General features: G+C 44.0%; 2 protein-coding genes across 2 annotated transcripts; both read left to right on the plus strand.

Annotated features, from left to right (window-relative positions):
- Positions 1-293: 293 nt before the first annotated feature.
- Positions 294-190303, plus strand: LOC139758520 (CD151 antigen-like). The gene is made up of 6 exons (XM_071680039.1): positions 294-448; positions 117712-117809; positions 172966-173157; positions 176538-176711; positions 177225-177380; positions 185102-190303. Exons 1-6 carry the CDS (start codon positions 436-438, stop codon positions 185252-185254), a joined length of 786 nt encoding a protein of 261 aa, XP_071536140.1. The 5' UTR covers positions 294-435; the 3' UTR covers positions 185255-190303.
- Positions 190304-273752: 83449 nt separating this feature from the next.
- Positions 273753-278689, plus strand: LOC139758542 (RYamide receptor-like). The gene is made up of 2 exons (XM_071680065.1): positions 273753-274579; positions 278492-278689. Exons 1-2 carry the CDS (start codon positions 274064-274066, stop codon positions 278687-278689), a joined length of 714 nt encoding a protein of 237 aa, XP_071536166.1. The 5' UTR covers positions 273753-274063.
- Positions 278690-288358: the final 9669 nt, after the last annotated feature.

A 288358-nucleotide genomic window follows, 5' to 3' on the forward strand; every position in this document is an offset into this window, starting at 1 on the left:
AGACTAGATGTCTCATGTCATACGTCATGGTATCATGGTATCATCCCTGGGCAACCCGGACTTCCTTCACTTGAACAGATGAGTGAGCCAACATGCATTTTGTTACTGGCAAATATCTTTATTTTTCCTATATTATGAAGACCAAAACTCACTAAAATCTAAAGTAATCTTTTACAAAGTAGTTGTGGATCAATTATTTAATCTGTCGACGAGTAAAAGACACGACTCCGACTCGTGCGTCGGTTCCTCGCCCAACACATACATACATACAGCCAGCTGCTGGGCCGGGCAGGGAGAACAGTTAGTGTGGCAGTGACTGTGGGTGAGGAAGGTTGTACTCGTCCCGGAACACAGTGACCCTCATGTGTGCGTCGTTTTATAACTAGGTGTACAAGCCACTGAAAGGACACTGGTCCCACACCTAGGCTACGAAAAATGGCCGGACAAGGTAAATGGCTAAGTGTCGTTTGTGAGAACATTGTTCAAACGTATATATTACTATCTCTATGTAAACGTATATATTACTATCTCTATGTATGCTTCTCGTCTAGTTGCGCTGGTGGCGGCAGCTCTGGATGGAATATATGATTTTCCAATAGATTATTCTTCTGCATGCCAATGACTTTGAGTCACGCTTGGTAACGGCTTGTTAATTACCATACGGTCGTTTGGTTGCCTCGTTAGGCTAATTTAGACCTGTCATGTCAATGTCAACATATAATCAGACAGAAAAAAAAGGACTACATTCTTCAGGTGATAAAAATAATTGTGATACCATTATAATCTTAGTTTATGGTCCATGCTCCTTCCATATTTGGTGTAGTAGAGAGAATAGATTCATCTTGTTAACTGAGCCATTGATGTAGCCTGATTGATGAGTGTAAATCACTCGATTTTATGATATACAAAGATTATATCAGGTTTGGGTAATAGGTTTATGATATACAAAGATTATATCAGGTTTGGGTAATAGGTTTATGTTAGGATACTTTTTTCTACGTAGTAACTTTCTGATATTGTTTTATAACGAGAGCAGATCTCCATCAACGCTACGCCTTCGTTAAACCTCACCTGTGTCGTGTTAAACCTCACCTGTGTCGTGTTGAACCTCACCTGTGTCGTGTTAAACCTCACCTGTGTCTTGTTAAACCTCACCTGTGTCCTGTTAAACCTCACCTTTGTCTTACTAAACTTCACCTGTGTCGTGTTGAACCTCACCTGTGTCGTGTTGAACCTCACCTGTGTCGTGTTGAACCTCACCTGTGTCGTGTTGAACCTCACCTGTGTCGTGTTGAACCTCACCATTTTCTGTGAATTTTGCCATGTTAGGAAGGGTAGGTTAGAGCCAGAGAAGGACGCTTATCTGAGCCTCGGTAGTGATGTAGCCCCGGGCCCAGGATGGCTGGCCCACGGTAAAGGTATCTCTCATCCTTATTTACCAAATGGGCAGAACTCGGTAGGTGAGGGGGGGGGGGGGGGGTTACAGGGTTGTTACGGGTGGGTTACAGGGTTGTTACGGGTGGGTTACAGGGTTGTTACGGGGGGGGTTACAGGGTTGTTACGGGGGGGGTTACAGGGTTGTTACGGGGGGGTTACAGGGTTGTTACGGGGGGGTTACAGGGTTGTTACGGGGGGTTACAGGGTGTTACGGGTGGGTTACAGGGTTGTTACGGGTGGGTTACAGGGTTGTTACGAGTGTGTTAGAGGGTTGTTCCGGGTGTGTTAGAGGGTCATTACAGGTGTTAGAGGGTTGTAAAGGGTGTGTTATAGGGTCATTAAACTGTGTTAGAGGGTTGTTATGGGTGTGTTAGAGGAACGTTACGGGTGTTAATAGGGTTGTTGAAGGTGTGTTAGAGGGTTGTTAAGGGTGTGTTAGAGGGTCATTACGGATGTGTTAGAGGGTTGTTAAGGGTGTGAGAGGGTTGTTAAGGATGTGGTAAAGGGTCGTTGCGGGTGTGTTAAAGGGTCGTTACGAGTGTGTTAGAGGGACGTTACGGGTGTGTTAAAGGGTTGATAAGGGTGTGATGAATGGTTGTTAAGGGTGTGTTAGAGGGGTTGTCAAGGGTGCGTTGAGGTAGACCAAAAACAGAATTAAGAACAGAGGAAAATGAAGTTTGAGATGAATTAAGGGTGATCCCTTGTCAATGAAGTAGTTTGCACCATAAGCGTGTCGGCCTGATAAAGAATCGTGGAAAACGAAACTCAACGTAAACTGTTGTCAAATGATTTTGGCGGCGAAGCCAGAGCATGCAAGTACAAGATGTTTGGAGAAGCGCTTGCGTAGCAGCAAGAAGAGAACGGCTTTGGTATTATCATCAGTAATGACTTAAAAATCTGCTGGACTGCCTCCGCTTGCCGTTCTAAAACTGGTGTTTTTAAGACTGACTATAATAGAAACTCTCGTCACCAAACATAAGACGATCATTTGATTATAATAGAAACTCTCGTCACCAAACATAAGACGATCCATTTAGTCACCATCTTCGAAGCTTCCATATATGAAAACAAGATTAATGACAATAACATACGAGGGAATTTTTTCAAAGGATCTGATGCTCTTCTTTCTACAACAACGAAAATTCTCTCGGTAACACAGCATAGATTTTTTAGGGTACTAGAAAATAACGATTTCAATGTAAATAATAACTGATTTGAATGTTACGCGCCATTTCACAACAGCTGTGAGCATTTGTATTTGTAAGTTTTTTTTTTATAAGACCATGCAAATATATCAGAACTGCGACCTTAAAATGACACAAAAGTATACAAACCTTGGTATCTTCAGGAGGCCGACGTATAAGTTCTTATAAAGATAATAAAATGAGCGAATGTTTAATATTTAACATGATAATGTAAACAAAAGCCCTGGCTGTGCTTGAGACAATGAATGCTGACGTCACTGTAGTGCAGCTCTTCACACAACAACAACTCCTACAACAACAACAACAACAACAGCTGTAGGCGGCAGGATCGTCTGACATACATACTCGTAGCAGGAGTTAAAGACATAATAATGGACAGTAGTTCGACAGGGTTCGAACCCTGACCATGGCGGTACACACCTCTTCACTATTAACCCTCCGAAGGAAGTGTTCTGTGGTTTATATGTTGTAACGATGATGCCCATCTGAACCGTGGGGAGGGGGGAGGTATGTCCGCAGCATCATGAATGTATGGGAGTGACAAGGTGAGAACAATGGAAGTAAGGGGAGTGGGGGAGGAATGGGATGCATTTAGGGAATCAGTGATGGATTGCGCAAAAGATGCTTGTGGCATGAGAAGAGTGGGAGGTAGGTTGATTAGAAAGGGTAGTGAGTGGTGGGATGAAGATGTAAGATTATTAGTGAAAGAGAAGAGAGAGGCATTTGGACGATTTTTGCAGGGAAAAAATGCAAATGAGTGGGAGATGTATAAAAGAAAGAGACAGGAGGTCAAGCGAAAGGTGCAAGAGGTGAAAAAGAGGGCAAATGAGAGTTGGGGTGAGAGAGTATCATTAAATTCTAGGGAGAATAAAAAGATGTTCTGGAAGGAGGTAAATAAAGTGCGTAAGACAAGGGAGCAAATGGGAACTTCAGTGAAGGGGGCTAATGGGGAGGTGATAACAAGTAGTGGTGATGTGAGAAGGAGATGGAGTGAGTATTTTGAAGGTTTGTTGAATGTGTTTGATGATAGAGTGTTTTGGTCGAGGTGATGTGCACAGTGAGAGGGTTAGGGAAAATGATTTGGTAAACAGAGAAGAGGTAGTAAAAGCTTTGCGGAAGATGAAAGCCGGCAAGGCAGCAGGTTTGGATGGTATTGCAGTGGAATTTATTAAAAAAGGGGGTGACTATTGTTGACTGGTTGGTAAGGTTATTTGATGTATGTGTGATTCATGGTGAGGTGCCTGAGGATTGGCGGAATGCGTGCATAGTGCCATTGTACAAAGGCAAAGGGGATAAGAGTGAGTGCTCAAATTACAGAGGTATAAGTTTGTTGAGTATTCCTGGTGAATTATATGGGAGGGTATTGATTGAGAGGGTGAAGGCATGTACAGAGCATCAGATTGGGGAAGAGCAGTGTGGTTTCAGAAGTGGTAGAGGATGTGTGGATCAGGTATTTGCTTTGAAGAATGTATGTGAGAAATACTTAGAAAAGCAAATGGATTTGTATGTAGCATTTATGGATCTGGAGAAGGCATATGACAGAGTTGATAGAGATGCTCTGTGGAAGGTATTAAGAATATATGGTGTGGGAGGCAAGTTGTTAGAAGCAGTGAAAAGTTTTTATCAGAGGATGTAAGGCATGTGTACGTGTAGGAAGAGAGGAAAGTGATTGGTTCTCAGTGAATGTAGGTTTGCGGCAGGGGTGTGTGATATCTCCATGGTTGTTTAATTTGTTTATGGATGGGGTTGTTAGGGAGGTGAATGCAAGGGTTTTGGAAAGAGGGGCAAGTATGAAGTCTGTTGGGGATGAGAGAGCTTGGGAAGTGAGTCAGTTGTTGTTCGCTGATGATACAGCGCTGGTGGCTGATTCATGTGAGAAACTGCAGAAGCTGGTGACTGAGTTTGGTAAAGTGTGTGAAAGAAGAAAGTTAAGAGTAAATGTGAATAAGAGCAAGGTTATTAGGTACAGTAGGGTTGAGGGTCAAGTCAACTGGGAGGTAAGTTTGAATGGGGAAAAACTGGAGGAAGTAAAGTGTTTTAGATATCTGGGAGTGGCTCTGGCAGCGGATGGAACCATGGAAGCGGAAGTGAATCATAGGGTGGGGAGGGGGCGAAAATCCTGGGAGCCTTGAAGAATGTGTGGAAGTCGAGAACATTATCTCCGAAAGCAAAAATGGCTATGTTTGAAGGAATAGTGGTTCCAACAATGTTGTATGGTTGCGAGGCGTGGGATATGGATAGAGTTGTGCGCAGGAGGGTGGATGTGCTGGAAATGAGATGTTTGAGGACAATGTGTGGTGTGAGGTGGTTTGATCGAGTAAGTAATGTAAGGGTAAGAGAGATGTGTGGAAATAAAATGAGCATGGTTGAGAGAGCAGAAGAGGGTGTTTTGAAATGGTTTGGGCACATGGAGAGAATGAGTGAGGAAAGATTGACCAAGAGGATATTTGTGTCGGAGGGAACGAGGAGAAGTGGGAGACCAAATTGGAGGTGGAAGGATGGAGTGAAAAAGATTTTGAGTGATCGGGGCCTGAACATACAGGAGGTGAAAGGCGGGCAAGGAATAGAGTGAATTGGATCGATGTGGTATACCGGGGTCGACGTGCTGTCAATGGATTGAATCAGGGCATGTGAAGCGTCTGGGGTAAAACATGGAAAGTTCTGTGGGGCCTGGATGTGGAAAGGGAGCAGTGGTTTGGTGCATTATTGCATGACAGCTAGAGAGTGAGTGGGAACGAATGGGGCCTTTGTTGTCTTTTCCTAGCGCTACCTCGCACACATGAGGGGGAGGGGAATGTTATTCCATGTGTGGCGGGGTGGCGATGGGAATAAATAAAGGCAGACAGTGTGAATTGTGTGCATGTGTATATATGTATGTGTCTGTGTGTGTATATATATATATGTGTACACTGAGATGTATGGGTATGTATATTTGCGAGTGTGGACGTGTATGTATATACATGTGTAGGGGGGTGGGTTGGGCCATTTCTTTCGTCTGTTTCCTTGCGCTACCTCGCAAACGTGGGAGACAGCGACAAAGCAAAATAATAATAATAATAATATTTATATATATATATATATATATATATATATATATATATATATATATATATATATATATATATATATGTGTGTGTGTGTGTGTGTGTGTGTGTGTGTCATACATATTCGCTATTTCCTGCGTTAGCGAGGTATGTATAACGTAAGTATTCACGTATATGTTTAGAGAGAGAGAGAGAGAGAGAGAGAGAGAGAGAGAGAGAGAGAGAGAGAGAGAGAGAGAGAGAGAGAGAGAGAGAGTTATAGGCGTGAGTGGGTTACGGGGGAGAGCCTGCCGGACTAAGCCATCAGTTAATGCTACTACGGTCAAGGCGCTATGTTGAACTGACAAACCCATAAGCATAGAAAAGAAAAATGTATTATAACATGACTGTTAGAAATCAATACTAAAAATGTATTATAGCACGACTGTTAGAAATCAATAATAAAAATGTATTATAGCACGACTGTTAGAAATCAATAATAAAAATGTATTATAGCACGACTGTTAGAAATCAATACTAAAAATGCATTATAGCACGACTGTTAGAAATCAATAATAAAAATGTATTATAGCACGACTGTTAGAAATCAATAATAAAAATGTATTATAGCACGACTGTTAGAAATCAATAATAAAAAAGAAAAGAAATAAGATTACGAGGGCGGGCATGTCGGGTTCAGCCGAGACATTATGACTCCAGGCCATCAGTCTCTCTCTCTCTCTCTCTCTCTCTCTCTCTCTCTCTCTCTCTCTCTCTCTCTCTCTCTCTCTCTCTCTCTCTCTCATTTTTCTTGCCGCTGCAGCTGTTGCTATGTAGCATGTCTTGCTTCCTCTCACTGATGGAATTAGTTTGTCTTTCGTCGTCAGGTTGTTGGGCTGGGGTGGAAAACAGGAAAAAAATCTTTGTTTACATATTGTTATCATGGAGTAGGTAGGCTTGAGTGTGTGAAGCATGGCCACCTGGGCCAGTTCCGAGCATTTTGTGGTAGTTATGAAGCGATAGTCTCGCATCGTAATAGTGACTACTTGTTTAAGTTACAATTACTAATTACGATCGCTTCGTTACCCCAACATATATCCAGTCACGAGCTAATAAGGTCAAAGGATATTCCTGAGATCTGTTGAGAAATGCTTTTGACGAATCATTCTGATGGAAGCCATTGATTATCATCGTACACAACAGAATAGAAACACTTGACGTATGATTGTGGAAGACGATTCAGCTCCTGATATTTGTCATGTAGATCAACTTCACGTGTTCTCTCGGGATATCTGAGCGTCTGCACCAGTTCAAACCTTCAACAAATTTTTGTGAATGTGTGGACAGCAGCTGGCTCAAGACTTCACAGACATTCTCGCCCTGAAGGACACCAGTGTGTGGCACTGTGACAGCCAGTCATATTGGCAGTGGTGGTGAAGGAGGACCAGCTGTGCCACACACTCCCGGATTTTCGTAGGGACAACATGCTGAAGCAGATGCCAACGTTTGTTTTTTATTTTCTTATTTTGATGAACATTTACTTATACCATTTTTTTTCAGCTGAAAGCTGCCCCTCGCCAGGAACCCGTGATGTTTACATTTATTTGTTAACAGACAGGAAACTGTCAATGCTCAGCATACTGTGGCATGACGTCTTGTGGTGATTCAGTTGTATTCAATCTCCAGACCAAGGTTTGAACACAGTATGTGTACTATACGAGGCTCTGGTCCCTCGCACATAAGGCTGGCATCTGGAGCTGTTGACCAGAAGGCCCAGGCGTTAACCAGTGGTGCAGAATATATATATAACAAGACCCACAAGGAATGCGCAGACTAACAAGACCCACAAGGAATGCGCAGACTAACAAGACCCACAAGGAATGCGCAGACTAACAAGACCCACAAGGAATGCGCAGACTAACAAGACCCACAAGGAATGCGCAGATGCCACTGCACATACGACGGGCTTCGATCGGTGTCAGGAGAGATTCAAACGGTTTCAGTCTGGCACAGAAGAGGCCCATTCTCAGTCATCAGTGAGTGACTGATTGCTCCTCTTACGAAATGACTTCAAGCACATTACAGAGTTAGAAGCTTATTTGATTTCCTACGGAATTTGTTTATCCCTGTCACCTGAAGACACATTGAAGATGGCATTATAGCTAGAGGCATGCCAGCCACATGATGTGGGACCCAGCTTGGCAAACGAGTTGATGCAGTTCTCAGCCTAGCTCAAGACTGAGCTGGGGGAAGCGAGGCACTGTGCTGCTGGGAGGGTCAGGATCTAGAGCTGATGCAGACCATCCCAGGATGAAGAACCAGCGTAGTTGCCTCAGGTAACGAGCGGTGAGTCACAGTCACTTGACATCATCATTACCTAACGTGGAACCATTGCCATCACAATGGAACTGTCTTCTGGCCTGCTACTGACGCAGTGAGGGATCCTTCTCTTAGCTACGTCGTCTGGGGAATCACCTGTGATGCACCAGGGGACCAGATGGTGTCTGTACACTCACTCTGGTCAGTCTGGACGAGGATGTATTTACTTGGTGAGCCAGACACTTCCTCTCTGACCATTAATAACCTGCCAGCCTTAATTGTCGAATGTTTTGCTTCGTAAGACAAAGCCAGTGTTGTCTATTCAAGAGATAGATTGATTATACTGATCAATAGATCACTTACGACTAAGAAAATATGACTATACTGATCAACAGATCACTTACGACTAAAAAAATATGATTATACTGATCAATAGATCACTTACGACTAAAAAAAATGAGATATATCGATATAAAATACATGTTTCTCATGTACTATTAAAGTATGAGTAAAATGAATAAAACTGTATCAGTTGTGATAAAATCTTAATAGTTACCATGGCGGCAGAGAACATAATACTTTGTCAGGCAGGAGGCCCTTCTTCTGACGTTTCGGGCCTCCCCAGATATTTACCCCAGCCCTGGAGGGGGTTGGTGAAGGGTGGGGTTATGGACCAGCATATAAATAAGGTACGAAAAATACGGGTAAAACCCACCCTTCCCAGACCCAACACCTGTACACTTGGGAACTGTCCTCTGACTGTAGTACTTTCCCCTTGTCCTATCCCTTACTCTCCCCTCCCAAGACTATCCACTTAGAATTTACTAGCATGCACGACCCATCCCAGGGGATAGTGGATCACCCGGGGACACTGCCTCACTCAGCCTTCCATATATAAGGCCCACGGGCGTCGGTAACTGGGACCCTCCTTCAAGCGGTGTCACCAGGTGGCTCCCAGGGAGAAAGTGACTCGTCACCCACCCGCAACTCTGGGGGAAGGGGGGGGGGGGGGGTCGAAAATGAAAGACGCCAAACACGTCGTACCGCAGGGCCCCCCATACTTGACCCAGGGATATTTATGCATAAATTGCCCACGTCGTGAAGGAGGCTACCCAGATAAAGGCTTCGTTTATCGTCAAAACGGAGTTCCGCGTCACGTATGATCGTACCCATTACCTGTCCTCACACTATAATGCTGACGGACTGCGGTGCCAGACTCATGGTGAGTGTGTATGTCACATTACACGTCCAATACTGTACTCAAGATTTTACCCATCACTGAATCGCTACAGAGCCAGTGGAGGTGACTCACATGACCCTCACTGGTGTCAGAACCAGTGGAGGTGACTCACATGACCCTCACTGGTGTCAGAACCAGGGGAGGTGACTCACATGATCCTCACTGGTGTCAGAACCAGTGGAGGTGACTCACATGATCCTCACTGGTGTCAGAACCAGGGGAGGTGACTCACATGATCCTCACTGGTGTCAGAACCAGGGGAGGTGACTCACATGACCCTCACTGGTGTCAGAACCAGTGGAGGTGACTCACATGATCCTCACTGGTGTCAGAACCAGTGGAGGTGACTCACATGATCCTCACTGGTGTCAGAACCAGTGGAGGTGACTCACATGACCCTCACTGGTGTCAGAACCAGTGGAGGTGACTCACATGATCCTCACTGGTGTCAGAGCCAGTGGAGGTGACTCACATGATCCTCACTGGTGTCAGAACCAGTGGAGGAGACTCACATGACCCTCACTGGTGTCAGAACCAGGGGAGGTGACTCACATGATCCTCACTGGTGTCAGAACCAGTGGAGGTGACTCACATGATCCTCACTGGTGTCAGAACCAGTGGAGGTGACTCACATGATCCTCACTGGTGTCAGAGCCAGTGGAGGTGACTCACATGACCCTTACTGGTGTCAGAACCAGTGGAGGTGACTCACATGACCCTCACTGGTGTCAGAACCAGTGGAGGTGACTCACATGATCCTCACTGGTGTCAGAGCCAGTGGAGGTGACTCACATGACCCTCACTGGTGTCAGAACCAGTGGAGGTGACTCACATGATCCTCACTGGTGTCAGAACCAGTGGAGGTGACTCATATGACCCTCACTGGTATCAGAACCAGTGGAGGTGACTCACAAGATCCTCACTGGTGTCAGAGCCAGTGGAGGTGATTCACATGACCCTCACTGGTGCCAGAACCAGTGGAGGTGACTCACATGATCCTCACTGGTGTCAGAGCCAGTGGAGGTGACTCACATATCCTCACTGGTGTCAGAGCCAGTGGAGGTGACTCACATGACCCTTACTGGTGTCAGAACCAGTGGAGGTGACTCACATGATCCTCACTGGTGTCACTGGTGTCAGAGCCAGTGGAGTTGACTCACATGACCCTCACTGGTGTCAGAGCCAGGGGAGGTGACTCACATGACCCTCACTGGTGTCAGAGCCAGTGGAGGTGACTCATATGACCCTCACTGGTGTCAGAACCAGTGGAGGTGACTCACATGACCCTCACTGGTGTCAGAGCCAGGGGAGGTGACTCACATGACCCTCACTGGTGTCAGAGCCAGTGGAGGTGACTCACATGACCCTCACTGGTGCCAGAGCCAGGGGAGGTGACTCACATGACCTCCACTGGTGTCAGAGCCAGGGGAGGTGACTCACATGACCCTCACTGGTGTCAGAGCCAGTGGAGGTGACTCACATGACCCACACTGGTGCCAGAGCCAGGGAAGGTGACTCACATGACCTCCACTGGTGTCAGAGCCAGGGGAGGTGACTTACATGACCACAATGGTGTCAGAGCCAGGGGAGGTGACTCACATGACCACAATGGTGTCGGAGCCAGGGGAGGTGACTCACATGACCACAATGGTGTTAGAGCCAGGGGAGGTGACTCACATGACCTCCACTGGTGTCAGAGCCAGGGGAGGTGACTCACATGACCCTCACTGGTGCCAGAGCCAGGGGAGGTGACTCACATGACCTCCACTGGTGTCAGAGCCAGGGGAGGTGACTCACATGACCCTCACTGGTGTCAGAGCCAGTGGAGGTGACTCACATGACCCACACTGGTGCCAGAGCCAGGGAAGGTGACTCACATGACCTCCACTGGTGTCAGAGCCAGGGGAGGTGACTTACATGACCACAATGGTGTCAGAGCCAGGGGAGGTGACTCACATGACCACAATGGTGTCGGAGCCAGGGGAGGTGACTCACATGACCACAATGGTGTTAGAGCCAGGGGAGGTGACTCACATGACCTCCACTGGTGTCAGGACTAGTGAGGGTCAGTCATGCACCCATGACTGACCCTCTGTAGGGAAACTTCATTACAGGAAGTATATTCACTACCTCACCACCCCCAGCAACTGTGGTAAGCCCGTCTGGGGGGAGGGCCCCAGGCTGGACGCTCCCCCTGTAGTAAGTGACCCCCAGAGGAGGGGCGAGGCCACCCCACCCCCACAAGGTCCTCCTCCGACTCTCACTCGACCCTTCTCAACAGCTTGATTCCCCATGATGATCCAACTCGACCATTCAAGCCACTCTGGCCCAACCAGGATCTCCTTCCTACCACAGCCCCTCCAGCACTAACACAGTCCCCTCCAGCACTACCACAGTCCCTCCAGCACTACTACAGCCCCTCCAGCACTACCACAGTCCCTCCAGCACTACCTACAGTCCCTCCAGCACTACCACAGCCCCTCCAGCACTACTACAGTCCCTCCAGCACTACCACAGCCCCTCCAGCACTACTACAGTCCCTCCAGCACTACCACAGTCCCTCCAGCACTACCACAGCCCCTCCAGCACTACCACAGCCCCTCCAGCACTACCACAGTCCCTCCAGCACTACCACAGTCCCTCCAGCACTACCACAGCCCCTCCAGCACTACCACAGCCCTCCAGCACTACCACAGTCCCTCCAGCACTACCACAGTCCCTCCAGCACTACCACAGTCCCTCCAGCACTACCACAGTCCCTCCAGCACTACCACAGTCCCTCCACCAATACCACAGCCCTCCAGCACTACCACAGTCCCTCCAGCACTACCACAGCCCCTCCAGCACTACCACAGTCCCTCCAGCACTACCACAGTCCCTCCAGCACTACCACAGTCCCTCCAGCACTACCACAGCCCCTCCAGCACTACCACAGTCTCTCCAGCACTACCACAGTCCCTCCAGGACTACCACAGCTCCTGGTGTCACAACCCTGTTCCTCCAGCACTAACACAGTCCCTCCAGCACTACCACAGCCCCTCCAGCACTACCACAGTCCCTCCAGCACTACCACAGTCCCTCCACCAATACCACAGCCCTCCAGCACTACCACAGTCCCTCCAGCACTACCACAGCCCCTCCAGCACTACCACAGCCCCTCCAGCACTACCACAGTCCCTCCAGCACTACCACAGTCCCTCCAGCACTACCACAGTCCCTCCAGCACTACCGCAGTCCCTCCAGCACTACCACAACCCCTCCAGCACTACCGCAGTCCCTCCAGCACTACCACAGCCCCTCCAGCACTACCACAGTCCCTCCAGCACTACACAGACTCCCTCCAGCACTACCACAGTCCCTCAGCACTACCAGGTGTCACAACCCTGCCTCCTCCAGCACTACCACAGTCCTCCAGCACTACCACAGCTCCTGGTGTCACAACCCTGCTCCTCCAGCACTACCACAGTCCCTCCAGCACTACCACAGTCCCCTCCAGCACTACCACAGTCCCTCCAGCACTACCACAGTCCCTCCAGCACTACCACAGTCCCCTCCAGCACTACCACAGTCCCTCCAGCACTACCACAGTCCCTCCAGCACTACCACAGTCCCTCCAGCACTACCACAGTCCCTCCAGCACTACCACAGTCCCTCCAGCACTACCACAGTCCCTCCAGCACTACCACAGTCCCTCCAGCACTACCACAGCCCCTCCAGCACTACCACAGTCCCTCCAGCACTACCACAGCCCCTCCAGCACTACCACAGTCCCCTCCAGCACTACCACAGTCCCTCCAGCACTACCACAGTCCCTCCAGCACTACCACAGCCCCTCCAGCACTACCACAGCCCCTCCAGCACTACCACAGTCCCTCCAGCACTACCACAGTCCCTCCAGCACTACCACAGTCCCTCCAGCACTACCACAGTCCCTCCAGCACTACCACAGCCCCTCCAGCACTACCACAGCCCTCCAGCACTACCACAGTCCCTCCAGCACTACCACAGTCCCTCCAGCACTACCACAGCCCCTCCAGCACTACCACAGTCCCTCCAGCACTACCACAGTCCCTCCAGCACTACCACAGTCCCTCCAGCACTACCACAGTCCCTCCAGCACTACCACAGTCCCTCCAGCACTACCACAGTCCCTCCAGCACTACCACAGCCCTCCAGCACTACCACAGTCCCTCCAGCACTACCACAGCCCTCCAGCACTACCACAGTCCCTCCAGCACTACCACAGTCCCTCCAGCACTACCACAGTCCCTCCAGCACTACCACAGTCCCCTCCAGCACTACCACAGTCCCTCCAGCACTACCACAGTCCCTCCAGCACTACCACAGTCCCTCCAGCACTACCACAGTCCCTCCAGCACTACCACAGCCCCTCCAGCACTACCACAGTCCCTCCAGCACTACCACAGTCCCTCCAGCACTACCACAGTCCCTCCAGCACTACCACAGTCCCTCCAGCACTACCACAGTCCCTCCAGCACTACCACAGTCCCTCCAGCACTACCACAGTCCCTCCAGCACTACCACAGTCCCTCCAGCACTACCACAGTCCCTCCAGCACTACCACAGCCCCTCCAGCACTACCACAGTCCCTCCAGCACTACCACAGTCCCTCCAGCACTACCACAGTCCCTCCAGCACTACCACAGTCCCTCCAGCACTACCACAGCCCCTCCAGCACTACCACAGTCCCTCCAGCACTACCACAGTCCCTCCAGCACTACCACAGCTCCTCCAGCACTACCACAGCTCCTGGTGTCACAACCCCTGCATCACCCTGGACAAGGTAGAGCCATCATGGTAGTGTTGACAGGCTCCTGCCTCCACCACCCTCGGTGACCAGTGCCCAGGTGGAGCCTCGGCTCCCTCCCCCCCGTGATCCACCACTGATCCACCTGCCACATGAACACCGTCTGCCCACACCAGTAGTACAGAACGGTGTTCTCATACCACCAAAGTAAGGTGTACAGCGCTGTGTGCTGCGGTGTACAGTGCTGTGTACTGCGGTGTACAGTGCTGTGTGCTGCTGTGTACAGTGCTGTGTGCTGCGGTGTACAGTGCTGTGTACTGCGGTGTACAGTGCTGTGTGCTGCTGTGTACAGTGCTGTGTGCTGCGGTGTACAGTGCTGTGTACTGCGGTGTACAGCGCTGTGTTCTGCTGTGTACAGCGCTGTGTACTGCGGTGTACAGTGCTGTGTACTGCTGTGTACAGTGCTGTGTGCTGCTGTGTACAGTGCTGTGTGCTGCGGTGTACAGTGCTGTGTGTTGCGGTGTACAGTGCTGTGTGCTGCGGTGTACAGCGCTGTGTGCTGCGGTGTACAGTGCTGTGTACTGCGGTGTACAGTGCTGTGTGCTGCTGTGTACAGTGCTGTGTGCTGCGGTGTACAGTGCTGTGTGCTGCTGTGTACAGCGCTGTGTGCTGCGGTGTACAGTGCTGTGTACTGCTGTGTACAGTGCTGTGTGCTGCTGTGTACAGTGCTGTGTGCTGCGGTGTACAGTGCTGTGTGCTGCGGTGTACAGTGCTGTGTGCTGCGGTGTACAGTGCTGTGTGCTGCTGTGTACAGTGCTGTGTGCTGCGGTGTACAGTGCTGTGTGCTGCGGTGTACAGTGCTGTGTGCTGCTGTGTACAGTGCTGTGTGTTGCGGTGTACAGTGCTGTGTGTTGCGGTGTACAGTGCTGTGTGCTGCGGTGTACAGTGCTGTGTGTTGCGGTGTACAGTGCTGTGTGCTGCGGTGTACAGTGCTGTGTGTTGCGGTGTACAGTGGTGTGCTGCGGTGTACAGTGCTGTGTGCTGCGGTGTACAGTGCTGTGTGCTGCTGTGTACAGTGCTGTGTGTTGCGGTTACAGTGCTGTGTGTTGCGGTGTACAGTGCTGTGTGTTGCGGTGTACAGTGCTGTGTGCTGCGGTGTACAGTGCTGTGTGTTGCGGTGTACAGTGCTGTGTTGCGGTGTACAGTGCTGTGTGTTGCGGTGTTCAGTGCTGTGTGCTGCCGTGTACAGTGCTGTGTGCTGCTGTGTACAGTGCTGTGTGTTACGGTGTACAGTGCTGAGTGTTGCGGTGTACAGTGCTGTGTGTTGCGGTGTACAGTGCTGTGTGCTGCTGTGTACAGTGCTGTGTGTTGCGGTGTACAGTGCTGTGTGTTGCGGTGTACAGTGCTGTGTGCTGCGGTGTACAGTGCTGTGTGTTGCGGTGTACAGTGCTGTGTGCTGCGGTGTACAGTGGTGTGTTGCGGTGTACAGTGCTGTGTGCTGCGGTGTACAGTGCTGTGTTGCGGTGTACAGTGCTGTGTGTTGCGGTGTACAGTGCTGTGTGCTGCGGTGTACAGTGCTGTGTGCTGCTGTGTACAGTGCTGTGTGTTACGGTGTACAGTGCTGAGTGTTGCGGTGTACAGTGCTGTGTGTTGCGGTGTACAGTGCTGAGTGCTGCGGTGTACAGTGCTGTGTGTTGCGGTGTACAGTGCTGTGTGCTGCGGTGTACAGTGCTGTGTGTTGCGGTGTACAGTGCTGTGTGCTGCGGTGTACAGTGCTGTGTGCTGCGGTGTACAGTGCTGTGTGCTGCTGTGTAGTGCTGTGTGCTGCGGTGTACAGTGCTGTGTGTTGCGGTGTACAGTGCTGTGTGCTGCGGTGTACAGTGCTATGTGTTGCGGTGTACAGTGCTGTGTGTTGCGGTGTACAGTGCTGTGTAATGCGGCGTACAGTGCTGTGTGCTGCGGTGTACAGTGCTGTGTGTTGCGGTGTACAGTGCTGTGTGCTGCTGTGTAGTGCTGTGTGCTGCTGTGTACAGTGCTGTGTTGGGGTGTACAGTGCTGTGTGCTGCGGTGTACAGTGCTGTGTGCTGCGGTATACAGTGCTGTGTGTTGCGGTGTACAGTGCTGTGTGCTGCGGTGTACAGTGCTGTGTGTTGCGGTGTACAGTGCTGTGTGCTGCGGTGTACAGTGCTGTGTGTTGCGGTGTACAGTGCTGTGTGCTGCGGTGTACAGTGCTGTGTGTGCGGTGTACAGTGCTGTGTGGTGCGGTGTACAGTGCTGTGTGTTGCGGTGTACAGTGCCGTGTGTTGCGGTGTACAGTGCTGTGTGCTGCGGTGTACAGTGCTGTGTGCTGCTGTGTACAGTGCTGTGTGTTGCGGTGTACAGTGCTGTGTGCTGCGGTGTACAGTGCTGTGTGCTGCGGTGTACAGTGCTGTGTGTTGCGGTGTACAGTGCTGTGTGCTGCGGTGTACAGTGCTGTGTGCTGCGGTGTACAGTGCTGTGTTCTGCGGTGTACAGTGCTGTGTGTTGCGGTGTACAGTGCTGTGTGCTGCGGTGTACAGTGCTGTGTGTTGCGGTGTACAGTGCTGTGTGTTGCGGTGTACAGTGCTGTGTGCTGCGGTGTACAGTGCTGTGTGTTGCGGTGTACAGTGCTGTGTGCTGCGGTGTACAGTGCTGTGTGCTGCGGTGTACAGTGCTGTGTGTTGCGGTGTACAGTGCTGTGTGTTGCGGTGTACAGTGCTGTGTGCTGCGGTGTACAGTGCTGTGTGTTGCGGTGTACAGTGCTGTGTGCTGCGGTGTACAGTGCTGTGTGATGCGGTGTACAGTGCTGTGTGTTGCGGTGTACAGTGCTGTGTGTTGCGGTGTACAGTGCCGTGTGTTGCGGTGTACAGTGCTGTGTGTTGCGGTGTACAGTGCTGTGTGCTGCGGTGTACAGTGCTGTGTGATGCGGTGTACAGTGCTGTGTGTTACGGTGTACAGTGCTGTGTTGCGGTGTACAGTGCTGTGTGTTGTGGTGTACAGTGCTGTGTGTTGCGGTGTACAGTCCTGTGTGCTGCGGTGTACAGTGCTGTGTGCTGCTGTGTAGTGCTGTGTGCTGCGGTGTACAGTGCTGTGTGTTGCGGTGTACAGTGCTGTGTGTTGCGGTGTACAGTTCTGTGTGCTGCTGTGTGCTGCGGTGTACAGTGCTGTGTGTTGCGGTGTACAGTGCTGTGTGTTGCGGTGTAAGTGCTGTGTGCTGCGGTGTACAGTGCTGTGTGTTGCGGTGTACAGTGCTGTGTGCTGCTGTGTAGTGCTGTGTGTTGCGGTGTACAGTGCTGTGTGTTGCGGTGTACAGTGCTGTGTGCTGCGGTGTAGTGCTTTGTGCTGCGGTGTACAGTGCTGTGTGTTGCGGTGTACAGTGCTGTGTGCTGCTGTGTAGTGCTGTGTGCTGCGGTGTACAGTGCTGTGTGTTGCGGTGTACAGTGCTGTGTGCTGCTGTGTAGTGCTTTGTGCTGCGGTGTACAGTGCTGTGTGTTGCGGTGTACAGTGCTGTGTGCTGCTGTGTAGTGCTGTGTGCTGCGGTGTACAGTGCTGTGTGTTGCGGTGTACAGTGCTGTGTGTTGCGGTGTACAGTGCTGTGTGTTGCGGTGTACAGTGCTGTGTGCTGCGGTGTACAGTGCTGTGTGTTGCGGTGTACAGTGCTGTGTGCTGCTGTGTAGTGCTGTGTGCTGCGGTGTACAGTGCTGTGTGTTGCGGTGTACAGTGCTGTGTGTTGCGGTGTACAGTGCTGTGTGTTGCGGTGTACAGTGCTGTGTGCTGCGGTGTACAGTGCTGTGTGCTGCGGTGTACAGTGCTGTGTGTTGCGGTGTACAGTGCTGTGTGTTGCGGTGTACAGTGCTGTGTGCTGCGGTGTACAGTGCTGTGTGTTGCGGTGTACAGTGCTGTGTGCTGCGGTGTACAGTGCTGTGTGTTGCGGTGTACAGTCACTGAGTGACCACAAGGGTCGTGTACTGTGTGGCTGCCCTGGTCTGTGTACACACCGGCCGGAGTGGGGTGGGGTGGGGGGGGGGGGGTTGAGTGTTTACTTCTGTTTTCCTTCTCACGTCCACAGCTCAACTCAAGCACAAAAACGGCAAAGGGTCAATGGCAAAAGACCTTATGGAAGCCAGACCACGAAAGAAACATAGGAAGCTGGGGATACGAGCGGAGGAGGAACATGAGAGGAGGAGGAGGAAGGGGAGTTGGAGGAGGAACCTAAGAGGTTTTAAGGAAGTAGGAAATCTGAAATGTGCGTGTTGACCCCTGGCCATCCCACCTTCTCTCCCAACCTTCCCACTGCCTATTCCACTCATCGTTTCACCCTCTCCCACCACATACAAACTCTCTCTCTCTCTCTCTCTCTCTCTCTCTCTCTCTCTCTCTCTCTCTCTCTCTCTCTCTCTCTCCAGACAACATCTCCTCCCAGTGTCTCGTTTTCCATTGCTTATCTCACTCCATTACTTCTCTCTCTCTCTCTCTCTCTCTCTCTCTCTCTCTCTCTCTCTCTCTCTCTCCAGACAACATCTCCTCCCAGTGTCTCGTTTTCCATTGCTTATCTCACTCCATTACTTCTCTCTTTCTCTCTCTCTCTCTTGCTCTCTCATGTTGGACCCTCACCCTCGTGGGGCCCTCACCACACACCACCCCTGGCCACTAAGGCCCTCACCACCCACTACTCCTGGCCACTAAGATTGTTAAGGTTGTGGGAAGGCTGGAGCGTATGGTGTGGGCTGGTGGGACGGCCAGAGTGTGTGGTGTGGGCTGGTGGGCGGGGGAGGTGTAGGATCGTGGGCTGGTGGGACGGCCAGAGTGTGTGGTGTGGGCTGGTGGGTGGGGGAGGTGTGGGGTCGTCAAGGGCCGGGCACCATGATAACAGCACAGCCACCACCCTCGGGTCTCTGACCTCACCGTGTTCTGTTCTCCATTTGTGCACTTGCTCAACTAACTTCACTGAATAATATGACATTTTCCAATTGATGTTTTTTGTATTATTTCCTTTTAGCTGAAAACGGGAATTTATTAACTGATCCGGTCTGAGATGATTGTATATACAACTGAGATGAAACGCACCACTACAGGATGTCGAATTCTATTACCTCAAGTAAGGAAAAAGTGATCGTGAAGCTCATTAAAATTATAGTCTGAGAGGAAGAATATGCGATACAGTCATTCTGGGGATAAAAGCATGGCAGTTCGGAGGGAAACAAAAGCCAATCGTGTACAGAGAAACAAACCAGCGTACAAATCACTTGTACAAGTCATCAATGGCAAGTTACATTTGAGGTATCTTTGAACGCCATTATGTGTAATGTTAGGTAACATAAAAGTCCCGAAAAAAATAACAGATTTTAGACTTGCAAATTTTCATGATCTTCACATTCCTCTTGCAGGCAAATCTGGGGTGATATAGGCCATGAAATCGACATGACTATAGCAGTTTGGAAGAGCTTCAGTAACACTTTCAAAGCAGTAGAGGGAACATATGTTCCAATGCAAAGCCGACGGTCTTTTTCCGAAATGAAGCCAAAATAGTGAAAGTAGCGCAAAAGAAAATCAAAAGAACCAATAACGAACACAATCGAGTAAATTATGCAAGTTTGTGTGGAGAAATAATGGACTTTTACGTCAGAATGAAGAGCATATTACCGAAAAGAGCAAGAGAAACCTTAAGGAGTTTTATAACTTTGTTAGACGTTAGAAAGTCATCACCCTAGTCCATTAATTAAGAGAAAAGATGACATAAGTTCAACAAGGCACTGAAACCATGACAGAGATCTTAATCTTTTTTTTTTTTTTACATTTGTATTTACAATTGAGGACACAGCTCATGTCCCGAATTCACTTTTATTGCTATGAGAGGAGAAAGTTTGCAACATACTGACATTTAAGTTTAAAGATACACTAGTAGCAATAAACGGAATAAAAGTAGAGAAAATAGCTGGCCCTGATAAGTTTTCTCCGAAAATGAAAAAAAAGAAAACCGAGATAGTTCAACTTTAGGTTGGTCTTCCCAGTAAGTCACTTGCTACGAGTAAATTTCCAGAGGATTGAAGTTTTCCAATGTTACACTAATTCTAAAGAAGGCAGTAAATTATTACTGATAAGAAATTATAATCCAAATAGCTTAACGCTTGATTGGAAAACTTATGGAAATAATTTTTCTGGAGGAAAAACTTAACCACTTACTATACGATTCTGCCCATGGTTTTTGATGGAATCACTCATGTCTGATCGTTCTGTTTGATTTCTTTACGCTACAATCAACATTGATGCTCAAAGTAAGGCACTTGATGAAATCTGTTTAGATATCCAAAAAAAAAGTTTCATATTAAAGGTTAGTAGCAAATGTTAGGTCACATGGAATAGTTAGGGTTGTACTTGGGTTGTTAGGATAGTGGTTGACTGGCCGTAAAGAAAGCGTTGTGATTGCTGGTCAAGCTGGACGTAACAAGTGGTGTGCCATGGGGATCATTCTTGGGATCGGTTCTCTTTCTCATTCTATTCATGATTTTGATAATAGGCTGCAATGTAAGGTATCGACAATTCCAGATAACACTGAGAAACAAATATATTACTAATACTGAACGTTGGCCGTTTCAGACGGACATAGACAGACTGTTGGACTAGGGTCGTAGGTGGCAAATGAATTCATTAATATCGATTAAGTGCCAAGCCAAGCCAAGTGGACTGCTGTGTGGTTATGTGCTCCGGTATGGTCCAGTGGTGGTGTCCGGTTTGGTCCAGTGGTGGTGTCCGGTATGGTCCAGTGGTGGTGTCCGGTTTGGTCCAGTGGTGGTGTCCGGTTTGGTCCAGTGATGATGTCCGGTTTGGTCCAGTGGTGGTGTCCGGTTTGGTCCAGTGGTGATGTCCGGTTTGGTCCAGTGGTGGTGTCCAGTTTGGTCCAGTGGTGGTGTCCAGTTTGGTCCAGTGGTGGTGTCCAGTTTGGTCCAGTGGTGGTGTCCAGTTTGGTCCAGTGGTGGTGTCCGGTTTGGTCCAGTGCGCCGGTCTAGCTGAGTGTTATGATGACGTGCTCCGGGTGGGGCTCCAGCCCTCCCTGCAGCCCCACATCACACGCTCCAGCCCTCCCTGCAGCCCCACATCACACGCTCCAGCCCTCCCTGCAGCCCTACATCACACGCTCCAGCCCTCCCTGCAGCCCCACATCACACGCTCCAGCCCTCCCTGCAGCCCCACATCACACGCTCCAGCCCTCCCTGCAGCCCCACATCACACGCTCCAGCCCTCCCTGCAGCCCCACATCACACGCTCCAGCCCTCCCTGCAGCCCCACATCACACGCTCCAGCCCTCCCTGCAGCCCCACATCACACGCTCCAGCCCTCCGAGCAGCCCGCATTACATGCTCCACCCTCCCGGCAGCCCACATCACACGCTCCAGCCCTCCCTGCAGCTTACACCACACGCTCCAGCCCCTTACAGCAGCCCATATCAGACCTTCCAGCCCTCCTGTAAGCCCATATCAGACCCTGCAGCCCCCCTGGCAGCCAACATGGGACCGTAATCCCTCCCGCCACATCTTTACAAATTGCTATTTACAACTTCAGGTGATAGGGGAGAAAAAATACTTCCCACGTATTCCCTGCGTGTCGTAGAAGGCGACTAAAAGGGAAGGGAGCGGGTGGCTGGAAATCCTCCCCTCTCGTTTTTTTTTTTTTTTTCCCAAAAGAAGGAACAGAGAAGGGGGCCAGGTGAGGATATTCCCTCTAAGGCCCAGTCCTCTGTTGATAACGCTACCTCGCTAATGCGGGAAATGGCGAATAGTACGAAAGAAAGAAAAAACTTCAGGAGAGATCTGCATCTTCCTTGTGACGTATTGCTTCTTGTCTCATGTGTGCGCTTCTTTTGTTTATTTAGATGTAAAATAAATGCATGTATACGTGTAGTCTTATGTATACACGAATCACATAATTGAGGACAACGTTTTCATAATACACAGAACAGCAACAGTGTGTAGGAGGCACTCCACACTGGCGCTGGTGTTATTACTGTGGTTGGCACAGCGGCGGGTCCTAGAGAGGTAATGGAGGGGTGGAAACTGCCCCTGGGAACGTGTCCTGGGGCGTGAAGTACCTGGGGAAGGGTCCTCCTGCAGGCTCACTTGAGAGGAGGTGGATGTTACTTGCGTCGCCCAGGGAGCGGGGAGGACGGAGTCCAGGGGTGGGCGGGGTCACTTAATGTCGTGATTTCAAAACTCGCCAGAGGTTTATATTAAAGTTCCTCGATGTGGGATGTATTTAAAGAGTGATACTTATGTGGTAAGTGTTATAAGTAGTTCATGCTTGGGTTGGCCCAGTTCACTTTAGGTAGGCTTAGGCCTGACGCGAGTTGTAAGTGTTTAAAGAAAGACATATCTTGACGACTCCCTCTCACACCAAGCCGCCATAAATTCTGCCCCGTTTTCTTCTGGAGCTCTTCATCTTCCCCGCTTTGAGTCCCATTTTCTCGCCGCCGACTTTAATGTCTTCTTTTTTCTTTTCTTTCTTCATCTCTAACTTTTCTTCCTTCATTTATTGGTTTCTTCAGTGGTGAGTGACAGCAGATGTGCTGTGCTAGGCACCGAACTTATAACATTTTTTTTTTCGTAATTTAGACTTTCTAAACTTTGCATGACCCAATGGTAGACTTTGACTAGGCTATGTTACCTAACTAAGCACTCGATAAAGCCATGTTAAGTGTCACTTAACGTAGTGGTGTATGTATACAAAACTGCCAACCATCGCCTCCAGAAACTTAACACAGATTATGTAAGTAATTTAATGCAACACAATTCAGACTTGTACTGTAACCCTACCTAGTTTAGACCGCATACTTAACGCTATATATATATATATATATATATATATATATATATATATATATATATATATATATATATATATATATATATTTTTTTTTTTTTTTTTTCTTTTTTGCTGCTGTCTCCCGCGTTTGCGAGGTAGCGCAAGGAAACAGACGAAAGAAATGGCCCAACCCATCCCCATACACAATGTATATACATACACGTCCACACACGCAAATATACATACCTATACATCTCAATGTACACATATATATACACACACAGACACATACATATATACCCATGCACACAATTCACACTGTCAATGTACACATATATATACACACAGACACATACATATATACCCATGCACACAATTCACACTGTCTGCCTTTATTCATTCCCATCGCCACCTCGCCACACATGGAATACCATCCCCCTCCCCCTCTCATGTGTGCGAGGTAGCACTAGGAAAAGACAACAAAGGCCCCATTCGTTCACACTCAGTCTCTAGCTGTCATGCAATAATGCCCGAAACCACAGCTCCCTTTCCACATCCAGGCCCAACACAACTTTCCATAGTTTACCCCAGACGCCTCAAATGCCCTGATTCAATCCACTGACAACACGTCAACCCCGGTATACCACATCGATCCAATTCACTCTATTCCTTGCCCGCCTTTCACCCTCCTGCATGTGTGCGAGGTAGCACTAGGAAAAGACAACAAAGGCCCCATTCGTTCACACTCAGTCTCTAGCTGTCATGCAATAATGCCCGAAACCACAGCTCCCTTTCCACATCCAGGCCCAACACAACTTTCCATAGTTTACCCCAGACGCTTCAAATGCCCTGATTCAATCCACTGACAACACGTCAACCCCGGTATACCACATCGATCCAATTCACTCTATTCCTTGCCCGCCTTTCACCCTCCTGCATGTTCAGGCCCCGATCACTCAAAATCTTTTTCACTGCATCTTTCCACCTCCAATTTGGTCTCCCACTTCTCCTCGTTCCCTCCACCTCCGACACGTATATCCTCTTGGTCAATCTTTCCTCACTCATTCTCTCCATGTGCCCAAACCATTTCAAAACACCCTCTTCTGCTCTCTCAACCACGCTCTTTTTATTTCCACACATCTCTCTTACCCTTACGTTACTTACTCGATCAAACCACCTCACACCACACATTGTCCTCAAACATCTCATTTCCAGCACATCCATCCTCCTGCGCACAACTCTATCCATAGCCCACGCCTCGCAACCATACAACATTGTTGGAACCACTATTCCTTCAAACATACCCATTTTTGCTTTCCGAGATAATGTTCTCGACTTCCACACATTCTTCAAGGCTCCCAGGATTTTCGCCCCCCTCCCCCACCCTATGATTCACTTCCGCTTCCATGGTTCCATCCGCTGCCAGATCCACTCCCAGATATCTAAAACACTTTACTTCCTCCAGTTTTTCTCCATTCAAACTTACCTCCCAATTGACTTGACCCTCAACCCTACTGTACCTAATAACCTTGCTCTTATTCACATTTACTCTTAGCTTTCTTCTTTCACACACTTTACCAAACTCAGTCACCAGCTTCTGCAGTTTCTCACATGAATCAGCCACCAGCGCTGTATCATCAGCGAAGAACAACTGACTCACTTCCCAAGCTCTCTCATCCACAACAGACTTCATACTTGCCCCTCTTTCCAAAAATCTTGCATTCACCTCCTTAACAACCCCATCCATAAACAAATTAAGCAACCATGGAGACATCACACACCCCTGCCGCAAACCTACATTCACTGAGAACCAATCACTTCCCTCTCTTCCTACACGTACACATGCCTTACATCCTTGATAAAAACTTTTCACTGCTTCTAACAACTTGCCTCCCACACCATATATTCTTAATACCTTCCACAGAGCATCTCTATCAACTCTATCATATGCCTTCTCCAGATCCATAAATGCTACATACAGATCCATTTGCTTTTCTAAGTATTTCTCACATACATTCTTCAAAGCAAACACCTGATCCACACATCCTCTACCACTTCTGAAACCACACTACTCTTCCCCAATCTGATGCTCTGTACATGCCTTCACCCTCTCAATCAATACCCTCCCATATAATTTACCAGGAATACTCAACAAACTTATACCTCTGTAATTTGAGCACTCACACTTATCCCCTTTGCCTTTGTACAATGGCACTATGCACGCATTCCGCCAATCCTCAGGTACCTCACCATGAGTCATACATACATTAAATAACCTTACCAACCAGTCAACAATACAGTCACCCCCTTTTTTTTTAATAAATTCCACTGCAATACCATCCAAACCTGCTGCCTTGCCGGCTTTCATCTTCCGCAAAGCTTTTACTACCTCTTCTCTGTTTACCAAATCATTTTCCCTAACCCTCTCACTTTGCACACCACCTCGACCAAGACACCCTATATCTGCCACTCTATCATCAAACACATTCAACAAACCTTCAAAATACTCACTCCATCTCCTTCTCACATCACCACTACTTGTTACCACCTCCCCATTTGCGCCCTTCACTGAAGTTCCCATTTGCTCCCTTGTCTTACGCACTTTATTTACCTCCTTCCAGAACATCTTTTTATTCTCCCTAAAATTTAATGATACTCTCTCTCCCCAACTCTCATTTGCCCTCTTTTTCACCTCTTGCACCTTTCTCTTGACCTCCTGTCTCTTTCTTTTATACATCTCCCACTCAACTGCATTTTTTCCCTGCAAAAATGGTCCAAATGCCTCTCTCTTCTCTTTCACTAATAATCTTACTTCTTCATCCCACCACTCACTACCCTTTCTAATCAACCCACCTCCCACTCTTCTCATGCCACAAGCATCTTTTGCGCAATCCATCACTGATTCCCTAAATACATCCCATTCCTCCCCCACTCCCCTTACTTCCATTGTTCTCACCTTTTTCCATTCTGTACTCAGTCTCTCCTGGTACTTCCTCACACAAGTCTCCTTCTCAAGCTCACTTACTCTCACCACCCTCTTCACCCCAACATTCACTCTTCTTTTCTGAAAACCCATACAAATCTTCACCTTAGCCTCCACAAGATAATGATCAGACATCCCTCCAGTTGCACCTCTCAGCACATTAACATCCAAAAGTCTCTCTTTCGCGCGCCTTTCAATTAACACGTAATCCAATAACGCTCTCTGGCCGTCTCTCCTACTTACATAAGTATACTTATGTATATCTCGCTTTTTAAACCAGGTATTCCCAATCACCAGTCCTTTTTCAGCACATAAATCTACAAGCTCTTCACCATTTCCATTTACAACACTGAACACCCCATGTATACCAATTATATATATATATATATATATATATATATATATATATATATATATATATATATATATATATATATATATATGGTGTCAGTAGCTATAACACAACACAATATGTCCGTCCTAGTCTAGGCCTAACCTAGCAGAACCTAACCTAACCTAACCTAACCTAACGACCTCAGCAGGCTGGTGTCGTCTGGCCTGATACACCTCAGCAGGCTGGTGTCGTCTGGCCTGATACACCTCAGCAGGCTGGTGTCGTCTGGCCTGATACACCTCAGCAGGCTGGTGTCGTCTGGCCTGATACACCTCAGCAGGCTGGTGTCTTCTGGCCTGATACACCTCAGCAGGCTGGTGTCGTCTGGCCTGATACACCTCAGCAGGCTGGTGTCGTCTGGCCTGATACACCTCAGCAGGCTGGTGTCGTCTGGCCTGATACACCTCAGCAGGCTGGTGTCGTCTGGCCTGATACACCTCAGCAGGCTGGTGTCGTCTGGCCTGATACACCTCAGCAGGCTGGTGTCGTCTGGCCTGATACACCCACTTCTGATGCACTGGTAAAGTCGATTCCATTTTTTTTCTAAAAATCGAAAGTTTCTCAAAAGTATTGAAACTCGTAAACTTCTAAAAACTTCCCCAAGTTTTGCAACTTTCTCGTCTTGAAACTTTTTCAAGTGTCTTGAAACTTTTGTGTCTTGAAACTTTCACAAGTGTCTTGAAGCTTTCACAAGTGTCTTGAAGCTTTCACAAGTGTCTTGAAGCTTTCACAAGTGTCTTGAAGCTTTCACAAGTGTCTTGAAGCTTTCACAAGTGTCTTGAAACTTTCACAAGTGTCTTGAAGCTTTCACAAGTGTCTTGAAGCTTTCACAAGTGTCTTGAAGCTTTCACAAGTGTCTTGAAGCTTTCACAAGTGTCTTGAAGCTTTCACAAGTTTCTTGAAACTTTCACAAGTGTCTTGAAGCTTTCACAAGTGTCTTGAAACTTTCACAAGTGTCTTGAAGCTTTCACAAGTGTCTTGAAGCTTTCACAAGTGTCTTGAAGCTTTCACAAGTGTCTTGAAACTTTCACAAGTGTCTTGAAGCTTTCACAAGTGTCGTGAAGCTTTCACAAGTGTCTTGAAGCTTTCACAAGTGTCTTGAAGCTTTCACAAGTGTCTTGAAGCTTTCACAAGTGTCTTGAAGCTTTCACAAGTGTCTTGAAACTTTCACAAGTGTCTTGAAGCTTTCACAAGTGTCTTGAAGCTTTCACAAGTGTCTTGAAGCTTTCACAAGTGTCTTGAAGCTTTCACAAGTGTCTTGAAGCTTTCACAAGTGTCTTGAAGCTTTCACAAATGTCTTGAAGCTTTCACAAGTGTCTTGAAGCTTTCACAAGTGTCTTGAAGCTTTCACAAGTGTCTTGAAGCTTTTACAAGTGTCTTGAAACTTTCACAAGTGTCTTGAAGCTTTCACAAGTGTCTTGAAACTTTCACAAGTGTCTTGAAACTTTCACAAGTGTCTTGAAACTTCTTGTTAGCTTTAAACTTCTCAGATGTCCTGAGAGCCTCGACCATGTCGTCTGGTAGCCCAGGAGCGTTGAAAGGTAGTGGGGGGGGGGGGAGGGTGGCCTAGGGGTGGGTAGGTTAGGGGAATGATTGGGAGTGGCATCTCCAGTGGCGCGGGGGTGGGTCACCCACCCGGTGAGGGTGGGATGGGTGATAGACGTAATGGTGTGGTGTGTGGGGGGAGGAAGGTGTCCTGGGGTGTGGGGGGAGAGCACCACGCCTTCCTTTATGTTCTGATCTGTTCTTCTCCTACCACCTTCACCCACTGTCCCACCTTCACCCACTGTCCCACCTTCGCCCACTGTCCCACCTTCACCCACTGTCCCACCTTCACCCACTGTCCCACCTTCACCCACTGTCCCACCTTCACCCACTGTCCCACCTTCGCCCACTGTCCCACCTTCACCCACTGTCCCACCTTCGCCCACTGTCCCACCTTCACCCAGTGTCCCACCTTCACCCGGTGTTCCATCTTCACCCACTGTCCCACCTTCACCCACTGTCCCACCTTCACCCAGTGTCCCACCTTCACCCGGTGTCCCATCTTCACCCACTGTCCCACCTTCACCGAGTGTCCCACCTTCACCCGGTGTTCCATCTTCACCCACTGTCCCACCTTCACCCACTGTCCCACCTTCACCCACTGTCCCACCTTCACCCAGTGTCCCACCTTCACCCGGTGTTCCATCTTCACCCACTACCACACCATCGTGTCCTCGTGCATCAGTCATCATCAGCCATGTATGATACACTTGGCATAGCAATATATTTGTGTTGATGTGGCCTTACTGGGTTGTGGTTGGGAGGGATGTCCCTAGAAGCAACTGTGAAGTTGTCTCTCTCTGATATTGCAGGGGGATTGCTGGCTGGTTGAAGGGGGTGTTGCTTGTTGCTAGGGTGGTTTGTTTGGTCATGGTTTGTATGGGTGGGTGATGTCCCTACCTTAACACGGGTGATGTCCCTACCTTAACACGGGTGATGTCCCTACCTTAACACGGGTGACGTCCCTACCTTAACACGGGTGATGTCCCTACCTTAACACGGGTGATGTCCCTACCTTAACACGGGTGATGTCCCTACCTTAACACGGGTGATGTCCCTACCTTAACACGGGTGATGTCCCTACCTTAACACGGGTGATGTCCCTACCTTAACACGGGTGATGTCCCTTACCTTAACACGGGTGATGTCCCTACCTTAACACGGGTGATGTCCCTACCTTAACACGGGTGATGTCCCTACCTTAACACGGGTGATGTCCCTACCTTAACACGGGTGATGTCCTACCTTAACACGGGTGATGTCCCTACCTTAACACGGGTGATGTCCCTACCTTAACACGGGTGATGTCCCTACCTTAACACGGGTGATGTCCCTACCTTAACACGGGTGATGTCCCTACCTTAACACGGGTGATGTCCCTACCTTAACACGGGTGATGTCCCTACTTTAACACGGGTAACATTCTTGGTCAAACACGGGTCACGATCCCGCCTTGACCTTTGGTGGGGTAACTTTGTATATTGGTGACCACAATGTATGGAAGGTAGTGGTCAGCAGGGGTGGGGGGGGGGGAGCTCCGGGGTTCCGCTGGGGGAAGCCCACTGGGTAGGAGGGGGAGGGTTGGGAGAGGGGCCTTTGGGAGGAGGTTGGGAGGCCTGAGGGATGACGTGGGGAGGTCTTAGAGGTGGGTGGTGGAGGAGGTGAGACAGGAAGGGCTGTGTGAAAGGTCAAGCTGGCTCCCGGGTAGAGAAGGTGTCGCACACATTCCTCACCTTCCCTCAGGTTGTGGAGCTGAGGACGGTGGGCTCAGCTGAGGCAGGTGTGGACAATTCATTCAGAAAGGCAAAGGAAGAAAAATGAAAGTCTGAAACAAAATTTGGGTTTAGCGTTGAAAACTCTAACCAGATGGAGTTAGAAACAAGTGCAAGGCTAAAAGAAGCTTTGACAACAAGGGAAAGACTTTAACAACAGTCGAGAATGAATGAGAAATGGAGGGAATTCCTTATAATCCACAACCAGGAAATCCTGTTGATGGTAACACATAGTAGATCAGGGTTACATAAGAGCACAACGGGCTCATGTAAATGGCTACTCTTCGACGCCTTTATTGCCATATACACAGAAGGTGAGTTATAGCAATAAAAGCCACATATGGAGACAATTATTGTATAGTTTAGCTACATATATGGGCTATAGCTTAGTATTATTGAGGTTTTTACAGACGCTTTTAGTAAGATTTTTTTTAATGTGGCTGCCTGTGAGGTCTGTAGTGTCCGTAAACTGTGGATTGTAGTGGGGCTGGCGTGGCAGTCCTGCGTGTGGCATGCTTGCGCGTGTCTTCACAAGAAGAAGGTGAGTGTGCGGGGTTGAGGCAAGGATATATTAGTTGGACGGGTGGCGGGCGCCAGAGCGGCCCGGATGGAGAGCGCCGCCATGGCTGCGCATCCGGAACCCTCGCGCCACAACACAGGCTGCTTGCACTGCTATCACACGCCGTCTTACAAACTAAATTAATATATAACGGTAAAATAAATAGTGTATGTATATAGTGAATTATTATAAATAGTGTATGTATATAATGAATTATTTTTTTCTTCACTGTAAATATGGTTGGTTGATTGGTAAGCCGTGCAGGTATATTGTGCATCCCATCCATGATCATGGGGTGAGCGGCAGCGCAAAATGATGATTACATGGGTCACAAAGGGTCTTACACTGACCCCACTCACTTACTATTACATGCGTTGTTACAGAATTTATTCATATTACATATTCATTACATATAACACATAGTATCATATGGTTTTTACCGACTAGATGTAAATATGGAGACAAACTTCAAATTTCAGGTATGTTGTTATTAACCAAAGTTGTGACATTTCTTGCAGGATTTATTTACAACCATCCCGAAATGGCTCTGTGTATTTTTCTCTTATTGTAAGACATGATGTTCTAGTTTGTATCCATGACCACAAACGTTACACTTCACATGATGAACACCTCCAGTTACACATGATGAACACCTCCAGTTACACATGATGAACACCTCCAGTTACACATGATGAACACCTCCAGTTACACATGATGATCACCTCCAGTTACACATGATGAACACCTCCAGTTACACATGATGATCACCTCCAGTTACACATGATGAACACCTCCAGTTACACATGATGAACACCTCCAGTTACACATGATGATCACCTCCAGTTACACATGATGAACACCTCCAGTTACACATGATGATCACCTCCAGTTACACATGATGATCACCTCCAGTTACACATGATGATCACCTCCAGTTACACATGATGAACACCTCCAGTTACACATGATGAACACCTCCAGTTACACATGATGATCACCTCCAGTTACACATGATGAACACCTCCAGTTACACATGATGATCACCTCCAGTTACACATGATGATCACCTCCAGTTACACATGATGATCACCTCCAGTTACACATGATGATCACCTCCAGTTACACATGATGATCACCTCCAGTTACACATGATGATCACCTCCAGTTACACATGATGATCACCTCCAGTTACACATGATGAACACCTCCAGTTACACATGATGAACACCTCCAGTTACACATGATGAACACCTCCAGTTACACATGATGAACACCTCCAGTTACACATGATGAACACCTCCAGTTACACATGATCACCTCCAGTTACACATGATGAACACCTCCAGTTACACATGATGAACACCTCCAGTTACACATGATGAACACCTCCAGTTACACATGATGAACACCTCCAGTTACACATGATGAACACCACCAGTTACACATGATGAACACCTCCAGTTACACATGATGAACACCTCCAGTTACACATGATGAACACCTCCAGTTACACATGATGATCACCTCCAGTTACACATGATGATCACCTCCAGTTACACATGATGATCACCTCCAGTTACACATGATGATCACCTCCAGTTACACATGATGAACACCTCCAGTTACACATGATGAACACCTCCAGTTACACATGATGAACACCTCCAGTTACACATGATGAACACCTCCAGTTACACATGATGAACACCTCCAGTTACACATGATGATCACCTCCAGTTACACATGATGAACACCTCCAGTTACACATGATGAACACCTCCAGTTACACATGATGAACACCTCCAGTTACACATGATGAACACCTCCAGTTACACATGATGAACACCACCAGTTACACATGATGAACACCTCCAGTTACACATGATGAACACCTCCAGTTACACATGATGATCACCTCCAGTTACACATGATGATCACCTCCAGTTACACATGATGATCACCTCCAGTTACACATGATGATCACCTCCAGTTACACATGATGAACACCTCCAGTTACACATGATGAACACCTCCAGTTACACATGATGAACACCTCCAGTTACACATGATGAACACCTCCAGTTACACATGATGAACACCACCAGTTACACATGATGAACACCTCCAGTTACACATGATGAACACCTCCAGTTACACATGATGATCACCTCCAGTTACACATGATGATCACCTCCAGTTACACATGATGATCACCTCCAGTTACACATGATGAACACCTCCAGTTACACATGATGAACACCTCCAGTTACACATGATGAACACCACCAGTTACACATGATGAACACCTCCAGTTACACATGATGATCACCTCCAGTTACACATGATGATCACCTCCAGTTACACATGATGATCACCTCCAGTTACACATGATGATCACCTCCAGTTACACATGATGAACACCTCCAGTTACACATGATGAACACCTCCAGTTACACATGATGATCACCTCCAGTTACACATGATGATCACCTCCAGTTACACATGATGATCACCTCCAGTTACACATGATGAACACCTCCAGTTACACATGATGAACACCTCCAGTTACACATGATGAACACCTCCAGTTACACATGATGAACACCTCCAGTTACACATGATGAACACCTCCAGTTACACATGATGATCACCTCCAGTTACACATGATGATCACCTCCAGTTACACATGATGATCACCTCCAGTTACACATGATGATCACCTCCAGTTACACATGATGATCACCTCCAGTTACACATGATGATCACCTCCAGTTACACATGATGATCACCTCCAGTTACACATGATGATCACCTCCAGTTACACATGATGATCACCTCCAGTTACACCCAAGACGTGTTTGTGCCCAGCTTAGCATGCAGCTACCTCATGTAATGTACTGACCTTACTGCTCTCCATATATACATACTTGACACATTCCACGGTGATGGAAAATGTTTGTACTTGTGCTCATCTGAACTCGTCTTCCTGCTTCAAAGAAGTCTCGTTCATTTCTTTCTAATTACACTTTTGAGACTTGTTATTGACAACCCAAATGTTAGCTTGGTTCACAATGTCGGCTTTACCTGCCAACCCTTCCTGTGGTGGCAGAGTGATCACAAAGTCGGCTTTACCTGCCAACCCTTCCTGTGGTGGCAGGGTGATCACAATGTCGGCTTTACCTGCCAACCCTTCCTGTGGTGGCAGGGTGATCACAATGTCGGCTTTACCTGCCAACCCTTCCTGTGGTGGCAGAGTGATCACAAAGTCGGCTTTACCTGCCAACCCTTCCTGTGGTGGCAGAGTGATCACAATGTCGGCTTTACCTGCCAACCCTTCCTGTGGTGGCAGGGTGATCACAATGTCGGCTTTACCTGCCAACCCTTCCTGTGGTGGCAGGGTGATCACAATGTCGGCTTTACCTGCCAACCCTTCCTGTGGTGGCAGGGTGATCACAATGTCGGCTTTACCTGCCAACCCTTCCTGTGGTGGCAGGGTGATCACAATGTCGGCTTTACCTGCCAACCCTTCCTGTGGTGGCAGGGTGATCACAATGTCGGCTTTACCTGCCAACCCTTCCTGTGGTGGCAGAGTGATCACAATGTCGGCTTTACCTGCCAACCCTTCCTGTGGTGGCAGAGTGATCACAATGTCGGCTTTACCTGCCAACCCTTCCTGTGGTGGCAGAGTCGTGACAATGGTCGCTATAGACGCACTGGTCTCTGTTATTTTCAGTCGAGAGTTTTATTTATATTTAGGTTTTTTCTGATCGCTGATTTCTGATTGTTATATCCTGAAAAATGTCTGGTTTTGTTAGTTTGATATTGCCAGGTTGTTAGAGTAGCTGGTGGAGGAGGATGACTGAGCAACGTCTGGATAACTGTGGCCCTCAAGTGCCCCCTGTGTCTGGGGCGGGGGGCGGGCGGGCTCTCCATCCCCGGATCTAGGGAGAAAAATGTACTCCACAGATGGACTTGTGATGGCTTCCTCCCCGCCTGCCAGCTCCGCTGCGTCTGAACACAGAGATGTCTTGCAGCAGGAACATGTCTGGCGTACGTCTTGATGGACGTAATATCACATAAAAGGTTTACAATGTTGTGTATGAAGTGAAGTAATGACGTGTTACGCGTCTTCCTGTGGCCAGAACACCATGATCATGACGTCACGACCAGTGGCTGTGAGGGCCTGGCCTTTGAACCTTACTGTTAAAGGCCATGTTGTGGCGGGTCGTGCCCTTTATCCCAGAAGGTTGTATCGTCATGGTAAACTGGTTGATCAATGTAAGGAGACGTTAAGTGTACACAGTTAAGCTAAACTGAGTCGTCCACACAGACGACTATATTGGCTTGGCTCAGCCTTCCACCTGCATATGTTACTCTCCCGAACACTTATTATCACGTCTGTTTATATCATATGTTACTCTCCCGAACACTTATTATCACGTCTCTTTATATCATACACCAAGAAAAAGATAAATGAGCATAAAGATTAATATTTTCATTCATATTAAATGTTTCGCCTGCTGGGTCAGCTGTTCAGCATGTGGGAAATAATTGGATTTATTAAATTCCTGTTTAGCTTGGCTTCATATGTGGAACAATGGCTCTCTCTCTCTCTCTCTCTCTCTCTCTCTCTCTCTCTCTCTCTCTCTCTCTCTCTCTCTCTCTCTCTCTCTATGTATATGGGGAAGAGCAGTGTGGTTTCAGAAGTGGTAGAGGATGTGTGGATCGGGTGTTTGCTTTGAAGAATGTATGTGAGAAATACTTAGAAAAGCAAATGGATTTGTATGTAGCATTTATGGATCTGGAGAAGGCATATGATAGAGTTGATAGAGATGCTCTGTGGAAGGTATTAAGAATATATGGTGTGGGAGGCAAGTTGTTAGAAGCAGTGAAAAGTTTTTATCGAGGATGTAAGGCATGTGTACGTGTAGGAAGAGAGGAAAGTGATTGGTTCTCAGTGAATGTAGGTTTGCGGCAGGGGTGTGTGATGTCGCCATGGTTTAATTTGTTTATGGATGGGGTTGTTAGGGAGGTGAATGCAAGAATTTTGGAAAGAGGGGCAAGTATGAAGTCTGTTGGGGATGAGAGAGCTTTGGAAGTGAGTCAGTTGTTGTTCGCTGATGATACAGCGCTGGTGGCTGATTCATGTGAGAAACTGCAGAAGCTGGTGACTGAGTTTGGTAAAGTGTGTGAAAGAAGAAAGTTAAGAGTAAATGTGAATAAGAGCAAGGTTATTAGGTACAGTAGGGTTGAGGGTCAAGTCAATTGGGAGGTGAGTTTGAATGGAGAAAAACTGGAGGAAGTAAAGTGTTTTAGATATCTGGGAGTGGATCTGGCAGCGGATGGAACCATGGAAGCGGAAGTGGATCATAGGATGGGGGAGGGGGCGAAAATTCTGGGAGCCTTGAAGAATGTGTGGAAGTCGAGAACATTATCTCGGAAAGCAAAAATGGGTATGTTTGAAGGAATAGTGGTTCCAACAATGTTGTATGGTTGCGAGGGGTGGGCTATGGATAGAGTTGTGCGCAGGAGGATGGATGTGCTGGAAATGAGATGTTTGAGGATAATGTGTGGTGTGAGGTGGTTTGATCGAGTAAGTAACGTAAGGGTAAGAGAGATGTGTGGAAATAAAAAGAGCGTGGTTGAGAGAGCAGAAAAGGGTGTTTTGAAATGGTTTGGGCATATGGAGAGAATGAGTGAGGAAAGATTGACCAAGAGGATATATGTGTCGGAGGTGGAGGGAACGAGAAGAGGGAGACCAAATTGGAGGTGGAAAGATGGAGTGAAAAAGATTTTGTGTGATCGGGGCCTGAACATGCAGGAGGGTGAAAGGAGGGCAAGGAATAGAGTGAATTGGAGCGATGTGGTATACCGGGGTTGACGTGCTGTCAGTGGATTGAATCAGGGCATGTGAAGCGTCTGGGGTAAACCATGGAAAGCTGTGTAGGTATGTATATTTGCGTGTGTGGACGTATGTATATACATGTGTATGGGGGTGGGTTGGGCCATTTTCTTTCGTCTGTTTCCTTGCGCTACCTCGCAAACGCGGGAGACAGCGGCAAAAAAAAAAAAAAAAAAAAAAAAAAAAATTATATATATATATATATATATATATATATATATATATATATATATATATATATATATATATATATATATTCTATATGTCTGTGTATGTATATATATGTATACGTTGAAATGTATAGGTATGTATATGTGCGTGTGTGGACATGTATGCATATACATGTGTATGTGGGTGGGTTAGCCATTCTTTCGTCTGTTTCCTTACGCTACCTCGCTAACGCGGGAGACAGCGACAAAGTATAATAACAATAATGATAATAATAATATATATATATATATATATATATATATATATATATATATATATATATATATATATATATATATATATATATACTTTCAAACTATTCGCCATTACCCGCATTAGCGAGGTAGCATTAAGAACAGAGGACTGGGCCTTTGAGGGAATATCCTCACCTGACCCCTTTCTCTGTTCCTTCTTTTGGAAAATTAAAAAAAAGAAAAACGAGAGGGGAGGATTTCCAGACCCCCGCTCCTTCCCCTTTTAGTCGCCTTCTACGACACGCAGGGAATACGTGGGAAGTATTCTTTCTCCCCTATCCCCAGGGATAATATATATATATATATATATATATATATATATATATATATATATATATATATATATATATATCCCTGGGGATAGGGGATTAAGAATACTTCCCACGTATTCCCTGCGTGTCGTAGAAGGCGACTAAAAGGGGAGGGAGCGGGGGGCTGGAAATCCTCCCCTCTCGTTTTTTTTTTTTTTTTTTTTTTTTTTTTTTTTTTCCAAAAGAAGGAACAGAGGGGGCCAGGTGAGGATATTTCAAAAAAGGCCCAGTCTTCTGTTCTTAACGCTACCTCATTAACGCGGGAAATGGCGAAGTTTAAAAAAAAAAAAAAAAATATATATATATATATATATATATATATATATATATATATATATATATATATATATATATATATATATATATATATTGTTCTTGTTGCTAAATATATATTTCATGATAACGGAAATATTTCACATCTTGGATTGCCCCCTTGGCAAGGGAGTTGGTTCTTGATATGTGTCAATTCTTCATATTAGTATAATATATTGTTATCAATTTGCATGTTATTTGTTCCTTGATCATATCATCCTTGTTATTTTCTTATGGTCATCTGTTCATGGCTTGCTTTTTATAGATTTATTTAACCCAGATCTCTGTTCATCAAAGGCGTAGGTCTTTTATCATTTCTTTCCCATTCTTTGTTCTTCATTCGTTCACCTCGTGCTGTTCACCTGTTCACCTCGTGCTGTTCACCTGTTCACCTCGTGCTGTTCACCTGTTCTGGCATCCTTCGACTAGATATGCTTTTAGTCACATGTGATTTTTCAAGAACTTCTGATGTGTTGAGGTGCGTGATGCTGGAGTGGGTACCACTGCCTTATTCACCACCTTCACTCCCCACAACCACGACCTTTACCACTGGAGGAGGAGGGCTAGTGGCACTCCACTGGAGGAGGAGGGCTAGTGGCACTCCACTGGAGGAGGAGGGCTAGTGGCACCACTGGAGAAGGAGGGCTAGTGGCGCCACTCGAGGAGGGCTAGTGGTACTCCACTAGAGGAGGAGGTCTAGTAGCACTCCACTGGAGGAGGAGGTCTAGTGGTACTCCACTGGAGGAGGAGGGCTTATGGCATTCCACTAGAGGAGGAGGGCTTATGGCACTCCACTGGAGTAGGAGGTCTAGTGGCACTCCACTGGAGGAGGAGGTCTAGTAGCACTCCAACGGAGAAGGACGATAAGTGGCACTCCACCTGAGGTAGAGAGCTACCAGCACTGCACTGGAGGGAGGGAGGTGGTGGTGTGGGTGTGGTTGAGGTGGTATGAGGCGCCAGACACACAGGGTTGAGCATTAAGTCAGTGGGCGTAGCCTGTGCGGAATTATGTGGGGGGGCAGATAGAGGGCTTGACCTCCCACCAGCTGGGATAATGTGTCGCGCCTCCCGCTGGTGGGATAATGTGTCGCGCCTCCCGCTGGTGGGATAGGTATGTGTGTCGTCTTACACCGGCCTGTTATGGGAGAGGTGAGCGGCGGTCCGTTGTGGGTTGGGAGGGAGGGAGGGAGGGAGGGGTCAGGTGGAGGAGGGATGGCAGGTTAGCCTCACACAGTATTTACCTCGGCCTGCAGTTGGCTCCGCCCACAGCCTGTGTCATGCAACATGCAGTCGACCAGACTGTCCTCATGACCAGCCCGTCTTCATGACCAGACTGTCCTCATGACCAGACTGTCCTCATGACCAGCCCGTCCTCATGACCAGCCTGTCCTCATGACCAGTCCGTCCTCATGACCAGACTGTCCTCATGACCAGTCCGTCCTCATGACCAGACTGTCCTCATAACCAGCCCGTCCTCATGACCAGCCTGTCCTCATGACCAGTCCGTCCTCATGACCAGACTGTCCTCATGACCAGCCCGTCTTCATGACCAGACTGTCCTCATGATCAGACTGTCCTCATGACCAGCCTGTCCTCATGACCAGCCCGTCCTCATGACCAGCCTGTCCTCATGACCAGCCTGTCCTCATGACCAGCCCGTCCTCATAACCAGCCTGTCCTCATGACCAGCCTGTCCTCATGACCAGACTGTCCTCATGACCAGACTGTCCTCATGACCAGCCCGTCCTCATGACCAGACTGTCCTCATGACCAGACTGTCCTCATGACCAGTCCGTCCTCATGACCAGACTGTCCTCATGACCAGCCCGTCCTCATGACCAGCCTGTCCTCATGACCAGTCCGTCCTCATGACCAGCCTGTCCTCATGACCAGCCCGTCCTCATGACCAGCCTGTCCTCATGACCAGCCTGTCCTCATGACCAGACTGTCCTCATGACCAGCCTGTCCTCATGACCAGACTGTCCTCATGACCAGACTGTCCTCATGACCAGCCTGTCCTCATGATCAGACTGTCCTCATGACCAGCCCGTCCTCATAACCAGCCTGTCCTCATGACCAGCCTGTCCTCATGACCAGCCTGTCCTCATGACCAGACTGTCCTCATGACCAGCCCGTCCTCATGACAAGCCTGTCCTCATGACCAGCCCGTCCTCATAACCAGCCCGTCCTCATGACCAGCCTGTCCTCATGACCAGCCTGTCCTCATGACCAGCCCGTCCTCATGACCAGCCCGTCCTCATAACCAGCCTGTCCTCATGACCAGCCTGTCCTCATGACCAGCCCGTCCTCATGACCAGCCCGTCCTCATGACCAGACTGTCCTCATGACTAGACTGTCCTCATGACCAGCCCGTCCTCATGACCAGCCTGTCCTCATGACCAGCCCGTCCTTATGACCAGCCTGTCCTCATGACCAGACTGTCCTCATGACCAGCCTGTCCTCATGATCAGACTGTCCTCAAGACCAGACTGTCCTCATAACCAGCCTGTCCTCATAACAAGCCTGTCCTCATAACCAGACTGTCCTCATGACCAGCCTGTCCTCATGACCAGCCTGTCCTCATGACCAGCCTGTCCTCATGACCAGCCTGTCCTCATGATCAGCCCGTCCTCATAACCAGCCTGTCCTCATGACAAGCCTGTCCTCATGACAAGCCTGTCCTCATAACCAGCCTGTCCTCATCACCAGCCTGTCCTCATCACCAGCCCGTCCTCATGACCAGCCCGTCCTCATAACCAGCCTGTCCTCATGACCAGCCTGTCATCATGACAAGCCTGTCCTCATGACAAGCCTGTCCTCATAACCAGCCTGTCCTCATAACCAGCCTGTCCTCATGACCAGCCTGTCCTCATAACCAGCCTGTCCTCATGACCAGCCCGTCCTCATGACCAGCCCGTCCTCAAAACCAGCCTGTCCTCATGACCAGCCTGTCCTCATGACCAGCCTGTCCTCATAACCAGCCTGTCCTCATAACCAGCCTGTCCTCATGACCAGCCCGTCCTCATGACCAGCCCGTCCTCATGACCAGCCCGTCCTCATAACCAGCCCGTCCTCATGACCAGCCTGTCCTCATGACCAGCCTGTCCTCATGACCAGCCCGTCCTCATGACCAGCCCGTCCTCATAACCAGCCTGTCCTCATGACCAGCCTGTCCTCATGACCAGCCCGTCCTCATAACCAGCCTGTCCTCATGACCAGCCCGCCCTTATGACCAGCCTGTCCTCATGACCAGACTGTCCTCATGACCAGCCTGTCCTCATGATCAGACTGTCCTCAAGACCAGACTGTCCTCATGGCCAGCCTGTCCTCATGACCAGCCTGTCCTCATAACCAGCCTGTCCTCATGACCAGCCTGTCCTCATGACCAGCCTGTCCTCATGACCAGCCCGTCCTCATGACCAGCCTGTCTTCATGATCAGCCCGTCCTCATAACCAGCCTGTCCTCATGACAAGCCTGTCCTCATGACAAGCCTGTCCTCACAACCAGCCTGTCCTCATAACCAGCCTGTCCTCATTACCAGCCTGTCCTCATGACCAGCCTGTCCTCATGACCAGCCTGTCCTCATGACCAGACTGTTCTCATAACCAGCCTGTCCTCATGACCAGCCTGTCCTCATGACCAGACTGTCCTCATGACCAGCCCGTCCTCATAACCAGCCTGTCCTAATGACCAGACTGTCCTCATGACCAGCCTGTCCTCATGACCAGCCCGTCCTCATGACCAGACTGTCCTCATGACCAGCCTGTCCTCATGACCAGACTGTCCTCACGACCATCCCGGCCTCATAACCAGCCTGTCCTCATGACCAGACTGTCCTCATAACCAGCCCGTCCTCATGACCAGCCTGTCCTCATGACCAGCCTGTCCTCATGACCAGCCCGTCCTCATAACCAGACTGTCCTCATGACCAGCCTGTCCTCATAACCAGACTGTCATGACCAGCCTGTCCTCATGACCAGCCCGTCCTCATAACCAGACCGTCATGACCAGCCAGTTCTCATGACCAGCCCGTCCTCATAACCAGACTGTCCTCTTGACCAGACTGTCCTCATGACCAGACTGTTCTCATGACCAGTCCGTCCTCATAACCAGCATGTCCTCATGACCAGCCTGTCCTCATGACCAGACTGTCCTCATAACCAGACTGTCCTGATAACCAGCCTGTCCTCATGACCAGACTCTCCTCATAACCAGCCTGCCCTTATGACCAGCCTGTCCTCATGACCAGACTGTCCTCATGACCAGCCTGTCCTCATGACCAGCCCGTCCTCATAACCAGACTGTCCTCATGACCAGACTGTCCTCATGACCAGCCCGTCCTCATAACCAGACTGTCCTCATGACCAGCCTGTCCTCATGACTAGCCTGTCCTCATGACCAGCCCGTCCTCATGACCGGCCTGTCCTCATGACCAGCCCGTCCTCATAACCAGACTGTCCTCATGACCTGTCCTCATAAGCAACATGTCTTCATGACCAGCCTGTCCTCATGGTTACGATCCCTCCTCCCTCCCTCACGCCTACCAACCTTCTGCTGACCTGCCCACACTGCTTCTGACCACATTACACCACACCACTGCTGCTGCTGAAAACATCACCACCACACCACTGCTGCTGCTGACCACATCACCACTACACCACTGCTGATGCTGACCACAGTACCACCACACCACTGCTGCTGCTGACCACATCATCATCACACCACTGCTGCTGCTGACCACATCACCACTACACCACTGCTGATGCTGACCACAGTACCACCACACCACTGCTGCTGCTGACCACATCATCATCACACCACTGCTGCTGCTGACCACATCACCACTACACCACTGCTGATGCTGACCACAGTACCACCACACCACTGCTGCTGCTGACCACATCATCATCACACCACTGCTGCTGCTGACCACATCATCATCACACCACTGCTGCTGCTGACCACATCATCATCACACCACTGCTGATGCTGACCACATCACCACTACACCACTGCTGATGCTGACCACAGTACCACCACACCACTGCTGCTGCTGACCACATCATCATCACACCACTGCTGATGCTGACCACATCACCATTACACCACTGCTGATGCTGACCACAGTACCACCACACCACTGCTGCTGCTGACCACATCATCATCACACCACTGCTGATGCTGACCACATCACCACTACACCACTGCTGATGCTGACCACAGTACCACCACACCACTGCTGCTGCTGACCACATCATCATCACACCACTGCTGATGCTGACCACATCACCATTACACCACTGCTGATGCTGACCACAGTACCACCACACCACTGCTGCTGCTGACCACATCATCATCACACCACTGCTGATGCTGACCACAGTACCACCACACCACTGCTGCTGCTGACCACATCATCATCACACCACTGCTGATGCTGACCACAGTACCACCACACCACTGCTGCTGCTGACCACATCACCACTACACCACTGCTGATGCTGACCACAGTACCACCACACCACTGCTGATGCTGACCACATCACCATTACACCACTGCTGATGCTGACCACAGTACCACCACACCACTGCTGATGCTGACCACATCATCATCACACCACTGCTGATGCTGACCACAGTACCACCACACCATTGCTGATGCTGACCACATCACCACCACACCACTGCTTCTGCTGACCACAGACCACAATATGTGGTGTGAGGTAGTTTGAGGGCAATATGTGGTGTGAGGATGTTTGAGGACAATATGTGGTGTGGGCATATTTGGACAATATGTGGTGTGAGGTGGTTTGAAGACAATATGTGGTGTGAGGATGTTTGAGGACAATATGTGGTGTTAGGTGGTTTGAGGACAATATATGGTGTTAGGTGGTTTGAGGACAATATGTGGTGTGAAGATGTTTGAGGACAATATGTAGTGTGAGGATGTTTGAGGACAATATGTGGTGTGAGTATGTTTGAAGACAGTATGTGGTGTGAGGATGTTTGAGGACAATATGTGGTGTGAGGATGTTTGAGGACAATATGTGGTGTGAGGTGGTTTGAGGACAATATGTGGTGTGAGGATGTTTGAGGACAATATGTGGTGTGAGGATGTTTGAGGACAATATGTGGTGTGAGGATGTTTGAGGACAATATGTGTGAGGATGTTTGAGGACAATATGTGGTGTGAGGATGTTTGAGGACAATATGTGGTGTGAGGATGTTTGAGGACAATATGTGGTGTGAGGATGTTTGAGGACAATATGTGGTGTGAGGATGTTTGAGGACAATATGTGGTGTGAGGATGTTTGAGGACAATATGTGGTGTGAGGATGTTTGAGGACAATATGTGGTGTGAGGATGTTTGAGGACAATATGTGGTGTGAGGATGTTTGAGGACAATATGTGGTGTGAGGATGTTTGAGGACAATATGTGGTGTGAGGATGTTTGAGGACAATATGTGGTGAGGATGTTTGAGGACAATATGTGGTGTGAGGATGTTTGAGGACAATATGTGGTGTGAGGATGTTTGAGGACAATATGTGGTGTGAGGATGTTTGAGGACAATATGTGGTGTGAGGATGTTTGAGGACAATATGTGGTGTGAGGATGTTTGAGGACAATATGTGGTGTGAGGATGTTTGAGGACAATATGTTGTTGAGGATGTTTGAGGACAATATGTGGTGTGAGGATGTTTGAGGACAATATGTGGTGTGAGGATGTTTGAGGACAATATGTGGTGTGAGGATGTTTGAGGACAATATGTGGTGTGAGGATGTTTGAGGACAATATGTGGTGTGAGGATGTTTGAGGACAATATGTGGTGTGAGGATGTTTGAGGACAATATGTGGTGTGAGGATGTTTGAGGACAATATGTGGTGTGAGGATGTTTGAGGACAATATGTGGTGTGAGGATGTTTGAGGACAATATGTGGTGTGAGGATGTTTGAGGACAATATGTGGTGTGAGGATGTTTGAGGACAATATGTGGTGTGAGGATGTTTGAGGACAATATGTGGTGTGAGGTGGTTTGAGGACAATATGTGGTGTGAGGATGTTTGAGGACAATATGTGGTGTGAGGATGTTTGAGGACAATATGTGGTGTGAGGATGTTTGAGGACAATATGTGGTGTGAGGATGTTTGAGGACAATATGTGGTGTGAGGATGTTTGAGGACAATATGTGGTGTGAGGATGTTTGAGGACAATATGTGGTGTGAGGATGTTTGAGGACAATATGTGGTGTGAGGATGTTTGAGGACAATATGTGGTGTGAGGATGTTTGAGGACAATATGTGGTGTGAGGATGTTTGAGGACAATATGTGGTGTGAGGTGTTTGAGGACAATATGTGGTGTGAGGATGTTTGAGGACAATATGTGGTGTGAGGATGTTTGAGGACAATATGTGGTGTGAGGATGTTTGAGGACAATATGGTGTGAGGATGTTTGAGGACAATATGTGGTGTGAGGATGTTTGAGGACAATATGTGGTGTGAGGATGTTTGAGGACAATATGTGGTGTGAGGATGTTTGAGGACAATATGTGGTGTGAGGATGTTTGAGGACAATATGTGGTGTGAGGATGTTTGAGGACAATATGTGGTGTGAGGATGTTTGAGGACAATATGTGGTGTGAGGATGTTTGAGGACAATATGTGGTGTGAGGATGTTTGAGGACAATATGTGGTGTGAGGATGTTTGAGGACAATATGTGGTGTGAGGATGTTTGAGGACAATATGTGGTGTGAGGATGTTTGAGGACAATATGTGGTGTGAGGATGTTTGAGGACAATATGTGGTGTGAGGATGTTTGAGGACAATATGTGGTGTGAGGATGTTTGAGGACAATATGTGGTGTGAGGATGTTTGAGGACAATATGTGGTGTGAGGATGTTTGAGGACAATATGTGGTGTGAGGATGTTTGAGGACAATATGTGGTGTGAGGATGTTTGAGGACAATATGTGGTGTGAGGATGTTTGAGGACAATATGTGGTGTGAGGATGTTTGAGGACAATATGTGGTGTGAGGATGTTTGAGGACAATATGTGGTGTGAGGATGTTTGAGGACAATATGTGGTGTGAGGATGTTTGAGGACAATATGTGGTGTGAGGATGTTTGAGGACAATATGTGGTGTGAGGATGTTTGAGGACAATATGTGGTGTGAGGATGTTTGAGGACAATATGTGGTGTGAGGATGTTTGAGGACAATATGTGGTGTGAGGATGTTTGAGGACAATATGTGGTGTGAGGATGTTTGAGGACAATATGTGGTGTGAGGATGTTTGAGGACAATATGTGGTGTGAGGATGTTTGAGGACAATATGTGGTGTGAGGATGTTTGAGGACAATATGTGGTGTGAGGATGTTTGAGGACAATATGTGGTGTGAGGATGTTTGAGGACAATATGTGGTGTGAGGATGTTTGAGGACAATATGTGGTGTGAGGATGTTTGAGGACAATATGTGGTGTGAGGATGTTTGAGGACAATATGTGGTGTGAGGATGTTTGAGGACAATATGTGGTGTGAGGATGTTTGAGGACAATATGTGGTGTGAGGATGTTTGAGGACAATATGTGGTGTGAGGATGTTTGAGGACAATATGTGGTGTGAGGATGTTTGAGGACAATATGTGGTGTGAGGATGTTTGAGGACAATATGTGGTGTGAGGATGTTTGAGGACAATATGTGGTGTGAGGATGTTTGAGGACAATATGTGGTGTGAGGATGTTTGAGGACAATATGTGGTGTGAGGATGTTTGAGGACAATATGTGGTGTGAGGATGTTTGAGGACAATATGTGGTGTGAGGATGTTTGAGGACAATATGTGGTGTGAGGATGTTTGAGGACAATATGTGGTGTGAGGATGTTTGAGGACAATATGTGGTGTGAGGATGTTTGAGGACAATATGTGGTGTGAGGATGTTTGAGGACAATATGTGGTGTGAGGATGTTTGAGGACAATATGTGGTGTGAGGATGTTTGAGGACAATATGTGGTGTGAGGATGTTTGAGGACAATATGTGGTGTGAGGATGTTTGAGGACAATATGTGGTGTGAGGATGTTTGAGGACAATATGTGGTGTGAGGATGTTTGAGGACAATATGTGGTGTGAGGATGTTTGAGGACAATATGTGGTGTGAGGTGGTTTGAGGACAATATGTGGTGTGAGGATGTTTGAGGACAATATGTGGTGTGAGGATGTTTGAGGACAATATGTGGTGTGAGGATGTTTGAGGACAATATGTGGTGTGAGGATGTTTGAGGACAATATGTGGTGTGAGGATGTTTGAGGACAATATGTGGTGTGAGGATGTTTGAGGACAATATGTGGTGTGAGGATGTTTGAGGACAATATGTGGTGTGAGGATGTTTGAGGACAATATGTGGTGTGAGGATGTTTGAGGACAATATGTGGTGTGAGGATGTTTGAGGACAATATGTGGTGTGAGGATGTTTGAGGACAATATGTGGTGTGAGGATGTTTGAGGACAATATGTGGTGTGAGGATGTTTGAGGACAATATGTGGTGTGAGGATGTTTGAGGACAATATGTGTGAGGATGTTTGAGGACAATATGTGGTGTGAGCATGTTTGAGGACAATATGTGGTGAGGATGTTTGAGGACAATATGTGGTGTGAGGATGTTTGAGGACAATATGTGAGTGAGGATGTTTGAGGACAATATGTGGTGTGAGGATGTTTGAGGACATGTGGTATGAGGATGTTTGAGGACAATATGTGGTGTGAGGATGTTTGAGGACAATATGTGGTGAGGATGTTTGAGGACAATATGTGGTGTGAGGATGTTTGAGGACAATATGTGTGAAGTGGTTTGAGGACAATATGTGGTGTGAAGATGTTTGAGGACAATATGTGGTGAGAGGTGGTTTGAGGACAATATGTGGTGTGAGGATGTTTGAGGACAATATGTGATGTGAGGATGTATGAGGACAATATGTGGTGTGAGGTGGTTTGAGGACAATATGTGGTGTGAGGAGTGAGGACAATATGCGGTGTGAGGATGTTTGAGGACAATATGTAGTGTTAGGATGTTTGAGGACAATATGTGGTGTGAGGTGGTTTGAGGACAATATGTGGTGTGAGGTGGTTTGAGGACAATATGTGGTGTGAGGATGTTTGAGGACAATATGTGGTGTGAGGGGGTTTGAGGATAATATGTGGTGTGAGGATGATTGAGGACAATATGTGGTGGAAGGATGTTTGAGAACAATATGTGTGATTATGTTTGAGGACAATATGTGGTGTGAGGTGGTTTGAGGACAATATGTGGTGTGAGGATGTTTGAGGACAATATGTGGTGAGGATGTTTGAGGACAATATGTGATGTGAGGATGTTTGATGACAATATGTGGTATGAGGATGTTTGAGGACAATATGTGGTGTGAGGATGTTTGAGGACAATATGTGGTGTGAGGATGTTTGATGACAATATGTGGTGTGAGGATGTTTGAGGACAATAGGTGGTGTGAGGATGTTTGAGGACAATATGTGGTATGAGGATGTTTGAGGACAATATGTGATGTGAAGATGTTTGAGGACATGTGGTGTGAGGATGCTTGAGGACAATATGTGGTGTGAGGATGTTTGAGGACAATATGTGGTGAGGATAATATGTGGTGTGAGGATGTTTGAGGACAATATGTGGTGTGAGGATGTTTGAGGACAATATGTGGTGTGAGGATGTTTGAGGACAATATGTGATGTGAGGATGTTTGAGGACAATGTGTGGTGTGAGGATGTTTGAGGACAATATGTGATGAGAGGATGTTTGAGGACAATATGTGGTGTGAGGATGTTTGAGGACAATATGTGATGTGAGGATGTTTGAGGACAATATGTGGTGAGGATGTTTGAGGACAATATGTGGTGTGAGAATGTTTGAGGACAATATGTGATGTGAGGATGTTTGAGGACAATATGTGGTGTGAGGATGTTTAAGGACAATATGTGGTGTGAGGTGGTTTGAGGACAATATGTGGTGTGAGGATGTTTGAGGACAATATAGTGTGAGGATGTTTGAGGACAATATGTGGTGTGAGGATGTTTGAGGACAATATGTGGTGTGAGGTTGTTTACGTTCTCCAAGTTGACGTGTGCGTTGCTCGTGTGGTGGTCTGGCGGCGACTGGACGAGGACACACAGGATCCTGGTCACGCCTCACATCACCAGTGTGGTCACAGCTGACGCTGGTCCTCCATGCTCTCCTCCTGCCATCATCATCGGGACCTCTCATCCCGCATCTCGAGCAAGCAACCCCGCCACCGTCTTATGCCCTCAGAGAATCCCCCGTCCCCGAGTTGCATTTCACCACCACCAGGGGCATCAAGCCGCCTCAGTGTTAAGACCTTACATTTATAGCTCCATCTCTTCACAATGTCAAAATCCCATATCTTAACGAGGTGGCGCCATAGCTTCAGTCTTTGGTTGCAGTTGGTTTAAATTATTATTATTATTATTATTATTATTATTATTTTTTTTTTTTTTTTTTTTTTTTGCTTTATCGCTGTCTCCCGCGTTTGCAAGGTAGCGCAAGGAAACAGACGAAAGAAATGGCCCAACCCACCCCCATACACATGTATATACATACGTCCACACACGCAAATATACATAACTACACAGCTTTCCATGGTTTACCCCAGACGCTTCACATGCCCTGATTCAATCCACTGACAGCACGTCAACCCCGGTATACCACATCGATCCAATTCACTCTATTCCTTGCCCTCCTTTCACCCTCCTGCATGTTCAGGCCCCGATCACACAAAATCTTTTTCACCCCATCTTTCCACCTCCAATTTGGTCTCCCACTTCTCCTCGTTCCCTCCACCTCCGACACATATATCCTCTTGGTCAATCTTTCCTCACTCTTTCTCTCCATGTGCCCAAACCATTTCAAAACACCCTCTTCTGCTCTCTCAACCACGCTCTTTTTATTTCCACACATCTCTCTTACCCTTACGTTACTTACTCGATCAAACCACCTCACACCACACATTGTCCTCAAACATCTCATTTCCAGCACATCCATCCTTCTGCGCACAACTCTATCCATAGCCCACGCCTCGCAACCATACAACATTGTTGGAACCACTATTCCTTCAAACATACCCATTTTTGCTTTCCGAGATAATGTTCTCGACTTCCACACATTCTTCAAGGCCCCCAGAATTTTCGCCCCCTCCCCCGCCCTATGATCCACTTCCGCTTCCATGGTTCCATCCGCTGCCAGATCCACTCCCAGATGTCTAAAACACTTTACTTCCTCCAGTTTTGCTCCATTCAAACTTACCTCCCAATTGACTTGACCCTCAACCCTACTGTACCTAATAACCTTGCTCTTATTCACATTTACTCTTAACTTTCTTCTTTCACATACTTTACCAAACTCAGTCACCAGCTTCTGCAGTTTCTCACATGAATCAGCCACCAGCGCTGTATCATCAGCGAACAACAACTGACTCACTTCCCAAGCTCTCTCATCCCCAACAGACTTCATACTTGCCCCTCTTTCCAAAACTCTTGCATTTACCTCCCTAACAACCCCATAAACATACAACCATGGAGACATCACACACCCCTGCCGCAAACCTACATTCATTGAGAACCAATCACTTTCCTCTCTTCCTACACGTACACATGCCTTACATCCTCGATAAAAACTTTTCACTGCTTCAAACAACTTGCCTCCCACACCATATATTCTTAATACCTTCCACAGAGCATCTCTATCAACTCTATCATATGCCTTCTCCAGATCCATAAATGCTACATACAAATCCATTTGCTTTTCTAAGTATTTCTCACATACATTCTTCAAAGCAAACACCTGATCCACACATCCTCTACCACTTCTGAAACCACACTGCTCTTCCCCAATCTGATGCTCTGTACATGCCTTCACCCTCTCAATCAATACCCTCCCATATAATTTACCAGGAATACTCAACAAACTTATACCTCTGTAATTTGAGCACTCACTCTTATCCCCTTTGCCTTTGTACAATGGCACTATGCACGCATTCCGCCAATCCTCAGGCACCTCACCATGAGTCATACATACATTAAATAACCTTACCAGCCAGTCAATAATACAGTCACCCCCTTTTTTAATAAATTCCACTGCAATACCATCCAAACCTGCTGCCTTGCCGGCTTTCATCTTCCGCAAAGCTTTTACTACCTCTTCTCTGTTTACCAAATCATTTTCCCTAACCCTCTCACTTTGCACACCACCTCGACCGAAACACCCTATATCTGCCACTCTATCATCAAACACATTCAACAAACCTTCAAAATACTCACTCCATCTCCTTCTCACATCACCACTACTTGTTATCACCTCCCCATTTGCACCCTTCACTGAAGTTCCCATTTGCTCCCTTGTCTTACGCACTTTATTTACCTCCTTCCAGAACATCTTTTTATTCTCCCTAAAATTTAATGATACTCTCTCCCCAACTCTCATTTGCCCTCTTTTTCGCCTCTTGCACCTTTCTTTTGACCTCCTGTCTCTTTCTTTTATACATCTCCCACTCAATTGCATTTTTTTCCCTGCAAAAATCGTCCAAATGCCTCTCTCTTCGCTTTCACTAATAATCTTACTTCTTCATCCCACCACTCACTACCCTTTCTAATCAACCCACCTCCCACTCTTCTCATGCCACAAGCATCTTTTGCGCAATCCATCACTGATTCGCTAAATACATCCCATTCCTCCCCCACTCCCCTTACTTCCATTGTTCTCACCTTTTTCCATTCTGTACTCAGTCTCTCCTGGTACTTCCTCACACAAGTCTCCTTCCTAAGCTCACTTACTCTCGCCACCCTCTTCACCCCAACATTCACTCTTCTTTTCTGAAAACCCATACAAATCTTCACCTTAGCCTCCACAAGATAATGATCAGACATCCCTCCAGTTGCACCTCTCAGCACATTAACATCCAAAAGTCTCTTTCGCGCGCCTGTCAATTAACACGTAATCCAATAACGCTCTCTGGCCATCTCTCCTACTTACATACGTATACTTATGTATATCTCGCTTTTTAAACCAGGTATTCCCAATCACCAGTCCTTTTTCAGCACATAAATCTACAAGCTCTTCACCATTTCCATTTACAACACTGAACACCCCATGTATACCAATTATTCCCTCAACTGCCACATTACTCACCTTTGCATTCAAATCACCCATCACTATAACCCGGTCTCGTGCATCAAAACCACTAACACACTCATTCAGCTGCTCCCAAAACACTTGCCTCTCATGATCTTTCTTCTCATGCCCAGGTGCATATGCACCAATAATCACCCATCTCTTTCCATCAACTTTCAGTTTTACCCATATTAATCGAGAATTTACTTTCTTACATTCTATCACATACTCCCACAACTCCTGTTTCAGGAGTACTGCTACTCCTTCCCTTGCTCTTGTCCTCTCACTAACCCCTGACTTTACTCCCAAGACATTCCCAAACCACTTATTATTATTATTATTATTATTGATGGTTTACTACCTGATACCGGCCATCCTTGCCTGCTAGCTGATCACTGCACAGTAGCCGAGGTGTGGAGGCCAGCCAGTGTGGTGTGTCTCGTGCGGCACTTGGCAACACTGGAAGATGCCCAGGTCCACGGGTGATGGTCATGCCCGTCCACTCACCCTCCCGTTTTGGGTGCGTCTCGGTCGGAAGTCTGTGATGGTGTCACGCACCCCCTTCTGTGGGAGGAGGGACGCACAGATGGTGTCACGCACCCCCTTCTGTGGGAGGCGGGACGCACAGATGGTGTCACACACCCCCTTCTGTAGGAGGAGGGACGCACAGATGGTGTCACGCACCCCCTTCTGTGGGAGGCGGGACGCACAGATGGTGTCACACACCCCCTTCTGTAGGAGGAGGGACGCACAGATGGTGTCACACACCCCCTTCTGTAGGAGGAGGGACGCACAGATGGTGTCACGCACCCCCTTCTGTGGGAGGCGGGACGCACAGATGGTGTCACACACCCCCTTCTGTAGGAGGAGGGACGCACAGATGGTGTCACACACCCCCTTCTGTAGGAGGAGGGACGCACAGATGGTGTCACGCACCCCCTTCTGTAGGAGGAGGGACGCACAGATGGTGTCACGCACCCCCTTCTGTGGGAGGTGGGACGCCCATCTACTCCAGGGGTTTATACCTCCGTCCTCTGGCGTGTGGGGGAGGACCTCCTGCTGTAGCCTGCGGTGTGTAGGTGGCCAGCTCGGAGGAGGTTTATGGCCGGCTGGCGCATGCGTACGTTCACACATATACGTCAGCTATGGTAACCACAGCTCACGGCCGCTCACACAGGACGAAGATGTGTCTAGGTTCTCAAGAACATGGCTGCCACCAGCACGCACTGTACCACAACATGAATGCAGTGAAGAAAAGCCATATTGGTGTTGCTCAAACAATGCTCATCTTGTACGTACTTCTACTGATCATAGTAATCTAGGGATGACGAACAACACGGGTAATTTTTACGTATACTGAAGTAGGTAACTCCTACTTATACAGAAGTGGGTAACTCCTACAGAAGTAGGTAACTCCCCCACACTTGGGTGACGAAGTCCATGACGTCATCATAGCCAGGAGGTCAGTTGAGGGAGGAGTGACAGGGGCTGTCGACTTCCCTCCGCTGGGCGGCTGATGATCTGGGTTGGCGACCACATCAGGCACAGAGGTGGCCGGCCACCCTGCGCGACCTAGAGGGTCAGACTGGGTATGTGCGGCAGACACAGACTATAATAGACATGCGTCTGGACTTAAGGGTCGGCCGTGTGGCTAGGACAGACGAGACAGCTGGGCGACATCTGCCTGCCAGACAAACTCAGCTCATGCCGTGGCCACTGTGGGTAGTAGGGCTACATGGCCATCTCAAGGATGGACTACACTGGTCTGGGCGACAGGGTGTCGGAGCTGTCGCTTCGTGGGCTGAGGGTCAGGTTCTGAGTGTATCTTCTTCGAGAATGTGTCGGGGAGGGTGTCAGAGGTTTTGGTGACATCTGTTGCCACTAATGTTGCCACTACTATTGCCACTAGTATAGCCACTACTTAAGTACTGGAAGGGGGGGGGGGGGGGGGTTATGCGCTTATATCCGTTCTCTAGCTGTCATGTACAGTGCATTGAAACCACAGTCCCCTGTCCTCAACCAGGTCTCGCAGACTTTTCTGTGGTTCCCCCTAACCGTTTCATTCTCCCTGCTTCAACTTACTGACTGCACTTCGCCCCCCATATACCACATCGATCTATTTCGTTCTATCCCGCGTATGACACACACCCTTTTCATATCTTTCATATATATTCCTCTGACTACCACACCTCCATTCTTACCCTGTCATTTCTTATTGGATCAGTTTTCCTTACACTACATATCGCCCTCAGACATTCTCACCACAATCACCTTATTCTGCACTCTGTCATCTGGGGCCCACCACGCCTCGCCTCATCACAACATCATCGGGACAAGTGTGCTATGAAACGTACTCCTCTTTGGCCTCCCAGACACTGACCTCTCTTTCCACACGTTCCTCAGTGCACCGAGGATCTTCGTCCCCTCACCCATCCTACGGCTCACTTCAGCTCCCGTAGTTACACTAGCCGCCATATCCACTCCCAGGTACCTGAAACACTTCGCAATTTAGTCTGCGTCTCCCCGACTCAAACGTACACTACAACAAAACTGGCTGTTTGCATTACTAAGCCTGATACCCCTGCTTTTTATTCACATTTACTCTCAACTTTCTCCATGCATAAACTCAAGACACCAGCCCCTGCAGTATCTCACTCGAATCTGTTACCTGGGATGTGTCTTCAGCAACAGCAACTGACATACCTTCCAGACCCCACCTCCCCTTCATTCCAGAGACAGCACACCTCCCTCCCTTCCCAAAACCTTCACATTCACTTTTCTCACCAGCTCCTCCACAGAAAGATTAAACATCCATGTTAATATCACATAATCCCGCTGCAGACCTATCTCCACCTTGAACCACTCACCCTCCTCTCTTCCTGCTCGCACACATGCCTTAGTTTCTTGATAAAAGCTCCCCACTGATTCTTATAGCGTTCCAACCACTCCAAAACATCTCTTATCAACCATATCATATCCTCTACCAAGCCTGTAACTACAATGAATTCCTTCCCATTTGATTCTCTGTGTATGCCACACTCACACAACTTACCTGGCTGGTACTTACAACATGCCACACTCACACAACTTACCTGGCCGGTACTTACAACATACTTATGCCACACTCACACAACTTACCTGGCTGGTACTTACAACAAACTTATGCCACACTCACACAACTTACCTGGCTGGTACTTACAACAAACTTATGCCACACTCACACAACTTACCTGGCTGGAACTTACAACAAACTTATGCCACACTCACACAACTTACCTGGCTGGAACTTACAACAAACTTATGCCACACTCACACAACTTACCTGGCCGGTACTTACAACAAACTTATGCCACACTCACACAACTTACCTGGCTGGTACTTACAACAAACTTATGCCACACTCACACAACTTACCTGGCCGGTACTTACAACAAACTTATGCCACACTCATACAACTTACCTGGCTGGTACTTACAACAAACTTATGCCACACTCACACAACTTACCTGGCTGGTACTTACAACAAACTTATGCGTTGTAACTGTAATATTTAGTTTTCTTCCTCTTAACTTTACACAAAATCATTCCACAATCATTCCTCCAGTCCTCGGGCGCCTCACCATTTCTACATACAATGAAAATTCCGACTAACTACTGTCAACGACACAGCCATTCCCTTCTTAAGATATTCAGTTGCAGTCCCATCCACCCCAGCCACTTTGCCACACTTCATCTTACGCAAGGCTTTCAGCACCTTTCCTCTTTTCTTTTAACAGCTTGCCAGACTCACATTGTATACATCCACGTCCAAAATACTCAAAATCTGCTTCTTCACTCACGCACGTCTGTTTCCCAAGCCCACTTACGCCCACCATTATCTTCTCACCCATACCACTTCCTCACTCTGGCGCACCCCACGTAATGATCAACCACCTCTGTGTGTGTGTGTGTGTGTGTGTGTGTGTGTGTGTGTGTGTGTGTGTGTGTGCATAATGCCGGGTTGTATTTGGTTCTTAGTTTTTTTGTCTTTTGTTTGCAGGTATGTGGAGGAACATCGTGGACCTGCCCAGCCTCAGCAGCAGCAGGTGATCATTGTCTGTTCAGGTGTATCTCACCCGCACCTCCCTCTAGTACGTCTCCTGTCTTTATTTATTCATTTATTTTTGAAAGTCTTTTAATTCATTTTTAAGTCTTTTCGTCTTTAGTTGTCTACATTATCCAGACAAACTATTTTAATGATAGGATGATGTGTTCTTGTTTAGGTAGGGCATGGGGGGGGGGGGGGGGCAAGTATAGAACGATCTGTGGGTACAACACACTCGATATACGGTAGTGATCCATGGGCCCAAGTGGACATAGGGACCCCCTTCAGGGTGGTGATCGGTGGGGGCCCAAGTGGACATAGGGGCCCCCTTCAGGGTGGCATCGGTGGGGGCCCAAGTGGACACAGGGACCTCCTTCAGGGTGGTGATCGGTGGGGGCCAAAGTGGACATAGGGACCCCCTTCAGGGTGGCGATCGGTGGGGGCCCAAGTGGACATAGGGACCCCCTTCAGGGTGGTGATCGGTGGGGGCCAAAGTGGACATAGGGACCCCCTTCAGGGTGGTGATCGGTGGGGGCCCAAGTGGACATAGGGACCCCCTTCAGGTTGGTGATCGGTGGGGGCCCAAGTGGACATAGGGGCCCCTTCAGGGTGGTGATCGGTGGGGCCCAAGTGGACATAGGGACCCCCTTCAGGGTGGTGATCGGTGGGGGCGCAAGTGGACACAGGGACCCCCTTCAGGGTGGTGATCGGTGGGGGCCCAAGTGGACACAGGGACCCCCTTCAGGGTGGTGATCGGTGGGGGCCCAAGTGGACATAAGGACCCCCTTTAGAGAAGTGATCGATGTGGCCCAAGTGGACACAGGGACCCCCTTCAGGTTGGTAATCAGTGGGGGCCCAAGTGGACATAGGGACCCCTTCTCGTCTTTAACCCGAGCGTTAAGGGAAGTGGAAGTGGTGGAAGAGCTCCTCTCCAGGTGGGCCACAAGGCAAGCTTCCCCTCTGGACTCCACTTACACAACGTTCCAGGGGTCGGTAGTGGCGAGTCACTAGGTGGGATGGGGGTTGTTAGCTGATCACAGCCACATGTTCATGGCTGGCTGTGTCCTGGTGACCAGCAGGTATGTTGGCGGTTGTGGCCTGGTGACCAGCAGGTATGCTGGTGGCTGTAGCCTGGTGACCAGCAGGTATGTTGGCGGCTGTAGCCTGGTGACCAGCTGGTATGTTGGCGGCTGTAGCCTGGTGACCAGCAGGTATGCTGGTGGCTGTAGCCTGGTGACCAGCAGGTATGCTGGTGGCTGTAGCCTGGTGACCAGCAGGTATGCTGGCGGCTGTAGCCTGGTGACCAGCAGGTATGTTGGCGGCTGTAGCCTGGTGACCAGCAGGTATGTTGGCGGCTGTGGCCTGGTGACCAGCAGGTATGTTGGCGGCTCTAGCCTGGTGACCAGCAGGTATGTTGGCGGCTGTAGCCTGGTGACCAGCAGGTATGTTGGAGGTTGTAGCCTGGTGACCAGTAGGTATGTTGGTGGCTGTGGCCTGGTGACCGGCGGGTATGTTGGTGGCTGTAGCCTGGTGACCAGCGTATGTTGGTGGCTGTGGCCTGGTGGCCAGCAGGTATGTTGGCGGCTGTAGCATGGTGACCAGCAGGTATGTTGGTGGCTGTAGCCTGGTGACCAGCAGGTATGTTGGCGGCTTTAACCTGGTGACCAGCAAGTATGTTGGCGGCTGTAGCTTGGTGACCAGCAGGTATGTTGGCGGCTGTAGCCTGGTGATCAGCAGGTATGTTGGTGGCTGTAGCCTGGTGACCAGCAGGTATGTTGGCGGCTGTTACCTGGTGACCAGCAGGTATGTTGGCGGCTGATGGCCCTGCGTGACCAGCAGGCTATGTTGGCGGCTGTAGCCTGGTGACCAGTGGGTTGCCTGTAGCCTGGTGACCAGCAGGTATGTTGGCGGCTGTAGCCAGGTGACCAGCGGGTGGCTGCAGCCTGGTGACCAGCAGGTATGTTGGTGGCTGTAGCCTGGTGACCAGCAGGTATGTTGGCGGCTTTAGCCTGGTGACCAGCAGGTATGCTGGCGGCTGTAGCCAGGTGACCAGCGGGTATGTTGGCGGTTTTAGCCTGGTGACCAGCGGGTGGCTGTAGCCTGGTGACCAGCAGGTATGTTGTCGGCTGTAGCCTGGTGACCAGCAGGTATGTTGGCGGCTGTAGCCTGGTGACCAGCAGGTATGTTGGCGGCTGTAGCCAGGTGACCAGCGGGTATGTTGGCGGCTTTAGCCTGGTGACCAGCAGGTATGTTGGCGGCTGTAGCCTGGTGACCAGCGGGTATGTTGGCGGCTTTAGCCTGGTGACCAGCGGGTGGCTGTAGCCTGGTGACCAGCAGGTATGTTGGCGGCTGTAGCCTGGTGACCAGCAGGTATGTTGGCGGCTGTAGCCAGCGACCAGCGGGTATGTTGGCGGCTTTAGCCTGGTGACCAGCGGGTGGCTGTAGCCTGGTGACCAGCAGGTATGTTGGCGGCTTTAGCCAGGTGACCAGCGGGTATGTTGGCGGCTTTAGCCTGGTGACCAGCGGGTATGTTGGCGGCTGTGGCCTGGTGACCAGCGGGTGGCTGTAGCCTGGTGACCAGCAGGTATGTTGGCGGCTGTAGCCTGGTGAGCAGCGGGTGGCTGTAGCTTGGTGAGCAGCGGACCCAGCAACACACAACTGCTGGATCACGCCGTGGTTGGGCGTGTCCCGCCAAGCAGCCGGCGCCGCCCCGCCCCAGGGGAGGGCTGGGACCCAGGCTGGGGAGCCTAGCGGGCTATGGTGAGGGCTGGGGATGCTGGGGGCTGGGTGATGAAGGGGCGCTGCTGCTGCATGGCGAGGGCAGATAATATAAGTCCAGACCTGATGATAGTCTAGGGCGAGACTGTGTATTGGAGGAGTACGGTAGTGCCTGGAGATCCGTCATCTCAAGACAGGACAGGAGAACAGAGGCTTCCTCCCCACCCACCGTTTTCTACCGCCACGCCAGCCAACAGAAAACAGAGAACACCATGTAGTGTACAGTGTACAAGCGTACTTTATATTCTGGAGGAAATCAAATGTGTACTACTTCCAGACACAGGCGGATAGTGGAGGAACAGCATTATCTCTGATACTATCACAGAAGTATCTGCCGTCATGATAATAGGAGTATCTCAGATATTATCATAGAAGTATCTGCCGTCATGATAACAGGAGTATCTCAGATATTATCATAGAAGTATCTGCCGTCATGATAGTATCTGGTTTGTACTTTACTGCTCGTGTATTGGTGTAGCGTCTGTTAGTTTGTGGTGAGGTGTTAGTATAGTGTATGACTCAGTATAAGGTATGTGGTGTTAGTATAGTGTATGACTCAGTATAAGGTATGTGGTGTTAGTATAGTGTATGACTCAGTATGACATGTGGTGTTAGTATAGTGTATGACTCAGTATAAGGTATGTGGTGTTAGTGTATGGCTCTTTATAAGGTATGTTGTGTTAGTATAGTGTATGACTCAGTATAAGGTATGTGGTGTTAGTATAGTGTATGACTCAGTATAAGGCATGTGGTGTTAGTATAGTGAATGACTCAGTATAAGGTATGTGGTGTTAGTATAGTGTATGACTCAGTATAAGGTATGTGTTAGTGTAGTTTATGACTCAGTATAAGGCATGTGGTGTTAGTATAGTGTATGGCTCAGTATAAGGTATGTGGTGTTAGTATAGTGTATGAATCAGTATAAGATATATTGTGTTAGTATAGTGCATGGCTCAGTATAAGGTATGTTGTGTTAGTATAGTGTATGACTCAGTATAATGTATGTTGTGTTAGTATCGTGTATGTCTCAGTATAAGGCATGTTGTGTTAGTATAGTGTATGGCCCAGTATAAGTTATATGGTGTTAGTATAGTGTATGACTCAGTATAAGGAATGTGTTGTTAGTATAGTGTGTAGCCCAGTATAAGGTATATGGTGTTAGTATAGTGTATGACTCAGTATAAGGTATGTTGTGTTAGTATAGTGTATGACTCAGTATAAGGCATGTTGTGTTAGTATAGTGTATGGCTCAGTATAAGGTATATGGTGCTAGTATAGTGTATGACTCAGTATAAGGTATGTTGTGTTAGTATAGTGTATGGCTCAGTATAAGGTATGTTGTGTTAGTATAGTGTATGACTCAGTATAAGGCATGTTGTGTTAGTACAGTGTATGGCCTAGTATAAGGTATATGGTGTTGATATAGTGTATGGCTCAGTATAAGGTATGTTGTGTTAGTATAGTGTATGACTCAGTATAAGGTATGTTGTGTTAGTATAGTGTATGACTCAGTATAAGGTATGTTGTGTTAGTATAGTGTATGACTCAGTATAAGGTATGTGGTTTTAGTGTAGTGTATGGCTCAGTATAAGGTATGTTGAGTTAGTATAGTGTATGACTCAGTATAAGGTATGTGGTGTTAGTATAGTGTATGACTCAGTATAAGGTATATTGTGTTAGTATAGTGTATGGCTCAGTATAAGGTATGTGGCTAGTATAGTTTATGACTCTGTATAAGGTATGTTGTGTTAGTATAGTGTATGGCTCAGTATAAGGTATATGGTGTTAGTATAGTTTATGACTCAGTATAAGGTATGTGGTGTTGATATAGTGTATGACTTAGTATAAGGTATGTTGTGTTAGTATAGTGTATGGCTCAGTATAAGGTATGTGGTTTTAGTATAGTTTATGACTCAGTATAAGGTATGTTGTTTTAGTATAGTGTATGGCTCAGTATAGGGTACGTTGTGTTAGTATAGTGTATGGCTCAGTATAAGGTATGTGGTTTTAGTATAGTTTATGACTCAGTATAAGGTATGTTGTTTTAGTATAGTGTATGGCTCAGTATAGGGTACGTTGTGTTAGTATAGTGTATGGCTCAGTATAAGGTATGTGGTTTTAGTATAGTTTATGACTCAGTATAAGGTATGTTGTTTTAGTATAGTGTATGGCTCAGTATAGGGTACGTTGTGTTAGTATAGTGTATGGCTCAGTATAAGGTATGTGGTTTTAGTATAGTTTATGACTCAGTATAAGGTATGTTGTTTTAGTATAGTGTATGGCTCAGTATAGGGTACGTTGTGTTAGTATAGTGTATGGCTCAGTATAGGGTACGTTGTGTTAGTATAGTGTATGACTCAGTATAAGGTACGTTGTGTTAGTATAGTGTATGACTCAGTATAAGGTATGTTGTGTTAGTATAGTGTATGACTCAGTATAAGGTATGTTGTGTTAGTATAGTTTATGACTCAGTATAAGGTATATGGTGTTAGTATAGTTTATGACTCAGTATAAGGTATGACGTATGTTGTGTTAGTAAGGTATGGTATGGTGCAGCCTGCTGTGTTAGGAAGGTTTAGTAGTGTTTTATTTTGCCAATGAATAGGTTGGAGGGTTAAGTTTTATTGTTATATTCTGTAACGACTGTCTGTGTAGTGATGTGGTGTGGTGTAGTGTGGTGACAGACTGGGGTAGCTGGAGCATGTGTGGTGTGGTGACAGACTGGGGTAGCTAGAGCGTGTGTGGTGTAGTGTGGTGACAGACTGGGGTAGCTGGAGCGTGTGTGGTGTGGTGTGGTGACAGACTGGGGTAGCTGGAGCGTGTGTGGTGTGGTGACAGACTGGGGTAGCTGAAGCGTGTGTGGTGTAGTGTGGTGACAGACTGGGGTAGCTAGAGCGTGTGTGGTGTGGTGTGGTGACAGACTGGGGTAGCTGGAGCGTGTGTGGTGTGGTGACAGACTGGGGTAGCTGGAGCGTGTGTGGTGTAGTGTGGTGACAGACTGGGGTAGCTGGAGCATGTGTGGTGTGGTGACAGACTGGGGTAGCTGGAGCGTGTGTGGTGTGGTGTGGTGACAGACTGGGGTAGCTGGAGCATGTGTGGTGTGGTGACAGACTGGGGTAGCTGAAGCGTGTGTGGTGTAGTGTGGTGACAGACTGGGGTAGCTAGAGCGTGTGTGGTGTGGTGTGGTGACAGACTGGGGTAGCTGGAGCGTGTGGTGCGGTGTGATGACAGACTGTGGTAGCTGGAGCATGTGTGGTGTGATGTGGTGACAGACTGGGGTAGCTGGAGCGTGTGTGGCGTAATGTGGTGACAGACTGGAGTAGCTAGAGCGTGTGTGGTGTGGTGTGGTGACAGACTGGGATAGCTGGAGCGTGTGTGGTGTAATGTGGTGACAGACTTGGGTAGCTAGAGCGTGTGTGGTGTGGTGTGGTGACAGACTGGGGTAGCTGCAGCATGTGTGGTGTGATGTGGTGACAGACTGGGATAGCTGGAGCGTGTGTGGTGTGGTGTGGTGACAGACTGGGGTAGCTGGAGCGTGTGTGGTGTGGTGTGGTGACAGACTGGGGTAGCTAGAGCGTGTGTGGTGTGGTGTGGTGACAGACTGGGGTAGCTAGAGCATGTGTGGTGTGATGTGGTGACAGACTGGGGTAGCTGGAGCGTGTGTGGTGTAATGTGGTGACAGACTGGGGTAGCTAGAGCGTGTGTGGTGTAGTGTGGTGACAGACTGGGGTAGCTAGAGCGTGTGTGGTGTGGTGTGGTGACAGACTGGGGTAGCTGCTGCATGTGTGGTGTGATGTGGTGACAGACTGGGATAGCTGGAGCGTGTGTGGTGTGGTGTGGTGTGGTGACAGACTGGGGTAGCTAGAGCGTGTGTGGTGTGGTGTGGTGACAGACTGGGGTAGCTGGAGCGTGTGTGGTGTGGTGACAGACTGGGATAGCTGGAGCGTGTGTGGTGTGGTGTGGTGTGGTGACAGACTGGGGTAGCTAGAGCGTGTGTGGTGTGGTGACAGACTAGGGTAGCTGGAGCATGTGTGGTGTGGTGTGGTGACAGACTGGGATAGCTGGAGCGTGTGTGGTGTGGTGTGGTGACAGACTGAGGTAGCTGGAGCGTGTGTGGTGTGGTGTGGTAACAGACTGGGGTAGCTAGAGCGTGTGTGGTGTAGTGTGGTGACAGACTGGGGTAGCTAGAGCGTGTGTGGTGTGATGTGGTGACAGACTGGGTAGCTGGAGCGTGTGTGGTGTAGTGTGGTGACAGACTGGGGTAGCTAGAGCGTGTGTGGTGTAGTGTGGTGACAGACTGGGGTAGCTGAGCGTGTGTGGTGTGGTGTGGTGACAGACTGGGGTAGCTGGAGCGTGTGTGGTGTGGTGTGGTGACAGACTGGGTAGCTGGAGCGTGTGTGGTGTGTGTGGTGTGACAGACTGGGTAGGTAGAGCGGTGTGTGGTGTGGTGTTGGTGACAGACTGGGGTAGCTGGAGCGTGTGTGGTGTGGTGACAGACTGGGATAGCTGGAGCGTGTGTGGGTGGTGTGGTGTGGTGACAGACTGGGGTAGCTAGGAGCGTGTGTGTGTGTGGCTGTGGTGACAGACTGGGGTAGCTGGAGCTGTGTGGTGTGGTGTGGTGACAGACTGGGTAGCTGGAGCGTGTGGTGTGTGTGGTGACAGACTGGGGTAGCTGGAGCGTGTGTGGTGTGGTGTGGTGACAGACTGGGGTAGCTAGAGCGTGTGTGGTGTGGTGTGGTGACAGACTGGGGTAGCTGGAGCGTGTGTGGTGTGGTGTGGTGACAGACTGGGGTAGCTGGAGCGTGTGTGGTGTGGTGTGGTGACAGACTGGGGTAGCTGGAGCGTGTGTGGTGTAGTGGTGACAGACTGGGGTAGCTGGAGCGTGTGTGGTGTAGTGTGGTGACAGACTGGGGTAGCTGGAGCGTGTGTGGTGTGGTGTGGTGACAGACTGGGGTAGCTGGAGCGTGTGTGGTGTGGTGTGGTGATAGACTGGGGTAGCTGGAGCGTGTGTGGTGTAGTGTGGTGACAGACTGGGGTAGCTACAGCGTGTGTGGTGTGGTGTGGTGTGGTGACAGACTGGGGTAGCTGGAGCATGTGTGGTGTGGTGACAGACTGGGGTAGCTGGAGCGTGTGTGGTGTAGTGTGGTGACAGACTGGGGTAGCTGGAGCGTGTGTGGTGTAGTGTGGTGACAGACTGGGGTAGCTAGAGCCTGTGTGGTGTGGTGACAGACTGGGGTAGCTGGAGCGTGTGTGTAGTGTGGTGACAGACTGGGGTAGCTGGAGCGTGTGTGGTGTAGTGTGGTGACAGACTGGGGTAGCTGGAGCGTGTGTGGTATGGTGACAGACTGGGGTAGCTGGAGCGTGTGTGGTGTGGTGTGGTGACAGACTTGGGTAGCTGGAGCATGTGTGGTGTAGTGTGGTGACAGACTGGGGTAGCTGGAGCGTGTGTGGTGTAGTGTGGTGACAGACTGGGGTAGCTGGAGCGTGTGTGGTGTAGTGTGGTGACAGACTGGGGTAGCTGGAGCGTGTGTGGTGTAGTGTGGTGACAGACTGGGGTAGCTGGAGCGTGTGTGGTGTGGTGTGGTGACAGACTGGGGTAGCTGGAGCGTGTGTGGTGTGGTGTGGTGATAGACTGGGGTAGCTGGAGCGTGTGTGGTGTAGTGTGGTGACAGACTGGGGTAGCTGGAGCAAGTGTGGTGTGGTGTGGACAGACTGGGATAGCTAGAGCATGTGTGGTGTGGTGTGGTGACAGACTGGGGTAGCTGGAGCGTGTGTGGTGTAGTGTGGTGACAGACTGGGGTAGCTGGAGGGTGTGTGGTGTGGTGTGGTGACAGACTGGGGTAGCTGGAGCGTGTGTGGTATGGTGACAGACTGGGGTAGCTGGAGCGTGTGTGGTGTGGTGTGGTGACAGACTTGGGTAGCTGGAGCATGTGTGGTGTAGTGTGGTGACAGACTGGGGTAGCTGGAGCGTGTGTGGTGTAGTGTGGTGACAGACTGGGGTAGCTGGAGCGTGTGTGGTGTGGTGTGGTGACAGACTGGGGTAGCTGGAGCGTGTGTGGTGTAGTGTGGTGAGAGGCTGGTACAGCTAGTGCGTTGTGGTGTGGTGTGGGACTGCGCCACCATGAGTCAGGGCTGAGTGGGCCAGTTGGCAGGTTTACGGCAACACACATCCGCACACCTGTAGCTAGTGAGACACTCGTAAACTCACCAGGTATACCCACCAACCCCGCCCACTGGCCGACATTCCCTGGTCGACCCCCTGGGCTAGGCTGTACTGGTTGACCCCAGGCTAAACTGTGCTGGTCGACCCCCAGGCTAGGCTGTACCGGTTGATCGCCAAGCGATGTTGTATTGGTCGACCCCTATGCTGGGCTGTACTCCCTGATCGACCCCCTAGGCAAGGCTGTGATGCTGGTCGACTTCCAGGCTCTAGTAGATAAAGAGTTTAGCCCTGTTATACATCACCTGGGTAAGCAAGTGGGAGGCATGGGTAAGCAAGTGGGAGGCATGGGTAAGCAAGTGGGAGGCATGGGTAAGCAAGTGGGAGGCATGGGTAAGCAAGTGGGAGGCATGGGTAAGCAAGTGGGAGACATGAGCAAGCAAGTGGTAGACATGACAAGCAAGTGGGAGACATGACTAAAGTGACGTGTAAAGTTTACATAGTCGTTGGTGTTCCTGGAGGAGGAAGGAACCGCGCGCGTGAGGGATGGTGGGACGGATCGCGTCACACAGTGTTGCCAGACACGGCGACGGCTCCTGCTACACAGCAATCCTGGGCCGCCCTGCACATATAATGGTCCCCTGGACGGGAAACCTGATGGGACGAGATGATGTGTAGTGTGGAAAGGAGAGAGAGAGAGAGAGAGAGAGAGAGAGAGAGAGAGAGAGAGAGAGAGAGAGAGAGAGAGAGAGAGAGAGGGGGGGGGGGATTTAAATAGTCGCCAGGTAAAGGTAAAAAAAAAAAGAAATTATTGAACTAAAATTAAGAGCATTGTTTTGACCCAGCTTTGAAGCCTAATCCCAAACACGAGCCTTTGTTTATTACATGACACGTCCGCGTTTTCCCTTATCTTCCCGCGCGGGTGTTTGGGACGCGGGAGGAATGGTGTGTGTGTGTGTGTGTGTGTGTGTGTGTGTGTGTGTGTGTGAGGGAGGGAGACGGGCGGGTGGGGGGGGAGGGTTGTCTAGTGGTTCTTCTCCAGGGCCATTTTCTTTATAGTAACGTCTGGTTATATAGATTATTACAAATATTCTCGTGAACGTTTGTTGACGTTTTTTTATGGTCGTTGTTTAATATTAATGTGGATAGTCTTTTACTTTACATATATCTTTTGCATTATAATTTTTAGGAAGATTTTTTTCAATTTTTTTCTTCTTCAAGAGTAATGTAACGGTGGCCTTTTTTTGTGCCCGTTTTTAACCATTTTTGTTGTAGCCATTTATGTATATTTTTGTCATAGGGTGGTAAGCGAGCTGAGAGGGTGGGGGGTAGATGAGTGGGACTGGGGGGGGGGGGGTAGGTTTGCAGTGGAGGTGAAGCCTGACGTGTGTACAGGTGTACAGTGTATTTTTTTTCTTTTTTGAAACGTGGCGTATTATCTGGAGGCAGGTGTTTGGTGCCTTACATACATGCATATATATATATATATGTGGTGTGAGGTGGTTTGACCGAGTAAGTAATGTAAGGGTAAGAGAGATGTGTGGAAATAAAAAGAGCGTGGTTGAGAGAGCAGAAGAGGGTGTTTTGAAATGGTTTGGGCACATGGAGAGAATGAGTGAGGAAAGATTGACCAAGAGGATATATGTGTCGGAGGTGGAGGGAACAAGGAGAAGTGGGAGACCAAATTGGAGGTGGAAAGATGGAGTGAAAAAGATTTTGAGTGATCGGGGCCTGAACATGCAGGAGGGTGAAAGGAGGGCAAGGAATAGAGTGAATTGGATCGATGTGGTATACCGGGGTCGATGTGCTGTCAATGGATTGAATCAGGGCATGTGAAGCGTCTGGGGTAAACCATGGAAAGTTCTGTGGGGCCTGGATGTGGAAAGGGAGCTGTGGTTTGGTGCATTATTACATGACAGCTAGAGACTGAGTGTGAACGAATGTGGCCTTTGTTGGCTTTTCCTAGCGCTACCTCGCACACATAAGGGGGAGGGGAATGTTATTCCATGTGTGGCGAGGTGGCGATGGGAATGAATAAAGGCGGACATTGTGAATTGTGTGCATGTGTATATATGTATGTGTCTGTGTGTGTATATATATGTGTACACTGAGATGTATGGGTATGTATATTTGCGTGTGTGGACGTGTATGTATATACATGTGTATGGGGGTGGGTTGGGCCATTTCTTTCGTCTGTTTCCTTGCGCTACCTCGCAGACGCGGGAGACAGCGACAAAGCTAAATAAAAATATAATATATATATATATATATATATATATATATATATATATATATATATATATATATATATGATACAAACCTCCAACATCCAGGTTCGAACCCGGGACCCCTGCGTGGCAGGTGTCCCGCACTATTAGTGTACTGGAGAAATGGTTAACGAGGGCTCAGGCAGGGAGTCTGCTTGCTCAGACCTCTCAAGTGTTGCGACGGTCACTTTGCCACACAAGGCCTGGTGCAGTACACGCCAGTGGGGTGGTAGAAGCAAACGTCAGCTGGGTGTGATCCAGTACACGTCAGTGGAGTGGTAGAGGTACACGTCAGCAAGGTGTGATCCAGTATACGTCAGTGGAGTGGTAGAGGTACACGTCAGCTGGGGAGATCCAGTGCACGTCAGCTGGGGGTGAGCCAGTACACGTCAGCTGGGTGGAGTCTTCCAGACGTCTCTGGGTAAGAACGATAGTGGGCGGTGTGTATGTGTGGGATGAGGGAGGAGTGTGTGGGAGTGAGGAAAGACACCTTTTGGTAAGGTGTGGGGCTGTATGTACGTACAGGGTGTGGTAGCTGTGTATGTGTGTGTGTGTGTGTGTGTGTGTGTGTGTGTGTGTGTGTTGGGGGGATGGTAAGGTCTGGGTGATGTGGTGGTTGGTGAGGTGATGCTGCTGGTCCGCTGATGGCTTAAGCAGGTGGTGGTTGGTGAGGTGATGCTGCTGGTCCGCTGATGGCTTAAGCAGGTGGTGTTGGTGGTGGTGGTGAAGTCGGCTGAACTCTCTCTCTCTCTCTCTCTCTCTCTCTCTCTCTCTCTCTCTCTCTCTCTCTCTCTCTCTCTCTCTCTCCACTACAATACCGTGTACGAAATTCTGTTGCAAGGAGATGAAATAAGACACCTCTTTTAGGCCTGACTTACGCATCTAATTGGGTGTATTTAATCGAGTTTACGAGAAGAAGTCGCGAAATGGAATTCTAAATGTAATCTAGGAAAGAGGATCGAAGAGCTGTTAACCAACAGAAAATAGAATCAGGTTTGAAGATGTAGGACGTTCACTTGTGACTTGTCGTGACTTTAAGGAATGCTTTTAGCTTTAGCTCTGTTTGTTATGATGATTTCAGACATTGCCAGAGAGGTAAAGGTGATATATATATATATATATATATATATATATATATATATATATATATATATTGTAAGGGAGGTAAATGCAAGAGTCCTGGAAAGAGGGGCAAGTATGAAGTCTGTTGGGGATGAGAGAGCTTGGGAAGTGAGTCAGTTGTTGTTCGCTGATGATACAGCGCTGGTGGCTGATTCATGTGAGAAACTGCAGAAGCTGGTGACTGAGTTTGGTAAAGTGTGTGGAAGAAGAAAGTTGAGAGTAAATGTGAATAAGAGCAAGGTTATTAGGTACAGTAGGGGTGAGGGTCAAGTCAATTGGGAGGTGAGTTTGAATGGAGAAAAACTGGAGGAAGTGAAGTGTTTTAGATATCTGGGAGTGGATCTGTCAGCGGATGGAACCATGGAAGCGGAAGTGGATCATAGGGTGGGGGAGGGGGCGAAAATTTTGGGAGCCTTGAAAAATGTGTGGAAGTCGAGAACACTATCTCGGAAAGCAAAAATGGGTATGTTTGAGGGAATAGTGGTTCCAACAATGTTGTATGGTTGCGAGGCGTGGGCTATGGATAGAGATGTGCGCAGGAGGATGGATGTGCTGGAAATGAGATGTTTGAGGACAATGTGTGGTGTGAGGTGGTTTGATCGAGTAAGTAACGTAAGGGTAAGAGAGATGTGTGGAAATAAAAAGAGCGTGGTTGAGAGAGCAGAAGAGGGTGTTTTGAAATGGTTTGGGCACATGGAGAGAATGAGTGAGGAGAGATTGACCAAGAGGATATATGTGTCGGAGGTGGAGGGAACGAGGAGAAGAGGGAGACCAAATTGGAGGTGGAAAGATGGAGTGAAAAAGATTTTGTGTGATCGGGGCCTGAACATGCAGGAGGGTGAAAGGAGGGCAAGAAATAGAGTGAAGTGGAGTCATGTGGTATACAGGGGTTGACGTGCTGTCAGTGGATTGAAGCAAGGCATGTGAAGCGTCTGGGGTAAACCATGGAAAGCTGTGTAGGTATGTATATTTGCGTGTGTGGACGTGTGTATGTACATGTGTATGGGGGGGGGGGGGGTTGGGCCATTTCTTTCGTCTGTTTCCTTGCGCTACCTCGCAAACGCGGGAGACAGCGACAAAGTATAAAAAAAAAAAAAAAAAAAAAAAAAAAAAAAAAAAAAAAAAAATATATATATATATATATATATATATATATATATATATATATATATATATATATATATATGGTATACCGGGGTTGACGTGCTGTCGGTGGATTGAGGCAGGGCGTGTGAGGCGTCTGGGGTAAACCATGGAAAGCTGTGTAGGTATGTATATTTGCGTGTGTGGACGTATGTATATACATGTGTATGGGGGGGGGGTTGGGCCATTTGTTTCGTCTGTTTCCTTGCGCTACCTCGCAAACGCGGGAGACAGCGACAAAGTATAATAAAAAAAATATATATATATATATGAGAAGAAAGATCATGAGAGGCAAGTGTTTTGGGAGCAGCTGAATGAGTGTGTTAGTGGTTTTGATGCACGAGACCGGGTTATAGTGATGGGTGATTTGAATGCAAAGGTGAGTAATGTGGCAGTTGAGGGAATAATTGGTATACATGGGGTGTTAAGTGTTGTAAATGGAAATGGTGAAGAGCTTGTAGATTTATGTGCTGGAAAAGGACTGGTGATTGGGAATACCTGGTTTAAAAAGCGAGATATACATAAGTATACGTATGTAAGTAGGAGAGATGGCCAGAGAGCGTTATTGGATTACGTGTTAATTGACAGGCGCGCGAAAGAGAGACTTTTGGATGTTAATGTGCTGAGAGGTGCAACTGGAGGGATGTCTGGTCATTATCTTGTGGAGGCTAAGGTGAAGATTTGTAGGGGTTTTCAGAAAAGAAGAGTGAATGTTGGGGTGAAGAGGGTGGTGAGAGTAAGTGAGCTTGAGAAGGAGACTTGTGTGAGGAAGTACCAGGAGAGACTGAGTACAGAATGGAAAAAGGTGAGAACAATGGAAGTAAGGGGAGTGGGGGAGGAATGGGATGTATTTAGGGAATCAGTGATGGATTGCGCATAAGATGCTTGTGGCATGAGAAGCGTGGGAGGTGGGTTGATTAGAAAGGGTAGTGAGTGGTGGGATGAAGAAGTAAGAGTATTAGTGAAAGAGAAGAGAGAGGCATTTGGACGATTTTTGCAGGGAAAAAATGCAATTGAGTGGGAGATGTATAAAAGAAAGAGACAGGAGGTCAAGAGAAAGGTGCAAGAGGTGAAAAAGAGGGCAAATGAGAGTTGGGGTCAGAGAGTATCATTAAATTTTAGGGAGAATAAGATGTTCTGGAAGGAGGTAAATAAAGTGCGTAAGACAAGGGAGCAAATGGGAACTTCAGTGAAGGGCGCAAATGGGGAGGTGATAACAAGTAGTGGTGATGTGAGAAGATGGAGTGAGTATTTTGAAGGTTTGTTGAATGTGTTTGATGATAAAGTGGCAGATGTAGGGTGTTTTGGTCGAGGTAGTGTGCAAAGTGAGAGGGTTAGCGAAAATGATTTGGTAAACAGAGAAGAGGTAGTAAAAGCTTTGCGGAAGATGAAAGCCAGCAAGGCAGCAGGTTTGGATGGTATTGCAGTGGAATTTATTAAAAAAGGGGGTGACTGTATTGTTGACTGGTTGGTAAGGTTATTTAATGTATGTATGACTCATGGTGAGGTGCCTGAGGATTGGCGGAATGCGTGCATAGTGCCATTGTACAAAGGCAAAGGTGATAAGAGTGAGTGCTCAAATTACAGAGGTATAAGTTTGTTGAGTACTCCTGGTAAATTATATGGGAGGGTATTGATTGAGAGGGTGAAGGCATGTACAGAGCATCAGATTGGGGAAGAGCAGTGTGGTTTCAGAAGTGGTAGAGGATGTGTGGATCAGGTGTTTGCTTTGAAGAATGTATGTGAGAAATACTTAGAAAAGCAAATGGATTTGTATGTAGCATTTATGGATCTGGAGAAGGCATATGATAGAGTTGATAGAGATGCTCTGTGGAAGGTATTAAGAATATATGGTGTGGGAGGCAAGTTGTTAGAAGCAGTGAAAAGTTTTTATCGAGGATGTAAGGCATGTGTACGTGTAGGAAGAGAGGAAAGTGATTGGTTCTCAGTGAATGTAGGTTTGCGGCAGGGGTGTGTATTGTCTCCATGGTTGTTTAATTTGTTTATGGATGGGGTTGTTAGGGAGGTGAATGCAAGAATTTTGGAAAGAGGGGCAAGTATGAAGTCTGTTGTGGATGAGAGAGCTTGGGAAGTGAGTCAGTTGTTGTTCGCAGATGACAAAGCGCTGGTGGCTGATTCATGTGAGAAACTGCAGAAGCTTGTGACTGAGTTTGGTAAAGTGTGTGAAAGAAGAAAGTTAAGAGTGAATGTGAATAAGAGCAAGGTTATTAGGTACAGTAGGGTTGAGGGTCAAGTCAATTGGGAGGTAAGTTTCAATGGAGAAAAACTGGAGGAAGTAAAGTGTGTTAGATATCTGGGAGTGGATCTGGCAGCGGATGGAACCATGGAAGCGGAAGTGAATCATAGGGTGGGGGAGGGGGCGAAAATCCTGGGAGCCTTGAAGAATGTGTGGAAGTCGAGAACATTATCTCGAAAAGCAAAAATGGGTATGTTTGAAGGAATAGTGGTTCCAACAATGTTGTATGGTTGCAAGGCGTGGGCTATGGATAGAGTTGTGCGCAGGAGGGTGGATGTGCTGGAAATGAGATGTTTGAGGACAATGTGTGGTGTGAGGTGGTTTGATCGAGTAAGTAATGTAAGGGTAAGAGAGATGTGTGGAAATAAAAAGAGCGTGGTTGAGAGAGCAGAAGAGGGTGTTTTGAAATGGTTTGGGCACATGGAGAGAATGAGTGAGGAAAGATTGACCAAGAGGAAATATGTGTCGGAGGTGGAGGGAACGAGGAGAAGTGGGAGACCAAATTGGAGGTGGAAAGATGGAGTGAAAAAGATTTTGTGTGATCGGGGCCTGAACATGCAGGAGGGTGAAAGGAGGGCAAGGAACAGAGTGAATTGGAGCGATGTGGTATACCGGGGCTGACGTGCTGTCAGTGGATTGAATCAAGGCATGTGAAGCGTCTGGGGTAAACCATGGAAAGCTGTGTAGGTATGTATATTTGCGTGTGTGGACGTATGTATATACATGTGTATGGGGAGGGGGGGGGGTTGGGCCATTTCTTTCGTCTGTTTCCTTGCGCTACCTCTCAAACGCGGGAGACAGCGACAAAGTATAAATATATATATATATATATATATATATATATATATATATATATATATATATATATATATATATATATATATATATATATATATTTTGTGGTATACCGGGGTTGACGTGCTGTCAGTGGATTGAATCAAGGCATGTGAAGCGTCTGGGGTAAACCATGGAAAGCTGTGTAGGTATGTATATTTGCGTGTGTGGACGTATGTATATACATGTGTGTATATATATATATATATATATATATATATATATATATATATATATATATATATATATATATATATGTATATATTTTGCTTTGTCGCTGTCTCCCGCGTTTGCGAGGTAGCGCAAGGAAACAGACGAAAGAAATGGCCCAACCCACCCCCATACACATGTATATACATACGTCCACACACGCAAATATACATACCTACACAGCTTTCCATGGTTTACCCCAGACGCTTCACATGCCTTGATTCAATCCACTGACAGCACGTCAACCCCGGTATAGCACATCGCTCCAATTCACTCTATTCCTTGCCCTCCTTTCACCCTCCTGCATGTTCAGGCCCCGATCACACAAAATCTTTTTCACTCCATCTTTCCGCCTCCAGTTTGGTCTCCCTCTTCTCCTCGTTCCCTCCACCTCCGACACATATATCCTCTTGGTCAATCTTTCCTCACTCATTCTCTCCATGTGCCCAAACCATTTCAAAACACCCTCTTCTGCTCTCTCAACCACGCTCTTTTTATTTCCACACATCTCTCTTACTCTTACGTTACTTACTCGATCAAACCACCTCACACCACACATTGTCCTCAAACATCTCATTTCCAGCACATCCATCCTCCTGCGCACAACTCTATCCATAGCCCACGCCTCGCAACCATACAACATTGTTGGAACCACTATTCCTTCAAACATACCCATTTTTGCTTTCCGAGATAATGTTCTCGACTTCCACACATTCTTCAAGGCTCCCAGAATTTTCGCCCCCTCCCCCACCCTATGATCCACTTCCGCTTCCATGGTTCCATCCGCTGCCAGATCCACTCCCAGATATCTAAAACACTTCACTTCCTCTAGTTTTTCTCCATTCAAACTCACCTCCCAATTGACTTGACCCTCAACCCTACTGTACCTAATAACCTTGCTCTTATTCACATTTACTCTTAACTTTCTTCTTTCACACACTTTACCAAACTCAGTCACCAGCTTCTGCAGTTTCTCACATGAATCAGCCACCAGCGCTGTATCATCAGCGAACAACAACTGACTCACTTCCCAAGCTCTCTCATCCCCAACAGACTTCATACTTGCCCCTCTTTCCAAAACTCTTGCATTCACCTCCCTAACAACCCCATCCATAAACAAATTAAACAACCATGGAGACATCACACACCCCTGCCGCAAACCTACATTCACTGAGAACCAATCACTTTCCTCTCTTCCTACACGTACACATGCCTTACATCCTCGATAAAAACTTTTCACTGCTTCTAACAACTTTCCTCCCACACCATATATTCTTAATACCTTCCACAGAGCATCTCTATCAACTCTATCATATGCCTTCTCCAGATCCATAAATGCTACATACAAATCCATTTGCTTTTCTAAGTATTTCTCACATACATTCTTCAAAGCAAACACCTGATCCACACATCCTCTACCACTTCTGAAACCACACTGCTCTTCCCCAATCTGATGCTCTGTACATGCCTTCACCCTCTCAATCAATACCCTCCCATATAATTTACCACGAATACTCAACAAACTTATACCTCTGTAATTTGAGCACTCACTCTTATCCCCTTTGCCTTTTTACAATGGCACTATGCACGCATTCCGCCAATCCTCAGGCACCTCACCATGAGTCATACATACATTAAATAAACTTACCAACCAGTCAACAATATATATGTGTGTGTGTGTGTGTGTGTGTGTGTGTGTGTGTGTGTGTGTGTGTGTGTGTGTTTTGCAAAGGACACGAGAGTATGACGATGGGATTAAGAAGATACAGAAATAATGGAAAAAAAGACTTTAAAATGTAATTTATGGTCGCAGATGAACCTGCTGGAATCTGATGAAAAATGTGAACATATCTGAGCGATTAACAGTACAACGGAAGTTCTCTATAATGGGTTAACAAAGACAGAGTAGAAAAAGTCATAACTGATAAACGAATTGAAGGAGCATACCAATAAGATAGTACCATCTATCCAAGTAATGAGTGGTATGAGAGCGAAACGAATTGAAGGAACATTTTGATAAAAGAGGACTGAGTGTCTTGCTAAATAATGAATGGTATGATAGCGAGAACTCTCTCATCTAGGGACATAAATGACCAATGAAAATAAACTCATACATAAGACCATGAATTACTTTTCCTTCGTTTGGTCACCATTATAATAAATGGAAGCAAACAAGTAGGAAAGTATTTACTTGTTTGCATAAACATGATCGAGGGTCTGGAACATGTATGGGTGAATGACTTGGAGGATGTACAGTTTACGACAGCGAAGATAGATACATAATGATGCTCTTGTGTATGGCAACAAACTGAGAGGAAAAATGGAAGGTACCTAAACACATTACGGTATGGAAGAAACACAATTACTGCCTGCAATATGATCGTGAAATATACTGAAAAAGATAGTTAACCAAAATGTACGATATTCCAGCAAAAAGAATATATATATATATATCATACAAAGCTCCAACAGCCAGGATCGAACCTGGGACCCCGTGTGCAAGAGGCAGGCATGCTAACCGCTAGGCTAAGGGACTGTATAATAGGAAACAACTATTCGAAATACTAAGTACTCGAATACCCTTCGTCTCACAATGGTGAGCAACGGGGTCTATAGTTGTTTCCGAACAGAACACATAGCCAGCTGATAGCGTTTTACCGAACCTGACTGTACAACGCGGAGTTATATGAATACAAATAAAGTGTATATGAACGCGCACCTTCATAGAACATACAAAGCTCCAACAGCCAGGATCGAAACTTTATTCGTATTCATATAACTCCGCGTTGTACAGTCAGGTTCGGTAAAACGCTATCAGCTGGCTATGTGTTTTGTTCGGAAACAACCGATAGATCCCGTTGCTCACCATTGTGAGACGAAGGGTATTCGAGTACTTAGTATTTCGAATAGTTGTTTCCTATTATACAGTCCCTTAGCCTAGCGGTTAGCATGCCTGCCTCTTGCACAAGGGGTCCCAGGTTCGATCTTGGCTGTTGGAGCTTTGTATGTTCTATGAAGGTGCGCGTTCATATACACTTTATTCGTATTCATATAACTCCGCGTTGTACAGTCAGGTTCGGTAAAACGCTATCAGCTGGCTATGTGTTCTGTTCGGAAACAACCGATAGACCCCGTTGCTCACCATTGTGAGACGAAGGGTATTCGAGTACTTAGTATTTCGAATAGTTGTTTCCTATTATACAGTCCCTTAGCCTAGCGGTTAGCATGCCTGCCTCTTGCACCAGGGGTCCCAGGTTCGATCCTGGCTGTTCGAGCTGTGTATGTTCTATGAAGGTGCGCGTTCATATACACTTTATTCGTATATATATATATATATATATATATTTTCTTTTTTTTTTCCTAAACAGAATTCCCATTTCCCGCATTAGCGAGGTAGCGTTAAGAACAGAGAACGGAGCCTTAGAGGGAATATCCTCACTTGGCCCCCTTCTCTGTTCCTTCTTTTGGAAAACTGAAAACGTTAGGGGAGGATTTCCAGCCCCCCCGTTCCCTCCCCTTTTAGTCGCCTTCTACGACACGCAGGGAATACGTGGGAAATATTCTTTCTCCCTTATATAATCAGAAGTAATAAATACTATTTTTGGATCAACTACAGAAACACTTAAAAGGAAACTTACAGTATGGTTGAAGTCATTCCCAGATGAACTCAGGATTGACAGCTACCAAGTTTATAAAGGCGAAAAAAAAGACCTATTCCTCTAGCAAGACGTGCAGTCTCTAGTAGGTAAACCTCGACGTAGGTACTCGTAGGTAGTAGTTACACACTCTCTCTCTCTCTCCTCTCTCTCTCTCTCTCTCTCTCTCTCTCTCTCTCTCTCTCTCTCTCTCTCTCTCTCTCTCTCTCTCTTTCTCTCTCTCTCTCTCGGAAATTATAAGTTCGATGAAAAGTCCTAGACACGGAAACACTGTGATTTCCACAGTTGAACCTCGTAATTATTACATTCCACCAAAACATCCGAGAAGTGGAAATATAGGCCAAGGTCTGGTGGTTGACGTGAGTTGAGGCAGAACATGTAGCTCGTTGGGTTAATTCTTCACTTACTTAACTCCACAAAGCCCACGGATTTATGGTAACCTTTACACGGAGTGAAAGGAACTGAAGAAAAAATAAATTACTGGAAATAAGAACAGAGAACTCCATACAGAGTTAAAAGTAACCCTTATGTATATATCACATTCAAAACAAGATGTGTTAAGACCTCTAATACGTGAAAATTGGTTGTCATTTACAACGGTAGCTAGGCTTCCGTGACGGAAATCTTCAGTTGCGTGTTTAAGCAGAGCTGAGGCTAGAGAAAATTAAGCGGAACGAGACCATATGTTACAGCTGGAAATTGAACCCAAATAAGACACGAGGTGCAAATGACCCGCCACCACCTTGGCTATATTGCAGAGAGTTAAGTCGTACAACGGCGGCTTCTCGAATCTTCAAGGTATTCAGTCAGTCTCCCTCCACAGTGAAAGTGGCCAAGAATTGTAAGCTAATATCACCTTAACATTTACGAAAGATGATAAGAAATGTGTACTAAATTACCCTCTAGCTACTATTACGAGAAAGTATTGAGAGTGAATATACACATTAATACGAAAGAAATGGACACCAGTCACCATAGCTCCTATAGCCAACGGATTCGCCTCTGAAATAATTTTAATGAAATATATGATAATATCCGATGTTACGAGAATAACGTATGACATTAGTGTTTAGATGAGGCAAAGGCCTTTATGAAAGATTGCTCCATGAGGAGGTTCTCGTGGGTTGGTCTCAGTAACTAGTACAACAGACAACAAACACCATTGGCCTGCCACCAGAAGCAACGGAGTCGTGTTAGATGGAGAAACATGCCAGCTGCTAAGGTTAGATTGTGGCGTACCACAAGTCGCACAGCCTTGGCCTGATTCAATTATACCGAGTGTATAATAATGTTCCTGAATTTGATTCAATAACCAGAGGTTCTACATTTGTTGTGGAATTAGAAATCATATTGTCGACCATTGTGTTGGCAAGTTGTCGGTGTGGTTCCATCAGTGATGAAGAGCCCAGTGTATTTTGTTGACAAGATGACGATGTTGACGATGTGGTTCGATCAGTGACGAGGATGCAGAGGTCCAGGATTACACGACATGAAATGAGCAACGATGTGAATCAGATAGACCGGCAGAAGCAATGTTTACTGCAACTAACTCTCCGCTCAACACATAGAGACGCCACACTCACTGTACCTCGTTACGTCAAAGAACTGACAACATTAATTAAACCAGGATTAAGAAACGGATCATTTGAGGAATGACTTTCTTAAAGGAATAGATATTATTCCCTACATAGAAGCGACCTCCGTGGTTAGTTAAGCTGCCGAACACCAGACGGTAATGATGATGCTGAAATCATCCATATTACGTCACAGTATCAGGAACAGCTTATGGTATACCTACAGCTTCCAGGGAAAACGTTTCACACGTGTTGCGAAATCTGTTCAACATTGTAATAATCTGCTTGTTGATGCCAACACAATAGGCGAGATGGACCGATTACTTTCACTCCGTAGATAATCATCAAATCGAGAGAAATGAAGTTCATGAACAGCTGGGATGACTGTGAACCGATTGCCGTATCCCGGATTCGAATCTATGCGCTCGACCCTGGGCGGCCCGTGATTGCGTCACGGTCAGGAACGTTAACCGAAACACCACGAAAGTATAAATTTTGTTAAGTGCATTACAGAATGTGTCCCATGATATATAAGTGCATTACAGAATGTGTCCCATGATATATATTAGCCTCTGAGTCGGTGTGGAAGTCTTTCTTTCCAAGTGACCGGTTTATGCTGCTGGTTATGTTCCTTTATTGTAACCTACAACTGCTTCATTCACATATTACAGTGGAATAGCATGATGTTCCTCATGAAAAATAGCCCCACTTTGTCAGACTGGAGTGTGAATCCTTCTGGCATTACTTCTAACTTAAAGAAACATGAGGAACCTGCTGAACTCTCCTGAGGAAGGGCTTTTGATCCGCTGGTACCATAGTGAAAGACTGAGATAGAGGATTTAAGGCGTGTCTAATGCTAACTTCAAGAATGAGATAGAGAGTTTAAGGCGTCTAAAGGTACTTCATTGTCAATCAGTGGCGGAAGACATACCTGTTATGGTCGTACGTATTGTTCGGTTGATTGGCTGTCGTAGAGTCACAGTCTTGAATAGTCACGTCAATCATATACTGAAAATAAGGAAAAAATAATAATAGTCATGTTACGGAGAGGGTGTGTTTACTGCTGCGTACCGGCCAATGTCGCCAAGGTTAATAATAACGCTACAGTCAGCCAACATGACGGTAGCGAAATATTGGTTGTTTTTATTTCATGACAGTGTCTTCACGGCATTATAACTGGTATAATAATATTGGCTTCATGGTGTCTAGCATAATGATAATATTCCCTACATTTTTTATTGTTTGTTCCATATTTTATACATTGTTTATTGTTTGCTCCATATTGTATATGACTAGGTACCTGATGGGTTGTTGTTTTCTCTGCTCTTGTATCGGTTACGGAGGTGATGTAAATATACATCAAGCATTTAGAAGTATTTTGATGTCAGTTGTCCTGTCATTCACCTTCTCCACCATCCATATCGTGAACGTGGCCATGTGTCGCGAAGCTCTTCTTCAGGTACTTGGCTGGCTGTATAGTCAGGAGGTTGCTCTCCTCGACTGGCAACATCTCCAGCGTATTAACTCCTCTTCTATCCCCCTTCCCCTCTCAGCTTCCCTTCCCAGCCTTTAGAATAGATATACGGTGATATCTATTTAATCTTTCCGTATGTATTAATACGTTGCAGGTATACAATAAGACGCAGGTATTCAATCTTTCCGTATGTATTAATACGTTGCATGTATACAATATGACGCAGGTATTCGTAAATTTTCACGTCATTATGCACGTAGTCCGTATCATAAGAGCACTCACACAAACCGTCGATATGGTGCTCGCGTGCCACACTTAATATCTCTGGCAGGTGACATTATACGTAGTTAATATCTCTGGCAGGTGCCATTATACGTAGTTAATATCTCTGGCAGGTGACAGTATACGTAGTTAATATCTCTGGCAGGTGACAGTATACGTAGTTAATATCGCTGGCAGGTGACAGTATACGTAGTTAATATCTCTGGCAGGTGACAGTATACGTAGTTTTGCGGTAAACCTTTTAATTACGTGAGATGACAGGGAGTGCGACGATGCCGCTGTGTGCGGGAAGTGGACGTGGCACCTGTGCTTCTCCTCCATGGGGGAGCAGCTGGTGGGGCCTCCTGGGTGGGGCTCAAGGCCGCCATGGGCATTCAACAGGGAAGTGAGGGTAGGGGAAGAGGAGGAGGGGCCCGTAGTGTGGATAGGGTGGAACATTTATGCCACCAGGGATGACTCCGTGGACATGCAATATTCATTTCCGTATGAACTGGTGCCGCTCTGCTAGTGCGCCTTCATGGTTGGGTGTGGAGAGTGAGCATCTCCACCACCGCTCTCCCCCACCACCACACGTGACAGTGACGTAACCATATGTCATCATGACGTCATATGCGTGCTTGCCTTTTGCCTTTTTTGTACCGTTCTTCTGCCCTGGAATATTTTATGATTAAGAAATACTCCTTATCCACATAGCTCATGTAAGCAAGAGGTGTATGCACTGGTGCTAAATATGGATTTTGAAAATAAAGGAAAGAAATGGAAGACGATATGTACTGGTATCCCTGGCCACACTCCGCCACTCACACCCTTGTGACTGTTGTAGCATCATCACCAGCCTAGCCCGGCCACGCTGGATGACTGGGCCAGCACCTTCACAGGATGTGAGAAGCCAAACTTGCATTAGATCAAGGAAGCTGTTGCACTCAACACGCTGGTTTGTCAATTCGAAGTTCAAAAGATGCAAACAAGGAGAAACCAATAGATCTGAGGTAAATAGCAATGCAGGTATATCCAGAACACGATGATGTAAACTAACCAAGTTAGAAGACTACAGTTGTCGTAGGTCACTTAGATAAAGACTAGACATTTGATTTTTTAGATGTTGACAACAGATAAAGACTAGATATTTCAATCTTCAAGATGTTAATAACATATAAAGACTACACATTTCAATCTTCAAAATGTTAATAACGTGTTAAGTGTGTGTGGCTGGTGTTATAGACACAAACTAGATCGATGTGGTTGTGAAAAAGAAACTATAATGTTAAGGACAGTTAAAAAAAAAAAATACGAGAAATGCCACAACAATTTTTGTTTAATAATGTTTATGAAACTCCGAGATTACGTGCATTTTTGCCTCAGGTTGATGTGTTGACTATGGAAAGACCCGTAAGCTTATGCAATGAACTAGTTGTGTGAGCATGGCATGATAATGTGTCTACCGCTCACAGGATGAACATACAATACAGACTAGGTTAGGCGTGGTAGCTTGACGTCTTATACCCACCTGGTGAGGCCAATACTGCATGACTAGTCTACACCAGTGAATGTATCTAAGGAACGGGGCTAATATGAGTTAGCCTCACTTGCTGTAGGAAGAACTAGGTAATTACACATCGCTAACAACGAGGGGTGTCATTTCTCTCACCTGGAAGTAGTGTGTTTCATGGTAGCGACCTCCGACAACCCAGCTTCCTGACCCAAAGTGGCAGTCATAACGCACGATACACATGACTGTTGCTGGACGCACATGCGCGTGCTCCCGCACCTCCACAAATATACTACCGACCACCAACGTAAACGAGCATTAACCTAACCTGACACCTGAGTATGTAAGTGATGGGTCAGAGTGTGGTTGGTGGAGGAGAATGATGAATGAACTTTGCGTTCAACGATGATTGTGTTGGAGAACTGGTTATCTGGTACCAGGTTCTGGTGTGTGTGTGATTGCAGGCAGCGCCAAACGCTTACATCAAAGACCCTTATTAGGGTCTTTGGTTTAGACGCTTAAATAATAAAGAATAAATCGAGTTTCACCCAGAAAAGAATTCGCTTATTTTAATTTCTATGACAAGTTTATTTATATAAAATCAGGTTGAACAGATATTATTCACAGGAAAAGGAAGGAAGGATGTGGATTGTATAATGTATATGAACACTATACAGCAAAATGAATGAAAAAGAACTTAACATTTAAAGTAGCCCCATACGTGGTGTACGAACTATGGAGATAGTCACATGTAAGTACATACGAAGTAAGGACACTGCAAGAGGCCTATTGGCCCATTGTAGGCAGGTCCTGAGTCTGTCCACGTAGAGATGTTATCACTGGATCACAAGACCCCCTCGTGAGCGCGCACGTACAGATGGACGCATCACATAAGTACGTCCCAAACACAAAGGAAAACCAGCCTTAACCTACCTACTTACCTAGCTATACACGACGGGGGAAGACTTGCCTCCATACATCTTCATGCCTGGGGCGCGTTTTTGTGGGCTACTGGTCATGTGATGTCATGATACTCAGTTCCTTCGTGCCATAGTAATTATAACTGATAAGAATCTTGCTCCGTGGTAAGAACTCCATTACTGTATCCTCTGCTTAGAAATTAGAGGTTCATTTTAGATATGCATAGATTAACGAAGGGAAACCTGCAGCACATCATTGCGTCACAACTGCTAAGCATCTCTTGTTTCAGAAACAGAAAAAAAAAGGTCTGACATGGGAAATTAATTATATGAAATAAGCGATAAGCTATTGTAATCTATAAATTCATACAATAATTCAAGCAGGGTATCCATCTCCATGAGAAGTTGTATAAGGTCTCATAGCTGACCAATAAGAGATCAAACACAATTACGATGAGATTGATATTTACAGATTAAAAAAAAAGATATTCAGTGCATCGACGCAGCACCCGCCATGAGCTCGCCATAGCCTGCTACGAACATTTTTTACTTTGCGAGATTTAGGAGTCACACACACACACACACACAGTATAATGAGCAAATTAACAACACAAATATTATTTAGTGGCACCTTCATCAAATAAAACAGATGCATCGTGATACATCCAGAGTTCGTTCCCACATTAAAACCATGACGAAGACCAAAGCTAAAAATAAGCACCTGAGTTTCAAGGACGTAACTCGGGCGTCACGAAAATGTCTCATAAGTCAACTGCCAACGAAAGCAAAGTGGTAAAGTTTATCAAAATCCTGTATTTTCTTAACAAATACCAACAGTTATGTTGTTATTGTTAACAAATACCAGCAGTTGTTTTTATTGTTAACAAATACCAGCAGTTATGTTTTTATTGTTAACAAATACCAAGTTATGTTTTTATTGATAACAAATACCTGCAATTATGTTTTTATTGATAACAAATACCAGCAGTTATGTTTTACATATTTTCTCGAGAGAAATGTAGGGCATGTTGTCATGGGGGGTGGAGGGTCAGGCCAGCTGCTTAATGTGATAATTACTTCGGTATCTTGAGTGGTGTCGCCACCCCACACTACACTACCTTCCATATCTGTACATTATAAACCCCGCAATAACAACAACCAGGGAGTGTGTGTGTGTGTGTGTGTGTGGTGTCCAGCGATGTTGTGTGTTGGTTTAGGAAGGAATTTGGCTCAGCTGAGCCATTATGTAAATCGATGGCTGACTAAGGGCTTTTCTCAGGGCTCTGGGGCTCTTTGGGAACCTCGAATGTGCTCCCGTCAACGTTGGTCTTGGATACATCTAGTTCTTTATCTACTCATGTCTGCCATATTTTGTTGTACGCTTCTTCTTGTAAACATACACCTCTTGGTTTGATAGTAAATGTTTCATGGTGTTCTAATGGAGAATATTTCATTGATGAATCGCATGGCTTTATTCTGTAACCTCTCACGCCTCAGGAGGCGTGGTTCAGAGGCGAAGTGTGAGGATGTGGTGGAAAATATGGGTATAACATCACAGCTCTTAACCGGTGTTAGTTTTGCCTACTCCAGCAGATGCCGTATAGCCTATGACGTGCTTGGCTACCTTGTGCGGTTCCTGTACTAATATGTTCTACTCTCATGCCTTGTAGTCTGAGGATTTAGCCCAGGGTATTACAACTGTTTTGGATAATGAAATTACCCTTAGTGGCGAAGTGGCTAGGATATATTCTCCCTTGTACCATAATGGTGAATTTACTATGTTCTCCCTTCACTTCGAAGCTGTTGTTGACTCTGGTGTGTCTCTATTCTGGGCGGGTGTGTTCGAGAAGGTTCTCGATACAGACTAGTACTATTAGGGAGGGTATGCCAGCTGTATAAGGTATGGCTATTATTGGTGGCAGGATGTTGCTGCCTTGCTGAACCCCGCTAGATAGTAAGTGATATTTTGGTAACGTAGCAAAGCTGATGGTTTGAGGTAACAGTTCTCTGGAAAGGACGTGGCATAGTAGCCTATCGTGGATCTCTGCCATGCCTAATGTATTAGTGTATGTTGTACCCGGCTCTCGGCCATGCAATGTCGAACGCTGCCTTGTTTTAATTCCTACCCCAGCCCCCCTACCAGCGCCCGGGTTGAGCTCAGTTCAAACAGAAACCAGCGGAGCGTAAACTGTTCACGTAGGGAGGTGGTGGTCCTGGTGGGATCAGCGTAAACTGTTCACGTAGGGAGGTGGTGGTCCTGGTGGGATCAGCGTAAACTGTTCACGTAGGGAGGTGGTGGTCCTGGTGGGATCAGCGTAAACTGTTCACGTAGGGAGGTGGTGGTCTTCGTGGGATCAGCGTAAACTGTTCACGTAGGGAGGTGGTGGTCTTCGTGGGATCAGCGTAAACTGTTCACGTAGGGAGGTGGTGGTCTTCGTGGGATCAGCGTAAACTGTTCACGTAGGGAGGTGGTGGTCTTCGTGGGATCAGCGTAAACTGTTCACGTAGGGAGGTGGTGGTCTTCGTGGGATCAGCGTAAACTGTTCACGTAGGGAGGTGGTGGTCTTCGTGGGATCAGCGTAAACTGTTCACGTAGGGAGGTGGTGGTCTTCGTGGGATCAGCGTAAACTGTTCACGTAGGGAGGTGGTGGTCTTCGTGGGATCAGCGTAAACTGTTCACGTAGGGAGGTGGTGGTCTTCGTGGGATCAGCGTAAACTGTTCACGTAGGGAGGTGGTGGTCTTCGTGGGATCAGCGTAAACTGTTCACGTAGGGAGGTGGTGGTCTTCGTGGGATCAGCGTAAACTGTTCACGTAGGGAGGTGGTGGTCTTCGTGGGATCAGCGTAAACTGTTCACGTAGGGAGGTGGTGGTCTTCGTGGGATCAGCGTAAACTGTTCACGTAGGGAGGTGGTGGTCCTGGTGGGATCAGCACAAACTGTTCACGTAGGGAGGTGGTGGTCTTCGTGGGATCAGCACCTGTGATAAGTGAACGCCTCGCAGGATACTGAGTGATTCCTATCCACCGGGGATGATCCTAGCTCGGGCGAACGATGGAACTACCAATATGGAGATGTAAACATTGTCGTCCACGAAGCAAACCAATGAATTTGGCAAATATGAATAAACTTGAAGGACTAAGGCAATGTTGATAATGACCGGAGAGAGGAAAACTCCAGTCGTTAGTGCTTGTTTAGTTACTGATCTATCGTTAATACTCGTTTATTTTACTGATCTGTCGTTAATACTCGTTTATTTTACTGATATGTCGTTAATACTCGTTTATTTTACTGATCTGTCGTTAATACTCGTTTATTTTACTGATATGTCGTTAATACTCGTTTATTTTACTGATCTGTCGTTAATACTCGTTTTACTGATATGTCGTTAATACTCGTTTATTTTACTGATCTGTCGTTAATACTCGTTTATTTTACTGATATGTCGTTAATACTCGTTTATTTTACTGATTTGTCATTAGTACTCGTTTATTTTACTGATCTGTCGTTAATACTCGTTTATTTTACTGATCTGTCGTTAATACTCGTTTATTTTACTGATATGTCGTTAATACTCGTTTATTTTACTGATTTGTCATTAGTACTCGTTTATTTTACTGATCTGTCGTTAATACTCGTTTATTTTACAGATCTGTCATTAGTACTCGTTTATTTTACTGATCTGTCGTTAATACTCGTTTATTTTACTGATCTGTCATTAGTACTCGTTTATTTTACTATGTCGTTAATACTCGTTTATTTTACTGATCTGTCGTTAATACTCGTTTATTTTACTGATATGTCGTTAATACTCGTTTATTTTACTGATCTGTCATTAGTACTCGTTTATTTTACTGATCTGTCGTTAATACTCGTTTATTTTACTGATCTGTCGTTAATACTCGTTTATTTTACTGATCTGTCGTTAATACTCGTTTATTTTACTGATCTGTCGTTAATACTCGTTTATTTTACTGATCTGTCGTTAATACTCGTTTATTTTACTGATCTGTCGTTAATACTCGTTTATTTTACTGATCTGTCGTTAATACTCGTTTAGTTGTACTCATACAGAGATGAGCGTTGTGGAGGTTGGGCCGAGTGGTAGGCGTGCTCACATAGCGCCTCCACCACAGGATGCACGGCGGCTTTACGAGCGTGGAACGACCCGAGAGCTTCCTGGAGAATGTTAATGATTTTAACTGCCCCCGTGGGAAGGCCTTGTGAACGACCTCTTCAGGGATGGGTCTCCAGGTACCTGGCCATACATCATCATCATGGCTGTTGTGGAAGGTTCTAGATACTATACCACCCGACCAGGCAAATACCACCATTCCTCAAGTGCTGTGGCTGGCCATGACTTAAAGCGAACCTACCGCAATGGACATTTTCTTGTCCTTACGTAGGTATATATTTTTCTTATTTTGTTGTCGTTCGTTGTTCTTCTTTGTTGGGAACGTATGGTGTACCATTTCCCAGTGCACTACAAGGAATTTACTTCATCACGCGCGCAACTGTGACCTTTTCCACCATGATAAGAGGGAAACAATACTTCCCACGTATTTCTTGCGTGTCTCAGAAGGCGACTGAAAGGGGAGGGAGCGGGGGCTGGAAATCCTCCTCTCCCATTTCTTTAATTTTCTAAAAAAAAAAAAAAGGAAGAGAGATGGGGGCCAAGTGAGGATATCCACTCCGAGGCTTAGTCTTCTGTCCTTAACGCTACGTCGCTAACACGGGAAATGGCGAATATATATATATATATATATATATATATATATATATATATATATATATATATATATATATATATGGAAGGATGAAGATTTCTGTCCGTGAGTAGATGTTGTCATGATGATGGTGGTGTACGGCTGAGTGGGGTCGTTGCTGGCTCCCACTTGACGTGGGCACGCATCACACTGACCCACTTACTCTCTAATGGCACCTCAGACCTGTGTCGTCTGTATCTACCTTACGCTGATATAATTTGTGATGCACTGGAGGAGCTCCCAGGCATGGCAGCCCATGGAGAGGCCCTTGTGTGTGGATGGGACCACTTAGGGGGAGCACGGCAGCGCATCCAGGTCATTACTGTAATGATAGGATGACGCGGTTTTCCGGACGAGCATAATAATTACATTTATTATCCATCCTCTCTCTCTCTCTCTCTCTCTCTCTCTCTCTCTCTCTCTCTATATATATATATATATATATATATATATATATATATATATATATATATATATATATATATATATTTCATTTATTTATTTTGCTTTGTCGCTGTCTCCCGCGTTAGCGAGGTAGCGCAAGGAAACAGAAGAAAGAATGGCCCAACCCACCCACATACACATGTATATACCGACACGTCCACACACGTAAATATACATACCTATACATCTCATTGTATACATATATATATACACACAGACATATACATATATACACATGTACATAATTCATACTGTCTGCCTTTATTCATTCCCATCGCCATCTCGCCACACATGGAATAACAACCCCCCCTCCCCTCTCATGTGTGCTAGGAAAAGACAACAAAGGCCCCATTCGTTCACACTCAGTCTCTAGCTGTCATGTAATAATGCACCGAAACCACAGCTCCCTTTCCACATCCAGGCCCCACAGAACTTTCCATGGTTTACCCCAGACTCTTCACATGCCCTGGTTCAATCCATTGACAGCACGCCGACCCCGGTATACCACATCGTTCCAATTCACTCCATTCCTTGCACGCCTTTCACCCTCCTGCATGTTCAGGCCCCGATCACTCAAAATCTTTTTCACTCCATCTTTCCACCTCCAATTTGGTCTCCCACTTCTCCTCGTTCCCTCCACCCCTGACACATATATCCTCCTAGTCAATCTTTCCTCACTCATTCTCTCCATGTTACCAAAGCATTTCAAAACACCCTCTTCTGCTCTCTCAACCACACTCTTTTTGTTACCACACCTCTCTCTTACCCTATTATTACTTACTCGATCAAACCACCTCACACCACATATTGTCCTCAAACATCTCATTTCCAGCACATCCACCCTCCGCACAACTCTATCCATAGCCCACGCCTCGCAACTATACAACATTGTTGGAACCACTATTCCTTCAAACATACCCATTTTTGCTTTCCGAGATAATGTTCTCGACTTCCACACATTCTTCAAGACTCCCAGAATTTTTGCCCCCTCCCCCAACGTATGATTTACTTCCGCTTCCATGGTTCCATCCGCTGCCAAATCCACTCCCAGATATCTAAAACACTTCACTTCCTCCAGTTTTTCTCCATTCAAACTTACCTCCCAATTGACTTGACCCTCCACCCTACTGTACCTAATAACCTTGCTCTTATTCGCATTTACTCTCAACTTTCTTCTTTCACACACTTTACCAGACTCAGTCACCACCTTCAGCAGTTTCTCTCATGAATCAGCCACCAGCGCTGTATCATCAGCGAACAACAACTGACTCCTTCCCAAGCCCTTCACCCACAACAGACTGCATACTTGCCCCTCTCTCCAAAACTCATGCATTAATCTCCCTAACCACCCATCCATAAACAAATTAAATAACCATGGAGACTTCACGCATCCCTGCCGCTAACCGACATTCACTGGGAACCAATCACTTTCCTCTCTTCCTATTCGTACACATGCCCTACATCCCCGGTAAAAACTTTTCATTGCTTCTAGCAACTTGTCTTTCACACCATATACTCTTAATACCTTCTACAAAGCATCTCTATCAACCCTATCATATGCCTTCTCCAGATCCATAAATGCTACATACGAATCCATTTGTTTTTCTTAGAATTTCTCACATACATTCTTCAAAGCAAACACCTGATCCACACATCCTCTACCACTTCTGAAACCACACTGCTCTTCCCCAATCTGATGCTCTGTACATCTTTTCCCATCTTACATTTGGATTTAACAACCTACTGGCACGACAGGCATGGAAGACTTTGTAAAATACTTACTCTGAAATCCAAAGTTGCCATATGCACGAAGAGAGAACAGCTTAAACATCCGGGGCCCAAGACTCTTCAACACCTGCCATCTACCACCAGAAACAGCCTGGGATGCACAGTAGAGAAGTTCAGTAGTGCATTGGATAAGCAACTGCAAAGTGTGCCAGACCAGCCAGGCTGTGGGGCCTATATGTGGGCCTGAGGGCTGCGCCTTGCAACAGCTGGGTCGACCAACGACCCACTCCAGCAGTCCAGGCCAGCCCGGGCTGTTGGCGTAGAAGACTAGGTATGTGTGGACCATAATGTGTGGGGACCATATAGTATGTAAGAACCATACTGTATGTGTGGATCATACTGTAGTGTGGACCATACTGTGTGGGGACCATATAGTATGTAAGAACCATACTGTATGTGTGGATCATACTGTAGTGTGGACCATACTGTATGTGTGGATCATACTGTAGTGTGGACCATACTGTGTGTGGGGATCATACAGTAGTGTGGACCATACTGTATGTGTGGATCATACTGTAGTGTGGACCATACTGTATGTGTGGATCATACTGTAGTGTGGACCATACTGTGTGGGGATCATACTGTAGTGTGGATCATATTGTAAGTGTGGATCATAATGAAGTGTGGACCATACTGTATGTGTGGATCATGCTGTAGTGTGGATCACACTGTGTGGGGATCATACTGTAGTGTGGACCATACTGTGTGGGGATCATACTGTAGTGTGGATCATATTGTAAGTGTGGATCATAATGTAGTGTGGACCATACTGTATGTGTGGATCATGCTGTAGTGTGGATCACACTGTGTGGGGATCATACTGTAGTGTGGACCATACTGTGTGGGGATCATATTGTAGTGTGGATCATATTGTATGTGTGGATCATACTGTAGTGTGGACCATACTGTATGTGTGGATCATACTGTAGTGTGGACCATACTGTACGTGTGGATCATACTGTAGTGTGGATCATACTGTGTGGGGATCATATTGTAGTGTGGATCATATTGTATGTGTGGATCATACTGTAGTGTGGACCATACTGTGTGGGGATCTTATTGTATGTGTGGATCATACTGTAGTGTGGACCATACTGTGTGGGGATCATATTGTAGTGTGGATCATATTGTATGTGTGGATCATACTGTAGTGTGGACCATACTGTGTGTGGGGATCATACTGTAGTGTGGACCATACTGTATGTGTGGATCATACTGTAGTGTGGACCATACTGTGTGGGGATCATATTGTATGTGTGGACCATACTGTGTGGGGATCATATTGTATGTGTGGATCATACTGTAGTGTGGACCATACTGTGTGGGGATCATACTGTAGTGTGGACCATACTGTATGTGTGGATCATACTGTAGTGTGGACCATACTGTGTGGGGATCATATTGTATGTGTGGATCATACTGTAGTGTGGACCATACTGTGTGGAGATCATATTGTAGTGTGGATCATATTGTATGTGTGGATCATACTGTAGTGTGGACCATACTGAGTGGGGATCATATTGTATGTGTGGATCATACTGTAGTGTGGACCATACTGTGTGGGGATCATACTGTAGTGTGGACCATACTGTATGTGTGGATCATACTGTAGTGTGGACCATACTGTATGTGTGGATCATACTGTAGTGTGGACCATACTGAGTGTGGATCATATTGTATGTGTGGATCATATTGTATGTGTGGATCATACTGTAGTGTGGACCATACTGAGTGTGGATCATATTGTATGTGTGGATCATACTGTAGTGTGGACCATACTGTGTGGGGATCATACTGTAGTGTGGACCATACTGTATGTGTGGATCATACTGTAGTGTGGACCATACTGTGTGGGGATCATATTGTATGTGTGGATCATACTGTAGTGTGGACCATACTGTGTGGGGATCATACTGTAGTGTGGACCATACTGTATGTGTGGATCATACTGTAGTGTGGACCATACTGTGTGGGGATCATATTGTATGTGTGGATCATACTGTAGTGTGGACCATACTGTATGTGTGGATCATACTGTAGTGTGGACCATACTGTATGTGTGGATCATACTGTAGTGTGGACCATACTGTAGTGTGGATCATATTGTAGTGTGGATCATATTGTATGTGTGGATCATACTGTAGTGTGGACCATACTGTGTGGGGATCATATTGTATGTGTGGATCATACTGTAGTGTGGACCATACTGTGTGGGGATCATACTGTAGTGTGGACCATACTGTATGTGTGGATCATACTGTAGTGTGGACCATACTGTGTGGGGATCATATTGTATGTGTGGATCATACTGTAGTGTGGACCATACGGTGTGTGGATCATACTGTAGTGTGGACCATACTGTGTGTGGGGATCATACTGTAGTGTGGACCATACTGTGTGTGGGGATCATATTGTAGTGTGGATCATATTGTATGTGTGGATCATACTGTATTGTGGATCATATTGTATGTGTAGATCATACTGTAGTGTGGACCATACTGTATGTGTGGATCATACTGTAGTGTGGACCATACTGTATGTGTGGATCATACTGTAGTGTGGATCATATTGTATGTGTGGATCATACTGTAGTGTGGACCATACTGTATGTGTGGATCATACTGTAGTGTGGACCATACTGTGTGTGGGGATCATATTGTAGTGTGGATCATATTGTATGTGTGGATCATACTGTAGTGTGGACCATACTGTATGTGTGGATCATACTGTAGTGTGGACCATACTGTGTGTGGGGATCATATTGTAGTGTGGATCATACTGTATGTGTGGATCATACTGTAGTGTGGACCATACTGTATGTGTGGATCATACTGTAGTGTGGATCATATTGTATGTGTGGATCATACTTTAGTGTGGACCATACTGTATGTGTGGATCATACTGTAGTGTGGACCATACTGTGTGGGGATCATATTGTAGTGTGGATCATATTGTATATGTGGATCATACTGTAGTGTGGACCATACTGTGTGGGGATCATATTGTATGTGTGGATCATACTGTAGTGTGGACCATACTGTGTGTGGGATCATACTGTAGTGTGGACCATACTGTGTGTGGGGATCATACTGTAGTGTGGACCATACTGTGTGGGGATCATATTGTAGTGTGGATCATATTGTATGTGTGGATCATACTGTAGTGTGGACCATACTGTGTGTGGGGATCATATTGTATGTGTGGATCATACTGTAGTGTGGACCATATTGTATGTGTGGATCATACTGTAGTGTGGACCATACTGTATGTGTGGATCATACTGTAGTGTGGATCATATTGTAGTGTGGATCATATTGTATGTGTGGATCATACTGTAGGTGGACCATACTGTGTGGGGATCATATTGTATGTGTGGATCATACTGTAGTGTGGACCATACTGTGTGGGGATCATATTGTAGTGTGGATCATATTGTATGTGTGGATCACACCAGGGCTGGAAGTTCAAGCATTATCACCTGGGATACCCAGGGTTGCACGGGGAAAAATGACCTTTATAAAGAGTTTGACATCATTCTATAAGGTGACCTTTATAAAGAGTTTGACATCATTCTATAAGGTGACCTTTATAAAGAGTTTGACATCATTCTATAAGGTGACCTTTATAAAGAGTTTGACATCATTCTATAAGGTGACCTTTATAAAGAGTTTGACATCATTCTATAAGGTGACCTTTATAAAGAGTTTGACATCATTCTATAAGGTGACCTTTATAAAGAGTTTGACATCATTCTATAAAGTGACCTTTATAAAGAGTTTGACATCATTCTATAAAGTGACCTTTATAAAGAGTTTGACATCATTCTATAAGGTGACTTCTTTTTTTTTACCTTGAAGGCCACCTTGAATTTGATCCTGGGGTACCTTTATAATTCAAGGCTACAAGGTTGCTTATATTACTCTCGTTAAAACTAAGTGTAACCTATGAGACTCGAAAAGCGTCCTCCATTGCCTCCAGACGGCTTTCAAGGCCAACGTGCCGTGGCATCAAATCAGTTCTCAGATCCTGAAGTACCCATAGCCAAAGCTGGGATCCTGAAGTATCCATAGCCAAAGCTGGGATCCTGAAGTATCCATAGCCAAAGCTGGGATCCTGAAGTTCCCATAGCCAAAGCTGGGATCCTGAAGTATCCATAGCCAAAGCTGGGATCCTGAAGTTCCCATAGCCAAAGCTGGGACCCTGAAGTTCCCATAGCCAAAGCTGGGATCCTGAGCTGGTGTTGTGGGTTCGGCCGCAACCCAGCGCCCAAGTACTTCAAGGCCAACCAACATACGGTACCCCGAATCTTCTCCCAGATTCTGGAGTTGCTAAATATATAACTTGGGTCCTCTCTAGTTAATACGGTCCGGCCGTGAGCAAGAAGTAAACAAACGCGCGCAAACACTTCAAGGCCAACGTAGATTACTTTAAAAACTTGCCCAGAGTCTAAGGTACTTCAACCCAAAGTCTGTGGCCTTTAAATAATTTGGCCGTGATGGAATAACGCACAAACGCTGGAGGCTATATAATAGAGGATGAACGTTATTTTAATAATCAGAGGAGAAGAATAACGCACAAACGCTGGAGGCTATATAGAGGATGAACGTTATTTTAATAATCAGACGAGAAGAAAATTATCGAGGAAGGCGAGGTGGAAATATTTCTCTGACCAGGAAACAAATATAATCTCGTACATTGTACTCATTAAACTCTACAGTATTTTAATAATTAGTTAAATATAATCTCATATATTGTACTCATTAAACTCTACAGTATTTTAATAATTAGTTAAATATAATCTCACATATTGTACTCATTAAACTCTACAGTATTTTAATAATTAGTTAAATATAATCTCGTACATTATACTCATTAAACTCTACAGTATTTTAATAATTAGTTAAATATAATCTCATTTATTGTACTCAAACTCTACAGTATTTTAATAATTAGTTAAATATAATCTCATATTGTACTCATTAAACTCTACAGTATTCTAATAATTAGTTAAATATAATCTCATATATTGTACTCATTAAACTCTACAGTATTTTAATAATTAGTTAAATATAATCTCACATAATGTACTCATTAAACTCTACAGTATTTTAATAATTAGTTAAATATAATCTCATATATTGTACTCATTAAACTCTACAGTATTTTAATAATTAGTTAAATATAATCTCACATATTGTACTCATTAAACTCTACAGTATTTTGATAATTAGTTAAATATAATCTCATATATTGTACTCATTAAACTCTACAGTATTTTAATAATTAGTTAAATATAATCTCATATATTGTACTCATTAAACTCTACAGTATTTTAATAATTAGTTAAATATAATCTCATATATTGTACTCATTAAACTCTACAGTATTTTAATAATTAGTTAAATATAATCTCATATTGTACTCATTAAACTCTACAGTATTTTAATAATTAGTTAAATATAATCTCATATATTGTACTCATTAAACTCTACAGTATTTTAATAATTATTTAAATATAATCTCACATATTGTACTCATTAAACTCTACAGTATTTTAATAATTAGTTAAATATAATCTCATATTGTACTCATTAAACTCTACAGTATTTTAATAATTAGTTAAATATAATCTCACATATTGTACTCATTAAACTATACAGTATTTTAATGATTAGTTAAATATAATCTCATATATTGTACTCATTAAACTCTACAGTATTTTAATAATTAGTTAAATATAATCTCATATATTGTACTCATTAAACTCTACAGTATTTTAATAATTAGTTAAATGTAATCTCGTATATTGTACTCATTAAACTCTACAGTATTTTAATAATTAGTTAAATATAATCTCGTATATTGTACTCATTAAACTCTACAGTATTTTAATAATTAGTTAAATATAATCTCATATTGTATTCATTAAACTCTACAGTATTTTAATAATTAGTTAAATATATTCTCGTATGTTGTACTCATGAAACACTACAGTATTTTGATAATTAGTTAAATATAATCTCGTATGTTGTACTCATGAAACACTACAGTATTTTGATAATTAGTTAAATATAATCTCGTATTTGTACTCATTAACCTCTACAGTTTTAATGATTAGTTAGATATAATATCGTATGTTGTACTCATTAAACGCTACAGTAATTAATAATTCTTTATTGAGATCTATTGTTTTTCTCTAGAAAGAACAGTTATACATTGCGTCAATCACGTCCTAGGATGAACACAAGACTTTCCTCAGCGCGAGCGTTCGCAGTTAAACATGTAATCCCCTTAACCACAGCCAATTTAGGTCACGTCATTACCGCGTGAACACAGCAGTTTATCAGATGTGGCGCTGCGTCTTTGGAAATTGTGAGGGAGAAAGACATATGGGGGACTAAACTCAAGGGTAACCTTGTGTTGGGAGGCATCGCTTCCCTGGCACTCTGGCCGGCCTAATCTGGCATTGTAGCCGAACGCGTTTAAGTGGACAGCAAGAATGGATGACAGCAACGATAACTTTTGAGGTTAAATGAAAGACGTGTGAAGGAGTAGAGAGTCATCAGCATATGATAGTGGTGAGGCAGCCGTGGAGCCGCGTCACGTCATCAACCCCACCCACCGCTGCGAGAACTAGTCCGCCCTCACCTGGTCCTACCCCTCTTCATAAACTGTACCCTCACTCCCTCTCCTTTTTTTCTTTCTTTTTACCATGACTGTAAGGGATCTTGTCACTCACAGTTAACGGAACGCTGCAACCGCTTCAGGGTAGAGTGTGAGCGCAGTCACCCTCCTTGGTTTGTGATCAGAGGCAGCTCTGGTTACCATATTGAATCGTACAAAACAAACCAGTTCAGATCCATTTCTCTTGTGTATGTCGCTCCTCCCATGAGGAGAATGATGGGTCGTATTACGTTATGTGGCGTTATTAACAGATCCGTCAATGAACTGATAAATAATGGCTGAAATTGTAATATTTACGAAAACACTTGCAAAGTCCACTGAAGGATATGGCATGTCAAGGAGTTATTTATAATTCTCTGTCAGTCGCCTATTGCGTCATGGGGGCGGAGGAGGAGGAGAGGACTGGCTGGGTAACCCTTAAGTATGATTGAGCAGACACGAACGTGACGTGTGTATGATAACGTACTAGTCTTACTATGGAGGAATGGAGTTTTACACACATCTGCATCCCTGTCAAGTCAACCCCCTCTCCTGTTGCCATAAATTTTACTTTTTTCTCAACGCATTTATGGTTTCCATTTTTCCGTCCTTACCTCTTCTCCCGGGCAGAATGTTAGTGATATTTTTCTTGCTTAGTTCTTCGTTATGTCCTTCAACTTTTGATCTACGTTCGTCCGCGTTTCAACGGGTTGCCGAGTACCCAAATATCAGATGATTAAGAAGCTTGGAAATTTGGAATCATCTCTCCTCTTACATGGGCAAGACCACATGACTCTGCCGTCTTATACAATTTAGTTGATCATTCTTTTTTTCTCTTTTTTTTTTTGGTAACGATCTAAATAGCAAGCTGTAAAAACTGGAGGGAAGGATTTCCAGCCCCTCCAGCTCCCTCACCTTTTTAGTCGCCTTTTACTATAAAGAATATTTCCCACGTATTCCCTGCGTGTCGAAGAAGGCGACTTAAAGGGAAGGGGGGGGGGGGGGGGCTGGAAATCCTCCCCTCTCATTTTTTGTTTTCCTAAAGAGGGAACAGAGGAGGTGGCCAAGTGAGGATATTCCCTCAAATGCTCATTCCTCTGTTCTTAACGCTACCTCGCTAACGTGGGAAATGGCGAATAGCATAAAATACATATGTTCTATGAAGGTGCGAGTTCATATGCACTTTATTCGTGTATATATATATATATATATATATATATATATATATATATATATATATATATATATATATATATGATGCAGACATTAAGTGAATAGCTTATTCATGCATTTTGATTTCTTTCTTTTAGCACACCTTACTCGGATAGTCTAGCCCCAACCATGATCATCTTGAATGGAAAATATGGTAATTTTCCTAAGAGGAAACACTGCAGGAAGGTGGAAGCAATGATGACGTTGACCAGCTTATGGTTTAACTCCTGTACAACTCGTAATGTGTTGTGGAAGGTTGGCTCTTAGGTGTCAACCCACATACCCTTCCCACCCGTGAGATTGTAATGTGATGATCCGTGGCAAATGATAACCATTACCTAACCTTATCCCATGGCGTCTTGTCGGCAAATGATAACCATTACCTAACCTTATCCCATGGCGTCTTGTCGGCAAATGATAACCATTACCTAACCTTATCCCATGGCGTCTTGTCGGCAAATGATAACCATTACCTAACCTTATCCCATGGCGTCTTGTCGGCAAATGATAACCATTACCTAACCTTATCCCATGGCGTCTTGTCGGCAAATGATAACCATTACCTAACCTTATCCCATGGTGTCTTGTCGTTAGGCACTTTGTTTTTTCCCTACGTTCAAGGCTCCACTCACGGATAAATGTCCACATCAAGGTCAGGTCTTAATTGAAACAGAGAGAGGATTATGAAAGGGAACAAGAAGAGACAGGGGAAAGCATTCACAAATTTTGAAGGAAGTGAAAAACGTGTCTTCAAATGTGCCAGCCAGGTCGTAGTTCCTGGGAAAGGTAGAAGGTTCTAAAGCCTCGGCGAGTAGGGAAAGAAAGTTATCATAACGGCTCAAGACGGCCACGCAGTAAACATGTGACATAACAGCTTGCCCAGTACTATATGGTCTACCTATTAGTAAGGGCACACAAGCAGCTAGCTCTCGGGAGCAATAATCAAAGTAATACCCATGAAAAGTGTACCAACATTGCGACACAGGGCAAGCGGGTCAAGTTATTGAGTTCGCTTGGCAGAGTTTATAATTTGGATCGCTTTCGACTAAACTGTCAAGTGGGAATGCAGAACTAGAACCACCCGAGATGTGAGAGCAGTACTCCATACGAGGATGGATCAGTCCTTTGCTTAAACGGAGCCACTGTTCAGAGGAAAAGAAATTTCGGCATCTAAATAGGACTCCCAGGTTCTTAGAGGAAGACTTAGTTGTTTTCGCCATGTGGGGTTTCCAAGAAAGAGTGGATGTTCCAGTAATATCAAGTATGTTCAATGAGTCAAGAGGTGGAGTGGAATTACAGAAACGTCGTAGGAGAAGGTTGTGAGTTTTCGATAGAGATATGGGTAGAAACTGGGTCTTGGAGGCCATCAAACTTTACCAGATTTCGTCTACCCCAGAGAGTTATCCTGTCCAAGGCTGAGTTCATTAAGGAAGTTGTGACGAGCCGAGATGCAGATCGAGTGAGAGAAGAAGGAGCAGAAATGAAAGAAGTGGAGGAATGTAGTGTGGAGTCGTCAGCGCACGAGTGCAATAGGTTATCAGTGGAAGAGAGAAAATCGTTGATGAAAAAGAGAAAAAGTGTAGGGGACAGGACAGAACCTTGAGGGAGAACGCTGTTGATGGAGAAGGGGTGGCTGATGCATCATCGACCACGGGAATAGATCGGCCGGAGAGGAAGATAGATATGAGGGAGCTACGAGAGGGAGGGAAGCTTAGAGATGAGACCCCGATGCCACACCATGTCAACAGCTTTGGATATGTCAAGGGCGACTACACAGGATTCCCTACAAAAAAAAAAAAAATAGGAAAGAATATGAGTAATGTCTCTCTGCCTAGGGAAGCCATACTAGTGATCAGAGAGAAGACTGAGATTCCAGGTGACGAAGGAGAGGGGAGTTGAGGAGGGATTCAAAGACTTTGGAAATGGTCGATGTTAAAGCCAGAGGACGGTAATGCCAGGGGGTTAGGTTACCCGTGTCAGGTATGGAATGTACCAACATATGCTTCCAAGAAGGAAAGGTTTGGGTATGTAAAGAAAACGGAACAGACGAGCAAGCACAGGAGCAAGTTCAGAGGCACATTCCTTCATTAAACGGGGGATACATGCCATGTAGACGGTAAGTCTTACTTGTGTCTAGCGACAGAAGCTTTTTCCTGAAAAGTCCGAAAATACGTTACGGGAAGAATAAACAGCATTAGCATGAGGAGCATCAAGGGGTGAAGGAATATTACGGTCATCCAAGGTCGTGGAGTTAGAGGAGAAACGGGAATGAGAGAGAGAGAGTTGCTTTGGCTACGGGAGAGACAGCTGTAGTGCCGTCACATTGGAAAAGTGAGGGAAAGGTAGAGCGACTCAAGTGGCTCAATATATCTTAATTACTTCTCTACTCGGCTTGAAATATTGTATCTCGAGTTAGGGAAATTATCGCAATTAAAATCTTGATTTCACCGTAATTAAGAACGGATAAGTATTTACACAGTTAACCATACTAATAAGGAAGTGTGAATTATCCAGTATGGAAGTCAGTGCATGATCGATCGAACTGGAAAGAAAAATGCGCCTGGGGTCAAGGGTGCTCCTAATGGGGGTGTATTGTGGTATGTAAAGCAGCCTCCCTCAACCCAGTGATCTATGTAAACAATATAGTTACTCATTACTTATAATATTTCATGTTAGTCCCTCGGTGGATTGGTTGTTTGGCCTTGAGTCCTATCAACTGCTAGGGTCGCTAAGTCCCTCAACGTAAGTTACATCCACCAACCGAGAAATGTTGAACACCTTCTTCAGGTGTTAAAGATAATTCTAAGACAACACACACTCTCACTATGCTTGTGGCCCATGAGTCCTTCGTTATAGAGAAAATGAATGTATTTCAATGTATATCTGTTTCAATGTTTCATGGTCGTACCCTGTTGAAGTAACGGTGTTAGCTCAGCATTCTTCGTAACACTCACTCAAGTTAATTATAACAAACTATCTCAATTTGTTGATATGTCACATGGCACATAACTCCCTCTGATTATTGCTACAAGTCGTTGCATTACGTCATTATCATTAATTTACTTTTTGAATCAAAATTGGTCACCGGTCACTGGTAAATTACAACAGTTGTATTTCGATTCATAGACAGTTAACTAGCATGAATGATATATAATTGGTCATCCCAGAGTCAGTCAGACAGACAGTGTTAAGGTCTTTGTAATAGTACACTGTGTCTGTGCATAACCGCTCTTTTGCGTTGAGCTTTAAAAAAAAAAAAAAAAACATTATTTTGCCGACTTTGGCAGTGCTGCGCCACCCTGCCGGACCGGCAGCAGCCCTTGGGTACGCGCCTGCCTGACCTACTGACGACCTATCAGAGAACGTAGAATGTGTCGTTACGTTATGTGTGCAGTGCTTGATGGTGGACGGTGGTCAAGAGGCCCCGGTGTGTGTGTGTGTGTGGTAGCCGAATGGGGAGGGGAGAGAGAGAGAGAGAGAGGGGGGGGGGGGGGAGCGAACAAGCAGTCTTGGCCAGCGTCACAGAATGTGGGATGGCGGTCCAGTATTATGTAAGCTGCGTGCACGTCTATATCGGTGGAAGCAGTGCGGCTCGGGCAGGTGGGATCAACGTTGTTTTGGCCTCTCTCCTGGACTCTCAGGTTGAGGGGAGGGGGTGGGGGTAGCTTGCCCCCCTCCCCCCACAGGGCGTGGTGTGGGCGTAGTAGTATGAGGGTGATAGTGTGGGTAGGTGTGGTGGGGACGTCCGGCATGTGTTGTTAGGAAGGACAACTGGACGGGCCTCACACCACGTGTCTGCTGGCTTAACATAGCCCGACTACATCACACCAGGTGCCTCGTAGGGACGAGAAGCAGTCCAGAAAGTGTTGCAGAAACTAGAGGACAACAAGCATATAAACTACTGACACGAGTGAGACCTCATCACCTTAGAAGAGCCATGGAACACCCTATTGGCTCCCACGCTGCCTGACACCACTAGGCTTTGGCCACTCATTGATATCGCACTGCATGAAGATTAGCAGTGCACTCTGCTGCCAGACCTCCTCCAGCAACCGACGGAATGACCACATAACACACCACTAGTCTGCCGGGGTACAGCATAACTCGCCACCAGAACTCATGTGAATACGTGTCGTGTATACAATCCACACAGAGACACGTCAGTAAAGCCGACAAACACCTCGCACCTCTACACAGGTTTCCCTCATTTCCAGCACCAAGACCTTCCCCCAGCCTCACCTCTTCTTTTCCCCCTCACCACCTCACCACTCATTAAAATATGGCGTGGGAGGCAGGCTCGCCTGGTGCGGGAGGCCAGTCATGCACTGGCCAGCAGCAATAGGCCATAAAAAGTAATTGAGGTCAAATTAACTCAACAAAGTTGGATGTTTGTTTCGTCAGGAAACATCTTGGGACCGTAGCAATGTGAAGACTACAGTCGAGTTGGCAGGTCACAGTATGAGGAACAGTGTGAGAGATGAGGTGACTGCAGTGTGAGAGATGAGGTGACTGCAGTGTGAGAGATGAGGTGACTGCAGTGTGAGAGATGAGGTGACTGCAGTGTGAGAGATAAGGTCATGTTCGTATATCTTCTCGTTGTAGAGGTGTCGTTATGAGTGAGTGTTGAGCGTTACTGTGTGCTTACAGGGAGGGCGAGCCAGGGGACGGTCGTGGCCAAGCTCCCAGGTCAGCTGCCAGGACGGGACTTGTAGTAGTCCTGAGGCATCCAGGCCTCCGAGTCGGCTTTCAGGGCGGGTCTTTAAGTGGTCCCCGGGTGTTCCGCTGCCAGGGCGACCATGGTCCTCGAGTGAACCTGGGGCAGCCAGGCTCGTGGGTCGTATGCCAGGACGGGTCTTCTAGTGGTCCTGGGACAACCATACCCCCGGGTCGTATGCCAGGACGGGTCTTCTAATAATCTTGGGGCAGCCAGGCCCCCGGGGGCCGGGGCGGGGGTCATGCAGCGGTCGCCCCTGAAGAATGTGACTCTCTTGTGATGGTACCGTCTTCGTCCTCTGCGTCATACATCAATATATTACGTCAGAACAACAGCAAGTGTAGATGGTGACCATCTAAGAACATCTACTGACAACATACACCACCACAATGAAGGCCGCTAGTGTGGCACCGTGTGGTAGTGACGTCAGTATACAGCACATTTCGTGGCTCGAGAGAGAGAGAGAGAGAGAGAGAGAGAGAGAGAGAGAGAGAGAGAGAGAGAGAGAGAGAGAGAGAGAGAGAGAGAGAGAGAGAGAGAGATCCACCCAGCAAGAACCCGAACGAATCGAAAGATAAAAAAAAAAAAAAAGAGTGAAAAGGGGACAGTAGGTCATGGAGTGAGGGACGGGGTAGTGTGGTGTGTGGCGCCTGCCTGCCACCCCACACCACCACCACCTGCACGTGCCTGTTTAGTAGTAATGTCAAGAGTCAGCTGAAAGCCTCTCCAAGCCTTCAAGGACAACACTGTTTCAGAATGTTAATAAACGAAGATGATGATGACTAGCGGGGCAAGGAGGCTAGGCTTTAACGAGACGATGCGTGTCATAGGCTTGGATTTACGTCACTGGATACATTTAGGAGCAGAATCTACAATTTTATCTAAGCTGAAGTATGAGCTAATCAATTGGCAGGGGCCACAGCCGGCAGAGGCGCCCAGCTGGTGTGGGCACGGCAGCCTAGCATCCCTCGCTCCGCACGTCGCCAGATAATTGCGTACAATGAATCCCAATGTTTATATTTGAATATACTCACAAGTGAACACGTCAGTTAACGTATTTTAGCTCATCTAGGTCGACTAGAGGTTTACTTTTAGACCAGCAGCATATATGTTGGCGTTATTTGTGTCACCATATGAAAAAAGACGAAAAAATATATCAAGTAGAGTTTACACACGATGTCAGTTGGACACAAGAACCCGGTCACTAAAGTAACGACCTACTTAAAAACCACTTATTGAAGTTTGTGTTTTTGCTATGAAACTTTTTTCTTTTTACCACTCGTCATTTCGTCCTGTATATGTACAAGATAATGCTTGAGATGTCTTCCCGTGGGAGTGTTGAGTCTGTGGCATCACGATGCAGGTTGTGAATGACTTAATAATAAGAAAAACTTAATAATGATAAAAGACAAAAGCGATGCTTAAGTGAGCTGTGGTAGTGCTCGGAGGCGACCCACCTTGGCCTTCAGCAGTCAGTTTCACACACACAATTTGCAACCATTTACAAGTACGACAAGTTTTCGTTCGGGGAACGAGCGAGTTCTGAGAGATCACAACTTAAAAAAGGAGAGAAAAGCAAGGTTTAAAACAAGAACTGTTCACGGGAAGAGAACAGTGGTACCGGGATTTTGGAGGGCAAGGCAAGAACGACGAGGAACGGAGTTGAAAGTCTTGGTTTATATAAATCAAGTTTGTTTACTCTAGATATTTTTTGGGGCAAGTCTCCCAGATGGCGGTATGTCCCCTATGGCGGAGGAAGGACCCGGCCCCAGTCCAATCATATGCTATCATTTTTCTCCGTTTTTTTATGCACGTTTACCGTGAGTGGGCGAGGTAAATATGGTGACGCGTGTGTTGCGTTGAATATAATGACTGGCTACTGATCAAGCCAGTTTCTCTTCCTGAAATGTCAACATACTTGGTGTAATAAATTCTCGACTATTTAAACTTGTAGTTCCCTTTAATATTTACAATTGGAACTCCCTCTATTGTTCCGCATAGTACCAGGAAGCTATTCTAATATTTGCCATTTTTTTAAATTCCCTTCTGGGTCACTTTTCTGGCGTATCGTCTGCTTCATCAGTTGTTCCGTCATGCCCAGAAATGTTACATCAAACCCACTTGGGAACCTGATACTGGTCCTCACACTCCACCAACCAGTCTCGCTGCCTCCCTACCTCTGCATACCTCCATACTTTAGTCAAGAAATATCATGTAATTTTTTTTATTTTTAGACATATCTTTATCGACGTAGGGAAGGGCAGGTCTCTGATATTCAAACATACACAGGTAACGTCTTGACCTCTGACCTGTTACCTTTCCTACAAGTCCTTGAAATAATTGTTAATAGTCGCTACGTTCGCTAGTTCTGACCCTAGTACATGCCGTCCGTCCACAATTGTTTCAGAATTATTTCTTAAAATTCTCAATTATTTTTATCAGCTTTCGGTTATAGGCTAAAATTCCCTAAGCTTTTTTTTTTTCCTTAGCTTCTGATAGTTTACTAATAATCTTATTTTCTAATATTTATTAATTTTTTTTTTTTTTTTTTTTGCGTTACAGCTTAGAAATTTTCCTTTTTTTTAACATTTCGTTACAGCCTAATTTTTTCCTAGATTTTTTTTTTCATTCTCTGCTTAGCTTTCATTAGTCTAAAATTTTCCTAGCAGTTTTTTTTCTTAGCTTTCCGATCTAGCCAAAATGCTCAATTTTTTGCTTAGCTTCCCGTTATATTTTCCTGATAATCAACGTGATTATATATATATATATATATATATATATATATATATATATATATATATATATATATATATATATATATATATATATATTTTATTATTTTTATTTATTATAATTTGTCGGTGTCTCCCGCGTTTGCGAGGTAGCGACAGACGAAAGAAATGGCCCAACCCCCCCCACACACATGTATATACCTACGTCCACACATGCAAATATACATACCTACACAGCTTTCCATGGTTTACCCCAGACGCTTCACATGCCTTGATTCAATCTACTGACAGCACGTCAACCCCGGTATACCACATCGATCCAATTCACTCTATTCCTTGCCCTCCTTTCACCCTCCTTGCATGTTCAGGCCCCGATCACACAAAATCTTTTTCACTCCATCTTTCCACCTCCAATTTGGTCTCCCTCTTCTCCTCGTTCCCTCCACCTCCGACACATATATCCTCTTGGTCAATCTTTCCTCACTCATTCTCTCCATGTGCCCAAACCATTTCAAAACACCCTCTTCTGCTCACTCAACCACGCTCTTTTTATTTCCACACATCTCTCTTACCCTTACGTTACTCACTCGATCAAACCACCTCACACCACACATTGTCCTCAAACATCTCATTTCCAGCACATCCATCCTCCTGCGCACAACTCTATCCATAGCCCACGCCTCGCAACCATACAACATTGTTGGAACCACTATTCCTTCAAACATACCCATTTTTGCTTTCCGAGATAATGTTCTCGACTTCCACACATTCTTCAAGGCCCCCAGAATTTTCGCCCCCTCCCCCACCCTATGATCCACTTCCGCTTCCATGGTTCCATCCGCTGCCAGATCCACTCCCAGATATCTAAAACACTTCACTTCCTCCAGTTTTTCTCCATTCAAACTCACCTCCCAATTGACTTGACCCTCAACACTACTGTACCTAATAACCTTGCTCTTATTCACATTTACTCTTAACTTTCTTCTTTCACACACTTTACCAAACTCAGTCACCAGCTTCTGCAGTTTCTCACATGAATCAGCCACCAGCGCTGTATCATCAGCGAACAACAACTGACTCACTTCCCAAGCTCTCTCATCCCCAACAGACTTCATACTTGCCCCTCTTTCCAAAACTCTTGCATTTACCTCCCTAACAACCCCATCCATAAACAAATTAAACAACCATGGAGACATCACACACCCCTGCCGCAAACCTACATTCATTGAGAACCAATCACTTTCCTTTCTTCATACACGTACACATGCCTTACATCCTCGATAAAAACTTTTCACTGCTTCTAACAACTTGCCTCCCACACCATATATTCTTAATACCTTCCACAGAGCATCTCCATCAACTCTATCATATGCCTTCTCCAGATCCATAAATGCTACATACAAATCCATTTGCTTTTCTAAGTATTTCTCACATACATTCTTCAAAGCAAACACCTGATCCACACATCCTCTACCACTTCTGAAACCACACTGCTCTTCCCCAATCTGATGCTCTGTACATGCCTTCGCCCTCTCAATCAATACCCTCCCATATAATTTACCAGGAATACTCAACAAACTTATACCTCTGTAATTTGAGCACTCACTCTTATCCCCTTTGCCTTTGTACAATGGAACTATGCACGCATTCCGCCAATCCTCAGGCACCTCACCATGAGTCATACATACATTAAATAACCTTACCAACCAGTCAATAATACAGTCACCCCCTTTTTTAATAAATTCCACTGCAATACCATCCAAACCTGCTGCCTTGCCGGCTTTCATCTTCCGCAAAGCTTTCGCTACCTCTTCTCTGTTTACCAAATCATTTTCCCTAACCCTCTCACTTTGCACACCACCTCGACCAAAACACCCTATATCTGCCACTCTATCATCAAACACATTCAACAAACCTTCAAAATACTCACTCCATCTCCTTCTCACATCACCACTACTTGTTATCACCTCCCCATTTGCGCCCTTCACTGAAGTTCCCATTTGCTCCCTTGTCTTACGCACTTTATTTACCTCCTTCCAGAACATCTTTTTATTCTCCCTAAAATTTAATGATACTCTCTGACCCCAACTCTCATTTGCCCTCTTTTTCACCTCTTGCACCTTTCTCTTGACCTCCTGTCTCTTTCTTTTATACATCTCCCACTCAATTTCATTTTTTCCCTGCAAAAATCGTCCAAATGCCTCTCTCTTCTCTTTCACTAATACTCTTACTTCTTCATCCCACCACTCACTACCCTTTCTAATCAACCCACCTCCCACTCTTCTCATGCCACAAGCATCTTTTGCGCAATCCATCACTGATTCCCTAAATACATCCCATTCCTCCGCCACTCCCCTTACTTCCATTGTTCTCACCTTTTTCCATTCTGTACTCAGTCTCTCCTGGTAATTCCTCACACAGGTCTCCTTCCCAAGCTCACTTACTCTCACCACCCTCTTCACCCCAACATTCACTCTTCTTTTCTGAAAACCCATACAAATCTTCACCTTAGCCTCCACAAGATAATGATCAGACATCCCTCCAGTTGCACCTCTCAGCACATTAACATCCAAAAGTCTCTCTTTCGGACGCCTGTCAATTAACACGTAATCCAATAACGCTCTCTGGCCATCTCTCCTACTTACATAAGTATACTTATGTATATCTCGCTTTTTAAACCAGGTATTCCCAATCATCAGTCCTTTTTCAGCACATAAATCTACAAGCTCTTCACCATTTCCATTTACAACACTGAACACCCCATGTATACCAATTATTCCCTCAACTGCCACATTACTCACCTTTGCATTCAAATCACCCATCACTATAACCCGGTCTCGTGCATCAAAACCACTAACACACTCATTCAGCTGCTCCCAAAACACTTGCCTCTCATGATCTTTCTTCTCATGCCCGGGTGCATATGCACCAATAATCACCCACCTCTCTCCATCAACTTTCAGTTTTACCCATATTAATCGAGAATTTACTTTCTTACATTCTATCACATACTCCCACAACTCCTGTTTCAGGAGTATTGCTACTCCTTCCCTTGCTCTTGTCCTCTCACTAACCCCTGACTTTACTCCCCAGACATTCCCAAACCACTCTTCCCCTTTACCCTTGAGCTTCGTTTCACTCAGAGCCAAAACATCCAGGTTCCTTTCCTCAAACATACTACCTATCTCTCCTTTTTTCACATCTTGGTTACATCCACACACATTTAGGCACCCCACTCTGAGCCTTCGAGGAGGATGAGCACTCCCCGCGTGACTCCTTCTTCTGTTTCCCATTTTAGAAAGTTAATACAAGGAGGGGAGGATTTCTGGCCCCCCGCTCCCGTCCCCTCTAGTCGCTTTCTACGACACGCGAGGAATACGTGGGAAGTATTCTTTCACCCCTATCCCCAGGGATAATATACATATATATATACATATACACATACACACAAGAAAATAGTGAAATTGGAGAAAAATGTAGCTTAGACATTGAAGCTTATTGATACAGTGGTTAAATTGATGAGAACTGCTATTGACGTTTGTGTAAATAAATTATACATTTCCTTTTTCCATAGCCAGAGGTTGAACCATTATGTGACATTCATTTTTTCATTCATTTCAAGCTAACAGTTTCAGTTTTCTAAATTGTTTCTTACATTTTTCATATGTATATATATGTATGTGTGTGTGTGTGTGTGTGTGTGTGTGTGTGTGTGTGTGTATATGTGCGTATGTATGTGTGTATGTATATATATATATATATATATATATATATATATATATATATATATATATATATATATATATATATATATATATACACACACACACACACAGGGTGTTAAAAAACGATAGGTACAAAATTTGACAGTAGACAGGGACACCCAAAGCAAACACTTTTTTAAGAATACCAAAAATTGCAAAACTAATTAGTTTTCGAGATACCGAGCTTTAAAGTTTTCACTTTGGTATGTCTGAACTGTAAACTTTAAATGTAATATTAGCTTACAATCTGGCAACACTCGGTTGATTACGGTGTGGCAACACTCGGTGTTTACGAATTAGTTCACCGTTGCACGTCGTGGTGGTGACAACATGGCACATTTGTCTAATCAAGAAATCATTGCAGAAGATCCAAGATTGTTGTCTCGTTTCCAGCAGTCCTTTCAGAGGAGGTGTCAGGTCTGCATTGAAGCAGAAGGCAGACACTTCGAACAGCTATTGTAGATTGTGATCGATAATACATCTGTTTACACAATATTTGTTTCACTTTTCACTAATATGCTTGTGAAAAGGTGTCAAGTTAAAACTTTAAAGCTCAGTATCTCGAAAACTAACTAGTTTTGCAATTTTTGGTATTCTTGAAAAAGTGTTTGCTTTGGGTGTCCCTGTCTACTGTCAAATTTTATACCTATTGTTTTTTTACACCCTGTATATATATATATATATATATATATATATATATATATATATATATATATATATATATATATAATGTATTTTATTTATTCATTTTGCTTTGTCGCTGTCTCCCGCGTTAGCTAGGTAGCGCAAGGAAACAGACGAAAGAATGGCCCAACCCACCCACATACATATGTATATATATAAACATCCACACACGCAAATATACATACTTATACATCTCAACGTATACATTATATATATATATATATATATATATATATATATATATATATATATATATATATATATATATATCGCCACCCCGCCACACATGAAAATAACCACCACCTCCCCCCAAATGTGCGCGAGTTAGCGCTAGGAAAAGACAACAAAGGCCACTTTCGTTCACATTCAATCTCTAGCTGTCATGTAATAATGCACCACACCACAGCTCCCTTTCCACATCCAGGCCCCACAGAACTTTCCATGGTTCATCCCAGACGCTTCACATGCCCTGGCTCAATCCATTGACAGCACGTCGACCCCGGTATACCACATCGTTCTAATTCACTCTATTCCTTGCACGCCTTTCACCCTCCTGCATGTTCAGGCCCCGATCACTCAAAATCTTTTTCACTCCATCTTTCCACCTCCAATTTGGTCTCCTACTTCTCCTCGTTCCCTCCACCTCTGACACATATATCCTCTTGGTCAATCTTTCCCAACTCATTCTCTCCATGTGACCAAACCATTTCAATACACCCTCTTCTGCTCTCTCAACCACACTCTTTTTATTACCACACATCTCTCTTACCCTTACGTTACTTACTCGATCAAACCACTTCACACCATATATTGTCCTCAAACATCTCATTTCCAGCACATCCATCCTCCTGCGCACAACTCTATCCATAGCCCACGCCTCGCAACCATACAACTTTGTTGGAACCACTATTCCTTCAAACATACCCATTTTTGCTTTCCAAGATAATGTTCTCGACTTCCACACATTCTTCAACGCTCCTAGAACTTTCGCCCCCTCCCCCACCCTATGATTCACTTCCGCTTCCATGGTTCCATCCGCTGCCAAATCCACTCCCAGATATCTAAAACACTTCACTTCCTCCAGTTTTTCTCAATTCAAACTTATCTCCCAATTAACTTGTCCCTCAACCCTACTGTACCTAATAACCTTGCTCTTATTCACATTTACTCTCAGCTTTCTTCTTTCACACACTTTACCAAACTCAGTCACCAGCTTCTGCAGTTTCTCACACGAATCAGCCACCAGCGCTGTATCATCAGCGAACAACAACTGACTCACTTCCCAAGCTCTCTCATCCACAACGGACTGCATACTTGCCCCTCTTTCCAAAACTCTTGCATTCACCTCCCGAACAACCCCATCCATAAACAAATTAAACAACCTTGGAGACATCACACACCCCTGCCGCAAACCTATATTCACTGAGAACCAATCACTTTCCTCTTTTCCTACACGTACACATGCCTTACATCTTCGATAAAAACTTTTCACTGTTTTTAACAACTTGCCTCCCACACCATATATTCTTAATACCTCCCACAGAGCATCTCTATCAACTCTATCATATGCCTTCTCAAGATCCATAAATGCTACATACAAATCCATTTGTTTTTTAAGTATTTCTCACAAACATTCTTCAAAGCAAACACCTGATCCACACATCCTCTACCACTTCTGAAACCACACTCCTCTTCCCCAGTCTGATGCTCTGCTCTGTACATGCCTTCACCCTCTCAATCAATACCCTCCCATATAATTTCCTAGGAATACTCAAGAAACTTATACCTCTGTAATTCGAGCACTCACTCTTATCCCCTTTGCCTTTGTACAATGGCACTATGCAAGCATTCCGCCAATCCTCAGGCACCTCACCATGAGATTTTTTTTTTTTTTTTTTTGCTTTGTCGCTGTCTCCCGCGTTTGCGAGGTAGCGCAAGGAAACAGACGAAAGAAATGGCCCAACCCACCCCCATACACATGTATATACATACGTCCACACACGCAAAATATACATACCTACACAGCTTTCCATGGTTTACCCCAGACGCTTCACATGCCCTGAATCAATCCACTGACAGCACGTCAACCCCGGTATACCACATCGCTCCAATTCACTCTATTCCTTGCCCTCCTTTCACCCTCCTGCATGTTCAGGCCCCGCTCACACAAAATCTTTTTCACTCCATCTTTCCACCTCCAATTTGGTCTCCCTCTTCTCCTCGTTCCCTCCACCTCCGACACATACATCCTCTTGGTCAATCTTTCCTCACTCATTCTCTCCATGTGCCCAAACCATTTCAAAACACCCTCTTCTGCTCTCTCAACCACGCTCTTTTTATTTCCACACATCTCTCTTACCCTTACGTTACTTACTCGATCAAACCACCTCACACCACACATTGTCCTCAAACATCTCATTTCCAGCACATCCATCCTCCTGCGCACAACTCTATCCATAGCCCACGCCTCGCAACCATACAACATTGCTGGAACCACTATTCCTTCAAACATACCCATTTTTGCTTTCCGAGATAATGTTCTCGACTTCCACACATTCTTCAAGGCTCCCAGAATTTTCGCCCCCTCCCCTACCCTATGATCCACTTCCGCTTCCATGGTTCCATCCGCTGCCAGATCCACTCCCAGATATCTAAAACACTTCACTTCCTCCAGTTTTTCTCCATTCAAACTCACCTCCCAATTGACTTGACCCTCAACCTTTGAAGAATGTACCTAATAACCTTGCTCTTATTCACATTTACTCTTAACTTTCTTCTTTCACACACTTTACCAAACTCAGTCACCAGCTTCTGCAGTTTCTCACATGAATCAGCCACCAGCGCTGTATCATCAGCGAACAACAACTGACTCACTTCCCAAGCTCTCTCATTCCCAACAGACTTCATACTTGCCCCTCTTTCCAAAACTCTTGCATTCACCTCCCTAACAACCCCAAAGGTATAAGTTTGTTGAGTATTCCTGGTAAATTATATGGGAGGGTATTGATTGAGAGGGTGAAGGCATGTACAGAGCATCAGATTGGGGAAGAGCAGTGTGGTTTCAGAAGTGGTAGAGGATGTGTGGATCAGGTGTTTGCTTTGAAGAATGTATGTGAGAAATACTTAGAAAAGCAAATGGATTTGTATGTAGCATTTATGGATCTGGAGAAGGCATATGATAGAGTTGATAGAGATGCTCTGTGGAAGGTATTAAGAATATATGGTGTGGGAGGCAAGTTGTTAGAAGCAGTGAAAAGTTTTTATCGAGGATGTAAGGCATGTGTACGTGTAGGAAGAGAGAAAGTGATTGGTTCTCAGTGAATGTAGGTTTGCGGCAGGGGTGTGTGATGTCTCCATGGTTGTTTACCATGAGACATACATACATTAAATAACCTTACCAACCAGTCAACAATACACTCACCCCCTTTTTTTAATAAATTCCACTGCAATACCATCCAAACTCGCTGTCTTGCCGGCTTTCATCTTCCGCAAAGCTTTTACTACCTTTTCTCTGTTTACCAAATCATTTTCCCTAACCCTCTCACTTTGCACACCACCTCGACCAAAACACCCTATATCTGCCACTCTATCATCAAACACATTCAACAAACCTTCAAAATACTCACTCCATCTCCTTCTCACATCACCACTACTTGATATCACCTCCCCATTAGCCCCCTTCACTGAAGTTCCCATTTGTTCCCTTGTCTTACGCACTTTATTTACCTCCTTCCAACACATCTTTTTATTCTCCCTAAAATTTACTAATACTCTCTCACCCCAACTCTCATTTGCCCTATTTTCACCTCTTGCACCTTTCTCTTGAGCTCCTGCCTCTTTCTTTTATATATCTCCCACTCATTTGCATTATTTCCCTGCAAAAATTGTCCAAATGCCTCTGTCTTCTCTTTCACTAATAATCTTATTCTTCATCCCACCACTCACCACCCTTTCTAATCTGCCCACCTCCCACGCTTCTCATGCCACAAGCATCTTTTTCGCAAGCCATCACTGCTTCCCTAACTACTTCCCATTCCTCCCCCACTCCCCTTACCTCCTTTGTTCTCACCTTTTTCCATTCTGTACTCAGTCTCTCTTGATACTTCGTCACACAAGTCTCCTTCCCAAGCTTACTTACTCTCACCACTCTTTTCACCTTAACATTCTCTCTTCTTTTCTGAAAACCTCTACAAATCTTCACCTTCGCCTCCACAAGATAATTATCAGACATCCCTCCATTTGCACCTCTCAGCACATTAACACCCAAAAGTCTCTCTTTCGCGCACCTATCAATTAACACATAATTCAATAACGCTCTCTGGCCATCTCTCCTACTCACATACGTATACTTATATATATATATATATATATATATATATATATATATATATATATATATATATATATATATATATATATATTTGCGTGTGTGGACGTATGTATATACATGTGTATGGGGGGGGGGGGGCCATTTCTTTCGTCTGTTTCCTTGCGCTACCTCGCAAACGCGGGAGACAGCGACAAAGTATAAAAAAAAAAAAAAATATATATATATATATATTCCTATGAGTCCACGGGGAAAATGAAACACGAAAAGTTCCCAGGTGCACTTTCGTGTAATAATCACATCATCAGGGGAGACACAAGAGAGGAATATAACAGTCAGTTGATATACATCGAAGAGACGAAGCTAGGACGCCATTTGGTAAACATGTGATTGTGATTATTACACGAAAGTGCACTTGGGAACTTTTCGTGTTTCATTTTTCCCGAGGACTCATAGGAATATCTTGATCACGCGCAAAATTGTGATCCTTCCAATATATATATATATATATATATATATATATATATATATATATATATATATATATATATATATATATATATATATATATATATATACATATATTTTTTTTTTTATTTATTTATTATACTTTGTCGCTGTCTCCCGCGTTTGCGAGGTAGCGCAAGGAAACAGACGAAAAAAATGGCCCAACCCCCCCCATACACATGTATATACATACGTCCACACACGCAAATATACATACCTACACAGCTTTCCATAGCTTACCCCAGACGCTTCACATGCCTTGATTCAATCCACTGACAGCACGTCAACCCTGGTATACCACATCGCTCCAATTCACTCTATTCCTTGCCCTCCTTTCACCCTCCTGCATGTTCAGGCCCCGATCACACAAAATCTTTTTCACTCCATCTTTCCACCTCCAATTTGGTCTCCCTCTTCTCCTTGTTCCCTCCACCTCCGACACATATATCCTCTTGGTCAATCTTTCCTCACTCATCCTCTCCATGTGCCCAAACCACTTCAAAACACCCTCTTCTGCTCTCTCAACCACGCTCTTTTTATTTCCACACATCTCTCTTACCCTTACGTTACTTACTCGATCAAACCACCTCACACCACACATTGTCCTCAAACATCTCATTTCCAGCACATCCATCCTCCTGCGCACAACTCTATCCATAGCCCACGCCTCGCAACCATAAAACATTGTTGGAACCACTATTCCTTCAAACATACCCATTTTTGCTTTCCGAGATAATGTTCTCGACTTCCACACATTCTTCAAGGCCCCCAGAATTTTCGCCCCCTCCCCCACCCTATGATCCACTTCCGCTTCCATGGTTCCATCCGCTGCCAGATCCACTCCCAGATATCTAAAACACTTCACTTCCTCCAGTTTTTCTCCATTCAAACTCACCTCCCAATTGACTTGACCCTCAACCCTACTGTACCTAATAACCTTGCTCTTATTCACATTTACTCTTAACTTTCTTCTTCCACACACTTTACCAAACTCAGTCACCAGCTTCTGCAGTTTCTCACATGAATCAGCCACCAGCGCTGTATCATCAGCGAACAACAACTGACTCACTTCCCAAGCTCTCTCATCCCCAACAGACTTCATAATTGCCCCTCTTTCCAAAACTCTTGCATTTACCTCCCTAACAACCCCATCCATAAACAAATTAAACAACCATGGAGACATCACACACCCCTGCCGCAAACCTACATTCACTGAGAACCAATCACTTTCCTCTCTTCCTACACGTACACATGCCATACATCCTCGATAAAAACTTTTCACTGCTTCTAACAACTTTCCTCCCACACCATATATTCTTAATACCTTCCACAGAGCATCTCTATCAACTCTATCATAAGCCTTCTCCAGATCCATAAATGCTACATACAAATCCATTTGCTTTTCTAAGTATTTCTCACATACATTCTTCAAAGCAAACACCTGATCCACACATCCTCTACCACTTCTGAAACCACACTGCTCTTCCCCAATCTGATGCTCTGTACATGCCTTCACCCTCTCAATCAATACCCTCCCATATAATTTACCAGGAATACTCAACAAACTTATACCTCTGTAATTTGAGCACTCACTCTTATCCCCTTTGCCTTTGTACAATGGCACTATGCACGCATTCCGCCAATCCTCAGGCACCTCACCATGAGTCATACATACATTAAATAACCTTACCAACCAGTCAACAATACAGTCACCCCCTTTCTTAATAAATTCCACTGCAATACCATCCAAACCTGCTGCCTTGCCGGCTTTCATCTTCCGCAAAGCTTTCACTACCTCTTCTCTGTTTATCAAATCATATATATATATATATCTTTTTAAACCAGGTATTCCCAATCACCAGTCCTGTTTCAGCACATAAATCTACAAGCTCTTCACCATTTCCATTTACTACACTGAACACCTCATGTACACCAATTATTCCCTCAACTGCCACCTTACTTAGCTTTGCATTCAAATCACCCATCACTATAACCCGGTCTCGTACATCAAAACTAGTAACACACTCACTCAGCTGCTCCCAAAACACTTGCCTCTCATGATCTTTCTGCTCATGCACAGGTGCATATGCACCAATAATCACCCATGTCTCTCCATCAACTTTCAATTTTACGCATATCAATCTAGAGTTTACTTTCTTACACTCTATCACATACTCCCACAACTCCTGTTTCAGAAGTACTGCTACTCCTTCCCTTGCTCTTCTCTCACTAACCCCTGACTTCACTCCCAAGAGATTCCCAAACCACTCTTCCCCTTTACCCTTGAGCTTTGTTTCACTCAGAGCCAAAACATCCAGGTTCCTTTCCTCAACCATACTACCTATCTCTCCTTTTTTCTCATCTTGGTTACATCTACACACATTTAGACACCCCAATCTGAACCTTCTAAGAGGATGAGCACTCCCCGCGTGACTCCTTCTTTTTCCCCTTTTAGAAAGTCAAGATACAATATATATATATATATATATATATATATATATATATATATATATATATATATATATATATATATATATATATATATATTTTTGCTTTGTCGCTGTCTCCCGCGTTTGCGAGGTGGCGCAAGGAAACAGACGAAAGAAATGGCCCAACCCACCCCCATACACATGTATATACATACGTCCACACACGCAAATATGCTTACCTACACAGCTTTCCATGGTTTACCCCAGACGCTTCACATGCCCTGATTCAATCCACTGAGCACGTCAACCCCGGTATACCACATCGATCCAGTTCACTCTATTCCTTGCCCTCCTTTCACCCTCCTGCATGTTCAGGCCCCGATCACACAAAATCTTTTTCACTCCATCTTTCCACCTCCAATTTGGTCTCCCACTTCTCGTTCCCTCCACCTCCGACACATATATCCTCTTGGTCAATCTTTCCTCACTCATTCTCTCCATGTGCCCAAACCATTTCAAAACACCCTCTTCTGCTCTCTCAACCACGCTCTTTTTATTTCCACACATCTCTCTTACCCTTACGTTACTTACTCGATCAAACCACTTCACACCACACATTGTACTCAAACATGTCATTTCCAGCACATCCATCCTCCTGCGCACAACTCTATCCATAGCCCACGCCTCGCAACCATACAACATTGTTGGAACCACTATTCCTTCAAACATACCCATTTTTGCTTTCCGAGATAATGTTCTCGACTTCCAAACATTCTTCAAGGCTCCCAGAATTTTCGCCCCCTCCCCCACCCTATGATCCACTTCCGCTTCTATGGTTCCATCCGCTGCCAGATCCACTCCCAGATATCTAAAACACTTTACTTCCTCCAGTTTTTCTCCATTCAAACTCACCTCCCAATTGAATTGACCCTCAACCCTACTGTACCTAATAACCTTGCTCTTATTCACATTTACTCTTAACTTCCTTCTTTCACACACTTTACCAAACTCAGTCACCAGCTTCTGCAGTAGTTTCTCACATGAATCAGCCACCAGCGCTGTATCATCAGCGAACAACAACTGACTCACTTCCCAAGCTCTCTCATCCCCAACAGACTTCATACTTGCCCCTCTTTCCAAAACTCTTGCATTCACCTCCCTAACAACCCCATCCATAAGCAAATTAAACAACCATGGAGACATCACACCCCCCCGCCGCAAACCTACATTCACTGAGAACCAATCACTTTTCTCTCTTCCTACACGTACACATGCCTTACATCCTCGATAAAAACTATTCACTGCTTCTAACAACTTGCCTCCCACACCATATATTCTTAATACCTTGCACAGAGCATCTCTATCAACTCTATCATATGCCTTCTCCAGATCCATAAATGATATATGTATATATATATATATATATATATATATATATATATATATATATATATATATATATATATATATATAATAATTTTTATACATATTCGTCATTTCCCACGTTAGCGGGGTAGCACTAGCGAGTGTAAACCCCACATCTGACCATCGTGTTTTGGGTAACTTCTGCTACGTCCTTCAGTGTCGGTTTACCGAATTTCATTCATTAAATATATGATTTTCCCGTCCTCTTGTTGTGTACTCTCGTGTATGTTCACGACATTCCTGTATTATTGTATTACGTTCACGAAATATTCCTTTGTAATCTTAGTCTATTAATTTTTTGGATACAGCCCTACAGTCTTACATATAATGCTTTTGTTATTATCGTTTGTATGTGGACTGTCAGTCCTCGTTTTCTTTACTGTGTTTCCCTGACACCTTCCGTTTTCCTCGAGTGTCGCCCTGGAACAGTTACCTTCCCACCGCAGATATTCAGTGGCTCTAATATTCTCTCTCTCTCTCTCTCTCTCTCTCTCTCTCCCCCCCCCCTCTCTCTCTCTCTCCCTCTCTCTCTCTCTCTCTCTCTCTCTCTCTCTCTCTCTCTCTCTCTCTCTCTCTCTCTCTCCCTCCCTCTCTCTCCCTGGGTTGGTAGTAACCGTGGAGTGTGGTCGGGTCGCTGGCTGGCCAGCCGTCGTGAGAGTCGGTCAGGTCGGCCGGCCAACTAGCTAACCAGGCTAGTGTGTGTGTGTGTGTGTGTGTGTGTGTGTGTGTGTGTGATCATCCTAACGTAACGACCGTCGTATCTCCCACACAGGACCCGACACGTCGTACCGGAAGCCCCCGCGGGATCGTGGCTGCTGCAGCATCAACTTCCTGAAGTACGTGCTCTTCATCTTCAACTTCATATTCCTGGTAAGCTGGGCCGTGGTGGTGCTCCGTCGTCAGGTTAGTGTGACCCCCATCACTTGTACCTCACGTCACGTCACGTCACGTGAGGAGTCGTATATATATATATATATATATATATATATATATATATATATATATATATATATATATATATATATATTTTTTTTTTTTTCATACTATTCGCCATTTCCCGCGATAGCGAGGTAGCGTTAAGAACAGAGGACTGGGCCTTTGAGGGAATATCCTCACCTGGCCCCCTTCTCTGTTCCTTCTTTTGGAAATTAAAAAAAAAAAAAAAAAAAAAAACGAGAGGGAAGGATTTCCAGCCCCCCGCTCCCTCCCCTTTTAGTCGCCTTCTACGACACGCAGGGAATACGTGGGAAGTATTCTTTCTCCCCTATCCCCAGGGATATATATATATATTTTTTTTTTTTTTTTTTTATACTTTGTCGCTGTCTCCCGCGTTTGCGAGGTAGCGCAAGGAAACAGACGAAAGAAATGGCCCAACCCCCCCCATACACATGTATATACATACGTCCACACACGCAAATATACATACCTACACAGCTTTCCATGGTTTACCCCAGACGCTTCACATGCCTTGATTCAATCCACTGACAGCACGTCAACCCCGGTATACCACATCGCTCCAATTCACTCTATTCCTTGCCCTCCTTTCACCCTCCTGCATGTTCAGGCCCCGATCACACAAAATCTTTTTCACTCCATCTTTCCACCTCCAATTTGGTCTCCCTCTTCTCCTCGTTCCCTCCACCTCCGACACATACATCCTCTTGGTCAATCTTTCCTCACTCATTCTCTCCATGTGCCCAAACCACTTCAAAACACCCTCTTCTGCTCTCTCAACCACGCTCTTTTTATTTCCACACATCTCTCTTACCCTTACGTTACTCACTCGATCAAACCACCTCACACCACACATTGTCCTCAAACATCTCATTTCCAGCACATCCATCCTCCTGCGCACAACTCTATCCATAGCCCACGCCTCGCAACCATACAACATTGTTGGAACCACTAGTCCTTCAAACATACCCATTTTTGCTTTCCGAGATAATGTTCTCGACTTCCACACATTCTTCAAGGCCCCCAGAATTTTCGCCCCCTCCCCCACCCTATGATCCACTTCCGCTTCCATGGTTCCATCTGCTGCCAGATCCACTCCCAGATATCTAAAACACTTCACTTCCTCCAGTTTTTCTCCATTCAAACTCACCTCCCAATTGACTTGACCCTCAACCCTACTGTACCTAATAACCTTGCTCTTATTCACATTTACTCTTAACTTTCTTCTTCCACACACTTTACCAAACTCAGTCACCAGCTTCTGCAGTTTCTCACATGAATCAGCCACCAGCGCTGTATCATCAGCGAACAACAACTGACTCACTTCCCAAGCTCTCTCATCCCCAACAGACTTCATACTTGCCCCTCTTTCCAAAACTCTTGCATTTACCTCCCTAACAACCCCATCCATAAACAAATTAAACAACCATGGAGACATCACACACATATATATATGTTGGGGTGAAAAGAGTGGTAAGAGTAAGTGAGCTTGGGAAGGAGACTTGTGTGAGGAAGTACCAGGAGAGACTGATACAGGATGGAAAAAGGTGAGAACAAAGGACGTAAGGGGAGTGGGGGAGGAATGGGATGTATTTAGGGAAGCAGTGATGGCTTGCGCCAAAGATGCTTGTGGCATGAGAAGCGTGGGAGGTGGGTTGATTAGAAAGGGTAGTGAGTGGTGGGATGAAGAAGTAAGATTATTAGTGAAAGAGAAGAGAGAGGCATTTGGACGATTTTTGCAGTGAAATAATGCAAATGACTGGGAGATGTATAAAAGAAAGAGACAGGAGGTCAAGAAAAAGGTGCAATATGTGAAAATAGGGCAAATGAGAGTTGGGGTGAGAGAGCATCAGTAAATTTTAGGGAGAATAAAAAGATGTTTTGGAAGGAGGTAAATAAAGTGCGTAAGACAAGGGAACAAATGGGAACTTCAGTGAAGGGGGCTAATGGGGAGGTGATAACAAGTAGTGGTGATGAGAGGAGATGAAGTGAGTATTTTGAAGGTTTGTTGAATGTGTTTGATGACAGAGTGGCAGATATAGGGTGTTTTGGTCGAGGTAGTGTGCAAAGTGAGAGGGTTAGGGAAAATGATTTGGTAAACAGAGAAGAGGTAGTAAAAGCTTTGCGGAAGATGAAAGCCGGCAAGACAGCGAGTTTGGATGGTATTGCAGTGGAATTTATTAAAAAAGGGGGTGACTGTATTGTTGACTGGTTGGTAAGGTTATTTAATGTATGTATGACTCATGGTGAGGTGCCTGAGGATTGGCGGAATGCTTGCACAGTGCCATTGTATAAAGGCAAAGGGTATAAGAGTGAGTGCTCAAATTACAGAGGTATAAGTTTGTTAAGTATCCCTGGGAAATTATATGGGAGGGTATTGATTGAGAGGGTGAAGGCATGTACAGAGCATCAGACTGGGGAAGAGCAGTGTGGTTTCAGAAGTGGTAGAGGATGTGTGGATTAGGTATTTGCTTTGAAGAATGTATGTGAGAAATACCTAGAAAAGCAAATGGATTTGTATGTAGCATTTATGGATCTGGAGAAGGCATATGATAGAGTTGATAGAGATGCTCTGTGGAAGGTATTAAGAATATATGGTGTGGGAGGTAAGTTGTTAGAAGCAGTTAAAAGTTTTTATCGAGGATGTAAGGTATGTGTACGTGTAGGAAGAGAGGAAAGTGATTGGTTTCAGTGAATGTAGGTTTGCGGCAGGGATGTGTGATGTCTCCATGGCTGTTTAATTTGTTTATGGATGGGGTTGTTAGGGAGGTGAATGCAAGAGTTTTGGAAAGAGGGGCAAGTATGCAGTCAGTTGTGGATGAGAGAGCTTGGGAAGTGAGTCAGTTGTTCGCTGATGATACAGCGCTGGTGGCTGATTCATGTGAGAAACTACAGAAGCTGTTGACTGAGTTTGGTAAAGTGAGTTAAAGAAGTAAGCTGAGAGTAAATGTGAATAAGAGCAGGTTATTAGGTACAGTAGGGTTGAGGGACAAGTCAATTGGGAGGTAAGTTTGAATGGAGAAAAACTGGAGGAAGTGAAGTGTTATAGATATCTGGGAGTAGATTTGGCAACGGATGAAACCATGGAAGCGGAAGTGAATCATAGGGTGGGGGAGGGGGCAAAAATTCTGGGAGCCTTGAAGAATGTGTGGAAGTCGAGAACATTATCTCTGAAAACAAAAATGGGTATGCTTGAAGGAATAGTTGTTCCAACAATGTTATATGGTTGCGAGGCGTGGGCTATGGATAGAGTTGTGCGGAGGAGGGTGGATGTGCTGGAAATGAGGTGTTTGAGGACAATATGTGGTGTGAGGTGGTTTGATCGAGTAAGTAATAATAGGGTAAGAGAGATGTGTGGTAATAAAAAGAGGGTGGTTGAGAGAGCAGAAGAGGGTGTATTGAAATGGTTTGGTCACATGGAGAGAATGAGTGAGGAAAGATTGACCAAGAGGATATATGTGTCAGAGGTGGAAGGAACTAGGAGAAGTGGAAGACCAAATTGGAAGTGGAAAGATGGAGTGAAAGAGATTTTGAGTGATCCGGGCCTGAACATGCAGGAAGGTGAAAGGCGTGCAAGGAATAGAGTGAATTGGAACGATGTGGTATATATATATATATATATATATATATATATATATATATATATATATATATATATATATATATATGGATGTTTTGGCTCTGAGTGAAACGAAGCTCAAGGGTAAAGGGGAAGAGTGGTTTGGAAATGTCTGGGGAGTGAAGTCAGGGGTTAGTGAGAGGACAAGAGCAAGGGAAGGAGTAGCAATACTCCTGAAACAGGAGTTGTGGGAGTATGTGATAGAATGTAAGAAAGTAAATTCTCGATTAATATGGGTAAAATTGAAAGTTGATGGAGAGAGGTGGGTGATTATTGGTGCATATGCACCTGGGCATGAGAAGAAAGATCATGAGAGGCAAGTGTTTTGGGAGCAGCTAAATGAGTGTGTTAGCGGTTTTGATGCACGAGACCGGGTTATAGTGATGGGTGATTTGAATGCAAAGGTGAGTAATGTGGCAGTTGAGGGAATAATTGGTATGCATGGGGTGTTCAGTGTTGTAAATGGAAATGGTGAAGAGCTTGTAGATTTATGTGCTGAAAAAGGACTGATGATTGGGAATACCTGGTTTAAAAAGCGAGATATACATAAGTATACTTATGTAAGTAGGAGAGATGGCCAGAGAGCGTTATTGGATTACGTGTTAATTGACAGGCGTGCGAAAGAGAGACTTTTGGATGTTAATGTGCTGAGAGGTGCAACTGGAGGGATGTCTGATCATTATCTTGTGGAGGCTAAGGTGAAGATTAGTATGGGTTTTCAGAAAAGAGGAGTGAATGTTGGGGTGAAGAAGGTGGTGAGAGTAAGTGAGCTTGGGAAGGAGACCTGTGTGGGGAAGTACCAGGAGAGACTGTGTACAGAATGGAAAAAGGTGAGAACAATGGAAGTAAGGGGAGTGGGGGAGGAATGGGATGTATTTAGGGAATCAGTGATGGATTGCGCAAAAGATGCTTGTGGCATGAGAAGAGTGGGAGGTGGGCTGTTTAGAAAGGGTAGTGAGTGGTGGGATGAAGAAGTAAGAGTATTAGTGAAAGAGAAGAGAGAGGCATTTGGACGATTTTTGCAGGGAAAAAATGCAATTGAGTGGGAGAAGTATAAAAGAAAGAGACAGGAGGTCAAGAGAAAGGTGCAAGAGGTGAAAAAAAGGGCAAATGAGAGTTGGGGTGAGAGACTATCAGTAAATTTTAGGGAGAATAAAAAGATGTTCTGGAAGGAGGTAAATAGGGTGCGTAAGACAAGGGAGCAAATGGGAACTTCAGTGAAGGGCGTAAATGGGGAGGTGATAACAAGTAGCGGTGATGTGAGAAGGAGATGGAATGAGTATTTTGAAGGTTTGTTGAATGTGTCTGATGACAGAGTGGCAGATATAGGGTGTTTTGGTCGAGGTGGTGTGCAAAGTGAGAGGGTTAGGGAAAATGATTTGGTAAACAGAGAAGAGGTAGTAAAAGCTTTGCGGAAGATGAAAGCCGGCAAGGCAGCAGGTTTGGATGGTATTGCAGTGGAATTTATTAAGAAAGGGGGTGACTGTATTGTTGACTGGTTGGTAAGGTTATTTAATGTATGTATGACTCATGGTGAGGTGCCTGAGGATTGGCGGAATGCGTGCATAGTGCCATTGTACAAAGGCAAAGGGGATAAGAGTGAGTGCTCAAATTACAGAGGTATAAGTTTGTTGAGTATTCCTGGTAAATTATATGGGAGGGTATTGATTGAGAGGGTGAAGGCATGTACAGAGCATCAGATTGGGGAAGAGCAGTGCGGTTTCAGAAGTGGTAGAGGATGTGTGGATCAGGTGTTTGCTTTGAAGAATGTATGTGAGAAATACTTAGAAAAGCAAATGGATTTGTATGTAGCATTTATGGATCTGGAGAAGGCATATGATAGAGTTGATAGAGATGCTCTGTGGAAGGTATTAAGAATATATGGTGTGGGAGGCAAGTTGTTAGAAGCAGTGAAAAGTTTTTATCGAGGATGTAAGGCATGTGTACGTGTAGGAAGAGAGGAAAGTGATTGGTTCTCAGTGAATGTAGGTTTGCGGCAGGGGTGTGTGATGTCTCCATGGTTGTTTAATTTGTTTATGGATGGGGTTGTAAGGGAGGTAAATGCAAGAGTCCTGGAAAGAGGGGCAAGTATGAAGTCTGTTGGGGATGAGAGAGCTTGGGAAGTGAGTCAGTTGTTGTTCGCTGATGATACAGCGCTGGTGGCTGATTCATGTGAGAAACTGCAGAAGCTGGTGACTGAGTTTGGTAAAGTGTGTGGAAGAAGAAAGTTGAGAGTAAATGTGAATAAGAGCAAGGTTATTAGGTACAGTAGGGTTGAGGGTCAAGTCAATTGGGAGGTGAGTTTGAATGGAGAAAAACTGGAGGAAGTGAAGTGTTTTAGATATTTGGGAGTGGATCTGTCAGCGGATGGAACCATGGAAGCGGAAGTGGATCATAGGGTGGGGGAGGGGGCGAAAATTTTGGGAGCCTTGAAAAATGTGTGGAAGTCGAGAACATTATCTCGGAAAGCAAAAATGGGTATGTTTGAGGGAATAGTGGTTCCAACAATGTTGTATGGTTGCGAGGCGTGGGCTATGGATAGAGATGTGCGCAGGAGGATGGATGTGCTGGAAATGAGATGTTTGAGGACAATGTGTGGTGTGAGGTGGTTTGATCGAGTAAGTAACGTAAGGGTGAGAGAGATGTGTGGAAATAAAAAGAGCGTGGTTGAGAGAGCAGAAGAGGGTGTTTTGAAATGGTTTGGGCACATGGAGAGAATGAGTGAGGAGAGATTGACCAAGAGGATATATGTGTCGGAGGTGGAGGGAACGAGGAGAAGAGGGAGACCAAATTGGAGGTGGAAAGATGGAGTGAAAAAGATTTTGTGTGATCGGGGCCTGAACATGCAGGAGGGTGAAAGGAGGGCAAGAAATAGAGTGAATTGGAGTCATGTGGTATACAGGGGTTGACGTGCTGTCAGTGGATTGAAGCAAGGCATGTGAAGCGTCTGGGGTAAACCATGGAAAGCTGTGTAGGTATGTATATTTGCGTGTGTGGACGTGTGTATGTACATGTGTATGGGGGGGGGGGGGGGTTGGGCCATTTCTTTCGTCTGTTTCCTTGCGCTACCTCGCAAACGCGGGAGACAGCGACAAAGTATAAAAAAAAAAAAAAAAAAAAAAAAAAAAATATATATATATATATATATATATATATATATATTTTTCCATACTATTCGCCATTTCCCGCGTCTACAAGGTAACGTTAAGAACAGAGGACTGAGCCCTTGAGGGAATATCCTCACTTAGCCCCCTCCTCTGTTCCTTCATTAGGAAAACTAAAAACGAGAGGGGAGGATTTCCAGGCCCCCGCTCCTTTCCCTTTTAGTCGCCTTCTACGACACGCAGGGAATACGTGAGAAGTAGTCTTTCTCCCATATCCCCAGGGATAATATATATATATATATATATATATATATATATATATATATATATATATATATATATATATATATATATATAAGTGAAGTGTTTTAGATATCTGGGAGTGGATCTGGCAGCGGATGGAACCATGGAAGCGGAAGTGGATCATAGGGTGGGGGAGGGGGCGAAAATTCTGGGGGCGTTGAAGAATGTGTGGAAGTCGAGAACATTATCTCGGAAAGCAAAAATGGGTATGTTTGAAGGAATAGTGGTTCCAACAATGTTGTATGGTTGCGAGGCGTGGGCTATGGATAGAGTTGTGCGCAGGAGGATGGATGTGCTGGAAATGAGATGTTTGAGGACAATGTGTGGTGTGAGGTGGTTTGATCGAGTGAGTAACGTAAGGGTAAGAGAGATGTGTGGAAATAAAAAGAGCGTGGTTGAGAGAGCAGAAGAGGGTGTTTTGAAGTGGTTTGGGCACATAGAGAGGATGAGTGAGGAAAGATTGACCAAGAGGATATATGTGTCGGAGGTGGAGGGAACAAGGAGAAGAGGGAGACCAAATTGGAGGTGGAAAGATGGAGTGAAAAAGATTTTGTGTGATCGGGGCCTGAACATGCAGGAGGGTGAAAGGAGGGCAAGGAGTAGAGTGAATTGGAGCGATGTGGTATACCGGGGTTGACGTGCTGTCAGTGGATTGAATCAAGGCATGTGAAGCGTCTGGGGTAAACCATAGAAAGCTGTGTAGGTATGTATATTTGCGTGTGTAGACGTATGTATATACATGTGTATGGGGGGGGGGGGGGGTTTGGGCCATTTCTTTCGTCTGTTTCCTTGCGCTACCTCGCAAACGCGGGAGACAGCGACAAAGTATAATAAATAAATATAAATATATATATATATATATATATATATATATATATATATATATATATATATATATATATATATATATATATCGTTATTTTTTTAATTTTCCAAGAGAAGGAACAGAGAAGGGGGCCAGGTGAGTATATTCCCTCAAAGGCCCAGTCCTCTGTTCTTAACACTACCCCGCTAACACGGGAAATGGCGAATAGTTTGAAAATATGTATTTTTTTTTTTTTTTTTATACTTTGTCGCTGTCTCCCGCGTTTGCGAGGTAGCGCAAGGAAACAGACGAAAGAAATGGCCCAACCCCCCCCCATACACATGTATATACATACGTCCACACGCAAATATACATACCTCCACAGCTTTCCATGGTTTACCCCAGACGCTTCACATGCCTTGATTCAATCCACTGACAGCACGTCAACCCCGGTATACCACATCGCTCCAATTCACTCTATTCCTTGCCCTCCTTTCACCCTCCTGCATGTTCAGGCCCCGATCACACAAAATCTTTTTCACTCCATCTTTCCGCCTCCAATTTGGTCTCCCTGTTCTCCTTGCTCCCTCCACCTCCGACACATATATCCTCTTGGTCAATCTTTCCTCACTCATCCTCTCCATGTGCCCAAACCACTTCAAAACACCCTCTTCTGCTCTCTCAACCACACTCTTTTTATTTCCACACATCTCTCTTACCCTTACGTTACTCACTCGATCAAACCACCTCACACCACACATTGTCCTCAAACATCTCATTTCCAGCACATCCATCCTCCTGCGCACAACTCTATCCATAGCCCACGCCTCGCAACCATACAACATTGTTGGAACCACTATTCCTTCAAACATACCCATTTTTGCCTTTCCTGAGATAATGTTCTCGACTTCCACACATTCTTCAAGGCCCCCAGAATTTTCGCCCCCTCCCCCACCCTATGATCCACTTCCGCTTCCATGGTTCCATCCGCTGCCAGATCCACTCCCAGATATCTAAAACACTTCACTTCCTCCAGTTTTTCTCCATTCAAACTCACCTCCCAATTGACTTGACCCTCAACCCTACTGTACCTAATAACCTTGCTCTTATTCACATTTACTCTTAACTTTCTTCTTCCACATACTTAACCAAACTCAGTCACCAGCTTCTGCAGTTTCTCACATGAATCAGCCACCAGCGCTGTATCATCAGCGAACAACAACTGACTCACTTCCCAAGCTCTCTCATCCCCAACAGACTTTATACTTGCCCCTCTTTCCAAAACTCTTGCATTTACCTCCCTAACAACCCCATCCATAAACAAATTAAACAACCATGGAGACATCACACACCCCTGCCGCAAACCTACATTCACTGAGAACCAATCACTTTCCTCTCTTCCTACACGTACACATGCCTTACATCCTCGATAAAAACTTTTCACTGCTTCTAACAACTTTCCTCCCACACCATATATTCTTAATACCTTCCACAGAGCATCTCTATCAACTCTATCATATGCCTTCTCCAGATCCATAAATGCTACATACAAATCCATTTGCTTTTCTAAGTATTTCTCACATACATTCTTCAAAGCAAACACCTGATCCACACATCCTCTACCACTTCTGAAACCACACTGCTCTTCCCCAATCTGATGCTCTGTACCTGCCTTCACCCTCTCAATCAATACCCTCCCATATAATTTACCAGGAATACTCAACAAACTTATACCTCTGTAATTTGAGCACTCACTCTTATCCCCTTTGCCTTTGTACAATGGCACTATGCACGCATTCCGCCAATCCTCAGGCACCTCACCATGAGTCATACATACATTAAATAACCTTACCAACCAGTCAACAATACAGTCACCCCCTTTTTTAATAAATTCCACTGCAATACCATCCAAACCTGCTGCCTTGCCGGCTTTCATCTTCCGCAAAGCCTTCACTACCTCCTCTCTGTTTACCAAATCATTTTCCCTAACCCTCTCACTTTGCACACCACCTCGACCAAAACACCCTATATCTGCCACTCTATCATCAAACACATTCAACAAACCTTCAAAATACTCACTCCATCTCCTTCTCACATCACCACTACTTGTTATCACCTCCCCACTTTGCGCCCTTCACTGAAGTTCCCATTTGCTCCCTTGTCTTACGCACTTTATTTACCTCCTTCCAGAACATCTTTTTATTCTCCCTAAAATTTAATGATACTCTCTCACCCCAACTCTCATTTGCCCTTTTTTTCACCTCTTGCACCTTTCTCTTGACCTCCTGTCTCTTTCTTTTATACATCTCCCACTCAATTGCATTTTTTCCCTGCAAAAATCGTCCAAATGCCTCTCTCTTCTCTTTCACTAATACTCTTACTTCTTCATCCCACCACTCACTACCCTTTCTAATCAACCCACCTCCCACTCTTCTCATGCCACAAGCATCTTTTGCGCAATCCATCACTGATTCCCTAAATACATCCCATTCCTCCCCCACTCCCCTTACTTCCATTGTTCTCACCGTTTTCCATTCTGTACTCAGTCTCTCCTGGTACTTCCTCACACAGGTCTCCTTCTCAAGCTCACTTACTCTCACCACCCTCTTCACCCCAACATTCACTCTTCTTTTCTGAAAACCCATACAAATCTTCACCTTAGCCTCCACAAGATAATGATCAGACATCCCTCCAGTTGCACCTCTCAGCACATTAACATCCAAAAGTCTCTCTTTCGTACGCCTGTCAATTAACACGTAATCCAATAACGCTCTCTGGCCATCTCTCCTACTTACATAAGTATACTTATGTATATCTCGCTTTTTAAACCAGGTATTCCCAATCATCAGTCCTTTTTCAGCACATAAATCTACACGCTCTTCACCATTTCCATTTACAACACTGAACACCCCATGTATACCAATTATTCCCTCAACTGCCACATTACTCACCTTTGCATTCAAATCACCCATCACTATAACCCGGTCTCGTGCATCAAAACAACTAACACACTCATTCAGCTGCTCCCAAAACACTTGCCTCTCTTGATATATATATATATATATATATATATATATATATATATATATATATATATATGTGGATCAGGTGTTTGCTTTGAAGAATGTATGTGTGAAATACTTAGAAAAGCAAATGGATTTGTATGTAGCATTTATGGATCTGGAGAAGGCATATGATAGAGTTGATAGAGATGCTTTGTGGAAGGTATTAAGAATATATGGTGTGGGAGGCAAGTTGTTAGAAGCAGTGAAAAGTTTTTATCGAGGATGTAAGGCATGTGTACGTGTAGGAAGAGAGGAAAGTGATTGGTTCTCAGTGAATGTAGGTTTGTGGCAGGGGTGTGTGATGTCTCCATGGTTGTTTAATTTGTTTATGGATGGGGTTGTTAGGGAGGTGAAAGCAAGAGTTTTGGAAAGAGGGGCAAGTATGAAGTCTGTTGGGGATGAGAGAGCTTGGGAAGTGAGTCAGTTGTTGTTCGCTGATGATACAGCGCTGGTGGCTGATTCATGTGAGAAACTGCAGAAGCTGGTGACTGAGTTTGGTAAAGTGTGTGAAAGAAGAAAGTTAAGAGTGAATGTGAATAAGAGCAAGGTTATTAGGTACAGTAGGGTTGAGGGTCAAGTCAATTGGGAGGTAAGTTTGAATGGAGAAAAACTGGAGGAAGTAAAGTGTTTTAGACATCTGGGAGTGGATCTGGCAGCGGATGGAACCATGGAAGCGGAAGTGGATCATAGGGTGGGGGAGGGGGCGACAATTGTGGGAGCCTTGAAGAATGTGTGGAAGTCGAGAACATTATCTTGGAAAGGAAAAATGGGTATGTTTGAAGGAATAGTGGTTCCAACAATGTTGTATGGTTGCGAGGCGTGGGCTATGGATAGAGTTGTGCGCAGGAGGATGGATGTGCTGGAAATGAGATGTTTGAGGACAATGTGTGGTGTGAGGTGGTAACGTAAGGGTAAGAGAGATGTGTGGAAATAAAAAGAGCGTGGTTGAGAGAGCAGAAGAGGGTGTTTTGAAATGGTTTGGGCACATGGAGAGAATGAGTGAGGAAAGATTGACCAAGAGGATACATGTGTCGGAGGTGGAGGGAACGAGAAGAGGGAGACCAAATTGGAGGTGGAAAGATGGAGTGAAAAAGATTTTGTGTGATCGGGGCCTGAACATGCAGGAGGGTGAAAGGAGGGCAAGAATAGAGTGAACTGGATCGATGTGGTATACCGGGGTTGACGTGCTGTCAGTGGATTGAATCAAGGCATGTGAAGCGTTTGGGGTAAACCATGGAAAGCTGTGCTGGTATGTATATTTGCGTGTGTGGACGTATGTATATACATGTGTATGGGAGTAGGTTGGGCCATTTCTTTCGTTTGTTCCCTTGCGCTACCTCGCAAACGCGGGAGACAGCGACAAAGCAAAAAAAAAAAAAAAAATATATATATATATTTTTTTTTATTATATATATATATATATATATATATATATATATATATATATATAATAAAAAAAATATATATATATATATATATATTTTTTTTTTTTTTCCTTTGTCGCTGTCTCCCGCGTTTGCGAGGTAGCGCAAGGAAACAAACGAAAGAAATGGCCCAACCCACCCCCATACACATGTATATATATACGTCCACACACACACACATATATATATATATATATATATATATATATATATATATATATATATTATCCCTGGGGATAGGGGAGAAAGAATACTTCCTACGTATTCCCTGCGTGTCGTAGAAGGCGACTAAAAGGGGAGGGAGCGGGGGGCTGGAAATCCTCCCCTCTCAATTTTTTTTTAATTTTCCAAAAGAAGGAACAAAGAAGGGGGCCAGGTGAGGATATTCCCTCAATGGCCCAGTCCTCTGTTCTTAACGTTACCTCGCTAACGCGGGAAATGGCGAATAGTTTGAAAAAAAAAAAAAAAAAAATATATATATATATATATATATATATATATATATATATATATATATATATATATATATATATATCCGATAACACTTGTTTACCAGTGGCGTCTTAGATACGTCTCTTCCTTCTATATATCATGTTTCACGTCTTACGTCTTCTCTACTTGTATCTCCCCAGACGATGTGATCATTACACGAAAGCGCACTTGGGAACTTATCGTCTTTCAGTTCCCCGTGGTTTTATGCATATGCTAGACCACGCGCACTATTGTGAACCTCTTACAATATATAGAACCAGTAGGTAGGTAGGAAGGTAGTCGCATCTTCCCGGTGTTTGTGATATCATGATCCAGGAATAAACAGATGAATAAACAGCTGGCATGATGGCATCACCACAGGCTCCCGGCACGGCTCCTGTGGCCGCCCGAGCAACGCGCGATGCTCGACCTCTCTCACAAAAGCTTCATTCAAAAAGTGAAACCCGGCTGCTTGTGGCGCCACCTGGCTCTAGCTATGACCACCATATGACCAAGTCTGGTATGGGATTTATCCCTGTAGAAAGTGAACTGTGATTTACCGAGTCGGAATTAGATTGTGAAATGTTCTTTGGTGTGTTGCTGCAACCATTGTTGTGGGAAATGTTTGTCTCACACACACACACACACACACACACACACACACACACACACATAAGAGAGACGGGACTCCACGAGTGTCCACCGTACAATATAATCCCACATACGTACAAGAGAAAGTGCAGCTGACGTTGTTGTAGCCGTGGAAACAAAAGCTAACTGAACAGACCAGGAGGATCTCACCTGGGGGGGGGTACACGGTAGAGAGGAGGCAATGGGAAAATGTAAGGAGGTGAGGACTGGCCATCTTACGACAAGACAGACTTGAAGTTTGTGGAAGCAGAGGAAGATTATGGCCCATTCAGGCAACACCTAACGGGGAAGAGTAATTGTAGGGAAACCGTCCATATTCTTGTCAGTATTATGTAATCATCCCAAGAATTGTAATCGTCCAGAAATAATATAGTTAGGTAACAGCGAGGGAACAGTGAGGAAGGTACATGAAGCACTAAGACACTCACTACTGGAACGTGGGATCTGAGGTATAATAACAGACAGACTAGGGGGGAAAATGGGATAATTCTCGTGGTCGCTGGGAGTCACTAGAGATAAGTTCTTGGAATGTAAAAAGGAGAATTTCCTACACCAACATGACCGTAAACAAACTAGGATGAGAGGGGAAACCTACGATAAACAAACTAGGATAAGAGGGGAAAGCTGTAGTAAACAAACTAGGATGAGAGGGGAAACCTACGATAAACAAACTAGGATAAGAGGGGAAAGCTGTAGTAAACAAACTAGGATGAGAGGGGAAAGCTGCAGTATACAAACTAGGATGAGATGGGAAAGCTACAGTAAACAAACTAGGATGAGGGGAAAGCTACAGTAAACAAACTAGGATGAGGGGAAAGCAACAGTAAACAAACTAGGATGAGAGGGGAAAGCTACAGTAAACAAACTAGGATGAGAGGGGAAAGCTGCAGTAAACAAACTAGGATGAGAGGGGAAAGCTGCAGTAAACAAACTAGGATGAGAGGGGAAAGCTACAGTAAACAAACTAGGATGAGAGGAAAGCTGCAGTAAACAAACTAGGATGAGAGGGGAAAGGTGCTGTAAACAAACTAGGATGAGAGGGGAAAGCTACAGTAAACAAACTAGGATGAGAGGGGAAGCAACAGTAAACAAACTAGGATGAGAGGGGAAGCTACAGTAAATAAACTAGGATGAGAGGGGAAAGCAACAGTAAACAAACTAGGATGAGAGGGGAAAGCTACAGTAAACAAACTAGGATGAGAGGGGAAAGCTACAGTAAACAAACTAGGATGAGAGGGGAAAGCTACAGTAAACAAACTAGGATGAGAGGGGAAAGCTATAGCAAACTAACTAGGATGAGAGGGGAAGCTACAGTAAACAAACTAGGATGAGAAGGGAAAGCTACAGTAAACAAACTAGGATGAAAGGGGAAAGCTATAGCAAACAAACCAGGATGAGAAGGGAAAGCTACAGTAAACAAACTAGGATGAGAAGGGAAAGCTACAGCAAACAAATTAGGATGAGAAGGGAAAGCTACAGCAAACTAGGATGAGAAGGGAAAGCTACAGTAAACAAGCTAGGATGAGAAGGGGAAGCAACAGTAAACAAACTAGGATGAGAGGGGAAAGCAACAGTAAACAAACTAGGATGAGAGGGGAAAGCAACAGTAAACAAACTAGGATGAGAGGGGAAAGCTATCATTGATAGACCAAAGCTCAACACATACTATCATGAATATTGTGAATATTATATATGACACACTTACCAGTAAAAGTGATCATGTAATGCTCAATTCTTACTTTGTGGTAAATGAGGATAGTGAAGGAGCAGAGTTGAGGCAAGACGGAAAGAAGGGGATCTAATCGTGGAAACTACAAAATTTTCTAGGGTTACGTTGATTAGGAAATGGAGTTCAGTAGCCAGGCACCTTTGTGGTGAGAGGTTCGGTGAAATTTATAGTGGAGTAGAGACATGGATACCTCAAGCGCAGAGGGAATGGTATAAGAAAGAGGAGAGAATGGTTTGATGACAAGATGTCAAAAAGTAAAGGAGCTTCGACGGGTTTGCAGGAGCGAACATATTGGCGCTTCAGCCAGCATTTGCAAGGTATTTAAGAGAGCATTGGGCGAGTACACCACATATCGGCCATAGGCAGTTCACCTGTAACAGCCCCACTTTTATTTTTATTATTATTATTATTGTAATTATCATCATATTTCATTACCGTTTCCTGCGTTAGCGAGGTAGCGCCGGGAGACAGACGAAGAAAGGCCACATCTGCACACATTCTCTAGCTGTCGTGTGTAATGCACCGAAACCACAGCTCCCTTTCCACATCCAGGCCCCAAAGACCTTTCCATGGTTTACTCCAGACGCTTCACATAACCTGGTTCAGTTCATTGACGGCTTGTTGACCCCAGTATACCACATCGTTTCATTTCACTCTATCCCGTGAACGCCTTTCACCCTCCTGCATGTTCAGGCCTCGATCGCTCAAAATCTTTTTCACTCCATCCTTCCATTTCCAATTTGGTCTCCCACTTCTCGTTCCCACCACCTCTGACACATATATCCTCTTGGTCAATCTTTCCTTACTCATTCTCTCCATGTGACCAAACCATTTCAAAACACCCTCTTCTGCTCTCTCAACCACGCTCTTTTTATTACCACACATCTCTCTTACCCTATTATTACTTACTCGATCAAACCACCTCACACCACATATTGTCCTTAAACATCTCATTTCCAGCACATCTATCCTCCTGCGCACAACTCTATCTATAGCCCACGCCTCGCAACCATATAACATTGTTGGAACAACTATCCCTTCAAACCTAACCTGTTCTGTGGGACATACGTGGAGGGATGGCGACATGGAACTGGGCGGATGTCAGCGAGTGTGATACAAAGCCTTTCTCCGAGAAGTAAGTCTGGGGGTCCAGTTCAGAGGGCGATGTTGAAGAGGGGGAATTCGCCTGGGAGCCGGAGGAGTGAAACGGGAGGGGGTCAGTTCTGCAGCGGAGAAAACCCACGTCTTTCATGGCCGAGTGGATGCCGAGTAAGACGCCGGGAGAGGCTGTCGACCCAGGCTTCCCTCAGGGTGGGGTTGCGCCACGAGTGCAGCGAGTCTACCAGAGCCTCTCCCTGTGACGAAGGTGGGCTGGGCTCCTGGAACCTATATACCGGTGGCGGCGAGGAACTGTCCCTCCGAAGGTTCCAGTCGGCGTCGGCAGCCTGTGGAAATGTGGCCTTGTATCGTCAGGTAATTTGTCAGTTGTCGGTGGGTGTATGATGAGGGTACCGACGTCCTCCTAGGAGGAGTCCCTCGGAAGCGCCGAGATCCGCGTCGTCGATAATGTGGTTGGCAGCGAAAATTGACTCTGCTAGGGCACACCATAGCTCTGGTGCTCCTGGGTTGTAGACAGGGAGGTTGTCCTGTAGCGCCCTACTGTAGAAGACGTTGTCTCACGGGGTCCTTGCTGGCTGAAGGAGACAGGATCACTTTTGGAGATGCAAGAGTGGAGAGTGGCTGGCGGAATGACGCTTGCTGGGTGGTGGGAGGAGGAGGAGGGTGACAGCAGGGGTGATAGGGAAGGTTGACTGTAGTAGCAGTGGAAGGACGCGTCCGAAAATCTCTTCAAGTCAACTCTAGGGGGTCACCAGTGAGGCGGGTGTTCTTGTTGGGTATTGTTGTTGGAGGGATATGAATGAGAGAGAAAGGGGCACAGAAACACTATCAACAACAACACGAGTTGATTAAGATACATTGGGTGAAATAGCCCAGGGGCAGTGAGCTGCTGGAGGATGACAGTGGGAAAGGAGAGGGTCAGGTTGAGAAATGAGATGGTCTCAGCGCTAGAGCCTCGAAGCTGGTGATGGTGGGCGTCTGAGATGACGGGGCACCACAATGAAATCTGCCCAGATGATGAAACATCACGAGTCGAGTTTGCCTTCTGCTGATGCTGGAGTCTAGGTGTCACATCGCCTGGACTTCAGGTACTGGAGTGGCGCACTTGTTGTCACGGACGAGTCAGCTGCCTGACTGCCTTCCCGAGGTGATAACCGAAGTATATATGGGGCACGAAGATCAGGTCGCCTGATATGCAGATGACGTCATCCAGCTGATGAGAGCCAGAACCCTCACACACATAACCAGAAGAACTCAGGAGGAAATTGACCACGTTTTGCTTTGGGAATTGAAATGGAGGATTAAGTCAAACCCTGCAAAATCCATCATACTTGAACGTACGTCAGAGATACAACATAAGTAATGTCTAGTTACACTCCCGGATACACCATCATTTACCCATACCCATCTCAAATACCAACACTGTATTGGGTCTAAATTATGATGTTCACCAACGAATAAACCGTTATATTCAATCTAGAGTGGCTATTGCCAGAGCGGAGCTCGCAAAATTGTACAGATTTAGAGGCGCAATTCAGAATCAAATGACACATGTATAAAGCAATAATACGACCACTTATCACCTACGCCCCTTCACCTCTTGAACTCGGAGCCAAATCTACCATCCGCGTCCTCCAAATAATTCAAAATGATGCTTTAGGTCGGGTCTTCAACACCAAATGGCACGAATTCATCAGAAATACGGAACTCCAGGAGAGCGCGCGACTGCCTTCATTAAACATCTGAAGGAAACTGTACGAAAAACAAGTGGAGCGCTTTGAAGTACACCAAACTTACTGTATTGACTACTTCAATAATCTCCTGGCAGTAGATCACACCAGACAATATGTTCAATGTTCAACCTGAACAATATCCAGTTTTCATATATTAGAATTTAAAAACTACAAACTATTATACAACTTACAATCAGATCCGTGAAGGGAACATTTTGGCAATATCAGTGTCTCGTCTGTCAGAGATACGATCCATCCCCTTTAAATCAAACTTCCTTCGTCCTCCACTCACCAGCCCTATCCTAATGATCCCCATTATGACCCGATGCAAGTTGGGTTGAGCCCTGCCTCTTTTCCTCCTACTAAAATTCACTTCCTTTAACACAGCTCTTGCTCTTTCCCCCTCTTCCTTGGAAGGGACTTTTCTATCATCAATCATTCAGGTTGGCTAAGTTAAATGTCGCAATCTCTGACCTCTCTCCATGCTGGTGGACTGAGCGGCTTTTCTTATGGAAAGGGTCAGGTTATCGGTAATTAGAACGGCATCTGTTCATCTGCCACTACCGAACATGAAGGTTATCACGGAGTAATATTAGAGGCGAACGGTCGTAGGCTGGGCCCACCAAACTCATTTCTCTGGGGATTGTTAGGTCAAGTGAGGTCATCCGCTGTTACCTGCCACTAGGTCATTGCTTCGTGTGTGGGTCGCTACACCCCGTACCACATTCATGATCCTCATGACATTTCACCATTATGTGCTGACGATGTGAGCAGATACACTAAATAAACCTCAGGAAATATAAGAACATGTCAAGTAAGGACAGTGCAGCAAGAGGTCTATTGGCCCGTGCTAGGCAGGTCCTAGAGTCTGTCCACCAACCGTCTGAACCCATCAACACATCATCCAACCTTCGTTTAAAGCTACCTAAAGACCCACGTAGCTTCCACTACTGTACTTGGCAGCAGCTGGTTCCATAAATCTAATACCCTATTCCATAAGCAGTGTTTACCCCACAGCCGACCTGGAGAGAGAGAGGCATACTGCCAGGGGAATGGAAAAAGATTACACCTAATGCCGATCTGTAAGGTTCAAGTATAAGGCTAAGGAAATATGCATTAAGGTATTCAAGTCCTGCATGAGGCCAAAACTAGAATATGTTTCTCAAGTCTGGTTACGGCACCTAAAGAAGAGGAGGGCAACCAAGATTGACAAAAGCATTAAGAGAGCTGAATTACAGGGAAAAGCAAGAGGCACAGAGGTACAGTTTATTCTAGGACTTTTGTTAAATGCACTTTTTCTTCAATGATAGCAATTGCATCATTGGTGCTTCGACCCCTCCGGAAACCGTATTGATTCTGGCTCATGCTTCCTCTTGCAGTTCTAATAGGGAACTGGGTCTGTAATAATTCCTTGGGTTCGGTATCTGGCATATCTGGTGTGGATTTCATTGGTACCACCCCCACCACTTGTCGCGCCTTCCCCTCCCACACTCTGCCCCCCTTCCATAAACCCCTCCTGCCAACCTCCCGCCAGGTGTCAGGCATATAATGCACGAGACAGGCGGCGTCACCAACCACATCCTCCTCCTCCGCTCACCTCTGTATAATTACAGTACAGACACGGAGGGAGCTCTACACTAGTGGGGCTCTGCCTCTTATCCTTGCCTTCTCGTCACGGAAGGTCGTGTTTACTTGCCAGTCTTACCATACATGCGTATCCCCTGTGCGTAGTACCTACACATCCTGTGCGGCTCAAGAATGTTCCCGTTTTTTACCACTACAATGGCTCTCACAGTCCCCCGCACCTGTGCTGGTGGCCAGGCCCAAGAGAATTTTCTGGCTGCCACATTTTTTTCGGTTTCATTTCTCACGTCTTCCATACCTGAGTCAGTGTGTGTGTGTGTGTGTGTGTGTGTAGTCTCCCTTATCAATCAAATATTGTATGAGGTGAATGAAGTAGGAGCACTGAGGCAGTGTGAAAGCCATCGTTCACCTGAGGACAGTCGTTCATTCTTTCGGCTGCGTGTGAGTGACGAGAGAGGCTCTATGTACAACGTTATGTAGATAAGAGAACAGATGCTAACCTGGCGTTTTGCAAACGTCAACACACACATACAAAAAGAAAAAGGCCAGGAGAGGGAATGTCAGACCGAGGACCAAGCCTCAGAATTTCGATAAACCTAAACCTAACCATATAAATTTAGGATTCGTGCGTCTAAAAAAAAAAATATTCACTTTTGTTGTATGTTATACAGGCCTAACCTAACCTTTCAGTCTAGTACTCATTAATGCCCGCCGAGTTAGTGAAAGGACCTAACTTTACCTAACCTAGTCGTGACACGACCTAACTTTACCTAACCTAGTTGTGACACGATGTAACCTAACCTAACCTAGTTGTAACACGATGTAACCTTACCTAACCTAGTCGTGACACATAACCTTACCTAACCTAGTCGTGACACGACGTAACCTTGCCTAACCTAGTCGTGACACGACGTAACCTTACCTAACCTAGTCGTGACACGACGTAACCTAACCTAGTCGTGACACGATGTAACCTTACCTAACCTAGTCGTGACACGACGTAACCTTACTTAACCTAGTCGTGACACGATGTAACCTTACCTAACCTAGTCGTGACACGACGTAACCTTACTTAACCTAGTCGTGACACGATGTAACCTTACTTAACCTAGTCGTGACACGATGTAACCTTACTTAACCTAGTCGTGACACGATGTAACCTTACCTAACCTAGTCGTGACACGATGTAACCTTACTTAACCTAGTCGTGACACGATGTAACCTTACTTAACCTAGTCGTGACACGATGTAACCTTACCTAACCTAGTCGTGACACGATGTAACCTTACCTAACCTAGTCGTGACACGATGTAACCTTACTTAACCTAGTCGTGACACGATGTAACCTTACTTAACCTAGTCGTGACACGATGTAACCTTACCTAACCTAGTCGTGACACGACGTAACCTAACCTAGTCGTGACACGATGTAACCTTACCTAACCTAGTCGTGACACGACGTAACCTTACTTAACCTAGTCGTGACACGATGTAACCTTACCTAACCTAGTCGTGACACGACGTAACCTTACTTAACCTAGTCGTGACACGATGTAACCTTACTTAACCTAGTCGTGACACGATGTAACCTTACTTAACCTAGTCGTGACACGATGTAACCTTACCTAACCTAGTCGTGACACGACGTAACCTTACTTAACCTAGTCGTGACACGATGTAACCTTACTTAACCTAGTCGTGACACGATGTAACCTTACCTAACCTAGTCGTGACACGATGTAACCTTACTTAACCTAGTCGTGACACGATGTAACCTTACTTAACCTAGTCGTGACACGACGTAACCTTACCTAACTTACTCGTGACACGAGCTAACCTATTATATGTGTGTGTGTGTGGGTTGGGCCATTCCTCGTCTGTTTCCTTGCGCTACCTCGGTAACGCGGGAGACGGCGATTAAGTATAATGAAAAAAAATAATATATTACTAGCCTGAGCCAGGTACCCATTTTATCGACCAACCCCCAAGAGATGAATGAATAGCTGGGTTGACTGTGGACCGACTGCCGTAACCAGGATTCGAACCTACACGCTCGACACTGGGCAGCCCGTAAATGCGTCACGGTCAGGAACGTAAACCGCTACACCATGTGGTGGCAGGTGGTGTGTCATGGTGACAAGATGTGTGGGTCGTGGTGGCAGGTGGTGGGGTCAAGGGGCTCCTACCGTTTTTCCTCCCTGTTGTGGGCGTCCGATCGGTGGAGTGGGCGGCGGGCAACCGAGTAGCGCCGGGACGGTGGTATGGGTGGCAGGTGTTGAGATGTGCGGAAGACTGGAGGTATGGGCGGCGGGGTGGTGGTGAGATCGGTCCAGGGCGGCGACGGGCGGCTTGGCTCGCCGTAAATGGCAGGAGGAGCGTATGTACGTACGACTGACCGGGTGCCGCTACGGCTGCTCGTCTCCCGCCTTCGATGCTTCACAACTTTTACTTCCTCCGGTTTAACGTCACCATACTCATCAGAAGAATTTTATATGTGTCAAAGTACATCTATGACTAGTTTATATGTATATAAGTAATTTGGGATCGATCTTTATAGCTACATTGTTTGAAATACGAATATGGCCGTTCACAGCAATCACCGTCCAAGAAATACATGCAGGAGGAATGTTCCAAGTGAACTTCCTGGGGGTTAGGATTATACAGCCCGGACCTTGACCCTGACCTGTGGCCACAAGCAACTCGTTTCTATTCGTCCCTAAATATTTGCAGTTGGTGGCAAATATGTTTATTGAAAGTGAAACATATATGTTGACTTAGTGATCCTGGCTCTAGCCGAGGACTGTAATTATCAACATCCTCGTAACTATTACTCGTTTGTTATCAGTGCTTGGGCCGTGTATATATGTATATATATATATATATATATATATATATATATATATATATATATATATATATATATATATATATATATATATATATACATATATATATATATATATATATATATATATATATATATATATATATATATATATATATATATATATATATATATATATATATATATGTATGTGTGTGTGTGTGTATATGTGCGTATGTATGTGTATGTGTGTGTATGTGTATATGTGTATATATATGTATATTATCCCTGGGGATAGGGGTGAAAGAATACTTCCCACGTATTCCTCGCGTGTCGTAGAAAGCGACTAGAGGGGACGGGAGCGGGGGGCCAGAAATCCTCCCCTCCTTGCATTAACTTTCTAAAATGGGAAACAGAAGAAGGAGTCACGCGGGGAGTGCTCATCCTCCTCGAAGGCTCAGAGTGGGGTGCCTAAATGTGTGTGGATGTAACCAAGATGTGAAAAAAGGAGAGATAGGTAGTATGTTTGAGGAAAGGAACCTGGATGTTTTGGCTCTGAGTGAAACGAAGCTCAAGGGTAAAGGGGAAGAGTGGTTTGGGAATGTCTGGGGAGTAAAGTCAGGGGTTAGTGAGAGGACAAGAGCAAGGGAAGGAGTAGCAATACTCCTGAAACAGGAGTTGTGGGAGTATGTGACAGAGTGTAAGAAAGTAAATTCTCGATTAATATGGGTAAAACTGAAAGTTGATGGAGAGAGGTGGGTGATTATTGGTGCATATGCACCTGGGCATGAGAAGAAAGATCAAGAGAGGCAAGTGTTTTGGGAGCAGCTGAATGAGTGTGTTAGTGGTTTTGATGCACGAGACCGGGTCATAGTGATGGGTGATTTGAATGCAAAGGTGAGTAATGTGGCAGTTGAGGGAATAATTGGTATACATGGGGTGTTCGGTGTTGTAAATGGAAATGGTGAAGAGCTTGTAGATTTATGTGCTGAAAAAGGACTGATGATTGGGAATACCTGGTTTAAAAAGCGAGATATACATAAGTATACTTATGTAAGTAGGAGAGATGGCCAGAGAGCGTTATTGGATTACGTGTTAATTGACAGGCGTGTGAAAGAGAGACTTTTGGATGTTAATGTGCTGAGAGGTGCAACTGGAGGGATGTCTGATCATTATCTTGTGGAGGCTAAGGTGAAGATTTGTATGGGTTTTCAGAAAAGAAGAGTGAATGTTGGGGTGAAGAGGGTGGTGAGAGTAAGTGAGCTTGAGAAGGAGACCTGTGTGAGGAAGTACCAGGAGAGACTGAGTACAGAATGGAAAAAGGTGAGAACAATGGAAGTAAGGGGAGTGGGGGAGAAATGGGATGTATTTAGGGAATCAGTGATGGATTGCGCAAAAGATGCTTGTGGCATGAGAAGAGTGGGAGGTGGGTTGATTAGAAAGGGTAGTGAGTGGTGGGATGAAGAAGTAAGAGTATTAGTGAAAGAGAAGAGAGAGGCATTTGGACGATTTTTGCAGGGAAAAAATGCAATTGAGTGGGAGATGTATAAAAGAAAGAGACAGGAGGTCAAGAGAAAGGTGCAAGAGGTGAAAAAAAGGGCAAATGAGAGTTGGGGTGAGAGAGTATCATTAAATTTTAGGGAGAATAAAAAGATGTTCTGGAAGGAGGTAAATAAAGTGCGTAAGACAAGGGAGCAAATGGGAACTTCGGTGAAGGGTGCAAGTGGGGAGGTGATAACAAGTAGTGGTGATGTGAGAAGGAGATGGAGTGAGTATTTTGAAGGTTTGTTGAATGTGTTTGATGATAGAGTGGCAGATATAGGGTGTTTTGGTCGAGGTGGTGTGCAAAGTGAGAGGGTCAGGGAAAATGATTTGGTAAACAGAGAAGAGGTAGTGAAAGCTTTGCGGAAGATGAAAGCCGGCAAGGCAGCAGGTTTGGATGGTATTGCAGTGGAATTTATTAAAAAAGGGGGTGACTGTATTGTTGACTGGTTGGTAAGGTTATTTAATGTATGTATGACTCATGGTGAGGTGCCTGAGGATTGGCGGAATGCGTGCATAGTGCCATTGTACAAAGGCAAAGGGGATAAGAGTGAGTGCTCAAATAACAGAGGTATAAGTTTGTTGAGTATTCCTGGTAAATTATATGGGAGGGTATTGATTGAGAGGGTGAAGGCATGTACAGAGCATCAGATTGGGGAAGAGCAGTGTGGTTTCAGAAGTGGTAGAGGATGTGTGGATCAGGTGTTTGCTTTGAAGAATGTATGTGAGAAATACTTAGAAAAGCAAATGGATTTGTATGTAGCATTTATGGATCTGGAGAAGGCATATGATAGAGTTGATAGAGATGCTCTGTGGAAGGTATTAAGAATATATGGTGTGGGAGGAAAGTTGTTAGAAGCAGTGAAAAGTTTTTATCGAGGATGTAAGGCATGTGTACGTGTAGGAAGAGAGGAAAGTGATTGGTTCTCAGTGAATGTAGGTTTGCGGCAGGGGTGTGTGATGTCTCCATGGTTGTTTAATTTGTTTATGGATGGGGTTGTTAGGGAGGTAAATGCAAGAGTTTTGGAAAGAGGGGCAAGTATGAAGTCTGTTGGGGATGAGAGAGCTTGGGAAGTGAGTCAGTTGTTGTTCGCTGATGATACAGCGCTGGTGGCTGATTCATGTGAGAAACTGCAGAAGCTGGTGACTGAGTTTGGAAAAGTGTGTGGAAGAAGAAAGTTAAGAGTAAATGTGAATAAGAGCAAGGTTATTAGGTACAGTAGGGTTGAGGGTCAAGTCAATTGGGAGGTGAGTTTGAATGGAGAAAAACTGGAGGAAGTGAAGTGTTTTAGATATCTGGGAGTGGATCTGGCAGCGGATGGAACCATGGAAGTGGAAGTGGATCATAGGGTGGGGGAGGGGGCAAAAATTCTGGGGGCCTTGAAGAATGTGTGGAAGTCGAGAACATTATCTCGGAAAGCAAAAATGGGTATGTTTGAAGGAATAGTGGTTCCAACAATGTTGTATAGTTGCGAGGCGTGGGCTATGGATAGAGTTGTGCGCAGGAGGATGGATGTGCTGGAAATGAGATGTTTGAGGACAATGTGTGGTGTGAGGTGGTTTGATCGAGTGAGTAACGTAAGGGTAAGAGAGATGTGTGGAAATAAAAAGAGCGTGGTTGAGAGAGCAGAAGAGGGTGTTTTGAAGTGGTTTGGGCACATGGAGAGGATGAGTGAGGAAAGATTGACCAAGAGGATATATGTGTCGGAGGTGGAGGGAACAAGGAGAAGAGGGAGACCAAATTGGAGGTGGAAAGATGGAGTGAAAAAGATTTTGTGTGATCGGGGCCTGAACATGCAGGAGGGTGAAAGGAGGGCAAGGAATAGAGTGAATTGGAGCGATGTGGTATACCAGGGTTGACGTGCTGTCAGTGGATTGAAGCAGGGCATGTGAAGCGTCTGGGGTAAACCATGGAAAACTGTGTAGGTATGTATATTTGCGTGTGTGGACGTATGTATATACATGTGTATGGGGGGGGGGGTTGGGCCATTTCTTTCGTCTGTTTCCTTGCGCTACCTCGCAAACGCGGGAGACAGCGACAAAGTATAATAAAATAAAAAAATAATATATATATATATATCTTTCATACTATTCGCCATTTCCTGCGTTAGCGAGGTAGCGTTAAGAACAGAGGACTGATCCTTGGAGAAAATCCTCACTTGGCCCCCTTCTCCGTTCCTTCTTTTGAAAAAGTAAAAACAGGAATGGGGGATTTCCAACACCTCGCTCTCTCCCCAATTAGTCGCCTGCAACTAAGGGAATACGAGGGAAGTATTCTTTCTCCCTCATCCCTAGGAATATATATATATATATATATATATATATTATACTTTGACAATGTCTCCCACGTTAGCGAGATAGCGCAAGGAAACACACGCACATATACATACCTTTACATTTTAACGCATACATATTTATTTATTATTTATATTTATTTTGCTTTGTTGCTGTCTCCCGCGTTTGCGAGGTAGCGCAAGGAAACAGACGAAAGAAATGGCCCAACCCACCCCCATACCCATGTATATACATACACGTCCCCACACGCAAATATACATACCCGTACATCTCAATGTACACACATATATATACACACACAGACATATACATATATACACATGCACACAATTCACACTGTCTGCCTTTATTCATTCCCATCGCCACCTCGCCACACATGGAATAACATCCCCCTCCCCCCTCATGTGTGCGAGGTAGCGCTAGGAAAAGCCAACAAAGGCCCCATTCGTTCACACTCAGTCTCTAGCTGTCATGCAATAATGCCCGAAAACACAGCTCCCTTTCCACATCCAGGCCCCACAGAACTTTCCATGGTTTACCCCAAACGCTTCACATGCCCTGATTCAATCTATTGACAGCACGTCGACCCTGGTATACCACATCGATCCAATTCACTCTATTCCTTGCCCGCCTTTCACCCTCCTGCATGTTTCACTCGATCTTTCCACCTCCAATTTGGTCTTCCACTTCTCCTCGTTCCCTCCACCTCCGACACATATATCCTCTTGGTCAATCTTTCCTTACTCATTCTCTCCATGTGCCCAAACCATTTCAAAACACCCTCTTCTGCTCTCTCTCAATCACGCTCTTCTTATTTCCACACATCTCTCTTACCCTTACATTACTTTCTCGATCAAACCACCTCACACCACATATTGTCCTCAAACATCTCATTTCCAGCACATCCACCCTCCTGCGCACAACTCTATCCATAGCCCACGCTTCGCAACCATACAACATTGTTGGAACCACTATTCCTTCAAACATACCCATTTTTGCTTTCCAAGATAATGTTCTCGACTTCCATACATTCTTCGAGGCTCCCAGGATTTTTGCCCCCTCCCCCACTCTATGATTCACTTCCGCTTCCATGGTTCCATCCACTGCCAGATCCACTCCCAGATATCTAAAACACTTTACTTCCTCCAGTTTTTATCCATTCAAACTTACCTCCCAACTGACTTGACCCTCAACCCTACTGTACCTAATAACCTTGCTCTTATTCACATTTACTCTTAACTTTCTTCTTTCACACACTTTACCAAACTCAGTCACCAGCTTCTGCAGTTTCTCACATGAATCAGCCACCAAAGCTGTATCACCAGCGAACAACAACTGACTCACTTCCCAAGCTCTCTCATCCCCAACAGACTGCATACTTGCCCCTCTTTCCAAAACTCTTGCATTTACCTCCCTAACAACCCCATCCATAAACAAATTAAACAACCATGGAGACATCACACACCCCTGCCGCAAACCTACATTCACTGAGAACCAATCACTTTCCTCTCTTCCTACACGTACACATGCCTTACATCCTCGATAAAAACTTTTCACTGCTTCTAACAACTTTCCTCCCACACCATATATTCTTAATACCTTCCACAGAGCATCTCTATCAACTCTATCATATGCCTTCTCCAGATCCATAAATGCTACATACAAATCCATTTGCTTTTCTAAGTATTTCTCACATACATTCTTCAAAGCAAACACCTGATCCACACATCCTCTACCACTTCTGAAACCACACTGCTCTTCCCCAATCTGATGCTCTGTACATGCCTTCACCCTCTCAATCAATACCCTCCCATATAATTTACCAGGAATACTCAACAAACTTATACCTCTGTAATTTGAGCACTCACTCTTATCCCCTTTGCCTTTGTACAATGGCACTATGCACGCATTCCGCCAATCCTCAGGCACCTCACCATGCGTCATACATACATTAAATAACCTTACCAACCAGTCAACAATACAGTCACCCCCTTTTTTAATAAATTCCACTGCAATACCATCCAAACCTGCTGCCTTGCCGGCTTTCATCTTCCGCAAAGCTTTCACTACCTCTTCTCTGTTTACCAAATCATTTTCCCTAACCCTCTCACTTTGCACACCACCTCGACCAAAACACCCTATATCTGCCACTCTATCATCAAACACATTCAACAAACCTTCAAAATACTCACTCCATCTCCTTCTCACATCACCACTACTTGTTATCACCTCCCCACTTGCGCCCTTCACCGAAGTTCCCATTTGCTCCCTTGTCTTACGCACTTTATTTACCTCCTTCCAGAACATCTTTTTATTCTCCCTAAAATATATATATATATATATATATATATATATATATATATATATAAAAAGGCAGACAGTGTGAATTGTGTGCATGGGTATATATGTATGTGTCTGTGTGTGTATATATATGTGTACATTGAGATGTATAGGTATGTATATTTGCGTGTGTGGACGTGTATGTATATACATGTGTATGGGGTTGGGTTGGGCCATTTCTTTCGTCTGTTTCCTTGCGCTACCTCGCAAACGCGGGAGACAGCGACAAAGCAAAATAAATAAAATATATAAAGGGGACGGGAGCAGGGGGCTGAAAACCCTTCCCTCCTTGTATTTTAACTTTCTAAAAGAGGAAACAGAAGGAGTCACACGGGGAGTGCTCATCCTCCTCGAAGGCTCAGATTAGGGTGTTTAAATGTGTATGGATGTAAGCAAGATGAGAAAAAAGGAGAGATAGGAAGTATGTTTGAGGAAAGGAACCTGGATGTTTTGGCTCTGAGTGAAATGAAGCTCAAGGATAAAGGGGAAAAGTGGTTTGGGAATGTCTTGGGAGTAAAGTCAGGGGTTAGTGAGATGAGAAGAGCAAGGGAAGGAATAGCACTACTCCTGAAACAGGAGTGGTGGGAGTATGTGATAGTGCAAGAAAGTAAACTCTAGATTGATATGGGTAAAACTGAAAGTTGATGGAGAGAGATGGGTGATTATTGGTGCATATGCACCTGGGCATGAGAAGTAAGATCATGAGAGGCAAGTGTTTTGGGAGCAGCTGAGTAAGTGTGTTACTAGTTTTGATGCAAGGGGTCAGGTTATAGTGATGGGTGATTTGAATGCAAAGGTGAGTAATGTGGCAGTTGAGGGAATAATTGGTGTACATGGGGTGTTCAGTGTTGTAAATGGAAATGGTGAAGAGCTTGTAGATTTATGTGCTGAAAAAGGACTGGTGATTGGGAATACCTGGTTTAAAAAGAGAGATATACATAAGTATACGTATGTAAGTAGGAGAGATGGCCAGAGAGTGTTATTGGATTACGTTTAAATTGATAGGCATGTAAAAGAGAGACTTTTGGATGTTAATGTGCTGAAAGGTTCAACTGGAGGGATGTCTGATCATTATCTTGTGGAGGTGAAGGTGAAGATTTGTAGAGGTTTTCAGAAAAGAAGAAAGAACGTTGGGGTGAAAAGAGTGGTGATAGTAAGTGAAATTGGGAAGGAGACTTGTGTGAAGAAGTACCAGAAGAGACTAAGTACAGAATGGAAAAAGGTGAGGGGTTAGTGAGAGAAGAAGAGGAAGGGAAGGAGTAGCACTACCCCTGAATCAGGAGTAGTGGGAGTATGTGATAGTGCAAGAAAGTAAACTCTAGATTGATATGGGTAAAACTGAAAGTTGATGGAGAGAGATGGGTGATTATTGGTGCATATGCACCTGGGCATGAGAATTGAGATCATGAGAGGCAAGTGTTTTGGGAGCACCGGAGTAAGTGTGTTACTAGTTTTGATGCAAGGGGTCAGGTTATAGTGATGGGTGATTTGAATGCAAAGGTTAGTAATGTGGCAGTTGAGGGAATAATTGGTGTACATGGGGTGTTCAGTGTTGTAAATGGAAATGGTGAAGAGCTTGTAGATTTATGTGCTGAAAAAGGACTGGTGATTGGGAATACTTGGTTTAAAAAGAGATATACATAAGTATACGCATGTAAGTAGGAGAGATGGCCAGAAAATGTTTTTTGGGTCCCCCTGTTAATTGAAGGCTTGTGAAAGAGGACTTTTGGATGTTAATGTGCGAGAGGTGCAATGGAGGGATGTCTGATCATTATCTTGTGGAGGTAAGGTGAAGATTTGTAGAGGTTTTCAGAAAAGGGAAAAGAAGAATGTTGGGGTGAAAAAAAAGAGCGGTTGGGGAGGGAATGAGCTTGAGAAGGGGGAATTTTTTTGAGGAAGCCCAGGGGAGACCCAAGTAAAAATGGAAAAAAAAAAGAGGGAAAAAAGGAACGTTTTAAAGGGGGGTGGGGGGGAATGGGGTGTTAAATTTAGGGAAAGCGTGATGGCTTCCCCAAAAGATGCTTAAAAGCATGGTTTGGGTGGGAGGTTTGGGGGGGGATTAGGGAAAAGGGAGTGGGGTGGTGGGATGAAGAAGTAAGAAATTTTTTAAGGGAAAAAGAAGGGAACTTCAGTTAAGGGGGCAAATGGAATGGTGAGTGTGATAACAAATAGTGTGATGTGAGAAGATGGAGTGAAGTAGTATTTTGAAGGTTGTTTAATGTGTTTTTGATGATGGCTAGAGTGGCAGATAATAGGGTGTTTTGGTCAGAGGTGCGTGTGCAAGTGAAGAGGGTTAGGAAATAATTTGGTAAACAAAGAAGAGGTAGTAAAAGCTTTGCGGAAGATGAAGGCCGGCAAGGCAGCGGTTTGGATGGTATTGCAGTGGAATTTATTGAAAAAGGGGGTAACTGTATTGTTGCTGGTTGGTTAATGTTATCTATGTATGTATGACTCATGGTGAAGTGCTCTGGGAATGGTTGGTGGGATTGCTTGCATAGTGCCATTTTGTACAAAGGCAAACGGGGATAAAAGGGAGTGCTCAAAACTCCAGAGGTATACGTTTGTTGAGTATTCAGGGAAATTATATGGGTGGGTATTGATTGAGAGGGTTAAGGCATGTACGAGCATCAGATTGGGGAAGAGCTGTGTGGTTTCAGAACTGGTAGAGGTTGTGTGGATCAGGTGTTTGCTTTGAAGAATGTATGTGAGAAATACTTAGAAAAGCAAATGGATTTGTATGTAGCATTTATGGATCTGGAGAAGGCATATGATAGAGTTGATAGAGATGCTCTGTGGAAGGTATTAAGAATATATGGTGTGGAGGAGAAGTTGTTAGAAGCAGTGAAAACTTTTTATTGAGGATGTAAGGCATGTGTACGTGTAGGAAGAGAGGAAAGTGATAGGTTCACAGTGAATGTAGGTTTGCGGCAGGGGTGTGTGATGTCTCCATGGTTGTTTAATTTGTTTATGGATGGGGTTGTTCGGGAGGTGAATGCAAGAGTTTTGGAAAGAGGGGCAAGTATGAAGTCTGTTGTGGATGAGAGAGCTTGGGAAGTGAGTCAGTTGTTGTTCGCTGATGATACAGCGCTGGTGACTGATTCATGTGAGAAAATGCAGAAACTGGTGACTGAGTTTGGTAAAGTGTAAGAGCAAGGTTATTAGGTACAGTCATGGTTGAGGGTTCAAGTCAATTGGGTGGTAAGTTTGAATGGAGGGAAAACTGGAGGAAGCGAGTGTTTTAGATACTGGGAGTGGATTTGGCAGAAGATGGAACCATGGCGGTGGTAGATGTATCTTAGGGTGGGTGGGGGGGGCCAACGTTTTCTGGGAGCGTTGAAGAAAGTGTGGAAGTTGAGAAATCTATCTCGGGAAAGCAAAATGGGTATATATGAAGGAATTAGCTGATTACAACAATGTTATATCGTTGCAAAGGCTGTTGGGCTATGCGACAGAGTTGTGCAGAGGAGGGTGGATATGCTGGCATGAGTTGTTGAGGAAATGTTGTGATGTTGAGGTCGTTTGATCGAGTAAGTGATAATAGGTAAGAGAGATGTGTGGTAATAAAAAGAGTGTGGTTGAGAGGCAGAAACGAGGGTGTTTTGAATGGTTTTGGTCACCTGGAGTGAATGAGTGAGGAAAGTTTGATCAGAGGGATTTATGTGTCAAGGGTTAGAGGGAACGAGGAGAAGTGGGAAGACAATTGCAGGTGAAAAGATGTAGTTGAAAAGATTTTGAGTGTTTGGGGCTGAACTGAGGGAGGGTGAAGGGCGGCAAGGAATAGAGTGAATTTCAAGATATGATATAAACATTGTTGTAACATATTCCTTCAAACTAACCATTTTGCTTTCGAGATAATGTTCTCGACATCCACACATCCTTCAAGTCACAGACTTTTTCGCCCCCTCCCCACCCTATGATTCACTTCCGCTTCCATGGTTCATCTGCTGCTATCCACACCAGATATTCTCTAAAAACATTTACTTCCTCCAGTTTTTCTCCATTCAAACTGACTTCCCAATTGACATTGACTCAACCCTACTGTACCTAATAACCTTGGCTCATATTTCACATTTACCTTCAGCTTTCTTCCTCTTCACACACTTTACCAAACTCAGTCACCAGGCTTCTGCAGTTTCTCACATGTGAATCAGCACATGTGTGTATCATCAGGAAACATCAACTCGACTCACTTCCAAGCTCTCTCTCACAACAGACTGCATACTTGCTACTCTTTCCAAAACGTTGCAATTTCCTTTAACAACCCCATCCATAAACAAAATTAAACAACCATGGAGACATCACACACCCCTGCTGCAAAACCTACATTCACTGAGAAACAAATTTACTTTCCTCTTAACTACACGTAAACATGCCCTTACATCTCGATAAAAACTTTTCAACTGCTTCTAACAATCTTGCCTCCCACACCATATATTCTTATTACCTTCCACAGAGCTTCTCCATCAACTCTATCATCTTGCCTTCTCCCTGATCCATAATTGCTACATACAAATCCATTTGCTTTTTAAGTTACGTATTTGCCACATACATTCTTCAAAGCAAAACCTGATCCAACAATCTCTACCATCTCTGAAACCACCCACTGTGCTGCTTCCCCAACTGAGGCTCTGTACATGCTTCACCCTCTCAATCAATACCCTCCATATAATTTACCAGGAATACTCAACAAACTTATACCTCTGTAATTTGAGCACTCACTTTTGTCCCTTTGCCTGTGTTTAATGGCACTTCGGCAGCATTCCGCTAATCCTCAGGCACCTTACTATAATTCAAAATAATTAACTTAACCTTACCAACAAGTAACAATACAGTAACCCCTTTTTTGTAATTCACCGCAATTCCATCCAAACCGCTGCCTGCTGCTTTCAATTCTTCCGCAAAGCTTTTGACTACTCTTCTTGTTACCAATCATTTTCCTTATCCTCTCACTTTGACCACACTTCGACAAAAACCCTATATCTGCCACTTCTTATCATCAAACACATTAACAAACCTTCAAAAATACCTCACTCCATTCCTCACATCACCACTACGTGTTATCACCCTCCCCATTTGCCCTTTCACTGAAGTTCCATTTGTTACCTTGTCTAGCAATTATATTTACCTCCTTCCCAAAACATTTTTTATTCGCCCTAAAAATTTATTGATATTCTCTCCCCAACTCTCATTTGCTCTTTTTACCTCTTGCACTTTTTTTTTTTTTTCTCTTGACCTCTGCCTCTTTCTTTATAATCTCCCACTCATTTGCATTATTTCCCTGCAAAAATCGTCCCAATGCTCTCTCTTTCTCTTTACTAAATATCTTACTTTATTCATTCCACCACTCCTACCTTTCTAGTTGCCAACCTCCACGGCTTTCCTGCTACAAGCATCTTTTGAGCAAGCCATCCTGCTTCCTAAGTACCTCCATTCCTTCTCCCCACACTCCCCTTACCTCCTTTGTTCTCACCTTTTTTCCATCTGTACTCAGTCTCTCTTGGTACTTCCTCACACAATGTCTCCTTCCCAAGTTCACTTACTCTCACACTCATTTCAACCCAACATTCTCTCTTCTTTTCTGAAAACCTCTAAAATCTTCACTTCGCCTCCACAAGATAATGATCAGACATCCTCCAGTTGCCACTCTCAGCACATTAACATCTATAGTTCTCTTTCCGCGCCTATCACTTAACACATAATACAATAACGCTCTCGGCCGCTCTCACTACTACAATACGTATACTTATGTATTTTCTCTTTTTTCAAAACCAGGTTATTCCCAATCACCTGTCCTTTTCAGCACATAAATCTACAAGCTCTTCACCATTTCCATTTGCAACACTGAAAACCCCATGTAAACCAATTATTCCCTCAACTGCCACATTACTCACCTTTGCATTCAAATCACCATCACGGTAGCCTGGTCTAATGCTCAAAACCACTAAAACCCACACTCATTTGCTGCTCCCAAAAACACTTGCCTTATGATCTTTCTTCTCATGCCCAGGTGAATATGCACCAATAATCACCATCTCTCTCCATCACCTTCAATTTTACCCATATAAATCTAGAGTTTACTTCTTACACTCTGTACCTACTCACCACTTCCTGTTTCAGGGGTAGTGCTACTCCTTCCTGTTCATGTCATCTCATATCCCTGGACTTTACTCCCAAGACAGTTTCCAAGCCAATCTTCCCTTTTACCCTTGAGCTTCGTTTCACTCAAGAGCCAAACATCAGGTTCCTTTTCCTCAAACATACTACCTATCTCTCCTTTTTTTTCTCATCTTGGTTACAATCCACACACATTTAGACACCCCAATCTGAGCCTTCAAGGAGGAGGGCACTCCCCCGCATGACTCCTTTCTTTTGTATCCCCTTTTAGAACGTTAAATACAAGGAGGGTTTCGACCCTGCTCCCGTCCCCTTTTGTCGCCTTCTACGACACATGAGGAATGCATGGGAAGTATTCTTTCTCACTTATCCCTCTCTCTCTCTCTCTTCCTCTCTCTCTCTCTTCTATCTCTATATTACTATATATATATATATATTATATATATATATATTTTTTTTCTTTATACTTTGTCGCAGTCTCCCGCGTTTGCGAAGTAGCGCTAAGGAAAAACAGACGAAAGAAATGGCCCAACCCCCCCCCCTATACTACATTGATATACATACGTCCACACACACAAATATACATTACCTACTCGGCTTTCCATGGTACCCAGACGTTCACATGCCTCGATTCAATCCACTGACAAGCACGTCAACGGTATTACCACATCGCTCAATTCACTCTATTCTGCCCTCTTTCACCTCTGCATGTTGCAGGCCCGATCACACAAAATCTTTTTCTACTCCATCTTTCCACTCCAATTTGGTCCCCTCTTCTCCTTATTCCCTCACCTCCGACAATATATCCTCTTGGTTCAATTCTTTCCTTACTCAGCCCTCTCCATGTGCCCAAACCACTTCAAAACACCTCTTCTGCTCTCTCAACCACGCTCTTTTTATTTCCACACATCTTCTTACCTTACGATTACGCACTCGAGATCAAACACCTCACACCACACATTGTCTCAAACATCTCATTGCAGCAGTCCTTCCTCCTTGCGCACAACTCTATCCATAGCCAACGCTCGCAACCATACAACATTGTTGGAATCCACTATCCTTCCAACATACCATTTCGCTTTTCCGAGATAATGTTCTCGCTTTCACTCATTCTACTAGGCCTCAGATTTTTGCCCCCTCCCCCACCTTGTCTCACTTCCACTTCCAGTGGTTCCATCGCTGCCAGATCACTCCCCAGATATCTAAACACTACACTTCCTCCAGTTTTTTCCATTACAAACTCCCTTCCAAATTTGACGTCGACCTAACCTCTACTGTTCCTATAACCTTGCTTTATTCACATTTACTTTTAACTTTCTTCTTCCACACACTTTACCAAAAATCAGTCACCAGCTTCTGCAGTTTCTCACATGAATCAGCCACAGTGCCTGTATCATAAGCGAACAACATCTGATCACTTCCCAAGCTCTCTCATCCCCAACAGACTTCATACCTGCCCCTCTTTCAAAACTTGGCAATTACCTCTGGCATTCACCTCTATTCTTTGCCCTCCTTTCACCCTCCTGCTTGTTCATGCCCGATCACAGAAAATCTTTTTCTCACTCCAACTTTTCCACCTCCAATTTGGTCTCCTCTTTCATCGTTCCTCCACCTATGACCACATACATCCTCTTGGTCAATCTTTTACTCCATCTTTCTCCATGTGACCAAACCATTTCAAAACACCTTTTGCTCTCTCCAACCACGCTCTTTTTTTTCACACATCTCTCTTACCCTTACGTAACTTATCGATCAAACCACCACACACCCACACATTGTCCTCAAACATATCATTCCAGCACATCCATCTCCTGCGCACGACTCTATCCTAGTCACGCCTGCAAACCATACAACATTGTTGGAGCCTCTATTCCTTAAAACATACCATTTTTGCTTCCGAGATAATGTTCTCGACTCCACACATTCTTCAAGGTCCCAAATTTTCGCCCCCTCCCCACCTATGATCCACTTCGTTTTATGGTTCCATCCGCTGCCCAGATCACTCCCAGATACTCTACAACCCTTCACTTCTCCAATTTTTTCTCCATTCAAACTCACCTCCCAATGATTCTGACCATCAACCCTACTGTACTAATAACCTTGCTCTTATTCCAATTTACTCTTATTTTTTTCTTTCAACACTTACCAAAACTCAGTCACAGCTACTGCGTTTTCAATGAATCAGCACCAGCGCTGTATATCAGCGACCAACAATGATCACTTCCAAGCTCTCTCATCCCCAGGACTTCATCCTTGCCCCTCTTTCAAAACTCTTGCATTCATCCCTCACAACCCCATCCATAAACAAATTAAACAACCATGGTGAATACACACACCCTGCGTCAAAAACCTGCATTCACTGAGAACCAATCACTTTCCTCTCTTCCTTATCACGTACACTTGCCTTACATCATCGATAAAACTCGCGAAGGAGGTAGTAAACGCTTTGCGGAAGACTGAAAGCCGGCAACTGGCTGCAGGTTTGGATGGTTTAGCGTGGGAATATTTTAAAAAGTGGGTGGACTGTAGTGTTGGATCTGTTGGTAAGGTTATTTAATGTATGTATGGACTCATGGTGAGGTGCCTGAGGTTGGCGGAATGCGTGCTGTGCCATTGTACAAAGGCCAAAGGGGGATAGAGTGAGTGCTCAAATTACAGAGGTATACGTTTGTTGAGTATTTGGCCAAAATTCTTATGGGAGGTATTGATTGAGAGGGAAGGCATGTAGAGCATCAGAATGGGGAAGAGCAGTGTGGTTTCAGAATGGTAGAGGAGTGTGGGATCAGGTGTTTGCTTTGAAGAAGTATGGTGAGAAATATTAGCTTTTAGAAAGAAATGTATTTGTATGTAGACATTTATGGATCTAGAGAAGGATATGATGAGTTGTTAGAGATGCTCTGTGGAAGGTATTAAGAATATTACGGTGTGGGAGGCAATTTGTAAGAAGCAGTTGAAAAGTTTTTATTGAGGATTTTTTTTTTTTTTTTTTTATACTTTGTCGCTGTATCCGGTTTGTGAGGTAGCGCAAGAACAGACGAAAGAAATGGCCCAACCCCCCCCCCCATACACATGTATATACATACGTCCACACACGCAAATATACATACCTACACAGCTTTCCATGGTTTACCCCAGACGCTTCACATGCCTTGATTCAATCCACTGACAGCACGTCAACCCCGGTATACCACATCGCTCCAATTCACTCTATTCCTTGCCCTCCTTTCACCCTCCTGCATGTTCAGGCCCCGATCACACAAAATCTTTTTCACTCCATCTTTCCACCTCCAATTTGGTCTCCCTCTTCTCCTCGTTCCCTCCACCTCCGACACATATATCCTCTTGGTCAATCTTTCCTCACTCATCTCTCCATGTGCCCAAACCACTTCAAAACACCCTCTTCTGCTCTCTCAACCACGCTCTTTTTATTTCCACACATCTCTCTTACCCTTACGTTACTCACTCGATCAAACCACCTCACACCACACATTGTCCTCAAACATCTCATTTCCAGCACATCCATCCTCCTGCGCACAACTCTATCCATAGCCCACGCCTCGCAACCATACAACATTGTTGGAACCACTATTCCTTCAAACATACCCATTTTTGCTTTCCGAGATAATGTTCTCGACTTCCACACATTCTTCAAGGCCCCCAGAATTTTCGCCCCCTCCCCCACCCTATGATCCACTTCCGCTTCCATGGTTCCATCCGCTGCCAGATCCACTCCCAGATATCTAAAACACTTCACTTCCTCCAGTTTTTCTCCATTCAAACTCACCTCCCAATTGACTTGACCCTCAACCCTACTGTACCTAATAACCTTGCTCTTATTCACATTTACTCTTAACTTTCTTCTTCCACACACTTTACCAAACTCAGTCACCAGCTTCTGCAGTTTCTCACATGAATCAGCCACCAGCGCTGTATCATCAGCGAACAACAACTGACTCACTTCCCAAGCTCTCTCATCCCCAACAGACTTCATACTTGCCCCTCTTTCCAAAACTCTTGCATTCACCTCCCTAACAACCCCATCCATAAACAAATTAAACAACCATGGAGACACACACACCGCTGCCGCAAACTAATTCACTGAGAACAATCACTTACTCTCTTCCTACCGTACCATGCCTTACATCCTCGATAAAAACTTTTCTCTGGCTTCTAACATTTCCTCCCACACCATTATTCTTAATACCTTCCACAGGCGCATCTCTATCAACTCTTATCATATGCCTTCTCCAGGACTCCATGAATGTACATACAAATCATTTGCTTTTAAGTATTTCTCACATACACTCTTCAAAGCAAACACTGATACACAACCTCTACCACTTCTGAAAACCTGTGTGAGGAAGTACCAGGAGAGACTGAGTACAGAATGGAAAAAGGTGAGAACAAAGGACGTAAGGGGAGTGGGGGAGGAATGGGATGTATTTACGGGAAGCAGTGATGGCTTGCGCAAAAGATGCTTATAGCATGAGTAGTGTGGGAGGTGGGCAGATTAGAAAGGGTAGTGAGTGGTGGGATGAAGAAGTAAGATTATTAGTGAAAGAGAAGGGAGAGGCATTTGGACGGTTTTTGCAGGGAAATAATGCAAATGAGTGGGAGATGTATAAAAGAAAGAGGCAGGAGGTCAAGAGAAAGGTGCAAGAGGTGAAAAAGAGGGCAAATGAGAGTTGGGGTGAGAGAGTATCATCAAATTTTAGGGACAATAAAAAGATGTTTGAGAAGGAGGTAAATAAAGTGCGTAAGACGAGGGAACAAATGGGAACTTCAGTTAAGGGGGCAAATGGAAAGGTGATAACAAATAGTGGTGATGTGAGAAGATGGAGTGAGTATTTTGAAGGTTTGTTGAATGTGTTTGATGATAGAGTGGCAGATATAGGGTGTTTTGGTCGAGGTGGTGTGCAAAGTGAGAGGGTTAGGGAAAATAATTTGGTAAACAAAGAAGAGGTAGTAAAAGCTTTGCGGAAGATGAAGGCCGGCAAGGCAGCGGTTTGGATGGTATTGCAGTGGAATTTATTGAAAAAGGGGGTAACTGTATTGTTGACTGGTTGGTAAGGTTATCTAATGTATGTATGACTCATGGTGAAGTGCCTGAGGAATGGTGGAATGCTTGCATAGTGCCATTGTACAAAGGCAAAGGGGATAAAAGTGAGTGCTCAAACTACAGAGGTATACGTTTGTTGAGTATTCCAGGGAAATTATATGGGAGGGTATTGATTGAGAGGGTGAAGGCATGTACAGAGCATCAGATTGGGGAAGAGCAGTGTGGTTTCAGAAGTGGTAGAGGATGTGTGGATCAGGTGTTTGCTTTGAAGAATGTATGTGAGAAATACTTAGAAAAGCAAATGGATTTGTATGTAGCATTTATGGATCTGGAGAAGGCATATGATAGAGTTGATAGAGATGCTCTGTGGAAGGTATTAAGAATATATGGTGTGGAGGAGAAGTTGTTAGAAGCAGTGAAAACTTTTTATTGAGGATGTAAGGCATGTGTACGTGTAGGAAGAGAGGAAAGTGATAGGTTCACAGTGAATGTAGGTTTGCGGCAGGGGTGTGTGATGTCTCCATGGTTGTTTAATTTGTTTATGGATGGGGTTGTTCGGGAGGTGAATGCAAGAGTTTTGGAAAGAGGGGCAAGTATGAAGTCTGTTGTGGATGAGAGAGCTTGGGAAGTGAGTCAGTTGTTGTTCGCTGATGATACAGCGCTGGTGACTGATTCATGTGAGAAAATGCAGAAACTGGTGACTGAGTTTGGTAAAGTGTAAGAGCAAGGTTATTAGGTACAGTAGGGTTGAGGGTCAAGTCAATTGGGAGGTAAGTTTGAATGGAGAAAAACTGGAGGAAGCGAAGTGTTTTAGATACCTGGGAGTGGATTTGGCAGCAGATGGAACCATGGAGGTGGAAGTGTATCATAGGGTGGGGGTGGGGGCAACGTTCTGGGAGCGTTGAAGAAAGTGTGGAAGTTGAGAACATTATCTCGGAAAGCAAAAATGGGTATATATGAAGGAATAGTGATTACAACAATGTTATATCGTTGCAAGGCGTGGGCTATGGACAGAGTTGTGCAGAGGAGGGTGGATATGCTGGAAATGAGATGTTTGAGGACAATGTGTGGTGTGAGGTAGTTTGATCGAGTAAGTGATAATAGGGTAAGAGAGATGTGTGGTAATAAAAAGAGTGTGGTTGAGAGAGCAGAAGAGGGTGTTTTGAAATGGTTTGGTCACATGGAGAGAATGAGTGAGGAAAGATTGACCAAGAGGATATATGTGTCAGAGGTAGAGGGAACGAGGAGAAGTGGGAGACCAAATTGCAGGTGGAAAGATGTAGTGAAAAAGATTTTGAGTGATTGGGGCCTGAACCTGCAGGAGGGTGAAAGGCGCGCAAGGAATAGAGTGAATTTCAACGATATGATATAACATTGTTGTAACCACTATTCCTTCAAACATACCCATTTTTGCTTTCCGAGATAATGTTCTCGACATCCACACATCCTTCAAGGCGCCCAGAATTTTCGCCCCCTCCCCCACCCTATGATTCACTTCCGCTTCCATGGTTCCATCTGCTGCCAAATCCACTCCCAGATATCTAAAACACTTTACTTCCTCCAGTTTTCTCCATTCAAACTTACTTCCCAATTGACTTGACCCTCAACCCTACTGTACCTAATAACCTTGCTCATATTCACATTTACTCTCAGCTTTCTTCTTTCACACACTTTACCAAACTCAGTCACCAGCTTCTGCAGTTTCTCACATGAATCAGCCACCAGTGCTGTATCATCAGCGAACAACAACTGACTCACTTCCCAAGCTCTCTCATCCACAACAGACTGCATACTTGCCCCTCTTTCCAAAACTCTTGCATTTACCTTCCTAACAACCCCATCCATAAACAAATAAAACAACCATGGAGACATCACACACCCCTGCCGCAAACCTACATTCACTGAGAACCAATTACTTTCCTCTCTAACTACACGTAAACATGCCTTACATCCTCGATAAAAACTTTTCACTGCTTCTAACAACTTGCCTCCCACACCATATATTCTTAATACCTTCCACAGAGCATCTCCATCAACTCTATCATATGCCTTCTCCAGATCCATAAATGCTACATACAAATCCATTTGCTTTTCTAAGTATTTCCCACATACATGCTTCAAAGCAAACACCTGATCCACACATCCTCTACCACTTCTGAAACCACACTGCTCTTCCCCAATCTGATGCTCTGTACATGCCTTCACCCTCTCAATCAATACCCTCCCATATAATTTACCAGGAATACTCAACAAACTTATACCTCTGTAATTTGAGCACTCACTTTTGTCCCCTTTGCCTTTGTATAATGGCACTACGCAAGCATTCCGCCAATCCTCAGGCACCTTACTATGAATCATACATACATTAAATAACCTTACCAACCAGTCAACAATACAGTAACCCCCTTTTTTAATAAATTCCACCGCAATACCATCCAAACCCGCTGCCTGCTGGCTTTCATCTTCCGCAAAGCTTTTACTACCTCTTCTCTGTTTACCAAATCATTTTCCTTAACCCTCTCACTTTGCACACCACTTCGACCAAAACACCCTATATCTGCCACTCTTATCATCAAACACATTCAACAAACCTTCAAAATACTCACTCCATCTCCTCACATTACCACTACTTGTTATCACCTCTCCATTTGCCCCTTTCACTGAAGTTCCCATTTGTTCCCTTGTCTTACGCACTTTATTTACCTCCTTCCAAAACATCTTTTTATTCTCCCTAAAATTTAATGATATTCTCTCACCCCAACTCTCATTTGCCCTCTTTTTCACCTCTTGCACCTTTCTCTTGACCTCCTGCCTCTTTCTTTTATACATCTCCCACTCATTTGCATTATTTCCCTGCAAAAATCGTCCAAATGCCTCTCTCTTCTCTTTCACTAATAATCTTACTTATTCATCCCACCACTCACTACCCTTTCTAGTCTGCCAACCTCCCACGCTTCTCATGCTACAAGCATCTTTTGAGCAAGCCATCACTGCTTCCCTAAGTACATCCCATTCCTCTCCCACTCCCCTTACCTCCTTTGTTCTCACCTTTTTCCATTCTGTACTCAGTCTCTCTTGGTACTTCCTCACACAAGTCTCCTTCCCAAGTTCACTTACTCTCACCACTCATTTCAACCCAACATTCTCTCTTCTTTTCTGAAAACCTCTACAAATCTTCACCTTCGCCTCCACAAGATAATGATCAGACATCCCTCCAGTTGCACCTCTCAGCACATTAACATCCATAAGTCTCTCTTTCACGCGCCTATCAATTAACACATAATCCAATAACGCTCTCCGGCCATCTCTCCTACTTACATACGTATACTTATGTATATCTCTCTTTTTAAACCAGGTATTCCCAATCACCAGTCCTTTTTCAGCACATAAATCTACAAGCTCTTCACTATTTCCATTTGCAACACTGAACACCCCATGTAAACCAATTATTCCCTCAACTGCCACATTACTCACCTTTGCATTCAAATCACCCATCACTGTAGCCTGGTCTCATGCATCAAAACCACTAACACACTCATTCAGCTGCTCCCAAAACACTTGCCTCTCATGATCTTTCTTCTCATGCCCAGGTGCATATGCACCAATAATCACCCATCTCTCTCCATCACCTTTCAATTTTACCCATATAAATCTAGAGTTTACTTTCTTACACTCTGTCACATACTCCCACCACTCCTGTTTCAGGGGTAGTGCTACTCCTTCCCTTGTTCATGTCATCTCACTAATCCCTGACTTTACTCCCAAGACATTTCCAAGCCACTCTTCCCCTTTACCCTTGAGCTTCGTTTCACTCAGAGCCAAAACATCCAGGTTCCTTTCCTCAAACATACTACCTATCTCTCCTTTTTTTCTCATCTTGGTTACATCCACACACATTTAGACACCCCAATCTGAGCCTTCAAGGAGGATGAGCACTCCCCGCATGACTCCTTCTTTTGTATCCCCTTTTAGAAAGTTAAAATACAAGGAGGGTTTCCAGACCCCTGCTCCCGTCCCCTTTAGTCGCCTTCTACGACACATGAGGAATGCATGGGAAGTATTCTTTCTCCCTTATCCCCCCCCCCCTCTCTCTCTCTCTCTCTCTCTCTCTCTCTATATATATATATATATATATATTTTTTTTTTTTTTTTTTTTATACTTTGTCGCTGTCTCCCGCGTTTGCGAGGTAGCGCAAGGAAACAGACGAAAGAAATGGCCCAACCCCCCCCATACACATGTATATACATACGTCCACACACACAAATATACATACCTACACGGCTTTCCATGGCTTACCCCAGACGCTTCACATGCCTTGATTCAATCCACTGACAGCACGTCAACCCGGTATACCACATCGCTCCAATTCACTCTATTCCTTGCCCTCCTTTCACCCTCCTGCATGTTCAGGCCCCGATCACACAAAATCTTTTTCACTCCATCTTTCCACCTCCAATTTGGTCTCCCTCTTCTCCTTATTCCCTCCACCTCCGACACATATATCCTCTTGGTCAATCTTTCCTTACTCATCCTCTCCATGTGCCCAAACCACTTCAAAACACCCTCTTCTGCTCTCTCAACCACGCTCTTTTTATTTCCACACATCTCTCTTACCCTTACGTTACTCACTCGATCAAACCACCTCACACCACACATTGTCCTCAAACATCTCATTTCCAGCACATCCATCCTCCTGCGCACAACTCTATCCATAGCCCACGCCTCGCAACCATACAACATTGTTGGAACCACTATTCCTTCAAACATACCCATTTTCGCTTTCCGAGATAATGTTCTCGACTTCCACACATTCTTCAAGGCCCCCAGAATTTTCGCCCCCTCCCCCACCCTATGATCCACTTCCGCTTCCATGGTTCCATCCGCTGCCAGATCCACTCCCAGATATCTAAAACACTTCACTTCCTCCAGTTTTTCTCCATTCAAACTCACCTCCCAATTGACTTGACCCTCAACCCTACTGTACCTAATAACCTTGCTCTTATTCACATTTACTCTTAACTTTCTTCTTCCACACACTTTACCAAACTCAGTCACCAGCTTCTGCAGTTTCTCACATGAATCAGCCACCAGTGCTGTATCATCAGCGAACAACAACTGACTCACTTCCCAAGCTCTCTCATCCCCAACAGACTTCATACCTGCCCCTCTTTCCAAAACTCTGGCATTTACCTCTGGCAATTCACTCTATTCTTTGCCCTCCTTTCACCCTCCTGCATGTTCAGGCCCCGATCACAGAAAATCTTTTTCACTCCATCTTTCCACCTCCAATTTGGTCTCCCTCTTCTCCTCGTTCCCTCCACCTCTGACACATACATCCTCTTGGTCAATCTTTCCTCACTCATTCTCTCCATGTGACCAAACCATTTCAAAACACCCTCTTCTGCTCTCTCAACCACGCTCTTTTTATTTCCACACATCTCTCTTACCCTTACGTTACTTACTCGATCAAACCACCTCACACCACACATTGTCCTCAAACATCTCATTTCCAGCACATCCATCCTCCTGCGCATGACTCTATCCATAGTCCACGCCTCGCAACCATACAACATTGTTGGAGCCACTATTCCTTCAAACATACCCATTTTTGCTTTCCGAGATAATGTTCTCGACTTCCACACATTCTTCAAGGCTCCCAGAATTTTCGCCCCCTCCCCCACCCTATGATCCACTTCCGCTTCCATGGTTCCATCCGCTGCCAGATCCACTCCCAGATATCTAAAACACTTCACTTCCTCCAATTTTTCTCCATTCAAACTCACCTCCCAATTGATTTGACCCTCAACCCTACTGTACCTAATAACCTTGCTCTTATTCACATTTACTCTTAACTTTCTTCTTTCACACACTTTACCAAACTCAGTCACCAGCTTCTGCAGTTTCTCACATGAATCAGCCACCAGCGCTGTATCATCAGCGAACAACAACTGACTCACTTCCCAAGCTCTCTCATCCCCAACAGACTTCATACTTGCCCCTCTTTCCAAAACTCTTGCATTCACCTCCCTAACAACCCCATCCATAAACAAATTAAACAACCATGGAGACATCACACACCCCTGCCGCAAACCTACATTCACTGAGAACCAATCACTTTCCTCTCTTCCTACACGTACACATGCCTTACATCCTCGATAAAAACTCGAGAAGAGGTAGTAAAAGCTTTGCGGAAGATGAAAGCCGGCAAGGCAGCAGGTTTGGATGGTTTTGCAGTGGAATTTATTAAAAAAGGGGGTGACTGTATTGTTGACTGGTTGGTAAGGTTATTTAATGTATGTATGACTCATGGTGAGGTGCCTGAGGATTGGCGGAATGCGTGCATAGTGCCATTGTACAAAGGCAAAGGGGATAAGAGTGAGTGCTCAAATTACAGAGGTATAAGTTTGTTGAGTATTCCTGGCAAATTATATGGGAGGGTATTGATTGAGAGGGTGAAGGCATGTACAGAGCATCAGATTGGGGAAGAGCAGTGTGGTTTCAGAAGTGGTAGAGGATGTGTGGATCAGGTGTTTGCTTTGAAGAATGTATGTGAGAAATACTTAGAAAAGCAAATGGATTTGTATGTAGCATTTATGGATCTAGAGAAGGCATATGATAGAGTTGATAGAGATGCTCTGTGGAAGGTATTAAGAATATATGGTGTGGGAGGCAAGTTGTTAGAAGCAGTGAAAAGTTTTTATTGAGGATATTTTTTTTTTTTTTTTTATACTTTGTCGCTGTATCCCGCGTTTGTGAGGTAGCGCAAGGAAACAGACGAAAGAAATGGCCCAACCCCCCCATACACATGTATATACATACGTCCACACACGCAAATATGCATACCTACACAGCTTTCCATGGTCTACCCCAGACGCTTCACATGCCTTGATTCAATCCACTGACAACACGTCAACCCCGGTATACCACATCGCTCCAATTCACTCTATTCCTTGCCCTCCTTTCACCCTCCTGCATGTTCAGGCCCCGATCACACAAAATCTTTTTCACTCCATCTTTCCACCTCTAATTTGGTCTCCCTCTTCTCCTTGCTCCCTCCACCTCCGACACATATATCCTCTTGGTCAATCTTTCCTCACTCATCCTCTCCATGTGCCCAAACCACTTCAAAACACCCTCTTCTGCTCTCTCAACCACGCTCTTTTTATTTCCACACATCTCTCTTACCCTTACGTTACTCACTCAATCAAACCACCTCACACCACACATTGTCCTCAAACATCTCATTTCCAGCACATCCATCCTCCTGCGCACAACTCTATCCATAGCCCACGCCTCGCAACCATACAACATTGTTGGAACCACTATTCCTTCAAACATACCCATTTTTGCTTTCCGAGATAATGTTCTCGACTTCCACACATTCTTCAAGGCCCCCAGAATTTTCGCCCCCTCCCCCACCCTATGAGCCACTTCTGCTTCCATGGTTCCATCTGCTGCCAGATCCACTCCCAGATATCTAAAACACTTCACTTCCTCCAGTTTTTCTCCATTCAAACTCACCTCCCAATTGACTTGACCCTCAACCCTACTGTACCTAATAACCTTGCTCTTATTCACATTTACTCTTAACTTTCTTCTTCCACACACTTTACCAAACTCAGTCACCAGCTTCTGCAGTTTCTCACATGAATCAGCCACCAGCGCTGTATCATCAGCGAACAACAACTGACTCACTTCCCAAGCTCTCTCATCCCCAACAGACTTCATACTTGCCCCTCTTTCCAAAACTCTTGCATTCACCTCCCTAACAACCCCATCCATAAACAAAACAAACAACCATGGAGACATCACACACCCCTGCCGCAAACCTACATTCACTGAGAACCAATCACTTTCCTCTCTTCCTACACGTACACATGCCTTACATCCTCGATAAAAAAACTTTTCACTGCTTCTAACAACTTTCCTCCCACACCATATATTCTTAATACCTTCCACAGAGCATCTCTATCAACTCTATCATATGCCTTCTCCAGATCCATGAATGCTACATACAAATCCATTTGCTTTTCTAAGTATTTCTCACATACACTCTTCAAAGCAAACACCTGATCCACACATCCTCTACCACTTCTGAAACCTGTGTGAGGAAGTACCAGGAGAGACTGAGTACAGAATGGAAAAAGGTGAGAACAATGGAAGCAAGGGGAGTGGGGGAGGAATGGGATGTATTTAGGGAATCAGTGATGGAGTGCGCAAAAGATGCTTGTGGCATGAGAAGAGTGGGAGGTGGGTTGATTAGAAAGGGTGGTGAGTGGTGGGATGAAGAAGTAAGAGTATTAGTGAAAGAGAAGAGAGAGGCATTTGGACGATTTTTGCAGGGAAAAAATGCAATTGAGTGGGGGATGTATAAAAGAAAGAGACAGGAGGTCAAGAGAAAGGTGCAAGAGGTGAAAAAAAAAAGAGCAAATGAGAGTTGGGGTGAGAGAGTATCATTAAATTTTAGGGAGAATAAAAAGATGTTCTGGAAGGAGGTAAATAAAGTGCGTAAGACAAGGGAGCAAATGGGAACTTCAGTGAAGGGCGCAAATGGGGAGGTGATAACAAGTAGTGGTGATGTGAGAAGGAGATGGAGTGAGTATTTTGAAGGTTTGTTGAATGTGTTTGATGATAGAGTGGCAGATATAGGGTGTTTTGGTCGAGGTGGTGTGCAAAGTGAGAGGGTTAGGGAAAATGATTTGGTAAACAGAGAAGAGGTAGTGAAAGCTTTGCGGAAGATGAAAGCCGGCAAGGCAGCAGGTTTGGATGGTATTGCAGTGGAATTTATTAAAAAAGGGGGTGACTGTATTGTTGACTGGTTGGTAAGGTTATTTAATGTATGTATGACTCATGGTGAGGTGCCTGAGGATTGGCGGAATGCATGCATAGTGCCATTGTACAAAGCAAAGGGGATAAGAGTGAGTGCTCAAATTACAGAGGTATAAGTTTGTTGAGTTTGTTGAGGATATATATATATATATATATTATATATATATGCGCAATTGAGTGGGAGATGTATAAAACAAAGAGACAGGAGGTCAAGAGAAAGGTGCAAGAGGTGAAAAAGAGGGCAAATGAGAGTTGGGGTGAGAGAGTATCATTAAATTTTAGGGAGAATAAAAAGATGTTCTGGAAGGAGGTAAATAAAGCGCGTAAGACAAGGGAGCAAATGGGAACTTCAGTGAAGGGCGCAAATGGGGAGGTGATAAGAAGTAGTGGTGATGTGAGAAGGAGATGAAGTGAGTATTTTGAAGGTTTGTTGAATGTGTTTGATGATAGAGTGGCAGATATAGGGTGTTTTGGTCGAGGTGGTGTGCAAAGTGAGAGGGTTAGGGAAAATGATGTGGTAAACAGAGAAGTGGTAGTAAAAGCTTTGCGGAAGATGAAAGCCGGCAAGGCAGCAGGTTTGGATGGTATTGCAGTGGAATTTATTAAAAAAGGGGGTGACTGTATTATTGACTGGTTGGTAAGGTTATTTAATGTATGTATGACTCATGGTGAGGTGCCTGAGGATTGGCGGAATGCGTGCATAGTGCCATTGTACAAAGGCAAAGGGGATAAGAGTGAGTGCTCAAATTACAGAGGTATAAGTCTGTTGAGTATTCCTGGTAAATTATATGGGAGGGTATTGATTGAGAGGGTGAAGGCATGTACAGAGCATCAGATTGGGGAAGAGCAGTGTGGTTTCAGAAGTGGTAGAGGATGTGTGGATCAGGTGTTTGCTTTGAAGAATGTATGTGAGAAATACTTAGAAAAGCAAATGGATTTGTATGTAGCATTTATGGATCTGGAGAAGGCATATGATAGAGTTGATAGAGATGCTCTGTGGAAGGTATTAAGAATATATGGTGTGGGAGGCAAGTTGTTAGAAGCAGTGAAAAGTTTTTATCGAGGATGTAAAGCATGTGTACGTGTAGGAAGAGAGGAAAGTGATTGGTTCTCATTGAATGTAGGTTTGCGGCAGGGGTGTGTGATGTCTCCATGGTTGTTTAATTTGTTTATGGATGGGGTTGTTAGGGAGGTGAATGCAAGAGTTTTGGAAAGAGGGGCAAGTATGAAGTCTGTTGTGGATGAGAGAGCTTGGGAAGTGAGTCAGTTGTTGTTCGCTGATGATACAGCGCTGGTGGCTGATTCATGTGAGAAACTGCAGAAGCTGGTGACTGAGTTTGGTAAAGTGTGTGAAAGAAGAAAGTTAAGAGTAAATGTGAATAAGAGCAAGGTTATTAGGTACAGTAGGGTTGAGGGTCAAGTCAATTGGGAGGTAAGTTTGAATGGAGAAAAACTGGAGGAAGTAAAGTGTTTTAGATATCTGGGAGTGGATTTGGCAGCGGATGGAACCATGGGATCGGAAGTGGATCATAGGGTGGGGGAGGGGGCGAAAATCCTGGGAGCCTTGAAGAATGTGTGGAAGTCGAGAACATTATCTCGGAAAGCAAAAATGGGTATGTTTGAAGGAATAGTGGTTCCAACAATGTTGTATGGTTGCAAGGCGTGGGCTATGGACAGAGTTGTCCGCAGGAGGGTGGATGTGCTGGAAATGAGATGTTTGAGGACAATGTGTGGTGTGAGGTGGTTTGATCGAGTAAGTAACGTAAGGGTAAGAGAGATGTGTGGAAATAAAAAGAGCGTGGTTGAGAGAGCAGAAGAGGGTGTTTTGAAATGGTTTGGGCACATGGAGAGAATGAGTGAGGACAGATTGACCAAGAGGATATATGTGTCGGAGGTGGAGGGAACGAGGAGAAGTGGGAGACCAAATTGGAGGTGGAAAGATGGAGTGAAAAAGATTTTGTGTGATTGGGGCTTGAACATGCAGGAGGGTGAAAGGAGGGCAAGGAATAGAGTGAATTGGATCGATGTGGTATACTGGGGTTGACGTGCTGTCAGTGGATTGAATCAGGGCATGTGAAGCGTCTGGGTGGAAAGCTGTGTAGGTATGTATATTTGCGTGTGTGGACGTATGTATATACATGTGTAAGGGGGTGGGTTAGACCATTTCTTTTGTCTGTTTCCTTGTGCTACCTCGCAAACGCGGGGACAGCGGCAAAAAAAAAAAAAAAAATTATTCATACTTGTTTGCTGTATCCTGCATTAGCGAGGTGTAGGGTAGGTAGGGGAGAAAAAAAAGGGCCTCATTTTCTCTCATCCATTTTCTAGCCGTCTTGTGTAATGAGCCAATTTATTATTATTATCTGTGTATATATGGGGTGATCATAACCTACCAGTGGTGCTCCCACCTGCTAGACAGGGGTCCCGGGTTTGATCCTGGCTGCTGGAGGTTTGTATGTTATAAGGAAGTGCACTATAGTCATGTATGTATGTATGTCTGTCTGTATATCTCTGATGCCCAGTCCCTCCAGGAACTCCCATCAAAGGGGCGTTGGGAAGGTTGGCCACAACAAAAGTGTCTCCATTTATCCCTGTCCTTACATAGCATCCTCACATACACCATTCCATGCCCTTTTCCTCCATTTCTTTCCCTGAAGCAATCCTCCACTCTGTTTCCCATGTCACAAGTGGTCTTCCTCTCACACCACCCCAATTAGCCATACTGTCATACACTCTGAATATTCCCAGTCTTGCATTCTTTCCACATGCCCAAGCCACTTCAAAGTATTATGTTTCACTCACTCTACCTCTCCACAATTCATTCCCTTTGCATCTAATCTTACTGCATGGTCTTCAAGTAAGATAATTTTCACTGCTTGGATTCTTAACCTCTGTGACTCATTCCATGTGTTTCGGTTGCAAAGGTCAGGGTCCGGAGTACTATGCAATCCCATAATCTTTTCCGCCCTTCCATACCAATAACTCTGCCCTTCATTATTCTATCAAGGGACTCGGTGATTTCTTCCCTATACTGCTCTCTTCCTTATCTTTCCTTCCATATCACCAAACATACCTAAGATAGCTCCAAAATACTTCAATTCTACTTCCTCTTCCAATCTTTCTCTCCCCATATCTATAAGAGTTTAGTATAAGTTCTTCTGTCACTCTGTAAGACTTTGCAGAATCTATACTTTCACTCTTTCTTTGTCAAACCATTACTTTAGTTTTACTTGCATTTACCTCCAGTTACCTTTGTTTTAACATCATAAAACACACAACCTTCTGCAACTATTCACTCACAGTAAACAAGTTATCATTCACAAACATGTTGGTCACAAGTCACTATACCTCACCACCACATTCTGTCTTTGCACTCCTTTTCTCAAATTTAGCTTTCATCTCTTTTATCATTCCTTTCTTTTCTTTTCTTTCAAACTATTCGCCATTTCCCGCATTAGCGAGGTAGCGTTAAGAACAGAGGACTGGGCCTTGAGGGAATACCCTCACCTGGCCCAATTCTCTGTTCCTTCTTTTGGGAAAAAAAAAAAAAAAAAAAAAAAAAAAAACGAGAGGGGAGGATTTCCAGCCCCCCGCTCCCTCCCCTTTTAGTCGCCTTCTACGACACGCAGGGAATACGTGGGAAGTATTCTTTCTCCCCTATCCCCATATATATATATATATATATATATATATATATATATATATCTTTTTTTTCTTTCTTTCAAACTATTCGCCATTTCCCGCATTAGCGAGGTAGCGTTAAGAACAGAGGACTGGGCCTTGAGGGAATACCCTCACCTGGCCCAATTCTCTGTTCCTTCTTTTGGAAAAAAAAAAAAAAAAAAAAAAAAAAAAAAAAAAAGAGAGGGGAGGATTTCCAGCCCCCCGCTCCCTCCCCTTTTAGTCGCCTTCTACGACACGCAGGGAATACGTGGGAAGTATTCTTTCTCCCCTATCCCCAGGGATATATATATATATATATATATATATATATATATATATATATATATATATATATATATATATATATATATATATATATATATGTTAAAAAGCCACGGTGACATCAAACAGGCCAGTCTCACACTCACATGTATACTGAAACTTTCACTCGACTCTCCGTTAACCCGTACATATACGGTTGTTACTCTAGTGAAGGCTTTCACACCATCCATTCTTAACACATCCCATACAACATTTCACACTGTCATACACTTTCTCCTGATTCACAAAAGCTGCATAGAGCTTCTTTAAGAACCTTTTGCTAGATACTTTTCCACAGTCATTTTCACTACAAAAATCTGTTCTACACATTCCTTACATATCCTAAAACTCCCTTACTCCTCACTTATTCTGCATTCAGTCACTTTCATCACTCTATACATTAACACTCTCGCATACACTTTTCATGGTATACTTAACTGTCATTCCCTATAATTGCTACATACATCCTTAGCACTTTTTACTTTGATTTAAGGAACAATAACAGCTTTCACCCAATTGTTAGGCACAGCCTTCTCTTTCCATGTTGAATTACATATCTGCATCCATTCCGTCTTACTGTCTCCTCCATACTTCAACATTTCAGCCATAATGCCATCCACTCCAGGTGCCTTTCATATCTTATACTTCTTTATTGCCCTTTTTACCTCCCTTATTGCTAAAGGCCCATGCACTTGTATCCTTTTCCTTCCATCCTCCATACCCATACATTTAACGACTACTGCCTCACCTTCTCTCACATTCATCAGTTCTTCAAAATACTCTTTCCATCTTTCTTTCACTTCCTCCTTTTATTCAGAAACTCGCCTTCCGTACTTCTTACATTTACATTTCCACTATTATATGCATCTCTCCTTTTCACCTCTTTCCAGTACAGTTTCTTGTTTTTCCTACACTTTTCACTTTCTTCCAAAACCTTTATTTAATCTTTTTTGCTTTTCTTTATAAGCTTCTTAACATTCTGCTTACACTTATCAAATTCCTCCCTCCCTTTGTTGAACTCTGACAGGTACATTTTTTCAAGCAATCTATCATATTCCTTTTTTTCTATTTCACAGCATTTCTAATCTTATCCGTCAATCATGCATTTCCTCTTTTATTCTTGTCTCATGACATTGTATCCAACCACTAATTCTACAACCATTAAATTCCTTTTTTTTTCTATTTCACAGCATTTCTAATCTTATCTGTCCATCATGCATTTCCCCTTTTATTCTTATGTCTCATGACATTGTATCCTACTACTAATTCTACAACCATTTACAGTCTTTCTCTAAACATTTAACACATTCACCAATGATTGCATTTCTACATTTACTACACTCCTTTTTGCATTCTTTCCAATTCATCTTCTCATTTGCCAACACTTTACCTCAACTTTCTTCCTTACTCCATATCTCCACTTCTCACTGATCCTCACCTTCATCAGCTGCAAAATGGTCAGAGTCTCCAAAGAATTCTCTCACAGCTCTCACATCCAGGACAAGCTTTCTCAACCATTCGACCCCTGCCACATAGTCAATCAAACCGTTTTTTCAACACAAGATGATTATCATGAGCTGAAAAAAGATGTTTTGTAAGGAAGAAACTCCTCTCAGCACAGACTTCCACAAGATAACTTCCATTCTCCTTTGCTCCCGACACTTCCCATCTGCCAGCCATCTCGCCAATTTAGTCACATCCCACCATTGCATTCACATCACCCATTACAACTACCTTTTACTCCTACACCAAACCAATCGTACAGTCATTCATATTTCCTTACATCACTCAGTCTTCATATTCACAGGTGTATCCTTCATAATTCCAATCTTCCCTTTCACCCACACCGTCCATTCTGTCCATGTTCTGTAACACCTTCCCATACTCTCAGTGATAGCACAATTTCACATCCCTAATAATTTTCATTTATTCCTATCCATATCACTCCATCCACACCATCCAACAACTTTTGTTCGTCATTTCCAGTTTTTATCCATACATCTGCTCAAGGATATGGCACTCCTTAGTGTGACATATTCTTGGGCCATCGAGTGCATAGATTCGAATCCTGATTGTGGCAGTCAGTCCACAGTCAACCTAGTTGTTTTTCCACCCCTAGGGGTCAATTGATAAAACAGGTACCTTGCTCATGTTAGGATGTATGTATATATAGTGTTAGAGATTGCCTTGATTAGGGCCTACTGCCCGTGCTGTCTCAGCTAACATAAATCCCCAGCATATCCAAACAATGACATGAAATATTGAGGATAAAGTCATGTCACCTGTTGTTTGCCTCCAGAATGCTCAAATATTTCTGACTAAATTAATGTTGCCATATTCCACATGTGGTGAATCATGTACTGTTTCTATAAGTATGCAGAATGCTTTATCTTTAGACTAATTGTTCCTTGCTGTCATGAACCTGTGTGACCAATGATTCAACTGAGCTCAGCCTTTGCTGATCCTTTCCTATCTTGCAGCTGGGTGGGTGTGCAGTGCTGGGGGTGGCCATCTGGACACTGTTGGAAAAGCAGCCGTATACAGTACTTCTACGCACTGGTCTCTATGCTGCCATTCCTTTTCTCCTGTTGCTGGCTGGGATTATTGTCATTTTCGCAGCCCTCCTTGCCTGCTGCGCCATCCTAAGGGAGGACCGCTGCTATCTACTTGTCGTGAGTCATGCTAAATTTTTACTTGGGCCTTTGACTTTTATTCTTAAGCATATCACTCATTAAATTTGTTTGTTTTATAAGTAAAAGAGTAAGAAACCTTACCTATGATATTGGGAATGCCTACCCTTTGCCAGCCCATGGCACTGTGTGACTCAGAACCCTTTTACTCCAAAAATAATTCCCACAAGAAGTGCACATCTTTATATACTTGATCCATTGCATGGAAATGGGAAAAAGTTGATGATGAAAAATTGGCAGAACATGTGATAGTTTTGAAATCTGAAGTTATTTATAAATGTAATGCTGCTTTATTCATAGAAATATTGTATAGGATGACCAGTGACAAAATTATTGAATGAGAACATCTATTTATGTATCTGATGCCCATTCCCTCCAGGAATTCCCATTAAGGGGATGGCCATGTCAAACGTCTCCACTCATCCTTTCCTTGCATGCCTCCCTTGCATACACCATTCAATGCATTCTTCCATTTCTCTCCCTCCAGTGCTCTTCCACTTTATTTCCCCATGTCAAACCAACCCCTTCAATTGTATCGTCATGTACTTTCCTTGTAAACTTCCCGTCTTGCATTCCTTCCACGTGCCCAAACTACTGTAAGGTATTGCGTTTCACCTGCTCCACCACTCCACAATTCATTCCCTTTGCATTCCCTGCCATTAACACATCTCTCATATACCCCTTCATTTCTTTCTTCATTCCACTTAGTCATCCCACATGCTTCTCTCAAGAAGCTCATTTCCACAGCCCTCTGTGACTCAATCCATGTTCATGTTTCAGGTACATTGGTCAGGGTTGCCAGGACTATTCTATCCCTGAATCCTTTCTTCACTTCCTCTACCCTTTGTTATTCTATTAAGGGATTCAATCACTCTTCTACCTGTACAGCTCTCTCCCGTATCTCTCCTTGCATATCACCATACTTACCCAAGATAGCTCCTAAATACTTAAATTCTCTCACCTCTTCCTGTCATTCCTCCCCATATCTATAACTTTCACCTTGTTTTTTTGAAACACCATTACTTTACCTTTAATTGCATTAGTTAGTAAACTAATTACCCAGAATGTCATACATGGTAAAGGATGATTTCAAACATGATTTACCCAAATGCTGCTGGCATACATATAATCAATATCATTTTGATGGGTCCCATTACTCAGGTTTGGTTGGGAAAAAAAATGCGCAATATGATATCATGGGTCTGACTACAAGTTACGATGGGTAACCATTTCATGACTTTGATAATAGGGAACAAAGAAGCATGTCAAAGGAGCCTTCTAGAGATGGGTTGCCACAGGGCTCATTTTGGAACCATTGCTCATTACCTACCATATGTAAATGGTTAATGCAGTGGACTGGGCTTGTACCTGAATATGATTACAAATGATTCTAAGGTCATGAGGGAAATAAAGTGATGATTTCATGAACTAACAAAGGAATCCAGACAAACGCTAAAGTTGGTCTGATACTTGACTAATGGACTTCAATCCAATTACTAATGGGAATAGGACATAGTGAAACAAGACCTCAATATCCACAGTATTTATCAGGAAGTAAGCTGTAGGAATCTGTGTTAGACAGACTTGGGCTTTGACAATGTTCCTAACCTATCCCCTCAGCTCCACCATAGCAGAATTGTAAATGGGACAAACTGTCTGCTGGCAAATACTGGAACTGCTTTTAAGTATGTGAATAAGGAAATATTCAGAAAACTGGTATCACATATTAGGTCAAAGCTAGGATACGTTTCTTAAGTTTGTTCGCCACACTTAAACACAGAGAGAAGTTTGAGGCAATAAATTTGGCTAATTTGGAAGGGTAAGCAGTGACTCATATTAAAAAAGAACAAATAACGAAATCCGTTGGTCAGTCATGAGATTATCTGCTAAAAGGTTTCTACATGTCTGTTAGGGGGCAAATATCGTTTTACCAAACATAACTAATTTCTTTGAATTTATTATCCAGCAACAATTTGAATATTTGAACAATTTACTTTAACTCTGTCATGGGGTAACATTTATGTTGACAATCTACATTTTCCTTGATATACATAACCTTTACTGTCACAGTATTCAGTATTACTGAATAAAATGTAATGTTCCAAATCATCCTTCACATTACTGTACTCTCAAAATGCTACTTTTGATGCAAGGGTAAAACAAACTTTATTACCTTTGGTTTGGATTCTGTTCCTAGGTGTGTGCAGGATTTTTCCTTGGGGAACAAAAGTCAAAATAAGTGGAACAAGTCTTCAGAATGATGTTTGTATAGGAAAGGGAAATTGGATGTGGAAAGCTTCCTCAGTGAGATATAATGGGTTTAATGTTTTGAGGTTAATTTGAGACTTTATTTCATTCTTGCAACTACACTTACGATAAGTATCAATCTATGTGCTATTTCCACATTTCCCCAGAGGAGAAGTGCCAACTCCTGTGGACTCCCATGATTGCTATACTTCTGCTTGTTTAATAGAATTTTACCTGATGTTATCAACTTTGCCTGCTTGTTATTACTCCATGAGGAACCTTCTCATCCCATGGGAGTCTTTTATTTACTTGCCACTGATTGTAGTGTAGCTCCAATGCTGCAGGAGCACCATTAAAGGGGTCTTGGGGTTATGTATGATAGATATATTCCATTTGCTTCAAAGCCCTGCCCAGTTTGTGGGAACTAAATATTGGTGGGCTGTAGTTTATTATTTTTTGGGCATTTAAGCATCTGAATAGTTGAATTTTGTTTAGTTTTGACCAAAAATGATATAAGGCTAAACTGGTGAATTACCAACTCTGTCTAGAGTACAGGAATGTAAAACAAGGTTCCATCTTTCAAATACATACTGATTTTCCCAGACTCAGAGCCTTAAGCTCCATTTTCCCCCTAAATAGTACATCACAATCTTGTTACTGATCAAAGTCTTCCCTTATACCTGTATTTTAATTTAATTTCCCCTCATTCAAGTCATTCTTCCTTGTCTGTACTTTAATTTTGCTTCCCATCTACTTCATCTTCATTATCCCATCTAAACTTCTTTTCTAACACTGTTACTTCTGCTTTTACCTTCCCTTTTCATAAGTAATTGTCACTCAGAAATTCAATCTGTCACTTCCCCTTCCACTACTGGTATTTCCAGCCTGCTAGCAACATAGATCAATAATTTTTTTGTCCCCTCCTCAGCAGAGTAGATTCATACCCGTAATAATACAGAAATTACATATCTCCATCAGATAATCATCAGAAAGTAACATTTATAGCCCCAAGAAGTAGAGCATTATCTCTTCCCATTAGAGTAAGAGTTTTGAATTACTCAGTAGTATGGCAGTAACATATTCACCAACAGTTTAGTTATTCCTATCTTTCACAGTACACATTTCTGCTACTACTGGTATTCCTGTTGGAAGCTGGAGGTGGTGTGATGGCCTATGTGTATGAAGAACAGGTCATGGACAGCCTGTCTCGCTCACTCACTTCCACTTTCAATGGCGGCTACATGGAAGACCCAGAGGTGACTAAGGCTGTGGACAGTATGCAGAAAGAGGTATGATCTAGTTTATGCAACTTTACACACAAGTCCACTTACACTTGTCTGTTTAATCATCTGCATCATTAGTATATATGAATTATAGTTTAATGAATATTCCTTATTCATGAAGAGGAAGAACATCACTAATTTAGTTAAATTCATCAGAAGAGGGAGCTTTGATAAAAACTAGTGCTGAAATAGTATTAAGTGTTGTGGATATCTTCTGAAGGCTACTGTTTATAAGAGAGTATGAAAATAAAGAAAAAATTGTTTAACTTCTATTGAGATATGAAACTATATAACTCTATAAAGGAAATGAAAAATCATTTACTTATAGAAATCTGAAATTCCAACTTCAAAAAGTGCTGTAATCAGATGAACATTGTACATGTAAGATTAAAATGTATCTTTTTTGACCAGACAGAAGTAGAGAACTGTAACTTGGATTGCACCATATTGTACTCTTGTTATTCAAATTCAATATTCTAACATTCTCACTTTAAGTTTTCATCTGCATTCATTTAACAGTATCACTGCTGTGGAGCCCAAATATTCAGTGAGTGGCAGGACAGTACATGGATGAAAAAAAACCAAAGCCTCAACGTAACTGTTCCAGACTCCTGTTGCAAGACACCTTCACCATACTGTGGTGTTAGGGACCATCCTTCCAACATATGGTACACTGTGAGTGTCATTAATGTTTAGTATGTGGTGTCAAAGATTGGATGTGTTGTGCACTAGTAGTGTAAAGAACTTTCAACAACTGGCATACAGTTTATATCATGGGTTTTCAGCATAAGTATTATTAGCAATAGGGACCTCCTAAAGTTTGGTACAGTGCTTGTAACTGGTAACAACAAAGTTTGGTCCAGTAGAACATTTTTAGTTTTGATGGCTTATTTGAAAATCATGTTTGGTAACTCCAACATCTGGTTCAGTAGAAGATTGTTAGGTTTTTGCCTTTTATGAAAATCATGGAAACTGACAGAAAGGTACAAGCCATCACACATCCTCCAAAGGGACAGGCTTTTTCAGCAGAATAAATGCTGTTTATAATTAGAAATTCAAAAGTTCACATCAAGGCAGGGCCTTAAATGAAATATAGAGAATTATGAAAGGGAAAAGGAAGAGACTAGGGGAAGCATTATGAATTTTGGAGGTGAAAAACCTGTCTTTTAAAATATGCTAGGTCATAGTTACTGGGAAAGACATGAAAAGTGAGAGAGTTCCAAAGCTTCGAGATGTAGGGAAAGCAACAGTTATCGAAACGGTCCACTCTTGAGTTGTCGACAGCCACACAATAATTGTGTGATGCAGCAGCCAGCTCTTGGGAGCAAAAAAACAAAATAATTCCTATAGAAGAAGGAAAGTTAACCAGTATTGCAGCTTAAGGTAAGAGGGAAAAGTTTAGAAGTTAGCCTGGGACAGTTCATAAGTCAGACCGCTTTCAACTCGACTCTGTCAAGTAAGGATGCAGAGCCAGAACCACCCCAGATGTGAGAGCAGTACTCCATACAAAGATGTATCAGTCCTTTGTATAAATGAAGCAACTGTTCAGAGGAAAAGAAGTTTCTACATCTAAACAGGACACTGTTTCTTAGAGGCAGACTTAGCTATTCCTGTAGAAACATTAGGTAGAAGTAGTCAGCAGGAACATTGGGTAGGATCCTCTGCAAACACTCTGCTTGACTTGCCCTCTGCCATTGGCCTGTTAAGGGTAAGGCACTAAAGGCCAAGAAGCGGCACTGCAGTTCACTAGTTTTTTTTTTTTTTTTTTTTATACTTTGTCGCTGTCTCCCGCGTTTGTGAGGTAGCGCAAAGAAACAGACGAAAGAAATGGCCCAACCCCCCCATACACATGTATATACATACGTCCACACACGCAAATATACATACCTACACAGCTTTCCATGGCTTACCCCAGACGCTTCACATGCCTTGATTCAATCCACTGACAGCACGTCAACCCCGGTATACCACATCGCTCCAATTCACTCTATTCCTTGCCCTCCTTTCACCCTCCTGCATGTTCAGGCCCCGATCACACAAAATCCTTTTCACTCCATCTTTCCACCTCCAATTTGGTCTCCCTCTTCTCCTTGTTCCTTGTTCACTAGTTATGGAGACTTTATTGTTGGGGCCACCCCTTGAGAGACTCCCAAAAAGGAACAGGCATCAGAGATATAGATATAGTGGGGTTTCCAAGAAAGAGTGGCTGTTACAGTAATACCAGGTATATTCATCAAGTCAAAAGGTGGAATTTAAGAACCATCTAAGGAGAGATGAGTTGTCAGGAGTTTTCGATAGGAAAGGGGTAGAAACTGGGTCATGGAGGCATTAAACTTGACTAGATTTTGTCTACCCAACTGGGAGGGGTAGAAACTGGGTCTTGGAGGCATTAAACTTGACTAGATTTTGTCTATCCCACCAAGATATCCTGTCCGAGCTTATTGAGGAAACTGTGTAAGGACAAGATGCAGATTGAGTGAGAGAAGGAGCAGAACTGAAGGATATCGATGAATGCAGTGTTGAGTCATCATCATATAAGTGCATTGATTATTTGTGGAGAAGAAATCGTTGAAAAAATGAAAAAGTGCAGAGGATAGGGCAGAACCTTGAGGGACCCTGTTGTTAGTAGAGAAAGGGGGGAAGGCTGATTAATCAACAACCACAGAGATAGATTGGCCCCAGAGGAAGCTAGATATGAAGGAGCAAAATGAGGGAGGGAAATTAAGAGATAAGACCCCAATGCCACAATTTGTCAAAGGCTTTGGATATGTTAAAAGGCAGTTACAAATGACTCCCTAAAATCTTTCAAGGATGATGACCAGACATAAACAAGATAGGAAAGAATATCACCAATGGATCTCGCCATAAAGAGGCCACAATAATGATCAGAGAGAAAATTGTGTATTAAGGTGTCAAGGGATATGGGAGTTGAGGAGGGATTCAAAGACTTTGGAAATGGTAGATATCAAAGCAGTAGGATGATACTTAGAGGGGTCAGAATGGTCACTCTTCTTAGGGATGAGATGTATCAATACATGCTTTCAAGGAGAAGGAAAAGTTTTGGTTTTTAGAAACAGAACAGACGAGCAAGCACAGGTGGAAGTTCACCGGCTTACTCTATCCACACACTGGGATGGATTCCCTTAGGACCTTAAGCCTTGCTTGTGTCCAGAGAAAGAAGCATTTTTTGGACAGCCTGAAAAGAGATTACGGGGAGGGGCTTAGGATTAGGAAGGGAAGCATCAGGGGGTGAAGGAGTGTCAGAGTCATCCAAGGTGGAATTAGAGGAGAAACGGGAACCAAAGAGAGTTGCTTTGTGTACACGAGAGACAGCAATGGTACCATCTGGACTGAAAAGGAATGCTGTGACTCATGGATAACATGCTTGCAATGATTGCAGGCAGTGGTAGAAGATGAATGGGAGTCAGAGGAAGGAGTTTCTCCAAGCCTAATATGCCTGATCCCTTGCCTGAATGGCCTCAGAAAAAGAACAGTTGAATCATGGATTGGATTAAGAGGTCATCTTGGAGGAAGAGGAAATAAATGCTTCCATTCCCTTAAGAAAAACCTTTGTTGTGTGTTTGGTTGGGACATAAGCATCACCACATGACAGACTGTAATTTACCCAAGGAAAGTCAAAAAAGAAGTTAAGTTAGCTATTCCAGTCAGTTTTGTTGAGGTGCTAGTATTTAACCTTAGATAGTGCTGCTGGAGGGGGAGGTGCAGTCAAAATAGAAACATGGATGAGATTGAGATCAGATGAACTACGTGGGGGCATGATTGTGTACTTACAATGGGATTGACTAGAGGTGAAAAACAAATCCAGTGTATTAGAAGAGTGGTCACAGCGATCTAGAATAAGGGTAGGGTGTCAGACAATTAACTCTAAATCATTTATAATGGAGAATCTGAGAGCTTCAACCTCCCTACCATCTGTATGGGAGGAATGTAACTGTTTTCCTATGGTGAATGTTGAAAGCTCTGAGGTAGAGGATCTCAGCTTGCTGGTGAGAGGATGCCATAGTCTCTTGGCAGGAGTTTAGGTAGTCAAAGAAATATATAAAATTTGTTGAATTAGGACAGCAGGCAAAACAGGAAAAGTGTGATAGTTGCAAGATAGACCTTGAGTTACCTGACATCAAAGTTTGGGGACTCGAGGTCCTTGAGGTGTAAAACAGGTGTGTTGATGTTAGAATAAGTTCTTTACACAACCATCTTGTTTCAGTTTGAAGTGCCTCTATCTCTTCCTATATACATGGTATAAAATTACTCTCCTCACATAAATGTCCAGGTTAACACTTCTTCCTATTGCATGGGATTGTGAACTCCTTAGTGTTCAAAGTGCTTTGATGAGACTACTCCAAATGATAAAGCCTCCCCAGAGGTGACTTTTCACGTGCTGCATTATCTCAAAACAGCTGGAGTACAAGAATATATACACATATAAGTGCATACATATTTATTGCCTTTGCTTTTTGCTGTGTCAATGTCTCCCGCATTAGCGAGCTAGCACAAGGAAACAGACGAAAGAATGGCCCAACCCACCACATACACATATATACATACACGTCCACACACACAAACATACATATCTATACATCTCAACGTATACATATGTATACACACACAGACATATACATATATACACATGTACATAATTCATAGTCTGCCTTTATTCATTCCCATCGCCAACCCGCCACACATGAAATAAAAACCCCCTCCCCCCTCATGTGTGCGAGGTAGCGCTAGGAAAAGACAACAAAGGCCACATTCGTTCACACTCAGTCTCTAGCTGTCATGTAATAATGCACTTAAACCACAGCTCCCTTTCCACATCCAGGCCCCACAGAACTTTCCATGGTTTACCCCAGACACTTCACATGCCCTGGTTCAATCCATGACAGCACGTCGACCCCAGTATACCACATCATTCCAATTCACTCTGTTCCTTGCACGCCTTTCTCCCTCCTGCATGTTCAGGCCCCGATCACTCAAAATCTTTTTCACTCCATCTTTCCACCCAATTTGGTCTCCCACTTCTCCTCATTCCCTCCACAAATATCGCAAAACCAGTTTCTGTGAAAGAGTCGTGGTGTTACCAATGACCTTTGTAATGACTCCTGAAACCTGAGGCTGTGCTAATTCCAGTAGCAGGGAAATATAGACTCCTATAGATTGAGAAATTCTGCAATGAGATTTCACTCCCAGTGACACTTCTTTGCCAAAGGTGACTTTTCCCTTGCAATGTACCCTTGAGCAAGTGGAATCCAGTAACACCTACGCATATATCTATTTAATTATTTATGCTTGATCACTGTTTCCTGCATTAGCTAGGTAGCACTAGGAAACAGACGAAGAAAGACCCATCCACTTGCATACACATATATACAGGAATTTATATTTCCCTGCTCCTGGAACTAACACAGCGTTAGGCTTCAGGAGTCATTACAAAGGTCATTGGTAAGACTACGAATTTTGCAGAAATTGATTTTGGGGTAATTATATATAAATGCAATAATATATATGCACTTACATGTGTATGTGTTTTTGGACTCTATATACAAACACATACATATACATATTTACACATGTACATTTTCATACAACCTTGCCTTTATCCATTCCCTGTCCCATAGGACACAGCATTGCCACTCCCTGCAATAGTGAGGTATCACCAAGAAACATATGAAGAAAGGCCACATCCGGTCTCATCCTTTCTCTAGCTATCATGTGTAATGCACAGAAACCACAGCGCCCTATCCACATCTCACTCAAATCATAAATGCTGTATCATCAGCAAACAACTTATTTCCTAGGCACTCTTATCCCCAAAAGACTGTATGTGCCCCTCTCTCCAAAATTCATGCATTTACCTCCCTCACCATCCCATCCATTAACAGATTAAACAACCATGGCAACATCACACACCCCTGCCATAAACTGGCCTTCACTGGGAACCAATCACACTCCTCTCTTCCTACTCATACCGATGCCTTTCACCCTTGATAAAAAGTCACTGCTTCTAGAAAGTTACCTCTCACCATATATTCTCAAAACCTCTCATAAAGCATCTCTATCAACACTATCATATGCCTTATCCAGATCCATAAATGCTACATACAAATCCATCTGTTTTTCCAAGTATTTCTCACATACATTCTTCAAAGCAAACACCTGATCCACACATCCTCTACCATTTCTGAAACCACTTTGCTCCACACCAAGCTTATGCTGTGTACATGCCTTCACCCTCTCGATCAATATCCTCCCATATAATTTTCCAGGTATACTCAAGATGAATACTTATCTTTATCCCCTTTGCCTTTATACATATATAAACACAGAGCAAGTGTCACTGGACTCCACTTGTTTCAGGTTACAAAGCAAGTAAAAAGTCAACTTCAGGATAAAAAAGGTCTACTGCAATGAAATGGCATAAGGGAACAAAAAGAAGCAGATAAATCGAAGAAAGGAAGTTTAGAAAGCAAACATATATGCATCATCTGGTCAAATGCTTTAATGTTGGAGAGTTGTGACAAAACTCACCGAAATTCTTGAGAGAGGAGAACTAAAGGTGAGGCCCACAAGATGGATGATCACTGAAATTTTTACTGTTGATCAGTAAGAAGGAAACTGAACTTCAAGTGTTTGAAAAAGAGTTAAGGAGAGTCTCAAAGACTTTACAGATAGTAGAAAAGAGGGCAATGGGGCATTAGTTAGAGGGGTAGGTTGGAGCAGTCTCCTTTCTTAGGAATTGGCTGCACCTCGACATTCTTCCAAGACAAAGGAAAAGTTTGGATTTTTCGACTAGTGAAATAGGTGAGCAAGGATTGGAACTAGCTCAGAGGCACAGTGACTTATGACTCAATGAGATAGCCATCTGGGCTATTTGTCTTATCCACTTAGAGCTGGAAAAGCAGTCAGAAGACCTGGTACAAGAAAAATATAGGAAATTGCATAGGTTTAGTGCTTGTCTTTGACACAAGAAAAGTAAATTAAATTCAAGTTGATAGCCACATCAGAGAGTGCTGCTTTTGTAGCAAATTTGATTTGGTTAAAACTTCTATTTAGATATCTTTATTTATTTGATAATTTATTTTTTGAAAGACAATTTCTCTATTATGATTATTATTATTATTATACTTGATCGCCGTTTCCCGCATCAGTGAGGTAGCGCCAGGAAACAGATGAAGAATGGCCCATCCACTCATATATACATAAACGCCCAAACACAAACACGTACATATCAACATGTAAATACACATACAGAGATCTTTTCATTCAAACTATTCGCCATTTCCCGCGTTAGCAAGGTATCGTTAAGAACAGAGGACTGGGCCTCTGAGGGAATATCCTCACCTGGCCTCGTTCTCTATTCCTTCTATGGAAAATTAAAAAAAAACGAGAGGGGAGGATTTCCAGCCCCCCGCTCCCTCCCCTTTTAGTTGCCTTCTACGACACGCAGGGAATACGTGGGAAGTATTCTTTCTCCCCTATCCCCAGGGATAACATACATACAGAGGTTTATACAAATAAATATTCATACTTGCTTGCCTTCATCCATTCCCAGCTCTACCCCACCCCACTGGAAACAGCATCGTTACCCCCTGCTTCAGCAAGGTAGTGCCAGGAAAATAGATAAAAAATCTACTCAAGCTAAGACTCCACCAAGTTTAGCCCATGTGTTTTGGCATCTCACCTATGCCACCTTCTTAATTTCCTCACCCAAGACCACTTGCTCAGCTACTCTTTTCCATTAACATTAGAAATGTGTTGGTAGAGATAACCAAAAGCATAATTATTAACTTATAAAAAGTATTGCTTTCTTATTATTCTGATAACATTACTGTATTCAGTGAAGTGTAACAATACCTGAATCTTGCTTTTTCACTTGAACAGTGTAGCAATAACTAAATCTTGTTTTTTCACCATCTGTAAATACCTTATGGTATAAAGTATCCTGACTGTAATACATGGGCATTTGTTTCTAAAATCTGTCAGATTCCAAAGTCTGGTCGTGAGGATACTCATCCCATTTCTGTGAAAATATGATACAGTGGATTTAGTATATTATTCATGACAGCGAGAGAGTGAGTGTAAGCAAGTGGACTGGCATTATATCAAAAATAATTTATGCTATTGACAAGTGTTGATTAAAGTGGAATGTACAATGTTGCAATGCACCAATTTGATGCCTGACATTCCTGTAGCAGGAATCCAAAAAAGTAATGCCACTCAGATTGGATTTCCCAAATGCTCCTTAGTCTCGACTATAATTTACTTCCAAGATTAAATGTCACAGTTAGTGTTGCATCTTTACGTGTCACAGTTACTGTGTTGCATCTTATGAGATCAGGGTTAAGGATCAGTTATCAATTAACCACTCTATTTTACAGGGGTGCATCCATCAATTTAAGGATGAGTTGAGTCGTCAACTTCTGATCCTTGGGGCTGTTGGCTGTGGAATCTGCTTAATCCAGATCTTTGGAATGATCCTTTCATGCTGCCTGTATGTCAAGCTTAAGGATGTTGATGATAACTACTACTGAAGGCAGATAGCAGTGAGGTTAATGAAAGGGAAAATGGGATATTCTTCTGCAGTTCCTTTGTAATAAAAGGCAGAAATGGGCATTTAGAGAAATAAATGCCTGGTGAGTATTTGAAGGTGTTCAGATGCATTTTAAAAGAAGAGTAATTAGCATGTTATTAGAAAGTGTAACTAGAGTAAGAAGAGCAAGAAACCAAAGATAGAGAAAAGTAAAACATTCATAAGAACTCCAGGCAGGAATTGGGGACTTATGAAACCATGGTACAGGTAGTTCCTATTTTGAGTAGTTTTACTTAGTTTTGTTTATATAGTTTAGAGATTAGGACACTGATTTGGTAAGGTACTATTGTACTTGATTTGTTTAAATTACAGTGAAAGCTCAAACTTTCAAGTATCGTCTCTACAGCTCAAGAGTCCATGCCATTTCAGATTTAACTGGCAGATTCGGGTCCCCTGGGCCCTCCTGTGCTCACTCCTATGGAAGGCTATGAGCTGGTGACCAGCTGGCTACTGACCTCTGGACTTGGACTAACACTGAGCATATGCTCCAACAACAACAAAGCTGGATTTGGACTTACACTAAGCATATGCTCCAACAACAACAAAGCCTAGTTGTGTTGCATCAGAGAATGGCATTGTTCAGTGGAATATCCACTTCCCTGCACCATTTTTCTTCATACCTTGTTGCAAGCACAACCTTCCTATTGAATATTAACTTATTTTCCTGAAAATATATCATCCTAGCAGCCACACTTATCCTCCAAAGGAAATGGAAACATCAGCCATTCATTTGCTGTACAGAGAGAGTTAATCATAATTATCCAAAATTATATCACCTGCCAAGAAACAAATGAATTACTGACAGCTATACAAGGGAGATTAGTCATTGTGCATCTAACAGCATCCTTGGTGGGTCTACAGACTGGAGACAAGATAACCTTTTTTATAGTACAGAAACATATTACTCTTACTATTCATCAGAAGGCTAAAATATCAAGAAAACTAGACTAAGGTATTCCTGCATGCAAACTTGCTGAACAGCATGATAATGGAAACACAATTTACTATACCAAGAGGCAACATGACAAGATCTTGAAATCATGTATTGACAGTGAAACAAACAAGAGCATGGCCAAGCATAAATTATTGCTCATAGCAAGGATAGCAGAGTTTGACAAAGTGGTGTATGAGTGGTTCAAGAAACAGAAGTGAAGAGGTCCCTTTACTTTGTTTCCCTTTATGTAAAAAGACCATACAGTTTTACTGCCTTAAAGTCAGGAATCCACACTCTTTGTGGTTCCAAATATGTTCAGATATATGAGTTTTGACTGAAGGTGTGCAATTGAACTAGACTTGAAAAGAGTAGAGTTTAGAATATAAAACTTTGAATAGATGAGTTAAAAGGACTCCTGGCTGCAGCAGGATCTTGAAGAAAATAATAATGATTCAAAAGGGAATAACAAGCTGTTCTGGAAAGGGGTAAATAAGAATAGATGAAAGATAAGTGTAAAGATTGAAAGTATATTGAACATGTCTGGGAGAATGCTAACCATCCTTACATCCCCCTCCCCTTTTTTTTCTTTAGTCTTTCAATGCTACAGTTGCTGTATAGCTAACTTGTTAAATGACAGTGCAACAGAGTAACCTGGATGTCGAAAAATCTGACCATTTTACTTATGTCAATTTATGTAAAGGAACTCAATGGGAAAACAAGGTTTGCTTAATTTCAGTTAAGTAGCATATTCGGGAAACTTGTATACTATTTAAAATGGATACTACCTGTACCACAGAGTTGAATATTTGATGTCATTGTTTAGGATATGCAGTATACTGGCTTACATTATATGATTTGTGATGAACCTTAGTATGGTTCTTTGTAGCTGTGTTCATAATGTGAACAATTTCAAAAGCACTCTTCCAGCGTGATAAAGAAAACTCCTGAGTGACCTTCCTTCTTTCATGTTAGTGCATGTGTAAGTCATTGCAAGAAAGCAATAGGTATACCACTATTGACCTTATCCTTCATTAATGTCTATATATTAATTGTATATGACCTCTCATTTACACTTATAAACACCCACATCAGTCCCTGAACCTCTTTTCCCTAGGCTGAAGAAGAGTTTGTTGGGGCAGGTCATGGTCCTACTTAGCCCTAGTGAACCACAGGGAGGAATAAAAAAAAAGTTGATACCATAGGAGAAATCTTTTCAGTTGATAGAAAAGAAGGGCACAGACTGAATAGCGTATGAGGAAACCACACTGTTGACAGAAAACGAGATGAGAAAGCCAGAGAGCTAGAGAACATGGGATAAGCCACGTAATTGTTAGAAGGGGACAAAAAAGCAAAAATCACTTGAAGAAAATCAAATATCATAATTTGCAATGAGTAAGAAGAACACAGGAACACTGGCTGATGTAAGAAATGGATACGAACTATAATTTACAATGGGTATTAAAAACACAAATACACTAGCTGATAAAGAAATGGAAACACTCTATACATTTTTCATTAACATTGCTGAGGAAGAAGATAAAAGTGACTGTAAATGTTGAATTAATTTCAAACAAAAAATTTCTGTAACTGTCAGTTAAATGCAGTATATACTTACATATGTTACAGACAAGGAACAGTCACAATCATTTTAAGTATACAAACTTTTTGTTACAATTACAATCATTTTAAGTATACAAACTTTTTGTTATGAGATTAAATTTTAAAATATGGAACTGAAAACAAATGAACTCCAAAGTAGGGTATCGTATCCAAAATATCTATTCACCCTATTCACACCGTATTGTGCTTCACCTGTATTTATCATATTTAAGTGGTGTTTTAAAGAATTCATGTTTATTGATATATGCCATAGAGTGAATTTCAGCAGTGCAGTCAAACACCATGGATAACTGAATCAGGGATTAATACTTACTTTAAACATTTTGTTATTAAAGTGCAATGGTTGTTGCTTAAATCCACAAAACTGAACAATCTTGGAACAATTTTGGAGCTTTGATATGGAACGATGAAAATTCATGTATTTTTTTCTTTTAATCACATAACCTGCTTTAGCATGGTAATACCAGGAATACATGTACAATGGCCCTAATTGCACACATCCAATCTCAAGTTGTGTATACTGCACCAAGGCCAGAGCCCGTAATCCATAGCCATATCCCACACAAGTAAACTGTTTATCCTTAGTGCATCATTTGCCTTGGTTCAGCCCACTGACTGAATCCCCCCCCCCCCTTACACACACACACACACACACTCACAATGTGCACCAACATACCATTATATTTGATCCAGTGCATGCCAAAATTATCATACCATGATACTACGGTGACCTCTCCACCCCATCCTTTGACCTTCTCATTTTTCCTTTCTCTGCTGCTTCCACTTCTAAGACTTATATCATCTCAATCAGTCTTGCTTCTCTAATCCTCTCCATATGCCCAAACCATTTCAGCACACTTACACATCTCTGACACTGTCATTCCTTACATAAACAATTCATCTCATCACATATCCTCAAGCATATATTCAACACATCCAGCCTTCTTTCGTTTGCATCAATAAAGGCCCAAGACTCATCCATACAATACTGTCTGGATTACTGTATCTATAAACATACTCATCTTTGCCCTTAGAGATGCTCAACTCTATTTCCTTATGCTCCTTATTGCACCTAAGACAGTATCCTCTTTTTTTCAATGTTTCACTTAGCCCCAAGGGTTCCATACCCTGTCATGTCCACTCCAAGTTATCGATAACAATCCATTACCTCCCCTAGTCAAATTTAAACCACCCACTCTCCCCCACCCCAAGCTCTACCTTATTAATCTCATCTTTCTCCTTTCACACCTCTCCCAAAGTCTGACACAAGCTTGTGCAGTTTATCTCCAGAGTCTGTCACTGGATCCATGTTGTCTACAAACCTCCCAAGACTTCCCCCACTGTCTTGTAAAACTGTCCCTTACTCCATCACCATTTCATTTAACTTCCTCACCATCCCATATATGAATAAATTAAACAGCTACAGTAACTATAAACACCCTTAACTTAGACCCACCTTCACCGAGAACCACTCACCCTCCTCCCTTCCTACTGGTATACATGACTTATTCTCTTGATAAAATCTCCTTCCTCCATCCAGTAGCTTTCCATCTACACCATGCATCTGTAATGCCTTCCATAAAGCATCTCTATCGATCCTATCATTTTGCTTTCCTTAGGTTCATTAATGCCACACACAGTACCTTCTCTTTTTCCAAGTATTTCTGACAATTTCTTCAAAACAAACCTGGTTTACATATCCTTAACCAATCCTGAAGCCACACTGATCACATCCTCTGTACATGCCATCACCATCTTAGATTTACTCTCCCAAACATCTTACTAAGTATACATAAAAGGCCTTTACTTCCGTAATTCAAACATAAATTTTAGTACCTCACCCTCATACTTGGGCACTATTTATACTTTTAGAAAGTCCTATGACACTTCCTTTTGGGCACTACAGATGTCAAACAGCCTGACTAAGCAATCCACTTTAAGAGGCTCTACTATAATCCTATCCACTGTTGCCTGAAGTTCAATAATATTTCTTACTGTGTCTAACAGTAGAAAATGGTTATTTGCCAAATGTCAGGAAATGGTTGTTTGCTGTGCTTACTGAGTAGTTGTAGTTACTGGTAGTTGTGCTGTACATATGTAAATATTGTATGTTTGTAAGATAAGATGTGTAAAGTAAGTTCAATTTCATATTGGAAAAAGCCCAAATTTCTGTACAGTATTCTTGAGATCATAAATATAAAGTATAAGATTGATGAAGTAATACATATAAAGAAGCTGGAAATTTTGTCCAGTATTTTTAAAGACTTGAAGTTTTGGTACACAGAAAAGTTAGAATTCCATAATAAAAGAAGTCTAAATCACTGTGCAGTATTTTGAGTTACTGAAGGTAGGGCCACCTAGGGTAACTAAAATTCCCTATGGAAAAAGGCAACATTACTGTACAGTATTTTAGAAGTATAAAATATTGTCACAGATCTTGGGATTTTTTTTTTTCATTTTAGACTAAGCATTTGTTACATGCTATTTCAACTTTCTGTACTTGATTTACTCTACAAAACATACCAGTCAGAGAAAGGAATACCATCTAGCATTATAGGATAAAGGAAAGAAGAATGAATATAGAACAGAAAAGAGTATTGTTAATGGAACATCATGATCTCTCCAGATTCACCAAGGCTTTCCATGCTTTTGTTTAGTTTACAATAGTTGCCTTTAAAGAAGACCAGCATTCAGTGAGACGAGAAGTAGTATTTAGTTTGGTGCTAGACTAATATGTGTATGGCAAGCACCTTGTATTTTGATTTAAGCATATAGATTTTTATTTTTCTATTATACCATGTCACTGTCTCCCGCATTAGCAAGGCAGCACAAGGAAACAGACGAAAGAATGGCCCAACCCACCCACATACATGTGTATACTTAAACACACACACATGCACATATACATACCTATACATTTCAACATATACATACACAGATATATACATATATACACATGTGCATGTTCATACTTACTGCCTTTATCCATTCCCATTGCCACCCCGCCACACATGAAATGGCACCCCCCCTCGCCCCCACATGCGCATGAGGTAGCTCTAGGAAAAGACAACAAAGGCCACATTCGTTCACACTCAGTCTCTAGCTGTCATGTGTAATGCATTGAAACCACAGCTCCCTTTCCACATCCAGGCCCCACAAAAATTTCCATTGCTTACCCCATATGCTTAACATGCCCTGGTTCAATCCATTTACAGCATGTTGACCCCGGTATACCACATCATTCCAATTCACTCTATCCCTTGTACACCTTTCACCCTCCTGTATGTTCAAGCCCCGATCACTCAAAATCTTTTTCACTCCATCCTTCCACCTCCAATTTGGTCTTCCACTTCTTCTCATTCCCTCCACCTCTGACACATATATCCTCACATATATCCCTGCGTGTCGTAGAAGGTGACTAAAAAGGGAGGGAGCAGGGGGGCTGGAAATCCTTCCCCTCTCATTATTTTTAATTCTCCAAAAGAGGAACAGAGAAGGGGGCCAGGTGAGGATATTCAATCAAAGGCTCAGTCCTCTGTTCTTAATACTCCCTCAATAACGCGGGAAATGGCAGAGTGAAAAAAAATAGATATATTTTATCGAGGATGTAAGGCATGTGTACGTGTAGGAAGAGAGGAAAGTGATTGGTTCTCAGTGAATGTAGGTTTGCGGCACGGGTGTGTGAGGTCTCCATGGTTGTTTAATTCGTTTATGGATGGGGTTGTTAGGGAGGTGAATGCAAAAGTTTTGGAAAGAGGGGCAAGTATGAAGTATGTTGTGGATGAGAGAGCTTGGGAAGCGAGTCGGTTGTTGTTCGCTGATGATACAGTGCTGGTGGCTGATTCATGTGAGAAACTGCAGAAGCTGGTGACTGAGTTTGGTAAAGTGTGTGAAAGAAGAAAGTTAAGAGTAAATGTGAATAAGAGCAAGGTTATTAGGTACAGTAGGGTTGAGGGTCAAGTCAATTGGGAGGTAAGTTTGAATGGAGAAAAACTGGAGCAAGTAAAGTGTTTTAGATATCTGGGAGTGGATCTGGCAGCGGATGGAACCACAGAAGCGGAAGTGGATCATAGGGTGGGGGAGGGGGCGAAAATCCTGGGAGCCTTGAAGAATGTGTGGAAGTCGGGAACATTATCTCGGAAAGCAAAAATGGGTATGTTTGAAGGAATAGTGGTTCCAACAATGTTGTATGGTTGCGTGGCGTGGGCTATGGATAGAGCTGTGCGCAGGAGGATGGATGTGCTGGAAATGAGATGTTTGAGAACAATGTATAGTGTGAGGTGGTTTGATCGAGTAAGTAACGTAAGGGTAAGAGAGATGTGTGGAAATAAAAAGAGCGTGGTTGAGAGAGCAGAAGAGGGTGTTTTGAAATGGTTTGGGCACATGGAGAGAATGAGTGAGGAAAGATTGACCAAGAGGATATATGTGTCGGAGGTGGAGGGAACGAGGAGAAGTGGGAGACCAAATTGGAGGTGGAAAGATGGAGTGAAAAAGATTTTGTGTGATTGGGGCCTGAACATGCAGGAGGGTGAAAGGAGGGCAAGGAAGAGAGTGAATTGGATCGATGTGGTATACCAGGGTTGATGTGCTGTCAGTGGATTGAATCAGGGCATGTGAAGCATCTGGGGTAAACCATGGAAAGCTGTGTAGGTATGTATATTTGCGTGTGTGGACGTATGTATATACATGTGTATGCGGGTGGGTTGGGCCATTTCTTTCGTCTGTTTCCTTGCGCTACCTCGCAAACGCGGGAGACAGCGACAAAGCAAAAAAATATATATATATATATATATATATATATATATATATATATATATATATATATATATATATATATATATATATATTTATTTTTTATTTTGCTTTGGCGCTGTCTCCCGCGTTTGCGAGGTAGCGCAAGGAAACAGACGAAAGAAATGGCCCAACCCACCCCCATACACAATGTATATACATACACGTCCACACACGCAAATATACATACCTATACATCTCAATGTACACATATATATACACACACAGACACATACATATATACCCATGCACACAATTCACACTGTCTGCCTTTATTCATTCCCATCGCCACCTCGCCACACATGGAATACCATCCCCCTCCCCCCTCATGTGTGCGAGGTAGCACTAGGAAAAGACGACAAAGGCCCCATTCGTTCACACTCAGTCTATAGCTGTCATGCAATAATGCCCGAAACCACAGCTCCCTTTCCACATCCAGGCCCCACACAACTTTCCATGGTTTACCCATCCACTGACAGCACGTCAACCCCGGTATACCACATCGATCCAATTCACCCTATTCCTTGCCCTCCTTTCACCCTCCTGCATGTTCAGGCCCCGATCACACAAAATCTTTTTCACTCCATCTTTCCACCTCCAATTTGGTCTCCCACTTCTCCTCGTTCCCTCCACCTTCGACACATATATCCTCTTGGTCAATCTTTCCTCACTCATTCTCTCCATGTGCCCAAACCATTTCAAAACACCCTCTTCTGCTCTCTCAACCACGCTCTTTTTATTTCCACACATCTCTCTTACCCTTACGTTACTTACTCGATCAAACCACCTCACACCACACATTGTCCTCAAACATCTCATTTCCAGCACATTCATCCTCCTACGCACAACTCTATCCATGGCCCACGCCTCGCAACCATACAACATTGTTGGAACCACTATTCCTTCAAACATACCCATTTTTGCTTTCCAAGATAATGTTCTCGACTTCCACACATTCTTCAAGGCTCCCAGAATTTTCGCCCCCTCCCCCACCCTATGATCCACTTCCGCTTCCATGGTTCCATCCGCTGCCAGATCCACTCCCAGATATCTAAAACACTTTACTTCCTCTAGTTTTTCTCCATTCAAACTTACCTCCCAATTGACTTGACCCTCAACCCTACTGTACCTAATAACCTTGCTCTTATTCACATTTACTCTTAACTTTCTTCTTTCACATACTTTACCAAACTCAGTCACCAGCTTCTGCAGTTTCTCACATGAATCAGCCACCAGTGCTGTATCATCAGCGAACAACAACTGACTCACTTCCCAAGCTCTCTCAACCCCAACAGACTTCATACTTGCCCCTCTTTCCAAAACTCTTGCATTCACCTCCCTAACAACCCCATCCATAAACAAATTAAACAACCATGGAGACATCACACACCCCTGCCGCAAACCTACATTCACTGATTTGTATGTAGCATTTATGGATCTGGAGAAGGCATATGATAGAGTTGATAGAGATGCTCTGTGGAAGGTATTAAGAATATATGGTGTGGGAGGCAAGTTGTTAGAAGCAGTGAAAAGTTTTTATCGAGGATGTAAGGCATGTGTACGTGTAGGAAGAGAGGAAAGTGATTGGTTCTCAGTGATATATATATATATATATATATATATATATATATATATATATATATATATATATATATTTATAATTTCTTTTATGCATATTTACCATTTTCTACAGTAGCGAGGTAGTGTCAAGAACAACTGACTGAGCCTTTGAGGGAAAAATCCTCACTTGGCCCCCTTTCTCTGTTCCTTCTTTGGGAAAAGTAAAATCTGGAGAGGATTTCAGCCCCCCACTGCCACCCCTTTTAGTCACCTTCTATGACACACAGGGAATACATGGGAATTTATTAAAAAGGGGGTGACTATGTTGTTGACTGGTTCCTGAGGATATTCAATGTATATATGGTTCATAGTGAAGTGCCTGAGGATTGGCGGAATGCATGCATAGTGCCATTGTACAAAGGCAAAGGGGATAAAGGAGTGTGTTCAAATTACAGAGGTATAAGTTTGTTAAGCATTTCTGGAAAATTATATGGGAGGATGAAGGCATGTACAGAGCAAGAGATACGGGAAGGGCAGTGTGGTTTCAGAAGTGGTAGAGGATGTGTGGATCAGGTTCTTGCTTTGAAAAATATATGCGAGAAATACTTAGAAAAACAAATGGATTTGTATGAAGCATTTTGGATCTGGAGAATGCATATGATAGAGTTGATAGATATGCTTCGAGGAAGGTATTAAGAGTATATGGTGTGGGAGTTCTGAGTGAATGTCGGTTTGTGGCAGGGTTACATGATGTCTCCATGGTTGTTTAATTTGTTTATGGATGGGGCTGTGAGGGAGGTGAATGCAAAAATTTTGGAGAGAGGGGCAAGTATGCAGTCTGTTGTGGATGAAAGGGCTTAGGAAGCGAGTCACTTGTTCGCTGATCATACAGCGCTGGTGGCTGATTGGGGTGAGAAACTGCAGAAGCTGGTGACTGAGTCTGATAAAGTGTGTGAAAGAAGAAAGTTGAGAGTAAATGTGAATAATAGCAAGGTTATTAGGTTCAGTAGGGTTGAGGGACAAGTCAATTGGGAGGTAAGTTTGAATGGAGGAAAACTGGAGGAAGTGAAGTGTTTTAGATAACTGGGAGTGGATTTAGCAGAGGATGGAACCAAGGAAGCAGAAGTGAGTCACAGGGTGGGGAAGGGGCAGTGACGGGAACGGATGAAGGCAGCAAGTATGAATATGTACATGTGTATATGTCTGGGTCTGTGTATGTATATGTATGTATACGTTGAAATGTATAGGTATGTATATGTGCGTGTGTGGGCATGTATGTATATTCATGTGTATGTGGGTGGGTTGGGCCATTCTATTGCCTGTTTCTTTGCACTACCCCACTAATGGAAGAGACAGCGACAAAGTATAATAAATAAATAAATAAATAAATAAATAAATAACTAAATATATAATTTTTTTCTTTCATACTATTTGCTATTTCCCGTGTTAGTGAGGTAGAGTTGAGAACAGAGGACTGGGCCTTAGAGGGAATATCGTCACCTGGCCCCCTTCTCTGTTCTGTCTTTTGGAAAATTAAAAAGAAAAAAAAAAAAAAGAGGGGAGGATTTCAAGCCACCCCGCTCCCTTCCCATTTAGTCGCCTTCTACGACACACAGGGAATACGTGGGAAGTATTCCTTCTCCCCCATCCCCATGGATAATATATATATATATATATATATATATATATATATATATATATATATATATATATATATATATATATATATATATATATTTTCTTTCAAACTATTCGCCATTTCCCGCATTAGCGAGGTAGCGTTAAGAACAGAGGACTGGGCCCTTGAGGGAATACCCTCACCTGGCCCAATTCTCTGTTCCTTCTTTTGGAAAATTGAAAAAAACGAGAGGGGAGGATTTCCAGCCCCCCGCTCCCTCCCCTTTTAGTCGCCTTCTACGACACGCAGGGAATATGTGGGAAGTATTCTTTCTCCCCTATCCCCAGGGATTTTTTTTTTTTTTTTTTTTTTATACTTTGTCGCTGTCTCCCGCGTTTGCGAGGTAGCGCAAGGAAACAGACGAAAGAAATGGCCCAACCCCCCCCCATACACATGTACATACACACGTCCACACACGCAAATATACATACCTACACAGCCTTCCATGGTTTACCCCAGACGCTTCACATGCCTTGATTCAATCCACTGACAGCACGTCAACCCCTGTATACCACATCGCTCCAATTCACTCTATTCCTTGCCCTCCTTTCACCCTCCTGCATGTTCAGGCCCCGATCACACAAAATCCTTTTCACTCCATCTTTCCACCTCCAATTTGGTCTCCCTCTTCTCCTCGTTCCCTCCACCTCCGACACATATATCCTCTTGGTCAATCTTTCCTCACTCATTCTCTCCATGTGCCCAAACCATTTCAAAACACCCTCTTCTGCTCTCTCAACCACGCTCTTTTCACTTCCACACATCTCTCTTACCCTTACGTTACTTACTCGATCAAACCACCTCACACCACACATTGTCCTCAAACATCTCATTTCCAGCACATCCATCCTCCTGCGCACAACTCTATCCATAGCCCACGCCTCGCAACCATACAACATTGTTGGAACTACTATTCCTTCAAACATACCCATTTTTGCTTTCCGGGATAATGTTCTCGACTTCCACACATTTTTCAAGGTTCCCAAAATTTTCGCCCCCTCCCCCACCCTATGATCCACTTCCGCTTCCATGGTTCCATCCGCTGACAGATCCACTCCCAGATATCTAAAACACTTCACTTCCTCCAGCCTCTCACCATTCAAACTCACCTCCCAATTGACTTGACCCTCAACCCTACTGTACCTAATAACCTTGCTCTTATTGACATTTACTCTTAACTTTCTTCTTCCACACACTTTACCAAACTCCGTCACCAGCTTCTGCAGTTTCTCACATGAATCCGCCACCAGCGCTGTATCATCATATATATATATATATATATATATATATATATATATATATATATATATATATATATATATATATATGGAAAGATGGAGTGAAAAAGATTTTGAGTGATCGGGGCCTGAACATGCAGGAGGGTGAAAGGCGGGCAAGGAATTGAGTGAATTGGATCGATGTGGTATGCCGGGGTTGATGTGCTGTCGGTGGATTGAATCAGGGCATGTGAAGCGTCTGGGGTAAACCATGGAAAGCTGTGTGGGGTCTGGTAGTGGAAAGGGAGCTGTGGTTTTGGGCATTATTGCATGACAGCTAGAGACTGAGTGTGAACGAATGAGGCCTTTGTTGTCTTTTCCTAGCGCTACCCCGCACACATAAGGGGGGAGGGGGATGGTATTCCATGCGTGGCGAGGTGGCGATGGGAATGAATAAAGGCAGAGAGTGTGAATTGTGTGCATAGGTATATATGTATGTGTCTGTGTGTGTATATATATGTGTACATTGAGATGTCTAGGTATGTATATTTGCGTGTGTGGACGTGTGTGTGTATATACATGTGTATGGGGGTGGGTTGGGCCATTTCTTTCGTCTGTTTCCTTGCGCTACCTCGCAAACACGGGAGACAGCGACAAAGCAAAATAAAAAATATAATAATATTTTATATTTATTTTGCTTTGTCACTGTCTCCCGCGTTTGCGAGGTAGCGCAAGGAAACAGACGAAAGAAATGGCCCAACCCACCCCCATACACATGTATATACACAAACGTCCACACACGCAAATATACATACCTATACATCACAATGTACACATATATATACACACACAGACACATACATATATACCCATGCACACAATTCACACTGTCTGCCTTTATTCATTCCCATTGCCACCTCGCCACACATGGAATACCATCCCCCTCCCCCTCATGTGTGCGAGGTAGCACTAGGAAAAGACAACAAAGGCCCCATTTGTTCACACTCAGTCTCTAGCTGTCATGCAATAATGCCCGAAACCACAGCTCCCTTTCCACATCCAGGCCCCACACAACTTTCCATGGTTTACCCCAGACGCTTCACATGCCCTGATTCAATCCACTGACAGCACGTCAACCCCGGTATACCACATCGATCCAATTCACTCTATTCCTTGCAAACCTTTCACCCTCCTGCATGTTCAGGCCCCGATCACACAAAATCTTTTTCACTCCATCTTTCCACCTCCAATTTGGTCTCCCTCTTCTCCTCGTTCCCTCCACCTCCGACACATATATCCTCTTGGTCAATCTATCCTCACTCATTCTCTCCATGTGACCAAACCATTTCAAAACACCCTCTTCTGCTCTCTCAACCACACTATCTTTATTACCACACATCTGTCTTACCCTGTTATTACTTACTCGATCAAACCACCTAACACCACATATTGTCCTCAAACATCTCATTTCCAGCACATCCACCCTCCTGCGCACAACTCTATCCATAGCCCACACCTCGCAACCATACAACATTGTTGGAACCACTATTCCTTCAAACATACCCATTTTTGCTTTCCGAGATAATGTTCTCGACTTCCACACATTCTTCAAGGCTCCCAGAATTTTTGCCCCCTCCCCCACCCTATGATTCACTTCCACTTCCATGGTTCCACACGCTGCCAGATCCACTCCCAGATATCTAAAACACTTTACTTCCTCCAGTTTTCCTCCATTCAAACTTACCTCCCAATTGACTTGACCCTCAACCCTACTGTACCTAATAACCTTGCTCTTATTCACATTTACTCTTAACTTTCTTCTTTCACACACTTTACCAAACTCAGTCACCAGCTTCTGCAGTTTCTCACATGAATCACCCACCAGCGCTGTGTCATCAGCGAACAACAACTGACTCACTTCCCAAGCTCTCTCATCCCCAACAGACTTCATACTTTCCCTCTTTCCAAAACTCTTGCATTCACCTAACAACCCCATCCATAAACAAATTAAACAACCATGGAAACATCACACACCCCTGCCACAAACCTACATTCACTGAAAACCAATCACTTTCCTCTCTTCCTACACGTACACATGCCTTACATCCTTGATAAAAACTTTTCACTGCTTCTAACAACTTGCCTCCCACACCATATATTCTTAATACCTTCCACAGAGCATCTCTATCAACTCTATCATATGCCTTCTCCAGATCCATAAATGCTACATACAAATCCATTTGCGTTTCTAAGTATTTCTCACATACATTCTTCAAAGCAAACACCTGATCCACACATCCTCTACCACTTCTGAAACCACACTGCTCTTCCCCAATCTGATGCTCTGTACATGCCTTCACCCTCTCAATCAATACCCTCCCATATAATTTACAAGGAATACTCAACAAACTTATACCTCTGTAATTTGAGCACTCACTCTAACCCTTTGCCTTTGTACAGTGGCACTATGCACGCATTCCGCCAATCCTCAGGCACCTCACCATGAGTCATACATACATTAAATAACCTTACCAACTAGTCAACAATACAGTCACCCCCTTTTTTAATAAATTCCACTGCAATACCATCTGAACCTGCTGCCTTGCCGGATTTCATCTTCCGCAAAGCTTTTACTACCTCTTCTCTGTTTACCAAATCATTTTCCCTAACCCTCTCACTTTGCACACCACCTCAACCATTTATATATATATATATATATATATATATATATATATATATATATATATATATATATATATATATAATTTTTTTTTTTTTTTTTTTTTTTTGCTTTCTCGCTGTCTCCCGCGTTTGCGAGGTAGCGCAAGGAAACAGACGAAAGAAATGGCCCAACTCACCCCCATACACATGTATATACATACGTCCACACACGCAAATATACATACCTACACAGCTTTTCATGGTTTACCCCAGACGCTTCACATGCCTTGATTCAATCCACTGACAGCACGTCAACCCCGGTATACCACATCGCTCCAATTCACTCTATTCCTTGCCCTCCTTTCACCCTCCTGCATGTTTAGGCCCCGATCACACAAAATTTTTTTCACTCCATCTTTCCACCTCCAATTTGGTCTCCCTCTTCTCCTCGTTCCCTCCACCTCCGACGCATATATCCTCTTGGTCAATCTTTCCTCACTCATTCTCTCCATGTGCCCAAACCATTTCAAAACACCCTCTTCTGCTCTCTCAACCACGCTCTTTTTATTTCCACACATCTCTCTTACCCTTACGTTACTTACTCGATCAAACCACCTCACACCACACACTGTCCTCAAACATCTCATTTCCAGCACATCCATCCTCCTGCGCACAACTCTATCCATAGCCCACGCCTTGCAACCATACAACATTGTTGGAACCACTATTCCTTCAAACATACCCATTTTTGCTTTCCGAGATAATGTTCTCGACTTCCACACATTCTTCAAGGCTCCCAGAATTTTCGCCCCCTCCTCCACCCTATGATCCACTTCCGCTTCCATGGTTCCATCCGCTGCCAGATCCACTCCCAGATATCTAAAACACTTCACTTCCTCCAGTTTTTCTCCATTCAAAATCACCTCCCAATTGACTTGACCCTCAACCCTACTGTACCTAATAACCTTGCTCTTATTCACATTTACTCTTAACTTTCTTCTTCCACACACTTTACCAAACTCAGTCACCAGCTTCTGCAGTTTCTCACATGAATCAGCCACCAGCGCTGTATCATCAGCGAACAACAACTGACTGTATTGTTGACTGGTTGGTAAGGTTATTTAATGTATGTATGACTCATGGTGAGGTGCCTGAGGATTGGCGGAATGCGTGCATAGTGCCATTGTACAAAGGCAAAGGGGATAAGAGTGAGTGCTCAAATTACAGACGTATAAGTTTCTTGAGTATTCCTGGTAAATTATATGGGAGGATATTGATTGAGAGGGTGAAGGCATGTACAGAGCATCAGATTGGGGAAGAGCAGTGTGGTTTCAGAATGGTAGAGGATGTGTGGATCAGGTGTTTGCTTTGAAGAATGTATGTGAGAAATATATATATATATATATATATATATATATATATATATATATATATATATATATATATATATATATATTTTTTTTTTTTTTTTTTTTTATACTTTGTCGCTGTCTCCCGCGTTTGCGAGGTAGCGCAAGGAAACAGACGAAAGAAATGGCCCAACCCCCCCCATACACATGTACATACACACGTCCACACACGGAAATATACATACCTACACAGCTTTCCATGGTTTACCCCGGACGCTTCACATGCCTTGATTCAGTCCACTGACAGCACGTCAACCCCTGTATACCACATCGCTCCAATTCACTCTATTCCTTGCCCTCCTTTCACCCTCCTGCATGTTCAGGCCCCGATCACACAAAATCCTTTTCACTCCATCTTTCCACCTCCAATTTGGTCTCCCTCTTCTCCTCGTTCCCTCCACCTCCGACACATATATCCTCTTGGTCAATCTTTCCTCACTCATTCTCTCCATGTGCCCAAACCATTTCAAAACACCCTCTTCTGCTCTCTCAACCACGCTCTTTTTATTTCCACACATCTCTCTTACCCTTACGTTACTTACTCGATCAAACCACCTCACACCACACATTGTCCTCAAACATCTCATTTCCAGCACATCCATCCTCCTGCGCACAACTCTATCCATAGCCCACGCCTCGCAACCATACAACATTGTTGGAACCACTATTCCTTCAAACATACCCATTTTTGCTTTCCGGGATAATGTTCTCGACTTCCACACATTTTTCAAGGCTCCCAAAATTTTCGCCCCCTCCCCCACCCTATGATCCACTTTCGCTTCCATGGTTCCATATATATATATATATATATATATATATATATATATATATATATATATATATATATTATCCCTGGGGATAGGGGATTAAGAATACTTCCCACGTACTCCCTGCGTGTCGTAGAAGGCGACTAAAAGGGGAGGGAGCGGGGGGCTGGAAATCCTCCCCTCTTGTTTTTTTTTAATTTTCCAAAAGAAGGAACAGAGGGGGCCAGGTGAGGTTATTCCAAAAAAGGCCCAGTCCTCTGTTCTTAACGCTACCTCGCTAACGTGGGAAATGGCGAATAGTTTAAAAGAAAGAAATATATATATATATATATATATATATATATATATATATATATATATATATATATATATATATATATATGCTTTCCGACATGTTTCATGAGCTCCTCTTCGCCAACGGAACTACCTTGGCCCACCAGTGATGCTACTACGTTTGTGAATCAAGAACCATTGCAACACAAACCTTGCCAGGTGGTAGAGTGTCCCGCAGTGTATCGAGACAGACTTCCCCAGAACTTTTTTAAAGGGGAAGTAAATGTTTATAGTTGTGTTACTGGAGTGATAGTTTTCATACATGGTGCTTTGACAAGAAAATAGTGAAATTGGAAAAAATGTAGCTTTGACATTGAAGCTTATTGCTACAGTGGTTAAATTGATGAGAACTACTATTGACATTTGTGTAAATAAATTATACATTTCCTTTTTCCATAGCCAGAGGTTGAACCATTATGTGACATTCATTTTTTCATTTCATTTCAAGCTAGAAGTTTCAGTTTTCTAAACTGTTTCTTACATTTTTCATATGTATATATATGTATGTGTGTGTGTGTGTGTATATGTGCATATGTATGTGTATGTGTGTGTATGTGTATATATCTTCTTTTTCTTTCGTACTATTCGCCATTTCCCGCATTAGCGCCAGCCCCCCGCTCACTTCCCTTTTAGTCACCTTCTACGACACGCAGGGAATACGTGGGAAGTATTCTTTCTCCCCTATCCCCAGGGATATATATATATATATATATATATATATATATATATATATATATATATATATATATATATATATATTCCTTCTTCCTTCAAACTACTCGCCATTTCCCGCATTAGCGAGGTAGCGTTAAGAACAGAGGACTGGGCCTTGAGGGAATACCATCACCCGGCCCAATTCTCTGTTCCTTCTTTTGGAAAAAAAAAAAAAAAACGAGAGGGGAGGATTTCCAGCCCCCCGCTCCCTCCCCTTTTAGTCGCCTTCTACGACACGCAGGGAATACGTGGGAAGTATTCTTAATCCCCTATCCCCAGGGATAATATATATATATATATATATATATAATATATATATATATATATATATATATATATATATATTATCCCTGGGGATAGGGGTGAAAGAATACTTCCCACGCATTCCTCGCGTGTCGTAGAAAGCGACTAGAGGGGACGGGAGCGGGGGGCCAGAAATCCTCCCCTCCTTGTATTTTTTTAACTTTCTAAAATGGGAAACAGAAGAAGGAGTCACGCGGGGAGTGTTCATCCTCCTCGAAGGCTCAGATTGGGGTGCCTAAATGTGTGTGGATGTAACCAAGATGTGAAAAAAGGAGAGATAGGTAGTATGTTTGAGGAAAGGAACCTCGATGTTTTGGCTCTGAGTGAAACGAAGCTCAAGGGTAAAGGGGAAGAGTGGTTTGGGAATGTCTTGGGAGTAAAGTCGAGGTTAGTGAGAGGACAAGAGCAAGGGAAGGAGTAGCAATACTCCTGAAACAGGAGTTGTGGGAGTATGTGATAGAATGTAAGAAAGTAAATTCTCAATTAATATGGGTAAAACTGAAAGTTGATGGAGAGAGATGGGTGATTATTGGTGCACATGCACCTGGGCATGAGAAGAAAGATCATGAGAGGCAAGTGTTTTGGGAGCAGCTGAATGAGTGTGTTAGTGGTTTTGATGCACGAGACCGGGTTATAGTGATGGGTGATTTGAATGCAAAGGTGAGTAATGTGGCAGTTGAGGGAATAATTGGTATACATGGGGTGTTCAGTGTTGTAAATGGAAATGGTGAAGAGGTTGTAGATTTATATGCTGAAAAAGGACTGATGATTGGGAATACCTGGTTTAAAAAGCGAGATATACATAAGTATACTTATGTAAGTAGGAGAGATGGCCAGAGAGCGTTATTGGATTACGTGTTAATTGACAGGCGCGCGAAAGAGAGACTTTTGGATGTTAATGTGCTGAGAGGTGCAACTGGAGGGATGTCTGATCATTATCTTGTGGAGGCTAAGGTGAAGATTTGTATGGGTTTTCAGAAAAGAAGAGTGAATGTTGGGGTGAAGAGGGTGGTGAGAGTAAGTGAGCTTGGGAAGGAGACTTGTGTGAGGAAGTACCAGGAGAGACTGAGTACAGAATGGAAAAGGGTGAGAACAATGGAAGTAAGGGGAGTGGGGGAGGAATGGGATGTATTTAGGGAATCAGTGATGGATTGCGCAAAAGATGCTTGTGGCATGAGAAGAGTGGGAGGTGGGTTGATTAGAAAGGGTAGTGAGTGGTGGGATGAAGAAGTAAGAGTATTAGTGAAAGAGAAGAGAGAGGCATTTGGACGATTTTTGCAGGGAAAAAATGCAATTGAGTGGGAGATGTATAAAAGAAAGAGACAGGAGGTCAAGAGAAAGGTGCAAGAGGTGAAAAAAAGGACAAATGAGAGTTGGGGTGAGAGAGTATCATTAAATTTTAGGGAGAATAAAAAGATGTTCTGGAAGGAGGTAAATAAAGTGCGTAAGACAAGGGAGCAAATGGGAACTTCAGTGAAGAGCGCAAATGGGGAGGTGATAATAAGTAGTGGTGATGTGAGAAGGAGATGGAGTGAGTATTTTGAAGGTTTGTTGAATGTGTTTGATGATAGAGTGGCAGATATAGGGTGTTTTGGTGGAGGTGGTGTGCAAAGTGAGAGGGTTAGGGAAAATGATTTGGTAAACAGAGAAGAGGTAGTAAAAGCTTTGCGGAAGATGAAAGCTGGCAAGGCAGCAGGTTTGGATGGTATTGCAGTGGAATTTATTAAAAAAGGGGGTGACTGTATTGTTGACTGGTTGGTAAGGTTATTTAATGTATGTATGACTCATGGTGAGGTGCCTGAGGATTGGCGGAATGCGTGCATAGTGCCATTGTACAAAGGCAAAGGGGATAAGTGGATCATAGGGTGGGGGAGGGGGCGAAAATTTTGGGAGCCTTGAAAAATGTGTGGAAGTCGAGAACATTATCTCGGAAAGCAAAAATGGGTATGTTTGAAGGAATAGTGGTTCCAACAATGTTGTATGGTTGCGAGGCGTGGGCTATGGATAGAGTTGTGCGCAGGAGGATGGATGTGCTGGAAATGAGATGTTTGAGGACAATGTGTGGTGTGAGGTGGTTTGATCGAGTAAGTAACGTAAGGGTAAGAGAGATGTGTGGAAATAAAAAGAGCGTGGTTGAGAGAGCAGAAGAGGGTGTTTTGAAATGGTTTGGGCACATGGAGAGAATGAGTGAGGAAAGATTGACTAAGAGGATATATGTGTCGGAGGTGGAGGGAACAAGGAGAAGAGGGAGACCAAATTGGAGGTGGAAAGATGGAGTGAAAAAGATTTTGTGTGATCGGGGCCTGAACATGCAGGAGGGTGAAAGGAGGGCAAGGAATAGAGTGAATTGGAGCGATGTGGTATACAGGGGTTGAAGTGCTGTCAGTGGATTGAATCAAGGCATGTGAAGCGTCTGGGGTAAACCATGGAAAGCTGTGTAGGTATGTATATTTGCGTGTGTGGACGTGTGTATGTACATGTGTATGGGGGGGGGGGGTTGGGCCATTTCTTTCGTCTGTTTCCTTGCGCTACCTCGCAAACGCGGGAGACAGCGACAAAGTATAAAAAAAAAAAAAAAAAAGTTTGTTGAGTATTCCTGGTAAATTATATGGGAGGGTATTGATTGAGAGGGTGAAGGCATGTACAGAGCATCAGATTGGGGAAGAGCAGTGTGGTTTCAGAAGTGGTAGAGGATGTGTGGATCAGGTGTTTGCTTTGAAGAATGTATGTGAGAAATACTTAGAAAAGCAAATGGATTTGTATGTAGCATTTATGGATCTGGAGAAGGCATATGATAGAGTTGATAGAGATGCTCTGTGGAAGGTATTAAGAATATATGGTGTGGGAGGAAAGTTGTTAGAAGCAGTGAAAAGTTTTTATCGAGGATGTAAGGCATGTGTACGTGTAGGAAGAGAGGAAAGTGATTGGTTCTCAGTGAATGTAGGTTTGCGGCAGGGGTGTGTGATGTCTCCATGGTTGTTTAATTTGTTTATGGATGGGGTTGTTAGGGAGGTGAATGCAAGAGTTTTGGAAAGAGGGGCAAGTATGAAGTCTGTTGGGGATGAGAGAGCTTGGGAAGTGAGTCAGTTGTTGTTCGCTGATGATACAGCGCTGGTGGCTGATTCATGTGAGAAACTGCAGAAGCTGGTGACTGAGTTTGGTAAAGTGCGTGAAAGAAGAAAGTTAAGAGTAAATGTGAATAAGAGCAAGGTTATTAGGTACAGTAGGGTTGAGGGTCAAGTCAATTGGGAGGTGAGTTTGAATGGAGAAAAACTGGAGGAAGTGAAGTGTTTTAGATATCTGGGAGTGGATCTGGCAGCGGATGGAACCATGGAAGCGGAAGTGGATCATAGGGTGGGGGAGGGGGCGAAAATTCTGGGAGCCTTGAAGAATGTGTGGAAGTCGAGAACATTATCTCAGAAAGCAAAAATGGGTATGTTTGAAGGAATAGTGGTTCCAACAATGTTGTATGGTTGCGAGGCGTAGGCTATGGATAGAGTTGTGCGCAGGAGGATGGATGTGCTGATGTGCTGGAAATGAGATGTTTGAGGACAATGTGTGGTGTGAGGTGGTTTGATCGAGTAAGTAACGTAAGGGTAAGAGAGAGTGTGGAAATAAAAAGAGCGTGGTTGAGAGAGCAGAAGAGGGCGTTTTGAAATGGTTTGGGCACATGGAGAGAATGAGTGAGGAAAGATTGACCAAGAGGATATATGTGTCGGAGGTGGAGGGAACGAGGAGAAGAGGGAGACCAAATTGGAGGTGGAAAGATGGAGTGAAAAAGATTTTGTGTGATCGAGGCCTGAACATGCAGGAGGGTGAAAGGAGGGCAAGGAATAGAGTGAATTGGAGCGATGTGGTATACCGGGGTTGACGTGCTGTCAGTGGATTGAATCAAGGCATGTGAAGCGTCTGGGGTAAACCATGGAAAGCTGTGTAGGTATGTATATTTGCGTGTGTGGACGTCTGTATATACATGTGTATGGGGGTGGGTTGGGCCATTTCTTTCGTCTGTTTCCTTGCGCTACCTCGCAAACGCGGGAGACAGCGAGAAACCAAAAAAAAAAAAAATATACATGTAGGTTTGCGGCAGGGGTGTGTGATGTCTCCATGGTTGTTTAATTTGTTTATGGATGGGATTGTTAGGGAGGTGAATGCAAGAGTTTTCGAAAGAGGGGCAAGTATGAAGTCTGTTGGGGATGAGAGAGCTTGGGAAGTGAGTCAGTTGTTGTTCGCTGATGATACAGCGCTGGTGGCTGATTCATGTGAGAAACTGCAGAAGCTGGTGACTTAGTTTGGTAAAGTGTGTGAAAGAAGAAAGTTAAGAGTAAATGTGAATAAGAGCAAGGTTATTAGGTACAGTAAGGTTGAGGGTCAAGTCAATTGGGAGGTAAGTTTGAATGGAGAAAAACTGGAGGAACTAAAGTGTTTTAGATATCTGGGAGTGGATCTGGCAGGGGATGGAACCATGGAAGTGGAAGTGGATCATAGGGTGGGGGAGGGGGCGAAAATTCTGGGAGCCTTGAAGAATGTGTGGAAGTCGAGAACATTATCTCGGAAAGCAAAAATGGGTATGTTTGAAGGAATAGTGGTTCCAACAATGTTGTATGGTTGCAAGGCGTGGGCTATGGATAGAGTTGTGCGCAGGAGGATGGATGTGCTGGAAATGAGATGTCTGAGGACAATGTGTGGTGTGAGGTGGTTTGATCGAGTAAGTAACGTAAGGGTAAGAGAGATGTGTGGGAATAAAAAGAGCGTGGTTGAGAGAGCAGAAGAGGGTGTTTTGAAATGGTTTGGGCACATAGAGAGAATGAGTGAGGAAAGATTGACCAAGAGGATATATGTGTTGGAGGTGGAGGGAACGAGGAGAAGAGGGAGACCAAATTGGAGGTGGAAAGATGGAGTGGAAAAGATTTTGTGTGATCGGGGCCTGAACATGCAGGAGGGTGAAAGGAGGGCAAGGAATAGAGTGAATTGGTTCGATGTGGTATACCGGGGTTGACGTGCTGTCAGTGGGTTGAATCAGGGCATGTGAAGCGTCTGGGGTAAACCATGGAAAGCTGTGTAGGTATGTATATTTGCTTGTGTGGACGTATGTAAATACATGTGTATGGGGGTGGGTTGGGCCATTTCTCTCGTCTGTTTCCTTGCGCTACCTCGCAAAAGCGGAAGACAGCGACAAAGCAAGAAAAAAGGAAAAAAAAAATATATATATATATATATATATATATATATATATATATATTGGTGCATATGCACCTGGGCATGAGAAGAAAGATCATGAGAGGCAAGTGTTTTGGGAGCAGCTGAATGAGTGTGTTAGCGGTTTTGATGCACGAGACCGGGTTATAATGATGGGTGATTTGAATGCAAAGGTGAGTAATGTGGCAGTTGAGGGAATAATTGGTATGCATGGGGTGTTCAGTGTTGTAAATGGAAATGGTGAAGAGCTTGTAGATTTATGTGCTGAAAAAGGACTGATGATTGGGAATACCTGGTTTAAAAAGCGAGATATACATAAGTATACTTATGTAAGCAGGAGAGATGGCCAGAGAGCGTTATTGGATTACGTGTTAATTGACAGGCGTGCGAAAGAGAGACTTTTGGATGTTAATGTGCTGAGAGGTGCAACTGGAGGGATGTCTGATCATTATCTTGTGGAGGCTAAGGTGAAGATTAGTAAGGGTTTTCAGAAAAGAGGAGTGAATGTTGGGGTGAAGAAGGTGGTGAGAGTAAGTGAGCTTGGGAAGGAGACCTGTGTGGGGAAGTACCAGGAGAGACTGTGTACAGAATGGAAAAAGGTGAGAACAGTGGAAGTAAGGGGAGTGGGGGAGGAATGGGATGTATTTAGGGAATCAGTGATGGATTGCGCAAAAGATGCTTGTGGCATGAGAAGAGTGGGAGGTGGGCTGTTTAGAAAGGGTAGTGAGTGGTGGGATGAAGAAGTAAGAGTATTAGTGAAAGAGAAGAGAGAGGCATTTGGACGATTTTTGCAGGGAAAAAATGCAATTGAGTGGGAGAAGTATAAAAGAAAGAGACAGGAGGTCAAGAGAAAGGTGCAAGAGGTGAAAAAAAGGGCAAATGAGAGTTGGGGTGAGAGACTATCAGTAAATTTTAGGGAGAATAAAAAGATGTTCTGGAAGGAGGTAAATAGGGTGCGTAAGACAAGGGAGCAAATGGGAACTTCAGTGAAGGGCGTAAATGGGGAGGTGATAACAAGTAGTGGTGATGTGAGAAGGAGATGGAATGAGTATTTTGAAGGTTTGTTGAATGTGTCTGATGACAGAGTGGCAGATATAGGGTGTTTTGGTCGTGGTGGTGTGCAAAGTGAGAGGGTTAGGGAAAATGATTTGGTAAACAGAGAAGAGGTAGTAAAAGCTTTGCGGAAGATGAGAGCCGGCAAGGCAGCAGGTTTGGATGGTATTGCAGTGGAATTTATTAAAAAAGGGGGTGACTGTATTGTTGACTGGTTGGTAAGGTTATTTAATGTATGTATGACTCATGGTGAGGTGCCTGAGGATTGGCGGAATGCGTGCATAGTGCCATTGTACAAAGGCAAAGGGGATAAGAGTGAGTGCTCAAATTACAGAGGTATAAGTTTGTTGAGTATTCCTGGTAAACTATATGGGAGGGTATTGATTGAGAGGGTGAAGGCATGTACAGAGCATCAGATTGGGGAAGAGCAGTGCGGTTTCAGAAGTGGTAGAGGATGTGTGGATCAGGTGTTTGCTTTGAAGAATGTATGTGAGAAATACTTAGAAAAGCAAATGGATTTGTATGTAGCATTTATGGATCTGGAGAAGGCATATGATAGAGTTGATAGAGATGCTCTGTGGAAGGTATTAAGAATATATGGTGTGGGAGGCAAGTTGTTAGAAGCAGTGAAAAGTTTTTATCGAGGATGTAAGGCATGTGTACGTGTAGGAAGAGAGGAAAGTGATTGGTTCTCAGTGAATGTAGGTTTGCGGCAGGGGTGTGTGATGTCTCCATGGTTGTTTAATTTGTTTATGGATGGGGTTGTTAGGGAGGTAAATGCAAGAGTCCTGGAAAGAGGGGCAAGTATGAAGTCTGTTGGGGATGAGAGAGCTTGGGAAGTGAGTCAGTTGTTGTTCGCTGATGATACAGCGCTGGTGGCTGATTCATGTGAGAAACTGCAGAAGCTGGTGACTGAGTTTGGTAAAGTGTGTGGAAGAAGAAAGTTAAGAGTAAATGTGAATAAGAGCAAGGTTATTAGGTACAGTAGGGTTGAGGGTCAAGTCAATTGGGAGGTGAGTTTGAATGGAGAAAAACTGGAGGAAGTGAAGTGTTTTAGATATCTGGGAGTGGATCTGTCAGCGGATGGAACCATGGAAGCGGAAGTGGATCATAGGGTGGGGGAGGGGGCGAAAATTTTGGGAGCCTTGAAAAATGTGTGGAAGTCGAGAACATTATCTCGGAAAGCAAAAATGGGTATGTTTGAAGGAATAGTGGTTCCAACAATGTTGTATGGTTGCGAGGCGTGGGCTATGGATAGAGTTGTGCGCAGGAGGATGGATGTGCTGGAAATGAGATGTTTGAGGACAATGTGTGGTGTGAGGTGGTTTGATCGAGTAAGTAACGTAAGGGTAAGAGAGATGTGTGGAAATAAAAAGAGCGTGGTTGAGAGAGCAGAAGAGGGTGTTTTGAAATGGTTTGGGCACATGGAGAGAATGAGTGAGGAAAGATTGACCAAGAGGATATATGTGTCGGAGGTGGAGGGAACGAGGAGAAGAGGGAGACCAAATTGGAGGTGGAAAGATGGAGTGAAAAAGATTTTGTGTGATCGGGGCCTGAACATGCAGGAGGGTGAAAGGAGGGCAAGGAATAGAGTGAATTGGAGCGATGTGGTATACAGGGGTTGACGTGCTGTCAGTGGATTGAATCAAGGCATGTGAAGCGTCTGGGGTAAACCATGGAAAGCTGTGTAGGTATGTATATTTGCGTGTGTGGACGTGTGTATGTACGTGTGTATGGGGGTTGGGCCATTTCTTTCGTCTGTTTCCTCGCGCTACCTCGCAAACGCGGGAGACAGCGACAAAGTATAAAAAAAAAAAAAAAAAAAAAAAAAAAAAAAAATATATATATATATATATATATATATATATATTTTTTTTTTCCTATCCCTGGGGATAGGGGAGCAAGAATACTTCCCACGTATTCCCTGCGTGTCGTAGAAGGCGACTAAAAGGGGAGGGAGCGGGGGGCTGGAAATCCTCCCCTCTCGTTTTTTTTTTTAATTTTCCAAAAGAAGGAACAGAGAATTGGGCCAGGTGAGGGTAGTCCCTCAAAGGCTCAGTCCTCTGTTCTTAACGCTACCTCGCTAATGCGGGAAATGGCGAATAGTTTGAAAGAAAAATATATATATATATATATATATATATATATATATATATATATATATATATATATATATATATATATATTAACCCTGGGGATAGGGGAGAAAGAATACTTCCCACGTATTCCCTGTGTGTCGTAGAAGGCGACTAAAAGGGGAGGGAGCGGGGGGCTGGAAATCCTCCCCTCTTGTTTTTTTTTTAATTTTCCAAAAGAAGGAACAGAGAAGGGGGCCCGGTGAGGATGTTCCCTCAGAGGCCCAGTCCTCTGTTCTTAATGCTACCTTGCTGATGCGGGAAATGGCGAAGTTTGAAAAAGAAAAAAAAAAATATATATATATATATATATATATATATATATATATATATATATATATATATATATATATATATATATTATCCCTGGGGATAGGGGAGAAAGAATACTTCCCACGCATTCCTCACGTGTCGTCGAAGGCGATTAAAGGGGACAGGAGCGGGGGGCTGGAAACCCTCCCCTCCTTGTATTTTAACTTTCTAAATGGGGAAACAGAAGAAGGATTCACGCGGGAAGTGCTCATCCTCCTCGAAGGCTCAGATTGGGGTGTCTAAATGTGTGTGGATGTAACCAAGATGAGAAAAAAGGAGAGATAGGTAGTATGTCTGAAGGAAGGAACCTGGATGTTTTGGCTCTGAGTGAAACAAAGCTCAAGGGTAAGGGGAAATGTCTTGGGAGTAAAGTCAGGGGTTAGTGAGAGGACAAGAGCAAGGGAAGGAGTAGCACTATTCCTGAAACAGGAGTGGTGGGAGTATGTGATAGAGTGTAAGAAAGTAAACTCTAGATTGATATAGGTAAAAGTGAAAGTTGAGGAGAGAGATGGGTGACTATTGGTGCATATGCACCTGGGCATGAGAAGAAAGATCATGAGAGGCAAGTGTTTTGGGAGCAGCTGAGTGAGTGTGTTAGTAGTTTTGATGCATGAGACTGGGTTTTAGTGATGGGTGCTTTGAATGCAAAGGTGAGTACGGTGGCAGTTGAGGGAATAATTGGTGTACATGGGGTGTTCAGTGTTGTAAATGGAAATGATGAAGAGCTTGTAGATTTATGTGCTGAAAAAGGACTGGTGATTGGCAATACCTTGTATAAAAAGAGAGATATACATAAGTATACATATATAAGTAGAAGAGATGGCTAGAGAGTGTTTGTAGAGGTTTTCAGAAAAGAAGAGAGAATGTTGGGGTGAAGAGAGTGGTGAGAGTAAGTGAGCTTGGGAAGGTGACTTGTGTAAGGAAATACCAGGAGAGACTGAGTACAGAATGGAAAAAGGTGAGAACAAAGGACGTAAGGGGAGTGGGGGAGGAATGGGATGTATTTAGGGAAGCAGTGTTGGCTTGCACAAAAGATGCTTGTGGCATGAGAAGCGTGGGAGATGGGCAGATTAGAAAGGGTAGCAAGTGGTGGGATGAAGAAGTAAGATTATTAGTGAACGAGAAGAGAGAGGCATTTGGACGATTTTTGCAGGGAATTAAAGCAAATGAGTGGGAGATGTATAAAAGAAAGAGGCAGGAGGTCAAGAGAAAGGTGCAAAAGGTGAAAAAGAGGGCAAATGAGATGGGGGTTGTATAAAAGAAAGAGGTAGGAGGTCAAGAGAAAGGTGCAAGAGGTGAAAAAGAGGGCAAGTGAGAGTTGGGGTGAGAGAGTATCATTAAATTTTAGGGAGAATAAAAAGATGTTTTGGAAGGAGGTAAATAAAGTGCATAAGACGAGAGAACAAATGGGAACTTCAGTGAAGGGGGCTAATGGGGAGGTGATAAGTAGTGGTGATGTGAGAAGGAGATGGAGTGAGTAGTTTGAAGGTTTGTTGAATGTCTTTCATGATACAGTGGCAGATATAGGGTGTTTTGGTCGAGGTGGTGTGCAAAGTGAGAGGGTTAGGGAAGATGATTTGGTAAACAGAGAAGAGGTAGTAAAAGCTTTGTGGAAGATGAAAGCTGGCAAGGCAGCAGGTTTGGATGGTATTGCAGTGGAATTTATTAAAAAAAGGGGTGACTGTATTGTTGACTGGCTGGTAAGGTTATTTAATGTATGTATGACTCATGGTGAGGTGCCTGAGGATTGGCAGAATGCTTGAATAGTGCCATTGTACAAAGGCAAAGGGGATAAAAGTGAGTGCACAAATTACAGAGGTATAAGTTTGTTGAGTACTCCTGGGAAATTATATGGGACGGTATTGATTGAGAGGGTGAAGGCATGTACAGAGCATCAGATTGGGGAAGAGCAGTGTGGTTTCAAAAGTGGTAGAGGATGTGTGGATCAGGTGTATGTGAGAAATACTTAGAAAAGCAAATGGATTTGTATGTAGCATTTATGGATCTGGAGAAGGCATATGATAGAGTTGACAGAGATGCTTTGTGGAAGGTATTAAGAATATATGGTGTGGGAGGCAAGTTGTTGGAAGTGGTGAAAAGTTTTTATCGAGGATGTAAGGCATGTGTACGTGTAGGAAGAGAGGAAAGTGATTGGTTCTTAGTGAATGTAGGTTTGCGGCAGGGGTGTGTGATGTCTTCATGGTTGTTTAATTTGTTTATGGATGGGGTCGTTAGGGAGGTAAATGCAAGAGTTTTGGAAAGAGGGGCAAGTATGCAGTCTGTTGTGGGTGAGAGAGCTTGCAGGAAGTGAGTCAGTTGTTGTTCACTGATGATACAGCACTGGTGGCTGATTCATGTGAGAAACTGCAGAAGCTGGTGACTTAGGTTTGGTAAAGTGTGTGAAAGAAGAAAGCTGAGAGTAAATGTGAATAAGAGCAAGGTTATTAAGTACAGTAGGGTTGAGGGTCAAGTCAATTGGGAGGTAAGTTTGAATAAAGAAAAACTGGAGGAAGTGAAGTGTTTTAGATATCTGGGAGTGAATTTGGCAGCGGATGGAACCATGGAAGCGGAAGTCATTCATAGGGTGGGGGAGGGGGCGAAAATCCTGGGAGCGTTGAAGAATGTGTGGAAGTCGAGAACATTATCTCAGAAAGCAAAAATGGGTAATTTTGAAGGAATAGTGGTTCCAACAATGTTATATGGTTGCAAGGCGTGGGCTATGGATAGAGTTGTGCGCAGGAGGGTGGATGTCCTGGAAATGAGATGTTTGAGGACAATATGTGGTGCGAGGTGGTTTGATCGAGTAAGTAATAATAGGGCAAGATAGATGTGTGGTAATAAAAAGAGTGTGGTTGAGAGAGCAGAAGAGGGTGTTTTGAAACGGTTTGGTCACATGGAGAGAATGAGTGAGGAAAGATTGACCAAGAGGATATATGTGTCAGAAGTGGAGGGAATGAGGAGAAGTGGGAGACCAAATTGGAGGTGGAAAGATGGAGTGAAAAAGATTTTGAGCGATCGGGGCCTGAACATGCAGGAGGGTGAAAGGCGTGCAAGGAATAGAGTGAATTGGAACGATATGGTATACCGGGGTCGATGTGCTGTCAATGGATTGAACCATGGCATGTGAAGCGTCTGGGGTAAGCCATGGAAAGTTTTGTGGGGTCTGCATGTGGAAAGGGAGCTGTGGTGTCGGTGCATTATTACATGATAGCTAGAGACTAAGTGTGAACAAATGTGGCCTTTGTTATCTTTTCCTAGCGCTACCTCGCACACATTGGGGGGGGGGGGGTTGTTATTTCATATGTGGCGAGGTGGTGATGGGAATGAATAAAGGCAGCAAGTATGAATTATGTACATGTGTATATATGTATATGTCTGTGTGTGTGTATATATGTATACATTGAGATGTATAGGTATGTATATTTGTGTGTGTGGACATGTATGTATATACATGTGTATGTGGGTGGGTTGGGCCATTCTTTCGTCTGTTTCATTGCGCTACCTCGCTAGCGCGGGAGAATGCGACAAAGCAAAATAAATATAAATAAAATATATATTTCTATTTATTTATTCATTTTATTATACTTTGTCACTGTCTCCCTTGTTAGCAAGGTAGCACAAGGAAAGAGACGAAAGAATGGCCCAATCCACCAACAAACACATGTATATACATATACGTCCACGCACGCACATATACATACCTATACATTTTAACATATGCATATATATACATGCACAGACATATACATATATACACATGTATATAATCATACTTTTTTTTTTTTTTTTGCTTTGTCGGTCTCCTGCGTTTGCGAGGTAGCGCAAGGAAACAGACGAAAGAAATGGCCCAACCCACCCCCATACACATGTATATACATATGTCCACACACGCAAATATACATACCTACACAGCTTTCCATAGTTTACCCCAGACGCTTCACATGCCTTGATTCAATCCACTGACAGCACGTCAACCCCGGTATACCACATCGCTCGAATTCACTCTATTCCTTGCCCTCCTTTCACCCTCCTGCATGTTCAGGCCCCGATCACACAAAATCTTTTTCAGTACATCTTTCCACCTCCAATTTGGTCTCCCTCTTCTCCTCGTTCCCTCCACCTCCGACACATATATCCTCTTGGTCAATCTTTCCTCACTCATTCTCTCCATGTGCCCAAACCATTTCAAAACACCCTCTTCTGCTCTCTCAACCACGCTCTATTTATTTCCACACATCTCTCTTACCCTTATGTTACTTACTCGATCAAACCACCTCACACCACACATTGTCCTCAAACATCTCATTTCCAGCACATCCATCCTCCTTCGCACAACTCTATCCATAGCCCACGCCTCGCAACCATACAACATTGTTGGAACCACCATTCCTTCAAACATACCCATTTTTGCTTTCCGAGATAATGTTCTCGACTTCCACACATTCTTCAAGGCTCCCAGAATTTTCGCCCCCTCCCCCACCCTATGATCCACTTCCGCTTCCATGGTTCCATCCCCTGCCAGATCCACTCCCAGATATCTAAAACACTTCACTTCCTCCAGTTTTTCTCCATTCAAACTCACCTCCCAATTGACTTGACCCTCAACCCTACTGTACCTAATAACCTTGCTCTTATTCACATTTACTCTTTACTTTCTTCTTCCACACACTTTACCAAACTCAGTCACCAGCTTCTGCAGTTTCTCACATGAATCAGCCACCAGCGCTGTATCATCAGCGAACAACAACTGACTCACTTCCCAAGCTCTCTCATCCCCAACAGACTTCATACTTGCCCCTCTTTCCAAAACTCTTGCATTCACCTCCCTAACAACCCCATCCATAAACAAATTAAACAACCATGGAGACATCACACACCCCTGCCGCAAACCTACATTCACTGAGAACCAATCACTTTCCTCTCTTCCTACACGTACACATGCCTTACATCCTCGATAAAAACTTTTCACTGCTTCTAACAACTTGCCTCCCACACCATATATTCTTAATACCTTCCACAGAGCATCTCTATCAACTCTATCATATGCCTTCTCCAGATCCATAAATGCTACATACAAATCCATTTGCTTTTCCAAGTATTTCTCACATACATTCTTCAAAGCAAACACCTGATCCACACATCCTCTACCACTTCTGAAACCACACTGCTCTTCCCCAATCTGATGCTCTGTACATGCCTTCACCCTCTCAATCAATACCCTCCCATATAATTTACCAGGAATACTCAACAAACTTATACCTCTGTAATTTGAGCACTCACACTTATCCCCTTTGCCTTTGTACAATGGCACTATGCACGCATTCTGCCAATCCTCAGGCACCTCACCATGAGTCATACATACATTAAATAACCTTACCAACCAGTCAACAATACAGTCACCCCCTTTTTTAATAAATTCCACTGCAATACCATCCAAACCTGCTGCCTTGCCGGCCAGAAATCCTCCCCTCCTTGTATTTTTTTTTTAACTTACTAAAATAATCATACTTGCTGCCCTTAATTCATTACCATCGCCACCCCACCACACATGAAATGACAACCCCCTCCCCCCGCAGGCAGGGGGTAGCACTAGGAAAAGACAATAAAGGCCACATTCGTTCACACTCAGCCTCTAGCTGTCATGTATAATGCACCGAAACCACAGCTCCCTTTCCACATCCAGGCCCCACAAAACTTTCCATGGTTTACCCAAGACACTTCACATGCCATGGTTCAATCCATTGACAGCACATCAACCCAGGTATACCATATCGTTCCAATTCACTTATTCCTTGCACGCCTTTAACCCTCCTGCAAGTTCAGACCCCGATCGCTCAAAATCTTTTTCACTCCATTTTTCCACCTCTAATTTGGTCTCCCACTTCTCCTTATTCCCTCCACCTCTGTCAAATATAACCTCTTTGTCAATTTGTCCTCACTCATTCTTTCCATGTGACCAAACCACTTCAAAACATCTTCTGCTCTCTCAACCACACTCTTTTTATTACCACACATCTCTCTTACCGTTTCATTACTTACTCGATCAAACCACCTCACACCACATATTGTCCTCAAACATCTCATTTCCAACACATAATTGCCATCTCCAGCATTAGTGAGGTAGCATAAGGAAACAGACAAAGAATGAAAGGGAAAAAGAAGAGATAAGGGAAAGTATTTACGAATATTGGAGGAAGTGAAAAACCTGTCTTCTAAAATGTACCGTCATAGTTATTGGGAAGACATGAGAAGGTAGTGAGTTCTAAAGCATTGTGGAGTAAGTAAAGAAACAGTTATCAAAATGGCCACCCTTAAGTTGCCAATGGCCACACAGTAATCATGTGATGCAGCAGTTTTCTGAATATCATGTGGTTTAGCTAGTGGTGGGGGCACACAATTGACTAGCTCTCAGGAGCAAAGAAAAAAGTAATATCTATAGAAGAGGGAAAATTAACCAACATTGTGGCATTTGGCAAGTGGGTCAAATATTGTAGTTAGCATGGGGAAGTTATAGGTTGGACTGCTTTTAAATCAACTCTGTCAAGTAAAGATGCAGAGCTAGAAGCTCACCAGATGTGAGAAAAGTCCTCCATACAAGGACATATCAATCCTTTGTATAAATGGAACAACTGTTTAGAAGAAATTATGGCATCTAAATAGTTCTCCCAGTTTCTTTGAGGCAGACTTAGCTATTTCCATAATGTGGGGCTTCCAAGACAGAGTGGATGTTACAATAATACCAAGTATGTTCATCAAGTCAAAAGGTAGAATTACAGAACTGTCAAAGGAGAGACAAGAGTTGTCGAGAATTTTTCATACTGAGATAAGTAGAAACTGGGTCTTGAAGGCATTAAACTTAACCAGATTACGGCTACTCCTAAGAGGAGTTTTCCATTGAGAGATGAGTAGAAACTGTGTCTTGAAAGCATGAGACTTAACCAGATTATGGCTACTCCTATGAGATAACTTGTCCAAGCCAGAGTTTTTTAAAGATGTGTGACGAGATGAGATGTGAATCAAGTGAGAGAAGAAAGAGCAGAATTGAAGCTTGTGGAGGGATGCAGAGTTGAAACACATGAATACATTTGGTAAGTGGAAGAAAGGAAATCATTGATAGAAAGAATAAAAGTGTAGGGGACATGCAGAACCTTAGTGGACACTGCTATTGATGGAGATAGGTGGGGAGGCTGATCTATCAACAACCACAGAGACTGATTAGCCAGAGTCGAAGCAAAGTGAGGGAGGGAAGTCTTATCAGAGACGAGACCCAGATGCCACATCCTGTCAAAAGCTTTGGATATATCCAAGCCAACCACATAGGATTTCTTAAAATCTTCAAGGGGTGATGACCTGACATTAGTAAGATAAGAAGGAATATCACCAGTGGATTTCACCTTATGGAAGCCATAGTAGTAATCTGAGAGAAGGCTGCAAAATTCAAGATGTTTAAGGATAGGGGAGCTGACAGGGATTCAAGACTGGAAATGGTAGATGTCAAAGCAATAGGACAATAGTGTGAGGGGTTAGATTGGCCCCCTTCTTAGGAATAGGAAGTACCAACACATACTAACATGAGGAAACATTCTGGTTTAATACTCAAATCTAAACAGGAGGTACTACCAGAGTCCTGCTGCAAATGGTTACACTGCAAATAAGGAGTCACCTTCAGAAAGGCTTCATCATTGTCAGTGGATGGAAAAAGAATCCTGTCTCCTTAAGGAACTCATTCCAAAGGAGTCAACCTTTTTCCTACTCTTGCATGGAATGTATCCTTTAAGCTTGCAGGGGCCACATAAGAGGTATCCTGGGGTTATATATCTACCTAACTATATTTCTGATACCTGTTCCATCTGGGAACTCCAATCAAGGGGATGGCAAAGGCAAAAGTGCCTCCACTCATCCCCCTCCTTACATGCCTCCCTTGCTTATACCCTTTCATGCATTCTTCCATGATTCTCCCTCCAGTACTCTTCAGTTCTATTTCCCAATGTCACCGGTGGTCTTTCTCTCACACTAACACCTTTAATCATACTATCATAAACTCTTGCTGTAAAATCCCCATCTTGCATTCTTTCCACATGCCCAAATCACCTCAAAGTATAATGTTTCACCCACTCTAATGCTCCATAATTCATTCTCTTTGCATTCCCTGCCATACCGATTCTCTTATATACCCCCTCATTTCTTTTATCATTCCATGTTGTCGTACCACATGTTCCTCTCAAATATGTCATTTCCACAACCTGGATTCTTGACCTCTGTGACACTACATGACAATGTTTCGGCTGCATATAACCTGTATAATGCTGCAATATTCATATATTCTGGTATTCCTGTACTTCACTGTAAGTGGAAAGTAATATTAAACAGGACTGTATCACAGTCTGCAAACAGGAGTCTAGCACTGTCAAGGACTTTTCTGCCCCTTGGAGCCCTCTTATGCTGCGGCTGCATGGAGTGGAGCCTCACAGCTACAGGAATGCCATAAAAGTGTTCTTGGAGTTACATTATAAACTAAGTATAATCTCTCTCTTTTCACTACCATACCTTAATCCAGCTGCTTGTAGGTATCGTCACAAAAAATAGTTTTTACATTTGGTCTGTAGTTATTACATACAAAAAACAATGATTCAACATTTGTAACCTCATACATAAAATTTAAAAAGCCTAGTCTATGAACAATCTAACAATCTAAGCAAGAACCTATAGAATTAAATTGTTAACACTTCAATCTGATTGTTATTAACAATGGTTTCATATGCATATAAAGACATTCATATTTATGAGACTGGAATGTAAACAGCTCAGTAAGTGTGTACTTTGTTGCTCATGTTGTTCAGAGATCTAGCATTAAATAAAAAAGTGATTGTGTAAGTTTACACTTTTCAGATGTGTAACCTCCAACTATATAATACCCAGCCCCTGATAAACATCAGGAACAACTTGCTTATCAAGTCTCACTGTAAATATGAATGTATTTATTGGAATAACTGTTCTGTGTAAATTTCATAAAACAATAATTTACACTTTATCATGAGCCATTACTGACTTCCCGAAGAATGTTTCATGGAGAATAATCTCAAATCTACTGGATATGCACACTAACCATTACAGGGTTATTTGACATTGTGCAGTATAATGTACTTTTATATCATTTTAACATTTGTTGGAGGAATTATTAAATTCTAGGAATTAAAGATTATTACTGAGCAACTTTAAAAAAACTGTTGATCTTTAAAGGAGTTTTCATGATAGATGAACTTTTTCCTTTTTATTTCCCATTCATGCATTTTACGAAATGCAGTAGTTTGGCTTCAGTCATACATGAACACATGAAAGTGGGTAAAATGTTTTTCTTACACCTATGGTGTAAGTACACCTTAGGCCATAACAGATTCGAAGATACATGAGGTCTGGTACATATTCTTAAATCCTAATCTCCTTTCCTAACTTCCTTAAGTATGTGTCTTTCTTTTCAGAATCCTGTTTCTTGAAGCAAACAAATTTTGATTTAACATATTTTGTACCTAAAACAATATTCAACATTCTTTACAAGTGTTGCAAGCATTATTTGTGGGTCTTCAGAAAAGGAAGTTAGTAGCTAAATTATGTGATTTTGTTGAAAGGAAATGCACGTTTGATGGACATGATATATATGGACTTTTCCTTATGCAACATGAATTGGTATGTATATTCTAAAGGAAGGAAAGAGTATGGTTTGAATGAAAGGGAGGGGTGGGTTAAAAGAGACAAACCTCTCCATCTTGTGTTGTTTCTTAGCATCCCTTATAGCAAGTACTATACATAACAAATATCTACCAATCCTCAAGATAAAATCTGTAAGAAACTGTATGCTGAATCTTTAGTGTTTACAGACTAATATGTGATGCTAATGCCCAGCTTATAAGTGTTTAATATAAAAAGCTGGTTTCAGAAAGCTAATCTTATGGCACTGTTTTTCCTATGTGTGAAGAATTAGGAGTGTTTATATTAGTGTGGCAACCCATGTTCTTTTTAGCACACTGGACATGGGTTGAAAATGTGTACAAATGTACTGTAAAGCTGTATGCATCTGACCCACAGGCATGTGAAAGGAAGCAGCATTAAAGGTAATAAATCAGTAAGTCTGTATGTTACTGACTTTAGGTGTTTCATATCATTACACACATATGCATGTACTGTGTATGTTTGTATTTTTTTTTTCCTCCCTCAAGATTTTAGGTATTTGCAGTTAACAGCAGACTTTCTCATGAAACGTCTGTAGCTGAACAAATACTTTATCAAATTAGAGATTTATTTGTATGGGTACACAGTACCAAAATACCTAGTCTGCTTCTGTGCCATTATAAATAAAATATTATTTGTGTATAAAGTTTTATTTTTATCAACCCCATTCCAAAGTTGAAATCACTTTATGTATTGACAAACTTCTGATATGTAGCATGTATGATTCACCAGATACTCCATATTTCCTTATTATAGAGGAGTTGAACAATTTGAAGCTAAATAAAGAGAGAAATACCCCTTCTGAATGTTCTGATAAATATGTAAGTATTCAGAGCATCACACTGAACACTTCATTGTCTCCAATAGCATAAGAAGCAAATGACTGCATCAGTTATGTTATCCTTCTCACAGTCAATACTATCTCTTACCCTATCAGTACAACGTCTACTTCGTCCATAACCATGAGCAGCAGACAAACCTGTAAAATACCAAATTCAGACACTAGTATCTGGGATGGAGGGTTCCTAGTACACTTGTTTGGAATAAAGAAACTGAACCTTTTAATACTTAACCTATTCAACATAAAACAGAGTCAAATGAGAAGAGGTGGTGAAAGTCTTACGTAAGATGAGATGTGGCCAGGCAACTGTAGTGGATGGTATTACTGTTGAATTTCTCAAGAAAGGGCATGACTGTGCTGTTGAGTGATTAATCAATTTATTCAGTGTATATATGGATCATGGTGAGGTGCCTGAGGACTAGCAGAATGCATGCATATTGCCACTGTATAAAGGCAAGGGGGTCAAAGATGAGTGTTCAAACTAGAGTTATAAGTTTGCTAAGTGTACCTGGTAAGTTGTTTGGGAGAGTAATGATTGAGAGGGTAAAGGCATATGCCATACAGAGCATCACACTGGGGAGGAACAGTGTGGTTTAAGGAGTAGCAGAGAATGTGTAGATCAGGTGTTTGCTGTAAAGAATGTGTGTGAGAAATACTTAGATGGATTTGTACGCAGCATTTATCAATCTAGAGAAAGCATATGATAGGGCTGATAGAGATGCCTTGTGGAAGGTCCTAAGAATATATGGTATAGGAGGAAAGTTGCTAGAAGCAGTGAAAAATTAAAGGACAAAGTTTGGTGTGTGGTGGTTTAATCAAGTAATAAGAAGGGTGTGGTTGTGAGAGCCGAGGAGGGTGTGATGAAGTGGTTTTGACGAATGGAGAAAATGAGTGAGGAAAGGTTGACAAAGAGGACATATGAGTCAGAAGTGGAGGGGACAAGGAGAAGGGAAGTCCAAACTGGGGATGAATGGTGTGCACAGGACAGAGTGAATTGGAATGATGTAATTCACAGGGGTCACATGCTGTCAGTAGACTGAACCAGGGAAAACCATGGAAAGGTCTGTGGGGCCAGGTCGTGAACAAGGGGTAGAGGTTTTGATGCACTGCACATATCAACTTAAGAATAGGATCAAATGTGGCTTTCTTCATCTATTCCTGGTCCAATCTCACTAACACCAGAAATGAAAATCAAGTATGAAAATGATAAGAGTTCTTAAAGTTTAAACTGTGGCAATTTTTACCATAAGTAGAAAAGATTATGTGATACACAAGGGAAAAAGTAGGCTAGTGAAGTTATTATTCCCTTATCCCCCAGGGATAGGGGAGAAAGGAACTTTCTACATATTCCTTGTGTGTCGTAAAAGGCAACTAAAAGGGAAGGGAGTGAGGGGCTGGAAATCCCAACCCCCCTCCCATTTTTAATTTTCCAAAAGAAGGAACAAAGAAGGGGTCGAAGGGAGGATATTCCCTTTAAGGCTCAGTCCTCTGTTCTTAATGCTACCTCGCTAATTTGGCCAATAACGAATAAGTATGAGAAAAAAAAAAGAAACTGATATATCAACATCAACAATATTAGGATGACTTTGTTATAAACTGTAACACAAACTGTTATCATCATCAGCTGACAGCACACAGTCCACTGCTATTATTATCAACTGACATCTGATGCATCTGCACCTTGCCTGAATTTTATTTAATGTTTCTTTACACAGATGTTTTCATCAATCACAGACCAACCCCCCAAAAAAATCTTGTATAAGTCATCTACATATTTTTTTTTTTTTTTTTTTTTGCTTTGTCGCTGTCTCCCGCGTTTGCGAGGAAGCGCAAGGAAACAGACGAAAGAAATGGCCCAACCCACCCCCATACACATGTATATACATACGTCCACACACACGCAAATATACATACCTACACAGCTTTCCATGGTTTACCCCAGACGCTTCACATGCCTTGATTCAATCCACTGACAGCACGTCAACCCCGGTATACCACATCGCTCCAATTCACTCTATTCCTTGCCCTCCTTTCACCCTCCTGCACGTTCAGGCCCCGATCACACAAAATCTTTTTCACTCCATCTTTCCACCTCCAATTTGGTCTCCCTCTTCTCCTCGTTCCCTCCACCTCCGACACATATATCCTCTTGGTCAATCTTTCCTCACTCATTCTCTCCATGTGACCAAACCATTTCAAAACACCCTCTTCTGCTCTCTCAACACGCTCTTTTTATTTCCACACATCTCTCTTACCCTTACGTTACTTACTCGATCAAACCACCTCACACCACACATTGTCCTCAAACATCTCATTTCCAGCACATCCATCCTCCTGCGCACAACTCTATCCATAGTCCATGCCTCGCAACCATACAACATTGTTGGAACCACTATTCCTTCAAACATACCCATTTTTCCTTTCCGAGATAATGTTCTCGACTTCCACACATTCTTCAAGGCTCCCAGAATTTTCGCCCCCTCCCCCACCCTATGATCCACTTCCGCTTCCATGGTTCCATCCGCTGCCAGATCCACTCCCAGATATCTAAAACACTTCACTTCCTCCAGTTTTCCTCCATTCAAACTCACCTCCCAATTGACTTGACCCTCAACCCTACTGTACCTAATAACCTTGCTCTTATTCACATTTACTCTTAACTTTCTTCTTTCACACACTTTACCAAACTCAGTCACCAGCTTCTGCAGTTTCTCACATGAATCAGCCACCAGCGCTGTATCATCAGCGAACAACAACTGACTCACTTCCCAAGCTCTCTCATCCCCAACAGACTTCATACTTGCCCCTCTTTCCAAAACTCTTGCATTCACCTCCCTAACAACCCCATCCATAAACAAATTAAACAACCATGGAGACATCACACACCCCTGCCGCAAACCTACATTCACTGAGAACCAATCACTTTCCTCTCTTCCTACACGTACACATGCCTTACATCCTCGATAAAAACTTTTCACTGCTTCTAACAACTTGCCTCCCACACCATATATTCTTAATACCTTCCACAGGTAAAACACCAACTAATGGAAATTCAATTTTTTTTTTTTTTTTTTGCTGTCTCCCGCGTTTGCGAGGTAGCGCAACTAAACAGATGAAAGAAATGGCCCAACCCACCCCCATACACATGTATATACATACGTCCACACACGCAAATATACAATACCTACACAGCTTTCCATGGTTTACCCCAGACGCTTCACATGCCCTGATTCAATCCACTGACAGCACGTCAACCCCGGTATACCACATCCATCCAATTCACTCTATTCCTTGCCCTCCTTTCACCCTCCTGCATGTTCAGGCCTCGATCACACAAAATCTTTTTCACTCCATCTTTCCACCTCCAATTTGGTCTCCCACTTCTCCTCGTTCCCTCCACCTCCGACACATATATCCTCTTGGTCAATCTTTCCTCACTCATTCTCTCCATGTGCCCAAACCATTTCAAAACACCCTCTTCTGCTCTCTCAACCACGCTCTTTTTATTTCCACACATCTCTCTTACCCTTACGTTACTTACTCGATCAAACCACCTCACACCACACATTGTCCTGAAACATCTCATTTCTAGCACATCCATCCTCCTGCGCACAACTCTATCCATAGCCCACGCCTCACAACCATACAACATTCAATTAGTTTTAGAAAGTTTTAGAAATAACAAATGAATGCTAATATATTCACATAATGGAACAATTATTTGTGTTACTTGATTACTTCATTAAAATAATTTGCTGATTTTTTTTCTTTTTGCAAAATAAAGTTTACATAATACTGTAGGTAAAATTACACAGAAAATACATATGTGAGCATTAAAATTAGTTTATACTGTATAATATGAACATGAACATATGCCTGAAAAGCAATATAAACAAATTCATAGCGAGTGCTGGTTTTGGAAGTGTCTCTAACTTCAAAAGAAAGTGTTGAAGATTTTGCCACCGGTGGATGTAGTTTTATATTGAAGACCTTGATTAACTTGGAAGTTAACAGTCCTAAAGCCCAAGCAACCAACCCAAAAGACGATTATTTAGAAAATTCTTCCAGAATTTTTTAAAGCTGCTAAAAACTGGGCTAGCACTGATGATCTGATAGATTCCAAAGGACACAAGTGAACCATTATGGTAAACTGACATAATTTCCAAGTGACAGATTATGTTCTCCGTGAGAATACTTATGTATTACCATATACCACATCAAGTAATTATTTTATTTGATCGGATTATTGATGATACAGCATTAAGTATTATTTGATCAGATTTTTGAAGTATTTTTGATAATTAGCACTTCCGTAAATACTTTACATAATTTGTAGATATTCAGGGTGTAAGCTCATTGTTAGTACTTTGTGTATAATAATAAGTGAACCAAACAGACAACTAAGGGTACATAACACGAAGCCAGTTTAAAATGATTTTCTTTCATCCACAATTTCTAGTTTTAACTTTAATGTATTTCAATGAACAAGTATGGCTCAAATCATGAAAATGATAAAAATAATGTGCAAAACATAATAAATTACAGACTATTAACCTAAAAAATCATCAAGCAAACATAACAAGTAACACAAAACATAAGAGAAAAAAATGGCAGGCAAAGATCACAGAGCACACATGCAAATGGACTGATGAAAACGAGCAAACAAAAACATCAACTAATGCATGACCCTGACAATGTAATTTGAAGATATAGGTGGCATTCCTGGCAAGCAACAGTTCAAAGGTATGAGACAAAGATATGGAACTAACACAACAAAAATGTATGACAAAAATTTACAAAAAAAATAGCGATGGAAGAAATTTACAAAAAAGTGACGACAGGGTACGAGTCAGTCCAAAATATTACCAAAAATTCATCGACAGTAAATTGTCAGATTGTCAGTTCAAACACGGTTAATACGATATGGAAATTAACAGAACTATAAAATAAGGAAGATGTATGGTGGAAAAACTATAGGATGTTCATATTTCCCACGATGGAAGACAATACAACCCAAGTAGTGATAATGATTGGAGTGAACATCACGCAAAGTACTGAGGTATCTACGAGAGACAGAAACATGACTCTATAGGATCTTGACAGAGAAAAGTCACAAGGTCCTTTCGAATTATCTCCTTATGAAATGTTCTGGTTGTTGCTTTAAAAAGATTTAGCACTATGATAATATGAATGAAAAAACATAACTACACTTCATAAAGATCAGTACGATGTGCTGAACAACAGACAGGTTTTTCACAACAGGTAAATTACTGTTAATGTAGCATCAAGCAAATCGTAGCTTATTTGAACAAGTGAAACCCACTTACATGAGAAACGGCACTATTTGAGGGAAAAGAGAAACTGTGTAATTTACTTCTTATATTAGAATTTAAGAGTCAGCCACATTTATATCATCAAGACGGCTGGGTCAATGTCTGTTTTGTGGACGGGCAGAATGTATCTAAAACTTTAAGACACAGCAGTGTGGTGGAGAAGGTGGATTTTGTGGCATTAGTATGGAGAAAGCTACTTCGATTGATACATTATTATGTTAATGTAAGCGAAGGAAGCACATATGTGAGGGTAGCTTTCTCAAAATGGGTTGTGATAACCAGTGGCATGCTATAGAGGTCTGTTTGAGGATTACTACTTTCTTAATGAAAGTGAAGGACTTGCCCATATGGTTACACTCTTACCTGAATATGTTTACAGATGATGCCAAAGTCATATGGAAAGTCAAAATCAAAGAAGATTGCATCAGTCTACTAAGACACCAAAAAAACTCTAAAGTTTGTCAGATATATGTTCGGTGAATTTCCATACAAATGGCGTAATGTGATGCAAATGCAAAGCAGTGAATGTTGGAAAAGTTAGGAATATTATCTACCAGGAAATTAGCTGCAGGGATGTGAGTGGGACTTTAGAGTTAACATCTTCACTTACCTGATGCCAGAGTCCCACATCTTTACTAACTTGATGCTAGTTACACTTTTATGAAGTAGTAAAGGTGATGAATTATTATCTGCCGGGGAAAAATAAAAATGCAATCAAGTTTGTGGAAAAGAACTAATCAGGACACTATTCACATTCTACATTAGGCCAAAACTTCAACATGTTTGTCAGTTTTGTTCACCACAAAAAAAAAAAGAGAGAGAGAGAAGATGAAGAGAGCAACAAAGATGGTGCCAAAATTAAGAAATCCAATTTATGGGACAAGTTTAGAGGCCTTCAGTTTTTCCACCTTGGAGAAAAAAATATGTATGGCAAAAGAAGGATGTCATCAATGTATTATGTACTTTTGAATTACATAGAGCTGGCCCTTTGATAAAGCTACCTTAAGATTTCATTCATGTTCCTCCCTGTTACTGTATCATTACAGACTTAGGTCAGCTTCCTTATTGGCACACATCCATTAATACTTTACAGTGGAGAAAAGAAAAATAGTGCTACAATTCATACTCCCCAAGTCTAAATCAACTATACTAAGTATAAGGAATCAATCTAAATATGTTATATCCCACTTCTGTGGCCAGTGTGTTGGCACACCTAAAGTCAGTCTCCAGCTGAGAAGAATTTGACTATTTTCTTCTAATGCACAATCTTTCATAATCAGATATATTCACAAACCCAACAATGTCTTGCTTACTTACCACTAAAATAGAGATATTTCCTATTTGTCATAAAACATCCTTAAAAGTCTATAATATTATCTAAAAACATTTAAGAATGGCTGTGGGCACTTGGCACTATCCATTGTTGAAATAATTCAATATTTCTGTTAACAATACAAAATCAATGTAGTTTATTGTCAACAATAATGATTTACCTATTGAATTTTTGGAGAACCAGTGAAAACAAAGGATATTTGCATGGAAATTCACATTCTCTGTTGATGCAGCAGTTGAGGCATCCAAGTGTTAAAAATGATTTATGCATCATCTATGGGATAATACCCTTAAAAGAAAAATTACGTTTGAGATATTATAGAAAAGTCATACTTTTAACTGACACTGTACTACGTACCGACGTTTGTTGGTTTCTTGTGAAAGGAAGTTAGATAGCTGTCACTGTTGCACAATGGCATCTAGAAATGACATTCCATTGTCCACGCTCAGTTCAAGAGTGGATTTCAGAATTGAGTTATATTTCAAAGCTGTCTTAAGATTGCTGAGGTGTGTTTAATCTCTTACAACTATGTTCATGTCATTAACGTATCCGCAGTATGTAGATGAGCGTTCCTGTAGGTGGCGCATGTAGACTGCAGCAAAAGTGTGGTGCTGATGAGTTTGTTCAGCTTGATGTCTTGGTCTTGAGTTGTTCTACAGGGTTTCATGTGACTCAACAGATCTTGGCTGACTTGTGAACCAGTGAATATCCTCAACTCTGCAACAATGGAATCATCAACATAATGTTACACCAAGCATACTGAACTACATCTAACTGGCCTGTCTTCCACACACAAGCACAGTGGATCAAAAAAAATATATATTTTTTTTTTTTTTTTTTGCCGCTGTCTCCCGCGTTTGCGAGGTAGCGCAAGGAAACAGACGAAAGAAATGGCCCAACCCACCCCCATACACATGTATATACATACGTCCACACACGCAAATATACATACCTACACAGCTTTCCATGGTTTACCCCAGACGCTTCACATGCCTTGATTCAATCCACTGACAGCACATCAACCCCGGTATACCACATCGCTCCAATTCACTCTATTCCTTGCCCTCCTTTCACCCTCCTGCATGTTCAGGCCCCGATCACACAAAATCTTTTTCACTCCATCTTTCCACCTCCAATTTGGTCTCCCTCTTCTCCTCGTGCCCTCCACCTCCGACACATATATCCTCTTGGTCAATCTTTCCTCACTCATTCACTCCATGTGCGCAAACCATTTTAAAACACCCTCTTCTGCTCTCTCAACCACGCTCTTTTTATTTCCACACATCTCTCTTACCCTTACGTTACTTACTCGATCAAACCACCTCACACCACACATTGTCCTCAAACATCTCATTTCCAGCACATCCATCCTCCTGCGCACCACTCTACCCATAGCCCACGCCTCGCAACCATACAACATTGTTGGAACCACTATTCCTTCAAACATACCCATTTTTGCTTTCCGAGATAATGTTCTCGACTTCCACACATTCTTCAAGGCTCCCAGAATTTTCGCCCCCTCCCCCACCCTATGATCCACTTCCGCTTCCATGGTTCCATCCGCTGCCAGATCCACTCCCAGATATCTATAACACTTTACTTCCTCCAGTTTTTGTCCATTCAAACCCACCTCCCAATTGACTTGACCCTCAACCCTACTGTACCTAATAACCTTGCTCTTATTCACATTTACTCTTAACTTTCTTCTTTCACACACTTTACCAAACTCAGTCACCAGCTTCTGCAGTTTCTCACATGAATCAGCCACCAGCGCTGTATCATCAGCGAACAACAACTGACTCACTTCCCAAGCTCTCTCATCCCCAACAGACTTCATACTTGCCCCTCTTTCCAAAACTCTTCTTCTTCTTCTTCTTCTTATTATTATTATTATTATTATTATTATCATTATTACCATTGTTATTATTATCATCATTATTATTATTATCATCATCATTATTATTATTATTATTATTATTATCATTATCATTATTATTATTATTATTATAATGATAATATAATAATAATAATAATAAATATATATATATATATATATATATATATATATATATATATATATATATATTTTTTTTTTTTTTTTTTTTTTTTTATACTTTGTCGCTGTCTCCCGCGTTTGCGAGGTAGCGCAAGGAAACAGACGAAAGAAATGGCCCAACCCCCCCCCCATACACATGTACATACACACGTCCACACACGCAAATATACATACCTACACAGCTTTCCATGGTTTACCCCAGACGCTTCACATGCCTTGCTTCAATCCACTGACAGCACGTCAACCCCTGTATACCACATGACTCCAATTCACTCTATTTCTTGCCCTCCTTTCACCCTCCTGCATGTTCAGGCCCCGATCACACAAAATCTTTTTCACTCCATCTTTCCACCTCCAATTTGGTCTCCCTCTTCTCCTCGTTCCCTCCACCTCCGACACATATATCCTCTTGGTCAATCTCTCCTCACTCATTCTCTCCATGTGCCCAAACCATTTCAAAACACCCTCTTCTGCTCTCTCAACCACGCTCTTTTTATTTCCACACATCTCTCTTACCCTTACGTTACTTACTCGATCAAACCACCTCACACCACACATTGTCCTCAAACATCTCATTTCCAGCACATCCATCCTCCTGCGCACATCTCTATCCATAGCCCACGCCTCGCAACCATACAGCATTGTTGGAACCACTATTCCCTCAAACATACCCATTTTTGCTTTCCGAGATAATGTGCTCGACTTCCACACATTTTTCAAGGCTCCCAAAATTTTCGCCCCCTCCCCCACCCTATGATCCACTTCCGCTTCCATGGTTCCATCCGCTGACAGATCCACTCCCAGATATCTAAAACACTTCACTTCCTCCAGTTTTTCTCCATTCAAACTCACCTCCCAATTGACTTGACCCTCACCCCTACTGTACCTAATAACCTTGCTCTTATTCACATTTACTCTCAACTTTCTTCTTCCACACACTTTACCAAACTCAGTCACCAGCTTCTGCAGTTTCTCACATGAATCAGCCACCAGCGCTGTATCATCAGCGAACAACAATTGACTCACTTCCCAAGCTCTCTCATCCCCAACAGACTTCATACTTGCCCCTCTTTCCAGGACTCTTGCATTTACCTCCTTTACAACCCCATCCATAAACAAATTAAACAACCATGGAGACATCACACACCCCTGCCGCAAACCTACATTCACTAAGAACCAATCACTTTCCTCTCTTCCTACACGTACACATGCCTTACATCCTCGATAAAAACTTTTCACTGCTTCTAACAACTTGCCTCCCACACCATATATTCTTAATACCTTCCACAGAGCATCTCTATCAACTCTATCATTTGCCTTCTCCAGATCCATAAATGCTACATACAAATCCATTTGCTTTTCTAAGTATTTCTCACATACATTCTTCAAAGCAAACACCTGATCCACACATCCTCTACCACTTCTGAAACCGCACTGCTCTTCCCCAATCTGATGCTCTGTACATGCCTTCACCCTCTCAATCAATACCCTCCCATATAATTTACCAGGAATACTCAACAAACTTATACCTCTGTAATTTGAGCACTCACTCTTATCCCCTTTGCCTTTGTACAATGGCACTATGCACGCATTCCGCCAATCCTCAGGCACCTCACCATGAGTCATACATACATTAAATAACCTTACCAACCAGTCAACAATACAGTCACCCCCTTTCTTAATAAATTCCACTGCAATACCATCCAAACCTGCTGCCTTGCCGGCTTTCATCTTCCGCAAAGCTTTTACTACCTCTTCTCTGTTTACCAAATCATTTTCCCTAACCCTCTCACTTTGCACACCACCTCGACCAAAACACCCTATATCTGCCACTCTGTCATCAGACACATTCAACAAACCTTCAAAATACTCATTCCATCTCCTTCGCACTCACTCTTATCCCCTTTGCCTTTGTACAATGGCACTATGCACGCATTCCGCCAATCCTCAGGCACCTCACCATGAGTCATACATACATTAAATAACCTTACCAACCAGTCAACAATACAGTCACCCCCTTTCTTAATAAATTCCACTGCAATACCATCCAAACCTGCTGCCTTGCCGGCTTTCATCTTCCGCAAAGCTTTTACTACCTCTTCTCTGTTTACCAAATCATTTTCCCTAACCCTCTCACTTTGCACACCACCTCGACCAAAACACCCTATATCTGCCACTCTGTCATCAGACACATTCAACAAACCTTCAAAATACTCATTCCATCTCCTTCTCACATCACCGCTACTTGTTATCACCTCCCCATTTACGCCCTTCACTGAAGTTCCCATTTGCTCCCTTGTCTTACGCACCCTATTTACCTCCTTCCAGAACATCTTTTTATTCTCCCTAAAATTTACTGATAGTCTCTCACCCCAACTCTCATTTGCCCTTTTTTTCACCTCTTGCACCTTTCTCTTGACCTCCTGTCTCTTTCTTTTATACTTCTCCCACTCAATTGCATTTTTTCCCTGCAAAAATCGTCCAAATGCCTCTCTCTTCTCTTTCACTAATACTCTTACTTCTTCATCCCACCACACACTACCCTTTCTAAACAGCCCACCTCCCACTCTTCTCATGCCACAAGCATCTTTTGCGCAATCCATCACTGATTCCCTAAATACATCCCATTCCTCCCCGACTCCCCTTACTTCCATTGTTCTCACCTTTTTCCATTCTGTACACAGTCTCTCCTGGTACTTCCCCACACATATATATATATATATATATATATATATATATATATATATATATATATATAGAAAGTTAAGAGTAAATGTGAATAAGAGCAAGGTTATTAGGTACAGTAGGGTTGAGGGTCAAGTCAATTGGGAGGTGAGTTTGAATGGAGAAAAACTGGAGGAAGTGAAGTGTTTTAGATATCTGGGAGTGGATCTGGCAGCGGATGGAACCATGGAAGGGGAAGTGGATCATAGGGTGGGGGAGGGGGCGAAAATTCTGGGAGCCTTGAAGAATGTGTGGAAGTCGAGAACATTATCTTGGAAAGCAAAAATGGGTATGTTTGAAGGAATAGTGGTTCCAACAATGTTGTATGGTTGCGAGGCGTAGGCTATGGATAGAGTTGTGCGCAGGAGGATGGATGTACTGGAAATGAGATGTTTGAGGACAATGTGTGGTGTGAGGTGGTTTGATCAAGTAAGTAACGTAAGGGTAAGAGAGATGTGTGGAAATAAAAAGAGCGTGGTTGAGAGAGCAGAAGAGGGTGTTTTGAAATGGTTCGGGCACATGGAGAGAATGAGTGAGGAAAGATTGACCAAGAGAATATATGTGTCGAAGGTGGAGGGAACGAGGAGAAGAGGGAGACCAAATTGGAGGTGGAAAGATGGAGTGAAAAAGATTTTGTGTGATTGGGGCCTGAACATGCAGGAGGGTGAAAGGAGGGCAAGGAATAGAGTGAATTGGAGCGATGTGGTATACCGGGGTTGACGTGCTGTCAGTGGATTGAATCAAGGCATGTGAAGCGTCTGGGGTAAACCATGGAAAGCTGTTTAGGTATGTATATTTGCGTGTGTGGACGTATGTGTATACATGTGTATGGGGGGGGGTTGGGCCATTTCTTTCGTCTGTTTCCTTGCGCTACCTCGCAAACGCGGGAGACAGCAACAAAGTATAATTTTTTTTTTTTTTTTTTTTTTTTTTTTTTTTTTTTTTTTTTTTCCAAAAGAAGGAACAGAGAATTGGGCCAGGTGAGGGTATTCCCTCAAGGCCCAGTCCTCTGTTCTTAACGCTACCTCGCTAGTGCGGGAAATTGCGAATAGTTTGAAAAAAAAAAAAAAAAAATATATATATATATATATATATATATCTTACTTCTTCATCCCACCACTCACTACCCTTTCTAATCAACCCACCTCCCACTCTTCTCATGCCACAAGCATCACTGATTCCCTAAATACATCCCATTCCTCCCCCACTCCCCTTACTTCCATTGTTCTCACCTTTTTCCATTCTGTACTCAGTCTCTCCTGGTACTTCCTCACACAAGTCTCCTTCCCAAGCTCACTTACTCTCACCACCCTCTTCACCCCAACATTCACTCTTCTTTTCTGAAAACCCATACAATTCTTCACCTTAGCCTCCACAAGATAATGATCAGACATCCCTCCAGTTGCACCTCTCAGCACATTAACATCCAAAAGTCTCTCTTTCGCACGCCTGTCAATTAACACGTAATCCAATAATACGTATTCCCAATCACCAGTCCTTTTTCAGCACATAAATCTACAAGCTCTTCACCATTTCCATTTACAACACTGAACACCCCATGTATACCAATTATTCCCTCAACTGCCACATTACTCACCTTTGCATTCAAATCACCCATCACTATAACCCGGTCTCGTGCATCAAAACCACTAACACACTCATTCAGCTGCTCCCAAAACACTTGCCTCTCATGATCTTTCTTCTCATGCCCAGGTGCATATGCACCAATAATCACCCATCTCTCTCCATCAACTTTCAGTTTTACCCATATTAATCGAGAATTTACTTTCTTACATTCTATCACATACTCCCACAACTCATGTTTCAGGAGTACTGCTACTCCTTCCCTTGCTCTTGTCCTCTCACTAACTTTACTCCCAAGACATTCCATGGAAAAAATGCAATTGAGTCGGAGATGTATAAAAGAAAGAGACAGGAGGTCAAGAGAAAGGTGCAAGAGGTGAAAAAGAGGGCAAATGAGAGTTCAGGTGAGAGTATCATTAAATTTTAGGGAGAATAAAAAGATGTTCTGGAAGGAGGTAAATAAAGTGTGTAAGACAAGGGAACAAATGGGAACTTCAGCGAAGGGCGCAAATGGGGAGGTGATAACAAGTAGTGGTGATGTGAGAAGGAGATGGAGTGAGTATTTTGAAGGTTTGTTGAATGTGTTTGATGATAGAGTGGCAGATATAGGGTGTTTTGGTCGACGTGGTGTGCAAAGTGAGAGGGTTAGGGAAAATGATTTGGTAAACAGAGAAGAGGTAGTAAATGCTTTGCGGAAGATGAAAGCCGGCAAGGCAGCAGGTTTGGATGGTATTGCAGTGGAATTTATTAAAAAAGGGGGTGACTGTATTATTGACTGGTTGGTAAGGTTATTTAACGTATGTATGACTCATGGTGAGGTGCCTGAGGATTGGCGGAATGCATGCATAATGCCATTGTACAAAGGCAAAGGGGATAAGAGTGAGTGCTCAAATTACAGAGCTATAAGTTTGTTGAGTATTCCTGGTAAATTGTATGGGAGGGTATTGATTGAGAGGGTGAAGGCATGTACAGAGCATCAGATTGGGGAAGAGCAGTGTGGTTTCAGAAGTGGTAGAGGATGTGTGGATCAGGTGTTTGCTTTGAAGAATGTATGTGAGAAATACTTAGAAAAGCAAATGGATTTGTATGTAGCATTTACAGATCTGGAGAAGGCATATGATAGAGTTGATAGAGATGCTCTGTGGAAGGTATTAAGAATATATGGTGTGGGAGGAAAGTTGTTAGAAGCAGTGAAAAGTTTTTATCGAGGATGTAAGGCATGTGTACGTGTAGGAAGAGAGGAAAGTGACTGGTTCTCAGTGAATGTAGGTTTGCGGCAGGGGTGTGTGATGTCTCCATGGTTGTTTAATTTGTTTATGGATGGGGTTGTTAGGGAGGTAAATGCAAGAGTTTTGGAAAGAGGGGCAAGTATGAAGTCTGTTGGGGATGAGAGAGCTTGGGAAGTGAGTCAGTTGTTGTTCGCTGATGATACAGCGCTGGTGGCTGATTCATGTGAGAAACTGCAGAAGCTGGTGACTGAGTTTGATAAAGTGTGTGGAAGAAGAAAGTTAAGAGTAAATGTGAATAAGAGCAAGGTTATTAGGTACAGTAGGGGTGAGGGTCAAGTCAATTGGGAGGTGAGTTTGAATGGAGAAAAACTGGAGGAAGTGAAGTGTTTTAGATATCTGGGAGTGGATCTGGCAGCGGATGGAACCATGGAAGCGGAAGTGGATCATAGGGTGGGGGAGGGGGCGAAAATTCTGGGGGCCTTGAAGAATATGTGGAAGTCGAGAACATTATCTCGGAAAGCAAAAATGGGTATGTTTGAAGGAATAGTGGTTCCAACAATGTTGTATGGTTGCGAGGCGTGGGCTATGGATAGAGTTGTGCGCAGGAGGATGGATGTGCTGGAAATGAGATGTTTGAGGACAATGTGTGGTGTGAGGTGGTTTGATCGAGTAAGTAACGTGAGGGAATGAGAGGTGGAAAGATGGAGTGAAAAGGATTTTGTGTGATCGGGGCCTGAACATGCAGGAGGGTGAAAGGAGGGCAAGGAATAGAGTGAATTGGAGCGATGTGGTATACAGGGGTTGACGTGCTGTCAGTGGATTGAATCAAGGCATGTGAAGCGTCTGGGGTAAACCATGGAAAGCTGTGTAGGTATGTATATTTGCGTGTGTGGACGTGTGTATGTGCATGTGTATGGGGGGGGTTGGGCCATTTCTTTCGTCTGTTTCCTTGCGCTACCTCGCAAACGCGGGAGACAGCGACAAAGTATAAAAAAAAAAAAAAAAAAAAAAATGTATATATACCATCCCCCTCCCCCCTCATGTGTGTGAGGTAGCACTTAGAAAAGACAACAAAGGCCCCATTCGTTCACACTCAGTCTCCAGCTGTCACACAATAATGCCCGAAACCACAGCTCCCTTTCCACATCCAGGCCCCACAGCACAGCACATCAACCCCGGTATACCACATCGAATAGAGTGAATTGGATCGATGTGGTATACCGGGGCTTACGTGCTGTCAGTGGATTGAATCGGGGCATGTGAAGCGTCTGGGGTAAACCATGGAAAGTTGTGTGGGGCCTGGATGTGGAAAGGGAGCTGTAGTTTCGGGCATTATTGCGTGACAGCTGGAGACTGAGTGTGAACGAATGGGTCCTTTGTTGTCTTTTCCTAGTGCTACCTCGCACACATGAGGGGGTAGGAGGATGGTATTCAATGTGTGGCGAGGTGGCGATGGGAATGAATAAAGGCAGACAGTGTGAATTGTGTGCATGGGTATATATGTATGTGTCTGTGAGTGTATATATATGTGTACATTAAGATGTATAGGTATGTATATTTGCGTGTGGGCGTGTGTGTGTGTGTGTGTACATTGTGTATGGGGGTGGGTTGTGCCATTTCTTTCGTCTGTTTCCTTGCGCTACCTCGCAAACGCGGGAGATAGCGACAAAACAAAATAAATATAATTAAATATATATATATATATATATATATATATATATATATATATATATATATATATATATATATATGGATTTGTATGTAGCACTTATGGATCTGGAGAAGGCATATGATAGAGTTGATAGAGATGCTCCGTGGAAGGTACTAAGAATATATGGTGTGGGTGGCAAGTTGTTAGAAGCAGTGAAAAGTTTTTATCGAGGATGTAAAGCATGTGTACGTGTAGGAAAGGAGGAAATTGATTGGTTCTCAGAGAATGTAGGTTTGCGGCAGGGGTGTGTGATGTCTCCATGGTTGTTTAATTTGTTTATGGATGGGGTTGTTAGGGAGGTGAATGCAAGAGTTTTGGAAAGAGGGGCAAGAATGAAGTCTGTTGTGGATGAGAGAGCATGGGAAGTGAGTCAGTTGTTGTTCGCTGATGATACAGCGCTGGTGGCTGATTCATGTGAGAAACTGCAGAAGCTGGTGACTGAGTTTGGTAAAGTGTGTGAAAGAAGAAAGTTAAGAGTAAATGTGAATAAGAGCAAGATTATTAGGTACAGTAGGGTTGAGGGTCAAGTCAATTGGGGGGTAAGTTTGAATGGAGAAAAACTGGAGGAAGTTAAGTGTTTTAGATATCTTGGAGTGGATCTGGCAGCGGATGGAACCATGGAAGCGGAAGTAAATCATAGGGTGGGGGAGGGGGCGAAAATCCTGGAAGCCTTGAAGAATGTGTGGAAGTCGAGAGCATTATCTCGGAAAGCAAAAATGGGTATGTTTGAAGGAATAGTGGTTCCAACAATGTTGTATGGTTGCGAGGCGTGGGCTATGGATAGAGTTGTGCGCAGGAGGGTGGATGTGCTGGAAATGAGATGTTTGAGGCCAATATGTGGTGTGAGGTTGTTTGATCGAGTAAGTAATGTAAGGGTAAGAGAGATGTGTGGAAATAAAAAGAGCGTGGTTGAGAGAGCAGAAGAGAGTGTTTTGAAACGGTTTGGGCACATGGAGAGAATGAGTGAGGAAAGATTGACCAAGAGGATATAGGTGTCGGAGGTGGAGGGAACGAGGAGAAGTGGGAGACCAAATTGGAAGTGGAAAGATGGAGTGAAAAAGATTTTGAGTGATCGGGGCCTGGACATGCAAGAGGGTGAAAGGCGGGCAAGGAATAGAGTGAATTGGATCGATGTGGTATACCGGGGTTGACGTGCTGTCAGTGGATTGAATCAGGGCATGTGAAGCGTCTGGGGTAAACCATGGAAAGCTGTGTGGGGCCTGGATTTGGAAAGGGAGCTGTGGTTTCGGGCATTATTGCATGACAGGTAGAGACTGAGTGTGAACGAATGAGGCCTTTGTTGTCTTTTCCTAGCGCTACCACGCACACATGAGGGGGGAGGGGGATGGTATTCCATGTGTGGCAGGGTGGCGATGGGAATGAATCAGGGCAGACAGTGTGAATTGTGTGCATGGGTATATATGTATGTGTCTGTGTGTGTATATATATGTGTACATCGAGATGTATAGGTATGTATATTTGCGTGTGTGGGCGTGTGTGTATATACATGTGGCCCAACCCATCCCCATACACATGTATACACATACACGTCCACACACGCAAATATACATACCCATAGATCTCAATGTACACATATATATACACACAAAGACACCTACATATATACACATGCACACATTTCACACTGTCTGCCTTTATTCATTCCCATCGCCATCTCCCCACACATGGAATAACATCCCCCTCCCCCCTCATGTGTGCGAGGTAGCGCTAGGAAAAGACAACAAAGGCCCCATTCATTCACACTCAGTCTCTAGCTGTCATGCAATAACGCCCGAAACCACATCTCCCTTTCCGCATCCAGGCCCCACAGAACTTTCCATGGTTTACCCCAGACGCTTCACATGCCCTGATTCAATCCACTGACAGCACGTCAACCCCAGTATACCACATCGATCCAATTCACTCTATTCCTTGCCCTCCTTTCACCCTCCTGCATGTTCAGGCCCCGATCACTCAAAATCTTTTTCACTCCATCTTTCCACCTCCAATTTGGTCTCCCACTTCTCCTCGTTCCCTCCACCTCCGACACATATATCCTCTTGGTCAATCTTTCCTCACTCATTCTCTCCATGTGCCCAAACCGTTTCAAAACACCCTCTTCTGCTCTCTCAACCACGCTCTTTTTATTTCCACACATCTCTCTTACCCTTACATTACTTACTCGATCAAACAACCTCACACCACATATTGGCCTCAAACATCTCATTTCCAGCACATCCATCCTCCTGCGCACAACTCTATCCATAGCCCACGCCTCGCAACCATACAACATTGTTGGAACCACTATTCCTTCAAACATACCCATTTTTGCTTTCCGAGATAATGTTCTCGACTTCCACACATTCTTCAAGGCTTCCAGGATTTTCGCTCCCTCCCCCACCCTATGATTCACTTCCACTTCCATGGTTCCATCCGCTGCCAGATCCACTCCCATATATCTAAAACACTTTACTTCCTCCAGTTTTTCTCCATTCAAACTTACCTCCCAATTAACTTGACCCTCAACCCTACTGTACCTAATAACCTTGCTCTTATTCACATTTACTCTTAACTTTCTTCTTTCACACACTTTACCAAACTAAGTCACCAGCTTCTGCAGTTTCTCACATGAATCAGCCACCAGCGCTGTATCATCAGCGAAACACAACTGACTCACTTCCCAAGCTCTCTCATCCCAACAGACTTATTAAGAATACTTCCCACGTATTCCCTGCATGTCGTAGAAGGCGACTAAAAGGGGAGGGAGCGTGGGGCTGGAAATCCTCCCCTCTCTTTTTTTTTTTTTTTTTTTTTTTTTCAAAAGAAAGGACAGAGAAGGGGGCCAGGTGAGGATATTCCCTCAAAGTCCCAGTCCACTGTTTTTAACGCTACCTCACTAATGCGGGAAATGGCGAATAGTTTGAAAAGAAATTTTTTTTTTTTTTTTTTGCCGCCGTCTCCCGCGTTTGCGAGGTAGCTTAAGGAAACAGACAAAAGAAATGGCCCAGCCCACCCCCATACACAATGTATATACATACACATCCACACACGCAAATATACGTACCTATACATCTCAATGTACACATATATATACACACACAGACAAATACATATATATCCATGCACACAATTCACACTGTCTGCCTTTATTCATTCCCATCGCCACCCCGCCACACATGGAATGCCATCCCCCTCCCCCCTCATGTGTGCGAGGTTGCACTAGGAAAAGACAATAAAGGCCCCATTCGTTCACACTCAGTCTCTAGCTGTCATGCAATAATGCCTGAAACCACAGCTCCCTTTCCACATCCAGGCCCCACACAACTTTCCATGGTTTACCCCAGACGCTTCACATGCCCTGATTCAATCCACTGACAGCACGTCAACCCCGGTATACCCCATCGACCCAATTTACTCTATTCCTTGCCCGCCTTTCACCCTCCTGCATGTTCAGGCTCCGATCACACAAAATCTTTTTCACTCCATCTTTCCACCTCCAATTTGGTCTCCCACTTCTCCTCGTTCCCTCCACCTCCGACACATATATCCTCTTGGTCAATCTTTCCTCACTCATTCTCTCCATGTGCCCAAACCATTTCAAAACACCCTCTTCTGCTCTCTCAACAACGCTATTTTTATTTCCACACATCTCTCTTACCCTTACATTACTTACTCGATCAAACCACCTCACAACACACATTGTCCTCAAACATCTCATTTCCAGCACATCCACCCTCCTGCGCACAACTCTATCCATAGCCCACGCCTCGCAACCATACAACGTTGTTGGAACCACTATTCCTTCAAACATACCCATTTTTGCTTTCCGAGATAATGTTCTCGACTTCCACGCATTCTTCAAGGTTCCCAGAATTTTCGCCCCCTCCCCCACCCGATGATTCACTTCCGCTTCCATGGTTCCATCCGCTGCCAGATCCACTCCCAGATGTCTAAAACACTTTACTTCCTCCAGTTTTTCTCCATTCAAACTTACCTCCCAATTGACTTGACCCTCAACCCTACTGTACCTAATAACCTTGCTCTTATTCGCATTTACTCTTAACTTTCTTCTTTCACACACTTTACCAAACTCAGTCACCAGCTTCTGCAGTTTCTCACATGAATCAGCCACCAGCGCTGTATCATCAGGGAACGACAACTGACTCACTTCCCAAGCTCTCTCATCCACAACAGACTTCATACTTGCCCCTCTTTCCAAAACTCTTGCATTCACCTCCCTAACAACCCCATCCATAAACAAATTAAACAACCATGGAGACATCACACACCCCTGCCGCAAACCTACATTCACTGAGAACCAATCACTTTCCTCTCTTCCTACACATACACATGCCTTACATCCTCGATAAAAACTTTTCACTGCTTCTAACAACTTTCCTCCCACACCATATATTCTTAATACCTTCCACAGAGCATCTCTATCAACTCTATCATATGCCTTCTCCAGATCCATAAATGCTACATACAAATCCATTTGCTTTTCTAAGTATTTCTCACACACATTCTTCAAAGCAAACACCTGATCCACACATCCTCTACCACTTCTGAAACCACACTGCTCTTCCCCAATCTGATGCTCTGTACATGCCTTCACCCTCTCAATCAATACCCTCCCATATAATTTACCAGGAATACTCAACAAACTTATACCTCTGTAATTTGTGAACTCACTCTTATCCCCTTTGCCTTTGTACAATGGCACTATGCAAGCATTCTGCCAATCCTCAGGCATCTCAACATGAATGAAACATACATTAGATAACCTTACCAACCAGTCAACAATACAGTCACCCCCTTTTTTAATAAATTCCACTGCAATACCATCCAAACCCGCTGCCTTGCCGGCTTTCACCTTCCGCAAAGCTTTTACTAACTCTTCTCTGTTTACCAAATCATTTTCCGTAACCCTCTCACTTTGCACACCACCTCGACCAAAACACCCTATATCTGCCACTCTATCATGAAACATTCAACAAACCTTCAAAATACTCCATCTCCTCACATCACCACTACTTGTTATCACCTCCCCATTAGCCCCCTTCACTGAAGTTCCCATTTGTTCCCTCGTCTTACCCACTTTATTTACCTCCTTCCAAAACACCTTTTTATTCTCCCTAGAATTTAATGATACTCTCTCACCCCAACTCTCATTTGCCCTCTTTTTCACCTCTTGCACCTTACTCTTGACCTCCTACCTCATTCTTTTATACATCTCCCACTCATTTCCATTATTTCCCTGCAAAAATCGTCCAAATGCCTCTCTCTTCTCTTTCACTAATAATCTTACTTCTTCATCCCACCACTCACTACCCTTTCTAATCTACCCACCCCTCACGCTTCTCATGCCACAAGCATCTTTTGCCTAAGCCATCACTGCTCGAGGAAGTGAAGTGATTTAGATATCTGGGAGTGGATTTGGCAGCGGATGGAACCATGGAAGCGAAAGTGAATCATAGGGTGGGGGAGGGGGTGAAAATTCTGGGAGCCTTGAACAATGTGTGGAAGTCATGAACATTATCTCGGAAAGCAAAAATGGGTATGTTTGAAGGAATAGTGGTTCTAACAATGTTGTATGGTTGCGAGGCATGGGCTATGGATAGAGTTGTGAGCAGGAGGGTGGATGTGCTGGAAATGAGATGTTTGAGGACAATATGTGGTGTGAGGTGGTTTGATTAAGTAAGTAATAATAGGGTAAGAGAGATGTATGGTAATAAAAAGAGTGTGGTTGAGAGAGCAGATGAGGGTGTTTTGAAATGGTTTAGTCACATGGAGAGAATGAAAGAGGAAAGACTGACCAAGAGGATATATGTGTCAGAGGTGGAGGGAATGAGGAGAAGTGGGAGACCAAATTGGAGGTGGAAAGAAGGAGTGAAAAAGATTTTGAGTGATCGGGGCCTGAACATGCAGGAGGGTGAAAAGCGTGCAAGGAATAGAGTGAATTGGAACGATGTGGTATACCGGGGTCGACGTGCTGTCAATGGATTGAACCAGGGCATGTAAATCGGCTGGGGTAAACCATGGAAAGCTCTGTGGGGCCTGGATGTGGAAAGGGAGCTGTGGTTTTGGTGCATTATCACATGACAGCTAGAGACTGAGTGTGAACGAATGTGGCCTTTGTTGTTTTTTCATAGCGATACCTCGCACACATGAGGGGGGAAGAGGTTGTTATTTCATGTGTGGCGAGGTGGCGATGGGAATGAATAAAGGCAGACAGTATGAATTATGTACATGTGTATATATGTATATGTCTCTGTGTGCAAATATATATGTATACATTGAGATGTATAGGTATGTATATTTGCATGTGTGGACGTGTATGTATATACATGTGTATGGGGGTGGGTTGGGCCATTCTTTCATCTGTTTCCTTGCGCTACTCTAACGCAGGAGACAGTGACAAAGGAAAATAAAATTAATATATATATATATATATATATATATTTTTTTTTTTTTTTTTTTTTTTGTATACTTTGTCGCTGTCTCCCGCGTTTGCGAGGTAGCGCAAGGAAACAGACGAAAGAAATGGCCCAACCCCCCCCCCCATACACATGTACATACACACGTCCACACACGCAAATATACATACCTACACAGCTTTCCATGGTTTACCCCAGACGCTTCACATGCCTTGCTTCAATCCACTGACAGCACGTCAACCCCTGTATACCACATGACTCCAATTCACTCTATTTCTTGCCCTCCTTTCACCCTCCTGCATGTTCAGGCCCCGATCACACAAAATCTTTTTCACTCCATCTTTCCACCTCCAATTTGGTCTCCCTCTTCTCCTCGTTCCCTCCACCTCCGACACATATATCCTCTTGGTCAATCTCTCCTCACTCATTCTCTCCATGTGCCCAAACCATTTCAAAACACCCTCTTCTGCTCTCTCAACCACGCTCTTTTTATTTCCACACATCTCTCTTACCCTTACGTTACTTACTCGATCAAACCACCTCACACCACACATTGTCCTCAAACATCTCATTTCCAGCACATCCATCCTCCTGTGCACATCTCTATCCGTAGCCCACGCCTCGCAACCATACAACATTGTTGGAACCACTATTCCCTCAAACATACCCATTTTTGCTTTCCGAGATAATGTTCTCGACTTCCACACATTTTTCAAGGCTCCCAAAATTTTCGCCCCCTCCCCCACCCTATGATCCACTTCCACTTCCATGGTTCCATCCGCTGACAGATCCACTCCCAGATATCTAAAACACTTCACTTCCTCCAGTTTTTCTCCATTCAAACTCACCTCCCAATTGACTTGACCCTCACCCCTACTGTACCTAATAACCTTGCTCTTATTCACATTTACTCTCAACTTTCTTCTTCCACACACTTTACCAAACTCAGTCACCAGCTTCTGCAGTTTCTCACATGAATCAGCCACCAGCGCTGTATCATCAGCGAACAACAACTGACTCACTTCCCAAGCTCTCTCATCCCCAACAGACTTCATACTTGCCCCTCTTTCCAGTGTATCGAGACAGACTTCCCCAGAACTTTTAAAGGGGAAGTAAATGTTTATAGTTGTGTTAATGGAGTGATAGTTTTCATGCATGGTATTTTTGACAAGAAAATAGTGAAGTTGGAGAAAAATGTAGCTTAGACATTGGAGCTTATTGACACAGTGGTGAAATTGATGAGAACTGCTATTGACATTTGTGTGAATAAATTGTACATTTCCTTTTCCATAGCCAGAGGTTGAACCATTATGTGACATTCATTTTTTTTCATTCATTTCAAGCTAAAAGTTTGTTTTCTAAATTGTTTCTTACATTTTTCATATGTATATATATGTATGTGTGTGTGTGTGTGTGTGTGTATGTGCATATGTGTGTGTGTGTGTGTGTGTGTGTGTGTATATGTATATATATATGTATATTATCCCTGGGGATAGGGGTGAAAGAATACTTCCCACGTATATATATATATATATATATATATATAAAACAATCACTCTTGAAGTAGAACCTTCAGACACAATTGAAAATGTGAACGAAAATAGTGAAATTTGAAAAAATGTAGCTTAGACATTGAAGCTTATTGATACAGTGGATAAATTGATGAGAACTGCTATTGACGTTTGTGTAAATAAATTATACATTTCCTTTTTTCCATAGCCAGAGGTTGAACCATTATGTGACATTCTTTTTTTTCATTCATTTCAAGCTAGAGGTTTCAGTTTTCTAAATTGTTTCTTACATTTCTCATATGTATATAAATGTATGTGTGTGTGTGTGTATATGTGCATATGTGTGTGTATGTGTGTGTATGTGTATATGTATATATATATGTATATTATCCCTGGGGATAGGGGTGAAAGAATACTTCCCACGTATTCCTCGCGTGTCGTAGAAAGCGACTAGAGGGGACGGGAGCGGGGGGCCAGAAATCCTCCCCTCCTTGTATTAACTTTCTAAAATGGGAAACAGAAGAAGGAGTCACGCGGGGAGTGCTCATCCTCCTCGAAGGCTCAGAGTGGGGTGCCTAAATGTGTGTGGATGTAACCAAGATGTGAAAAAAGGAGAGATAGGTAGTATGTTTGAGGAAAGGAACCTGGATGTTTTGGCTCTGAGTGAAACGAAGCTCAAGGGTAAAGGGGAAGAGTGGTTTGGGAATGTCTGGGGAGTAAAGTCAGGGGTTAGTGAGAGGACAAGAGCAAGGGAAGGAGTAGCAATACTCCTGAAACAGGAGTTGTGGGAGTATGTGATAGAGTGTAAGAAAGTAAATTCTCGATTAATATGGGTAAAACTGAAAGTTGATGGAGAGAGGTGGGTGATTATTGGTGCATATGCACCTGGGCATGAGAAGAAAGATCATGAGAGGCAAGTGTTTTGGGAGCAGCTGAATGAGTGTGTTAGTGGTTTTGATGCACGAGACCGGGTCATAGTGATGGGTGATTTGAATGCGAAGGTGAGTAATGTGGCAGTTGAGGGAATAATTGGTATACATGGGGTGTTCAGTGTTGTAAATGGAAATGGTGAAGAGCTTGTAGATTTATGTGCTGAAAAAGGACTGATGATTGGGAATACCTGGTTTAAAAAGCGAGATATACATAAGTATACTTATGTAAGTAGGAGAGATGGCCAGAGAGCGTTATTGGCTTACGTGTTAATTGACAGGCGTGCGAAAGAGAGACTTTTGGATGTTAATGTGCTGAGAGGTGCAACTGGAGGGATGTCTGATCATTATCTTGTGGAGGCTAAGGTGAAGATTTGTATGGGTTTTCAGAAAAGAAGAGTGAATGTTGGGGTGAAGAGGGTGGTGAGAGTAAGTGAGCTTGAGAATGAGACCTGTGTGAGAAAGTACCAGGAGAGACTGAGTACAGAATGGAAAAAGGTGAGAACAATGGAAGTAAGGGGAGTGGGGGAGGAATGGGATGTATTTAGGGAATCAGTGATGGATTGCGCAAAAGATGCTTGTGGCATGAGAAGAGTGGGAGGTGGGTTGATTAGAAAGGGTAGTGAGTGGTGGGATGAAGAAGTAAGAGTATTAGTGAAAGAGAAGAGAGAGGCATTTGGACGATTTTTGCAGGGAAAAAATGCAATTGAGAGGGAGATGTATAAAAGAAAGAGACAGGAGGTCAAGAGAAAGGTGCAAGAGGTGAAAAAAAGGGCAAATGAGAGTTGGGGTGAGAGAGTATCATTAAATTTTAGGGAGAATAAAAAGATGTTCTGGAAGGAGGTAAATAAAGTGCGTAAGACAAGGGAGCAAATGGGAACTTCAGTGAAGGGCGCAAATGGGGAGGTGATAACAAGTAGTGGTGATGTGAGAAGGAGATGGAGTGAGTATTTTGAAGGTTTGTTGAATGTGTTTGATGATAGAGTGGCAGATATAGGGTGTTTTGGTCGAGGTGGTGTGCAAAGTGAGAGGGTTAGGGAAAATGATTTGGTAAACAGTGAAGAGGTAGTGAAAGCTTTGCGGAAGATGAAAGCCGGCAAGGCAGCAGGTTTGGATGGTATTGCAGTGGAATTTATTAAAAAAGGGGGTGACTGTATTGTTGACTGGTTGGTAAGGTTATTTAATGTATGTATGACTCATGGTGAGGTGCCTGAGGATTGGCGGAATGCGTGCATAGTGCCATTGTACAAAGGCAAAGGGGATAAGAGTGAGTGCTCAAATTACAGAGGTATAAGTTTGTTGAGTATTCCTGGTAAATTATATGGGAGGGTATTGATTGAGAGGGTGAAGGCATGTACAGAGCATCAGATTGGGGAAGAGCAGTGTGGTTTCAGAAGTGGTAGAGGATGTGTGGATCAGGTGTTTGCTTTGAAGAATGTATGTGAGAAATACTTAGAAAAGCAAATGGATTTGTATGTAGCATTTATGGATCTGGAGAAGGCATATGATAGAGTTGATAGAGATGCTCTGTGGAAGGTATTAAGAATATATGGTGTGGGAGGAAAGTTGTTAGAAGCAGTGAAAAGTTTTTATCGAGGATGTAAGGCATGTGTACGTGTAGGAAGAGAGGAAAGTGATTGGTTCTCAGTGAATGTAGGTTTGCGGCAGGGGTGTGTGATGTCTCCATGGTTGTTTAATTTGTTTATGGATGGGGTTGTTAGGGAGGTAAATGCAAGAGTTTTGGAAAGAGGGGCAAGTATGAAGTCTGTTGGGGATGAGAGAGCTTGGGAAGTGAGTCAGTTGTTGTTCGCTGATGATACAGCGCTGGTGGCTGATTCATGTGAGAAACTGCAGAAGCTGGTGACTGAGTTTGGTAAAGTGTGTGGAAGAAGAAAGTTAAGAGTAAATGTGAATAAGAGCAAGGTTATTAGGTACAGTAGGGTTGAGGGTCAAGTCAATTGGGAGGTGAGTTTGAATGGAGAAAAACTGGAGGAAGTGAAGTGTTTTACATATCTGGGAGTGGATCTGTCAGCGGATGGAACCATGGAAGCGGAAGTGGATCATAGGGTGGGGGAGGGGGCGAAAATTTTGGGGGCCTTGAAGAATGTGTGGAAGTCGAGAACATTATCCCGGAAAGCAAAAATGGGTATGTTTGAAGGAATAGTAGTTCCAACAATGTTGTATGGTTGCGAAGCGTGGGCTATGGATAGAGTTGTGCGCAGGAGGATGGATGTGCTGGAAATGAGATGTTTTAGGACAATGTGTGGTGTGAGGTGGTTTGATCGAGTGAGTAACGTAAGGGTAAGAGAGATGTGTGGAAATAAAAAGAGCGTGGTTGAGAGAGCAGAAGAGGGTGTTTTGAAGTGGTTTGGGCACATGGAGAGGATGAGTGAGGAAAGATTGACCAAGAGGATATATGTGTCGGAGGTGGAGGGAGCAAGGAGAAGAGGGAGACCAAATTGGAGGTGGAAAGATGGAGTGAAAAAGATTTTGTGTGATCAGGGCCTGAACATGCAGGAGGGTGAAAGGAGGGCAAGGAATAGAGTGAATTGGAGCGATGTGGTATACCGGGGTTGACCTGCTGTCAGTGGATTGAATCAAGGCATGTGAAGCGTCTGGGGTAAACCATGGAAAGCTGTGTAGGTATGTATATTTCCGTGTGTGGACGTATGTATATACATGTGTATGGGGGTGGGTTGGGCCATTTCTTTCGTCTGTTTCCTTGCGCTACCTCGCAAACGCGGGAGACAGCGACAAAGTATAAAAAAAAAAAAAAAAAAAGAAATATATATATATATATATATATATATATATATATATATATATATATATATTATTTATTTTATTATACTTTGTCGCTGTCTCCCGCGTTTGCGAGGTAGCGCAAGGAAACAGACGAAAGAAATGGCCCAACCCCCCCCATACACATGTATATACATACGTCCACACACGCAAATATACATACCTACACAGCTTTCCATGGTTTACCCCAGACGCTTCACATGCCCTGATTCCATCCACTGACAGCACGTCAACCCCGGTCTACCACATCGCTCCAATTCACTCTATTCCTTGCCCTCCTTTCACCCTCCTGCATGTTCAGGCCCCGATCACACAAAATCTTTTTCACTCCATCTTTCCACCTCCAATTTGGTCTCCCTCTTCTCCTTGTTCCCTCCACCTCCGACACATATATCCTCTTGGTCAATCTTTTCTCACTCATCCTCTCCATGTGCCCAAACCACTTCAAAACACCCTCTTCTGCTCTCTCAGCCACGCTCTTTTTATTTCCACACATCTCTCTTACCCTTACGTTACTCACTCGATCAAACCACCTCACACCACACATTGTCCTCAAACATCTCATTTCCAGCACATCCATCCTCCTGCGCACAACTCTATCCATAGCCCACGCCTCGCAACCATACAACATTGTTGGAACCACTATTCCTTCAAACATACCCATTTTTGCTTTCCGAGATAATGTTCTCGACTTCCACACATTCTTCAAGGCCCCCAGGATTTTCGCCCCCTCCCCCACCCTATGATCCACTTCCGCTTCCATGGTTCCATCCGCTGCCAGATCCACTCCCAGATATCTAAAACACTTCACTTCCTCCAGTTTTTCTCCATTCAAACTCACCTCCCATTTGACTTGACCCTCAACCCTACTGTACCTAATAACCTTGCTCTTATTCACATTTACTCTTAACTTTCTTCTTCCACACACTTTTCCAAACTCAGTCACCAGCTTCTGCAGTTTCTCACATGAATCAGCCACCAGCGCTGTATCATCAGCGAACAACAACTGACTCACTTCCCAAGCTCTCTCATCCCCAACAGACTTCATACTTGCCCCTGTTTCCAAAACTCTTGCATTTACCTCCCTAACAACCCCATCCATAAACAAATTAAACAACCATGGAGACATCACACACCCCTGCCGCAAACCTACATTCACTGAGAACCAATCACTTTCCTCTCTTCCTACACGTACACATGCCTTACATCCTCGATAAAAACTTTTCACTGCTTCTAACAACTTTCCTCCCACACCATATATTCTTAATACCTTCCACAGAACATCTCTATCAACTCTATCATATGCCTTCTCCAGATCCATAAATGCTACATACAAATCCATTTGCTTTTCTAAGTATTTCTCACATACATTCTTCAAAGCAAACACCTGATCCACACATCCTCAACCACTTCTGAAACCACACTGCTCTTCCCCAATCTGATGCTCTGTACATGCCTTCACCCTCTCAATCAATACCCTCCCATATATGGATATATATATATATATAGATATATATATATATATATATATATATATATATATATATATATGGATTGTGGAAAAGATGCTTGTGGCATGAAAAGAGTGGGAGGTGGGTTGATTAGAAAGGGTAGTGAGTGGTGGGATGAAGAAGTAAGAGTATTAGTGAAAGAGAAGAGAGAGGCATTTGGACGATTTTTGCAGGGAAAAAATGAAATTGAGTGGGAGACGTATAAAAGAAAGAGACAGGAGGTCAAGAGAAAGGTGCAAGAGGTGAAAAAAAGGGCAAATGAGAGTTGGGGTGAGAGAGTATCATTAAATTTTAGGGAGAATAAAAAGATGTTCTGGAAGGAGGTAAATAAATGCGAAGGAAAATAGTGAAATTGGAGAAAAAATGTAGCTTAGACATTGAAGCTTATTGATACAGTGGTTAAATTGATGAGAACTGCTATTGACGTTTGTGTAAATAAATTATACATTTCCTTTTTTCCATAGCCAGAGGTTGAACCATTATGTGACATTCATTTTTTTCATTCATTTCAAGCTAGAAGTTTCAGTTTTCTAAATTGTTTCTTACATTTTTCATGTGTAAATATATGTATGTGTGTGTGTGTGTGTGTATATGTGCGTATGTATGTGTATGTGTGTGTATGTGTATATGTATATATATATGTATATTATCCCTGGGGATAGGGGTGAAAGAATACTTCCCACGTATTCCTCGCGTGTCGTAGAAAGCGACTAGAGGGGACGGGAGCGGGGGGCCAGAAATCCTCCCCTCCTTGTATTAACTTTCTAAAATGGGAAACAGAAGAAAGAGTCATGCGGGGAGTGCTCATCCTCCTCGAAGGCTCAAAGTGGGGTGCGTAAATGTGTGTGGATGTAACCAAGATGTGAAAAAAGGAGAGATAGGTAGTATGTTTGAGGAAAGGAACCTGGATGTTTTGGCTCTGAGTGAAACGAAGCTCAAGGGTAAAGGGGAAGAGTGGTTTGGGAATGTCTGGGGAGTAAAGTCAGGGGTTAGTGAGAGGACAAGAGCAAGGGAAGGAGTAGCAATACTCCTGAAACAGGAGTTGTGGGAGTATGTGATAGAGTGTAAGAAAGTAAATTCTCGATTAATATGGGTAAAACTGAAAGTTGATGGAGAGAGGTGGGTGACTATTGGTGCATATGCACCTGGGCATGAGAAGAAAGATCAAGAGAGGCAAGTGTTTTGGGAGCAGCTGAATGAGTGTGTTAGTGGTTTTGATGCACGAGACCGGGTTATAGTGATGGGTGATTTGAATGCAAAGGTGAGTAATGTGGCAGTTGAGGGAATAATTGGTATACATGGGGTGTTCAGTGTTGTAAATGGAAATGGTGAAGAGCTTGTAGATTTATGTGCTGAAAAAGGACTGATGATTGGGAATACCTGGTTTAAAAAGCGAGATATACATAAGTATACTTATGTAAGTAGGAGAGATGGCCAGAGAGCGTTATTGGATTACGTGTTAATTGACAGGCGTGCGAAAGAGAGACTTTTGGATGTTAATGTGCTGAGAGGCGCAACTGGAGGGATGTCTGATCATTATCTTGTGGAGGCTAAGGTGAAGATTTGTATGGGTTTTCAGAAAAGAAGAGTGAATGTTGGGGTGAAGAGGGTGGTGAGAGTAAGTGAGCTTGAGAAGGAGACCTGTGTGAGGAAGTACCAGGAGAGACTGAGTACAGAATGGAAAAAGGTGAGAACAATGGAAGCAAGGGGAGTGGGGGAGGAATGGGATGTATTTAGGGAATCAGTGATGGATTGCGCAAAAGATGCTTGTGGCATGAGAAGAGTGGGAGGTGGGTTGATTAGAAAGGGTAGTGAGTGGTGGGATGAAGAAGTAAGAGTATTAGTGAAAGAGAAGAGAGAGGCATTTGGACGATTTTTGCAGGGAAAAAATGAGTGGGAGATGTATAAAAGAAAGAGACAGGAGGTCAAGAGAAAGGTGCAAGAGGTGAAAAAAGGGCAAATGAGAGTTGGGGTGAGAGAGTATCATTAAATTTTAGGGAGAATAAAAAGATGTTCTGGAAGGAGGTAAATAAAGTGCGTAAGACAAGGGAGCAAATGGGAACTTCAGTGAAGGGCGCAAATGGGGAGGTGATAACAAGTAGTGGTGATGTGAGAAGGAGATGGAGTGAGTATTTTGAAGGTTTGTTGAATGTGTTTGATGATAGAGTGGCAGATATAGTGTGTTTTGGTCGAGGTGGTGTGCAAAGTGAGAGGGTTAGGGAAAATGATTTGGTAAACAGAGAAGAGGTAGTAAAAGCTTTGCGGAAGATGAAAGCCGGCAAGGCAGCAGGTTTGGATGGTATTGCAGTGGAATTTATTAAAAAAGGGGGTGACTGTATTGTTGACTGGTTGGTAAGGTTATTTAATGTATGTATGACTCATGGTGAGGTGCCTGAGGATTGGCGGAATGCGTGCATAGTGCCATTGTACAAAGGCAAAGGGGATAAGAGTGAGTGCTCAAATTACAGAGGTATAAGTTTGTTGAGTATTCCTGGTAAATTATATGGGAGGGTATTGATTGAGAGGGTGAAGGCATGTACAGAGCATCAGATTGGGGAAGAGCAGTGTGGTTTCAGAAGTGGTAGAGGATGTGTGGATCAGGTGTTTGCTTTGAAGAATGTATGTGAGAAATACTTAGAAAAGCAAATGGATTTGTATGTAGCATTTATGGATCTGGAGAAGGCATATGATAGAGTTGACAGAGATGCTCTGTGGAAGGTATTAAGAATATATGGTGTGGGAGGAAAGTTGTTAGAAGCAGTGAAAAGTTTTTATCGAGGATGTAAGGCATGTGTACGTGTAGGAAGAGAGGAAAGTGATTGGTTCTCAGTGAATGTAGGTTTGCGGCAGGGGTGTGTGATGTCTCCATGGTTGTTTAATTTGTTTATGGATGGGGTTGTTAGGGAGGTAAATGCAAGAGTTTTCGAAAGAGGGGCAAGTATGAAGTCTGTTGGGGATGAGAGAGCTTGGGAAGTGAGTCAGTTGTTGTTCGCTGATGATACAGCGCTGGTGGCTGATTCATGTGAGAAACTGCAGAAGCTGGTGACTGAGTTTGGTAAAGTGTGTGGAAGAAGAAAGTTAAGAGTAAATGTGAATAAGAGCAAGGTTATTAGGTACAGTAGGGTTGAGGGTCAAGTCAATTGGGAGGTGAGTTTGAATGGAGAAAAACTGGAGGAAGTGAAGTGTTTTACATATCTGGGAGTGGATCTGGCAGCGGATGGAACCATGGAAGCAGAAGTGGATCATAGGGTGGGGGAGGGGGCGAAAATTCTGGGGGCCTTGAAGAATGTGTGGAAGTCGAGAACATTATCTCGGAAAGCAAAAATGGGTATGTTTGAAGGAATAGTGGTTCCAACAATGTTGTATGGTTGCGAGGCGTGGGCTATGGATAGAGTTGTGCGCAGGAGGATGGATGTGCTGGAAATGAGATGTTTGAGGACAATGTGTGGTGTGAGGTGGTTTGATCGAGTGAGTAACGTAAGGGTAAGAGAGATGTGTGGAAATAAAAAGAGCGTGGTTGAGAGAGCAGAAGAGGGTGTTTTGAAGTGGTTTGGGCACATGGAGAGAATGAGTGAGGAAAGATTGACCAAGAGGATATATGTGTCGGAGGTGGAGGGAACGAGGAGAAGAGGGAGACCAAATTGGAGGTGGAAAGATGGAGTGAAAAAGATTTTGTGTGATCGGGGCCTGAACATGCAGGAGGGTGAAAGGAGGGCAAGGAATAGAGTGAATTGGAGCGATGTGGTATACCGGGGTTGATGTGCTGTCAGTGGATTGAATCAAGGCATGTGAAGCGTCTGGGGTAAACCATGGAAAGCTGTGTAGGTATGTATATTTGCGTGTGTGGACATATGTATATACATGTATATGGGGGGGGTTGGGCCATTTCTTTCGTCTGTTCCTTGCGCTACCTCGCAAACGCGGGAGACAGCGACAAAGTATAAAAGAAAAAAAAAAAAAAAAAAAGACAAGGGAGCAAATGGGAACTTCAGTGAAGGGCGCAAATGGGGAGGTGATAACAAGTAGTGGTGATGTGAGAAGGAGATGGAGTGAGTATTTTGAAGGTTTGTTGAATGTGTTTGATGATAGTGGCAGATATAGGGTGTTTTGGTCGAGGTGGTGTGCAAAGTGCGAGGGTTAGGGAAAATGAGTTGGTAAACAGAGAAGAGGTAGTAAAAGCTTTGCGGAAGATGAAAGCCGGCAAGGCAGCAGGTTTGGATGGTATTGCAGTGGAATTTATTAAAAAAGGGGGTGACTGTATTGTTGACTGGTTGGTAAGGTTATTTAATGTATGTATGACTCATGGTGAGGTGCCTGAGGATTGGCGGAATGCGTGCATAGTGCCATTGTACAAAGGCAAAGGGGATAAGAGTGAGTGCTCAAATTACAGAGGTATAAGTTTGTTGAGTATTCCTGGCAAATTATGTGGGAGGGTATTGATTGAGAGGGTGAAGGCATGTACAGAGCATCAGATTGGGGAAGAGCAGTGTGGTTTCAGAAGTGGTAGAGGATGTGTGGATCAGGTGTTTGCTTTGAAGAATGTATGTGAGAAATACTCAGAAAAGCAAATGGATTTGTATGTAGCATTTATGGATCTGGAGAAGGCATATGATAGAGTTGATAGAGATGCTCTGTGGAAGGTATTAAGAATATATGGTGTGGGAGGCAAGTTGTTAGAAGCAGTGAAAAGTTTTTATCGAGGATGTAAGGCATGTGTACGTGTAGGAAGAGAGGAAACTGATTGGTTCTCAGTGAATGTAGGTTTGCGGCAGGGGTGTGTGATGTCTCAATGGTTGTTTAATTTGTTTATGGATGGGGTTGTTAGGGAGGTGAATGCAAGAGTTTTGGAAAGAGGGGCAAGTATGAAGTCTGTTGGGGATGAGAGAGCTTGGGAAGTGAGTCAGTTGTTGTTCGCTGATGATACAGCGCAGGTGGCTGATTCATGTGAGAAACTGCAGAAGCTGGTGACTGAGTTTGGTAAAGTGTGTGAAAGAAGAAAGTTAAGAGTAAATGTGAATAAGAGCAAGGTTATTAGGTACAGTAGGGTTGAGGGTCAATTCAATTGGGAGGTGAGTTTGAATGGAGAAAAACTGGAGAAAGTGAAGTATTTTAGATATCTGGGAGTGGATCTGGCATTGGATGGAACCATGGAAGTGGAAGTGAATCATCGGGTGGGGGAGGGGGCGAAAATTCTGGGAGCCTTGAAGAATGTGTGGAAGTCGAGAACATTATGTCGGAAAGCAAAAATGGGTATGTTTGAAGGAATAGTGGTTCCAACAATGTTGTATGGTTGCGAGGCGTGGACTATGTATAGAGTTGTGCGCAGGAGGATGGATGTGCTGGAAATGAGATGTTTGAGGACAATGTGTGGTGTGAGGTGGTTTGATCGAGTAAGTAACGTAAGGGTAAGAGAGATGTGTGGAAATAAAAAGAGCGTGGTTGAGAGAGCAGAAGAGGGTGTTTTGAAATGGTTTGGTCACATGGAGAGAATGAGTGAGGAAAGATTGACCAAGAGGATATATGTGTCGGAGGTGGAGGGAACGAGGAGAAGAGGGAGACCAAATTGGAGGTGGAAAGATGGAGTGAAAAAGATTTTGTGTGATCGGGGCCTGAACATGCAGGAGGGTGAAAGGAGGGCAAAGAATAGAGTGAATTGGAGCCATGTGGTATACCGGGGTTGACGTGCTGTCAGTGGATTGAATCAAGGCATGTGTATGGGGGTCGGTTGGGCCATTTCTTTCGTCTGTTTCCTTGCGCTACCTCGCAAACGCGGGAGACAGCGACAAAACAAAACAAAAAAAAAAATATATATATATTTTTCTTTTAAACTATTCGCCATTTCCCGCATTAGTGAGGTAGCGTTAAGAACAGAGGACTGGGCCTTTTTTGGAATACCCTCATCCGGCTCCCTCTGTTCCTTCTTTTGGAAAATTAAAAAAAAAAACGAGAGGGGAGGATTTCCAGCCCCCCGCTCCCTCCCCTTTTAGTCGCCTTCTACGACACGCAGGGAATACGTGGGAAGTATTCTTAATCCCCTATCCCCAGGGATAACAAAAACACAGACATATACATATATACACATACATAATTCATACTGTCTGTCCTAATTCATTCCCGCTGCCATTCCGCCACACATGAAATGACAGCCCCCTTTCCCCATATGTGCGCGAGGAAGCGCTAGGAAAAGACAACAAAGGCCACATTCGTTCACACTCAGTCTCTAGCTGTTATGTATAATGCACCGAAACCACAGCTCCCTTTCCACATCCAGGCCCCACAAAACTTTCCATACTTTACCCCAGACACTTCAAATGCCCTGGTTCAATCCACTGACAGCACGTCGACCTCGGTATACCACATCATTCCAATTCACTCTATTCCTTGCACGCCTTTCACCCTCCTGCATGTTCAGGCCCTGATCACTCAAAATCTTTTTCATTCCATCTTTCCACCTCCAATTTGGTCTCCTACTTCTCCTCGTTCCCTCCACCTCTGACACATATATCCTCTTTGTCAATCTTTCTTCACTCATTCTCTCCATGCGACCAGACCATTTCAAAACACCCTCTTCTGCTCTCTCAACCACACTCTTTTTATTACCACACATCTCTCTTACCCTTTCATTACTTATTTTGGTTAAATCCACGCACATTCAGACAACCCATCCTAAGCCTTCAGAAGGATGAGCAATCCTCACTTCTGTTCCAACTTTTAAAAACTGAAATACAAAGAAGGGTGTTTCTAGCCCCCCACTCTTGCCCTCTTTAGTCGCCTTCCATGACATATGAGAAACGTGAGAAGTAATCTTTCTCCTCTGTCCTTGGAAAAAAGAAAGATGTAATGCACCATTAATATGTCATGCAGTTAGTTCAATCTATACCAAAATTTTGTGGAAAAAACTTGTTTCCAAGAGGTCTAAAGCCAATGACCTGGCCAACCTCCTCTCATAGTGGTCCTGAAGTCCCTGATGTGAACATGAATCTTGTAATGAAGTAATCATCTTTTTTCATATATATCTAAGTTTGCAACAAAGCATCTGCCCATCTCTAATACAAGAAAGAAGTGAGGTCTCCATATCTCAACCTCCTGCTTTGAGGTCAAGCCCTTTTTTGATGGCTTGATGGTAGCCTGTAACTTTGTTTTGCCTCTGTGGTGGAATCCCAAGATCTATTGACATAACAAATAACATATCTTTTTCAAGGTCCACGACTGGATGGCCAGCAAAAGATGGTTGCTTGGATGGGTGGGCACGTTGTCGTAGTTGGTCATTTACAAAACAAAAATGCATATATTCCTCAAGCTCTGCCAAGTATACAGACATCCACACAGAAATACACAAACACTAAAAAAAATATATATATATATGTATATATTTTTTTTTTTTTTGCTTTGTCGCTGTCTCCTGCATTTGCAAGGTAGCACAAGGAAACGGACGAAAGAAATGGCCCAACCCCCCCCCATACACATGTATATACATACGTCCACACACACAAATATACATACCTACACAGCTTTCCATGCTTTACCCCAGATGCTTCACATGCCCTGATTCAATCCACTGACAGCACGTCAAACCCGGTATACCACATCGATCCAATTCGCTCTATTCCTTGCCCTCCTTTCACCCTCCTGCATGTTCAGGCCTGATCACACAAAATCTTTTTCACTCCATCTTTCCACCTCCAATTTGGTCTCCCACTTCTCCTCGTTCCCTCCACCTCCGACAAATATATCCTCTTGGTCAATCTTTCCTCACTCATTCTCTCCATGTGCCCAAACCATTTCAAAACACCCTCTTCTGCTCTCTCAACCACGCTCTTTTTATTTCCACACATCTCTCTTACCCTTACGTTACTTATACGATCAAACCACCTCACACCATACATTGTCCTCAACCATCTCATTTCCAGCACATCCAGCCTCCTGCACACAACTCTATCCATAGCCCACGCCTCGCAACCATACAACATTGTTGGAACCACTATTTCTTCAAACATACCCATTTTTGCTTTCCGAGATAATGTTCTCGACTTCCACACATTCTTCAAGGCTCCCAGGATTTTCGCCCCCTCCCCCACCCTATGCTCCACTTCTGCTTCCATCGTTCCATCCACTGCCAAATCCACTCCCAGATATCTAAAACACTTTACCTCCTCCAGTTTTTCTCCATTCAAACTTACCTCCCAAATGACTTGACCCTCAACCCTACTGTACCTAATAACCTTGCTCTTATTCACATTTACTCTTAACTTTCTTCTTTCACACACTTTACCAAACTCAGTCACCAGCTTCTGCAGTTTCTCACAAGAATCAGCCACCAGTGCTGTATCATCAGCGAACAACAACTGACTCACTTCCCAAGCTCTCTCATCCACAACAGACTTCATACTTGCCCCTCTTTCCAAAACTCTTGCATTCACCTCCCTAACAACCCCATCCATAAACAAATTAAACAACCCATGGAGACATCACACACCCCTGCCGCAAACCTACATTCACTAAGAACCAATCACTTTCCTCTCCTCCTACACGTACACATGCCTTACATCCTCGATAAAAACTTTTCACTGCTTCTAACAACTTTCCTCCCACACAATATATTCTTAATACCTTCCACAGAGCATCTCTATCAACTCTATCATATGCCTTCTCCAGATCCATAAATGCTACATACAAATCCATTTGCTTTTCTAAGTATTTCTCACATACATTCTTCAAAGCAAACACCTGATCCACACATCCTCTACCACTTCTGAAACCACACTGCTCTTCCCCAATCTGATGCTCTGTACATGCCTTCACCCTCTCAATCAATACCCTCCCATATAATTTACAAGGAATACTCAACAAACTTATACCTCTGTAATTTGAGCACTCACTCTTATCCCCTTTGCCTTTGTACAATGGCAATATGCACGCATTCCGCCAATCCTCAGGCACCTCACCATGAGTCATACATACATTAAATAACCTTACCAACCAGTCAATAATACAGTCACCCCCTTTTTTAATATATATATATATATATATATATATATATATATATATATATATATATATATATATATATATATATATATATATATATATTTTTTTTTTTTTTATACTTTGTCGCTGTCTCCCGCGTTTGCGAGGTAGCGCAAGGAAACAGACGAAAGAAATGGCCCAACCCACCCCTATACACATGTATATACATACGTCCACACACACAAATATACATACCTACACAGCTTTCCATGGTTTACCCCAGACGCTTCACATGCCCTTGATTCAATCCACTGACAGCATGTCAACCCCGGTATACCACATCGCTCCAATTCACTCTATTCCTTGCCCTCCTTTCACCCTTCCTGCATGTTCAGGCCCCGATCACACAAAATCTTTTTCACTCCATCTTTCCACCTCCAATTTGGTCTCCCTCTTCTCCTCGTTCCCTCCATCTCCGACACATATATCCTCTTGGTCAATCTTTCCTCACTCATTCTCTCCATGTGCCCAAACCACTTCAAAACACCCTCTTCTGCTCTCTCAACCACGCTCTTTTTATTTCCACACATCTCTCTTACCCTTACGTTACTCACTCGATCAAACCACCTCACACCACACATTGTCCTCAAACATCTCATTTCCAGCACATCCATCCTCCTGCGCACAACTCTATCCATAGCCCACGCCTCGCAACCATACAACATTGTTGGAACCACTATTCCTTCAAACATACCCATTTTTGCTTTCCGAGATAATGTTCTCGACTTCCACACATTCTTCAAGGCTCCCAGAATTTTCGCCCCCTCCCCCACCCTATGATCCACTTCCGCTTCCATGGTTCCATCTGCTGCCAGATCCACTCCCAGATATCTAAAACACTTCACTTCCTCCAGTTTTTCTCCATTCAAACTCACCTCCCAATTGACTTGACCCTCAACCCTACTGTACCTAATAACCTTGCTCTTATTCACATTTACTCTTAACTTTCTTCTTTCACACACTACCAAACTCAGTCACCAGCTTCTGCAGTTTCTCACATGAATCAGCCACCAGCGCTGTATCATCAGCGAACAACAACTGACTCACTTCCCAAGCTCTCTCATCCCCAACAGACTTCATACTTGCCCCTCTTTCCAAAACTCTTGCATTCACCTCCCTAACAACCCCATCCATAAACAAATTAAACAACCATGGAGACATCACACACCCCTGCCGCAAACCTACATTCACTGAGAACCAGTCACTTTCCTTTCCTCCTACACGTACACATGCCTTACATCCTCGATAAAAACTTTTCACTGCTTCTAACAACTTGCCTCCCACACCATATATTCTTAATACCTTCCACAGAGCATCTCTATCAACTCTATCATATGCCTTCTCCAGATCCATAAATGCTACATACAAATCCATTTGCTTTTCTAAGTATTTCTCACATACATTCTTCAAAGCAAACACCTGATCCACACATCCTCTACCACTTCTGAAACCACACTGCTCTTCCCCAATCTGATGCTCTGTACATGCCTTCACCCTCTCAATCAGTACCCTCCCATATAATTTACCAGGAATACTCAACAAACTTATACCTCTGTAATTTGAGCACTCACTCTTATCCCCTTTGCCTTTGTACAATGGCACTATGCACGCATTCCGCCAATCCTCAGGCACCTCACCATGAGTCATACATACATTAAATAACCTTACCAACCAGTCAACAATAGAGTCACCCCCTTTTTTAATATATATATATATATATATATATATATATATATATATATATATATATATATATATATATATATTTTTTTTTTTTTATACTTTGTCGCTGTCTCCCGCGTTTGCGAGGTAGCGCAAGGAAACAGACGAAAGAAATGGCCCAACCCACCCCTATACACATGTATATACATACGTCCACACACACAAATATACATACCTACACAGCTTTCCATGGTTTACCCCAGACGCTTCACATGCCTTGATTCAATCCACTGACAGCATGTCAACCCCGGTATACCACATCGCTCCAATTCACTCTATTCCTTGCCCTCCTTTCACCTTCCTGCATGTTCAGGCCCCGATCACACAAAATCTTTTTCACTCCATCTTTCCACCTCCAATTTGGTCTCCCTCTTCTCCTCGTTCCCTCCATCTCCGACACATATATCCTCTTGGTCAATCTTTCCTCACTCATTCTCTCCATGTGCCCAAACCACTTCAAAACACCCTCTTCTGCTCTCTCAACCACGCTCTTTTTATTTCCACACATCTCTCTTACCCTTACGTTACTCACTCGATCAAACCACCTCACACCACACATTGTCCTCAAACATCTCATTTCCAGCACATCCATCCTCCTGCGCACAACTCTATCCATAGCCCACGCCTCGCAACCATACAACATTGTTGGAACCACTATTCCTTCAAACATACCCATTTTTGCTTTCCGAGATAATGTTCTCGACTTCCACACATTCTTCAAGGCCCCCAGAATTTTTGCCCCCTCCCCCTACCCTATGATCCACTTCCGCTTCAGTTTCTCACATGAATCAGCCACCAGCGCTGTATCATCAGCGAACAACAACTGACTCACTTCCCAAGCTCTCTCATCCCCAACAGACTTCATACTCGCCCCTCTTTCCAAAACTCTTGCATTCACCTCCCTAACAACCCCATCCATAAACAAATCAAACAACCATGGAGACATCACACACCCCTGCCGCAAACCCACATTCACAGAGAACCAATCACTCTCCTCTCTTCCTACACGTACACATGCCTTACATCCTCGATAAAAACTTTTCACTGCTTCTAACAACTTTCCTCCCACACCATATATTCTTAATACCTTCCACAGAGCATCTCTATCAACTCTATCATATGCCTTCTCCAGATCCACAAATGCTACATACAAATCCATCTGCTTTTCTAAGTACTTCTCACATACATTCTTCAAAGCAAACACCTGATCCACACATCCTCTACCACTTCTGAAACCACACTGCTCTTCCCCAATCCGATGCTCTGTACATGCCTTCACCCTCTCAATCAACACCCTCCCATACAAATTACCAGGAATACTCAACAAACTCATACCTCTGTAATTTGAGCACTCACTCTTATCTCCTTTGCCTTTGTACAATGGCACCATGCACGCATTCCGCCAATCCTCAGGCACCTCACCATGAGTCATACATACATTAAATAACCTTACCAACCAGTCAACAACACAGTCACCCCCTTTTTTTTTTTTTTGCTTTGTCGCTGTCTCCCGCGTTTGCGAGGTAGCGCAAGGAAACAGACGAAAGAAATGGCCCAACCGACCCCCATACACATGCCTTGATTCAATCCTCTGACAGCACGTCAACCCCGGTATACCACATCGATCCAATTCACTCTATTCTTTGCCCTCCTTTCACCCTCCTGCATGTTCAGGCCCCGATCACACAAAATCTTTTTCACTCCATTTTTCCACCTCCAATTTGGTCTCCCTCTTCTCCTCGTTCCCTCCACCTCCGACACATATATCCTCTTGGTCAATCTTTCCTCACTCATTCTCTCCATGTGACCAAACCATTTCAAAACACCCTCTTCTGCTCTCTCAACCACGCTCTTTTTATTTCCACACATCTCTCTTACTCTTACGTTACTTACTCGATCAAACCACCTCACACCACACATTGTCCTCAAACATCTCATTTCCAGCACATCCATCCTCCTGCGCACAACTCTATCCATAGCCCACGCCTCACAACCATACAACATTGTTGGAACCACTATTCCTTCAAACATACCCATTTTTGCTTTCCGAGATAATGTTCTCGACTTCCACACATTCTTCAAGGCTCCCAGAATTTTCGCTCCCTCCCCCACCCTATGATCCACTTCCGCTTCCATGGTTCCATCCGCTGCCAGATCCACTCCCAGATATCTAAAACACTTCACTTCCTCCTGTTTTTCTCCATTCAAACTCACCTCCCAATTGAATTGACCCTCAACCCTACTGTACCTAATAACCTTGCTCTTATTCACATTTACTCTTAACTTTCTTCTTTCACACACTTTACCAAACTCAGTCACCAGCTTCTGCAGTTTCTCACATGAATCAGCCACCATGCGCTGTATCATCAGCGAACAACAACTGACTCACTTCCCAAGCTCTCTCATCCCCAACAGACTTCATACTTGCCTCTCTTTCCAAAACTTTTGCATTCACCTCCCTATATATATATATATATTCAGTGTTGTAAAAGGAAATGGTGAAGAGCTTGTAGATTTATGTGCTGAAAAAGGACTGGTGATTGGGAATACCTGGTTTAAACAGAGATATATGCAAGTATATGTATGTAAGTAGGAGAGATGGCCAGAGAGCGTTACTGGATTACGTTTTAATCAATAGGCATGCAAAAGAGAGACTTTTGGATGTTAATGTGCTGAGAGGTGCAACTGGAGGGATGTGTGATCAATATCTTGTGGAGGCTAAGGTGAAGATTTGTAGAGGTTTTCAGAAAAGAAGAGAGAATGTTGGGGTGAAGAGAGTCGTGAGAGTAAGTGAGCTTGGGAAGGAGACTTGTGTGAGGAAGTACCAGGAGAGACTGAGTACAGAATGAAAAAAGGTGAGAACAAAGGAGATAAGGGGAGTGGGGGAGGAATGGGATGTATTTAGGGGAGCAGTGATGGCATGCACAGAAGATGCTTGTGGCATGAGAAGTGTGGGAGGTGGAAAGATTAGAAAGGGTAGTGAGTGGTGGGATGAAGAAGTAAGATTATTAGAGACGCATTTGGACAATTTTTGCAGGGAAAAAATGCAATTGAGTGGGAGATGTATAAAAGAATGAGGCAGGAGGTCAAGAGAAAGGTGCAAGAGGTGAAAAAGAGGGCAAATGAGAGTTAGGGTCAGAGAGTATCATTAAATTTTAGGGAGAATAAAAAGATGTTTTGGAAGGAGGTAAATAAAGTGCATAAGACAAGGGAGCAAATGGGAACTTCAGTGAAGGGGGCTAATGGGGAGGTGATAACAAGTAGTGGTGATGTGAAAAGGAGATGGAGTGAGTATTTTGAAGGTTTGTTGAATGTGTTTGATGATAGAGTGGCAGATACAGGGTGTTTTGGTCGAAGTGGGGTGCAAAGTGAGAGGGTTAGGGAAAATGATTTGGTAAACAGAGAAGAGGTAGTAAAAGCTTTGCGGAAGATGAAAGCCAGCAAGACAGCAGGTTTGGATGGTATTGCAGTGGAATTTATTAAAAAAGGGGGTGACTGTATTGTTGACTGGTTGGTAAGGTTATCTAATGTATGTATGATTCATGGTGAGGTGCCTGAGGATTGGCAGAATGCTTGCATAGTGCCACTGTACAAAGGCAAAGGGGATAAGAGTGAGTGCTCAAATTACAGAGGTATAAGTTTGTTGAGTATTCCTGGTAAATTATATGGGAGGGTATGATTGAGAGGGTGAAGGCATGTACAGAGCATCAGATTGGGGAAGAGCAGTGTGGTTTCAGAAGTGGTAGAGGATGTGTGGATCAGGGGTTTGCTTTGAAGAATGTATGTGAGAAATACTTAGAAAAGCAAATGGATCTGTATGTAGCATTTATGGATCTGGAGAAGGCATATTATAGAGTTGACAGAGATGCTCTGTGGAAGGTACTAAGAATATATGGTGTGGGAGGCAAGTTGTCAGAAGCAGTGAAAAGTTTTTATCGAGGATGTAAGGCATGTGTACGTGTAGGAAGAGAGAAAAGCGATTGGTTCTCAGTGAATGTAGGTTTGCGGCAGGGGTGTGTGATGTCTCCATGGTTGTTTAATTTGTTTATGGATGGGGTTGTTAGGGAGGTGAATGCAAGAGTTTTGGAAAGAGGGGCAAGTATGCAGTCTGCTGTATATGAGAGAGCTTGGGAGGTGAGTCAGTTGTTGTTCGCTGATGATACAGCACTGGTGGCTGATTCATGTGAGAAAATGCAGAAGCTGGTGACTGAGTTTGGTAAAGTGTGTGAAAGAAGAAAGTTGAGAGTAAATGTGAATAAGAGCAAGGTTGTTAGGTACAGTAGGGTTGAGGGTCAAGTCAATTGGGAGGTAAGTTTAAATGGAGAAAAACTGGAGGAAGTGAAGCGTTTTAGATATCTGGGAGTGGATCTGGCAGCGGATGGAACCACGGAAGCGGAGGTGAATCATAGGGTGGGGGAGGGGGCGAAAATTCTGGGAGCCTTGAAGAATGTTTGGAAGTCGAGAACATTATCTCGGAAAGCAAAAATGGTTATGTTTGAAGGAATAGTGGTTCCAACAATGTTGTATGGCTGCGAGGCATGGGCTATGGATAAGAGTTGTGCGTAGGAGGGTGGATGTGCTGGAAATGAGATGTTTGAGGACAATATGTGGTGTGAGGTGGTTTGATCGAGTAAGTAATGTAAGGGTAAGAGAGATGTGTGGAAATAAAAAGAGCGTGGTTGAGAGAGCAGAAGAGGGTGTTTTGAAGTGGTTTGGGCACATGGAGAGAATGAGTGAGGAAAGATTGACCAAGAGGATATATGTGTCGGAGGTGGAGGGAACGAGGAGAAGAGGGAGACCAAATTGGAGGTGGAAAGATGGAGTGAAAAAGATTTTGTGTGATCGGGGCCTGAACATGCAGGAGGGTGAAAGGAGGGCAAGGAATAGAGTGAATTGGAGCGATGTGGTATACCGGGGTTGACGTGCTGTCAGTGGATTGAATCAAGGCATGTGAAGCGTCTGGGGTAAACCATGGAAAGCTGTGTAGGTATGTATATTTGCGTGTGTGGACGTATGTATATACATGTGTATGGGGGGGGGGGGGGGTTGGGCCATTTCTTTCGTCTGTTTCCTTGCGCTACCTCGCAAACGCGGGAGACAGCGACAAAGTATAATAAAAAAATAAAAAAATATATATATATATATATAAATATATATATATATATATATATATATATATATATATATATATATATATATATGTGTGTGTGTGTGTGTGTGTGTGTGTGTGCATTGAGATGTATAGGCAGGTATATTTGCGTGTGTGGACGTGTATGTATGTATATACATGTGTATGTGGGTGGGTTGGGCCATTCTCTCGTCTGTTTCCTTGCGATATCTCGCTAACGCGGGAGACAGCGACAAAGCAAAATAAATAAATAAATAAATATATATATATATATATATATATATATATATATATATATATATATATATATATATATATATATATATATTGCAAGTATTTAAGACATGTATTGCTCCTATATTATATTGTACGGAGGAGGGTGGATGTGTTGGAAATGAGATGTTTGAAGACAATATGTGGTGTGAGGTGGTTTGATTGAGTAAGTAATGTAAGGGTAAGAGAGATGTGTGGTAATAGTGTGGTTGAGAGAGCAGAAGAGGGTGTGTAGAAATGGTTTGGATATATGGAGAGAATGAGTCGGTTTCGTCTTAAAACATTGCATATTGTAGTGTTCTCGTTTTCCCACCATTGTGCTATACATTCTGTCCGTCACTATTATTAAGTATCTGTGTAAACTGATGATTTCACCTGACTCTATCGAGCATAATGATGTGGCTGGCCACCGTTACTCCGGAGGGTCATATTTTCGTCTCTCCTCCAAAGTGCTCTATTAATATCTACAAAGACGACTAATTTTGTTATAAACATAACCATACATCTAAAAACATATATAAGCAAATTACACTCATGCTCAAGGCTTTGATGTATAACAAAGTTACAGTTCGGCCCTACGCGGTCTACCGTCCGTGGCTGGTGTTGTATGATGTCATTAACGTAAAAGCCAATCATATTTCGATATTCCTCTGCGACCTCTGATTTGAGCACTATCTTCGCTAGCTGGACAGCTCATCTACCCTGTAACTTCCCCTCGCATTTCAGTTTTAGATCCCACTGATTCTTCAGGTCAAACGTTTTCCCTAACCTTCCATTTTCCTGAATATTCTTACCTTAATCCAACACAAGACCAGTTGGACCTCTAAGCCGGCATAATCCATCCCTCTGTATTACACAGCTGGTGTTATATACATTACGAGAAGACTGAAATATTGAAATATTTCATTCGTGATTGATAAAATTATTGGCAGGAGACAAATATTTCGCTCGTAATTGATGAAATTACCTACATGCAATGAGAAAAATTCGTTAGGGAGGATCAACAAACTCGGCTGAGCAAACTGGGTCGCTAACACAATAGCCTCTCCACCTCCGCCGTGCCACTTCTGGACTATAAAGATTAATGTAAAGATTAATCAAGAGATTAAAAATCTTGTTGATGGGGGTATGTACTGATAGTTACCCAAGGCCGAGCAGGGATTCCAGTGCCGGGAAGTCTCGCTGTCATCGGTGGGCAGAGGAATAAAACAAGTTAACTTCTGGAACTATATCATAAATCAATAATTATTCCCAGGGAAAATAATAATTCGTTTAAGGAAAGACCTCCCTCCTCTCTTTAGCAGTCTAAGTTCAGTAGAGGTCCTAACTTTGTTGAAGTAGGCAGTGTGTCCCTGAAGCTCACTGCTGCACCTCCTGACGGCGCGCAGTCTCCTACAGGTGTTCACTGCCTCAGAGGGCGTTCTTCATTATCTCTTCTGGAAACTTGATGAGTACGTTTGCTGTATGTGATAGCGTTAAGGGCAATGACATTAGAATATAGCAATACACTCCATACTTTGTCAAATGCCTTTTAGAAAATCTGGGAAGACGGTGTTCATCGTCTTACCCTGCATTAGATTTTCAAATGTCACTACAAATATGTCACTATAGTGCACTGTGTGCCTTGATAGCAGTTGTTATTATATACACATTTTGTTAAAATGACCAGATAACTGTTTATTTTCTTAGATTCCGCTTTTTTTCAGGGTGTCTATTATCTCCTTTTCACGTGGCTGGTGAGGTTATCTATAAGTTGTCACAACTTTCCGATCTGAAAGCATTCAGTCATCTCTAGCAGTGTGTGTGGAGAGGCCAGTACAGTCATCTCTAGCAGTGTGTGTGGAGAGGCCAGTACAGTCATCTCTAGCAGTGTGTGTGGAGAGGCCAGTACAGTCATCTCTAGCAGTGTGTGTGGAGAGGCCAGTACAGTCATCTCTAGCAGTGTGTGTGGAGAGGCCAGTACAGTCATCTCTAGCAGTGTGTGTGGAGAGGCCAGGCCAGTACAGTCATCTCTAGCACTGTGTGTGGAGAGGCCAGTACAGTCATCTCTAGCAGTGTGTGTGGAGAGGCCAGTACAGTCATCTCTAGCAGTGTGTGTGGAGAGGCCAGTACAGTCATCTCTAGCAGTGTGTGTGGAGAGGCCAGTACAGTCATCTCTAGCAGTGTGTGTGGAGAGGCCAGTACAGTCATCTCTAGCAGTGTGTGTGGAGAGGCCAGTACAGCAGTGGGGAGTTATTTGTTTGTATGTGAAGATTGTCGCACATTTTTTTACGACACGGGTCCTTGCCTATGGCGGCCCGCTCAGTGATTCCGCCTACGAGGCATATCCTCGGATTCCACCAGTTGATTTAAACACGACAGGCAGACCGGAGGAAGAGACGATTGCATAACCGGTGGACGTAGTCAGGCTCGGAGTGCCCCCCCCCCTCCCTCCAGAGCCAAAAACGCAGTACTTCATGGGACCCTCATTTGCTGGGAACACTGTCCAACCTGCATGTGGTGAGGGTGCAGCCTGCATGTGGTGAGGGTGCAGCCTGCATGTGGTGTGGGTGCAGCCTGCATGTGGTGAGGGTGCAGCCTGCATGTGGTGAGGGTGCAGCCTGCATGTGGTGAGGGTGCAGCCTGCATGTGGTGAGGGTGCAGCCTGCATGTGGTAAGGGTGCAGCCTGCATGTGGTGAGGGTGCAACCTGCATGTGGTGAGGGTGCAGCCTGCATGTGGTAAGGGTGCAGCCTGCATGTGGTGTGGGTGCAGCCTGCATGTGGTGAGGGTGCAGCCTGCATGTGGTGAGGGTGCAGCCTGCATGTGGTGAGGGTGCAGCCTGCATGTGGTGAGGGTGCAACCTGCATGTGGTGAGGGTGCAACCTGCATGTGGTGAGGGTGCAGCCTGCATGTGGTGAGGGTGCAACCTGCATGTGGTGAGGGTGCAGCCTGCATGTGGTGAGGGTGCAGCCTGCATGTGGTGAGGGTGAAGCCTGCATGTGGTGAGGGTGCAGCCTGCATGTGGTGAGGGTGCAGCCTGCATGTGGTGAGGGTGCAACCTGCATGTGGTGAGGGTGCAGCCTGCATGTGGTGTGGGTGCAGCCTGCATGTGGTGTGGGTGCAGCCTGCATGTGGTGAGGGTGCAGCCTGCATGTGGTGAGGGTGCAGCCTGCATGTGGTGAGGGTGCAACCTGCATGTGGTGAGGGTGCAACCTGCATGTGGTGAGGGTGCAGCCTGCATGTGGTGAGGGTGCAGCCTGCATGTGGTGAGGGTGCAGCCTGCATGTGGTGAGGGTGCAGCCTGCATGTGGTGAGGGTGCAGCCTGCATGTGGTGAGGGTGCAGCCTGCATGTGGTGAGGGTGCAGCCTGCATGTGGTGAGGGTGCAGCCTGCATGTGGTGAGGGTGCAGCCTGCATGTGGTGAGGGTGCAGCCTGCATGTGGTGAGGGTGCAGCCTGCATGTGGTGAGGGTGCAGCCTGCATGTGGTGAGGGTGCAACCTGCATGTGGTGTGGGTGCAGCCTGCATGTGGTGAGGGTGCAGCCTGCATGTGGTGAGGGTGCAGCCTGCATGTGGTAAGGGTGCAGCCTGCATGTGGTGAGGGTGCAGCCTGCATGTGGTGTGGGTGCAGCCTGCATGTGGTGTGGGTGCTGCCTGCATGTGGTGTGGGTGCAGCCTGCATGTGGTGTGGGTGCAGCCTGCATGTGGTGAGGGTGCAGCCTGCATGTGGTGAGGGTGCAGCCTGCATGTGGTGTGGGTGCAGCCTGCATGTGGTGAGGGTGCAGCCTGCATGTGGTGTGGGTGCAGCCTGCATGTGGTGAGGGTGCAGCCTGCATGTGGTGAGGTTGGGCGGCCCTGCAGACTGGTGAATGCCGCTAGCAGCATGTGGTCACTTGGCAGCTCAAACTGTAGCGTTCCAGTGAGCTTGCTGCTGGCTCCTGACACTACCCACATTCCCCGCCGACTTCATCAACAATCTGCCAACTGTATTTGTATCCTAAACAGACGACTGACTTGGGTCTGTCTCGGCCAAGTCTTATCAGCGTGTGGTGGTGTCACCGTCCTGGCTACCAGGCACCACTAGGCACCATCGTTGAAGACGTCGAGGAACTTGTATGGTTGCGAGACGTGTGGCTGCCTCGTCCGCAGTCCCATTCCTCTCCATCCGTACGTGGCTGGGGATCCAATGGAGGACGACCTGGCGCTCCTGAAGGTGGACGCTTTAGAGCGTCACGAGGATGGAGGTTCTGGGTGTGAAGTCTCTTAGATGCGAGTGTTGCAGTGCTTGTATGGCTGTCGTGGAGTCGCAGCGTGCTGCAGAACTTTGGCTATCGCTATCAGTTGTGTCTGTGGAGTGGAGCAGACGTCCGTCAGTCTCCGGAGAAAAGTCTGGCCTCGAGTGTGGCAGGCCGCTCTATACCATCCTTCTGCCTGGTCCTCCGAGCCGTCTGTAAAGTACGAGGCTGCTTGTGGTGGCGTCACAGCCTTTATGGGTTCCAGAGTTAGTCTTTCTAGGTCCTCCCTCCTGCTGGGGGTTTGACTTAACTCTTCCTGAGTGGTGTGACTGCGGGGGTGGCTGGTGTACGACGCCACGGAGCAGTGTACTCACTACTGCTGCAAGTGTCGTCCGAGTTCCTGATGTATGAGGTCACTGTATATACTATTATATGGTGTTGGCCGCCACGTGTGTCCAGGCGGTTCCTCGTACCCTGCAGATAAGGTGGAGGGCGATACTGACTTCTCTTTGTAGGCGTCTGCATCTCCGTCCCATCTGCAGTTCCTGGCCAAGACCTCGGCTGTCATCTGCTGGACTCACACTACAAGGGGCAGCAGCTCAGTCTCCCAACAGATCCTGGTCCACATGGGTGTCCTAGGCAGGAATCCTGACTCAGGGCCGTGTCACGGTTGACCTCCAACTCGAGTCTGTAATCAAACCTCTTGATGCTAACGTGTGACCAGGGGTTTGGCAGGTCTTTCTATGAGCTATCGTGTTGCCTTTTGTGACAACACCGTCGGGTTTTATCCTCGATAACACCACTACAGTACATGTGTTTATATTTGTTTTTATCGTCCAGTACTTTCCAATTTGTTTAGTCAGCTTGCCTCTGACTGTACTGAACGGGTAGGTTCTGGGAACGAACTGTTCCAGACTGAAAACTGAACATCGTTTCCCAGTCTACGTCACCAAAGATACTGCTCACGTCTATGTAGTTTACACGATCAAATCCCCATTTTCAGGTATCGTCTCAGCTCTGTTCCTTTCACTTCCACATTGACCACATGATCAACCTTAAGCATTACATGGCACATTCTTATAAATGGTTCATCATATATATAATATTCTCAAAATCCGGCAAGGTCGATGTACAAGTCCTCTCATCCTATTATGATGCTTCATGAAATATAGGTATAGAAACTTTTCCTGTTTAAACACATAGAAAAAAAATAACTTGTCTCCATGATTCCGTCACCATGGGAATCTAAATTCCTCCATGTCCGTCCCTCCATAACTGAAATCCCCCATGACTTTACCATCTCTGAGAAGGACGCGTTTTAATGCTTCCTAAATATTGTACTTTTGCTCTGGATCGTTGACATACGGAGGAATACACACAGTAATAAGCTATACGTTCAGCAGTTTCTTGGCATGCTGTTACTCTTCTCATTATGTACAGTCCGAATGCGCCAATCTTGCAATATTTTCCAGACACTCGTCAGGTTTAAGTGATGGACACCCTTAAACACTATTATACCCGTTTTTAAAAAGAAATCTCCCTAAGAGTAGATACAGACAGGTACTGTAGAAAATATGTTAATTATAATTCTTTGTCGTCCATTTGAAAGGAAGGCATCACCAAATACCATCATTTTCATTTCCAGGTTAAGGTAGAAATAACGCATAACAGAAAACGGGAGCTTAAGAGGAATCCCCGCTCGGAGCGAAGTTACTGACAACAGCTAAGAAATTATCTATCGTTCTTTCCCTTTTCATCCCTCGAGCCTCCCAGACAGAGAGAGGAAAAGAAAGGTGGACTTGAGACACAGTACCTGCTCCGCCAAACCGTTCAGCAGACGGTCGAACTGGCAGTCTAGCTGACAGTCCAGGTAACGGTCACTGAAAATCAGGGGTTCCTCCGCCAGGGGTCTTATAATGACTGTGTACTGTGCTCATAAGACTGATAACCTCTCCTTCCTCTGCAGCCTAGCATGGGCCGCAGCGGCAACACCCACAGAGGCGGTGCGACTTCCACAGGCAGCGTTGCTAGAGTGGTCTCGATGCTGTACCACAGAGCCGCAGTGAGAGCAGTCCTCTCCCCTGAGATTGAGGAGGTTCTGTGCCTCTGTGACGAGGACCTCCATGTGCAGGAAGCACGGTTCTTCCCGCCCTTCATGCACTGCCAGATGTGCAACGTCAGTCAGCTGGAGATGGACCTCTTATTCTCCACTGGACTCTGCATATCCTCACACTTCTCCCATATCCACTGGACCTTCTTGATGTACATGTTGATCTTCGTCTTGGCTCTCCTCGGTAACTCTCTTCTCCTGTACATCCTGGTGTCGAAGCCCAGCCTGCGCACTGGCAACAACCTTTTCACAGCGAGCCTCGCCGTCGGAGACCTTGTGAACGTGGCGCTGTCAGTGCTCTTCTCCGTCCTCTCCATCATTGTTCTCCAAGACTGGCCCTTCGGAGCCGGTTTCTGCGTCTTCGTCAACTACTTTCAGGTAAGCTGATGGGTAGGGAATGTCACATGTTAACTAGTGCCTTATGACCTACTCGCCATGAAACAAGGGATAGCGCGTAGCGCTCACCGCATGTCTAGCTTGATGAATGATAGTTTCTCTCTGCCGCCACTGTCATTAAATAACTCTTGAGCCTGTGCTCATCTGGAACTGACTTTTGCCATATAAAAATTTCTCTTAAATGTCTAAATTTATTCCATGCATTTTTCGTATTTCTCCCAGTGTACATATATATGTTACATAGTGTAAAGCTAACAAAAGCACTTTAGCAATATAATCTAATCAAAATGAAGAATATACATGTATATAATCATTTATGTAACTGCAGATAAACGTTCGAATTCTGTGAACTCAACACGGGAAAATCCGGTTAACTTTTAATAAAAGATGAAAGCCGGTATACCATAACAAAAACAAGCACAGAATATATATGAGGCGTTCTTATGCCGGCATCTTAAACAGGAAAATGTTATTTGTCATTTCTCAGTTTCACAGAACTCTAATATTTTCAGCTTTAGTCACAGCTCAAAACTTTGGGTTTGAGAAACTAGGCTGTAAACGAACCTGCTTGGTAGCGAGCGAGTCTAGCCACGAGAAAACCACACAAATTTTCAATTTCAGATCGTGGGCAAGTCTAAAGCAAGAGACACATGTGGAAATATGTTGGATTCCCCCCACAACTACCTGAAGACAATCATCCCATCAAACGTAAAATGGCAAACAAGTTGAGGATGTGCGTTGGAAATAACACTAAACACCAGGCTTCATCCTGGTGGCATATATCAACCCAAAGGACAATTTTTTAATACTAGCACCATCTTCTTTTGCTCGACAGACTCCTATAACTTATTCTAGAACAACTCTCTCAACTCTGCAAAATAACTTGGAGTGAAAGCAGTGACTGGAGCAAAAGAAATTTGAAATATTATTAGAAATTAAACTTTCAAGACACATTAACTAAAATTCCTTTCACCTCAGATACTAGTCGACACTCCTTAAGTAATTAAACCATAAACTGTATTCACATAAGATATTGTTTATATATGACACTCGAAAAGCGTTCAATTCTGTAATTATTATTATTATTATTATCATTATTATCATTATCATCATCATTAAGCACAGATGAACAGAACTGGGACAACAGAGGCGATAGTCGCCAAAAAGTGGAAGAACTGTCAGGAAGGACCTTTTATTATTTCCCCATTTTGATATATATATATATATATATATATATATATATATATATATATATATATATATATACATCGGGTCCTAAATTTACGACAGGGTTACGTGTCCGAGAAAAGGACGTACAAATGTGGATTTTTTTTTCTCGGTAACGCCTTCCATGATAAGCTTGGCACAGTACACGTCCTTGACACATGTGCAGCGACACCTACCATACATACAAGCCACATCAAATGTATACATGTAATACACAACAACAAATAAAAAAAAAGACGAATGACATCATTTTTACCTCAGAAATGGACTCCTTGAGCGGCGTATGCTCTGGTTTCCCCATAAATCTCGTCTGCGTATTTGCAATGTTACGCACGGCGGCCAGAGGACAGCAGCGCGTTATCTACGGCCACTTCTCTCTCCATTTGTACTGCATGCACTGTACCACGTCAACTTTCATGTCAAGCGTAATACTACTACTGCGTTGCCTCTTGCGAACACTCGTTGTTATCTTTCCACTGGCACTAACGTCTTCGTTGGTAGTTGTAAGAGTACGGGAATATGAGCACGGAGCAGACGACGACCCTCATCCGACCAACACAAATATGGTTCCCTCTGTCGTTAAGGTAAATAAGTAATGTCTCATCATGACCAAGGAATCACTCCCGTCAGTTTCAGGTGTAATACAAGTAACCTGTAATGATAAACGCTTGAGATTAAAAACTATTTATTCAAGATTGTTTCTATAAAGCTAAGAGTATGCGAAAACACAAAGGGAAAACCCGGTAAGTATTATTCAAGTCGTATTCGACAAACAACAGGATTTGGTAAACATAACCAAAACATAGGTATTATTAAAAAATATATAAAGTAATATCTACTGCTACTCACACGTTTACTACCGTAATACATGTCTAAATAATACATTAATTATAAAGGAAAATGGCAAGCGAAACTATTACATAACGACCGTCCGATGATCAGTAACATTTGTTTTCTCGTTAATTCCGGACACAATCTGGTTTCCACTGCATTATGTCGTTGATGACGCTACCTGCCCCTCTTAATACTCTTGTGAGCAGATGTAAAATGTCATATCTGCAGGGGTTTTTATTTACCTCGTTTTGAAGTACCTTCCACATCTCTGGGGTGGTTTTCCGTCCACATCTCAGTTTTTTTTTTTACCTTCCACATATCTATCAGCGAAAGTGGAATCAAAAGGCTTCATGCCATTAAATCCCTAGGCATCACGTCTCTCCAACTCCTTTCTGTGGTGCTGTTGCTCTCTCCCTGTTCTGCAGGCATCAGTTCGGCCACTGCTCTCGTAAGCTGTCTGCCTGTGTGCCCCCCACCAAGGATTGGTCCAGCGACACCCCTCTGGCATTTCCTTCCCATAGTTTTCTTGTGCAGATCTGTCGCTCGAGGAATGACCGTTATGATACCTTCTTTCCTCGAGCAGCGAATTTGTGGAATTCTCTTCTTTCTTTTTCCTTTCCCGCTTCATATAACATTTTGTCCATTAAGAGCCATGTCGACAAACACCTATGTAGCCGGGATGAATTATTACTTATTTTATTTTTCATTTTTTCTTGGCTTTGATCGAGGGATGTTTTGTCCGTGTCATGTCGGTCACAAAAGAGAAGGATTAAAAGAAGGATAGACTCCCTTCGCAGCAGAGAGTATATAAACAAACTTTCCAAGAAAAGTATATGTAACGTAATTTCTCGTCTTAATGCCAAAATCTCTCGAGTTACCCATATTGTTGTGGGACATTTTAAGCTATCCTGTTTGGGATGTTTGAGATATCTGCTTGGAGTAACTAAGATATCTGTTTGTGGGTAGCTAAGATAGCAACAGGTTTTCCTGCTGAGATTTGACTGCGAAGGAATATCTAAAACTGAATTTCGAAGATTCTAACTCTCTCATGGCAATTTGACTCCTGCTGTAGGATTAGGGGGCCATCTTGAATGACATCACATGAAGGATTCTAATTTTTTAAGTGATTGAGGAAAGGCAATTTGCGAGATATAGATTGCCTATTTGTAATATACGGGGGAAGGGTGGCGGAAGTTCTACACTCTTCTGGTCCCATATATTGACAACCAGAGAGAATGGATGTGAACAAATGAAGACGTTCTGCGCCTGTTCCTGGCGCTACGTCGCTAGCGCGGGAAATGTTTTGGTGAATAACTACAGCGGAACGTGATGCTAAAGTGAGATGAGTCATTACATCAAACTATCATCACACAGTGTAATGTGCCATAACACCGAGTAATGTATCATAAAACTGAGTAATTATTATTACACTGTGTAATGTACCATAACACTGAGTAATGTATCATAACACTGAGTAATGTATCATTACGAGTAATGGATCATTACACTGAGTAATGTACTATAACACAGTAATGAATCATTACACCGAGTACTAGCCATCCATGAGGCCTTCCATTTTTAAGTAGAAGGAATCTGGATCGTGAGTCATGCACTTACATGATTCATACTCTCAGAATATTTTACTCATAATTTCACCTAATTGTCTCATTATTGTATGATTCATCTAAATGTCACCATTCTTACTCATTATTCCCCTCATGCTCTCCTTACTCATGCCATCCCTCACGAACGCCCGTGTATACTACATCATATATATCCATCCTGTAGGGGATCCTTCCAGCAGGTCACATCCCTCTCTCTCTCCCCAAACAGGGGGCGTCCGCGTCAGCGTCTGCCCTGACCTTCCTGGTCATGAGTGTTCGTCGGTATCTGGACGTCATCTACCCTAGCCGAGCCCATGTGACCGCGTCCCAGGATAAGGTTATCCTCGTCCTAGTGTGGGGAGGGTCCCTGCTCATCGCCCTGCCCATGGCGGTCTTCTCAAGCCTAGACCCACCTGGCAAGTGTTAGCTCCCAAGGAGACCAGTGTGTGTGTGTGTGCGATTTTCTCTGCCAGGAGCCACACAATGGGGGAGGGAGGGGGTTCAGTCATGAAAAATGGATGTATAACATTTTCCTTTTTCTTTTTTTCATCAGAAGTGTTGACAGACCGAGCGCGAAAGTCATCACCCAAGAAATACGCAATCAAAACATTGGCGTAACCAGACCTTACAGACGCATGCGCATTAAAATGACACAACACAAGACGGCATTAAAACTTTGGGAAATATTACACCTATGTGAACAAACAAGAGGTCCAGTCACATGAGAATCCTAGGATGACAAACTATCATTGTGAGAAGTACACAACAGATAATAATGGCCATGAAGCCTAACACAAACATGGGTCGATGATGAGCGAGTGTAATAGGCTACGAAGTCATCAAAGCAGACGACAGGCACACAAGTGAACAAGTTTGAACAGTTCGTGCTAATGACATAAAGAAAAATTAAATTTGACTCGACTGCAGTGAAGGTTGCCGACCATAAACACCATTAACATACTCAGGTTTATATGATGGTCGACTTTAATGAAGTTATCACAAGCATCTTGTTGTTGCCGAGACGTCTCGTTCAGGGGCAAATGAAGCACAGCACCATGGTCAGCTGACACTACTATAGTAGGCTGGACGAGAAGAACAGGTTAGGGGTTCTTTTCCTCGTCCTTCATCGCCGTTTCCCAAGTGAGCATGGTAGCTCCAGGAACGGACTAAGGAAGGTTTCTCCTAACTCGCCCACATCCAGAGTCTCCAGCGCCCGCGTGCAATGCACCGAAACCACAGTTTAGGGACACCAGTATCACAAGGAATTCCACAAACGGTGTCTCGGTGAAGTTAGGAAGCCGTAATGACGCAGTGTGAAGTCTTTAACCTAATATAACTATATAAACAGGCGTGCGAAAGAGAGACTTTTGGATGTTAATGTGCTGAGAGGTGCAACTGGAGGGATGTCTGATCATTATCTTGTGGAGGCTAAGGTGAAGATTTGTATGGGTTTTCAGAAAAGAAGAGTGAATGTTGGGGTGAAGAGGGTGGTGAGAGTAAGTGAGCTTGAGAAGGAGACCTGTGTGAGGAAGTACCAGGAGAGACTGAGTACAGAATGGAAAAAGGTGAGAACAATGGAAGTAAGGGGAGTGGGGGAGGAATGGGATGTATTTAGGGAATCAGTGATGGATTGCGCAAAAGATGCTTGTGGCATGAGAAGAGTGGGAGGTGGGTTGATTAGAAAGGGTAGTGAGTGGTGGGATGAAGAAGTAAGAGTATTAGTGAAAGAGAAGAGAGAGGCATTTGGACGATTTTTGCAGGGAAAAAATGCAATTGAGTGGGAGATGTATAAAAGAAAGAGACAGGAGGTCAAGAGAAAGGTGCAAGAGGTGAAAAAAAGGGCAAATGAGAGTTGGGGTGAGAGAGTATCATTAAATTTTAGGGAGAATAAAAAGATGTTCTGGAAGGAAGTAAATAAAGTGCGTAAGACAAGGGAGCAAATGGGAACTTCAGTGAAGGGCGCAAATGGGGAGGTGATAACAAGTAGTGGTGATGTGAGAAGGAGATGGAGTGAGTATTTTGAAGGTTTGTTGAATGTGTTTGATGATAGAGTGGCAGATATAGGGTGTTTTGGTCGAGGTGGTATGCAAAGTGCGAGGGTTAGGGAAAATGATTTGGTAAACAGAGAAGAGGTAGTGAAAGCTTTGCGGAAGATGAAAGCCGGCAAGGCAGCAGGTTTGGATGGTATTGCAGTGGAATTTATTAAAAAAGGGGGTGACTGTATTGTTGACTGGTTGGTAAGGTTATTTAATGTATGTATGACTCATGGTGAGGTGCCTGAGGATTGGCGGAATGCGTGCATAGTGCCATTGTACAAAGGCAAAGGGGATAAGAGTGAGTGCTCAAATTACAGAGGTATAAGTTTGTTGAGTATTCCTGGTAAATTATATGGGAGGGTATTGATTGAGAGGGTGAAGGCATGTACAGAGCATCAGATTGGGGAAGAGCAGTGTGGTTTCAGAAGTGGTAGAGGATGTGTGGATCAGGTGTTTGCTTTGAAGAATGTATGTGAGAAATACTTAGAAAAGCAAATGGATTTGTATGTAGCATTTATGGATCTGGAGAAGGCATATGATAGAGTTGATAGAGATGCTCTGTGGAAGGTATTAAGAATATATGGTGTGGGAGGAAAGTTGTTAGAAGCAGTGAAAAGTTTTTATCGAGGATGTAAGGCATGTGTACGTGTAGGAAGAGAGGAAAGTGATTGGTTCTCAGTGAATGTAGGTTTGCGGCAGGGGTGTGTGATGTCTCCATGGTTGTTTAATTTGTTTATGGATGGGGTTGTTAGGGAGGTAAATGCAAGAGTTTTGGAAAGAGGGGCAAGTATGAAGTCTGTTGTGGACGAGAGAGCTTGGGAAGTGAGTCAGTTGTTGTTCGCTGATGATACAGCGCTGGTGGCTGATTCATGTGAGAAACTGCAGAAGCTGGTGACTGAGTTTGGTAAAGTGTGTGGAAGAAGAAAGTTAAGAGTAAATGTGAATAAGAGCAAGGTTATTAGGTACAGTAGGGTTGAGGGTCAAGTGAATTGGGAGGTGAGTTTGAATGGAGAAAAACTGGAGGAAGTGAAGTGTTTTAGATATCTGGGAGTGGATCTGGCAGCGGATGGAACCATGGAAGCGGAAGTGGATCATAGGGTGGGGGAGGGGGCGAAAATTCTGGGGGCCTTGAAGAATGTGTGGAAGTCGAGAACATTATCTCGGAAAGCAAAAATGGGTATGTTTGAAGGAATAGTGGTTCCAACAATGTTGTATGGTTGCGAGGCGTGGGCTATGGATAGAGTTGTGCGCAGGAGGATGGATGTGCTGGAAATGAGATGTTTGAGGACAATGTGTGGTGTGAGGTGGTTTGATCGAGTAAGTAACGTAAGGGTAAGAGAGATGTGTGGAAATAAAAAGAGCGTGGTTGAGAGAGCAGAAGAGAGTGTTTTGAAGTGGTTTGGGCACATGGAGAGGATGAGTGAGGAAAGATTGACCAAGAGGATATATGTGTCGGAGGTGGAGGGAACAAGGAGAAGAGGGAGACCAAATTGGAGGTGGAAAGATGGAGTGAAAAAGATTTTGTGTGATCGGGGCCTGAACATGCAGGAGGGTGAAAGGAGGGCAAGGAATAGAGTGAATTGGAGCGATGTGGTATACCGGGGTTGACGTGCTGTCAGTGGATTGAATCAAGGCATGTGAAGCGTCTGGGGTAAGCTATGGAAAGCTGTGTAGGTATGTATATTTGCGTGTGTGGACGTATGTATATACATGTGTATGGGGGGGGTTGGGCCATTTCTTTCGTCTGTTTCCTTGCGCTACCTCGCAAACGCGGGAGACAGCGACAAAGTATAATAATAATAAAATAATAACTATATAAACCAACACGACACAACAATGCCATTAACCTAATCTTCAAATGGCCCGACACGTCACAGATATTGAAGGCAATTTACATTAGCCTCTCACACCACATTCCTAATTACATCTGGTTACTAGTCACATGGGAAAGGCTGGTGAACACAGCTTTAATGGAAGATGTCAGCGACGTAACCTATCTAGATTTCGACATTGACACGATAAATCAGAACGAAGTGTGCGGTGCGGAGGCAAAGTGATCAACATTATTGCGAATGAATACTAGTTTTTTTCTGCCATGTCATCAAATTTTGCTTATAAATGATTCACTGTTGTAGTTGCAATGATTTCTATTTATGCTAGACATTTCAGCACACCAGAGAGGATCAAAAATCGATCCCAGGACTATGTAAAACCCAGGCACCATAACATTTATATATCGCTATGGTCGAGAACCAAAATGATAAAAGAACTCGTTATGATGTCCATGATGTGTGTGAGTGACATTCCCCAGGATGTAGGTCACCATGAATTTTGTAGCGAGTTATTAGAAACACACGAACACAGAGCCACGACTGCGCAACGATGACACGCGAGAAACTCTGATACGCCAGCTCTTACAGTCTGACGGAGAGACGCGGACAGTTAAGGTTATTAATATGGCCAAATGAGTAAGAAGCGCAGGCAGACACAGTACATATATATATATATATATATATATATATATATATATATATATATATATATATATATATATATATATATATATATATATATATATATATATATATATATATATATATATATATATATATATATATATTTTTTTTTTTTTTTTTTTTTTTTTTTTTTATACTTTGTCGCTGTCTCCCGCGTTTGCGAGGTAGCGCAAGGAAACAGACGAAAGAAATGGCCCCACCCCCCCCCCCCCCATACACATGTACATACACACGTCCACACACGCAAATATACATACCTACACAGCTTTCCATGGTTTACCCCAGACGCTTCACATGCCTTGATTCAATCCACTGACAGCACGTCAACCCCTGTATACCACATGACTCCAATTCACTCTATTCCTTGCCCTCCTTTCACCCTCCTGCATGTTCAGGCCCCGATCACACAAAATCTTTTTCACTCCATCTTTCCACCTCCAATTTGGTCTCCCTCTTCTCCTCGTTCCCTCCACCTCCGACACATATATCCTCTTGGTCAATCTCTCCTCACTCATTCTCTCCATGTGCCCGAACCATTTCAAAACACCCTCTTCTGCTCTCTCAACCACGCTCTTTTTATTTCCACACATCTCTCTTACCCTTACGTTACTTACTCGATCAAACCACCTCACACCACAAATTGTCCTCAAACATCTCATTTCCAGCACATCTATCCTCCTGCGCACAACTCTATCCATAGCCCACGCCTCGCACCCATACAACATTGTTGGAACCACTATTCCTTCAAACATACCCATTTTTGCTTTCCGAGATAATGTTCTCGACTTCCACACATTCTTCAAGGCTCCCAGAATTTTCGCCCCCTCCCCCACCCTATGATCCACTTCCGCTTCCATGGTTCCATCCGCTGCCAGATCCACTCCCAGATATCTAAAACACTTCACTTCCTCCAGTTTTTCTCCATTCAAACTCACCTCCCAATTGACTTGACCCTCAACCCTACTGTACCTAATAACCTTGCTCTTATTCACATTTACTCTTAACTTTCTTCTTTCACACACTTTACCAAACTCAGACACCAGCTTCTGCAGTTTCTCACATGAATCAGCCACCAGCGCTGTATCATCAGCGAACAACAACTGACTCACTTCCCAAGCTCTCTCATCCCCAACAGACTTCATACTTGCCCCTCTTTCCAAAACTCTTGCATTCACCTCCCTAACCACCCCATCCATAAACAAATTAAACAACCATGGAGACATCACACACCCCTGCCGCAAACCTACATTCCCTGAGAACCAATCACTTTCCTCTCTTCCTACACGTACACATGCCTTACATCCTCGATAAAAACTTTTCACTGCTTCTAACAACTTGCCTCCCACACCATATATTCTTAATACCTTCCACAGAGCATCTCTATCAACTCTATCATATGCCTTCTCCAGATCCATAAATGCTACATACAAATCCATTTGCTTTTCTAAGTATTTCTCACATACATTCTTCAAAGCAAACACCTGATCCACACATCCTCTACCACTTCTGAAACCACACTGCTCTTCCCCAATCTGATGCTCTGTACATGCCTTCACCCTCTCAATCAATATCCTCCCATATAATTTACCATATATATATATATATATATATATATATATATATATATATATATATATATATATATATATATATATATATATAGTCACAGCAATGGGCGTGATCTAGTATTTGCTCATACAAGGAAAAATGTAAACAAGTTCCCAGTGCACTTTCGTGTAATTAATGCTTCGTCAGAAGACGCAGAACAGTTAGTTTGCTTTAAAGCCGCTACTTCACCTGTTTCTAATGAGCGCCGTGAACTAAATGGAATTAATATGGCCTTTGGTGGCCTCAAAACAGCCCTAGAAGGCCGGCCAACGTGTGGTAATCTAAAACTACGACCAGATTCTGAGAAAACGAAAAGTGCAAACACTTGGAAATCATTTCTTGATTCATTACCCCGTAACCCCTTTCAAAAAGTCCTGGTGTTGCCTCAAAACCTTTTCCCCAAGGGCTCCTGCATCTTTACGGCTGCGCTACACTCAGCAGCAGGGACAGGGTGGTCTCTTTCGAAGTATAAATTTTATGGACTACATTCTCTCGTCAACTGTCAATGATACATCCTAGTTTATAGTAATTTTTCACTGGCGATACATGTAGTGTGTGTGTGTGTGTGTGTGTGTGTGTGTGTGTGTGTGTGTGTGTGTGTGTGTGTGTGTGTGTGATTTTGAGTGCTCAGGGCTTGAACATGCAGGAAGATGAAAGGTGTGCAGGGGATAGAGTGAACTGGAGCTCTTTGGTATACAGGGGGTGACGTGCTATCAATAGCCCGAACCAGGGTATATGGAGCAGCCGGGGCAAACTATAGAAAGATGTGCGAGGTCGGGTTGTGGGTAGGGAGGCTGTGGTGTCGGTGTATTACACCTCAGAACGAGAGAATGGATGTGAACGAATGAGGCTGTATCTCCGTCTGTTCTTGTTCCTAACCGTTCATCACACGGGTCTCCTCGTCTGTTCTTGTTCCTAACCGTTCATCACACGGGTCTCCTCGTCTGTTCTTGTTCCTAACCGTTCATCACACGGGTCTCCTCCCCTCCAGAGAACCGTATGCTATACGGGCAATTTTGCCGAGTGATGTGGCCTGGCGAGTACCATGGCAAGTGCTACACCATCGTGCTCACAATCCTCCAGTGCTTCCTCCCGCTCATCGTGCTCATCGCCACCACCTCCAGGTTAGTGGGTCTTCCAGTACTGTCTCCTGTAGGTTGTCCTCGAGTGCTACTTCCCAAAGGCCGTCCTCCAGTACTGCCTCCTACTAGACGTCCTCTTATTCAAATACTTCGGGTTAGTGGTCCTCAGGTACTACCTCCAGAGGGCGGTCCTCGAGTACCTCCTCCAGAGGGCCGTCCTCGAGTACCTCCTCCAGAGGGACGTCCTCGGGTACCTCCACCAGAGGGACGTCCTCGAGTACCTCCTCCAGTGGGACGTCCTCGAGTACCTCCTCCAGAGGGACGTCCTCGAGTACCTCCTCCAGAGGGACGTCCTCGGGTACCTCCACCAGAGGGACGTCCTCGAGTACCTCCTCCAGAGGGACGTCCTCGAGTACCTCCACCAGAGGCACGTCCTCGAGTACCTCCACCAGAGGGACGTCCTCGAGTACCTCCTCCAGAGGGCCGTCCTCGAATACCTCCACCACAGGGACGTCCTCGAGTACCTCCTCCAGAGGGACGTCCTCGAGGACCTCCTCCAGAGGGACGTCCTCGGGTACCTCCACCAGAGGGACGTCCTCGAGTACCTCCTCCAGAGGGACGTCCTCGAGTACCTCCTCCAGAGGGCCGTCCTCGAGTACCTCCTCCAGAGGGCCGTCCTTGAGTACCTCCTCCAGAGGGACTTCCTCGAGTACCTCCTCCAGAGGGACGTCCTCGAGTACTTCCTCCAGACGGACGTCCTCGAGTACCTACTCCAGAGGGACGTTCTCGAGTACCTCCTCTAGAGGGCTGTCCTCGAGTACCTCCTCCAGAGGGACGTCCTCGAGTACCTCCTCCAGAGGGACGTCCTCGAGTACCTCCTCCAGAGGGACGTCCTCGAGTACCTCCTCCAGAGGGACGTCCTCGAGTACCTCCTCCAGAGGGACGTCCTCGAGTACCTCCTCCAGAGGGACGTCCTCGAGTACCTCCAGGGGGACGTCCTCGAGTACCTCCTTCAGAGGTCTGTCCTCGAGTACCTCCTCGAGAGGGACGTCCTCGAGTACCTCCTTCAGAGGGCTGTCCTCGAGTACCTCTTCCAGAGGGCCGTCCTCGAGTACCTCCTCCAGAGGGACATCCTCGAATACCTCCTCCAGAGGGACGTCCTCGAGTACCTCCTCCAGTGGGACGTTCTCGAGTACCTCCTCGAGAGGGACGTCCTCGAGTACCTCCTTCAGAGGGCCGTCCTCGAGTACCTCCTCCAGAGGGCCGTCCTCGAGTACCTCCTCAAGAGGGACGTCCTCGAGTACCTCCTCCAGAGGGTCGTCCTCGAGTACCTCCAGAGGGACGTCCTCGAGTACCTCCTCCAGAGGGACATCCTCGAATACCTCCTCCAGAGGGACGTCCTCGAGTACCTCCTCCAGTGGGACGTCCTCGAGTACCTCCTCCAGAGGGACATCCTCGAATACCTCCTCCAGAGGGACGTCCTCGAGTACCTCCTCCAGTGGGACGTTCTCGAGTACCTCCTCGAGAGGGACGTCCTCGAGTACCTCCTTCAGAGGGCCGTCCTCGAGTACCTCCTCCAGAGGGCCGTCCTCGAGTACCTCCTCAAGAGGGACGTCCTCGAGTACCTCCTCCAGAGGGACGTCCTCGAGTACCTCCAGAGGGACGTCCTCGAGTACCTCCTCCAGAGGGACATCCTCGAATACCTCCTCCAGAGGGACGTCCTCGAGTACCTCCTCCAGTGGGACGTTCTCGAGTACCTCCTCGAGAGGGACGTCCTCGAGTACCTCCTTCAGAGGGCCGTCCTCGAGTACCTCCTCCAGAGGGCCGTCCTCGAGTACCTCCTCAAGAGGGACGTCCTCGAGTACCTCCTCCAGAGGGACGTCCTCGAGTACCTCCAGAGGGACGTCCTCGAGTACCTCCTCCAGAGGGACATCCTCGAATACCTCCTCCAGAGGGACGTCCTCGAGTACCTCCTCCAGTGGGACGTCCTCGAGTACCTCCTCCAGAGGGACGTCCTCGAGTACCTCCTTCAGAGGTCTGTCCTCGAGTACCTCCTCCAGAGGGACGTCCTCGAGTACCTCCTCCAGAGGGACGTCCTCGAGTACCTCCTCCAGAGGGACGTCCTCGAGTACCTCCTTCAGAGGTCTGTCCTCGAGTACCTCCTTCAGAGGTCTGTCCTCGAGTACCTCCTCCAGAGGGACATCCTCGAATACCTCCTCCAGAGGGACGTCCTCGAGTACCTCCTCCGGAGGGACGTCCTCAAGTACCTCCTCCAGAAGGACGTCCTCGAGTACCTCCTCCAGAAGGACGTCCTCGAGTGCTGCCTCCCGCTGGCAGTTTTCTTCACCTCCTCCAGGTCAGTTGGCCTGGGTGCCGGACGTCTCCTCCCGGTGGTCCAGGTCGCCGAGTGAGGATAGTGACATCATAAGATGGTGGGTGAGGTCTTACTCAGAGTTCAGAGATGCAGTGGTCATGTCCTCCGTGGCATCAGGATCTCATGAAGGCATATTTGCCGTACCCTCTATCGAACTCACAGCCAGACTGCATAAATCATATCCAATCCTCTTATACTGGAGATGTGATGCTCTTTTACGCTAGGTTATTTCAAACTTGTGTTAGTGGCGGGCACATTGTACCCTACAGTCTTCCCTCTCCCTAGCTAGTGTTCTTAACGTTATCAGCCAATATTACCACACGCTGCGCCTATTTTCCTCCGTCTCGTCTCCATCTTGGAGATCGTTAGAAAAGCGACCGATCGTCTCTCACTGTTTCCTTCCCTTCCTGTGACACTTATGTTCCTCAGATGCGCGACGGGTCGTGATGTGGAAGGACGTCCACCACTTATGAGGTCGAC

Source organism: Panulirus ornatus, chromosome 30, assembly GCF_036320965.1.
Source record: "Panulirus ornatus isolate Po-2019 chromosome 30, ASM3632096v1, whole genome shotgun sequence".
Classification (NCBI taxonomy): Eukaryota; Metazoa; Arthropoda; class Malacostraca; order Decapoda; family Palinuridae; genus Panulirus; species Panulirus ornatus.

What these genes read in the sequence shown, in the direction of transcription:
- LOC139758520 (XM_071680039.1), top strand. An exon ending in ACCGCTGCTATCTACTTGTC is followed by an intron (nt 173,158 to 176,537) that starts GTGAGTCATGCT and finishes TATCTTTCACAG; the next exon opens with TACACATTTCTGCTACTACT. An exon ending in TGGACAGTATGCAGAAAGAG is followed by an intron (nt 176,712 to 177,224) that starts GTATGATCTAGT and finishes TTCATTTAACAG; the next exon opens with TATCACTGCTGTGGAGCCCA.
- LOC139758542 (XM_071680065.1), top strand. Translation starts at nt 274,064, where the DNA reads ATGGGCCGCAGCGGCAACACCCACAGAGGCGGTGCGACTTCCACAGGC. An exon ending in TCTTCGTCAACTACTTTCAG is followed by an intron (nt 274,580 to 278,491) that starts GTAAGCTGATGG and finishes CTCCCCAAACAG; the next exon opens with GGGGCGTCCGCGTCAGCGTC.